Source organism: Megascapheus bottae, chromosome 31 (assembly GCF_031878675.1).
Source record: "Megascapheus bottae isolate mThoBot1 chromosome 31, mThoBot2.hap1, whole genome shotgun sequence".
Taxonomy (NCBI): domain Eukaryota; kingdom Metazoa; phylum Chordata; class Mammalia; order Rodentia; family Geomyidae; genus Megascapheus; species Megascapheus bottae.
This window is the reverse complement of record NC_143539.1, coordinates 5,337,039-5,595,654: the sequence shown is the minus strand read 5'-3', so window position 1 is coordinate 5,595,654 and position 258,616 is coordinate 5,337,039. Positions and strand designations below refer to the sequence as shown.

At 52.9% G+C, this 258,616-nt stretch overlaps 12 protein-coding genes across 28 annotated transcripts; 5 read left to right on the top strand and 7 right to left on the bottom strand.

The window, feature by feature from the left end:
• Positions 1-46,659: 46,659 nt before the first annotated feature.
• Dedd2 (death effector domain containing 2) lies at positions 46,660-61,585 on the bottom strand. Of its 3 annotated transcripts, none has more exons than XM_090322869.1 (5): positions 61,486-61,585; positions 60,486-60,857; positions 59,008-59,130; positions 54,613-54,753; positions 46,660-47,337 (listed from the first exon to the last, which is right to left on the bottom strand). In XM_090322869.1, the coding sequence occupies exons 2-5, from the start codon at positions 60,811-60,813 to the stop codon at positions 46,946-46,948; spliced, it is 984 nt and encodes a 327-aa protein (XP_090178995.1). In that variant the 5' UTR covers positions 60,814-60,857; positions 61,486-61,585; the 3' UTR covers positions 46,660-46,945. The 3 variants fall into 3 exon arrangements, with proteins under 3 accessions (XP_090178995.1, XP_090178996.1, XP_090178997.1); XM_090322870.1 differs by having other exon boundaries at positions 60,486-60,804; XM_090322871.1 differs by lacking the exon at positions 54,613-54,753.
• Positions 61,586-63,861: 2,276 nt separating this feature from the next.
• Znf526 (zinc finger protein 526) lies at positions 63,862-70,058 on the top strand. Of its 3 annotated transcripts, none has more exons than XM_090322840.1 (2): positions 63,862-63,952; positions 67,486-70,058. In XM_090322840.1, the coding sequence occupies exons 1-2, from the start codon at positions 63,862-63,864 to the stop codon at positions 69,489-69,491; spliced, it is 2,097 nt and encodes a 698-aa protein (XP_090178966.1). In that variant the 3' UTR covers positions 69,492-70,058. The 3 variants fall into 3 exon arrangements, with proteins under 3 accessions (XP_090178966.1, XP_090178964.1, XP_090178965.1); XM_090322838.1 differs by lacking the exon at positions 63,862-63,952 and adding an exon at positions 67,301-67,389; XM_090322839.1 differs by lacking the exon at positions 63,862-63,952 and adding an exon at positions 67,308-67,401.
• Positions 70,059-71,521: 1,463 nt separating this feature from the next.
• Positions 71,522-84,557, bottom strand: Gsk3a (glycogen synthase kinase 3 alpha). The gene is made up of 11 exons (XM_090322857.1): positions 84,157-84,557; positions 82,261-82,448; positions 78,653-78,736; positions 78,385-78,495; positions 76,653-76,783; positions 76,457-76,563; positions 74,208-74,305; positions 74,036-74,131; positions 73,418-73,604; positions 72,989-73,081; positions 71,522-72,182 (listed from the first exon to the last, which is right to left on the bottom strand). Exons 1-11 carry the CDS (start codon positions 84,437-84,439, stop codon positions 72,109-72,111), a joined length of 1,452 nt encoding a protein of 483 aa, XP_090178983.1. The 5' UTR covers positions 84,440-84,557; the 3' UTR covers positions 71,522-72,108.
• Positions 84,558-89,230: 4,673 nt separating this feature from the next.
• On the bottom strand, positions 89,231-96,411 carry Erf (ETS2 repressor factor). Its single transcript, XM_090322850.1, has 4 exons — positions 96,248-96,411; positions 91,463-91,697; positions 90,749-90,864; positions 89,231-90,649 (listed from the first exon to the last, which is right to left on the bottom strand). The coding sequence occupies exons 1-4, from the start codon at positions 96,267-96,269 to the stop codon at positions 89,364-89,366; spliced, it is 1,659 nt and encodes a 552-aa protein (XP_090178976.1). The 5' UTR covers positions 96,270-96,411; the 3' UTR covers positions 89,231-89,363.
• A 12,405-nt stretch (positions 96,412-108,816) lies between these two features.
• Cic (capicua transcriptional repressor) lies at positions 108,817-135,381 on the top strand. Of its 8 annotated transcripts, none has more exons than XM_090322815.1 (21): positions 108,817-108,888; positions 112,697-115,504; positions 126,519-126,668; positions 126,756-126,990; positions 127,074-127,203; positions 127,297-127,479; positions 127,562-127,727; positions 128,549-128,751; positions 128,845-129,070; positions 129,308-129,411; positions 129,610-130,840; positions 130,928-131,115; positions 131,636-131,757; positions 131,838-132,004; positions 132,102-132,392; positions 132,495-132,817; positions 132,995-133,248; positions 133,346-133,500; positions 133,581-133,716; positions 133,884-134,011; positions 134,389-135,381. In XM_090322815.1, the coding sequence occupies exons 2-21, from the start codon at positions 112,708-112,710 to the stop codon at positions 134,754-134,756; spliced, it is 7,557 nt and encodes a 2,518-aa protein (XP_090178941.1). In that variant the 5' UTR covers positions 108,817-108,888; positions 112,697-112,707; the 3' UTR covers positions 134,757-135,381. The 8 variants fall into 8 exon arrangements, with proteins under 8 accessions (XP_090178941.1, XP_090178944.1, XP_090178942.1 ...); XM_090322818.1 differs by lacking the exon at positions 108,817-108,888 and adding an exon at positions 109,479-109,661 and having other exon boundaries at positions 132,105-132,392; positions 133,349-133,500; XM_090322816.1 differs by lacking the exon at positions 108,817-108,888 and adding an exon at positions 109,479-109,661 and having other exon boundaries at positions 133,349-133,500.
• Positions 135,382-137,022: 1,641 nt separating this feature from the next.
• On the bottom strand, positions 137,023-139,528 carry Pafah1b3 (platelet activating factor acetylhydrolase 1b catalytic subunit 3). Its single transcript, XM_090322878.1, has 5 exons — positions 139,223-139,528; positions 139,011-139,100; positions 138,170-138,286; positions 137,930-138,052; positions 137,023-137,339 (listed from the first exon to the last, which is right to left on the bottom strand). The coding sequence occupies exons 1-5, from the start codon at positions 139,298-139,300 to the stop codon at positions 137,052-137,054; spliced, it is 696 nt and encodes a 231-aa protein (XP_090179004.1). The 5' UTR covers positions 139,301-139,528; the 3' UTR covers positions 137,023-137,051.
• A 1,545-nt stretch (positions 139,529-141,073) lies between these two features.
• Prr19 (proline rich 19) lies at positions 141,074-146,581 on the top strand. Of its 2 annotated transcripts, none has more exons than XM_090322865.1 (3): positions 141,074-141,106; positions 145,089-145,710; positions 145,819-146,581. In XM_090322865.1, the coding sequence occupies exons 2-3, from the start codon at positions 145,095-145,097 to the stop codon at positions 146,286-146,288; spliced, it is 1,086 nt and encodes a 361-aa protein (XP_090178991.1). In that variant the 5' UTR covers positions 141,074-141,106; positions 145,089-145,094; the 3' UTR covers positions 146,289-146,581. The 2 variants fall into 2 exon arrangements, with proteins under 2 accessions (XP_090178991.1, XP_090178990.1); XM_090322864.1 differs by lacking the exon at positions 141,074-141,106 and adding an exon at positions 144,426-144,456 and having other exon boundaries at positions 145,819-146,580.
• A 2,435-nt stretch (positions 146,582-149,016) lies between these two features.
• Positions 149,017-159,070, top strand: Tmem145 (transmembrane protein 145). Of its 2 annotated transcripts, none has more exons than XM_090322848.1 (15): positions 149,017-149,193; positions 149,756-149,830; positions 149,964-150,041; positions 150,116-150,202; positions 150,304-150,405; positions 150,506-150,590; positions 151,903-151,974; positions 152,112-152,180; positions 152,551-152,631; positions 152,742-152,820; positions 152,973-153,066; positions 154,291-154,463; positions 155,575-155,695; positions 157,414-157,620; positions 158,425-159,014. In XM_090322848.1, exons 1-15 carry the CDS (start codon positions 149,077-149,079, stop codon positions 158,680-158,682), a joined length of 1,698 nt encoding a protein of 565 aa, XP_090178974.1. In that variant the 5' UTR covers positions 149,017-149,076; the 3' UTR covers positions 158,683-159,014. The 2 variants fall into 2 exon arrangements, with proteins under 2 accessions (XP_090178974.1, XP_090178975.1); XM_090322849.1 differs by having other exon boundaries at positions 149,018-149,193; positions 158,923-159,070.
• An 877-nt stretch (positions 159,071-159,947) lies between these two features.
• On the top strand, positions 159,948-197,960 carry Megf8 (multiple EGF like domains 8). The gene is made up of 41 exons (XM_090322887.1): positions 159,948-160,669; positions 163,775-163,938; positions 164,153-164,359; positions 165,913-166,093; positions 166,183-166,271; positions 167,598-168,013; positions 169,139-169,284; positions 169,406-169,528; positions 170,579-170,733; positions 170,937-171,056; positions 171,338-171,482; positions 171,570-171,733; positions 172,709-172,909; positions 173,508-173,708; positions 174,784-175,020; positions 176,062-176,180; positions 176,263-176,394; positions 176,487-176,600; positions 176,847-177,095; positions 177,450-177,649; positions 177,921-178,131; positions 178,234-178,483; positions 179,422-179,554; positions 181,200-181,447; positions 181,550-181,660; positions 181,765-181,883; positions 182,217-182,424; positions 182,825-183,005; positions 183,447-183,610; positions 184,663-184,807; positions 185,752-185,983; positions 187,681-187,804; positions 187,922-188,135; positions 188,328-188,542; positions 190,980-191,187; positions 191,312-191,471; positions 191,929-192,121; positions 192,520-192,690; positions 192,822-192,952; positions 193,581-193,713; positions 195,351-197,960. Exons 1-41 carry the CDS (start codon positions 160,486-160,488, stop codon positions 196,611-196,613), a joined length of 8,361 nt encoding a protein of 2,786 aa, XP_090179013.1. The 5' UTR covers positions 159,948-160,485; the 3' UTR covers positions 196,614-197,960.
• A 1,061-nt stretch (positions 197,961-199,021) lies between these two features.
• On the bottom strand, positions 199,022-200,917 carry Cnfn (cornifelin). The gene is made up of 4 exons (XM_090322886.1): positions 200,881-200,917; positions 200,325-200,435; positions 199,328-199,464; positions 199,022-199,238 (listed from the first exon to the last, which is right to left on the bottom strand). The coding sequence occupies exons 1-4, from the start codon at positions 200,915-200,917 to the stop codon at positions 199,149-199,151; spliced, it is 375 nt and encodes a 124-aa protein (XP_090179012.1). The 3' UTR covers positions 199,022-199,148.
• A 9,612-nt stretch (positions 200,918-210,529) lies between these two features.
• Lipe (lipase E, hormone sensitive type) lies at positions 210,530-229,863 on the bottom strand. 4 transcript variants are annotated; one of them, XM_090322823.1, is made up of 10 exons: positions 228,811-229,863; positions 218,269-218,804; positions 215,185-215,275; positions 214,935-215,080; positions 214,647-214,832; positions 214,234-214,528; positions 212,884-213,111; positions 211,990-212,166; positions 210,997-211,391; positions 210,530-210,908 (listed from the first exon to the last, which is right to left on the bottom strand). In XM_090322823.1, exons 1-10 carry the CDS (start codon positions 229,640-229,642, stop codon positions 210,708-210,710), a joined length of 3,087 nt encoding a protein of 1,028 aa, XP_090178949.1. In that variant the 5' UTR covers positions 229,643-229,863; the 3' UTR covers positions 210,530-210,707. The 4 variants fall into 4 exon arrangements, with proteins under 4 accessions (XP_090178949.1, XP_090178950.1, XP_090178951.1 ...); XM_090322824.1 differs by lacking the exon at positions 228,811-229,863 and adding an exon at positions 225,771-225,904; XM_090322825.1 differs by lacking the exon at positions 228,811-229,863 and adding an exon at positions 219,772-219,857.
• A 2,247-nt stretch (positions 229,864-232,110) lies between these two features.
• On the bottom strand, positions 232,111-258,019 carry Cxcl17 (C-X-C motif chemokine ligand 17). The gene is given in 4 exon segments (XM_090322521.1): positions 232,111-232,114; positions 232,613-232,666; positions 234,035-234,119; positions 257,965-258,019. Coding segments are annotated over 4 exon segments (198 nt in total).
• Between the last annotated feature and the right edge of the window lie 597 nt (positions 258,020-258,616).

The window sequence follows — 258,616 nt, the reverse complement described above, 5'->3', positions numbered from 1 at the left end:
AGCCTCAGCTCTTAGCCTCCTGAGTAGGATTACAGGCATGAGACAACAGTACCCAACTTGAGTCATTTTATTTCTTTTTAATAACATATTGGGCAAGATAAAGCTTCCATTCAACATTCAGCTTAGAACTGTGATGACTATTTACTGATGTGTTCTCAATGCCTGCAACATACTGAGTATCTACTTGCTAAGGAGAAAGTAGAGGGCTGGGAGTTTGGCCTAGTGGTTAAAGTGCTTGCCTAGCATGCACAAAGACCCAGGTTCGATTCCTTGGTATCACATACATACAAAAAAAAAGCCGGAAGTGGTGCTGAGGCTCAAGTGGTAGAGCTCTAGCCTTGAGAAAGTCCAAGGACAGTGCTCAGGCCCTGAGCAAAAGCCCAGGACTGGCAAAAAAAAAAAAAAAAAAAAAAGAAAAAGAAAAAGCTGGAAGTGATGCTGTGGCTCAAGTGGTAGAGCTCTAGCCTTGAGAAAGCCCAAGAACAGTGCTCAGACCCTGAGTTCAAGCCCCAGAACTGATTTAAAAAAAAAAAGAAAGAGCCAGAATTGGAGCTTTGTGCCCAGGAAGTCACATTTCCCAGGCACTCCCTTAGCTGTGGGCCTTTCACAAACATTTCTAGGTTGAACCAATAAGCAAGACCAGCTGGAGTTGTTGAGTCTGGGCGGCAGTTCTGGCTCTGCTGTTCACTGGCTGAACCTTTGCAAGCCACTGGAATTCTCTTAGCCTTGATGTCCCCACCTAGAAAGCAGGACAGTGATAAAAACCTACACTTAGGGTGGCTGGGGATCTGGGAGCCCATGTCGCCCATTGCTTAGCACATAGAAAGCAGCCAGGAATGAAAGGAGAGTAGAGAGTGGTCACTCATGCAGGGAGAACCTCTTAGAGAAGAGATGCCCAGAGCCAGATGGAAAGGAACTCCCAAATCTGTATCCAGCTACTAAGGCAGGAAGTGGGAGGACTCAATGTGCCTAGGAGTGGCTTTCAGGAGGCCAGGGTGGAAAAGAAAGAGCTGCATCAGCCAGGGCACTGGTGGCTCACACCTGTAACTCTAGCTACACAGGAGGCTGAGATCTGAAGATCATAGTTCAAAGCCAGCCCCGGCACAAAAGTCTCTGAGACTCTTTTTTTTTCTCCTTTTTTTGTATTGTAATGAATAGAAGGGTTACATTATATTCACCAGATAGAAGGTGCATTACTTCACAAACATTGATACCCTTTCTCATGACATGGTCCCCATTTCCCTCCTCCCTCCCCCCATGTGAGACTCTTATCTCCAATTAACTGCCAGAAAACCAAAAGTGGTGCTTTGGCTCAAGGGGTAGGGCGGTGGCCTTGAGCTGAAGAACTCAGGGACAACTCCCAGGCCCGGAGTTCAAGTCCTACAACCGGAAAAAAAAAAAAAAGAAAACAAAAACTTCTACTTCAGGAGAAGTGCTTTCCCAACCTCTGCCTTCCCTCCCCATCCTTCACTTCCTTTTGGATTTCTCCAGCCTGTGGCCAGATTCCCACTTCTGAGCCAATTTTGCCACCATCATTCCTACCCCAGCACCGGGCCCTGGCCTCCTTGCTCATATCTTGGACTCCCCACACAGTAACCCCAAAGGATCTTCCTGTCCCCTTTGCTAACTGGACAGCTGATGTCTGAAGGAATTCAAAACTTCTAAGTGGTAAAAAGTCAGAACTCCAGGGGGTATGAGTGAGCATGTGACATGGGCAGGTACAGCATCTACAAGTGACCCTTACTCCCATTAGGGAGAGAGATCTCTCCAACAGACCCCCTTGCTCCCTTGTGCAACTACAGCTGGGAGGACGAGGCAAGGAAGTGCCAGCATAGCCCTGGGGGAGAGATCTGCTGATGGGGGCCGAAGGGGTCGGATGGGATCACCAAGTTCTAGATGAAAAGAGACCTGGAGTCACCTCGGAGTTCCAACAGTTTCCCATCTGTCAACTCCTCAGTCTAACCAAGCCCCTGTTCCTCCCACCCCACCTGCCCCATCTGAAGCCACCTTTTTCTGTCTCTCCCTACCTACTGGTGAGTCCTATAGCTCAGGTTCTTCCCCACTCCATCTTTCATGCCACAGCTACAGCTTGAGCCTCATCCGTGTGGCATACTGAGATAGGAACGAGTAACCCCACAACCACTACCCCCAGAAGTGGATAACGGAGGTGGGGATGGGGCCTTGGGTGCATCCACAATGCCTTCAAGTGTGGTGCTGCCAGGTCTCCTCTGCCCACACTAAGGAACAAACCTTGGCATTTAGGGTCTGACTCTACACCTTCACCTTCCCCCAGGCCTGAAGCTGTGATTCTAGGTGCCATTGTAGTCCCCAGAGTAAGGATTCTACTGTCCCTCCCCAGAAATGAACAGAACTCAGTGCCTTCAAAGCACACTATTTTCCAGATGTGGGGGAGGAGGGTGAGGGAGAAACCAAGGCTTAGCATAGGCAAGTGACCTGAGCATAGCCACATGGCTGTCCATGGCAGATGTGTGGATCATCCCTCCGGGAGAGCCCTCACCCCTGCAGGCACAAACCTCTGACCTTCCAGACTGAGAGAAGAGGGGCTTAAGACCCTTCCTCTGTGTTTTCCTCTGGTTTTTGTTGTTGTTTTGCCAGTCCTGGGGCTTGAACTCAGGGCCTGAACACTATCTTTGGGCTTTCTCAAAGCTAGCACTCTACCACTTGAACCACAGCACCACTCCTGGGTTTTTCTATGTATGTGGTACCAAGAAATTGAACCCAGTTCTTCTTGCTTGCTAGCTAGGCAAGCACTCTACCACTAGGCAAAACTATCAGCCTCTTCTGTTTATTTTTATAGCCATGGGAGGGAGAATCAAGAGGTGCAGTGGACCAGATTGTGGGGGACAACATTGTGGGAAAACCCTGTTGCAGAAGAGAGAAGTGGAAGGAAAGGGGGAAAAAACAGGACTCAGGAATGGAGAAGTGCATGGAGGTTTTTAAGTCCCTGGGGGGAGAGGCAGCAATAAAGGAGAGAATCAGAGTCAAACAGAGAGAGGCAGAAATATTCAGCAAAAGAGAAGCAGAGACCGAGGAGAACAGAAAGAGACAAAGAGAAAAGGAAAGGAAAGAAGGGAGCGGGGGAGGAAGATAGGCACTGGAGGTGTTGCTGGGGGCCTTCTGCCAATTGCTTCCCTGCTTTCCTCTCCTTGGCCCCTCACACCAGTGGTCCTTCAGGGTATTGTCCCTCTGCCTGGGCAGAGCTCACTTTGATAGGAGAGGGGTGGCAACTTCTAGCCTCATCTGTGTTTACCCCTTTACCCAACTGCCTCCCAGAGGAAATGGCCAAGTTCCCTGTGCAGGGAGACAGAGGGGAAGGGATCGCAAGCCCACACAGGTGCCTGACTTCTAATGCCCCACCTGCTCTTCTCCCTGTCCCTGGCTGGCAGCTGCTGTTGCTCCGGAGGTCTGGCCAATACTTCGCTCAACCTGTGGCCATCCTCTCACTGCTGCCTACCCAATCCCTGCTGAACCCTCTTCCTGCTTGTCTCCGTGCCCCCTAAAACCACTCATCTGGAACCCACCTTTCTGCTCACATGGGTTTGGGGTTGGGGGGAGGGCAGTGCTGGGGGAGGAGGGCTTGGTAAATGGCTAGTATGGGTGAGGAGGAAGAGGAGGGAGTCTTGGTGATGGCCAGTACTGATTCTTTGGTGGGGGGAATGGCAGGGAAGGGGTGGAGGAAGGCTGGGGGAGGGGTGGTAAGGAAGCGTGTTGGGGGGAGCAGGACCAGGCTCACATTTGGCATTCAGGGCAGCTGACAATAAAAATGCTTTATTGCCAAGAAACTGGATCGATCGGGGCTGGAGGGGGCCGGCAGGGGGGACGCGGAGGGCTCAGCACAGAGGCCGGCGGCCCGGCCTCCGCAGCGACCAGGGCCTGAGCCGCCCTCCCCCCTGCGCCCCCCTCCCCGCCTCCTGCCCTTTCTCTCTCCTGCAGCCACCGCTTAGTTCTTATTATATTTTTTCTTATATATTTTTTCCCCAGCTTCTCCTGCTCCTGTTTTTTTTTTCTTTTTTAATTTTTTTTTTAAACTCACTATACTCCCAATGCCGCAGGCTGGGTGGGGATGGGAGGGGGGCATCTGCCCAGGCCAGGCCCTACCCACAGGGCTTCCACGGCTAGTGACTCCACAGGATGAACCCCACACTTTCTCTATAGCCCCCTTAGCAATCCAGTGCCTACCTCCTGCCACCCCTCTTAAAGGCCTCCTTCTACTCTCCGAGCACCCTCTAAACCCACACCCACACCATGGTGGGCTCAAGGCTCTGGCCCTCTGCTCTGCTCTCCCCTCCCCCCTACCTGGCCCCCTGCTCACTCCTCAAGCCATTTGGCTGATGGTCAGAACTGTCCGTCAAGGGGGCTCTGAGCCCCTGGGGACCCAGATGGGAGGAGGGATGAGAGGTCGGGGGTCAGGCCACTACCCTCAGCTCATCTCTCTCCCCTCCCCCTTCTTAACAAAGGGAGCAGCAGTCTGGTGGGGGCGGGGTGGGGGTGTTGGCCTAGTACTCCGGGAAGCAGGAAAGGGGCTGTGGACTGCCATGGGCAGGCCTGGGTGTGGGGCTGCCTGCCCCTCCCCTGCCTGCCCCTCAGGTCAAGGCTAAGGTGATTCCTCAACCTCTCCAGGCTGGGCTAGGAGGAGAGGAGGCTCTGGGAAGACAAAGAACGGAAGCCCGGGGGAGTTGGGGGTTGGGGGAAGCACCTGGGACCCCGCAGTCCTAGCTAACTGAAGGGCCAGCAGGCACCCTCCTATCCCAGCCTCCTGCTTCGACAGCCCTGCCTCCTGTCTGCACCAATCTCTAGGGATCCTTGAGCAACAGAACCTGTCCAGAACTAAGACAGGCTTGTGTGGGTATAAGAGAGAAACTGAGGCCCAGAGAAGACAGCCAGAGCCAGGGGTGAGATCTAGGTTAGAGGTTCTCAGCGACTAGTGAGAACCCTTTCCCTCCCCTCCGCTCCTCTTCCCACCTGGGAAAGACTTCTTTTCCTGACTTCCCCCTGGAGAGACAGCTTGCAGAAGGGTATACAGAGAGGGAAGAGGAGACTCAAGAGAGGGAGAAGTAGAGCTTTCTCCTATACTGGGCCAGTAGGGGAGAATGAAGGACCGAAAGAAATATTCCAAGTGCAATCTGCCTCTGGCCCTGGTCTGGCTCAGCTGTGGTGAGAAAATGAGAAAGGGCTGGAATCCACTAGGACAGGGCATTCTGGAACCGCCAGCCAGCTGTGGCTGGAGAAGAAGAGAGGCTTCCGAGAGGCTTCCCTCTTGCTCATGGTCACACAGCAAAGGAGGAGAACCCCTGGCCCTGTTCCCTAAACCAACAGGGCAGGGCCTCAAGGCCCTCCTGCCTGCCCAGCCTAACCATGAAGGGAAAAGCAGAGTTCCAGCAGTAGATATTTTCAAGTCCCCTTGCCCATAGGATAAAAAGCCACTAGAGACAGAAAGAAAATGGGGAAGTTCTCAGTGCTTCTGTTCCCCTAGAAGGCTCAGGGAGTTCTCAGCTATAGGGCCACAGCCGAGGGGAAGAGGACATGGACAGGGCCTCTTTTTTGGGGGTTGGGTTGGGCTCAAACATGCCCCCAACAGCCTGCCTAGGAGGCCCCAGATGGGCTCAAGACTATAGGGGTCCCAGCTGCCCTCCCCCCAAACCTCCCCTCCCTTCTCTCCCTCTCTTTCTCGCTGGCTATCGACCGACCAGGGCTGTGACATGGTAGATCAATACGGCAGGGATATAAAGCTGGCTGGCTGCCTGCCTGCCTTCGCCTCTCTCTCTCTCTCCCTTGCTTGCTTTGCTTCCCTTTCCCGGAGCCGCACCCAGGCACCCCTGCCCCTATGTACCCCTTTCCCCAGCTTCTGAGGGGCTGAGTCTTCCCCCACCCCACTCCCCACAGCAGGAGAGCTTAGGGAGGCTGAGAACTTGGAGAGCCAGGAGAGGGGGTGAGTATGGAGTGGGCAGGGAGGTAGACGGGTCTGGGGCTCCCATCTGTAGGTAAGGGGGCTGGGATAAATTGAGGGGCAGTCCCTCTGGGAGAAAGCAGGAACCCCTCTGGTGGGAGCAAGTGAGAGAGAGACAGAACCCTGTGCAGGTACTTGAGGGGATAAATCTGTGGGGGTGGGAGGGGGCCCCTGGGGGGCACTGGGAAGATACTATCCTGAGCCCATGGGACAAGGGAAAGCCTGTGGGGAGAGGGAGAGGCTCGAGTTAGCAAGGCAAATGGGCTCAAGGAAGAGCAGGCACCTGGGCGAGCCTGCTGGCCAGCCACAGGGTCTCAGTGGGTGGAGGCTACCTTGGCCTCCCACCAGGATTGTATGTGGGGGTAAGGTTTTCCGGGGTGTGGGGTAGGAGGTCCCAGCGGAAGGCTCTGCTGGGAAATCAGGGACTGTGGGTCCTTAGTGTCTTGGCTCTGGAGTCAGGTCTATGTGTGGCCAGGGATCTATGAGTGTGCCCCTGGGGAATGGGGGGGGTCTGTACACCTTATAGGTGCCTCCTTGACCCTGAGCATCTCCTAGTACCTGTCCTCTGGGAAAGTGCGGCTATATCCTGAGAAAGGGAATACCCTCAGTGGCTGTGGCAGTATGGACACAGCCCTGCTGGCATGTGGTTGCTCCTGTGGGTGAGTCTCCGTGGTCCCCGTGCTTCCGAGGCTACGTGGTGTGTCTGTTTCTCTTTACGAGCATTGTGATTCCATGTCATAGCTGTGTGTGTCTATGTGCTCTAGGTGACTGTTGATGGCTGAGTGCATTTCCATGAGTGGGATGGAAGCCCTGGGCATGTCCCTGGGTGTGTGTGTGTGTGTGTGTGTGTGTGTGTGTGTGTGTGTGTGTGTGTGTGTTATGCACATGACAGGGTTAGTGGGGTGGCAGGGCTACATCCCTATGTTCAGGAGGGGGTGAGACAGCAGAAGCTGCCACCAGGACACCAGCTAGCCCATGTTCTCACTACATCATCTTCACATAGTATAAGGACTTGTCTGCTTCCTTTGCCTCTTCTACCAGAGACCCCTGCCAGGAAGGGCCCAGGACCCCCTCCCTTCTCCCATCATGGGCAGGCGCAGCTCTGCTTCTCAGTACCCCCCCTGCTTTGCTGGACACTACCTCAACTGCACCAAGCGACCTCCGTCCCTCCCAACCCCCCCAGCGCCACCCGCTCCCCCCACCCTCCCCCACCACAAGTCCAGTCCAACCCAGACAAAAGCAATTACTCCTGAGGTAGGATGTGAGTGTGGGTGTTAGAAACAGAAAAGGGGGGGTGGGGGAGGAGGCTCGGACACACACACACACACACACACACACACACACACACACAGGCAGGGATGGATGGCCGGCCGGAGACCCAGAGAGACAAGGATGGAGAAAGAGACAACAGAGTGAGAGACAAGGATGTACAGAGAGAAGCACAGAGAAAAGAAAACCAGAAGATGAAGGGGACCAGAAGGGACCCAGGCATGGAAAGCAGGAGGCAAAGGCAGAGGGAAAGAGCAGAGAGGCAAACAGGGAGAACACACTCGAGAGATAGAGAAGAGGCGAGCAGAAGGATGCAGGGACACAGAGAAAGACAGCACAGCAGAGCTAAAACCCAGTGACAAGCCATGCAGGAGAAAGGGAGAATGGGAGGCAGAGCCAAAGAGAAAACAGAGAGAGAGAGAGAGAGCAAGAGACAGAGACAAAGACGGAGAGAATGAGACAGGGCAGAGACTGAATGACGATCCAGAGACAGAGGCAGACATGCAGGCAGAGGTGGATGGAAGTTGGTGCTACACGAGGGATGGTGCAGCTGAAGGGATGCCAGCTCCAAAGATCTCTCCCCCTTCTTTCTCTCTCCCTCTCCTTCTCCCTCTTTTTCTCACCCCCACCCCCAGGACCAGCTCTTGTACAGTCATGTGGGCATGGGGAAGAGGGTTATAATGGACAGATCAGGAAGGGACAGGATGAAGGGAGGGTCTCTACAGCAGCAGGGTCTGGCTTAGGAACACAGGCGCAGCGAAGAGTAGTGCACCTCCCTAGGACATGCCTGCCACCCACAACTACACACCCGGAGCCCCATACAAGGAGCTTTGGCAAAATCCTTACATTCTGTTAGCCATAGCTAGCCTGGTGAGAGGGGCATTTCCTCCTTGCCCCACATCCATACCCACCTTCCCTGGCTACACTCATCCAGTCATCCCTCCTCAAGTCCACCAAGCCAGCAGTTTTCATCTCTCACCGTCACTCTCCCTGCTCTCTTCTTTTTCTTCTCTCTCCGCATCTCTCTATGGCAGGACACTCTCCCCAAGAGTGACTGAGTCCTGACTCTCTCTCTCTCCCCTCCCTCCAACATGTTTCTCACACGATCCCTCAGGGCCTGCCTTTCCACCATGAGTCCCAGGGGTAGTGTGGGCAGATGGCAGTGCAAGAGGCCCTGGAGGCTGTCCTGAGGAGCTGTGGGCAGAGCGGATGCTTCCATTCTTGTCGTTTTTCCTTCTTGCCTTCCTTGCCACCTCCCCTTTGCCACCAGGTCCTACAGTTTCATGTGGCTTTCTCTGACATGAAAGCTAAGACCTGACCCACACACTACTTACACACAAGACTTGGAGCTAGAACTCCAAGCTCAGAAGAAGTGTGGCCAGGAAGGAATGGCAAGGCTGAGATACAGAGGAAGACTAAGAGGAAAAGGAAAAAAACAAAAACAAAAACAAAGAGGACAGGGTGAAACCCCATGATGAAGAGAAGGCAGGAAAGGAAGGCCTAGAGCAGAGGTCTGCGACCTAGTACAAGCTGGACAATCCCAGGTGCACATCGGAATTCTAGGCAAACTTTGCATGCACAGGTGAGGCGAGAGGGGGGGGGAGGGGCGCAGAGACAGACAGAAACAGAAACAGAGAGAAAGAGAGAGAGAAAGAGGGAAGGAGGGAGAAGCTGGGTGAGGTGGCTCACGCCTGTAATCAATCCTAGCTACTCAGGAGGCTGAGATCTGATGATCCTAGTTCAACGCCAGCTCGTGCACTAAAGACTGACAGACTATTATCTACAATTAACCACTAGAAAACTGGAAATGATGCTTGTGGGTCCAGGGGTAGGGTGGTAACCTTGAGCGGAAGAGCTCAGGGACAGCGCCCAGGCTCAGAGTTCAAGCCCCACAGCTGACAAAAAACAAAAACAAAATCAAAACTCTAGGGTTGGACTCCAGCCCTTACTGAGAAGCATCTCCCATTAACTGAAGTCCTGCCTTTGGCCCCTGAGCTCCCTGCTTGACAGGAGCTAAACATAAGGCTTTCACTTGCTATGGGATTGTCAGGGATCCAGGGATCCATCTTGTTGAATCTAAGACAGGTGAGGCACTTTTACTTCCTCCATATCTGTAAGCCCCACCCTGTAGCCAACAGACACTCTATCTGCAGCTGTGTACACCCACCCAACCCAGTGCTAACAAATGGAAACCAAAGAATCAGCTAATATCTTGCCATCTCCTTGCAACCTACAATGGTAAATAGCCCTTGCTCTGTTTCCACAGCAAGTGAGGAACACCACTGGCCACAACTCATGCCCACAGGTTGCCAGCAGATCAGCTCCATGCGTGTCCTGCCCCAAAGCTATGTTCTACTTCCACCAAGAAAGCTGACACTTCCCACCATGCCGTCTCAGCCTCAGCCCAAGCCATATACCTTCGCCCTGAAGAAAAGTGCCCAATGGACAATTCAGAAGGAAGCTGACTGAACCTGAGAGCTGGACAAAATCCTCACTCCCCTACATGCTTCTCCCCCTTTTCAAACCCCACTGCCCCTCTATACGCTCACCTTTGGGAGAACACCACCTTGCAGCCCGAGGCCCCTCCTCAGGTAGCCCTGCATTCTCTCCAGGTCACCTTATCAGATCCAGTGATGCAAGCTTGTCTCCTACAGCTGAGCCCTGTTCCAAGGTCTTTGAGGTTCCTCTGGGAATGTGAGTGCCCTGGGACACACTCATGGTGAGGATATCATCTGTATGACCCAAGGATCTGCCTTACTGCCTGCTTTTGTGGATGGATGGAGGGGCAGAAGGCAGGGAGGACCAAGACAGTAACACATTCTTCTCCCACTCTGGCACTCAGCACATTGGGCCCAGGGTACTGTAGCAGGCCCTGAGAACCCTGGGGCCAAGTCAGCACCGCAGTCCTCAGTAGTGAACAGAGCTCGTGACCAGACACCCCTTTCTGCCTGCTGGGCTAAAACTCTGTGTTCTCCTAATCCCACCTCCTCCTTTTGAAGATGCTCGAGAACCCCAAAGGAATCCTTTATCCACTACTCCAGCATCTTACAGCCTCTCTGGCTGAGGTCATAGTGTGTGTGTCTGCCTTTCCCCAGTCTAGGGGTTCCTTAGACCTCAGAGAGGCCTCCTCTTTTCTGAACGATGGCACAAGAGCCTACTGCCCAAGAAACCCCACAACATGCTGTCTCCAGGAAGAAATGGATCTAGGGTTATGTGGCTGTTTGGTCACTTATTCATTTATTCAACAAATACTTACTGAGCATTCACACTGTGCCAGGGACTGAGTGCAGATGTGTTAGACTAACAGATAAGTCCCCCCTGCTGTGAAGCGTATTGAGGGTGGGGAGACACTAAGCACATTGATATGATCGGAGGTGGTGGTGGTGCTAGGCAGAGAAGAGGGTCAGGGAGACCACCCAGAGAAGAGCACCTCAGAAGAAGAGCAGGGAGAGGTGGGGAGTCAGCCTAATGAGAGTAGGTAGAAGGCACTGGCTGGCACAGGTGTGAGGAGGAGAGGAGGAAGAGTAGAGGGTGTGGAGGAGGAGCCACACCTCAGCAAGGGCCACAGAGGCAGATCTATTATACCCATGCCTGTAGAGGTTTTGCTCTCCTGGGACTCCAGCTCCCACATGGATTACTGAGGAAGCCTCCAGACATGCTTGAGGAGTCACTTACGTACCAAGTGTGTCTATAAAGGAGAGCAGTGCTGGTTGTGACAAAATTATACCCCTAAGAGATGTCTCCCTTAAGCTAGGTGCTGGTGGCTCATGCCTATAATCCTAGCTACTCAAGAGGCAATCTGAGGATTGCAGTTCGAAGCCAATCTGGACAGAAAAGTCCATGAGACTCTTATCTCCAAGGAACCATCAGAAAACTGGAAGTGGAGCTATGGCTCAAAGTAGTAGAGTGCTAGCCTTGAGCAAAAGAGTTCAGGGAAGTACCCAGGTCATGAATGCAAGGCCCATGACTAACAATAACCAATAATAATAATATGTCTCTTTAGGGGCTGAATTCCTTGAACTACTCGGGTATTTTGATAACAGTTTAACGGTTTCAAGATCAGCAAAACATCTCTTGACTGTAAAATAGTAATCACAAAACCCTTCAAGTGGCTGCAGAATTATCCAGCCTCTTCTTTGCTAAGTTAAGCAGAGCTAGTGTTAAGTGAGATTTCAGGTGTTCTCCCAAAGCAAAGTCACCTTCAAAGTACAAAGATTTCCAGAACAGGGTGCTGTAAATATTCCCAAAAATTATGGTGGTTTTCAGTGAAGAAGAAGAGTGGGAGTTTTAAGTTCAGTAAGACCTGAGTTCAAATTCAGACTGTCACTGACATACTTACAGGGTAGCCTGAGGCTACTTGTCTTCTCTGTGCCTTCATTTCCTTCCTTTGTGACAGGTGTCTGATACCCATTTCATAAAACTAAAACCAAAGTGTCCAGAACAGGCCTTGCCATGATAAGGATAGTTCCTCACAGATGCTGCTATGTTGTTATCAACTCTATCACGAATATCTACAAAACCTCTGATATTTAATAGACATCTATTTGGAGACACAGAACTAAAATGTTACACCTACATACAACCTTCACCAGCTTGGAAACAACGAAATCCTTCTATTCACTTTAGCCCAGCTTCCAGGTCCTCCTCAAAGCGCCAGCCTCTAGCGCCACATTGATTCTGCAGCCTAGATGTTTCCGGAGGCTCCCTTGAACCCCAAAGGCATCCGCAACGGCACCCTCCTCAGGAAGCTGCAACGTGAGCGCCTTGAAGAAGTCACACTAGACCCTTACCTCTTGGGCAGACGAAGTGAAGCTAATACATTCAGGCCACCAACCCGGTCCAGCCGAGAACCTGGAGCCAGAGAGAGAGAAACAGACAGAGAATGGAATCAGCATCCTGGAGTATTGGTTTCGGCCTCTTGTGGGATGCACAGGGACTCTACTTTTGTCTATCACCATCAGGAGCTACAAGCTGAACATGGAGGCAGGTGCCTGGGACTCAGGTCCTGCCAGCCACTGTGCTGCTCTCAGCGATCTCCCCAGAGTCTAAGCTTCAGTGTTCCCATCTCATACTGAGTACATTGGCCCCTGCCTTTGTTGAGCATCTGTTTTGTTTTGTTTTGCTTATTTCCCCATCACACAGGAAGCTCTTTAAAAGGAAGGAACTGTGCCTTGCAACTTCAGCATATAGGCCAACAAGTATATACTGGATGATTGAATAAACCAACGGAGGGATAAATTCATTAATTAGAAAAACTGTACCACAGAGGACTGCTGGCAGGGTCCAGTGATAAAGAAAATGTGGAAAGGTTACTCGTTGTTATTACTATGTGTGGTGAGATGAAAATAAAAGTTATAATGTTGCTATTTCTGACATGAACATTTTGACTATTCATTTAGTGAACACACATTGAGATTTTCTGCTAGGTATAGTCATACCTATAATTCTAGTACTTACAAAGTGGAGGCAGAAGGATTGTGGGTGTGAGGCCATCCTGAGCTACAGAAGCAAGACCTTATTTCAAAACAAACAAACACAATTCTGAGCATGTTTGTAATCCCAGCTACTCAGGTGGTGGAGGTGTACAGACTACAGTTTGAGGCTGGTCCAGACAAAAATGTAAGACCCGCTATGAAAAATAAACTAAAGCGAAATGGGCTGTGACTGTAGCTAAAGTGGCAGAACATGAGGCTCTGAGTTCAAACTACTACTGACAAAACAAATAACAAGAAAAAAAATATGAAGGTGAGGTTGGGAGTGTGAGCTAATGATAGAATGCCTGCCTAGCATGGGTTTGATTCCCCACTAGCACATACACAGAAAAGGTGCTGTAGCTCGAGTGGTAGAATGCTAGCCTTGAGAAAGTCCAAGGACAGTGCCCAGGCCCTGAGTTCAATCCCCAGGACTGGCAAATATATATATATATATATATATATATATATATATATTCTAAGCTGGCTTTGAACCAAGTGTGAGAAGCAAAATATAGATTAATCCAGGTATCTGTCCTATCTACAGGGGTTAGGGAGGGTTCACAAGCAAGTTAGAGAGACAGAATAAAGAGCAGCTGCCAACATGCCAGGCAAGAACTTTAGGGGAGGTCAGGGAAGAAGTAATACCTAAGCCAAAGCTTTCAGAAAGATAAACTTGAGTCTGGAGTGAGCCAGGTGGAAGGAAGGGGTGCCAGATGCACGGGACGAGGTGGAGAAGGAAAGGATGAGTGTCAGAAGATAGAAGGGTTGCACCTAGCAAGGAACACTTGGTTCAAGCAGCTGGAGCTTCACTGAAGAGGGGCAGGGACAGACCCAGTGAGGTTTTTGTCTACAAAGGCACACATGGATATGCATAGAGAGCCGATAGGGAGACTTGTCTTCTAGGAGTGTTAGCTGTGGAGCCCCCTTGAGTCCCACCGGGTGGACGACTGAGGGCTGGTGTTAGCCTGGGTCTGTAGGAACTGTAAAGCTAGACACAGGATAGATCTAGCTAGGGAGCTCAGGTTTGGTATGCTTCCTGTTGAAGCCTAGTTTCCTGCATCCTGGGAATGCAGGTTTCTTGCAACAGCTGCCTGAGCCCTTTTAAGGACCAGCCTTGCCTCTTCTTGCTGTGGGCCTTCAGAGAAGGGGACCAAGGAGACTGTCTAGAGGACACAGGTTGGAGACTGCCCTATCAGGCAGGTAGATGTGGACAGTGAGCCATGGCTTTGAGGGTAAGCCTGTGGATGAGGTCACTGAGCCAGAAGCCTAGCTGCAGCTGACACCTGTGTGCTCCTGGGAGCCGGCGGCAGAGGGGAGGGACAGACCTGGCCAAGAACTTCCAGGCTTGGTGGGTGGCTTTTCTATATCACAGCAGACCTGCTGGCACAGATGGGAAGAATAAGGTCCAGAATAAGTCAAGGATATAGGGAATTTGGAGGAGGCAAGGAACTCAGGAGAAAAGGACTGATGAGAGGAGAGAGCGAGAGAAGGGAAAGAGAAGAAATGGGGAAAGACTCGGGCAGAGAGAGGTGTGAATTCATAGAACAGGAAAAAAAACTCAAACAGGAAAGAAAGGGGGGGTAGAAGGAGCCAGAGGTCATCTCCTCTCTTCCAGAAGCTGACACTGAACCTCCCCGTTCTCAGAGGCAAAAGGGTATAAGGACCCTGATCCCCAAGGGCAGGGAGAAAAGGGGTAGCTCCCCCTCAGAGGCTGCCCCCCACCCGACCCCCGCCATGGAGCTAATCAGCGGCTGTCATCTCCACGGTGAGGTCTTGGTTAAGGAGATTTAGGGCTGGGATCAATAGGAAATTTAAAAATCGATGCAGCGCGCAGGGCAAAATCGATGGCGTTTAATCGCCTTGCCGATTCCCAGTCAAAACAATTAGCCGCGCTGAGTGTTGAACACGGTGGCGACACGGCATTAACCGTCAATATTGGTGTAAGTGATGGCAGGCAGGTGGGGAATCCCCAGTCTCAGAGGGACCCCCGAGCCAGACCGTGTCTTCGGGCTGGGGTCTTCCCCCAAGGTAGTGCCACTACACTAGAGCTTCCCTTGCGGGACCCACATGTGTCTCAGGGCCCTCTGCCACCTCTGCTGTGGTGTCTGTGGGTGGCACCATTCTGGTCTGCTTGCCACTAATGTTCCTCAGCTCACCTGCCAGGCCCCCAAGCTCTTTCTACTTCCTGAGAGGGGAGAGGCCCCTCCTGCACACAGATGCCCACAGGTGGGGGAGTTGTCTTCCATTAATACCCACAGACAGACACTGTGAGGAATGGAGCAGGCAGTTGGCCCTAGTTACCAGGCACAGAAGAGAAGAACCAGGACTTGAACCCCAAGTGTCTGCCTTCAAAGCCCCATCCGTACAGCTGAGTCACAGAGGTATAGCTTCTGATGTTTGCAAGAGAAAATGAGCTCAGGGGTGGGTCCTGGCCCTTCAGCTCTCCTCCTAGCCAATGCACACAGTCTGGTGTATCCTGGGGTCAGTTTGCCTGCTACCTGCCAGATGGTGAGCTTCTTGAGGGCAAAGGGGGACCTGGCTTCTTTGCGGGGTCCCTAGTGTCACCTAGCACAGGATATAGCTCCGTATCAGGACTTGAGACAAGGTTCAGTTCCCACAGATACATCCTGCCCACTAAAAACCCCCACCGAGGACCCAGCGGACAGAAAGCAGCAAGCACAAATACATCTGTGTAGCTATCCAGCAGAACAGCCTAAGAGCAACCAGTAGCATTGAGCATTGACTGTGCCTGGTGCAGTAACATACTCTGCAGGCAAGGCCTTGGAGTCCTCGCAGATTTTAGTATCATCTCCATGACAATACCTAAGGACCTCTCTGTGTCACTTTGCTAAGGACATAGAGGCCCCAAGAGGTTAAGGCACTTTACCAAGGTCACACAGCAAAGAGGGACAGCTCCATCTGACTGGGCTCTGAGGGGACACAGAGCTCATGGTGAACAAGAGCTAATGACCACCAAGTAAGCTTCTAGATACAAGGAAGTGAGAAAGAACAGGGTGCCTAGACAGAGGACTAAGAACTGCTGGCCCCAAGCCTCTGTGTGAGGAGGGGCAGGATCCTGCGGCCACCTGTGTCTGGTATGGAAGAGCAGGAGGGAGAGTGTGGGCAGGGGAGGAGGCCCACGAGATGAGCTGGGATTGATCTGACAAGGTCCTAATCAAATGGTCAATATCACTGACCTGACCACTTAACCTATTGATAAGCTGGCAAGGATGGAACAGACGGCAGGTGGGCTCAGGGATTGAGGCAGTGCTGAGCCCGTCTCATTCCTGGGGGGGGGGGGCAGGGAAAGGATGGTCTCCTCAAATGCCCTGCCTCCCCTCTAAGAGACCTCCACCTTCCGCCCTGGCGCTCTCCTCCCTGACGGAAGCCAGAACAGTCCACAGCACCCAGGCTATCCCTGGCTGACCTCACCCCTGTCTTCAATGTTCCTACACGAGGGAGGCCACCCATGGAAGCCTCAGCATTCTCATCTGTTGACTGGGAACAGTTACAACGGGGAAAGCTGGCAAACAGCCCAGATGTCCTGGGACTGAGGCTGACACAATACACAATGGCATAGCAGCCACACAATGGAGCACTGTGGGGTTGTGGGAAATAAGCCTGGAATAAATTCATAGACACCAGAGTGCTATTCGTAATCCATTGTTGGAAAGAAAAAAAAGGTAAGTTACGGGCAAGAATGGAAGATATAATCCCATTTTTATGAACACACACACACACTTTTAGAAAAGCAATCAAAACCCCTAAGTTTGAGTCACATACATCTATATTCTAGTGAGGTTTTTTTTGTTTGTTTGTTTTTTGCCAGTCCTGGGCTTGAGCTCAGGGCCTGAGCACTGTCCTTGGGCTTTCTCAAGGCTAGAGCTCTACCACTTGAGCCTCAGCACCACTTCCGGCTTTTTTCTATGTATGTGGTACCAAGGAATTGAACCCAGGTCTTCGTGCATGCTAGGGAAGCACTCTACCACTAGGCCAAATTTCCGGCCCCTCTAGTGAGTTCTTTTGGTAAACTTATAGGCTCTTGACTTAAAAGAAGGAGGCATATCAAGAAGTTAACAAAGGTTGGTTTTTTTTTTCCATTTAATTAGATCATCATCATAGTTTTTTTCCTCTCATTTTTTATTGTTGCTCATGGGACTTGAACTCAAGACCTGGGTGCTGTCAATGAGCTCTTTTGTACAAGACTACCACTCGACTACTTTGAGCCACAGCTCATTATAGTGGCTTATCCCAGGTAAGAATCTCACAGGTTTTCCTGCCTAGGCATGATCTTCAGATCTCAGCCTCCTGAGTAGATAGGCTATTTTTCTATGAGTGTGTACCATGTCATGTTTGTAACTGCAAGAAGCCAGTGACTGATAGTGGCCGAGGCCAGGCTCTCAGAGGCCACAAGAATTCCAGTTTTCTGCTTCCCCGTTCCCAGCCAGACTTGTCTTGTCCCCCTATATTCAAACCAGCAAAGTTCAGGACCCTCAGGGATGTGAATGGACTTGAAGTCAGCTGCACGGAAACAAGCTCGCTCCTGTGCCTTCTGCTCTCTATGAGTGGGCAAATAGGACCAAGCTGAATCCTGTCCCCTCCTGTCTTCTAGAAACCAGCTGAAGGCTTACCTCAGCACAGACAGCTCAGACTCAAAGGAAGGACTTTTCCCCAAGTTACTCAGGTCAGGAAAGAAGACAGAGCATGTCCTTATGACAGAGCTAAGGCCAGAAGCTAGGGCTCTCAGCTAGTGTTAGGCCATTACCAGGAGGAGAAAACCACAAAAGCAAGTGCAAATGTAGACCACTGAGAGAGTAGTTAGGCATGGCTAAAGACATAGAGATTAAAAAACAGGTTTAGCCAGGCCAGGTGGCTCACACCTGTAATCCTAGCTACTCAGGAGGCTGAGATCTAAGGATCAAGGTTCAAAGCCAGCCCAAGAACTAAAGTCCGTGAGACTCTTATCTCCAATTAACCACCAGAAAACTAGAAGTAGCACTGTGGCTCCAAGGGTAGGGTGGTAGCCTTGAGCTGAAGAGCTCAGGGACAGTGCCCAGGCCCAGAGTTCAAGTCCCACAACCAAAAAACAAAAAACAAACAAACAAACAAAAAACCAGGCCTACCATGCCTTGCTGTGTGACCTGGGCAAGTCACTTCACTTCTCTGAACCCATTTGTTCAACATAATGTGAGGACATTAGTAATAATACTTGCTTTCTGGTGTGGTGTGAGATTTTAAGGAACTCAGCAGAGGCTCTGCCACAAAGAAAGGGGCAGAAATGATGTCAAATGTCAGCCCCAGTGCTGGGTTGGGGAAGGATGTGAAGACAGTAGAATGACAAGAGTGATGGGTGTTTTGTGAACCTGAGCAAATAAGCAAATGCAATGAAGACGCAGAAATATGTTCCTTTGTTCATTCATTCACTCATTCAATCATTCATTCAATGAGCCATTTCCTAACCCAATTCTAGGCCAGCCCCCATGCTGGGCTCTGCTTCAACCTGAACAATGCAAGTTCCCAGTGGGCTGATAAAGGAGAAATAGGGATGGCTAGGGTTGGTCCCTCATCTCTGAGACTCGCTGCCTCAATGGCTCCCGGACTGTCCCTTGAGGCTTCTGGTGAAAAGCAACTACAGGCCCCCCATGGTCTGACTGGTGTGTGACTGGAGGAATGTGTGTGTCTGCGTGCACACTGGAATAGTAAGTGCTGAGCAGACTGGCTCGTTTGCCTTTGTAATTCACAGCACCAAGCACTGGGCCTGACACTCTGGAGACACTCCAGCCTCTGGTTTTTTTTTTTTGGGGGGGGGGTTTGGTGTGTGTGTCTGTGTGTGTGTGTCTGTGTGTGTGTGGCTTTTTTTTTTTTTAATGAACAAAAAAGTTCAAAGCACCTAGCACAATGCCTAACACCTGGCAGGTACTCAATAAATAGCAGCTATTAGTGTCATCAGCACATGTACAGCTGTTCTTCCTCTTCACAAAAATCTTGTTTTGCTGACGAGGAAACTCGGGGCACAAAAGGAGAGGTGTGATTTACTTTCAGTCATGCAGCTGAGACTCAAAGCCAAGATGTGTCAGAATGCACGATCTGTGGTTTACTGGGGACGAGGCGTGACGCAGAAGTGAGGACAAACTGGAGCCAAGGTGGAGATAGGAGGAAGATGGAGTCACAGGATGGAGGCACACATGGCCCAGATGACAATTCGGGAGCCTGGATACTTTAAGGCCCAGCCAGTGTCCCCCAGTACTGGCAGATGTGCCACCCCCCCCCAGAAGGTCTGATCAACCCTTATCCAGCACTTTCTTCCACCATTACATTGGGCAAACAGGATGATAGGATCGGATCCAGTCCTGAAAGCAGTTATTGGTGCATTGTGCTAGGCACCAAGTTCCTGCCCTCATGGCATTGACCTTCTAGTGGAGGAAGACATACAGAAGACAAGAAAATACACTTATGAATTTAGAACAGAAATAACAGGGAAGGGGGGAGGTGGATCATAAGGTGATTATATGTTAGAATGATCAGGAAAGGCTGGTCAGGGAAGGTAAGTTTTTCCACAATCCTAATGAAGTGAGAAAGCAAGAGCTTTTCTGGTAAAGGGAATAGCAAATGCAAAGGCCCTGAAGTAGAAACAAGGTCTAAGGGTCATCAAGAACGCAAGTGGCTTGAGGCTTCTAGAACCAGGAAGAAAGGAGGAAAACTTAAAATAGGTAAGACAGACACCAACTCACACAGGGAAGCAAGCCAAGAAAGGTGTTTCGGGGGGCAAAGGGGATAATAGCTCTCTCTCTGAGGGGCTGTTCTCCCCAAAACTTGGTTCCTTGTCCTCTGTGGGGCTGGCCTTCTGATGCACACATCCTCTAAGTGTCAGGCTCCAGCTCTCCAGACTGGGGACTCCACTGGAACAGTTTGGGCCCATCCACAGGAGGCCTCAAGAGTCTGTGCAGTGTCAGTAATTGCTAAGATCCTCAGGGCCTGGGAAAGAAATCTCTATTTGGGGGCAAGACATGGTTTGTTCAGCTCTTGTCAGCAGCCACGAGATGGGGCCAGTAGCAAAAGAGGGCCCTTTATGCTACTACGGACTACCATGGTGGTCAGGGCTGGTGGCTGTGCACGGCCTCCAGAGTAGACAGGTAAGGCAGGAAGTGTTAGGACAGGTGGCCCGACTACCACATCTTCCTCCAGAAGCTACCCTTCTCATCCTCCCCGCACTCCAGTTTCCACAGGACCCTCGCCTGGCTCAGAACTCAGCCCTCCATGGTGGCCATGTCACACCCAGGGTAAATCCTGAACCTCAAAGCCCTTCCTGTGCACAGCAAGCCTTCTCTGCCAGGTCCTGACATTGCAGGAGCCTAGGATTCACATAACAGGGGTGTTCTACACATGTTCACACCTTTTCACCAGTGCACAATGAGTGTATTCGTGTAGTCAGCCTTTCTCTCCTCTTCTCTCTCACCTACTCACCTTTCCCCCAAAGCTGTTCCTCAGGGCTGCCAATACAGTCTGTGTAACCCATTTCTCACCTGAACACATGCCTTGAGGAGTATCTTAGAAGGGGGCTGTAGCTTGGGGAAGGAGGATCTAAGTCTTGCATTATTTATGCTCGTGTGGCCTCGATGAGTTTTGGAAGGGAGATGTACGAATATTTTCAATCTTCAGCTTAAATGTCACTTCCTCTGAAGTGTTCCACCTGACCCTCCAATCTAAACAGGCTCCCCTATGATGGCCCTACAGCCCCTCATCCGATTCGTTCTCAGACGCTATCACTATTTATAGCTAACTATGCACTAGGGTTGGATCAGTGCTAGACCTGTGGGCTTGGAGCTCGTGGAGAACAAGGCACAGGTCTGTCTTGAAGACCACTGTTTCTCCCAGCTTCTAAGACAGGCCCAGCTCACAGGACCTGTGTAATGACAGGATTAATTCCACAATTGAATACCTACCCATTTTCATTTTAATGTAAGGGGATAAGGCTGAAGAAGATGCATATGTTATGATTGAAGGTGTGGCCCTTGTGTCCGCACATGTAACTTCTCCATGGGGACCTCTGAAGGTGGCTGGGGTATACTCACTGGCAGGGCTAGAAGCTGGGACATCACCAGTTTTAGTGTCTGCCTGTGGGCATTTTCTGCATCTTGGTGATTTGGTATTTGTATTGGCCTGTGATGCCTCAGTGCCTGCGTGCCTGCATATACATCTAGGCTTGTGTTCCTGTATATTTGTGCCTGTCTTGATTTCTAAATCTGTGTGTCCATTTCAACATCTCTGTAGATACACTACACGACTATCTCTGGGGGCCTGCGGGGCTCAGTAACTAGACGTTTTCTAAGAGAATCTCTAACTGAGCCTCGGAACTTGTGAGTATATACAAGCATGTCTGTCGTGTGTTTCAGAATCTACCCATCTCTGTTTCTGGATTGTAGCATATGTATGCATGTGTATTTGTGCATCTGCTCAAGATAGAGAGTGTAGTGTGTGTAGTGTATTTGTATGTGGATGAGAGACAGAGTGGAGTAGTACAGGCTCATGTACACCTGTGTGTTGTCTTTCTTTCCCTGGTTGCCGCCTTCAGTCTGGACAAGCACCTCTTCTCTATCTCTCTTTCTCACACACACCCATGCTCATATGCGCTGTGCAAGTGGGGAGGGGGCCGGGTGTCAGCAAGCTCCTGTGTCACAAGGTTAATTTCTCCGCAGCCAGGCAGGCTGGGCCCTGAGGGGAGTGGTGGGGGAGGGGTGGGTCCCCATAGCCCCTCTGATAAATATGTATTTGGAACTGCTGCGCTCAAAGGTCATTGTGGGGGGAGTGGTCTCTACAGTGCTGGGCCGCTGGGTCCCAGACAAGCCCAGCATGGGTTTGTGTGACCCCCCCCCCGCCAGATGGATGAGAAGATTTCCCCCTTCATCCTGCCTGACTCACCCTACCCACAGCTATGCTCAGATGGAGATGCTGTTGTGGACACACAAACTCGGGAGCAGACAAACACTCCAGCTCATGCCCCCCAGTATCTAGAGGCAAACACAGATGCACAAAGACAGCCTCGTGGACTACTAGATACATGGACAGCTGAGAGTCCAGGGCCAGACCTGTTCCTTCTGCCCACCCCAACTTTCACCTCAATGTCAAATACACGTTCATATGCATATGTGTATTCATATGCGAATGTGTATATGTATATGTACACATGCATATGTATTCATATACCTATCTATACACATGGATGTCTCTCTCACCATATATATATATATATATACACACATATACATACACATGAGTGTATAGTATCTCACAATGAGAAATGTCGCTGCATACACAATACACACAGAGAGACACAGAAACACAAAACAACCAATAAAAATGGTCCCTGAGCATTTTGTTACTGGGAAATGCACATATGCATGGCCGAAGTTCTGTGGACCTGGGTGCACACGGACAACCACAGATATATATACAAATATACACACGAGGCTGAACACACGTTCTCACAAATACCCCAAGACACCCGCGCCAGGCAGGATGCGTGGTGGAACAGGCTAAGAACCACCCTGCTGCAACACAGCCCACTCTGGCCTTTTCCCACTGAGGTGAGAATGGCTGCCTGGCCCCTGGTCTGCACCCCCCCAGCCAGCTTCAACCAAATGCGCCATCATTTGTCCAGCTCTGAGTCACATCAATTGTCGAGCCTCCCCTCCTCACTGACCAGCCATCTCGGCCATCGGCGGCCTCGGCCATTAGCTAGCTCCTGCCTTTGGCCTGCATTTATTGAATCTCCCTTACCTGGCAGAACCGTCCAGACCAACGGAGCCCTTTTGGGGTCTGCAGCCCTTTGGGGTCTGCCTGACCCTTTCCTCAAAGGAGTCCAATATACCCCGGTGTATGACCCTTAGCCCATGCTTCAGGGCGACCCCCACTCCTCAGCATACTGCTCAGGCTGTCATTCTTTAGTGACCGCTAGCCACAGTGGTTCTGGTAGATTTCCAGGCTGCATGTGTGTGTGTGTGTGTGTGTGTGTGTGTGTGAGAGAGAGAGAGAGAGAGAGAGAGAGAGAGAGAGAGAGAGAGAGAGAGAGAGAGAGAGTGTCTACTTGTAGGTATGTGAGTATGGGTGATGGTTTGGTTTCAGCTGTGCTTTAAGTCAAAAAGAGAGAGACTGTGTGTGTGTCTGTGCGCGCACGCGCGCGTGTGAAAGAAAAAGAGAGAGACAGAGAGACAGAGAGAGACAGAGAGAGAGAGAGAGAAATGAATAGGGGGTTAGGGTATCAGTAGCTTGCTTAAAGTCAAAGAGTGCCTGTGTATAGTTGCGTATTGAGAAGACAGTATGGCAGGGCCTGTTTCACATGAGTATGTATGCATATGCATATGTGTGCACACACATTAAGACAGGAATGATTCTGGTACATAGGTCTGGGGATGGTGGTAGGGGCCACGGGGGCGGGGGGGCTCTATCTTGGGCATGAGGGCCAGTGTAGTACAGGCATCTGTTTCTCAAGCAGTTGTGAGTAAGCGGAGTGTGTCTCTTCAGATTGTTGCCTGTATTCGTGAAAGTGACAGATGCTATGGCCCTGGCCTCACTACAGCGGGGATTAAGTCTGTGAATGCCACATGAGTCCACACCCCGGGTGGGGGAGGGTCCCTGGCCTGCTCTAACACTTACATGTGTGGGTAAAGTATACCCCTTGCTGGTTTCTGTAAGGGTCATTTGGAACAGACACAAAGATGTAGTTGTACATGTACACAAGCATACTCAGGTTCACACACTAGTCTGGCTTGTCCAGAAAACATTGTCCTGACTCTATGTATGAATGTGTGACTGTGCAAATGGTAACTCTCCACATGATAAAATGAATTTAAACTTCTTGGGGAATCATCTAGACCACCAATCCACGGATAAAGCCTTGTAATACAGGGTCCACCCTCTGCCATCAGGACCTCTGCTTCTAACCTGGACCACTTCCTCCCCACTTCCCTTGGCTATGTTGTACCTCTCCCATCACTCCCTCTTTCTCAGTGCAGTGTTAAGTCAGGCCTTCCTCCTTCACCAGATTCATAACAACCCAGGGGCCCCTTTGTGCTCACATCCCGGCTCCATATGAGAATATTCTCTAAGCTAGGTTAGGCTGTGCTCCAGACTCCAAGTCTCTGAGTCAGTGGCTGGTGCCTAACAATGGTTTTTTTGTTGTTGTTGTTTTGTCGGTTGTGGGACTTGAACTCTGGACTGGGGTGTTGTCCCTGAGCTCTTCAGCTCATGGCCACTGCCTGATAAGAGTCTCATGGACTTAAGTGCCCGGGCTGGCTTTGAACCCCAATTTTCAGATCTCAGCCTCTTGAGTAGCTAGGATTATAGGCATGAGCCACCTCACCCAGATCTAACAATAGTTTTTGGATAACAAATGACCATGATGTCTTCTAACTACCCAAGGAACTCACTATACTTAAGTTACTCACTAATTCACTCCACTTAACAAATAAATACCTACTCTGTACATGAGGCTACTATCTCCAGCCTCTTTTTCTAAGAGCTGGGAAAGCCATATGTCCTAGGATTACTGAGATTAGGGAGGCAGATGAGTGAGGGAAATTGTATCTGCCTCCCCAGGCCAGAAAGTGGCCCAGGGTTCATCAGGAGGGTTCTGGTAATCACGAGCTCCTCTGTACCCTGGCCCATTTTTGAACAGGCCCAGCTCAACCATCACTGACAGAGCACGCTCAACCACACTAATTTTCCAGCCTTTTTTTCAACATACAAAGCAAAACCCAGGTCCTTGAACCAAGCAAAACATCTATCCATCTGGCAGGTCCTAGGAGACAGGCCTGTGGATAGACTCCTCTGAAGAACAGGGAGGAAGTAGGGGGAAAGGTTGGAGCCGGTGAAAGGAAATGATGGGACAGCTAAGGGGAGTAAGATCTGTCACACTCCCTGTCCCTGGTTCTGGTGATATCTTGGGGTGCTTATAGGCTAAGCAAATAAACAAATATGGGCCCCCAGAATCATCTGGGAAAAGGGTATACTATGTGGTTGCTATAAGAGATGGAAGTATGAGTGAGTGACATAGGAAATAAAAGGAAAATAGGTGATATAGAGGGAAGTCTCAACCAGAGAGACCCCGTACCCACTGTGTCTTCCAACAGTTCTCTACACCTGGGTTTTTCACCCATTTCATCCTAAAAATGTCTTGGACATTAACAACTGAATGCTGAGAAGAAAACTTCTCCCTTGCACCTACTGATGTCCAAGCAAGCTCTGGAGTGGCCATCTGTCCACTGCCTCTGACAGGTCAAGGCCTTCACACGTTATGATTTTGCACCAAGGTTATGAAAAACTCTGCCCAGTGGGATGCTATGGTTGAGGTCCCCTGCTTGGTTGTTACAATGGTGGAGGAAGAAGTTCTGGTTTATGGGCCCTGCATACAAGGAAGGAGTATATAGAAATCAGATGGGAGGTAGCTGGAGGGATCAATGACAAACACTCTAGAAAAAAAAAAATCTGACCAGAAGGCTAAAATGTAAAAGCTAACAACCTCTACTGCACACAATACATGGGTGCAGATGTGTGCATGAATCCACACAGTCACTCACTGAGACCGAGTCTTTCTTACCACAGCACCATCAGAGACACCTTCTATTTTCCTCATAAAGACTGGCAGATGGATGGGAAGTCTCTTAAGGCCTCCAAGGATGGTACTGTAACCTGCCAGAGGGTTGGCTAGCAGCCTAAGGAAAATGGGGGTCTGGACCTCTCCAACATGCACGGCTGGACCTCTGTCCAGCATTACCTATAAATCAGGAGGTGGACAGGGAATCGCGTTACCAGCAACTGGAGACGCTGCCTGCGGCCCTCACCAGCTTTCCTCCTCTCAAGCGACCACACCGGACAGACGCTTTGTTACTATGGAAAGACCAGGGAAGGTTTGGTGGGCTGGTATACTGTAAACGGGGACTTCTTTTCTTGTTTTGTTTTCTTGCCCAGCTTCAAGCACGCCTGCTGTGAAAACCCGCCCAAATGCCCACGACCTCAGCGCACCACATCCCTCAACATTCCACCCAGACCTTGCTCTGCACACCTGCCGGCACTCTCACCCCCCAGTAATGACAATGATGACAATGGGAGTTCCATGCACACACGGCACTTTCATGGGTGACTTTAATGTGTGCCCTTGTGGGCACACACTATGTTCAGACCTACTACATATAGCGCGTCTACTCCAAACACCCTGCGTAGGAAGGTGTCACATGTCCGCCCCTGATGCCAGACTCACACAGACCTGCACACTCATGGACACTGCCATGCCTCGAGTCAGAGAGAGCCTCCTGAACGTTCACACGGAGAATGGTACACAAACATCGAGGCAAGGGAAAGACCTGTACAAACCCAGGTGCTGGCTCCGTTCTGTGCTCTACATCATCCACAATGGAAACCTGGGTGCCGGGTCCCTCCACTCACTGAAAGCATATTCGGAGTCTCACTCTGCCAAGGTTTCCAAGCCCTGCACAGTTAGTCCCTCCTGAACACCTCTTGCCACCACGCAGGCCTTGGATACATGCATTCTGTCGCCATAGTCTGCCTCTATACACACCAGCCCCCCAACCCCACTGCACCTCTGACTCTTTACTCTCCCCTCATACCCTAGAGGGTGAAGGGTGGACAAATTCATCTGACCCAATGGCAAGAGACTAAAAGCGACCGGATTAAGAGGTTGATGGGGTCTTTCTCTAAACCCAGGACCTATTCCCCAGTTTCACAGGCCCCAGGATGGAGGAAGAAAGTGAGGAGTGGTCAATAGGCTGGAGCCTTTCTCGTGGGACTCTAAGAATACTGTCAGATGGGATCCCCCCAATTTCCTCCCCTTTCTCCTTCCCGCTAGCCATCGGATCATGTTCCTCTCTGTCCACGCAGATCTCTCTCAATGGGGTCTAGTCCACAGCCATGAACCCCTCACTTAAGATCTTCCCCTCCCCCCCATACTCCAGTGAACATCCAGCAGGACTTCTCTAGAGGCCAGAAGGAAAGAGGAGGTGGCCCCAGAGCCCGCAGCTGGGGCAAAAAGGATAGAAAAATATAAGATGTGAGATGGAGGATAAGCTTCAAGGAACTTAGGGGAGTCCTGCCTGTGCGTGAAGCCCCTCTCTCCAGTACCCTGTTCAATGCTGATGCTGCAAAAAGTGGTGAATAAATGAAACTGAAGGAGGGGGGTAGAGATGGGCCACAGGGACGAAAGAATGAGAGATGTGGGAAAGGAATAGAGAAAAGAAAAAGGAAGGTAATGGGGAAAAGGAAATAGAAAAAGAAGAAAACCTGAGGTCGGGGAGAAAGCTTTCAATGAGAGGAGAAAGAAAGAGAAATTGAAAAACAGGGAGAAAGAGAAACCAATAAAGGAGATAGAGAAATGGGGGCGAAGCCTGGGTATGAGAAGAGGAAGAAAAGAGAAAGGTGCAAAGAGACTGAGGAAAGCAGCCAAAGGGGTTCCCCAAGTTACAGACTTTGCCCAAGGAGCGGAGGGGCACATCACAGTTCCCCAACACTCGAGCCCCGGAGCTCCGCTTTCCACCTCTCTTCCTGCCTCAGGATCGCCACCGCCTCTCTGCGCCCCATCCAGGCTGCTTCCTCTTCCTATTTCCCTTCCTGCTGTTCAAGGCACCCCACCCGGGTCCTTTCTCTCACCCCCCCAATCCCACTCCCAGCCCTTTCTCCATCCCAGTGTCCTTACCTCTGCCCCCCATGCACCCCGCTAGCTTCAGAGCTTCAGACAGCATCACCAACCAATATCGTATGGCACGATCAGCCCTCACACCCCCAGGAAAGGAGAGAGAAGAAAAGAAAAAAAAAGAAAGAAAGAAAGCAAGCAGGCGGTACCGCCACCAGCTCTGACCCCCTCTGGCCTCATTTTCTCCAACAGTCGCCCCTTCCTCAAAGGCAGGGTCAAAATGGGAGTCCCACCCAGCCCGGGAGCCTCTCTGAAGCCCCGCAGCCAGCCAGGAGTGGACGCCAGCTCGCCTCTCTTCTCCAGTCTCGCTCCTTTTTGTGTCCGAAGGGCCCGGCAGCGACGTGTTTTATTTCCATCATCTTTTTATTTGTATTTGTTCCCCCTTTTCCCCTTCTTTATTTTTATTTTCTGGGCCCGGGGGGTGGGGGCGGCCACGAACGAGGAAGCCGCGCTCCTGCAACCTCTTCCCCAGCTCCGGGCTGTCTCCGGCGGCTCTTTCTCTGGTCTGTGCTCCGCTCGCCTCCCTCCTTTTTCTCCTCGGTCTCCGTTCTCTCCTCCGTCCTTTCAGCTCTGTCCTCAGCCCCACTGCCCTCTCTCCCCGCACGCCTCTCCTTTTCCCAACCTTCTTACCCCCTGCTCCCCTTTTCTCTCCCTTTATCCTCTCTCCATCCCCAATTCTTTCCCCCCCCCAGCCCTCCTTGGGCTCCCTCACAGCCACCACCAGCGAGCCAACCCCTCCCCAACCTCCGCTTCACCCCCAAATAATAAAAATACCCAGCCTGGGGGCAAAACCCCGGCTCGGGCTCCGGGAGGGAGGCCCGAGGGCCGGGGCCGCGGAAGCGGCTGCCCGAGCGCGGTGCGGAGCCGGAGCGGCGCCCGCCCGGCTCCCGCCCGGAGAGCTCTCTGCAATAGGCCGAGCCAGCTGCATTAAGCTTCTTGCAATCAATAAAGCGCGGGTCAGATTATGCAAAGCGCAGATATTAATATGCAAAGTTTTAAAGATTTTTAAATGGAAGGGCGAGCGCGGCGCGGGCGGGCGGGCAGGGGCTGCGAGGGGAGAGGGAGGGAGGGCGGGCGGGCGGGCGCGCAGGCGAGCTGGGGAGAGGAGGAGGCTGCCCGCCGCCCGCCCGCCCGCCCGCCCGGCTGCGCCGCGCCGCCGCCTTGCCTTACCGCTGCTCCCATCGGTAGGCGCCGCTGTCTTCGCCATGCGCGTCAGCTGCACGGCTCCGAGGGGATGGCCGAGGAGGAGCCGCCGCCGCCAACGCTGCCCCCGCTCCCGCTCCCGCTCCCGCGCCCGCTCGCTGCCTGCTGCTGGCGCTGCTCTGGCCGCTGCTCCTCGCCTGAGCTGCCGGCGCGAGCCCAGGCGCGCGCCATCCCCGGCTCCCACCTTGTCCCCATGGCAACCCCGGGCCCAAGGATGCTCAGAGAGAGAGAGAGAGAGAGAGAGAGAGAGAGAGAGAGAGAGCGCGAGCCAGAGAGCGAGGGGGGAGAGGCAGAGGGAGAGGGCGGGGAGCACCGGGGACACGGAGGCTGGGAGAGGCCCCAGACCCGCAGAGACACGCAGAGACAGAGAGACACAGAGATATGCTGAAACAGAGACACCGAGAGGGGAGGATGGAAGCAGGAGGGGACGCAGACACAGGGAGAAGCCCAGACCCACAGAGACTGACAGAGATCACAGAGACAGAGAGGAAAGGACTAGGATGACACTCAAAAGCAAGGAGAGACTCCCCTGCCCAGAGACACTCAGAGACAGAGAGATGCTCAGTGACAGAGACAGAGATACACACACACACACACACACACACACACACACAGCAGACACAGGGATACAGAGAATGAGAACACAGGGAGAGATGGGAAGTAGAGGGAGATTCAAAAGCAAGAGAGGCCCTAAGAGACACAAGAGACAAAGAGAAAAGAAGAAAGGAGTACAGAATGTGGATGGAGAGAAAGACTCATATTGACAGAGAGATGTCCAGAGACACACATAAACATACAGACACAGGGACAGATGGGAGAAATGGAGAACAGATGGGGACAAAAAAAGACAGAAAGAGGTACTGAAACCACAGAGATACTCACAGAGACAGAGACAAGGAAAAAAGGTGCATGCAGAGGAAGAGATGAGAGACAAAGAGATACAATGCGTGTATGAGATATTGAGAGACAGAGAATAAGAGAGAGAAACACGTAAGACACACAAGAGTAAGAAAAGGAAAAAGAGCCACATGGATGAAGAGGCAAGGCAGAGATATGACACAGAGACAGAGAAAGAGACCAGAGACACAGACCTGCAGACTCAGAGAGCTATGAGAGAGAGAAAAGGAGAGAGAAGGGTGCATTGACAGAAAGATACCAACAGAGACCAAAAGATAGAAACAGAAAAGGACACAGAAAGTGAGAGAGTGAAAGAAGAAGATAGTTGATTAGTGAGATGTAGACAAACACAGAGAGGATAAGGCATAAAAAGAGACAAAAATAGGAGAAAGCAAGAAACAAGAAGCAAAGACTATTAGAGTCAGCGAAAGAGAAAACACTGAGACATGGACAGAGACTCCAAGAAAGACAGGAAAGGGGAAAATGAGTCGGCCTGGAGAGATGAAGTCACATGGAGACTGACACTGGAAGAGGTTTCTGGTGGTCACAGATTTTTGGAGAGATACAAGACAGAGACAAGAAGAGATAATACAGACTCAAATATAAAGAATGAGACTTAAAAAAGACAGAGAGGGGACAAAGACACAGAATCCAGAGAAGGAAGGGGAAGGGCTGGGGTGAGAGCAGAGCCCAGAAAAATGATAAGAGGGACACCAAGTCCCCTGAGGAAAAGTGGAAAGGAATAGCAGGGAAGAGAAGCGGGGAGAGGTGAATGGAGGGGATGGAAGAGGATAACGCCCTGGTTCATTCAGGGAGGGAACACCCGCCCTGTACTGGGCACAGTAGGGCTGCGGCGGAGATGGGGAAAGGAGCCACAGACCAGGGGAAAGACAGCGGAGGGTATGTGGATCCTGCCCCCTGCTGGCGGGGCCATGGACGTGCAAAAAGGATGATGGAGCTCTGGAGTGGTACCCAGACCTAGGAGGGGAAAAGGAGGAGGAAATAGTGAAGAGGAGAAGGGGAGGGACAAGAGAAGGAGGGGGAGAGAGAGGATGCAAGCACATGCCTCACCAGCTCGGCTTAGCAGCCTTAGCTGCTCCCAGTCCTGGCTTTGTTACTTACACAGCTGCCCCTGTGCATTCATGCATGTGTACTGAGAGGGCACAGGGACACTCACTATATGCATGTGAAACACCAACTAGCCCGCGTGTACCTGGAAGGCTCCTGGGACCTGCATTGAAAGTGTTCAACAGAAATAATACAGGAAACACCTACCCCGCGGGCGTACGAAGTAAGAAACTGGGACTGCAGTCCCCCCCTCACACCCCAAGAATAGACCCAGAACAGAACTACCTACTACTCCTGCAAGCAGCGGCCTCGTGGGACCCACACTGTATGCACAACATAAACGAATAAAGAAACACACCTTTGCATACAAAGTAGCTGCGGGAACTTCGCAGCACGTGTATTGAGCCCAGGCAATCACGTAAGAGCCCCTACACGGCAAGCTTTGCACGGCGCAGATACAGGAAATCTCCACCTGCCACAAACAAGGCCCACTAATCACCTACCACTAACCATCTAAACATAAGCACCCAATAACCACCTGCTGTGTGCACTGTGGTGCACATCTCAAGTGAACCCACACAGTGCCCCCTCCACGGTGCCTACAAAATAGACCTAGCTGGTGTGAACACAAATGTCAGAAGACACTGGGTCCTGCAGGGTGCACATAACCCCACTAAACACAAGAAACATCCACCCCACTTCAGACAAAGACAAATGACAACATACCAACTACTCATCTGGAAAGAGACAGAAGAAGCACTGGGATGTGTCCCAGTGGACAGGCTGGGATGGGCCAGCACTCCTGGGCCCCTACTCTGCAGGACAGACTCCAAAGGAGCTGTGGTCATCCGGGGAACCTCAAGAGGGACATTCCAAGACAAAGCAGGGCCGAGAATGGCTCATTCTCAGCCTCACTGTCACCTCAACGAGGCTCAGGGGGAGACCACCTTCCTAAGATCACCAAGAACATAACAAATGTGTAGAGTGAGTATATGAGTTCCCATGTTAAGAACCCAGCGTAATCCATTTGATCAGTGCTAAGGCCATATATATCTTCTGGACAATATGTCAGGACCCTGAGGGGGCTGATGCAGCGTTATGTATTCCACATCAGACACAGGCGATGAGGAGGCCCTCCCCACTTCCCAAAGAGCCTCTGTCCCAGAAGCACTAGATTGCTCTGAGAAGAATACACTGGTCGTGTCTAATGGAGAGTCTAGTGGTAAGCATGCACGTGGACAGCCCTTCATATGCTACTGAACTTGTGTGTTCTGCACTCATTCCCTCATTGTGCCTGTTCACAACCAATGTACACAAAGTATAACACATTCCTAATTGTGCATATACTTAATTGTGCATGTATAGATCTCAATATGTCTCTCCATACATGCCACACACTAAGTGATGTTTCTTCCCATGCATCTATGGCTATGTGTGTGTGTGTATGCATGCATGTATACTCCTTGGTAGGAGGGGATTGCAAGTCTTGGGTTTCTTTCACATCTCCTGAAGATTAAAGGGGAGAAGTAAGGGGAACTGATGCTCACAAAACAGAGGGATGTGGTGAAGAGAAAGAAAGGATGTGGACAAGAAGAAACTGGAAGTGGGCATTGTGGTGCGCCTAGGGTTCCACTTACAGAAGATGCTAAGACAGGAGGATCATTGAGCACAGAGAAGTTCAAGGCCAGCCAGAGTAATATAGTGAGATGAGACCATGCTTCGAAAAGGAGAAGGCCAGGAGTGTGGCCTAGTGGTTGAGTGCTTGCTTAGCATTCACAAAGACCTGAGTTTGATTCCTTGGTACCACATATATAGAAAAAGCCAAAAGTGGTACTGTAGCTCCTCAAGTGGTAGAGTTCTAGCCTTGAGAAAGCCCAAGGACAGTGTTCAGGCCCTGAGTTCAAGCCCCAGGACCAGAGAGAGAGAGAGAGAAAGAGAGAGAGGGGAGGGAGAAGGGGGGGAGGGAGCCTGGGAGGGAAAGAGTCCCTAAAGACAGAGGAAGATAAAGGGGGGAGGAAGGTAGATAAATAAGAACTGTAGGGTTAAAGTGCCAAAAATTGAAGGGGCCTGGAAAGAGGAGACAGGAAATAGGAGAAGGAGGGCCAGAGCTAAGGGGAAAAAATGGGAAAGAGACAGACCTTTCTGGTCTGTATAAAATTTAGGGATCTCCCCAAGAATACCCAGTGGGAAGGTCGTGGAAGGGGAAAGATGGAGGAGATGAAAGAAAGCTATGGACAGAGAGAAAGAAAATCAAAAGCTAGCTCCCATGATGGACAGCCTCTATCATCCTGAAAAGGCTCAGTGAGGGTATAAGGTGCAGAGAGGCACAAAGAACCAGGAGGGGGGTCCTAGAAGAGACATCAGTGGCCAGGAGGAAGCTAGAGTGGGCAATGGAGGGGTAACTGAGACAAGAGAAGCAGATTGGAGACAAGGGAGAGAGGGTTTACTGAAAGGAAGCAGCAGGGTAAATGGCAGAGCACTGAGGTATAGCAGGGAATAAATAAATAAATAAACAAACAAACAAACAACAAAAACCTAAACTAAGCGTCCAGTGGCGCATGTCTGTAATCCTAGCTACTCTGGAGGCTGAAATCTGAGGATCAAGGTTCAAAGCCAGCCCCGGGCACAGAAGGACCTGAGACTCTTATCTCTAATTAACCTCTAGAAAAGTAGGAAGTGGGGCTTGGCTCAAGGGTAGCCTTGAGCTGAAGAGCTCAGGGACAGTGTCCAGGCCCAGGGTTCAAGCCCCATGACCCACAAAAAAAAAAACAAAAAAAACCCTAAACTATAGAACAGACTTCATTCTCTAGGACTCCATTCATATGAAATTCCAGACCGCAAAACTAGACAGAAAGACAGTTCAATGGTTGAGAGGAGCTGGAGGAAGAGAAAGGGATCTATGGCAAATGAACATGAAGAAACATTTTAGGTTAGTGGGAATATTTTTTTTTGCCAGTCCTGGGGCTTGGATTCAGGACCTGAGCACTGTCCTTGGGCTTTTTCAAGATTAAAGCTCTACTACTTGAGCCACAGCTCTACTCCTGGCTTTTTCTATATATGTGGTACCAAGAAATCGAACCCGGGTCTTCCTGCACGCCAGGCAAGCACTCTTACCACGAGATCAAACTCCCAGCCCCAGTAGGAATAGTCTGTGTTATGGTTTTGGTGTGCATACACAACATGTGTGGGTGTGGGTGTGGGTATGTGTGTGCATAATTCACCAAAGTATATACTCAAAGTGCGTGAACTTTATTCAGTTGCAGTAGTGGCTCATGCCTGTAATCCCAGCTATTCAGGAGGCTCGTTCAAAGCCATCACTGGAAGAAAAGTCCCATGAGAATCTTATATCCAATAAACTACTTAAAAACTGCAAGTGGTGCTGTAGTTCAAGTGGTAGAGTGCTAGCCTTGAGCACAGAGAGGCTCAGAAACAGTGTCCAGGCCCTGAGTTCAAGCCCCAGGACCAGGAAAAAAAAAAGGAGACAGATGCATCTGTGGGGACCCAAAAGGGGTAGAGAGTGCAATGGAAGGCTTTTAGGAGTAGGTGATGCCTAAGATTAGGCCTTCATGAAGAGGGAAGCAGAAAAGACTGGGAAAGCATTCCCCTGAAGGATTTCCACAAGGAAGATGAGAAATTAATTAAATGTTTCTATGGGGCCAGGAGTTTGGATTAGTAGCAGAGTGCTTGCCTAGCATGCACGAAGACCCGGGTTCGATTCCTTGGTACCATATACATAGAAAGAAAGCTGAAAATGGTGCTACAGCTCAAGTGGTAGAGCTTGTCTTGAGAAAACCCAAGGACAGTGCTCAGGCCCTGAGTTCAAACCCCAGGACTGGCAAAAAAGTTTCTGCATATTTTTGAACATAGAATGCAAAGTGGGATTGTCAAATAGGAAGAGAGAAATAAAGACCCACAAATACAAACCCATAGGAACTGAAGTACCCTGTTAACTTAGCCTGGGAGAGGATATCCCCTGGTCATTTCCAGTCTGTTCTGTCTCCTCTACAAAAAGGGTTTTCTTTCCCTTGGCTTCTTCAGAACTTCTTCTCTGCCACTTTCACTCAGAGGAGTCCCCTCACCAGGAAATATTCTGCTGTGATTGGAATCTCCTTCACTTCCTGCCTGCATCTCAGCCAGAAGCTTTGCTGGCCAGGGACCCTCTCCTCCTGTATTCCGTGTGGCTGCTGCCCCCTGGTGGTGTGTGTGAGGCATTTGGGGCATCACTGAAGATAACTAGATGGCCACATGGTCAGGCTGCCTTTACCATTCCAGAACCCAGACTATACTGTTTCTTTGACAGCTGACCTCCCCACCACCACCACCTTTTGCCAGTCCTGGGCTTGAGCTCAGGGCATGAGCACTGTCCTTGGACTTTCTCAAGGCTAGAGCTCTATCACTTGAGCCACAGCACCACTTCCAGCTTCTATGTTGCTTCCAGCTTTCTTTTCTTTTTGTAGGTAGTGGAGCCTGGGTGCTGTCCCTGAGTTCTTCAGCTCAAGGTTACTTCCCTACCCCTGGAGCCACAGCCCCACATCCAGTTTTCTAGTGGTTAATTGGAGATAAGAGTCTCTGGGTCTTTAGTGTCTGGGCTGGCTTTGACCCTTGATCCTCAGATCCCAGCCTCCTGAGTAGCTAGGGTTATAGGCATGAGCCACCGTGCCCAGCTAGCTTCCAGCTTTCTATGTATGTGGTACCAAGGAATCAAGTCCAGCTCTTCGTACATGCTAGGCAAGCACTCTACCACTAGGCCAAACTCCTGGTCCCCAGCTGACCTCTTTCTAAATCCAATAGGCACTTTTAGTCCTACATGTTTCTCTTCTGCAGCATGCAACCACAACCATCTTTGAAAAAATAAAAAATCCTCTCTGCCTTTAAGAAACCAACTCTGGGGCTGAGAGTTTGGCCTAGTGGTAGAGTGCTTGCCTAGCATGCACGAAGACCCGGGTACAACTTCTCGGTTCCACATACATAGAAAAAACCTGGAAGTGGTGCTGAGGCTCAAGTGGTAGAGCTCTAGCCTTGAGAAAAGTCCAAGGACAGTGCTCAGGCCCGGAGCTCAAGCCCAGGACTGGCAAAATAATAATAATAATAATAATATAATAATAATAATAATATCATACTTTGAAAAGAACAAGGAATAAGAAATGTGGACATGTGCTTATTTAAAAAAAAAAAAAAGAAAGAAAGAAACCAACTCTGTTGTTCTGCTAGGCCTGAATGGCTCGCACCTGGTGAATCATCCTTTCCCACCACTGCTTCCTGTGTTGGTATCCTAAACTTGTCTCCAGTTTAGTCCTCTCTCTTAAGCCACCTCCAGGAGGTTCCCCTAAACACTTCAAAATCAATAAATACAATCTAAACATATTACCAGCCCTGAGACCTGGGTTCCCACTAGAGCCATGTTCTTATAATGACCCCCTCTGTCCAATCTGGCATTTAAGTCAGATAAATGGCCCCTGGCCTTGACCTGGTCTTTTTCTCCATGTTCATATTCAATCAGATTCAGAACTCACATCTATTTCATGCATTACCTTAATATTAAGGCCTAGATCTGGGGCCAGGAGTTTGGCCTAGTAGTAGAGTGCTTTCCTAGCATGCACAAAGACCCAGGTTCAATTCCTTGGTACCACATACATAGAAAAAGCTGGAAGTGGTGCTCTGGCTCAAGGGGTAGGGTTCTAGCCTTTAGAAAGCCTAAGAACAGTGCTCAGGCCTTGAGCTCAAGCCCAGGACTGGCAAAAAAAAAAAAAGACTGAGATCTGATGATTATGGTTCAGAGCCAGCCAAAACACTAAAGTCATGAGACATATCTCCAATAAATACTCAGAAAGAGCTGGAAGTGGCTGTGTGGCTCAAGTGGTAGAGGGCTAGCCTTAAACACAAAGAGGGTCAGAGACAGCACCTAGGCCCAGAGTTCAATCATGACTGGCAAAAAAAAAAAAAATCTTATGCATCCATGGTGGCACACACCTGCAATCTCAGCATTTGCAAGATGGAGGCAGGAGGATCTTGGTACAAGGCCAGCCCTGGGCAAAAGTGAGAGACTATCTGAAAAATAAACTAAAAATTTTAAAAGACAAAAGGAGTAGGGACTCAAGTGGAAAATTACTTGCCTCACACAAAAGTTTATCTCCAGTACTACCAAAAGGAGGGGAGCACTCCTGCTCCAACAAGAGAGAGAAATGAATCTTAAAAAGAGAGAGAGAAAGAACGCAAAATTGTAGAGATTTTCTTGAATTGTAGAGGAGAACAAGTCCTCCAAAGCGGAGAAGAAAGCATTAAAATCCAAGAGGACAGTATATACAGAAGTGTGTGTGTGAGGATGAGGGGACTATGGTGCTAAAGCCTAAACTACAGAAAAACACTGCTGAGGAGGCCGGCTGTGCCTGCTCATTAAGTGTCTTTTGATCTCAGAGACTGTGGGAAGCCACTGAAGGTTCTAGCCAGGGAAGCTTTGAATTTTAGACAAGATGCATTTGAGGAGAGAAGAGTGGAGGCAAGGAAGCCCAAGAATCTGCTACGCTAGCCTGGGCAATGGTCACTGCCAAGGCTAAAGACCTGCATTATACCAGTGGCATCAGGGACATAGAGGAGGCAATAGGTTTAAAAAGAATCTAGAAATAAATCAAGTCACCAGAGTGTATGCCCCTTAGGGTAAGAAAGAGAATACTTCCCACTTGGATGCCTGGGAGGGACTGTTCACCAAGAGGGGAGAAAAAGATGAGGCACACAGTATATTCAACTAAGTCCTTATTTGAGTCCTTTATGTCTGAGGTGCCTGTAGACATGCCCTGGATCCAGCAGAGTTAGACTAGAGGTTGGGAATGTAGCTCAAGTGGTAGCGTGTCTGGGGAGCAGCAGGGGGCCCTAAATTCAAATCCCAGTATTCCTTCATCCTATCCCCACCCCCCAACCTATCTGCCTCGCCACAAGCCAGATGTGCTGGCTTGATGTGGACATAGAGATCAGGAGGAAAACAATAAAAAAGAATCTTTTGCCAGTCCTGTGACTTGAACTCAGGTACTGGGTACTGTCCCTGAGTTTCCCTTAGCTTAAGGCTAGGACTCTATCACTTTAGCCACAACACCACTTCCAGTTCTCTGTGTGTGTGTGTGTGTGTGTGTGTGTGTGTGTGTGTGTGTGTGTGTGTGTACATGTGTACGTAATACTGAGGAATCAAATCCAGCTAGGCAAGCACTCTACCACTAGGCCACATTCCTGAGACACCAGGTTCTTAACAAAAAAAAAAAAAGTTGAGGTTATTCCCAGTCTCATAAAACCCTGTTTCTTTCTATCCCCCATGAAAAAGACTATAGGCATAGGGTAGCCTCTGAGGTAGATCTCAGTCGTAGAGCATTTGCCTTGCTTTGGGGTTCAACTTCCAGCACAGAAGAAAAGTGGGGGGGAAGGAGGAGGAAGAGGAGTGGTGTTATGTGGTTATGTATGTTTTCTTCCTCTCCCTCCTGCTTTATTTCTCAGGTCTCTCATTCTGTGGGAAACAATATTGTGCTATGTCTCAACAGTCCAAGCTTTCAGAAGAGACCACAGCCTCTCAACTAAGCTGTTCCTGGGTTCCTGGCCCACAGAAACTATGGGAGAGTAAGTGCTTGTGGTTTTAAGATGCGAAGTTTAGGGCTGATTAATTTTGCAAAAGCCAAGAGAGAAAAGATTTCTAAGACTGAGTATTTACTGGTCTAGGGATTGCAAGTGCACCAGAAGACTGATAAATGTTCCTGGATTTGAGAAGAGAAGGGTATTTCACATGCTCCCTGCGAATGATCTCAAGGGCTGAGCCTCAGATGTGAGGTAAAGAAGAACTCTGTTATGACTACCCAGCATCCATCTCCCCATTGCCTGTAAAACTCCCTGAGTTTTCCCTCAGTAACCACCATTGCCTACCAAATACATGTCCATGACGCTGTCTATCAAGGAGCCCAAGCTGTTCACAGACCAATGGAAGGCCACATGACCCAAGCTGCATCAATCATAAACCCGCCCTGGAATCTGAGTCATGAATTTATATGACAGGAGGCCCAAACCTGGTTGGAGCTGATTTGTGCTATAGTCAATCCCCTAAGGAATCTGCTATTCCTTTCCGCCATCTCAATTTCTGCTATGGCCCTGGTCCCTCATTTCCTTCTAATAAATTCCTTTCTTTTTTTACTTAACAGGTATCAGTCTTGGTTGCATGCAGCCAAAAAACTAACTCATAAATCTTCTTCAATAATTTCGGATGAAGAGAACAAAGGAAAAGGATTCTAAAGCACAGACTAGAGGGAAGTAGAGAAGTGTGTGTGTGTGTGTGTGTGTGTGTGTGCGCGCGCGCGCTTAGGGTGATGGAAACTTGGATGTGTTACTGGCCCAGAAGAAGCACAGAGAGGTGTAAAGGCAATATAGACAGAAAAGAGAATGATTGAGTAAAATTCTCAGTGATCATGATGGGATGGACAATATATAGGTTTAAGGACTGGATTAGAACCAAGCTTGGGAGATGAAGTAAATGTGGATATGAAATTTTGCCTTAATTTTACCTGTTGGGTCTGAATAGGTAGTTTGAAAGGATATCCTAGGAAAGGCAGTGAGTAAGAGAGGGGACTGCCCACAAAGTTGGAATGTGCTGGGTACCAGTGGCTCATGCTTACAATCCTAGCTACTAAGGAAGCTGAGCTCTGAGGATTGTAGTTCAAAGCCAGCATGGGTAGGAAAGTACGTGAGACTCTTTTATCTTCAATGAACCACCAGAAAACCAGAAGTGGTGTTGTGACTCAAAGAGGTAGAGTGCTAGCCTTGAGCAAAAAAACTCAGGGACAGTACCCAGGCTTTGAATTCAAATCCCACAACTGACAATGACCACGATGATGATGATGATGACGACAAGGATAAGGAAGACAACGATGATGAGGAAGAGGAAAAGACGGAAGAGAAGGAGGAGGAAGGAGGAAAAAAGAAAGAGGAGGGAGGAGGAGGGAGGAGGAAGAAGAGGAAGAGAAGGAAGAGGAGGAGGAGGAAGAGGAGGAAGAAGAGGAAGAGGAGGAGGAGAAAGTTGGAGTAGATCCGTATATGCTACTTTGATATCATTTTTCTCTGGACCAAACTCAGCTGCTTAGAACAGGATTTGATAAATGAGGCAGAAGGCCAGGGGTAGAAAGGAATGAGAGTATGCTAGTCATTTTCCATTTACCCTCCAGGTCTACCCTCTTGCCCTTCTCTTTCCATATGGACAACATCATTCAGGCTCTTGTGCCCTCAAACCTCTAATTATGTGATCCCTAAGTGAAACTCCAGCAGGGCATTAGAGCAAGAACAGGAAAGAAAATCTGCTAGATATTTCTCCTCCTCCAAACTCTGCTCAGTAGCTTGGTTCTGGCCATCACTGTACATTGCCCTCCACAATGCCCCAGCTCCTCAGGCACAATCCATGGCTCTGGCAGAGTCTAGTAATACCATTTCTTTTCCTTGCCATTCAGACTGAAGGATGGTCACAGCTTTCCTGCTGTCTTAAGCTCCCTTCTTGGTTCCCCCACCAACCTGCCTACGGCTCTGCAAAGAGTCCCTTCATTAAATAATCTTCAAAATCCCAGCTGCGGTGCTTTCTGTTTCCTGCTGGGACCTTCACTATTAGAGAGTTAGTGACAGAGATCAGATGGTCCACTATGAGACTCTGGCTGGGCAGGGAAGGGAGAGAATCAGGAAGGGGTCCAGCAGACTAGCAGACAACAGAAGGATCAAGGGATGAGAGCTCCCTATGAGCTGATGCTATAGGTGTGACAACCATGAGGGCCTTTCAGACCTGGATCAGAGATCGAAGCTGGATTTTGAAGACAAGGAAAGTACCAAGTTGTGATTAAAACTGCATTTAAAAAAATGGGACTCAAGAGTCCTATCGTAGAATCTTTGCTCTGTCACTTTATAAAATGTGATTCAAGCCAGTGATATCACTTGACTCTAACTCTATATCCTTCTATGTTTTTTTCTTTTGCCAGTCATGGGACTTGAACTCAGAGTCTGGGCACTCTCCCTGAGCTTCTTTTGCCAAGGCTAGCATTCTACCACTTGAGCTACAGCACCACTTCCAGCTTTTTCTGTGTATGTGGTACTGAGGAATCGAACCCAGGGCTTCATGCATGCTAGGCAAGCACTCTACCACTAAACCACATTCCCAGACTATATCCTTGTCTTTAAAATGAGGCTATTGATATAAACCTTACGCAAAAGCATTTAGCACAATACCAGGCACACAGTTCAGATGCACAATGTTTGCTATGTATGCCACAGTCCTGAGTAATGACTCCGTCATGGGAGTGGATGGTTGAATGCAAAGAAGGTCATCCCAAACCAGGTGGAAAGGGAATGGGAGGCAAGATAATTGAAAAAATGCATCAGCACAAGACTGTTAAGTATCCAGCAGGGCTGGATCCAAGTGGCTCAAGCCTATAATCCTAGCCAGTCAGGAAGCTGAGATCTGAGGATTGTACTTCAAAGCCAGACCAGGCAGAAAAGTCTATAAGATTCTTATCTCCAATTAACCAGGAAAAAATACCCTCACAAAACTAGAAGCAGAGATACAGCTCAACTGGCAGAAAGCCAACTTTGAGGGAAAAAGAAAAAAAAAAGCCCAGAAATTCAAGTCCCACTACCTCACAAAGCAATGTGGTACAGAGCCATCTTGATTCAGCCTGGTGAAACTGACTTGATTTATGGCCTTTAGCATTAGGAGAGAATAAATGTCTCTGTGTTAAACCATCTGGTTTGTGGGAATTTGTAAATAATAAATATACTCATCCCCACACCCAGACATTCTATTTGTAGATAAAACCCAATGGGCTTGGAAATGTTTCTTCTCCAAAAGTCACGCACAAGAATGATCACATCAGTGCCAGGAGTGTGGCTTTGTGGTAGAGTGCTTGCCTAGCATTCACAGAGCCCTGGATTTGATTCCTCAGTAGCACATACACAGAAAAAGTCAGAAGTGGTGCCATGATTCAAGTGGTAGAGTGCTAACCTTGAGTAGAAGCTCAAGGACAGTGCCCAGGCCCTGAGTTCAAGCCCCATGGTTGGCAAAAAAAAAAGAAAGAAAAATTTAAAAAAGAACAGGTCAATTTCAGATAAGCACAAAACAAGAACTTCATTCCAGACATATGTTCCTAGCAAGGACATGGGCTTGAGTTCAAACTGAAACAGCAGCAGCAGCAACAGCAGCAGCAACCACTGACACCAGACAGAAGAGAAAACATTGTACTGGGTTCTGTTTATAGCAATTAAATTGCCAGGAACTGCTAAGAGACACATGTCTCCCAGCTACTTGGGAGGAAAAGAGGATAAAAATTGAGATTTGAAGCTATCCTGCATAAAAAGTTCTGGAGACCTCATCTTACCAGAAAAAGCCGGGAATTGGCTGAGTAAGGTGGCTCATGCCCGTAATCCTAGCTACTGAGGAGGCTGAGATCTGTGGCTAGAGGTTCAAAGTCAGCCTGGGCACCAGGCTCTAATTAATCACTAAAAACTGGGAAGTGGGGCTGTGGCTCAGGGATAGGGTGATAGCCTTGAGCTGAAGAGCTCAGGAACAGGCCGAGTTCAAGCCCCATGACCCACACAAAAAAAGAAAAAGAAAAAGCTGGGAATGGCAGTATATGCCTCTCATCCCAGCTACTTAGGAAGGATCATAGTCCAGTGCAGACTGGAGGGTGTCTACCTAGCATGTGTGTAACTCTGAGTTCAAACCCTACTACCACAAAAAATAAAAATAAATAAATAACATATCACTCACTGAATGATATAAAACTAGGAAGACATAAAACTATGGTGGGAGAAGTTAGGAATTAATTACTATATAAGGGTAGCATTTCCGACTACCAGGAGAGAAGAGGTTATCTGTGACCAAAAAGGAGCCAATGAGAGACAATGGGAGGAATTGGGGTACTGCAAATGGAAAACATGGGTGTTTTACCACATTAACTATATGCTTGACATATAGTTCTTTTTTTTCTTTTTGGTGCCAGCTCTTTGGTCCCTTGGCTCTTTTGCTCAAGGCTGGCACTCTAATACTTGAACCAAAGCTCCACTCCTGGCTTTTTGGTGATTAATTGGAGATAAGAGTCTCCTGAACTTGAACTTTCCTGCCTGGAGCTGGCTTGGAACTGTGATTCTCAGATCTTAAACTCTTGAGAAGCCAGGATGACAAGCATGAACCACCCATACTTGGGCTCTTACACACATTTCTGCATGTGTTTTTGTTTTTGTTTTGTTTTTTTGCACCAGTCCTGAGGCTTGAACTCAGGCCTTGGCACCGTCCCTGAGCTGCTTTTGCTCAAGGCTAGCACTCTACCACTTGAGCCACAGCACCACTTTGGCTTTTTCTGTGTATGTGGTACTGAAGAATGGAACCCAGGGCTTCATGCATGCTAGGAAAGCACTCTTACCACGAAGCCACATTCCCAGCCCTTGTGAATGTTTTATTTTGTAACTATAAAGTATCACAGTGGTGTGGTGACTAACTTTTAACTGAAGTCTTCCAGTGTCCCTTCACGGTGTCCTCAGGCCCTTCTTGGCTCCGCCACTGGAAACAGCAATCTCTAAAGCCAGCATGTTAAGCTGGGGCCTCCTCGGGGGTCTGCAGAAGAGCCCAGCTTAGGCCTGGCACACAGACAACTCAGGGAGTGTTTGTTGCCAAGACACTGGGCCACCTTACACGGTCATTGTGGCGGTCCCTGCCTGCGTCCTCACCGGTTCCTGCTCCCCACGAGGCAGCTGATGACCACCAAAGGAGCTGGGGGAGGCTCTGCTTTTCCACTCACCTTTTCCTGTTTCTCCCTATCCCATCCGGGAATCTTCCCTGCGGCCTTGGGAAGGACTGAGGCGCTCCTGGAGTGGTCCCTCGGTCACTCTGTGGTCTCCGCCTTCAAGGGCCAGCCACGTCCCTCAAAGCCCTGCACGTGGCCATTTCCCACCCCACAGTATCGGGTTTCTTTGATCTCCTGAGTTGTTTCCCATGGTGGAATCTGACCCCCTTCTGGGCCTCTAGGATCCGTGGGTCACTTCTCATGGCCTCCTCACCCACAAGCTCTCACAAGCTGAGGCGCCTGTGCTCCCTCAGGAGGGAGAGTTCGAGAGGTGTGAGGTAAGGCCTCGCGGTTCCCGCCAAGGCAGACTTCCGGTCAGGTACTGCGCAGGCGTGAGTTCCTTCCGCGGCGCTCCTGCCAAGGCAGACTTCCGGTCATGGTCCCAGTCACTGCCCCCGAGCGGGTTCCTTCGGCTGCTCTGGCGTTTATTCTTCTTCCGGTTTGTGTCTCTCTATAGGCCTGAGTGGAGGGGCGGGGCTTCCGCGGTGGGCGTGTCTTCCTCGTGGGCGGGGCTTACACGTAAGGCGGGGTCTGAAGGGTGGAACTCAAGCTGGAAGTGGAGTTAGAAACCTCTGAAGAGCCTGTTTGTGGGGACACCACCAGCCTGCAGGCTGAAACCTCAGAGGTTCTAAATTGACGCCAGTTTGTTCAAGAAATGGCAGCAGCTTCCACCTTCCGGTCCAAGTAAACTTCAAGACCCGGGAGAGCCTCAAGTCCTAGAAGGTTGTGGAAAGCAAGCCTGTACCCTTGCCCAAACCCCCAGGTAAAGGTCCAGAATCAAGCTCCACCTTGCTGTCCACACTGATAACATTCAGTATTTTGAGCTGGGAGTTTTGCCTAGCGGTAGAGTGCTCGCCTAGCACGAAAACCCGGGTTCCATTCCTCGGTACCACATACATAGAAAAAGCCAAAAGTGGTAGAGCTCTAGCCTTGAGAATGCATAAGGACAGTGCTCAGGCTCTGAGTTCAAGCTCCAGGACTGGCAAAAAAAAAAGTAATTTCTGTGTTCATCAGGATAGGCCAGAGGCCTATCAAAAAAAAAATACATATAAAACCCACACAAGGGGCCAGGAGTTTGGCCTAGTGGTAGAGTGCTTGCTTAGCATGCACAAAGACCTGGGTTCGACTTCTCAGTACCACATAGAAAAAGCCAGAAATGGTGCTGTGGCTGAAGTGGCAGAGTGATAGCCTTGAGGGAAAAAAAAAAAAAAAGCCCAAGGCCCAAGGACAGTACCCAGGCCCTGAGTTCAAGCCCCAGGACTGGCAAAAAACAAAAAACAAAACAAACAAACAAAAAAAACCCACATGGGGGGGCCCGGAGTTTGGCCTAGTGGTAGAGTGCTTGCCTAGCGTGCACGAAGACCCGGGTTCAATTCCTCGGTACCCCACATACATAGCAAAAAGCCGGAAGTGGTGCTGAGGCTCAAGTGGTAGAGCTCTAGCCTTGAGAAAGCCCAAGGACAGTGCTCAAGCCCTGAGCCCAAGCCCAGGACTGGCAAAAAAAAAAAAACCACATAGGGGGCCCGGGAGCATAGCCTAGTGGCAGAGTTGGCAGAATGTTTACCTAGCATACATGAAGCCCTGAGTTCGATTCCTTGGTACCACATACACAGAAAAACTCAGAAGTGGCACTGTGGCTCACGTGACAGAGTGCTAGCCCTGAGCAAAAGTGTCAAAGGACAGTTCCCAGCCCCACCACTAGCAAAAAAAAAAAAAAAAGACTTTGAGGCAGTGTAACAACTCCCTCCCTGGAGCTGGATATTATCACATAGCAGATAACTGGATCAGTCTTAGCTTCTGGTTCAGTTCCTAAGCCTGCCACTACATCCTGGTATATCAATGCAGGGTAAGGACCCCAGACGGGCTCCCAGATGTGAGCAGGTACATGTCTTGGGAATTCTTTTTCACTCTATCTCTATCCCTTCCCACTCAGGAAAAACTGGGTATTGCCTATTGCCTAAGAGTTCATGAGCACTCACCACCCAAGGGAAGGGGGATGGTAACCACAGGCACTAACTCAGCTACAGCCACCCGGTAACGGATGTGTGTGGCCTCCAATAAAGGAATAACAGAGGTTAAGAGGTGTGAAGAAAGGTGGGGACAAATTCCAGGCAGAGAACTGCAGGCTTCCTGCCCTTTCAGTGTCCACACCTCAAAGTTCCATCAGCCTGGAGATGAATTGGCTCACAGCACTAAACCTAGTTAAAAATCCTAGGAGCCAAGTGCTGTGGCTCACGTCTATAATCCCAGCTCCTCAAGAGGCCTACATCTGGGGATTGTGATTCAAAGCCAGCGTGGGCAGGAAAGTCCGGGAGACTCTTATTTATAGTTAACCACCAGAAAACCAGAATTGGTGTTGTTGCTGAGCCACTGGTGCCCAGCTTGTACTCTTTTTTTTTTTGTCAGTCATGGGGCTTGAACTCTGGGCCTGGGCACTGTCTCTGAGCTCTTCAGCTCAAAGCTACCACCCTACCCCTTGAACCACAGTGCCACTTCCAGTTTTCTAGTGGTTAATTGGAGATAAGAGTCTCATGGTCTTTAGTGCCCCAGCTGGCTTTGAACTGAGATCTTCAGATCTCAGCCTCCTGAGTAGTTAGGATTACAGGCGTGAGCCACTGCGCCCACTCTAAACTTTTTTGACCTCTTCTTTGAAGAGGCCCAGAGAGTAAAATGAGCTTATAGGAGTAGCTGGCATAGATCCAGCAACCCACCCCTTCTACTCAGCCCATCAATAAAGAATCCTGGAGAGCCTTGGGGTCCACTTATGCCCTTTCCAGGGTCACTTTATTGGTGCCATTCATAAGACATCTTCCCATCAGCCCCAAGTCTTTGCCTTCCCTTTACAAGGGACAGCTAGTACTGGCCCTGGCCCCACAGACAACAGCAGACCTTGATCTGAAGCTACCACAAAACTCATGTGTGACACCTCTTGAGTCAAGGGTCCAAGTAGAAGTCTACATCTGGCTCTGGGGAGTATGAGGAAAGTGAAGAGAGCTGGGTCTGTGTGGATGCCAAGCAGAACCCTGGCTGGCAGCCATATACCCAAGGTGAGCAGGCCCCACAGGAACCCCAGCTCCAGAGCCCGCAGGCCTGCTGAGGCCCAGGTAAAATCAGAGATCCTGAGAGAAAAGCCCTTAGGCTGAAAAAGTGTGTGGAGCAGGGAAGAGCCTAGGGAGGATTTCAAAGTGTGTGTGTGTGCCTGCACACGCATGTGCATGTGTGTGCTTGTGTGTGGCACTGCATAGGGGGCTTTGGTTGAGTGTGTGGCTCTGCCTCTTCACGCTGGAGTTCTGCAGGCCTGAGCCCCGGAGGCTGAGGGCTCACAGCTGAGGGTGGGGAGACTTTGGGGAGGAAACTGGGCTGGAAGTGGTTTCGGCTTCAGAGCCCACATCCTGTCTCAGAGGCTGTCAGGGGCCTGCCATGCTGGTACAGTCCTCAGAGCTGCTGTCCCCTAGGGGCAGAGGTGCTCATCCTCCAGGAAAGAAGGCTGGAGACTGAGGTGGGGTCAGTCCTGCCAGACCCAGGATCAGGAGGCTTCTGGTGGACGCCGTCCCCCTTCTTCCTCCATCAGCAACAGGCGGCGCCGGCCAGCCTCGTAGTCGGCCTCGTCCACGCTGACCAGCAGTCGCACAGCCTCCCGGCCCACGGCCTCCCGCAGGGCCTCAGTCAGGAACACACCCCGCAGGGCCTGCAGCAGGGCGCCACTCAGGTAGTCACCCCAGAAGGCGTCCAGATAAGAGAGCTCCGAAAACTTGATATCACACACCACGGAGCCCAGGTCCCTTGAACGAAGCACTGCGGTGGCCTGCCCAAACACATCCAGCTGCCGGGCCAATGCCTGGGGTCTCCTGGATGCCACCCCCTGTTCCAAGGCTGGCCCATGCTCACAATATTCTGCTCGAACTCGGAGCCGGATGTCTGCAAGAGAAGAAGGGACTGGTCAGTGGGTATGGCCACTCTGCTACCCATTCTCCTTCTGGCTTCCTCCAGACTGCCCCAAGCCTTCCTGACAACTTCTAGGACCAAGTCCCAAAGCCTCTCAGCTTTGCCAGACCTCACCTGTTACCTCCCCCCTGAAGCCCCACTCCTTGCAGCAGCATCTCCCGTCACCTGACTGTGAACGCCAATTACAAGGTCATCTCAGGGGCCAGGCAGGTGCTAGAAGCAGCAGCAAAGTGTGGACTATCAATGGGCACCAGTGGCTCATGCCTATAATCTCAGCTACGCAGGAAGCTGAGATCTGAGGATCGGGGTTCAAAGCCAGCCTAGGCAGGAAAGATGGTAGAACTTTTTTTTCTTTTTTCCAGTCCTGGGCTTGAGCTCAGGGCCTGAGCACTGTCCTTGGACTTTCTCAAGGCTAGAGCTCTACCACTTGAGCCTCAGCACCACTTCCGGTTTTTTTCTATGTATGTGGTGCCGAGGAATTGAACCCGGGTCTCCGTGCATGCTAGGCAGGCACTTTAACCACTAGGCCAAACTCCCGGCCCAGAACTTTTTATATCCAGGAATGAAACACCAGAAAACCAGAAGTGGTATTGGGACTCAAATTGGTACAATGCTGTCCTTGAGTGAACGAGCTTGGGGACAGCACCCAGGCCCTGAGTTCAAGCCCCATGACTGACAAAAAAAAAACTGTGGACTATTTTGTCAGGGCTCTCCTGAGGGCCAGGATCACAGGAACTCAAGCAACTTGTCCGTAGGAGGCGGGCCCTTTTTACCACCAGCTTCACAGATGAAGTGGAGAAGAGAGAAGCGACATGCCCAAGGCCACACAGCCAGGCAATGTCAGCACCCAACACACATCCTTGAGCTGTACAGAAAGCAGGTTCCTTGATCGATAGAGCTGGTTCCACCCAGCACCTTCAGGCTAAACTACTGTGCGACCTGGGCCAGGTCACAGACCTCCTAACCAGGGCACAATCTCTGATGGGAAAAGCTGCCAAGAGGATAAGGGGGGGAGAGAGACAGGGAGAGGGAGGGAGGGCAACAGTCAAACAGGAGCAAGCCAGCACCATGCCCAGTGCTCAGTAGGTACCCAAGAACAACAGCTGCAGTATGCCCAGTGCTAGACACTGGCACAGTGAGCACTGAGCGGCAGGAAGTGCCATCGGCTCATGTAACAGATGAGGGAATGGAAGTTCCCAGGCACTGGGCTCCCATCACCCTTCCCAGATGTGTAAGCAGAGACCACAAAGTAAAAGGCAAGTTCTCTGCACCCCTAGATGACTTTTCACCCCAGCCACTTCCTCCCGCTTCCCTTCCTCTTTCTCGAGGCCCAGGGAAGCCTGCCCAGCCTCACCCCCAGTTCCTCCAGCCCTGAAGACCAGAGAAGCCCTCAGCCTTGGGACCCCTGTACACATCAGCCTGAACCTTCCCGGCATGGATGGGGATCAGGGAGCCAGGAGGACCAGCACCTGCCCAAGGCCACACCGGGCCGGGCAGCAGCAGAGCCAGAGCTACTGGTGGAGTCCCACAGACCTGGAGGTGAGTCCCAGCTCTGTCATTCTCTAGCTGTGGGGCCTTGGGCATGTGACCTCACCTCTCTGAGCCTGTTTCCCCATCTGAAAAATATAAGCAGATAAAAGAGGTCCCTGCTGTGCAGTGGTCATGAGTATTAAATGAAGCACTCACACAGAGCCTAGGCCTCCAGGAAGGCCCCAGTAACAGGAACTGATTTCAACACCCAGTTCCCTAACCCCATGGTCCCTGCCTCTCCCACCTGTCCTTAAACCAAACAAGCCAATCTCCTTCTCCTTGAACTCTATTACAACAGAGTTCTTGCCATGTTGGAGTGAACAGAAGGACACAGCCAGGACAGACTCAGTAAGTCCCAGCTCCATCTCTCCCTCAGTGCCAGGAGGGCCTGCTGCAGGAAGGCCAAGGAAACATGCTGCCCCCAGTTAGGGAGCCCCCCTCTACTGCCACACCCTGCCACAGGAGGCTTTCTCCTACCTTAGTCCACCTAATCCTAATCTGACCTCTGATCTAGGGAACCACAGTCCCAAAACCCAGAGGAAGAGGATGAGAGATATCACCAGACAAAGGAAAAATGACATGTTTTCCTTGAGCCACCACCTTACCCCTGGTCCTGGGTCCTAGAAATTCTGAGCAACCTCTCCTTGACCCCTGGGCCAAGAGAAGACCAGGTGACACCCATGGAATCTGATTTCTGTTCCTCCACTGACCCCTTTACCATTTCCGTGACATTCAGAGGTGATGCTATCATTTTGTTGTTACAGATTGGGAGACTGAGGCCTAGGGGTTGAGTCATTTGCCCACAGCCAGTTTTCCGGCTGAGGTGCCAGGCTTCACAGCCTGAGTTCCCAATCACCCTAACCTATTTGTTGCCTCTCACACAGCATCCATACATACACAGTTTACAAACAAACAAATACAACAACATCCCCGGGGCCAGAGAGAAAAGTGACTGAGAAGACATCCAAGTTCCTCTCTAGGAAATGACAAAGAGAAACACAATGAGGGCACACGTTTAGCTCTTTCTGGGAAGAGAAAAGCGTATTGATGAGAAGTTCAAGAAGAGCCAGATGCTAGTGGCTCACGTTTATAATCCTAGTTAAGAAGGAAGTTGAGATCTGAGGATCACAGTTCAAAGCCAGCCCAAGCACGAAAGTCTAAGGGACCCTTTTCTCCAATAAATCACCAAAAAGCCACAAGTGAAACTGTGACTCAAGGGGTGAAGCACCAGCCTTCAGGCCCAAGGCTCGAAAGGGCCTTCAGGGTCTGTACTGGATCGGTCCCTCTCCTCTCACCCAGTCCTGCCAGGCCACTCCATTGCAACTCCCACCTGCTGTTCCCTTCACCTGGAACACCCCCCTGACATCGACTTGACTGTCTCCTCCTCCTATCATGAAGTGAGCTCCAGGAGGGCAGGAGCCGCCCATCCCTGCTGGCCCTAGCAGATAGTAAATGCTCTATAAACACAGACAGCACGAATTCATCTCAACCCAGCTCCACCCCTGTGTTTCACACCAGTGACTTCCTTTTCTGTGGCCTGTTTCTTTTTGCACAGAGAACATCACTCACACTTTAATGGCTGTCTTCAAAGTTCGAGGTCCAGAAAATAATATGCAGTGCCCAGTGAGATGGCCCACAGAAGCTCACAGGTATCTAGGAAACCTAGATACTGTATCTAGGTATCTGAGATCTGACACCCAAACCCAGGGTCCCCCAGGTACTTATCAATGGGGGCAACTAAGTGTCATGGGTTTGGAGAGACAAGAATGGCAGCAGGGGGCTGGGAGTGTGGCTTAGTGGGAGAGTGCTTGCCTAGCATGCATGAAGCCCTGGGTTCAATTTCTCAGTACTGCATACACAGAAAAGGCCAGAAGTGGTGCTATGGCTCAAGCAGTAGAGTACTAGCCTTGAGCAAAAAAAGCTCAGGGACAGTGCTCAGGTCTTGTGTTCAAGCCCTAGAATTGGCAGAGAGAGAGAGGAGAGAGAGAGAGAGAGAGAGAGAGAGAGAGAGAGAGAGAGAGACCGACCGAGAGAGAGACCGAGAACATCCCCATTTTTCAGAAGGGAGAACTGGGGCCCCACCCTGCCTGGTGAGTCAGCAGTCAGACCTGCTCACTGGTCTATCAAGTCCCAGCCACACCCTGACTAACAACCTCCAGGCCTGGGTGTGTGGGAGACCCTAGGCTGGGCCTGCTCCACTCCATCCGGGAGGAAGTAACTCCTTCAACCCACTCAGCCAGCCTGGTGGCTCAGGTAATTACCGGGGTTGTGGGAGTCATCCTCTCCAGCCCCAGACTGGCGAGTTTTGTTGTCTGTTCCCAAGAGCACCCAGCACTGGGAGCTGCAATGGGGTGACACCCACTACCTAGGAGGTTATGGTGGGTACTGGCAAAGAAGGGTTGTGTGTTGACTACAGAAGACTCTGCAGGTGAGAGGAATCATTCCTAGGCTGAAGTCTCCCTGGCGGAGGAAGTCACCAGCTCCAGACCTCTGGCTCCCACATGGGCCTCCTCCCCCTGAACCCCCTGTGTGTATCTGGCACTCCCTCTGCTATCACTCCACTGGGGACCCCTCAGCTCCTCTAGAAAATCCCTTACCCACGGGGTGCAGTGGCTCCCATCTGTAACCTAGCTACTCAGGAGGCTGAGATCTGAGGATTATGGTTCAAAGCCACCCCAGGTACTAAAGAACATGAGACTCATCTCCAATTAACTACAAGAAAATGGGAAGTGGGGCTGTGGCTCAAGGGGTAGAGCAGTAGCCTTGAGCTGAAGAGCTCAGGGACAGTGCCCAGGCCCAGAGTTCAAGCTCCATGATAAGAAGAAGGAGGAGGAGGAGGAGAAGGAGGAGGAGCAGAAGGAAGAAAGGAGAAGAAGAAGGGAGAAGGAGGAGGAGGAGGAGGAGGAGGAGGAGGAGGAGGAGGAGGAGGAGGAGGAGGAGCAGAAGGAAGAGGAAGAGGAAGAGGACGAAGAAAGAGAGGAAAAAAATAAGACCTCTGCAGGGGCCTTCCCAGGCCTTCCCCTCCCCCCCAACAACTTTGAGTGTCATTAGAGCCTTCACCATCAACTAAAACTATATGACATGTTGGTGGACATGCCACTTATCCACCTCTGTGCCCTCCATACCTCCAACAGCGAATAAAAACCAGGTGAAGAAACTGACAAATGACCCATCTGAGATGGCCACATTCAGTGAGAAAGTCCAAGCCTCCAGGATCTTCCACATTAACTTGGCTGCCCATCCACAGAGCCTCTACAACCCACAGACAAGGGCTGCTTTGTGCATATGGATCACTGTGCAAAAAGTACCCTTCCCAGCTCCAAGCACACTCCAGCATTTGTGTCACATTGCACAGGGCATACCAGCTGGGCTGGCTCAGAGACCACTGGGATCCCATGTCCTCAGGCTGCCCAATGCAGAAGGGAGCACTAAGAGGAGAAGGAAGGGGCTGGCATGGCTGGATCCTCCCCAGAAGGCTGGAGAGCACATTCCAATGATAAGGACTGAGCTCAAGTCTCCACAGCAGCCTGTCTGCAGTCACTTGTGTGCAACCCACCTGTGATTCCCACCCTTCCCCTCAAGACTTCCCAGGACACACCTCTGCTCTCTTCTCCTCAGCCACAGAGGCTCTTTGTTCTAGAAGCCCCTCACACTGACCTCTGCTGGGGTTTTTTTTTTCCTTTTTTCTTTTTTGCCAGTCCTGGGACTTGAACTCAGGGTCTGAGCACTGTTCTTAGACTTTCTCAAGGCTAGAGCTCTACCACTTAAGCCTCAGTATCACTTCCAGCATTTTTTGAAAAAAAAATATTTTAATTTATTTTGTGGGTCATGGGGTTTGAACTAGGCCTGGACGCTGTCCCTGAGCTCTTCAGCTCAAGGCTACTGTCCTACCCCTGGGCCTGGGTGTTGTCCCTGAGCCCTTCATCTCAAGGCTACTATCCTACCCCAGAGCCAAGCCCCACTTCCATTTTCTAGAGATTAATTGGAGATAAGAGTCTCAGGTCCTTTTGTGCCCGGGCTGGCTTTGAACCTTGATCCTCAGATCTCAGCCTCCTGAGTAGCTAGGATTACTAGGCGTGAGCCATGGCACCCGGTGCTCTTCCAGCATTTTCTATGTATGTATGTGGTACTGAGGAATTGAACCTAGGGCTTTGTGCATGCTAAGCAAGCACTCTACCACTAGGCCAAACTCCCGGCCCTACTTCCAGTTTGTGAGTGATATTTGGAAATAAGTGTCTCACTCAAGGGAACTTTTCTACCTGGGCTGGCGTTAAGCCACAATCCTCAGATCTCAGCCTCCTGAGTAGCTAGGATGACAGATGTGATCCACCAGCTCCCAGCTGTCCTTTGTGCTTTACAAACACTAACTCCTTCATGAGTTTTCCAGAGGTGGTTAAAGTTCCTCTAAGAGGAGATATTGGTTGGAGGCACAGCTTGAGGTCAGAGTACCTGCCTAACATGCATAAGGACCTGAGTTCAAATCCCAGTACTGCAAAGAAAGAAGATAAAATGGAAAGAGGTATCAGGACCAGGCTCTCCTGCCTGTTATCTCAGCTACTTGAAAAGTATGGAGAGAAGAACCACAACTCAAAGCCAAGGCAAAAAAAAAAAAAAGAGAGAGACCCTATCTCAAGAAAAAGTAAGGCCATGAGTTCGAGTCTAGCCTAGTGATAGAGTGCTTGCCTAGCATGCATGAAGACCAGGATTCGATTCCCTAGGACCGCATACATAGAAAAAGCTGGAAGTGGTACTGAGGCTCAAGTGGTAGAGCTCTAGCCTTGAGAAGGCCCAAGGACAGTGCTCAGGCCCTGAGTTCAAGCCCCCCCCAAAAAAATGGAGGGGGGGAGAAAAAGTAGGAGGTAGGCAGGCTGGGGGAGGACATGATGATACACACTCCCCAGCCTTCCCAATGGGAAGCACCAACTGGACTGCAATGAGGCCATTCCTAAATAAAGTACAAGACTATCATGAATGAACGATTGAATGCATGAGACCCTTTCATAAATAACTAAAGGCTGGAGGGCGCCTGAGGTGGCTGAGGCTGAGCTCAATTTCAAGTACACCATGCAAGTACACACACATTCAACTCAACCTTGCAGTGCTGGAAAACTCTGACACTGGGAAGCATGATGAAAATCCCAACATCCAGCCACACCTAGCCTGCCCGGCATTCCTGCCTGGGACCTGCCTGGCTCCTCCACCTCCACCCCACACTTCCCCACAGCATCTCCACAGCTGGCCAGTCACCAGAGCTGCAGGGCCTCCCTGCCACACCCCACCCCAACAAGACTGTGTGCCTGACTCTTCTTCCCTCACAACTGTACATCATCAGCCTCCTGTTACAGAGGCGGGAACAAGTCCAGAGAGGTTCCGTCAACCTGTCCAGGGACAGTCTAAGTGCTAAGACCAAGACTGATCTCAGGGGCCATGCTTCTCCCCTTGCCATATCCTTTTCCTCCAGAAGAGATGCTTGTAAACTAAGTAACTCCTGAAGAAGTCTCTAGATAAGCAAATGAAATGGAAGCCAGATAGGCTTCCTGGAAGAGGTGGCATGTTTTTGATCCTCTAACTACAGGAGGTACGATGGCAACAAAAAAAGGACAAGAGTTCCACTGAAAGGGGGAAAGGGTAGCAGAGAATGGCTGGCCACCTGCCAGCTGTGTCCCCCTCCAGCTGTGTAGCCTGCTAGGTGCATTCCCAGGACCCACAGACACCTACCACAGGTCACTTTGCCTTCTGATGCAGGCCTGGCTGGCTCCTGTTGCAGCTGAGGGGTGGCTGGGGCCCCTCTCCGCCGCCGTCTGGCACCGCTGCTGGGCCGGCCCCGACTCCGCCGCTGCCGCTTGGTTGGAGGGGAACCTGAGGATACGGAGCAAGTGGGCTGAGGCTCAGGATCACAGCACAAAGATGGGCAACCTGGAAGGAGCCCAAGGCCACCCTCCGCACTGTGAGCCTCTCCAGAAACAGCCCTGGCTAGAAAGAAAGGAGGAGACCACTCTCCATTGTCTGGAAGGGTGGATGGACAAGCCCCCCAGCCAGCAGGCTCCTCCAAGGTGACCCCTAGAAAAGCCCCCTGAAGGCCCGCACCAGGAGACAGGCAAGAGAGCAATGATGAGAACCTGAACTCCTAAGGGCTTGACAAGAAAAAACTAAAATAGAATAATTTCCAGGATAGATTAGTTGGATGTGATAGGGCACACCTGAGATCCCAACACTTGAGAGACTAAGGCAGTAAGATCGCACATTCAAGGCCAGGCTGAGTTACATATGAAGAGATCATTTCTCAGAAGCCAGCCCAGGCAGGAAATTTCTGAGACCCCTTTCTCCAATGAACCACCAGAAAATGGGGAGTGGAACTGTGGCTCAAAGTAGTAGAGAGCTAGCCTTGAGCTGAAGAGCTCAGGGACAATGCCTGGGGCCTGAGTTCAAGCCCCACAACTGACAAAAAGGAGGCGGGTGGAGGAGGACGGCACAATAAGGAAGCAGCAGAAACATCAAAAGAAGCGGCAAGGAGGAGGAAGGGGAGGAGAAAAGGAAGTGCCAGGCACTGGTGGCACAGGATGCAGTTTGAAAAAGACAGCCGAGGAGAAACATGCTCCACACTCCATCTACCAAAATAACAGTAAAAGTCAGGGCTACAGGGGCATGACGTGAGTGGTAGAGTGCCAGCCACGCAAGCAAGTGAGGCCCTGAGTTCAAATCCCAGTACCAACAAACCAAAACAAGAAAGCACAAAGATAAAGACAGGAGAAGTTGGATACCAGTGCCTTGTGCCTGTCATTTCTAGCTACTCAAGAGGCTGAGATCTGAGGCTCATGGTTCAAAGACAGACCTGGAAGGAAACTCCATGAGACTCTTATCGCCAATAAACTACTCAAAAAAGCCAGAAGTGGCACTGTGGCTCAAGTGGTAGAGTGCCAGGCTCAGAGTTCAAGCCCCAGGACCAGCAAACAAACAAACAAACAAACAAGAAATGGGAATACTTGCAGAGGTTCAGTATTTTCTTTTTTTAGTTGGTTGTGGGGATTGAACACAGGGCCTGGGCATTTTCTCTGAACTTCTTTGCTCAAGGCTAGTGATCTACCACTTGAGCCACAGGGACACTTGCGGCTATTTCCGTTGATGTAGCACTGAGGAATGAAACCCAGTGCTCCTTGTATGCCCTCTACCACTAAACTACATTCCCGGCAGGTTATTCTTGCAAAAGGAAACACTGAAAGCACACCTTAGGAATCAATGGAACTAGTTACCTATCTGCTGGGAGGAACACTGACAAAAACGATACTTCTAGAATGACCTTTGGCTTCTAAGTTATATAACTCTTTGACACACTCAGATACTTAAAAGGAAACAAAAAGAAACAAACCATAAAAATAAACACCCTGCTACTGCAAGGTGGCTCACGCCTGTAATCCTAGCTACTCAGGAGGCTGAGATCTGAGGACAGGGGTTCAAAGTCAGCCCAGCCCGGCACTAAAGACGGTAAGACTCTTATCTCCAATTAACCTCTAGAAAACAGGAAGTGGTACACTGTGGCTCAAGGGGTAGAGCAGTAGCCTTGAGCTGAAGAGCTTAGGGATAGGGCCCAGGCAGAGTTCAAGCCCCACCATGGATAAAAATAAAATAAAAACACAAACTGAAACAAATTAGTCTAAGTGTATTCAAAATTTATAACAAGACTAAAGAATTGTTACAAAGTTTGTGGGGAGGGGCTCACACCTGTATTCCTAGCTACTCAGGAGGCTGAGATCTGAGGATCAAGGTTCAAAGCCAGTTCAGGCACAAAAGCTCCAATTAACCTCTAGGGAAGTGGAGCTTAGCTCAAGGGTAGGGCAGTAGCCTTGAGCTGAAGGGCTCAGGGACAACCCCCAGGCCCAGGGGTAGGGCAGTAGCTTTGAGCTGAAGAGCTCAGGGACAGCGACCAGGCTGAGTTCAAGTCCCATGACCCCCCCCCCTCCACACACACACACACAAAAAACTGTTACAAGTATCTTGAAGAGGGTTCTGGGTTCTGAGCATGTACTCATTGGGGTATGATCAGAGCCAGTCCTCCCCCCAATAAACAAATCTAGGTTTTAATTCAGCAGATAAGAGTCAGCGATGATAACTGGCTATCATTTTGATAGCCTATAAATCTACTTTTGTGTGTGTGCCTGTCCTAGGGCTTGAACTCAGGGTCTGGCTTTTGTCTTTGAGTTTCCATGCTCAAACCTAGTGATCTACCATTTGAGCCATAGCCACTTCCAGCTTCTTCAGTGGCTCATCAAAGATATAAATCTCACCAAGGGGTCAGAGTTTGGCCTAGTGGTGGAGTGCTTGCTTAGCATGCACAAAGACCTGGGCTCAATTCCTCGGTACCACATACATAGAAAAAGCTAGAGGTGGTGCTGTGACTCAAGTGGTAGAGCTCTAGCCTTGAGAAAAATCCATGGACAGTGCTCAAGCTGTGAGTTCAAGCTCCAGGACTGGCAAAAAAAAAAAAAAGTCTCATCAACTTTGTTGCTCAGTCTGGCTTGGAATCATAATCCTGAAATCTCAGCCTCCTGAGTATGTAGGATAATAGGTGAGAGCCACCAGAGCCTGGCTAAATCTATCTCTTAATACCCTCAAGAGCCACTATTTTTAGTACAAAAGGGTAAAAAAAAAATAAGGAAGTGGAGCTGATGACCAACAACATAAAAAGCCTGTGTAATATTAATTTTGAATTGAGTTCCTCTCAGTAATAGGAGCTTTTTGAAGCACGGCCTCTAGCTCTGTTACCTGTAGGGTGGAGAAGATACCGGTGTTCATGGCCCAGATCTCCAGCTCGAAATACCACAGCCTCTAAAAGAATCAGGCTCCTGAAACTGGGCACCAGTGGCTCACGCTGTAACCCTAGCTATTCAGGAGGCTGAGACCTAAGGAAGAAGCTCCAAAGCCAGCCTAGGCACTAAAGAACGTGCCCTGCGCACAGAGGCTCAGAGACAGTCCCCAAGCTCAAGCTCCAGGACCGACCAAAAGGAAAAGAACCTGATTGATTGCTGGTAAAACAGCTAATTGTCGGGCTGGGAGAAGTAAAGTCATCGTGAGCCTGGGTCATTGTGCAGTGCCACAGAGCAGGAGGCACTCAAAGAATGATGGACATATCAAAAGGACAGAATGATTCACTGACGACAACACAGCAAATAAATACTGAGTAACTTTATAGATATGAATAGCTATTTGGACTCAGGATGAGCCGTAGTAGTATCCGCCCTAAGATTGTTTAATGGGAAGTTCCCTCATGATGTACAGATGTGACAGATATCACCCTAACCAAGGGATCCAATCCTCCACTCACAATGGGACAGCCAGGCTCTTGGGCCACCCGCAGGGTCTGGGAGGAAGGAGACAGCCCCAGCCCAAGGGTACCCTGCCAAACATGCATAACCTGAATCTCACTAAGCCTCCTGACCCAATCTTCACTCCACAGGAAATACAGGGGACCAAAAGATGCGTTAAATGAAATAATCAGACACATCAGAAATAATCACCATCTACAGCTATCTGACAGAATGGATGAGTCAGAAAAGAAAAAAAGGGCCAGGTGCTGGTGGCGGACACCTGTCATCCCAGCTACTCAGGAGGCTGAGGGTCGCGGTTCAAAGCCAGCCCAGCACAAAAGCCCATGAGACTCTTATCTCCAGTGAACAACCAGAAAACCAGAAGTGGCACTGTGAGTCAAAGTGGTAGAATGCTAGCCTTGAGCTGAAGAGCTCAGGGACAGCACCCAGGCCCTGAGTTCAAGCCTCATAACCAACAACAACAACAACAAAATACATTGAAGTAACAACGAGACTGAATACATTAATTGAGGCATGACAATTAAACCAATTAGAGGCACGGGACATGAATAAAGCTCCAAAGCATGTTCAGCAAAGACAGCCAGGTACACAAGAATACCTACAACATAACGTCATCTAAATAAACATGAAACCATAACGTATGTTCCTCAGGATATAGCATCTTTCTGTAGCAATAATAAACACAGACACACCACAAACATGAGACATGGGACAAGATGACCCCTTGGGCCACTTCACTGATGGGCTTAGCAGGGTTCAAAAAGAAGTGTGTAGAAGGTGGGGCACTCACCTGTGTCCCACTGGCCTTGCTGAGAATCTGAGGAACTGCTTGACTGACACCGGTGCCGGCAGCTACTTTCAGTCCTTTTGGAAGAAGAGCCAGAACTACCATAGCTGTAGCGCTCTGGAGATACTGAGGAAAGAGAAGTGAAATTAGAATTCCCCACCTCCTCCCCTCCCAGGTCCAGTCCCCAAGTGTCACCCCGGGGAAGAATGACTGGGCAACCAGTTGCCTAAGTCTTCAACCATTTACTGCTTCTCAAACACCTTGTACCAAGTCCCTCCCCCAGGACAGGACTTGTCATCTCGTGGTGCCACTTAACCCGGGATCCCTGGAATGGGCCTGCCTCTATCCTCTCTCCCTCTCTCTCTCTCCCTCTCTCTCTCTCTCTCTCTCTCTCTCTCTCTCTCTCTCTCACACACACACACACACACACATGCACACACACACACACACACACACACACACACACACACACAGATTGCCCCTGGCTCACCCTGCAGCTCTAAGAAACAAGCAGGTATTTCTGCAAGGCTCTTCATATCTTTTCTTCTAGACTTTGACCCTCAGACCAAATACAATATCACAATTCCCTCTGAAGGCCTGAATTCTGATTATCTTCATTCCATTGGCTTACTCTGAACTAGCAAAACCCATAACCTCCCTCCACAGCCTTGTCATGGCATCTCTAGTGAACCAGGTAAGCTCTCAACAGTCTATGCAGCATGAGGCTCCAGACAGCCTTCAGCTCCTCCCTCACCTGTCCTTCCTTCCCAGGGTTCAAGGACCTTGACTCTACAGAGCTAAGCCAAGTGGGTTTGAATCCTGACTCCCACACTTTCTATGTTATCTGCAAGCCCCTGGTGTGGCAGTCTTCCCTCCTCCCTCTCCATGCTGTGGTTCCAGTCCTCTCTCCGCTCCTGCATACAGGCCTCTGGGATATCAGGCTCATCTCTACTTGGAGCTTGGGTGCCTGCCTTTCCCTCAATGGGGATACATGGCTGGAAGTGCAGCCTCAGTCCAAATGTCATCTGAGAAAGATCTTCCTTCATGGATGACTCAATATGAGACATTCTTCACACTATGGCATTCTATCCATCATCACATCAAAAAGTGACTTGTTTCTCATGAAATATCTAAACATATCTAAAACCCAGCATCTTAGAGCTCCCTTCCGGGGCAAGCAAGATGCAGCTCTTGTATGTGGCAAGCCGCTGAGCTTTTTCTGGACCTGTTTTTCCTCCCTGTAGGAGGGGACAGAGGTGGGGAAACAGTAGCAGGACTTCCTTCTAACATTGACCGAGAAGGGTACAAGAGGTCATGTGAAGGGTTTGCTCTCCATCAATAGAATTCCCGGCCCTGAGTGACAAGCTAGGCCCTTTGTATTTCTCCGTGGGGGGACACAGGAGGACAACACGAGGGTCTGCGGAGGGCCGGGCCTCCCCCCCACGCCCAGGGGAGGGCCGGCCCCGCCCCGGGCCCCTTACCCGGCCGCCGCCGCTTGCGGGCCAGGTGCGGGAGCAGGTCGTGGCGGGCCAGCACCCGCAGGAGTTGGCCCAGCAGCCTCAGGTTGCTCTCGTCACACTGCCCACGACGCTCCAGCTCCAGGAGTAATTCGAGGCCGCTGCGAGCACGGGCTAGACCACCGGCGGCACCGGGGGTCTCATCCAACAGGAAAGCCAGAAGCTCCAGCTCACACTCCGTCAGTTGTCCGCCCACGACCTCGAACAGGCGGTGGAGCGACAGCATGCCGTAGTAATCCAAACACTCATCCTCCTCCCAGCTCGGGGCCGGGGTCGACCCGGACTGCGCCATTCCCGGGAGGGGGGAGGGGTGCGGGACAAGTTCAGAACCAAGGCCTAGAACCCACACACACGGCAGGGAGGAGGCAGTGGTCAGCAGTGCGCAGGCCTAGACGCCACACGGGGCCAGGGAGTGTCTCCCACGCGGTCCCACCCGACGGTCCCACCCCCACGGCCCCCCACCCAGCACCCCGGCCTCCCCCTCCCCCGGAAGGAAATGGTATCGCCCAAGGTCCCCTTAGTAACAAGCGGAGACGCCGGACCCCCGGCTTGGTCCTCCGACCGGTCGAGGCGGCCAAGCCGAACGCGTGCGTCTGTCTGTCTGTCTGTCTGTCTCTACCGTGGCACCTTCCCAGCCAGCTCCCGACCATCTCGGGGATCTGCCCGCACGCAGCACGCCTTGTTTACATCCCATTCCGGGGCACCCAGTCTGCTGCCCCGGTGACTCTGGGCAGTCACCGTCCAGAGGTGGCCCTGGCTAGTGTCACCCGCCTAGCCCCAAGTGGGACCGACCTCAAGTCACCCACTATCTCCCACGAAGTGGGACCGGCAAGGCCAGTCCTCTGATCCTCACAAGTGGTACTGTCCGAACCCGACGCCTCCACCCTTTTCCCTCTCCCCGGCACCAGCTGGCTCCGCCACCCGCCACCACATCTCCCTTGCTTAGGCCCCTTTAGATCCTCACCGGAACCCGGCGTCCGAGGGACTCCCCGAGCGACGGCCGCAGCCACTTGTTTTGGATCTTTCTGGCACCTTCTCTATTATTACGCCTGCGTCACTTAGCTCCTCCCCCTTCCCTCCCCCTCCCTCGGCAACACGCGCAGGTGCGACGGCCACGCCCCTCCGCGCAAGCGCAGAAGGAGACCGCTAAGCCCCGCCCCCCCACCGAAGCGACCGCGCTCACCCGTTCTGCGCTTGCGCAGAGTCAGAGCCTGGCTGCGTCCGACGCTGGCCAACTCCGAGTCCCTGTATTGGAGCCACTGGTGTGGGGTGAGGTGTCCCACGTCACCTGTGGGAATTCTGTGTCCTCCTCAGCACCACGTAGACGCCCACGTTACGCCCCTGTCGCCGGCTTGCCCGTGGAAAGGGACCGCAGTCACACGGTCGGGTCACTCAGCTCCCAGGACCTGGACACTCGTCCATTTGCACCCAGAAACTTCGGTCATCGCGTGGCTGTCTCATAATCCTAGGCTTTGGAGAACGCACCCTCACCCAAAGGAAACCCTTCCCCGCCCGTGCCTCTATAAATCCCTTCCTTTGACTGGGACCACAGTTGTCCCCAATCTCTAGCACCTTCTTCCAAATCGCGGTGACACCCCCCCCCGCCCCCATCATGACAGACACCTCTCGACCCTGCCTCCACCGCAGGGATCTAACGGCCCCTCCATAACCCCCTTCCCATCCCCTTCCCTCCCTGCCCCCCAGCGCCACCAGATGCTCCCCTCCCTAACCTGCTCCAGGAGAGCCCGTGTGCCCTCAGGAGACGGCATGGAGGCTGTGGGATGCGTGCGTCCCCGCCACGGGGCCTGGAGCGTGACAACCGCTCTGCCACCTCCACTTAGGTGACTCAAGGTCAGGCCTGGCACGTGTCTGAGACAAGTCTCCCTTCCCCAGCCACTTCACACCCCCAGAATTATCCCCCCTTGCGAGGCAGGAGACCCAGGTCCTGGCTGGGGATTCACTCAGTATTAGCTGTGCTCTTAGGCCACAGAGATGACGGTGGGAGCAATCTTTCTCAGAACCTCAGTTTCTCCATCTGTGAAATAGGTGGATAGCAATGGTTCCTCTATGGAAGCGCAGTGGTGGGCAGTGGATGCAGCTGTAAATGACTAGCATTTAATCAAAGGAGGAGACTGGTGACTCACAGACGTCACCCTAGCTACTCAAAAGTCTGAGATCTGACGATAGTAGTTCAAAGCCAGCCCAAGCAGGAAAATCCGTGAGATTCTCTCCAATTAACCTCCAGAAAACCAGACATGAGACCTTGACTCAAAGTGGCAGGGCACTAGCACTGAGCAAAAGAGCTCAGAAACAGCGTCCAGGCCCAAGGTTCAAACCCCACGACGGGGGGGGGGGGGGGGGGGGGGGGAGGGGGAGGGAGAGAGAGAGAGAGAGAGAGAGAGAGAGAGAGAGAGAGAGAGAGAGAGAGAGAGAGAGAGGAGCAATCTTTACAACTGGGAAGGATTACTTGTTAGTTATGTTCTAGTGGCCACCCAGTATAATCTTTGAGGAGACTACTATCATCCAGTCCCTTCTCAGCTTTTGATAAAGCCCACTTTATTTAGGAGCAAAACTGAGGCTAGTAAAGATGAACTATCTCAAGTATATCTGGCTTCACAGTTGCCTTCTTAATAGATTCTCAGTCTTTTCAGCTATGAAATATCACTTTTGGGTGGATACTGCTAAAATAGACTATCAGCAAGTATGAAAACAGAATGATGAAATTTCTAGAAATTATATTAGGAAGGGGAGAAGGGAGTAATAAAAGAGAAAGTAAGCTAGCTGGGTGTGGTGGCTCACGCCTGTAATCCTAGCTACTCAGGAGGCTGAGATGTGAGGATCAAGGTTCAGAGCCAGCCCCGGCCCCAGAGAGACTCTTATCTCCAGTTAATCACTAAGAGAACGGGAAGTGGCGCTGTGGCTCCCAAGGGTAGGGCGGTAGCCTTGAGCTAAAGAGCTCAGGGACAGCGCCCAGGCCCAGAGTTCAAGCCCCACGACCCACAAAAAAAAAGGAAAAAAAATGATAATCGGGTAGGGGAGAGAATAAAAAGGAAAGAAACGACACCTCTGCCAAAGTTTTCCCGCCGCCAACGTCCCTCCAGGACTCCCCGCTTTCTAAGGGCGCCCACTTCCCTGAACTTTTCCAACTCGGCAGGAAAGCACCCGCCAAGCAGGAACTGCGCAGGCGCGTCTCTTCGCCCCAGGGCCCGCCCACCGGGGCGCAGACGTGTGTGCGTGGAGAAACTCCCGGAGCCCCGCCTGATCGCCAACGCGCAGGCGCGAGGGCGCGTACCCTGCGCTGCCGGCTCGGATTGGCTGTTACGAGTAAAGGTGCCGCCCAATGGGAGGCGTGGATAGTAAGGGGTCCTACACGCCCGGGAGCCCGAGGGTCTGTGTCAAGAGAGCGGCCGGGGTTGTTGGAGACAAGAGAGGTGGGTGCAGGCGCCATGGGGGGTGGGGTGGGAAAAAGGGCGCTGGGCGTTTGGAGGAGGGCAGAAGGGGAAAGCGAGGGAGACACGAGGGGATCGAAGAGCTCTGGGGCCTGCGCTCGGGGCAGGAGCCCGGGTGGGTGGGAGGAGGGTGCTGCTTCCTGGGTCCCTTGGGTGGGTGGGGGGGGCCTGGTGGAGCTTCTGGGTCGTGCCGGCCCCCAGCAGGCCCCCGTCTTCCCCCGCAGCGACTCCGACCGGACCACCCAGAAGAGTCTAAAAGAAGAAGAGGGGTTGTTAGTGGGAAAGTTGAAACTTTCAGGCCTCCTGGTAAGGTTCTTTTACCTGAAAGTCCTTACGGATGGGAAAGCTTCCCCACCCCCATTCTTTCCCTCCAGAGACGCGTCATTCAGATTTGGGAATGAGAAATGTAAGATGAGGGAAAGTAATAATATTGAGTCCCCTGGGCCACTTTCCAGGAGAGCGGGGAGTAGTCTGTGCAAGTTTTGTAGCCCTGGACGAATTCTCCTTTCTGAGGGTTTCTGAGAGCTTCCTCTTTCCCAGAGGAAAATTGGAAGTCTGTATATATACACACACCCTCACTGGTTGAGTAGTCAAACGCAGGACGATCCTGTATGGAATTGTGAACAGGACCTGGCCACTCAAAAAACAGATTTAGGGGAGTTTGTCTAGTGGTAGAGTGCTCGCCTAGCAAGCACGAATCTCTGGGTTCTATTCCTTGGCACCACCTACACAGAAAAAGGCAGAAGTGGTGCATCGGCTCAAGTGGCAGAGCGCTAGCCTTGAGCAAAAAGTGTCTAAGGTCTGGCAAGAAAAAATTAAAATAACAGATTTGGAATGGATTGGAAAAGTTTAGCTTGAGATGATTTAGTGAATTTTTTTCTTTTCTTTTTTTTTTTGCAGTCCTAGGACTTGAACTCAAGGCCTGGGCACTGTTCCTGAGCTTTTGCTCAAAGCCAGCCCTCTACCATTTGAGCCACAGCACCTCTTCCTGCTTTTTCTGTTTACGTGATACTGAGAAATTGAACCCAGGGCTTCATGCATGCTAGACAAGCACTCTATCCCTAAGCCACATTCTCATGCCCTTTGTGAATTCTTTATCTCTGGGGGTCTTTATTTGGGCATGAGCTAAAAGCAGAGCCCTGTGCTGGTGGTGAATGGTAGGAATACACAGTAGAACAGGAAAGTTGGTCTGGAAGAAAGGGAGTGGGCACAAGAAGGTCAAATCTCCAAGGCCTCATGTTTCCTTAGTCATTTATTAAATACCTATTGTATGCCTGCTGGTCATGATTCTCTGCCCTCTGGGAGCTGAATATATGAGCAACTTCTGTATACAGGATGGTGAGCTAAACTCCACTTGTCTCTGCCATTAATAGATGACATGCAAAAGAGGTTTTAAAAAAAGAAAAGAAAATTGTTGGACACTGGTGGCTCATGCCAGTAATCCTAGCTATTCAGGAGGCGGAGATCTGAGGATCATGGTTTGAAGTGAGCCTGGGCAGGAAAATCCAGCCTTGAAGTTAGGGCCTGGGCACTGTCCCTGAGCTTCTTTTGCTCAAAGCTAGCATTCTGCCACTTGCGACAGCACCACTTATAGCTTTTTCTGCTTATGTAGTACTGAGGAATTGAACCCAGGGCTTCATGCAATGCTAAGCAAGCACTTTACCACTAAACCATATTCCCAGTCTGGCAAATATATTTTTAGAATTTCATTATGTACAAAGTATTTTTAAATAACTTATCTCACTTAATTATCACAGTGACCCAGACAGAAGTCAGAAGTATTATTTAGCTACCTTTGTTGTTGTTGTTATTGTTAGCAGCCATGGGGCCTGAACTCAGGGCCTGGGTGCTGAACCTGAGCCATTTTGCTCAAGGTGAACATTCTACCACTTTGAGCCATAGCTCCACTTCATGAAATTCGGTTTTTTTTCCTTTTCTCCCAGTGGGCCCTGGGATTTGAACTCTGGGCCTGAGCATTGTCCCTGAGCTCTTCAGCTCAAGGCTACCGACCTACCCCTTGAGCCACAGTGCCACTTCCTGTTTTCTAGAGGTTAATTGGAGATAAGAGTCTCACATTCTCCCATCTTTTAGTGTCCCATTCTTTAGTATCCAGGCTGGCTTTGAACAGTGATCCTCAGATCTCAGCCTCCTGAGTAGCAGAGATTACAGGCATGAGCCACCGTGTCTGGCTCACTTCATGAAATTCTTATCTCCACTTAACCACCAAACAGCCAGAAGTGGAGCTGTGGCTCAAGTAAAAAAAGCCAACCTTGAGCAAAAAAGCTAAGGGACATTGGCCAGGAGTTTGGCCTAATGGTAGAGTACTTGCCTAGTATGCACAGGGACCTGCATTTGATTCCTCGGTACCACATACATAGAAAAAGGCTGGAATTGTTGCTGTTGCTCAAGAGGTAGAGCTCTAGCCTTGAGAAAGCCCAAGAACCAGTGGCTGGGAGTTTGGCCTAGTGGTTGATTACGCGCCTAGCATGCATGAAGACCCAAGTTTGATTTCTTGGTACATACATAGAAAAGCTGGAAGTGTGCTGTGGCTGAAGTGACAGAGCACTAGCCTTGAGGAAAAATCCCAAGGACAGTGCTTCCAGGCCCTGAGGGTAGACCCTAGTACTGGCATACTAAAGAGAGAAGAAAACTTGGGAGAGCAAATAGCAAAATGTCAAAGATCAGAGTCACCAAATGAGTCTTGTAGTAGTTCCCAAAACTGTTCTAATCAGGACCTGGATACTCTTCCATTAAAATGCCTCCCGCTTCTAATGGCAACCAGGAACCTAAATTTCAACTTTCGGGGAACTGCAAACAGCGGCTCTTACTAATAACCTTTATCAGATACCAGGGCTTTATAGTCAATCCTACTTTTCAATTCCATTTCTCACCTGTAGAAACAATTTTTTTTTTTTTGCCAGTCCTGGGGCTTGACCTCAGGTCCTGAGCCTTTGTCAAGGCTAGTGGTCTGCCATTTGAACCACAGTATCACTTCTATCTATGTGCTTCCAAGGAATTGAACCCAGGTCTTCTTGCATGCTAGGCAAGCACTCTACCACTAGGCCAAACTCCAGGCCTGTGGAAACAATTTCTGAGAGAGCACATATGCAAGCAATGGAGTTCAGAGGTAGACTGAGGGAAGTCTGGTGACAGGGCCTTACACACTTTGCTGGGAGGCATTGCATAAAGAGGAAATTGTACTGTGCAGGCAAAGGTTGTGAGGCCAGAAGAAATACAATGTATTTTCAGAAAAGCCTGTGACTGGGAGAGAAGAGCAGGAAAGGCTGGGTTGTGAGGGCTCACTGTCTCCTGCAGATGCCTGGCTGCTATGGCTGTGATGACGTTCAGCGATACAGGGTCCTGGAAGATTGAGGCAGATACTTTGGTCTAAGACGTGGGGTGGTGGCTGACAGAGACTGGTAAGTAATGAGGTAAGTAGGCAGTGGGGACACTCCTTGAGATCCCCCATCTTCCCTCAGTTCTGGTGTGTCACTGGTCCCTGCCTCTTTCTCCAGGCACTGCCTTCCCTGAGATGGCTGAGGTGGTGGCTGAGGTGGCTGAGCTGCTGACCCCATCACAAGGGGCAGTGGAGATGTCAACGTCTCTGTTAGGGGAGCTGGCAGAGATGGCCACAGAGGTGACGGAGATGACCCCTGGAGAGGCCCTGGCCTCGTCCCTCTTCTTCCAGCACCACCAGTTCATGTGCTCCGAGTGTGGCAGCCTGTATAACACCCTGGAGGAAGTCCTCTCTCACCAGGAGCAGCACGTGGCCACTGTGTCGGAGGAGGAGGCACTGACCACACATGACGTCAGCCTGGAGCCAGAGCTTGTGCCAGCCACAGAGGAGGGGCCTTTCCAGTGTGGAGAGTGCAGCCAGCTCATCCTGTCCCCTAGCGAGCTCCTGGCCCACCAGGATGCCCACCTCCAGGAGTCTGCAAGCCAGATCCAATACCAGTGTGGAGACTGCCAGGAGCTCTTCCCCTCCCCTGAGCTGTGGGTGGCACACCGAAAGACTCAGCACCTCTCCGCTCCTACGGCTGAGCCTCCAGTGCCACCTCCTTTGCCTCCCCCACCTCTACCACCCCCCGTCAAGATGGAGCCCTATGAGTGTCCTGAATGTTCCACGCTCTGTGCCACCCCTGAGGAGTTCTTGGAGCATCAGGGCACTCACTTCGACTCCCTGGAGAAAGAAGAACGCAATGGATTAGAGGAGGAAGAGGAGGATGAGGAAGAGGAGGATGAGGAAGACACAGAGGAAGAGGAGGAGCTTGCTGATGACACCGCGGTTGGGGGTGACAAGTCTACAGATGGCCGGGCTCAGGGCTGTGGGGATTGTCCCCAGCGCTGTCCCACATCAGGGGCAAGACGGCGACACCGGAGGACATCGCGGGGCCCGACTTCAGCCAGTCACCCTTTCCACTGCAGCCAGTGTCAGCGCAGCTTCAGTTCTGCAAACCGGCTGCTGGCCCACGGGCGGGCACACGTGGGAGGCACACACGAGTGTACCACCTGCTCCAAGGTGTTCAAGAAGGCCGCCTCTCTCGAGCAGCACCAGCGGCTGCACCGAGGGGAGGCCCGCTACCTCTGTGTGGACTGTGGCCGTGGCTTTGGCACGGAGCTCACCCTGGTGGCCCACCGGCGGGTTCACACCGCCAACCCACTGCACCGCTGTCGCTGTGGCAAGACGTTCAGCAACATGACCAAGTTCCTCTACCACCGAAGGACCCACGCTGGGAAAAGTGGGACCCCCACCCCGCCAGCAAGCACCCCCTCAGGCCCTGCAGAGACCACGCCCCCAGCACCGCCCCCGGCGCCGCCCCCTCCTGCCCAGCTGCCCTGCCCACAGTGCTCCAAGTCCTTTGCCTCCGCTTCTCGACTCTCCCGGCACCGTCGAGCTGTGCACGGCCCCCCGGAACGACGGCACCGCTGCGGCGTCTGTGGCAAGGGCTTCAAGAAGCTAGTGCACGTACGGAACCACCTGCGGACACACACAGGGGAGAGGCCTTTCCAGTGCCACTCGTGTGGGAAGACCTTCGCTTCCTTGGCCAACCTCAGCCGCCACCAGCTGACCCACACGGGCGTCCGTCCCTACCAATGCCTGGACTGTGGCAAGCGCTTCACCCAGAGCTCCAACCTGCAGCAGCACCGGCGGCTGCACCTGCGGCCCGTGGCCTTTGCCCGCGCCCCGCGCCTCCCCATCACAGGTCTCTACAACAAGAGCCCCTACTACTGCGGGACCTGCGGCCGCTGGTTCCGCGCCATGGCGGGCCTGCGACTACATCAGCGGGTTCACGCCCGTGCCAGGACTATGACACTGCAGCCCCCCAGATCGCCACCTCCCGCCCCACCTCCGCCCCCAGAGCCACAGCAGACCATCATGTGCACGGAGCTGGGGGAGACCATTGCGATCATTGAGACTTCCCAGCCCCTGGCGCTGGAGGATACTCTGCAGCTGTGCCAGGCTGCACTGGGTGCCAGCGAAGCAAGCGGGCTGCTGCAGTTGGACACAGCCTTCGTGTGACCTAGTGGAAGGAGCCCTGAGGAAAGGGTTTAGTTAAGAGTAAGGGCAGGTACCTCAGTGGGAGTAAAGAAGAACCTTCTGGCAAGCTGGTATGGCACCCACCATGTGCCAGGATCCACTGTGGCCTCCTTTATGGAGTCCTCAGAAGAGCCCTGCCAGGTTTCTCTGCCTGAGGGGAAACTGAAGCTGAAGTGTGATGTGATCTATCCCACTTCCTTGCCAAGTGGGGTTTGCCAAAGCTCTTTGCACCACATCATCCTGGCCGGGCAACATCAGGTAACAAACCATGTGCCAGGTATGTGTTGGGCACACTCATATACCTCTTCAGATGCTCTGCTTTCCCCCGCCCCCGGCCCCTGCCTTCCCTGGACTTTTGAGCACCCAGGACTTGGCTCTTGGTCACTATGTCACTGTTGACCACGTGGAAGGAAATCTGTAAGTACCTGGGTACTTGGCTTCCAGACTGGGTGTTGCTGGAGACCCAGGAGTGAGCCAGGTACAGGCTTTGCCCTCGGGCATGCTTGGTCTGGTAGGAGCACACACAAGTACAAACAGCTTGCTCTCTAATGGTGTCTTATTGCTTCATTCAGCCTGCATATGCTAAGGACTCCCCTACACAGGCAGGGTGGCGCTGTGGGCCAGAGATGAGTCAGACCTGAGGATCCCCTGGGCTGTGGTGGCTTGTGCAGGCTCCTCCCAGGTAAAAGGTCAGGAGTACAAGAGACTACCCAGAAGTAGTCCTGGAAATAGGAATCAATCTGCTAGTGGAAAAGAACATTGCAGACAGTCAGCAAGCACCATGAGAAGGGTGAGTCCTTGGTATATTTAAAGCACATGTAATTATCCACAAATACAATAACAGCATCGACTGCTTGCATTGGCAGTTACCACACTTGGCCCTGTACGGTTCTAAGATTCCAGCAGGCCTGAGATGCATCATGTCATCCCTGTCATACAGGTGAAAGCACAGGACAGAGACTGGCCCAAGGCCTCACAGTTGGACAGAAGCATTGTGACGTTTGTACTAAGTGGCTCCTCAAGGCCAGGATTGCACGGTGACTGTGTCATGATGATTGAGATCTAAAACCCCCATGAGGACTGGGCTGTGTAAGAACTCACCCTGATTGCAAGAAAGTAAGCCAGTGTCCCTAGTGGGGATTTGAGGGGGCCTTTTAAGATCAGAGGCCTTCGGGACAGGATCCCCAGGGTATTCAGAGGGAGCTCTTCCCTAAGAGGTTGTACTGATCACTGTGGGTCAGTCTCCCAGGCTATAGCCCCTGCTGCTTCAGCAGGCTAAGCAGAGTGAATGCTGTTGGAACTGGGACTGACCAAGGAGGACTTGGGAGTTAGGCTGAGTGGTGGTGTGGGGGGTGTTCAGGTCTTCCTGGAGATGCCCAGTAAGGGGCTGTGGAAGCAAGAAGTGACCACGTAGTCTACCCCTGGCCAAGACTAATTGTCTTTCCCCTTGTCTAATCTGCTTGCTCGATGAATCCATTTTACAAAAGGTGAAGTCCAGGCTGGTGTTGAGCAAGGAAGCGACAGGGTCCACGCTGGGCAGTAAAAAGATGCAGAAGTGAGGAGGAAAGCCTGTTCGTTCCCAACATGAGGCGAGGTTACCCGAGTCCCATTGGAGTCTGTAGGCGACTATGTCTTGGCTGGATAGTTTTCCTGGACCAGCCCTGTGTTCTAGTCTTGACTCTGCTATTTAAGTCCTATGTAAGGCCTCAACCCCTCTTATCCCCAACCCTCCCACTAGTCTGGGGGTGTACATCCCCCCTCCCTAAGCAGTAGATGATTCATGTGTTATCACAGGGTGGGTTCCGTAGGCCTTTGCTGTGCTCAGGCTCCTTGGGAGAGGAGCAGAGGGGAGCATTTGGGTACCAGGTTAGGCTTGAAGTCAGGGCCAGACCTCAGGCCTCCCAATGTTCCCCTGCCTTAGATACAACTCATTCCTGACCCCTGCAGCCCTCCAACGCCCAACCCTCCCTCCCCCCAGTGAAGGTGGGAAACAGGCACAGGCAAGAAGCAAGTTTTCATGCCAATAATTTATTGAACGGCGGTCTGTACACAGGCAAACCTTACTGTGGAAACTAAGACACCAGGGGCTCTCCCCACTCCCCTGGCCCTCCAGGGTGGGGAGAAGGGGGAGGAAGCCATGGGAGCAGAGGAAGGGAGATACAGCTGTAGGCGAAGGGGGCAAGTTGGATGGTGCGAATCGACGTTTTCTTTAAGAAAAAAATTATAACAATCTATTTACACCCAGGGGGCCAGGGAAGGAGAGATGGGAGGGGCTGAGTCTATTTACAAGGGACACTGGAAGGGAAGAGGTGGGGCCTGGGGGGAAGGGAGGGAACCAAGGGCTAGGAGGTGTTCAAAACCCCCAATCCCCATCCTTCTCTCCTCCTCTTCCCTCCCCACAGCCAGTTAAAATCCTCTTAAAAAGCCCACCGTAGTGAGGTTGGTGAGGGAGGGACTAGAGGTGGGGGTAGGGATTCATTTACCTCTGCCTCTAGTCTAGGGGCCCAGCCGGGGAAGGAGCTCGATGGGCTATGGCCCCCCCCTTCCCAGCCCCATTTGGGGCTCCCAGATGGATGTGGAAGGGTAATTGGTGGGGCCCTCAGGAGGAGTTACTGAGGGCAGGTGCAGTATCAGCCGACTGCCAGTCTGGGCTGGTCTGAGTCTCAGTTAAAGCTGAAAGAAGGGGAGGGAAGAAATGGACAATTAGCCTTGGCCTTCAGAACTCACCCCACCCCACCCCACCCCACTCCTGGGAAGAGTAGGATCTCCTATAATACTGCAATAAAAATTGGAAATTGTCATTTTAGAGCCCAGGTTGCAAACTCAGATGCCAAAAGGCCAGCCTAACTATGTAATAGCTCACATCAAGTAAGAAAGGGGCCTGGGCAGCCAAGTACAGCTTCCAGCTGGGAGAAGAGCAGACTCCCTGCTACCCAGTCTGATTTTCTTCCCCCCAAAAGAAACAGGAAATGGGATTTTTTTTAAACCCAAAATGGCACAATTTTCAAATGTGGGCATCTCTTTATTTGGTGAGGTCAAGCACAAACATATTTCTTTGGTTTAGCAGTTAGCATTTAAATACAAACGTGCAATTCTGACACAGTTGTAAAATTTGTCAGCAAAGAGTCAATAGATTTTAGTGAGCTAGTGGCTCATACCTATAATCCCAGCTATTCAGAATGCTGAGATCTGAGGATCACGGTTTGAAGCCAGCTTAGGTAGAAAACTCTGAAACTCTAATCTCTAATTAGCCAGCAAAAAGAAAAAAAAGAAAAAGAAAAAGCCAGAATTGAAGGTATGTCTCATGTGGTAAAGTGTCAGAGTGCCAGCCTTGAGCTCAAGCTCTGATACTGGCACCAAAACCAAAAGACCAAAAGTCAACAGATTAAAATGCTTGCGGGAAATTCCAGCACGGAACCATTCCCCTTACCCAAATTCAGAAGGGCTGCTTTAGCCCTTAGCTGATGGCCCCCACTTACCTTGTGAGGACGGGGTGAGGGCAGTAGTGCCCGGTGGGGACCTCAAGTGAGGAGGGATAAGAATGGCATTGAGAGACGGTTGGATGGAGAGTTCTAGAGAGGAATTAACATGTGCAGTCAGGGAGAAGGCAGGCTGTCTGGAAACCCAGTTACAATTACTCAGGGGCATCAAACGGCCATGCTGTGCTGTAAGGCCAGTTGGTGAGCATTTGTCGACAGACTGCAAGTGTAAAACTAGGAAGAGCCTAGCACAAGGCAGATCAAAGTGCTGCCCCCGAGTGTATATGTGTGCATGTGGGAGGATGAGTAGGGTATCTTCCTAGGCCTGCCTGTACCAGCTCAGCTCCCACCTCCAGTACCAAGCCCCTCCTCTGTCTATCCCTCTGTGACTCCCACGCCCACTCTACAGGTGCCAAGCTGTGCACTCACCACCAGGACTGAAGTTGAAGAGGGGGGGAAGAGGGCGGTTATTGGGGAGCTGGGTTCCCATACACCGCAGTTCATCAAAGAAGCTGTGGGCACAGGCCTCGAGTGGGGAGAGCCTCGAGGATGGAGTATACTCTAACAGGCTGGAGCACAACGCGATGGCCTCCGGCGGTGTCCGAGATTTGAACACCTGAGGGGAAGGTCATGAAGGTGAGCGGCTTTCTCATACTGGCAACAGTGCCTTTCCTACCAGAGCCCACATGCTAAATGAGAATACAACTGATCCAGGTCCCAGGACTGTATGAACCCTACCACAAGCCTCAGTTTCCCTGGTTGAAAAATAGCAGTCAGGCCAGGAGTTTGGCCTAGTGGTAGAGTGCTTGCCTAGCATGCACGAAGACCCGGGGTCAATTCCTCGGTACCACATACATAGAAAAAAAAGCCAGAAGTGGTGCTGAGGCTCAAGTGGTAGAGCTCTAGCCTTGAGAAAGTCCAAGGACAGTGCTCAGGCCCTGAGCTCAAGCCCAGGACTGGCAAAAAAAAAAAATAGCAATCTTCCATTTACCCATGGTTCCTCAACTTCTTTGGCCACACTGTCTTGAGTTCCTCGTTAGGCTTTACCTTTGTCCAAGGATGGGCTTTAATCTGTGGGAACTTGAACTCTGTGTAGTTGGGGTTCATCTCTCGGATTTGTTCCCGGGTTGGTGTTCCTAGGACCTGCAGAGCGGGAAGGATGTCAGACCCAGGCCCAATCCTTCAGCCCCACCCCCTTACCCTCTGGCCCTGCCCTCACCTTGATGATCTCCACCAGCTGGTCCACCCCACTGTCCCCAGGGAAGATGGGCTGCCCAAGGAGGAGCTCAGCCAGTACGCAGCCAGCTGACCACACATCTGCAGAGGGATTCATGTCCAGGACTAGGCATGCGCGCCTGCAAGCCCATCCCCTTGCAAACACCTCTGTTCCTCTAGGTCATCCTCAAGTGTCAGGAGCCCCATTTTCCCAGGCCACAGAGGAAGCCCAAGGTCATGCAGAATCCCATGCTAGAGTCTAACTCAGCTTTGTTTCCAGCCTCATCATCTCCAATGAATACTTTCTTTACTTCTAGACTCAGAAGACCAACCAAATGAGGTCCAAATGCCAACAGATACCAACATGTCCTTTGAGCTGCTGGGAGGGAGGGCTGAGGGGGCATGAAAAGCCTTAAATCCTGAACTGCCCTTTTCACCCATCTCCCAGCCCCTTCCCCGCCTAGGGGAAGCCCTGTACCCTAGCCTCCCCTCACCACTCTGTAGGTACAGAATTGCAGGAAGGAACACACAGTCTCTTGAACTGCTGATTTCTTTCAAGTTCAATATCTCAGGGCCAGGAGTGGCCTAGTGGTAGACTACTTGCCTAGCATGCACAAAGATCTGGGTTCAATTCCTCTGTATCACATCCACAGAAAAGCCAGAAGTGGCACTGTGGCTCAAGTTCCAGAGTACTAGCCTTGAGAAAGCTCAAGGACAGTGCCCAGGCCCTGAGTTCAAGCCCCAGGACTGGGGGGGGGGGGATTCAATCTCTCATTTCATACTCTCAGCTTCCCTTCATGCCTGAAAGGTGGCACTATCACTCTCACCAACAGAGGACAGAGGCCCTGGAAGCAGGCCAAACCCCCGGGCTGGCAAACCCTTGCCTGTCAGTTCCCCCAAGGTCACCAGCTCTTCCCCTCCTATTGAGAACAGAGGGCTGGCTGGGAGGTTTCAGAACTGGATGGACTCTGGAGTCAGGTCAGCCTTCAAAGACCAAGCCCTGCCCATCCCAGCAAGGCAATGGCGGGAGTGTGGACTCATGGCTCCCAGCCTTGGGTCATTTAAAATAATATGCCCTAGCCCCAGCCTCCTAAGCCTGTGGGGATCAGGTAAAGATGAAGCTGTGCTGGGAGCGAGTAGCTCCTGTAATCCTCATTACTCACAAGGCTGAGACCTGAGGTTCTCAGTTCAAAGTCAGCCAGGGCAGGAAAGTCTTGAGACTTATCTCTAAACACCAAAAAGCCAGAACTGGATTTGTGACTCAAGTGGTAGAGCACTAACCTTGAGCACAAAAACTCAGGGACAGGGGGCCAGGAGTTTGGCCTAGTGGTAGAGTGCTTGCCTAGCATGCACGAAAATCCAGGTTCGATTCCTCAGCTGGAAATGGTGCTGAGGCTCAAGTGGTAGAGCTCTAGCCTTGAGAAAAATCCAAGGACAGTGCTCAGACCCTGAGCTTAAGCCCAGGACTGGCAAAAAAAAAAAAAAAAAAAAAAAACTCAGGGACAAGCAAGGTGACTCATGCCTGTAATCTTAGCTACTCAGGAGGCTGAGATCTGAGGATCACGGTCCAAAGCCAGCCCTGGCACTAAAGTACGTAAGACTCTTATCTCCAATTAACCACAGGAAAACCAGAAGTGGCATTGTGGCTCAAAGGGTAAGATGGTAGCCTTAAGCTGAAACCAGCACACCAGCCAGCTCACACCAGCACGGTGGCTCAAGCCTGTAATCCTAGCTATTCAGGAGGCTGATATCTGAAGATCACAGTTCAAAGCCAGCCCAGGCACTAAAGAACTAAAGACAATGAGACTCTTATTTCTAGTTAATCACTATATAATGGGGAGTGGGACTGTGACTCAACGGTAGGGCAGTAACCTTGAGCTGAAGAGCTCAGGGACAGCGACCAGGCTGAGTTCAAGCCCTATGACCCACAAAAAAAAAAAAAAAAAAGAAAAAAAAAAGCTGAAGAGCTCAGGGACAGCAGGCCCATCATTCAAGCCCCAGGACTGGCACATAACAATAAAAAAAAAGGGAAGGAGTGGGGGAGGGAAATGGGGACAAAAGCATGAGAAGGGGTAGCAATGTGTGAGAAATAATACACCTACTACCTGGCGAATGTAATTGTAACCCCTCTATACATGATCCTGACAATTAAAATAAAAAAAAGATAGAAAGCTTTTATCACAAAGCCTGGCATACAACTCTAAACCTTCCAAGACTGCCATCCATCCCCCAGCCCCACTTTCCATCACGAACCGATGGATGAGGTGTAATCGGTGGCTCCAAAGATCAGCTCTGGGGCCCGGTAGTAGCGAGAGCAGATGTAGGACACGTTGGGTTCCCCCCGCACCAACTGCTTTGCACTGAGGGAAGAGATGGGAGAGGGTAAGCACAGACCAAAGGTCGGGGTCCCCTCACTCAAGCCACCCCACACATCCCAGTTCAGGCCTACCTGCCAAAATCGCAGAGCTTAAGGACAGCAGTATCGGGGTCCACTAGCAGGTTCTGGGGCTTGATATCACGGTGACACACACCTTGGGAGTGGATGTAGGCCAAGCTCCGGAAGAGCTGGTACATGTACACCTGGAGCAAGAGGGGACAGCTGAACTGTACCCAGTCCACCTGCATGACCGACCACTGACCCAGTGAACAACCTCAGCCTGAAGAAGCCTCCCAGCCACTCACCCTATCAGCAACTCCATGCTCCTTGGTTCTCAATTGACCTTTAGGGACTTTGTTTTCAGACCACTGGGTCCTACTCTCATTTTAGGATTCTGAGACTGCCGGTCAGAGCATGGAGACCTGCCACTGACCCCTGCTCCAGCCCACAATCAACTCTTGCCACTGCTATAGTGGAAACCTGAGGAATAAGACAGGCAGGGGAGCCAGGCCTCTCCCCCTCATCAAAAGCCACTGGCTCTTCCATCAGAAAGATACACTAGCCATGAGTCCTGTCCTGAGCACTAGCCTGAGCACTGTCCTTGGGCTTTCTCAAGGCTAGAGCTCTACCACTTGAGCTACAGCACTACTTCTGGCATATTTTCTATGTATGTGGTACCGAGGAATTGAACCCGGGTCTTCGTGCATGCTAGGCAAGCACTCTACCACTAGGCCAAACTCCTGGCCCCTCAGGAGTGTTGATCTTTCTCACTCCTGGACCAGGCTAGGCTGGGAGCTGCATGTTTCCAAAACCCCCTCTATGGAGTATGGCTGTAGCTCACTGCTTTCATAGCTTCTGTCCATCCCACCAGCTCTGCCTCTGGAATGGCTCTGCAGTGGCCCAGTATACCAATAGCCACCATGCAACTCTGCCCAACCAGAGAATGGCTGTTGTGAGAGGAGAGGCCCAGCAGCCCCCATACATACTACAGCCTGTGTCAGTGTCATCTTGTCCAGGTGCCAAGGTGCTTAAAACTAGGAGCAGCAGGGCTTGAGCAACCTCTAGCAAATGAACCCACCCACCTGCAATGCCACAGGTGTCATGGCCTCTGTCCCTCTGCCCTTGCTGTTAGTCATGGACTTCACTCATTTACTGGCTTGTCCACTTCCTGAGAAGCTGCACTGCCCACAGCCAGGTGAGGGGAATGCACTGCAGATGGTGCAGGAAGGTACACAGCTGGCTCTGCAGTGTGGCTGTCAACTTTCCTCCCACTCACCCCCAATCAGGTGCCAAAGGCAGGGCTCTAACCTCGGTAGCCACATCTCTGCATTTTTGGCCCCTGCTCACCCACCAATTCCAGTGCTACTAGGCTCCTGGGGGAGTGGACTCCCAGCAGCCTCCTCACAGGGTGCCACCCTGACTTAACCCTTGCCTGGCTACACCTTCCTGTGTTCAACAAACTCTGCCTGGGAACGCCAAGGGCAAGGGAGCCTCCCAAACCAACCAACAGAAACTGGAGGGGACTGGATGCCATAATCCTAGCTAATCAGGAGGCTGAGATCTGAGGATCAAGGTTTAAAGCCAGCCTGGCACAAAAAGACCTGAGACTCATCTCCAATTAACCCCTAGAAAACAAGAAGCGGGACTTGGCTCAAGGGTAGGGAGGTAGCCTTGAGTTGAAGAGCTCAGGAACAGCGCCCAGGTCAAGTTCAAGCCCCATGACACAACAACAACCAGAAAAGTGGAGGGGGACCCCCCAAAAAAAAATCCAGGGCCCCAGAGCTTGAATAGCCTGACTGCCTACCTTGACATAGATGATAGGGATGGTCAACTTGGCCTTGGTAAAATGGCGGGCCACCCGGTATACTGTCTCAGGCACATATTCCAGCACCAGGTTTAAGTACAGCTCATCTTTCTATAGACAGCAAAGGAGAGGTGTGAGGGCAGCCTTGTGAGGGAAGAGTGAAGAGGGGAGGGGAAGGAGGGGGACAGGAAGGACTGGATCTGGGGGGGTAAAGGCAAGCAGGAAAATGGAGCCACACGCCAATACTCAGGACACCTCAAGGTCTCACCTTCTCCCCACTGGAGTAGAAAAAGTAGCGCAGCCTCACAATATTGCAGTGGTCCAGCTTCCGCATAATCTGCAGCTCTCGGTTCTTGAGGGCAAAGGAAGAATCAACAAAACAACCAATCTTCCTCCTCCCATTGCTAGAAGCAGGGCAGGCAGCTGCTCCGGGCCCAAAGCCCTGGGGAGTGCACACCCACACCCATTGTTTCTCCCGAAAGCCCCTTCCTTCCTCTCACACACACAAACTGGAAGCCTAGTTTATGAATTGGTTAATCCCAGATCACAGATGTGTTTTCTTCAACTCAAGTTTTTAGTTTTCCAACTAATTAGACTGGAGACCTGCTCAAGTGAGTCTAGCAAGTGCAAAGTGGAGTTTATATTCCAATGCAAAACCAAAGGAAAAAGAAAAGAAAAAGCCAGACACTGGCGGCTTACATCTATAATCCTAGCTACTTAAGAAGCAGAAAAGCAGCTGGACACGGTGGCTCCTACCTTTAAGCCTAGCTACTCAGGAGGCCGAGATCTGAGAATCTCAGTGCAAAGCCAGCCCAAACACTAAAGATAGTGAAATTCTTATCTCCAATTAACAACCAGAAAACCAGAAGTGGCACTGTGGCTCAAGGGGTAGGGTGGTGGCCTTGAGGGTTCAATGTGTGAGAAGTAATGCACCTACCAGCTGACAAATGTCACTGTAACCCCTCTATACATGATCCCATCAACCAAGCAATCAATCAATAAAAGTCTAGCCAAGCACCAGTGGCTCATGCCTGTAATCCTAGCTATTCAAGAGGCTGAAATCTGAGGATAGTAGTTCAAAGCCAGCCAGGGCACTAAAGTTTGTGAGACTTTTCACCAACTAACCACCAGAAAATGGGAGATGGTGCCGTGGCTCCATGGGTAGGGTGGTATCCCTGAACTGAAAAGCTCAAAACAGTGCGCAGGCCCAAAGTTCAAGCACCACAACTGACAAAAAAAAAAGCTGAGGATACAGATTCAAAGCCAGCCCAAGAAGAAAAGGCCATGAGACTCTTATCTCCAATTAACCATCTAAAAGCCTGAAGTGGAGCTGTGGTGCAAAGAGGAAGAGTGCTAGCTAGCCTTTAGCAAAAGCTCTCAGGGACAGGGACAGTGCCCAGGCACTGAGTTCAGGCCCCAGGACCAGAAATAGATTAACTAAATAAATAAATAAATATTTAAAAGTGAAATTAAGTCCAGGCACTAGTAGTTCATGCCTATAATCATAGCTACTTAGAGGAGGGTGAGATCTGAGAATTGTGGTTCAAAGCTAACCCAGGCAGGAAAGGCCATAAGTCTTCAATTAACACCTTAAAAGCCAGAAATGGAGCTATGGTGCAAAGTGGTAGAGCCTTGAATAAAAGAGCTCAGGGACAGTGTCCAGGCCTGGAGGAACAGACAATTTCAACTCATTGCTGATATTTAAAAGTGAAATTAAGTGGCCAGGAGTTTGGCCTAGTGGTAGAGTGCTTGCCTAGCATGCACAAAGACCGGGGTTCGATTCCTCGGTACCACATACATAGAAAAAAGCCAGAAATGGTGCTGAGGCTCAAGTGGTAGAGCTCTAACCTTGAGAAAGTCCAAGGACAGTGCTCAGGCCCTGAGCTCAAGCCCACGACTGGCCAAAAAAAAAAAAAAAAAAAAAGTGAAATTAAGCCAGGCACAGTGGCTCATATCTGTCACCCTAGCTACTCAGGAGGCTAAGATCTGAGGATAAAGGTTCAAAGCCAGCCCAGGTACTAAAGACCCAGAAATTCTTATCTCTAATTAATCACTAGAAAATGGGAAGTGGGGCTGTGGCTCCAGGGGTAGGGCAGTAGCCTTGAGCTGAAGAGCTCAGGGACAGTGCCCAGGCCCAGAATTCAAGCCCATGACCCACCAAAAAAAAAAGGGGGGGGCGGGGGGGGGAGAGCGCAGGGAGCCAAGTGCTGGTAGCTCACATCTGTAACACCAGCTACTCAGGATGCTAGGATACTAAGATCTGAGGATCGCAGTTCAAAACCAGCCTGGGTAAGAAAGTCCATAAGACTCATCTCCAATTCACCACCAAAAAGCTATGGCTCAAGAGGTAGAACACTAACCCTGAACCAAAAGAACAAACAAACCAAAAAAACAAAAAAACCTAAGGATAGCACTCAGGCCCTTCCATTGGTACCCAAAAACAACACTAACAATAATAATAATATTTTAAGAGTGAAGTAATTATAGCTGGGCACTAGCGGCTCACACCTGGGATCCTTAGTTACTCAGAAGGCTGAGTCTGAGGATCCCAGTTCAAAGCTAGGCTAAGCAAATAAATCTGAATCTTATCTACAACTAACCAGCAAAAAAATAGGAAGTGAAGAAGTCAACTTATTTTTTCTTTTTTTTCTTTTTCTTTTTGCCAGTTTGGAGGCTGGAGTGCCTAGGCACTCTCCCTGAGCATCTTTCTTTCTTTCTTTTTTTTGCCAGTCCTTGGGTCCAAGAATAAGCTCTACCACTTGAGCCACAGCACCATTTTCAGCTTTTTCTGTTTATGTGGTACTGAGTGATCCAACCCAGGGCTTCATGCATACTAGGCAAGCTCTCTACCACTAAGCCACATTCCCAGCCCCAACTTATGATTTCATTTAGCCAGTTTTCAGCTTCTCTTGAGAAATCAGATGAGATGTCCACCTAGGGCTCACTACTGTACTTGGCACAGGCAACGAGAGACCAGCAACAGCCTAACTCACTGCAGTCCCTCCACTCTTACTACTGTTACTGCTTCTCCTGGATGCATCTGGGACTTTGAACTTTAGCTTAGAACCTAAATCCCAGACTCCTGGTTTGTAATCCTCATCCTCCAATCCCAATGCCCCAGCATTCTCCCCATTCTCTGTTCTCTTCTGGGCCCTTAGGACTTCCTGCTTGCAGATCCCTCTCATTTCTGAAACTCAACTCTATGACTTCTGGCTGGCACTGTGGAGATCCTTTGGCCCAGCAATTTTCACTGCCCAGATCCAGACCTGACCTACGTACTGCGCTCTCAAATCCAGACTCCAATTATTCCTCTACTTCCATCTCCTCAGGTAGTGCACTGAGACTCTGCTAGCTCACAGGCACCTCTGCTTATAAGTGGAAAAGGCTACCCTTTCTGCAGCAGACAGAGCCCCACACCAAAACAGGTGTTTTAGTGAGCACTGTGGCAGGCTGGATTCCATCTTGCACTGCCCAAACATCTGGGGCAGCATTATAACCTTTCCGGCCAGAAGCACGGGCCTCGCCAACCTCTTTTCCTCCTTTGGAAGAACTGTAATCAAGTGATTGAAGTGGAGGGCTTGGGAATCAAACAGGCCAGGGTTTACTACTGCATGGAGTGCTCACAAGTTTCATGTCTACTTACATAATTACAATAAGAATACCACCACCTGCCTACCATCTGAGGACTTCCAGGCAAATGAAACAAGAACATGCTAATCAAACACTCTGAGCAAATGGCCAATACATGTTGGCTTTTGGCCCTCCTTGAAATTGCCATTTGCCATTGACTTGGTCCCCTCTGAAACCCGAGGCTCCAGGCACTCCCACCTGTCACACCCCATCCCCAAACCTCATCTCCATTCCCCCGAAAACTACCTTGAACCTCTTGTCCTGGAGAACCTTCTTGATGGCCACCAGCTCCCTTGTCTCTGCCAGCCGTGCCTGGTACACAACCCCAAACGAGCCATTGCCAATCACTTTGATGTCTGTGTAAGCCACCTCCTGGGTGCGCTCTGGGCCTTGGCCTAAGGTGGCCACCACTGTGGTCACCTTCCCGCTGTCACCTGGGGAACAAAGAGGACACTCAATCCACTGGCTTTCGCCTTCTGGCCATCACCCTTTCCAGGGCTGTGGGAAGGAAGGGAAAGCATTGCAAGAAACTCATTAGGGTTGGGGGGAAGGCTCAGTGGTAGAGCACCTGCTCAAGGAGGCACAAGGCTTGATTTTCAATACAGCAAAATACAAAACAAATGACAAAACTCCCAGAGACTTCTTTCTTCCCTATCTCTGTGAACTTATACCTTCCAGGGACTAAAGCTTTCCTCAAAGAGACTTAAGTCTTGCCTTTTCCCAAATAAGAAAACACTATATTCAGACCTTTTGCCACTTATGGATTAACAAACCCTAATTTCCACTTTTAGGGATCAGTAAGTCACTGTCCCTCAAGTGACATTGGAAGATACCAATATCCTCAGGTGTTGAGTCTATATGCTCTGGACACAAGTCCTCTAGCCTTTTCTGTATGGTAGGCACACCCAACAGTCACTCAAGGGAGAGTTCACCTGAAAGGCTTCTCACTGGTTCAGCAATGGCCACTGTCAAAGCCTGCTAGGTTCAGCATTTCTTGGTGACGGAAATCAGTGTGTTTTCCAACTACAAGCACTAGTGCTCTGACCAGTACCCTAATAGTTTGCCTTAAAACAGAACCTGTGTGGTCCACAGCAGCACCAACCCTGAGAATAGAGAGCCTAATTGTTGTCCTAAAGGCTGAGGCTTTGGTGAAAAGCTCCAATTTCCAGTTCCTGCTCTCCAAACAGCAGCAAACCTTGGTACCATTCCCAAAGGATGGTGACCCCTTTTCTTTGGGAAACTGATGAACCAAGTCCACTTCAAAGGGTCAATGACACCTTCTTTTGAAGGAAGATAATCTTATAGAGCTTTTGGACATGTTCCCCCCCACACACACCATTTCAAAGCCAATGACATCACTCCCCACAACGAACAGAGGTACAACCTCAGATCCATATTTTATAGTTAGGATCCACCACCCTCATTCTTTTACTAAAGGAGTTTTTTCAAACCATGTTTTGTTTTTTTTTTTAAATTTTGGTTCTTTTTTTGTTTTTAAAGAACAGTGACAATTGACTTGGTCAGTTTCTCCTTATTTCTAAGTAGCAGTAACTATATATTTCCACAATTGGATGTACAACTTAACACATTTTGGGTGGGTATCAGGCCTTGTATTTTAAGCCTGGCCCTGTTCCTTGGGGACATGGTAACCCCAAATTCTTACTTCTAAGATAATAGTCAGTGCAAATGTCCATCCTCTGAAGGGAAACAAATGCAGATTGTCCCATCTTTTTGTTGTTGTTGTTTTGTTTTGTTTTAGGAAGATGGCAATCCTATTCTTGGTCTTTTAGGGAACAATAATCCTAGATCCTCATTCACGGGTGACGCTGACCTCTGATCTGATCCTGCTCCGTAATGGATGGCAACGTCAATTCTCTTGTTTTGAAGGTTTAAAGCGCCAAGATCTTGGTATGGGAAGAATGGGGATCTGTGACCCCTGTTTTTCTGAGTGGTGGGAATTGTGATCCTAAAACTCCAAGAGATGGTAAACCACTAAACTCCTTTCTCTGGCAGGCAGATTCGTGAGATCTCAGTTTGGGAGAGGCACAGTGACCTCGAACTCCCATCTGGGCATAGGGAAGACGTCTGAAAGGCTTGGAGAACCCAGTATCACCACCCCACACGGGCGCCCCTGGTACTCACGGCCCAGCTTCACTCCGGGCGGCGGGAAGCTGGTGCCCGCGCCAGGGCCGCCGCTGCCACCTCCGCCGCTGCTGCTGGGGCCACCCCCAGAACTCGAGGCTCCCACACCCCCACCCATAGCCCCGACTGACGCCTTTCCACCGCCGGTGCCGCCTGGGCCAGAGGCCGAGCCCCCGGGGCCGCCGCCGCCACCACCGCCTCCGCCGCCTGGTTCAGCGAACGAGCTGGTCCTCGCCCGGCCCGAGCCCCCAGGGCCGCCTCCCGAAGGCCCGCCGCCGCTCATGGCGCCGAGCGCAGGCCCAGGACTCGGGGCTCGGGCTGCCCGGGCTGCCTCAGCCGCAGCCGCCGCCTCCCCCGGGCTCCGGCCTCTTCCAGGCCGCGCCGCTCGGGCTCCGGCTCCGGCCCAGCGCCCGCCGCGGGGCACGCCGGGAGATGCAGTCCGCCTGCCTTCCGCGCCGCCGTCGCCGCCCTCGACACTCACGGAGGGGCCGCGTGGTACGCCGGGAAATGGAGTCCGCAGTGGATTCAGAGGGGGAGGGGGGGCGAGGGCGGGAGAAGATGGTCGCTGTGCAAGTTGGGAAATAGAGTCCTTGGATAATCTGTCAACTGTTTATGTGTAACGCAAACCCTGAAAGATAATGGAAAACAGCCACCTCCACGACAGCAACACAGAGCCCCTAGCAGTACCTCAGAAATGAAGTTGCAGCCGTGCCATCCCGGAGCTGAGTATGCCTAAATGCACGCCGGGAAACGAAGTCCAGTCCGTTCTCTTAGCCTCTTGGCAATGGGTGACTCCCGGCGCCAGGTGCACTCTGGGAAATTGAGTCCGCGCCAGCCAACACGCAATTTTGGTCCGTGAGGCAAGCCGGGAAATGGAGTCGGCGCCACACCCTCTCCCGCATTGCAGGTGTAAAGCAGTTATCAAAGCACGTCGGGAAATGGAGTCCCAAATCCCCCTAGTTAGATACTAGGATTCTAGAGATAGACCAGGAAATGGAGTAGACATCACGTTCTCGGGCCTTATATGCCGAACCGCAGTGCCTGCTGGGAGTTGTAGTAGACACCAGGTTGTTCCACTGAGATCTTGGTGTCTTCTGGGAAGTGAAGTTCAAGGCAGCCTCCGGGTGATGGAGAGGCGGGGTTTACTAGAGACGCCCGAAGCATGTTGGGAAAAGTATAAAGCTGATCCTGACCCTTTGTGAGACCAGGATCAGCAGCTTGCTGGGAGGTAGAGTGGAGTGCCACCGGGAGGGTGTGGGACAAAGGTTAAGGACAGCAGTTCCCACGAGAGACTGGTGCCCCTTCCTTCTCCCTCAGGTCCTACGCGGGAACCCCAGTTGGACTGTGACCCCCTGGGAAAAGAAGTCTTAAGAACCTTTGAGTTCCTTGTGGCCACAGATCAGGAGTGGGGCAGTGGCGTCTACAAAGTGCCTGGGAAGCAAAAGTTCCTAGTGGAGTCTCCCAGGATTTGTTTTCTTTCTTTTTTTTTTTCCGTCTAGCAATATAGGTAGCATCATGAAAAATGAGCACCAAAAGAAGGAAAGAGTGCCGTCTACCGCTTTAGGACATTCTGTTGTTGCTGTTGTTGATGTGTTGCATCAGCAAGAAGCAGCCTCTCTGGTGTGCGTGTGCGTGTGCGTGTGTGTGTGTGTGTGTGTGTGTGTGTGTGCACTCATTTTATCTATCGATACCCGGAAAGATAACAGCCCTGGAGGATGGTGGGAAACAGAGTTCCTGCGTGTTTTTCCCTCCAGCCTGGAGAATGGTAGGAAATGGAGATTCCGTATTGCACTTCTAATTCGAACTTGTGTTTATACGGATTTGTCTTTTCTGAGCACCTAAAAGAGAGTTCCGTCAGCTCGGTCTGTTTTTGATTGCAAGAATCAGGGGACACAAAACAACCGCTTTAGCCTTTACGCTTATGCCTTGTAGGACTACATTACCCAGAAGGCAAAGGGCGGGTTGTTCCGCTCCCTTGGCATAGCCTGCGTGCAAGCCCCTCCCCCTTCCCCGGCAGCACGCCGCAGGCATTTCTGGGACTTGTAGTTGTCCAACCAAATGGTGGCTGCTGCCCTCCAACGGCAGCTCCGAATTTAAGAGCAAAATTTGTGGTCAAGCCCCAAAGAGAAGAAAACTCAGAAGGGGGCCCAGGTGCCCAAGGACCTTAGAGAGGCGGAATGAGGCCCAGTGAATAACCTACAAAAAGTGGAGGACATGTGCAGTGGGCAATCTGGAAGAGATTGAGCAGAGTCCGAGAAGAGATGAAGAGGTCTTTAATGGGTTATGGACACCTGAGGGAATTTAGGATCTGTCAAACATCTGTAGATTGAGAAATTAGTGATGACTGGAAGGGTCTCCTAAGGGATCTGAATGGGGTTAGAGATGGCTGAGAAACACCAGAAAGGGCTTTGCAAAAGGTGGGTGCACCCATGTATGGGTGCAAATGAGATCTCTGGTGAGGTAAATTAATGTGGCAGATATCCTATGAAGGAGTGATCTGTGAATGGCTTTCTTCTTGGAAGCCAGTCCCTCAGAGTAAATAGACAAGGTCATAGGTATCTTGCAGGAATATTTCAGGTCTGCAAATGCAAGTTCGGTTAGCTATTCAAGATTGAGGGAAGCACTGGAGTTTTCAAGGCCAAAAGCCGCCTGCAATGTCCCACACATCCAGAATCTGGGACAAGCTTGGCTGGACTGCATAGGTTGACCTGGACATGAGCTTTTGAGAATCATTTGAGTGGAAGTGTTTTGAAATGGAAGAACCTGTAGCCCTCCAGGCAGCCAGGACATTCATCTTATCTGCCTTTCTCCATCACTCCACCAACTCAGTTGCATCTTTGTTGCCAGGAGATCTGCCTCATCCCAACTTCCCGAAATAGCCCAGTGGTCCCCACCCTAGGGAATGGCTTACATCACCCAGGAGAGGGAGCAGTTGCCTGCAGCAAGCCACAGGGAGCCTGGTTTTCCAGCCAGCTCCACAGTCCTGGATCCTCCCCTTCACTGCCAACTGACTGCGTTGTCTGGGACCACCCACCCTGGGCTGGCAAGAACTGAAGTTTTAAGTGTGTAATGGGTAGCAGTTGCCCGTCAACATTCTTTCCCCCTCAGGGTTGCACAGGGTGGGGTTTCATGGTAAAGCCAGTTGAACAAGCCCCTAGCCTGCTGCATCTCCTAAAAGCTACATGGCCTCAGGGAAACCTCTTCACCTCATTGGGCCTCAGGCACCTCACCTCCACTGCAGGGCCTGGTTTATCTCTGGGTAATCCCAGCCTGAATTTTTCCCAGCTTTGCTCCTTACAAGACCCCATGTCTCCAATCTGAGCTTCTAGATTTATGAGGCAGGCTCTCTCAGACTCTGAAACTCTGATCTGGATTCAACTATCTTGAATGTAAGGAGAAAAAAGTCAGTTGCTTCAAGAACATCCTAGGTTAGCTTCAAAGTCCTAGCAGCTGTTTTTCATTGAGCTGGTGGCCATTCCTTGTTGAGTACTAAAGGACTGTCAATCCAGACTACCTATGATTTGGAAGCCAGCCCTTTAATTTGCTGGCTGGGAATGGTAGCCTAGCTGAACCAAGAAAGACCACCATTATCTGCCAAGTATTTAAAGAGATACATACTGCAGGCTTTGTCCCAAAGGATTCTTAGCTTCACTCCAGGCACCCCAATGAGGGGGCAAGGTACTAAAAGGTAGTGCAAAAAAGAAAGACACTGACTTTCACAAGACCCTAGGGGGTTTGCGTATCAGAAACCACAACAGGTGAAAGGGAAAGGTTTCAGGCACTCAAAAACAAGGGCACTGGGGCTGGGAGTTTGGCTTAGTGGTAGAGTGCTTGCCTACCATTCACAAAGACAAGAATTTGATTCCTCATAACCACATACATAGAAAAAGGCCAGGATTGGTGCTATGGCTCAAATGGTAGAGCTCTAGCCTTGAGAAAGCCCAAGGACGGTGCTCAGGCCCTGAGTTCAAGCCCCAGTACAGGCCAAAAAAGAAAAAGGGCATTTTGGGGGTGAGGTGAATAAGTGAAAGCTCCAGATGCAGACAGACTCAAGTCCAGAGCCATAGTAAGTAAGCCTGAGTGAGACCTTAATCACCCAGCTCTGAGGTGTGTGACACCCAAAATGCAGACAATACTTCCCCCAAGGCCTGGACTGAAGAAAACCATCCAGACAGGGTCAGGCCCTCTAGCCACAACGTGGGGGGAGGGATGGTCTAGACCTGTCCAAACTGGCTCCACGCAGCATCTAGGACAACTCACAGCAGGGAAAGGTCCAAAATTTTATTGTTTGAATACATTCTCCGGCAGCCCTCTACTTCCCTCCCCCACCCTCCAACCCCAATACAGAATAAGGCTTGACCACAGCCCCCACAGCCCACCCCAGGGGCCCCCAAGCTGGGAGGCGGAGGGCGCTTCCAGTTTGGTTTCAGGGCATTCCCTTCCCATAACCCTCCACCTGTCTGCCCTGTGGGCCACAGTGCTAAGAGCAGCTGGGAGGGGTGGGGAGTAAAGGGATGGGATGGGTGCTGGGGTTGGGAGTGGAGAGCAGGCACTTGTAGAGATTTGTGGCCCATGGGTGATAACCCCTCAACCCTCCACCATTCCCCCCACCCCACCCCATCCCTGTCCACGGGGATTTTTGGTTCATCAGAAAATGGTCCCTCCCTCCTCTGCTGCAACCTTGTGGCGTATGAGAAACCCAGGCACTCGCAGCCCCTGTAAAGGGGCAAGGAAGGCAGGGCTGGAGGGGGTGAGGGAGTAGGGAAGGGAGGAATGAATGGGGGAGGGGGAGGCAGAAAATAGGGAGACAAGGCTTTACTTCCTACGATTGTTTAAAAAACAAACAACAGAAAAAAAAAAAAAAAAACAATAAAGTTCCTGGGTGTTAAGGCCAAAGCCTGGTTCAAATAGAAATTCCCAGAATGGAGCTGGCCCCACCCCTCCCGCCCTTCCTCCCACCATCACCATCACCTTGCCCAGAGCTCAGAAATCCAGACTGGAGGACAACCCCCCTGAGACTTGGGCACCCACCCACCCCACCATTAAAAACAAAATTATACTTTTATACAAAATGTGGGGAGGGGAGGAGGTGGCAGGGGGGAGACTAGAGAGCTGCCCTCACCTCCACGGCTTTTTTTTGGGGGGGGGTGGTTAAGGCAGCGAAAGCATGGGGAATGGGGGACACCGGGGCCCCCTGCCCACAGCCCTCAGGAATCTCGATGTTCCAAAGACAGCTGAGCTGTGGCATGCTGAAGGTCAGAACTCACCCTCCTCGGGGTGAGAGGCCCCCCAGCTTCCCCAGGTCCCTCGCCCCGCACCTTCTTGTCTTCACCCTCATCCTCAAGGGTCCCCACAGGACCCCCACCCCCCTCCAGACGACAGTCTTCACTCCAGCGCCGCTTAAAGCGCAGTTTGAGGGGCATGCATTGGGCCGACCCAGGCGCCTCGCCAGGCTCTGGCTTGGGGGGTGCAGGTGGGGCGCGGGGTGTTTTAAACACTTCCCCGTCTTCCTCATCCTCATCGCTGATGTCAGTCACCTCCACCTCCTCCGACTCGCCTTCTGAGATGGGCTCCACCTTGATCTGGGGTGGCGGTGGTGGGGGGGCCAACGCACCCGCACCCTCGGCCAACCCCCCAGTGGCAGTGCCACCCATGCCCCCGCTGCTGCTTTTGTCGGGGCCTCCCGGGGCCTTCTCCCCAGATGCCCGCTGGCGGCGTCCTAGCGGAGGCGGCTGCAGCTTAAACTTGAATGGAGAAGAGGAAGAGGAGGACGAGGCCGAGGAGGGGACCGGCGGGGTCTCGGGTGCCAGGGGTGGCAGCGGACACTTGTCAGGGCGTTGGGGCTGGGGTACCACCAGCCCAGGGTAGTGCAGGAAGGCGCGGGGACTGAGGTGGTAGTTGTAGACGCTTTGGGTGTGGGCCTGTAGGTACCGTTTCATGTCCTCAGGGCTAAAAGAAAAGTGGGAGCCTCCAGCTGAGCTGCTGGGGCCCCCACCACCACTGGGGTACATGGGGCTGAGCGTGGGTGAAGGTGTGTAGGCCAGGTGCGTGGGTGTCATGGGGAGGGCTGGTGAGAGCTGGGGGGGTAGCAAGGAGCCAGGCCCAGCAAGAGGTGACACAGGGAAGGGACTGAGGGGTTCAGGGCCCCCCCGAGGCCGGGGATAGACACGGAAGACACCAGGGTCATGAGAGAGGCGGGCCAGCGGGGGCCCTCGGAAGGCACCCAGCTCTGGGGGGCCGGGGGGTCGAGCCCGAGGGTCTTCTCCCAGGGGCTCTTCCAGCTCTGATGTGCCATCGCTACAGTCACTAACTGATCCTCGGCCCAGGCGACGGGCCACCACAGCCGAAAAGAGGGAGGACGACGACGAAGAGCAGGCCGGCGGTGAGCGAGGGTCTTCCGTAGGGGACAGCACCTCAGAGGGCGTGGAGGGAGGGAAGCGGAAGTGGCTGCCGCCGGATGGCACGGGAGGGGCGCTCTGTGGCACTGCACCCCCTGATGGAAGAAAGGGGGGAAACTCAATGTCAAGGCTGCTTGGCCTAGCCTGGACACACCCCGTTTCCACACCTGAAGGCCAGGTACCGCTATACTCACCTGCCAACCCAACATCAATGAAAGGGTAATTCACCAGCACCAGTTTGTTGAAGTTGAACTTGTAGGTGAACCGTTTCCCCTTGGTTTTGTGCAGAATGCGCTTGTTGTAATAATAGCTGTGGACAGAGATGCCACTGGGATGTCAGCCCCTTCCCCCCGCCCACTTTGAACTCCCCAGGACTCAGGCCCACCCTGACAGGTGTTCAGCTCTGGCTCACAGACTCAAGACAACCAAGGACCACACAACCAGAAATTCTAGCCGCTCGAGAGCCTGAGATCAGAGGAAGGAAGGACTTCGGTAGGAAGTCACCATCCCGGGTGGGAAAGTCCAAGAAACTCTTATCTCCAAGGAACCACCAAAAGAGCCAAACATGGATTATGTAAGAGCACCAGCCTGCAGTGAAAATGCTAGGAGTGGCCAGGTATTGAGTTCAAGTTCCACCACCAGCAGGGGAAAAAAAAACAGAAGAAAGAAAAACAAAAGAGAGAAAAAGAAATCAAATACCCGGAGGCTGAAGACTAGTCACTAGGCCTTATCAGTGATAGAATTCTCTCCCCCAGGACAATGGGCTCTGAGAAAAGCCAAGAATTGCTCAAGGTCACACTGCTAGGATCCCAGAAGAGCAGAGAAATCAAACAGCTCCTTCTGGTAGGTCAGGCGCCCTTCCCAACCCCAGGGCCATGCACAATTCCTCAGGACTCGTGGTTCCTCACCGCAGGGCCCGGCTCAGCTTGTCATAGTTCATCTGGGGCTTGCACTTGCGGACCCCCCAGAGGCGGGCCACCTCATCCGGGTCCTTGATGACGAACTCCCCGTAGTCCCCCTGCCAGGCGATGACGCCCTGGTATTCCTCCTTCCGCAGCAGCTCGAGGATAAAGTGCCACAGCTGGATCTGCCGGGAGCCGGGGGACGACTCGGGCTTATAGGCCCAATCGGGGAAGGCAAACCCTGAGGAGAGACAGGGAGTATAGCCTAGGAGGGTCAGGAGGCCAAATTGTGGGGCGGGGGAGGGAGAGGCTCTGGGCCATACATCCCGGGGTCCAACCTCCTAATCTGCTCTCATGCTAAGATGAGGCCTCTTTCCTTAGCCAAGGAAAGCGGAAACTAGAAGGAGACAGTATGTGTCTGTCGGGTCGAGGGGGGCTAGACAGGAGCTGGTGGGGGGGGAGGGGAAGCTGGAGCCTGCTCCAGCGACACCGGGAGAAACAGGAAACCAACGGCGGCGGGTCCCGGGGCCAGTGCCAGGGGGCCAGGCACCAAGCCAGGATGGCGGGCAGGGCTGCCAGTGGGGGAGGGGCAGGAAAGGGCACACGTGGCCTGCAGGATGGGGGCATAGCCCCTTCACCCATTCAGAACCAATAGTCCCCCCTCCACTCCCAGGACTTCTGATCTCTTTCCTTAGGAACATACCTTACTCCCCCCCACCCCACCCCACCCAGATCTATGGAAGTCCCTATAAGCCCTACACCCCAGCATCAGAGGATTTTTTTTTTTTCTTAAAAGGACCAGGAGGGGTGGGGTGGTTGGTTGAGGATGAGGTCAGCGCTTGCACACACAGAGGCTTCTGTCTTCCCTGGAGAGTGAAACCCAGACTGTCTGAGAGGCCCCCCCGCCCCCCCCCCCAGTCCTGGACCCTCTTGAGTGGCGCTGCCCTCCCCCGATCAAGCCTCAGACCAGACCTGGGCTAGAAAGGCCACAGCTCAAGGCAGAACATGAGCTGGAGCCCTCTTCCCATTTCTTGCCTTCTCATGCTCAAGCTTTTCTTCTCCCCAGCCCACCTGCCTGCCTACCCCCAGCATTAACCTTGGGTAGAGGTTGGTGGTGGGCTGGCGGGTCCCTGGAGGGGGTAGGCAGCAGGGGGTGGGGGGCTGTGGTTGTTGTCATTTCCCAAACCCCCGGGTAATCAGGGGCCATCAATAATTCAGCACTAGGCAGCCGGTAATGGAGGGGTGGGAGGAGGGAAAGGGGAAGAGATGGAGGGGGGGGGATGGCCAAGCAGGGGCCCTGGTGCCACTAGAAAGAAAAGGCCAAGGTGAATGGCTAAAAATGGGAAAGTGGAGGGGAGGTCCCAAGCCCTGCCTGGCCAGACAGCAAGGGTCATTCTTCCTCCCTTGGTTCCAGCTTAAGCAGGTACCAAGCGAGCCTCCAGGGCAAGACACCTCCCCCAAGGGCTCTACCCCAGTCTGGAATCCAACAGGGGATGACCGGTTCCCTTCTGGGAACCCAGGGCTAAAGGTCCTGCTCTCTCAGGACCCACTTCCGACAAATAGAAAACTCACTGGCATCCCCAAGGGCCACAAGCCCTGACCCAAGGGAGGCTGAGATGGTCAGTACCTCATTCCCCCACCGGGTCCCAGCTCCTGCTCCAAAACCCAGCCTTCAACCAGCCCCTAAGGGCTTCCAAGAATCTGACCAACTAGTTCCTCAAGACCAAGTCTCAACAGTGACAGCCCCTCCCAGGACCCTGGCCTCCCAAGTCCCATCCTTCCACTGGGAGCCCAGAGATTCACTCCATTATCCTCAGCCTGCCTGAGACTCAGCATCACAGCATCACGCTTGGGGCCCACCCAAGGGGTATTTAAGAACACAGGTGCCCAAGTATGCAGGAATCCCCTCCAAAAACATTCTGACTCCCCTCAAGGCACCAGGCTCCAAGCTCCAACTACCTCAGCACCAATCTGGTTCCCAGACCCAACGGGGGACCAAAGCCCCTGAAAACATCAGTCTGGGGATGGAGGGGTGTACTGTCTGACTTCCACCCTCCCCCCCCCCAAATTAAAGCCACCCTTCCCAGCCCACCAGCCCCAGCCTCCGTGTCCCGGTAACCAGGCAACGTGTGTGCAGCGACAGTCCTGGGAGCGGGGGAGCAGGAGGCTAAAAATAAACTTTGCAGAAGAGAGGGAGTGAGAGAGACTACATGCAACACAAAGGGAACTCGGAAAGGAGGTGGGGGGGCTCTGGAAGGGCCTCAAGCCGCATTCTGGGAGCTGTCCCGGGCCCTGTGTCAGCCCCCTTCCCATAGCAATCCCCACCTCCTCCATCCTTCATGCCCCACAGGGTCCTGGACCCTGACTCCTGGCAAGGACCCTTCCCCATCTCCAGGCCCACCCCAGCACAGGCTTTCCTCATCGGACACAACATACACAAGGGTCTGTTCCCCGCTTTAGGGGGGAGGGCAAGAGGGGGTGACGTCAGGGTGTCTCAATGGAGCTCTGTTCCCCAGGCCTTGAAACCAGGAGCCAGGCACGGGCAAGGGGGAACATGTGTGTGTGTGTGTGTGTGTTGTCTGTGGATCCACGTGCTTTAAATCGGGAAAATACCAGCCCTGCACACCCAGAAAGCTTGGGGGTTGCGGGACCTCTCTGAAGCACTGGGTAGAGAAGAGGGGGGCTCCGATGAGGTAGGGAGAGGGAGGAAACAACTGCAGAGAAAGAAACACACAGAGATCGGGTTCTGAAATGCAGACAAGGCACAGAGGTGGCGGCAGACAGACAGGAAGAAGTGGGATGGCCCACCTGGATGCCAGAGGTGGGGAAGGGCTTCTCCCAGACTGCAGGCCTGGGTTGGGGCAGAACTCCTGGGCACCTTCCAACTTGATGTGACAGTTCAAACTTTATTATTATGATGATGCTATTTTATTTAAGAGAGTTATGTGGGTCAGAAAGGAAGGGTGGTGGTAGATAGAGGAAGAACATGCTGGCCTGGGAGGGGGGGGGTCCCACCTCCCTGGCTTCAGGCAGCCCTCCATGGCTGCCAGAACCGGGAAGAAAACAGGAAGTGGGAAACAGCCAGGGTAAGAGGAAAAGAAGGGCCGGGATGTAGAGGATCGCATGGAGGGACGCAGGAAGAGCGACCTGGAGGCCATTGTGGGGGGCCTGAGCGGGAGTTCACCCCTCCCTCCAGGAAACCAACCGAACCCACGAATCCAGGTCTCCAGACAGCACGGGGGGTGGGGGGTGGCCGGCGAGTCCCGGCAAGCCAAGGCCCATGGAATAGAGAGGAGGATGAGCAGGGATGTCTGGGCATCTGGGCCCCCACCCCCGGCCCCGATCGAGGGGTGACGGGGTGGGGGGGGCTGGGGAGGGGGGGAACTGTGGCCCAGTGGAAGCCAAGGAGTATGTGGGACACACGTGACTGACCCTACCGCAACTCCGCACCCCCAGGCGCGGGAGCCCTTTAAGAGCCGCCCCCACCCGCGAGCTGGGGGGTGGTGGGCCGGTCGGGCGGCGCTCACACTCACTCACACGCACACCCCACCCGCGACCAGGAGCCCGGCCGCCGCCACGGCCGCCGCCGCCGCCGCCGCCGGGGGAAGGAAACAAGTTTGAACAGCGGCGCCCGGCCCCTTCCCCCCTCCCCCGTCCCCGCCCCGGGCCGGATTCCGACGGGGTTGACGGGCAGGGGGCGGCGGGGACCCCTCCCCCCCTCCGCGCGCCCGAGCGCAAAGTCCAGCCGGGGGCGGCGGGGGAGGGGAGAAGGGAGGGGGGAAAGTCCGAGCGGGAGGGGGGTTAATCCCGCCGCCCCCCGCCCGCAGGCGAGGGGGGAGGCGGAGGGGGAGGGGAGCCCTGGCCCCTTAAGGAGGAGCAAGTTGGCGGGGAACGAACGCCGGGGCGGAGGGAGAAGGCGGCGGGCGGGCTGAAAAGAGAAGGGCTGGATCCGGGAAGGGGGGGACGGGACGGGGTGCGGGGGGAAGGAGGGGAGACCTCAGCGTCCCCCCCGCAGCTCGCCGCACGCCCCCTCCCCTCCGGCTCTTCCTCGGCCCCTGCGCCCCCGTCCGCGTCCGGCGGCGCGGGAGCGGGGAGACCCCGGTCTCCCCCGGAGCCACCTTAAAGCCGCGCCGTTCTAAGGTCGGAAACAAAAAGTTCCTTTTTCGAACGTTCGGGCTGCGCTTTGGAACTTTGCGACTCGGCGCGGGCGGGGGAGCGAGGCGACGGCGGAGCCGGGCGGGGGAGGGGCGGCGCGGCCCGGGGCCCCCGCGCCCCCCGCGCGCCTGTCCCCGCCGCCCCTCCCCAGCACCGTGCGGGCCACACGCCGCCGCGAAGGTCACGGGCCGGGACCCCCGCGCCGCGCCGCACCCCGGGGACGGCAGGGGGAGGGGGACCGTGCACGAGACCCCCGCCCCGCACGCGTCCCGGCCCCCGAGTGCAACGTGACGGAGCGGCAGGGAGGGGGACCCGCCGCCCACCCCCGGGATCCCGGGAGTAGGGGGAAGAGCCCAGATCGCGGGGGTCCGGGCGGGGAAAGCGGCGCGAGCCCCGCAGCACCCCGGAATCACTCCGAGAGGAGCCATGAGACGAGGGGTCCCGGGCAGGAACCCCCGGCTCGCGCCGCGAGAAGCAACAGGTCTCGAGTGATGGGGGGCCCCCAGAACTAGGGGATCCCTGCAGCTCCCCTGGATCTCTCCAACCCCCCCCCGAAAGTTTTTTCCACCAGGTTTCCCAGGGCAACAAGTCTTCCCCCCCACACACCACCACCACACGTGCTGCCCCCGCCCCCACCTGTGTCCGCCGGGGTCTTCATGCTGGTGTGGAGCGAGGTGCGCTGGGGGGGCCCGGGGCGAGGCGCCCCGACTCCGGGCCGCAGCTCCCCGGCGCCCGCGCTTGCCCCGTCCCGTCCCGCGCCCGCCGGGCCGCCCTCGCCGCCTCACCCGGCCTCGCCTCACAGAGCCTCTCCCCTCCCCGCCGCCGCCTCCCGGGTTAATATCGCACTCCGGGGCCGGGACGCCCACGCCCCCCGGCCGGCGACGTCACCGCCGCGTCGCCATGGAGACGCTGCGCCCGCCCCCTCCCCGCCTGCCACACACGCGCACGCACGCGCGCGCGCACACACACACACACACACACACACACACACGCTCACGCCGACGCACGCGCACACACTCGCTCTCCCGTGCACCATCGCTAGGACCGGCCGGCTCTGGGCTTAAAGGGGCCGCGCGGCGGGGGAGGAAGGAGGAAGAGGGAGGGGAAGGACCGGGGGTGAAGGGGGCGTCCTAGGGGTCGTGACCCCTTCTCCCAGGCGCAAATAACTTTTAAGTTTCCTGCCCTGCGCTGTCTGCCACCCCTCTTCCTCTCCTCCAGCTGCGGATTCCAGAGTTGGGTTTTTTTTGGGGGGGCAGAGCTTTGAGGAAAGAATACTTTCAGAAGGAAGGGGATCGGACATTTTTTCTAGGGAGGGGGTAGGGGCCTTTGGGTGGGAGTAGACACCCCTCCCTTCATAGGGGATGGGTAGGAGGGTGCAGACCTGGGAAGGTGATAAGGAATTGCTTAAAAAGTAAATTAATAAACGTAATCATTTCTGAGTTTGGCCCCCCCTAGCTCCTGAACCTGAAAGCTGCCCAAGGGCGGCTGTCCAGGGGTGCGGTGGGTGATGAGCATTTCCCTGCATCGGAAATGGGGAGGCGTCTGTGCCCTCGGCTCCGGGGAGGATCGAGGGGGCGGGGGTCCTTGGCCTTCCTGACAGGACCTAGTGCAGCTGGGGGAGGAAGTGACCAGAGAGAAGGCATGCATTCAGAAGCCCCCACAACCACCATCCATGCCCGGGCTACAGCTGTCCAGGCCGGAGGTAACCCACACACACACACCCACCTCCACTCTTAGGGTAGAGGGTTCCGGAGAGCTTGGTGGTCAGGATGCCAGTGGGGGGGGGTGACCAAAGGCTGAACAAATGGGCTCCCGGGAGCCACTGGGGGTCTCCAGGAGAGAGGAAGACAAGGTTTAAAGACACAGGGCCTAGGCATTGGGAGAAATGTGAAGTCTTTTATTTACTTTTTCTAAAGTAGCATCTGGGAGCCATGCATGGAGCCTGAGGCTCCAGGGAAATAGGAAATCAGATAGATTCAATGGAGAACTACAGTCGGCTGTCAGGGTAGAGGAGGCCACAGGAGAAAAGATTCTCAGCGAGGACTCTTGAGTTGCCAAAAGAGAAGAAGATGGGGAGGAGTGAAGATGGGAGCCCAGAAAGAAGGTTGACTTTCCAGAGATGGACAAACCAGAGGGACAAAGCCTGCTGGGCTCAGACTTTCTGGCCTTAGGACCCTGCATCATCAGCGGTGGCCTATGGCCTCTGAACAGTCTGAGGCCTTCTCCTTGGGGACCAAGGCCTCCAGGGAAGCTGGCACTCCCTTGGGGAATTATGTAACCTTGCCTATGGACAGAGCAGCTCCCCCACGGATATTGTAACCCTCTGGGAGCCTTGTGGTCCAGCCATAATCGTCATTGTTACAATAACAGCTCCTGATTCCTGGTGCTCAGGATGTGCTAGGCCCTGAGCCAGGCATTGTCCAAAGCATCTTCTCATTTAAATCCCAATGAGGGGAGTTGCTATTTGTTATCCTCCCTCCGTCCCTCCCTTCAGGATTAAGAAAATCAGATTCTGATGATAGGAGAAATGCAGATTCAAGCCATATCGGGGCAATTCCCAATCCCCTTCAGAATTACACTTCATAACCTCCTTCACTTCAGTCCTTCCTCAAAAAATAAGAAAATAGAGTCTCAAAGATAATAGATCAATAACAATGACCACCACCTACAACCCCCTCCCCCCATCAGCAAGGAAGAGACCTGGATTGTAATCCTAACTTGGCTAGCACATTTCTGCAAAAAGCTCATATTATCCCATTTATTTAACCCTCAACTTCTATTAAATGGGGCTTTTAGGGCTGGAAATGTGGCTTAGTAGTAGACTGCTTGCCCAGCATACATGAAGTCCTGGGTTCAATTGCTCACTACCACATAAACAGAAAAGGCTGGAAGTGGCATAGTGGCTCAAGTGGTAGAGTGCTAATCTTGAGCAAAGGGACGCTCAGGGACAGTGCCCAGGCCCTAGTTCAAGCCCCATGACTGGCAAAAAAAAATTAAAATGGGGCTTTTAATAAACCCTATATAAGCTGGGTGCTAGTGGCTCATGTCTGCACAATCTCTACTATTCAGGAGGCTTTGATCTGAGGATATGGTTCAAAGACAACCCAGGCAGGAAAAGTACAGGAGAAGAAAAAAAAAAAGCCAGAAATGAAATGAAACTTGGTATTGTGCTAGCCTTGAGCAAAAGTGCTCAGGGACAGCACCCAGGCCCTGACTTCAAGCCCCAGGATTGGCACAAAATAAATAAATAAATATTTCACAATAGGAGTATGATGACAGACCAGAAATGAGTAGCAAATACATGGCAAGTACTAGGCTTAGGGCCTGTCTCAAATTGTAAAGCACTTTTCTTTTTTTCTTTCCCTTTTTTTTTTTTTTTTTTTGCCAGTTCTGGGGCTTGAACTCAGGGCCTAAGTACTGTCCTTGGACTTTTGAAGGCTAGAGCTCTACCACTTGAGCCACAGCACCACTTCTGAACTTTTTCCATGTATGTGGTACCAAGGAATAGAACCCGGGTCTTCGTGCTAGGCAAGCACTCTACCACTAGGCCAAACTCCTGGCCCCATACTACTAATTATTAGCAATGGAAAAAATGAACTGTATACTTTCATGGACGACATGATCATTTCTTACTCTCTAGACACCAAGTATAAACAACAATAAATTCCTACCTTGACAGTCTAAAATTACCAGTCAGTGTCACAGTCCTGCCTTAATGTGGCCAGCTAGCTCACTGCCACTGTTTTCTATGAAACAGGACCACAGATGGCAGGCAAGCCTCACAGGAAGGTGAAAAACCTCTTCAGACCCTGGTGCCTTGGCAAGCTAGCCCTTGGATCTCAAAACCTCTCAGGTATCCTTATGAGTTGCAAAAGCCCATGCTGGGAATGTGGCTTAGTGGTAGAGTGCTTACCTAGCATGCATGAAGCCCTGGGTTTGATTCCTCACTACCACATAAACAGAAGGAGCCAGAAGTGGTGCAGTGGCTCAAGTGGTAGAGTGCTAGCCTTGAGCAAAAGAAGTTTAGAGACAGTGTCCAGACATCTATCTTTTTGTTGTCCAACAAAGCATAAACAAAACCTGTCCCAGCATAGCACAGACTTGTCTCCTTATACCTAAAAATGAATAAAAGAATCAAGGCTAGACACTAGTAGCTCATGCCTGTAACCCTAACTACTCAGAAGGCTGAGATCTGAGGATCACAGCCTAAATCCAGTCCAGGCAAAACTACTCAGAAAAAGTTAGAAGTGGACCTGTGGCTCAAGAGGTAGAGTGCTAGCCTTAAGCAAAGGAAGCTCAGGGACAAAGCCCAGGCCAAAAGTTCAAGCTCTAGGACCAACAAAAGAAAGAAAGTGTGGCCAGGAGTTTGACCTAGTGGTAGAGTGCTTGCCTAGCATGCACGAAGACCCAGGTTCGATTCCTTGGTACCATATACAGAGCAAAAAGCCAGAAGTGGTGCTGAGGCTCAAGTGGTAGAGCTCTAGCCTTGAGAAAAAGTCCATGGACAGTGCTCAGGCCCTGAGCTCAAGCCCCACAACTGGCAAAAAAAAAAAAAAAGATAGAAGGAAAGAAAGAAGGCAGGCATGATGGTAGCACACACCTATAGCCCCAACCCTCAGAAAATAGAGGCAGGCCACCGGGCACAGTGGCTCACACCTGTAATCCCTATCTACTCAGGAGGCTGAGATCTGAGGATCATGGTTCAAAACAAGCCCAGACACTGAAGTTTGTGAGACTCTTACTTTCAGTTAACCACCAAAAAAAAAAAAAAATAGAAGTAGCTCTGTGGCTCCAGGGGTAAGGTGGTAGCCTTGATTTGAAGAGCCCAGGGACATCGCCCAGACCCAGAGATCAAGCTCCATGACCAAAAAAAAAAAAAAAAAAAAAAGAGAAAAGAAAAAGAAAGAAAATAGAGGCAGGAAGATGCTTATATAGCAAAACTCTTGTGTATCAAACAAAACAATATACAACAAAGACCCTCTAGAACAGAAACTGAGGATGAAGCTTAGTGGTGGTAGTGTGCTTTCTCAGCAGGAGCAAATATCAGGTTTTGATCCTCTTTACTAGAACTTAAAATCAAAGCCAGACTCTGGTGGCTCATGGTTCAAAGCCAGCCCAGGCAAGAAAACTGAAAGTGGCACTAGGTCTCAAAGTGGTAGAGTGCTAGCATTGAACAAAAGAAGCTCAGGGATAGCACCTAGGCCCTGAGTTCAAGCCCTACCACCAGTTTAAAAATAAATAAAGACCTTAAAAACAATTACCCTTTAGAATAGTATGACCTATTCTATATAAGCTGAGTGGCCTCATTCAACATAGGACTGCAGCCTTTCCTTGCCTGAGATAAGAAAGCCCTAAGGAGCCAGGACCCCCATCCACATTTTTTCTTTTTGTGCCAGTACTAGGGCTTGAACTCAGGGCTTTGGCAATATCTTTTAGCTTTTTTTGCACCAGAGTAGCCATTTTGAGCCACAGCTCTACTTCTGAGGGTTGTTCTGGTTTCATTTTTTGTTTGTTTTTCTAGTCTTAGGGATTGAACTCTGAGTGCTGTCTCTGAGCTATTTTGCTCAAGGATGGTGTTTTACCATTTTGAGCCACAGCAGCAGTTTGTTTTGTGAATAGGTAAGTGGAAATAAGAATCCTATGGGGGACTGGGAGTTTGGCCTAGTGGTAAAGAGCTTGCCTAGCATGCACAAGGACCTGGGTTCGATTCCTTGGTACCACACATGCAGAAAAAGCCAAAAGTGGTGCTGTGACTCAACTGGTAAAGCTCTAACCTTGAGAAAGCACAAGGATGGTGCCCAGGCCCTGAGTTCCAAGCCCCAGAACTGGCAACAACAACAAATGAACAAACAAAAAAGATTCTTATGGAGAATTTAATGACTGGACTGGCCTTGAACCAGGATCCTCAGATCTTAGCCTCCTGAGTAGCTAGGGTTACAGGTGTGAGCTACTAGCGCCTGGCTTGGTGGTTCACTGGAGATGAAAAGTCTCAGGGGCTTTCCTATCTAGGTTGGCTTTGAACTGTGATCCACAGAGCTCAGCCTTCTGGGTAGCTAGGATTACAAGGGTGACATTTTTGAGTGCTACTTGTCCTACGGTGAGATATTATCCTCTCACCTGCCCACAGCTATATTGCCATCTCTAGCCCAAAGTGCTCCCTAGAAATCCACTTCAAACATCCAAGCACCTCACCATGTTGGCTTCTATTCCTCAAACTTGCAGATCAAATATGGTCTCCCCGAGCACCTCCAACCTGCTCGCCAGCCCCAACATTCCCCCATCTCAGGAACACACCGCTTCATTTTCTCATCTGGTCTCTCAGCTGAAGAGAAATTTCCTTCTTGACTATTCCAGAAGCATCTCCTCCTCCCCTTTTTCTCCTTTTCTTTCTTCTATTCTTTTTCCTTTTCTTTTTTCCAGTCCTAGGGCTTGAACTCAGGATCTGGGCACTATCCTTGGATACATTTTGCTCAATGCTAGCACTCTGCCACTTGAGCCACAGCGCCACTTCTGGCTTTTTCTGTGCATATGGTAACCAAGGAATCGAGCCTAGGGCTTCGTGTATGCTAGGTGAGCCCTCGACCACTAGGCTACGCTCCTGGCACCTCTTTTCTTTTTAAAGATGGGGATCACACCATCTAAGTTGCCCAGGCTGGTCTGGCACTCTGAGGCTCAGTCATCCTGCCTCAGTCTCCTGAGCTTCTACACGACAGGCATACACTACAGCTGCTTCTGGCTGAAATCAGCTACTCCTTCCGTATCAGCACTCTCTTCCTGATCTAGGGTCTTCTCTTCAGCCCGCCTGTTGCCACCACCAGCCAGGAGGCTTCCAGTAAATCAGATCACATTCCTTTCCGGCCAGAAACCCTCCAGTGGCCTCTCTACTCACAGGGAATAAAAGCCAGCTCCTTGCTACGGCTTTGAGGCTTGGCCCCCACCTCCCCTCCCTTCCTCTCCCCTCCCCCCCAAAACTTCCCCTTCATTCCTCCTCCAGCTACACGCAGCCAGCCTCTCTGCTGTCCCTCACACGTGCCAGACACATTCCAGCCTCAGGGACTTGGCCTTTGCTACAGGGTCTGACAAGAAAGCTTTTCCCCAAGATATACGGAGCTCTGTCACTCATCCCTGTCAGCCTTTTACTCATAAACTTGTCTCCCTGGGCAGACCTTACTTGACCACTGAATTTTTCATTTCATTTCATTTGGATTTTTGTTTGTTGGCTGTGTGTATTAGTACTAGAGGTTGCACTCGGGGGATAAGCATTTGTCCCTTGTTTGTTCAGAACTAGTGCTCTACCACTTGAGCCACACCTCCACTTCAACCTTTTTGGTGGTTAATTGGTGAGAAGAGTCCCATGGATTTGGCTGACTTGAAACCCTGATCCTCAGATCTCAGCCTCCTGAGTAGCAGGGATTGCAGGTGTGAGTCACCAATGCCCAGCTTCACTTTAATATTAGGATGGTTTCACCACCCTGGACCAAGACTATTCCTCATGGTTGATAAATGGTAGAGATGGGCTGGGAGTGTGGCCTAGTGGTAGAGTGCCTCCTAGCATGCAGGAAGCCCTGGGTTCCATTCTTTGTTATCACATACTCAGAAAAAGCCAGAAATGGTGCTGAGGCTCAAATGGTAGAGCACTAGCCTTGAGAAAGCCCAAGGACAGTGCACAGACCTTGAGTTCAAGTCCCAGGACTAGCAAAAAAAAAAAAAAATACTTCTGGAATCCTTCTCCAAAGACCCTCCCCTCACCCCCCCAGGCAGAGTAAATGAGGGCTAGTCCTGCACCCTGTGACACCTCCACTAGAGCACTCACAAAGGAAAGATGAGGTTACCAATCAGATAGTCAAAAAATAAACTTTTTTTTTTTTGGTCAATTGTGGGGCTTGAACTCAGGGCCTGGGTAAAGCTCTTTTGCTTAAGGGTAGTACTCTACCACTTTGAGCCACAGGCCACAGCTCTACCTCCAGATTTTGAGTGGTTCATTGGAGATAAAGAGTCTCAACAAGGACCGGGAGTTTGGCCTAGTGGTTAAAGTGCTTGCCTAGCACGCATGAAGACCCGGGTTCGATTCCTTGGTACCACATACATAGATAAAAGCCGGAAGTGGTGCTGAGGCTCAAGTGGTAGAGCTCTAGCCTTGAGAAAGTCCAAGGACAGTGCTCAGGCCCTGAGCTCAAGCCCAGGACTGGAAAAAAAAAAAAAAAAAAAAAAAAGAGTCTCAACAAGTATTTTCTGCCCTGGCTGGCTTTGAACTGTGATCTCCAGATCTTCAGATCTCAGCCTCCTGAGTAACTAGGATTACAGGCATGAGCCACTGGTGCTTGGATAAACTCTGTTTTTGTTTAGCAGAGCCCAGGACTGAACTCAGGGCCTTGCACTTTCCATACAAGAGCTCTTCTACTGAGCTAAATACCAGACCCCTCACTTTTGAGACAGGATCTCACTATGCGGCCCAGACTGGCCTGAAATTTGGGATCCTCTTGCCTTAGACTCCCCAGTGCTGGGATTACAGGCATGTGCCACCACACAGAGCATCAAGTGCTCTTTATACTAAAAAAAAAAACCTATTTGTTGGGCTGGGAGTTTGGCCTAGTGGTAGAGTGCTTGCCTAGCATGCACAAAGACCTGGTTCAGTTCCTCATTACCACATACATAGAAAAAGCTGTGGCTCAAGTGGTAGGGTTCTAGCCTTGGGAAAGCTCAAGAATAGTGCTCAGGGCCCTGAGCTCAAGCCCAGGACTGGCCAAAAAACAAACCAAAAAACCCACTATTTGTTTATTTACTTCTGTTATTTATTTATGCTGGGAGATTGAACCAAGCTACAGTCTAGCCTATTTTCTTTGATTTAAACTTATTTACTTATTTGTGTGTGTGTGTGTGTGTGTGTGTCTGTCTGTCTGTCTGTCTGTCTGTCATGGAGCTTGAACTCTGGGCCTGGGCCCTGTCTCTGAGCTCTTCAGCTCAGGCTAGCACTCTACCACTTCAGCCACAGTGTTATTTCCACTTTTCTGGGATTAATTGGAGATAAGAGTCTCATGGACTTTCCTACCTGTGCTGGCTTTGAACCACGATCCCCAATCTCAGCCTCCTGAGTAGCTTGGATTACAGGCCTGAGCCACTGGTGCCCAGCTTACTGTTTTTTATTTTATTCATTTTTTTGCCAGTTCTGGGGCTTGAACTCAGGGCCTGGACACTGTCCCTGAATTTCTTTTGCTCAAGGCTAGTACTCTACCACTAAGCCACATTCATAGCCAGCAGGTGATATTTTTGTTTTGTGCTGCTACTGAGGCTTAAACTTGGGGTCTTACGCTATCCCTTAGCATTTTCTTTGTTGTTTTATTTTTTGTTTTTGTCAGTCATGAGGCTTGAACTCAGGGCCTGGGCAATGACCCTGAGCTCTTTTGCTCAAGGTTAGCACTCTGCTACAGTGAACCACAGTTCTTTTCTTTTCTCTTTCTCTTTTTTTTTTTCTTTGAACCTTGATCCTCAGATCTCAGCCTCCTGAGTAGCTAGGATTACAGGAGTGAGCCACTGTGCCCTGATACTTCTGGTTTTTTCTATGTATGTGGTACTGAGGAATTGAATCCAGGTCTTCCTGCATGCTAGACAAGCACTCTACCACTAGTCCAACCTCCTGGCCCCTTGAGCCACAGTTTTACTTCTGGTTTTTGAATGCTTAACTGAAGCTGAGAGATAAGTCTATGAACTTTCCTGCCTGGGCTGGCTTTGAACTATGATCCTTAGATCTCTACCTCCTGATTACAGATGTGAGCTATCAATATCTGGCTATTCTTTAGCTTTTGGGCGAGGACTAGAGCTATACCACTGGAGACATACTTCCATTTCCAGCTTTGTGTTTTTATTTTATTAGTACTGGGATTTGAACTCAAGACTTCATGCTTGTTAGGTAGGCACTGTACCACCGTCATGCCCGCAGCCCTGCTTTTTTTTCTGGTCATTTTGGAGATAGAATCTAGTAAAATTTTCTCTTAATTAGCCTGAATTACAGACACAGCTACCTGGTGAAAGACATATCCAAACTTCATTCTTCTAGCTTTTTGAAATGTTCCTTGTTAATATTTGTATTTGTTCTGGGGCTTGAATTCAGAGCTTTCCACTCTTACTTGGAGTTTTCCACTCAGGGCTGGTGCACCATTCTGAGCTATACCTCCACAACTAACTTTTTGCAGGTTGGCAATAAGAGCCTCATGACCCCTCTGCTTTGAGCCATGATCCTCAGATCTCAGTCTGTTGAATAGCCAGAATTATGGAAACAGAGGTGAGCCACTGGCATCTGGCTCTTTTTTCTGGGGGGGGGGGGTATCATGGGACTTGAACTCAGCCTGAGCACTGTCCCTGAGATCTTCAACTCAAGGCTACCCCCTACCCTTGAGCCAAGCCCCACTTCTGGTTTTCTAGAAGTTCATTGGAGATAAGAGTCTCAGGTCCTTTTGTTCCCCTGATCTTCAGATCTCAGCCTCCTGAGTAGCTAGGATTACAGGCATGAGCCACCACGCCTGGCCTCTTTTTTTTTTTTTTTTTTTTTTCTGGTTCTGGGGCTTGAACTCTATCCTGAGCTTTTCAGCACAAGACTAGAGCTCTAATCCCATACATCCTTATAACAAAGCTATGCCATCAGTTTATTTCATTTGCCACTTTTAAGTTGTTTATGGGGATACTCGGGATGTTACCCAGAGCCTCACGTGTACATATGCCCATATGTCCAGTAACTCTTCTAAACACTAAGCCATGTTGCCAATCCTGGGGCTTCACTCAGGGAGTGAGCACTGTCCTTGGGCTTTCTCGAGGCTAGAGCTCTACCCTTTGAGCCACAGCACCACTTCTGGCTTTTTCCTATGTATGTGGTACAGAGGAATTGAACCTGGTCTTCGTGTATGCTAGACAAGTACTCTACCACTAGACCAAACTTCTGGTCCCTGTTATTCCATTTTTCAGAGGTGGGAATGAAGGCCCAGAGGGATTAGGTGGCTATCACAGAGCTAGAGAGAAGCACAAGTGGGATCTGACCCCAGGCAGCCTAACTAAGCCCCTGCCTAAGCCCCTAACTCTGCTTCCTGCAATATCAACCTATCACCCCACACAACCCTGGACCTTTAATGAACTGCACAACTAAGTTAACTATGCTTTATGTAATTCTTCTAGGGGCAGGGCATAGCTCCCTGCTGATACCTGTCCTTCAGGATAGCACGAACTCCAAAAGACAGGTCTCCTACATCCAAGGCTCTAAAATGGATGAAGCAGTGTGTGTGTGTGTGTGTGTGTGTGTGTGTGTGTGTGTGTGTGTGTGTGTGTGTGTGTTGGGGGAGGAGTCCTCTCTAAAGATATAAACACAACAAGAAAGTTCCTTAATCTGACAGCACAACCCCCCCACACTGTGAGTTCCATCATAAACAGTAGACCTCCCTCATCTCTGGCCCCCCCAATCTACTCCTTTCTCACACCCAATGTGAACTGGCTGTGGGAGAGAAAATCCCATTCTGATCATGAGAAAATGGAAGTATGGAGAGTGTGAACTTAACTACCCAGTGTGAACTTTCTAGAAGACAGTAGCCTGCAAGGAAGGCTTGGCATTATTGCCTGCCTTCTTCTTTTTTTCCTTTTCTTTTTCTTTTTGGTGCTAGTAATGGGGTTTGAACTCAGGAATGCCATTGGACCACAGGTAATTTTTCCAAACCCTTCACAAGTAAATGGAAATGAATGGGACCTAGATGAGTTTTCTTCTAAATAGGAGTCGTGTGTGTGTGTGTGTGTGTGTGTGTGTGTGTCCTTGAGCTTGAACTCAGGGCCTGGGCCCTGTCCCCTTTTTTAAAAAAAATTCTCTCAAAATTAGCCCTCAGTACTCTACACAGCCGTATTTCAGCTTCCTGGAGGTTAATTGGAGATGAGATTCATGGATGTTGGATGTTGGTGGCTTATGCCTATAATCCTAGCTAATTAGGAGGCTGAGATCTAAGGATCAGGGCTGAAAGCCAGCCTGGGGAGGAAAAGACATAAAACTTTTTTTCTTTTTTTGCCAGTCCTGGGATTTGAACTCAGGGCCTAGGCACTGTCCACGAACCTCTCTGTGCTCAAGGCTAGCGCTCTACCACTTGAGCCACATGTTCAGCTTTTTTTTGTTTATGTAATACTGAGGACTTCATGCACGCCGGGCTTCATGCATGCTAGGCAAGCACTCTACCCCTGAGCCCCCTTCCTAACCCCTGTAAGACCTTTTCTTTTGTCTGTCATGGGGCTTAAACTTTGGGCGTGGGCACCGTCTCTGAGCTCTTCAGCTCAAGGCTAGTGCTCTACTATTTGCGCCACATGTGCCACATCCGGTTTTCTGGTAGCTACTTGGAGATGAGTCTCGTGGAATTTCGTGCTCAGGCTGGCTTTGAACCGTGATCCTCAGATCTCAACCTCCTGAGAGTAGTTAGGACGACAGGAATTTGGTCCTGCAGCACCCAGCTAGAACTGAGAACCCATCCCAGGCAAAGGAAACCTTCCCCAGGCCTTGGTACACGGATCTCACGGTTGGTCAAGGATTCCCTGAGGTGCACAGTGGGAGACCACGGACACACGTAGACAGGTCCCCACCTCGTGTGAACTGTACTTTGGGCAACCAGCATCTATGAACAAGGCATAGCCCGTCCTCTCCATCTCACCTCCGACGTGACAAGACTACCAGACATCTCCCTCCTCCAGGTATGAACAGGCCCCAGGTAGTATCACAATTTCTCCATCTTGTGCCCCCATCCACTCAGAGCGTGGCGGGGGGAGTGGAGATGAGCCGCGTCGTTCTGAGTGTCAACCCGTTGGGAGGAGGTGACAGGTTTCTCCAGAGCTCCCCCGCAAGGTCCCAGGGTTCAAGCATTGCCTACACCGCGGCGCGCGCCACCCTACAGGCCAGGCGCGTTCGCTTTCCTCCCGGTGGCAACAGGGCTTTCCGCGGGGCCGCGCCAGACTTTCTGAGACTGTTGATTGGTCACCCGAAAGCCAATCAAGCAGGAGAAAGGTGACATCACTAGTTCTCCTGTTTTTCTCCCTTCCCCCCCCCCCCACCAACCCCAAACTTCCCTACTCTGGCTACCGGCAGCAACAACCACGTGGGGGAGGGGTAAGAGTGTGGAGCCGGTGAGGTCATTGCCCCGCCCAGGCCGCTTCTGATTGGCTGCGGGACTCGCGGGTGGCGGTTGGCTGCTCCTCGCACCTCCCCCTCGTGCCGCTACCGCCGCCGCTAAGAAGAGCCACCGGCGACGCCAGAGCCGGGAATCCGGGTGAGTTGGGGCCCTGGGTCTAAAATGTTCCTTGGTGTCCAGCGAGACTCACGAGGAACTGCCCTTTCCGACTTTTTCTCCTCGCCCGGGTTCTTTAGTGCTCCCAGCACTCTGTCACATGGGAGTTGTAGTCTGCCTTCTACAGTCGACTACGAGTCAGAGCCGTGAGAAGACTACTATTCCCAGCGGGCATTGCGTCTCGCCGGTCAACAAACGCTGGAGCCACGCCTTCTAAGCCTGCTCATTGGAGAGCCCATCTCTTCTTCTATTTCATTGGTTACTGTCCCTCAAGACTGGGTTCCGGCCTAGGGTGCATGGTGACTGGGTACTGTAGTTGTCATTCGGCGCAAGGTCGATTATCAATTGGTCAAAGCTGGTGTTCATCACTTGTTGTAGGGCAGGGCCCAAGGCAGATCAGGCGGTCGTAGGCTCAGGTTAGTGTCGGTCCCGGAGGGAGGCCGGCCTTAGATTTTGGCCCCACCCCCTAGCGCTACCGGAAGGGCGCGATTGGGTGCTGCAAGTGTCGCTCATGATCGGGAGGCGGAGCTGACTAGACTGCGGCTATCTATTGGCTTACATCGGCGCCGGTCAGCGGGGTTGTGGCCACTGATTGGCTGATTGTTCCAGCTGTTGCAGGTCCATTCACCATTTTGTGTGTTGGAGTAAAAAAAAAGGGAGAATCGAGAGGGAGAGCCGGAGGGGGGGCGGGGAGGGACCGGACCGGACCAAGCCGGGGCCACGGCCCCCCGCCCCGAAACCCCGCTGAGCCCGAGGTGAGGGGCGGGGCCAGGGCTGACACGGGCGGGGGGTCCTGGGGGCCGAGGGCCGTGTGGGGACAGGTGGCAGGAACGGGAAGAGGGGTACAGGGGGAAAGGGGTGGGCGGAATGGTGGGAAGAGGAGATGGAGTGGAGGAAGTGGTGGGGTGGGTGCTGACAGGAAAGGGGTGACAGGGAGAGGGTGTTGGGTTAGAGAACTGGTAACAGGAATAGAGAGATGACAGGACTAGATCAGAGTGACAGGGAGAGGGAGGGGATAGAGTTAGAGGGGGTGACGAAGAGGTGATGGGGAGAAGAGGTGTCACGTCCAGAGATGGCTGACAGGAGAGTGACTGGAAGGAATAGGTGACAGAGATAAATGGGGGTGGCCAGGAGGACATACTTACGATCTGAGAGGAGAAAAGTAGAGGTGGTGACAAGATAGGAGAGTTGATGGGAGCAGAATGTATGAGACCCCCAAAAAAGCCAGGGCCTGGGATGGCTTCAGGAGTTGCTACTGAGACTCAAAGGGAGGCAGGAGCCCATAGGACTCTGGTTATGCAGAGAAGGGTGGATGGGAAGGGGATAGGCCTTGTCAAGGAAGGGCCCGTTCCTCCAGAGTAAGGAAGCTAGGGTGGGCAGTAGGGTCTGGCCGTGTCAGGCTATGTGGCCCTCCGCCCTGACTAGGGTTGGTGTTTGGGCCAGATCTGAAGCCAGGTATCAGTGTCCTGCACTGTGGCCCAGCGTGTCAGTGGGGAGGAAGTGATGATGATTGCCTGACTCCTGGGCACATAGATGCCAATCCCTGGCCCTGTAGTCCCTGCTTTTGAGAACCCCAGACTTGGCACATAGAAGAGGCAAGGCTTGAGGCTTTAGGGTCCACGGGAAGAACAGGCCCCAATTTACAAGAGCATGATGTTAAGGATTCCGGGGAACCACAAGAGTAATAAGGGGCCTCTGATTGTGTTTGTCTTCTTGTCCTGGATCCCCCATTCATCCTACAGGACCTTTTTAGGTTCTCTAAGTCACTTCAGAGTAAAGTTTTTTTCTTTTTTCTCAGGGCAGCTTGAGAGGGGGTGGGCAGCAATGACTGTTCAGCAAGTGGGTGAGGTTGGCCTGTTGGGCTTGTCCTGCTTTCTTTGACCTTATCCTGGTTACCCCCACCTGAAGTTGGAAGACATATTTAGGAGTCTGAATACAATCTTCCTTCTGCTGCCCGCCCCCTCCCCAGCCTGCCATTCTACCCTAGCCAGCCTAGCCAAAGGTACTTACAGGCCAGAAGAGGGGGCTGGGCTTGCTGCTTTCACTCTGGCAGCTAAAGGGGGAGGGGCAGGCCCAGTGGGACAGAGAAATCCTGGGGTGCAGTTCTGTGGCCCACTGTGCAATGGCATGTATGTGCTCATGTTTGTGCGTGTGCACGTTCGTGCGTGTGCTCATGCACAGCCCTGTGGCAGTATGGAGTATGAGCTCTTGCCCCAGACGTGCCCCTGCCTGTTCTCTGCCCAGGATCTGGGGAGATGACTGAACCTGGCAGGCCTAGGGTGCAGAGTAGAGTGGGTAGCTGTCCCTTAGGACACGTAGCTGCCTAATTCTTCTGTAATGCCTGGCCATATGTGGTGCCTAGAGTAGTGAGGGAAGGTGGGGTGGAGAGATCCACATCTCAGCCAAGTTGCCTCTGTGTCTGTGGTTGGTGCTCAGTATGTGTGTGCGATTTGGATGTGTGGCTCTCTGGATGGTGACTGTGAGTGTAAGCCTGCCCTGAGGTCATGTGACAGGCACACACTGAGGTAGTTAAGAGCACGGGTTCTGAAGCCAGAGTGCCTTAGTTCTGATCCTTGTCTGTCTCCTCATAGCTAGCTTAATCTTGGTCAGATTACTTAATTCTCTGCATCTTGGTTTCCTCAAATATACGAAGCTGATAGCAGTCCCTTGCTCCTGTCCCCCACCCACCCCCCGGCCAGCCTTCGGAACTGTTGGAAGATGAATTTTGTTTTTTTGGCCAGTTCTGGGTTTAAACTCAGGGCCTGCCTGAGCACTGTCCTTGGGCTTTCTCAAGAGTTCTATCACTTGAGCTACAGCACCATTTTCAGCTTTTTCTATGTATGTGGTACCAAGGAATCAACCCCAGGTCTTCAAGCTATGCAAGTACTCTACCACTAGGCCAAACTCCCGGCCCTAAAAGATGAATTTTTAAGACAGGTGTGATGGCTCATGCCTGTAATCCTAGCTACTCAGAAGGATGAGATCTGAGGATTGTGGTTCAAAGCCAGGCTGGGCACTAAAGAACATGATACTCTTATTTCTAATTAATCAGTAGAAAACCTGAAGTGGGGCTGTGGCTCAAGGGGAAGGGCGGTAGCCTTGAGCTGAAGAGCTCAGGGACAGTGCCCAGGCCCAGAGTTAAAGCCCCATAATCCACAAAAGAAAGAAAGAAGAATAGTAAAAGGCAAGCTTAGGCTGGGTGCTAGTGGCTCACGCCTATAATCCTCACTAAGCAGGAGGCTGAGATCTGAGGATCCTGGTTCAAAGTCAAACCAGGCTAGAAAATCTGTGAGACTCTTATCTCTAATCAACAAGCAAAAAAGCAGGAAATGGTGTTGTGGTTCAAGTGGTAAAGCACTAGCTTTGTGGGGGGGTGAGGGGAGAGCTTGGGGACAGCACACTCAGGCCTCAAATTCAAGCTTGGAGAGTGGCACCAAAAAAAAAAAAAAAAAAATGGGCAAGCTTAGCACAGGGTTCAAGGCAAAGTGAGCACTCAGTAGGTGTGAACAACAGTATTCCCCAGGCTTCCTGGGGGCACTCAACACGTCCCTGGCAGAGAACAGGTGTGTCTGACTGTTCCCCAAGGAGCCAGAATATGTATACGCTCTGGGGACGCAGGTGCCAGTCTGTGTCTGGATGGCGGCCAGGGCCTACATGAGTTAAGCAGAAGGCAGGGAGAAGAAGGCCTTGGAGACCATGGAATGGAGGCAGTTGAGTGAGTAAGTGTTGAGGTGCACCAAGTCTGGGAGTGTTTCCTAAGGTGCTCCCTGTCGGCTGTCCCATTTTACAGGTGCACAGAAGATGAAGCCAGTGAAAAAGGCATGCGCTAGTCTTTCAGGTCCTGGTAGTGGCAGCAAGTCCCCACCGGCCACCAGGGCCAAGGCACTGAGGCGGCGAGGGGAGAGTGACAAGCCGGAGGAGGAGGAGGAAGAAGAGACCCAGCCGCAGCAGCAGCAGCAGCCTGGGCCAGAAGAGGCTGAAGAGGGCGAGGAGGAGGCTGAGCAGGGTTCTGGGGCTGAGGGGCTGCCCCCAGAGCTACACCCCAGTGACCCAGCCTCAGGCCCCGCGGAGGACCCCAAAGGGGATGGGGAGGCCGGCCGCTGGGAGCCCTCACTCAGCCGCAAGACAGCCACATTCAAGTCTCGAGCCCCCAAGAAGAAGTACGTGGAGGAGCACAGCGCTGGTGGCGGTGGGGCGACGGGGGCTCCCGAAGAGCAGCAAGAACGGACTCCTGAGGAGGCCAACGTCCTGGGGGTGCCCCCCCAGCCCCCGGCCTCTGCCCGGTCCTCTTCCACCGACACAGCCAGCGAGCACTCGGCCGACCTGGAGGAGGAGTCCGCCGAGGCCTGTGGGTCGGGGCCCTGGCCCCCCAGTGGCCCTGGTGGTGGCTATGACCTAAGGCAGCTGCGGTCCCAGCGGGTGCTGGCCCGGCGTGGCGATGGCCTCTTCCTGCCAGCAGTGGTGCGCCAGGTGCGCCGAAGCCAGGACCTGGGCGTGCAGTTCCCTGGCGATCGAGCCTTGACCTTTTACGAGGGGCTGCATGGCAGTGGTGTCGATGTGGTTTTGGATGCCATGCCGCCCCCAGGGGCACTGGTGGTGGGCACAGCTGTCTGCACCTGCGTGGAACCTGGAGTGGCAGCCTACCGTGAGGGCGTGGTGGTGGAAGTGGCCACCAAGCCGGCCGCCTACAAGGTCCGCCTCCACCCTGGCCCTGGCTCCCAGGCAGGTCCCCCGGGGACCCTGCCGCAGCCCCCACAGCCACTGCACAACCGGGAACCCGAAGAAGCCGTGTGGGTGGCTCGCTCCAGCCTGCGTCTGCTGCGGCCCCCCTGGGAACCTGAGGTCCTGCTGAGGAAGCCCCCCATCGGGCCTGAGGAAGAGCAGGCTGAACCAGGAACTGCCCTGCCCCCCTGCCCCACTCCCCTGGACCCCAAACAGCCTGAGGATGCGGAAGTCTCCAAGATTAGCTTTGGTGGCACCCTGGGTGTCCACTGTGAGGAGGGTGAGGAGAAGCACCCACCGGCCCTGGGCACCCCAGCCCTGCTCCCGCTACCCCCACCCCAGCTGCTGTCACCGCCCCCCAAGTCCCCAGCCTTTGCTGGCCCCGGTCGCCCTGGGGAGCAGCCTTCGCCCTGCCAGGAGGGGAGCCAGGGTGGCAGCCGGAGCAGCAGCGTGGCCTCGTTGGAGAAGGGGGCCGCCCCAGCAGCCAGGGCCCGCACCCCACTGACGGCTGCCCAGCAGAAATACAAGAAGGGCGACGTGGTCTGCACACCCAACGGCATCCGGAAGAAGTTCAATGGCAAGCAATGGCGGAGGCTCTGCTCCCGAGACGGCTGCATGAAGGAGTCACAGCGGCGTGGCTACTGCTCCCGCCACCTGTCCATGCGAACCAAGGAGATGGAGGGCCTGGCAGACGGTGGGCCCGGTGGAGCGGGGCGGCCAGCTGGGGTGGCGGCCCGGGAGGGCAGCACTGAGTTTGACTGGGGGGACGAGACGTCCAGGGACAGTGAGGCCAGCAGCGTGGCTGCCCGAGGTGACTCTCGCCCGCGCCTGGTGGCTCCTGCAGATCTGTCACGCTTTGAGTTTGACGAGTGCGAGGCAGCCGTGATGCTTGTGTCACTGGGCAGCTCCCGCTCGGGCACACCCTCCTTCTCCCCCGTCTCTACACAGTCGCCCTTCTCGCCAGCCCCCTCACCCTCACCCTCGCCCCTCTTCGGCTTCCGCCCAGCCAACTTCAGCCCCATCAACGCCTCGCCCGTCATCCAGCGCACAGCTGTTCGTAGTCGCCACCTGAGTGCCAGCACCCCAAAGGCTGGTGTGCTGACGCCCCCCGACCTCGGTCCCCACCCGCCTCCGCCTGCCCCCCGAGAACGTCATTCCTCTGGCATCCTTCCCACTTTCCAGACCAACCTAACCTTTACCGTGCCCATCAGCCCAGGCCGCCGCAAGACTGAGCTGCTGCCCCACCCAGGGACCTTGGGGGCCCCTGCAGCAGGAGGTGGGGGTGCTGCCCCAGACTTCCCTAAGAGTGACAGCTTAGACTCTGGTGTGGACTCGGTGTCCCACACGCCTACCCCCTCCACACCGGCTGGCTTCCGGGCTGTGTCACCTGCCGTGCCCTTCTCACGCTCCCGCCAGCCTTCGCCATTGCTGCTGCTGCCCCCGCCTGCTGGTCTGACCTCGGATCCCGGGCCCTCCGTGCGCAGGGTGCCTGCCGTGCAGCGGGACTCCCCCGTCATCGTTCGCAACCCTGATGTACCATTACCCTCCAAGTTCTCTGGAGAGGTGGGCACAGCCAGTGAGGTCCGGGCTGGGGGACCTGGGCGGGGCTGCCGTGAGACCCCAGTGCCCCCTGGGGTGGCCAGTGGAAAGCCTGGCCTACCTCCACCTCTGCCGGCGCCTGTGCCCATCACTGTGCCTCCAGCCGCGCCCACTGCTGTGGCCCAGCCGATGCCCACTTTTGGCCTGGCCTCCTCACCCTTCCAGCCTGTGGCCTTCCATCCCTCACCTGCTGCCCTGTTGCCAGTCCTCGTGCCAAGCAGCTATACCAGCCATCCTGCCCCCAAGAAGGAAGTCATCATGGGCCGGCCTGGAACAGGTAAGAGGGTGCACGTGTGGGGAGTGGGTGGAGGGAGGAGAGTGCAGGCCCACTTTAAACAAGGTCCCTTTCAGGGTGGGTTTTACATAGAAGGATGAGCTGCCCATACTAGGAGGGGTTCAGGAGAAGCTGGCCGCCTCTCTGTGCAGATGTTACATTAGAAAGTCCCTTACCAGACGTGGGCAATGCTAAGGACTAGATTATCTAACCTAATTTTCCTACCACTCAGTGTGCAGCACTTACCACACACATTTAGAACAGATTCTAAGTGTCTTAGCTCAGTTTACCTTCACCACTAGGCTACCAAGCGGGTGCCACAATTGTGCTTGTTTAGAAGAAACTGTGGCTGGGTTAGTGACATGGCTCGTCAGCCCGAGGGCTATCTTGCACACTGAGGCCAGCTGACTCATGACCACTGGGTTCAGGGAAACCGATGGGAAGACTGCAGCCCTCTAACAGGTGCTGTCTCCTGCAGTGGCAGGAATAGGACTAAAGGCAGCCGGGTGCTGGCACTCTCCCAGGTGTGAATTCAGCCTGTGCTAGGAAGCAGGGAATTGGAGAATGAGTGGGAGTCAGTGGATGTGAGCCTGGCAGGCTGGAGAGGATGGGCCCAGTGAAAGGCTGTGTGGCTAGAGGACGCAGGCTGGAGTACAGACTGTGGCATTGCTTTGAGATGGTGCTAGAGGGCCCGGGGCCCGGGCCAGCCTGATTTTTAGGAGTAACTCACAGGGAAGGAAACAAAGCTGTCATCAGTCCCATCCCTGGCAGTTTTGCCTATTTCTCAAGCTACTGTTGGCTTGTGCATGGCCTGGCCCTGTACTAGATGCTGTGCTGAGGACACAGCCCTGCTAGCATACGTTTCTCAGTCCCTAGAGTAGACAGACCTGTCCCCACAGAGGGACAGTTTATAGAGTTGTCAGAGATGAAGTGATTAAATCTAGGATTCAGCCTGAAAAGCCAGGAGAAGACTGGGGAGAGTGGAGGAGGGCTGTGAACGGAATCAACCCCCTCCCCCAGGGCAGGTAGTTGCCAATCTCAGTAAGGCCTACAGGCTCGCAGGTCCTTAAGGCAGAGATAAAAGTCTATGCAAAGGCCATGAGGCAAAAGTAGATAATTGTAGCTAGCCAGGTAGCTCCCATCTGTAATCCTAGCTTCTTAAGAGGTTGAGATCTGAGGACCACTGTTCAAAGCCAGCCCAGGCCTTGAGTTCAAGCCCCAGTGCTCAGAGGGGAAGAGTAGATCATTCTAGGTGTCAAATCTGTGAAGCGAGGGGCTCTGGAAGGTAGTGGAGTGTTGAGATATCCGTGGCTGAATTGGTGAGCAAGGGTCAGACTGGAGACAACCATTGGGAGACCTGTGAACTTTATCCCCAGGGTAGTAGAGAGCCAGACAAGATTTTGAGCTGGCTTCACCTCTGTGTCACCAGGGGATGTTGAAGTCCCTGAGACAGAGGCCAGCACCCTAAAGGAAGGTGTCTGGGTTGTGGATGTGGGAAGGAGTTGCTGTGGCTTGGGCTGGGACAGGGGCCAATTCAGGAAGAGCTCGGCCCTGCCCTTCCAGAGAGCTCCAGCCCAGGCCTGTCTCTGAGGCACAGGGACATGGGCCTGCCTGACTGCCTGCATGCCTGTCTGTCGTGAGCTGTGTTTTACCCTTCCCCCAACACTTTTTGCATCTGTTATTGTAGTTCATAGCAAAATCTCTCCAGGGAAGGTTTCTGTCTCTGCAGATAAAGAACCTATAGTTGAAGATCTTTAACCACCTATGGCTTCTCTAGTGACTCTCCCTCCTACTTGGTGGGGGGGGGGGGCAGCTCAGGCACTGGCATTGCTACCTACCAGGGTAGGTCCATGAGGGACTCCTGCCACCTGACAAAAGAATGGAGACTGAAGTCACCCAGCCAGGCCAAGGAGACAGGACTAGGCCTTGAACTAAATCTAGTCTCTCACTACCAAGAATTACAGTAGTAATGACTTTCAGAGCAAAATTGCAGGCCAAGGTTAAGTGACTTAATCCAAGGTTACTAAGTAAGAGAGAGAGAGAGAGAGACAGAATTTAAATCCAGGGTATCTGGATCCAGGTCCCAGGCTCTTAAGCACTTGTAAGAGTAATGATGATGATAGTGATGGTGGTAGTTGTTCCTTATTGATCGTATACTATTTGCCCAGCTTAGGGTCCTTCCCCCCAAACCACAGGGTACTGTGAAGCAATGATTACCAGCCCCTGTTGTCCAGGGGTTGGACTGAGGTGCCGGCTTCTTTGTTGGAGGCCACCTGGCTGTCAGAACTTGTCCAGTGCCTTCCTGACACCGCCCAGGCTGAGGTACTCTGCTACCCGCAGGTGCCAGCCAGCCGCCTTTCATTCTCCTTCCAAGAGGCTTTCCTCACCCTTGGCACTTTGGGGTGTATTTCCTCCAAGGCCCAGGCAGGGGCAGAACACGTCCAGTGGCACAGTGAGGCCATCATTCTGGCCTTTTGTGCCCTCTGTGCCACCTGCCCCTTCATGCGAGGTCAGCAGGTGTGGGGGGGGCTGGGGCAGCCTGCTGGCTCCTGCCCCCCGCCAGGCATTTGCTTCCGCTGGGGGACATGCTGGGGCAGGCTGCCGGCATTCTCTACATTCTGCTCATGGCATGGCCAGCCAGCTGTCTTGCCACCTCCCTCTGATTCTTCCTGACCACTCCTCCCACCTCCCAGAGCCTGTAACATCCCCCCCCCCCTCCGCCTTGGAGGCCAGATGTCTCAGCCCCATTCCTGGCATGGTCTCCCTCCCAGTTTCCTGCATGGCTTCCCTTTATTGACAAGAATTACCCCTCCTCCTGGGCCTCTGTCCTACTGTCTGAGCTTCTGTCAGTCTCCTAGCTACTGGGTGGCTGTCTTTGCTTGGGTTCCTATGTCTCTCTCTTGCCTGTTTCAGGATCTTTGTATTTCTTTGGTCATCTCTCTCTGACTCTGGCTCTGTATATGTACCCTGGTGGGTTTCTCCCTTCTGGACTTCGTTCAAATGTTTCAGTACAGCCTGTCCCTGCTTTGACACTCAAGTATTGGGATCCTGTATCACTGGGTCTGCCTTGGGCTCCTACCTGGTCCTCCCACTCTTCTTTAGTCCTGCTACAACCATCCCAGCTTCCTTCCCCATCTCTGTACATCTGAAGTCACTGAGCAGATGCTAAGCATCAGGTCCCCTGTTCCCTCCTTGGGGAGTGTTGGGAGTTTGTTTAGATCCAAGAACCCCACTGCTGCTTCATAAATGAACTGCCCTCTGTTACCTTAAAACCTACTTGAGGAATGTTGGGATCCACAGACCCATCCACCACCCAAACACCTGTTCCCCAGATGGGCAGGAAGGCGGGGGTTGTATGGGCCAAACTAGAAGATCCTGCTGTGGGAGGTGGCAGGAAAGCAGCTCCTGTGCCCGCCCACCTGCTGGGGGCATGACCCAGGTCACCTCCAACCCCTAGTACCAGCTCAGAGTACCCAAGAATGCCTAGGCAGGTGGGGAAAATTGAGACTGAGAATGAGATGAAGGAGCTTGAGCCTCTTAAACCCAAGTGCTTTCCACTATAAATTCCATTTTCCCTCAACCCCATTAGATACCACTAGAAGTCAGCTTCTTCCTCATTCCTCTGCCAGGTCCCTGGCTAAGCAGTCCTAGGGCAAGTGGGTGGGGAGGGCAGACAAGATGCTGGCACAGATAAGGATGAGCCAAAGAAGGTGTTGAGCCAGATGACAGGGGCAGTCAGTGGCTCACCAAAACTTGGGAGGGGAGGTTCAAGTAGGCTTTTCATGGGAGGAGACAGGGGAGTTGAAGTATGAGGGGTGAGCAGATTCCAGAAAAGGAAAGGGCAATCCAGGTCAAGATACCTGCATGAACAAAGGGCAGAAGAGGTGAAAGTGCATGAACTAATGCACGCTGGCTGAGGTCAGAGTTGACACTAAAGCCCGGGCTTGAAGGGTGAGTGTCACCGAGGGACAGGCTTAGGCAGGGGAGGCTTGAATAGTGGCTCCCGCCTATAATCCTAGCTATTTTGGACGCTGAGATCTGAGGATCGTGATTCAAAGCCAGCCAGGGTAGGAAAGTCTATGAGACTTTTAGCTCCAATGAACCACCAGGAAACTGGAAGTGAAGATGTGGCTCAAAGTGGTGGAGTAGCAACCTTGCCCAGTCCACAAGTTCAAGTCCCAGGATAGGCACACACACCCAAAAAAGTCAAGAAGGGAGGAGGTTGGATTGGACTCGGGCGTCCGTCAGTGACCCCGGGAGAGTTCCCTGGAGAGGAAGGGGGCCCGCGGAGGGGGGGAAGACGGTGGCTTTGGAGAGCTCTCCCGAGCCTCCGGAGTTGGAGTCTGGTGGCCGTCCTGGGAGAGACCCCGGCTCGGGCGGCGGCACGGAGGGCCCAGGCTGCCCCCTGGTGGCGGCCCTCGGCAGGGCGGCGCGCGCGCATGCGCAGCGCGGGCGGTGGGTGCGTCCCGGGGCTCTGGGCGCCCAGGCATTAATGGCTCCATTAGTGGCCGGGAGGGAGGCGCATTAGCGGCGGCGACGGCGTCTGGCTCCCGTTACCACCGGCGGCAGCGGCTGCACCGCAGGCGGCTGGACCCTCGCCCGCTGCGCCGCCGCCTCCGTCCGCACCCGGTCCCCTGTTCCTGCGCCCCGCGTGGGCGCGGGCAGGGAAGCCCAGTCTCCCTGTTTGGGGCTGGCGAGTTCAAGTCTCAGCCACGTCACCTCGGGACTGCGGGGTGATGGCCTGCCCAGCAGGGTGCACGGGGCCTCGTAGCCCCCGAGGGGCAGCACCGCGTGGGGGCCGCGCCCAGCCCCCCACTGCACCCCGGGGTGCGGTTCCCGCGCACCCCTGGGGGTAGACCTGGTGGCGGGCCTCTGTCCTTCCCATTGGCCGCCCTCGCGTCCGTTGGCCGCCGATTGGCCGAGCCCCGCGCCCCGCGCCCCGGTGCGATTAACCCCGAGGGAGCGCGGACTCCCGCCGGGTCCCCCAGGCCGCCCCGGTGCCAGCTGGCTTGCGCCCCGCCGCGGCCCGCGTGGGTGTCAGGCCGGCCGGGCGCCCGCCCGCCCTCGGAGCACAAAGCGGCTTTGTGGGGCCTGCCGGGGACTGGCTGGGGGCCAGGCAGCGAGTGGAAAATCTCGTGAGCGCCGAGAGGAGGGGAGCGCAGGGCGGCGCCCCCTCCTCGGCCGGGCCCCGAAGCCTCCCCAGCCCGCCCCCACCTGCCTGCGGCCCCTCTCCCGATCCCTAGGGACTCTCCCTGCCTCCCCCAGCCCCACTCACACTGAGTCACCCCAGCGCTATTTTTAGCCCCCCATCCCCGCCGCGCCGCGCCAGCCCAATCCCGGGCTCGTTCCCCAGGCAACCCTGGCCTTCGCCGACGCCGCCCGGGTGGGTGGTGGGTGGGTGTGTACGTGGAGAGCGGGTGAGGGGAGCTGGGGACACCGGGGTGGTAAGCCGAGGCGGGCACCCCGCCTTGGAGAGCTGGGTGGGGAGCTGCGGGTCAGCGGGGGCGCGGTGCCTCGCGGGCTCAATAAAAGCGGCCCGCGAGTTCAGAGTGTGTCTGCTGGGCCTCGGTCCGCCGGCCTCCCTGGCTTCCTGCCCCAGGCTTCTGGGCAGGCCTCAGCCTGCACCACCCCGGTGGTGGCTGTCGGTGTTTCTGTCTGAGCTCCCTGTCCCCAGGCCGGGGTGGAGTGTTCTGGTGGGAGTTGTTTAGTTTTCAGCCAAACCTTTCTTGGAGCTATTTGGAGGTGGTTCAGTGGAGTCGGGGGTGACTGTCATCACAGTCCTGCACAGTACCTGCCTGAAAGAAGGATGGCTGAATACCTCCTCAGGGGCGGGGCTGGGGCCCTGGTTTGGGGAACCCTCTCAGCCTTTTTCCAATTTGGGAGGCCCCAGTTAGGGTTGGAGATGGCTAGGGAGAGGAAGCTGGTGGGGATAGGACCCGCTCCCTCCCTTCCAGGGCTAATCCACCCCCACCCAGGGTTCCTCCACTCTGAACAATAGAAGCTAAGTATAGGGCTGGCCCAGTGCCCTGGGCAAGGGGGGGGAACCTTCCCATTGGGGATTCCCACCCCTCCCTGTCAGGCAGGGCCCCCACTTGGTTGTGTCCTGCCCCTGAGAGAGGCCTCTTCCCATCCTTTTTTTTTTTTTTTCCATGGGCACTGTTTTCCACCAGATGTGTGTCTTCCCAGATGTGTGGGGCCTTTTTTTTCCCTGCTGTGGCTCTTTTTCACCCAACAGAAGTGGCAGAACCGGGCTCTCTGAGCCCTGCCCCTGGGCTCCATTGTAGGGGGGAAGGGGTTAATTTGAACAGTAGGTGACTCACTTCACCAGTGGGGAGAGGAGGGGGCAGTGGTGGGGAGATAGTGGGCCACATTGATTTCTGCCTCACATTGCAGTCCCTAGGGCATGAGGTAATGGAGGGTCTGAGTCTAGGGCTGCATAGAGGAGGGGGCAGTCACCTAATAGTCCCACTGGTAGCCCCCTAGGCTCTCAGCCAAGTGTCTAGCCTTGCCATCTCTGGAGGTCGGAGAGTACAGACCTTCCTTTCCCCTTGTGATCAGGTTACTTGATTTTGCCCCCTCTCCATGCCTTCCTGTCTGTTTGGATGGACAGGCTGAGTAAAGAGTTGACTACTCTTATTGAAGCTCTAACCTGTACAGAAGCCTCAGGGTGCTTTTGGGTGATCCAAGGCCTCTGCCTCTCTGCCTGGTGTGCCCCAGACCCTTCCTGTGTTGCCACATGTGCCTGCTTACCTTTCTGTGCTTCAGTAGTTACCACTTGATATTGCTTTAGTGCCTCTGTTTGGATTCCTGCTGTGTTCACCTTGAGATCTAGTTGTGAGTAACGGAAAGAGCACCTGAGTTTGGGAGTCCTGGTGTGTTAAAATCCTGGCTTGCAAGAGCCTGCACAGTTCATTCAGTCTCTGAGTCTCATTTGCTTACTTGAACAATGAGCATATAAAAGTGGACCTAAGCCAGGCCTGTAATCCTAGCCACTCAGGAGGCTGAAATCTGAGGATAGAGGTTCAAAGCCAGTCCAGGCACCAAAGTCTGAGACTCATCTCCAATTAACCACCAGAAAACCGGAAGTGGTGCTGTGGTTTAAGTTGTAGAACGTTAGCCTTGAACTGAAGAGCTCAGGGACAGCACCCACACCAGAGTTCAAGACCCATAAAAAGGGGGGGGGGTGAGGGTGCAAAGACAAGATAAATATAGCTATATACAATCTTGTCTATCTCCTAGCCCGTATAATCTAGACCATAGCAGATTTAGTGTTTCCTGTCTTATTTTTGGCCCTTTTCTGGGGGGAATTATATGTAGCTCCCCACATTTTGTAGTACTGAGGTTTGAAGTAAGAGCTTTTGCTCTTGATGGCTAGAAGGTTATCACTTGACCCTGCCCTCAGCCTTTTTTGCTTTATCTTTCTAATGGGGTCTCTGTGTACATGGGCTGGCCTAGAGCTGCATTCCTTTTGATCTCTACCTCCAGACAATCTGGGAAAGCTGGGGTGTCACCATGCCTGGCTGTGGTCCCCTTCCGACACTGCTAGGTGGAGTGGTAGAAAGCCAGAGTATTGTATTCCTGTTGAGGCTGGGTACTGAAGTCTAGTTAGTGCTCCGGCAGGTAGATTATAGAGGTCAGTATACTGGTATCCTTGAGGGCTAGTGTGTTGGTGATGGGGTACCATGCAAGTGGTAGGAAGGTGTGTGGGGGGGTGAGTGTGGATAAGCAGTGGTGCTGCGGTCGGCCTGACTGATAGCTTGTCTATGAAATGTGCAACAGAGCATGTGCATGTGAGGTGAGGTCAAGCTGGGTGTGTGGTGGGCAGGTGTGGGTTGTGATTCCGTGTGTGACACTACGGGGCCCCCAGTGACGGTGGGTAAGCGCCAGAGGGTGTGGCACGAAAGTATGTCTACAGTGTGTGTGCACGCGCGTGCGTGCGTGAGCGCTGGACGGGCTCGGGTGGCACGCGCAACTCTGCGCGGTGCGCCTCCCCGGCGGCGCCCGGGTGCGCCCAGGTGGGTCGCGCTGCGCTTGAGGTCGTTTCCCCCGCACCTCACTGGCGCTCGGGAGAGACCGCTCCTCGTCCACCCGGGCCTCCGCAGCGCGGCGCCCCGGGCAGCCCCCCTGGCTCGCGGCCTTTGCTGCAGTGCGCCCTCCCTGCCACCCTCCTACTGCGGGCCCGCCCCCGGCCGGCTCGGAGCCAACCGAAGTCCGCCCCGCCCTGTTCTTATTTGCATATGACTGACGTTCCCCCGGGGCGGCCAATGGGGGCGGGCGCGGCGGGGCCTGACCCGCGCGCGGCGGCAGTAGCCAATAGGCTCACGCGCGGGGGGCCGGGCTTGCGCGGAAGGCCGCGGGGGAAGCGGGGAAGGGGCGGGGGGAGACGCGGCGGGGGGAGGGGAGCGCGTAGTAGTGGCGGGGCGGGGAGGCGGCGGTGGTTCGGCGCGGGGCTCGCTCGGAGCGCACGGACGCACGCACGCTGGTCCGTCTGCCCACCCGAGGCCTGAGGTCGACCCGGCGCTGAGCCGCGGGCCCTGGGCCCGGAAAGGCGGGGCGGCAGCGTCGGCAGCCGGGGCGCGCGGGGCCAGAGCCGTTACCCGCCGGAGCTTCGAGGGAGGGAGGGAGGGAGGGAGCGAGCGAGCCAGGCAGCGAGCGGGGAAGGGAGGGGGCCACCCCCGCGCACGCGCGCCGCGCCCCGCCCCAGCCGCCCCGCCCGCCGGGCTCCGCGAAGGAGGAGGGAGAGGGAGGGGGCGGCGCCGATGGCCCCCGAGCTGCGCGCCCCGTGACGGCCCCCGCGCGCGCCTGGGGGCGGGGCGGGGCCGGCGCGCGCTGACCTCCCCCGCCCCCCGGGCGGCGGGAGGCGGGCGGCGCCGTGCGCAGGCGCGCCCGGCGGAGACCCCCGCGGGGGGCGGCCGGCGGGGGGCGGCCGGGGGGGCATGCGACTACGGCCTCCCTCTCCCCCCGGGCCGGAGCGGCGAGGGCCCAGGAGCCGGCTGTGGGCGGAGTGGCGTCGGCCGCGGAGGAGGCGCGAGCCCCCGCCGGGCACCCCCGGTGCCCGACCATGTATTCGGCCCACAGACCCCTGATGCCCGTGTCCGGCGCGGCCTCCCGGGGCCTCGGCATGTTCGGTCAGTAGCGTCCGCGTCGCGGAACTCGCGGGGTCAGGGTGTCGGGTGTTGAAGTGCGGAGTGCGGTGCCGGGGCGCTACTACGAGCACGCAGAGAGTAAAGGGGCGACGGAAAGTTGGCGCCCGGCGGGGCGGAGTGGTTAGCGACGGCGGGGGGAGCGTGGCGGAGCGCGGGGCGTCGGGAGCACCTGGAGACAGGTGTGGCGCGCTGGCATGCATGGATGCGTGGAGGGATGGATGGGACAGGGCGGTCGGGATCGGAGGCGCGGGGCGCCGAGTTACGGATGCTCTTATTCTAGGTCAGAGACCCGGTGGGGAGAGACGTGGGGGGGCTTTGGGGGAGTCGTGGGCCGTGGAAGGTGGTGGGCTAGAGTGTTTGTGGTGTGCTTGCCGAGAGGCGGGGACACCTGGGCGGTCGTGCACCTGGGAGGGGGCAGGACCGCAGGACTCCTCTTTGTCTTCGTCCCTTTCCAGAAAATTAGGAGGCCCGATGAGGAAGACCTTTGTGGAGATAGGAAGAGGTCCAGGTCCTTGGGCACTGTGGCAGTGTTGGAGGGCCCATCCTGCTTTGGGCCCCCACGGGCGGGATACGGGGTTGTCACAAAGTCTTGAGTGCCTTCCAGGACTGTCTTCCTGGTGCTTGTCCCCAGGTTCCTTGAGGGCTTTGTCAGTCCCTGAAAGTCCAGTCCTGAGGCCAGTTTCCTCCTCCTAGAGCTTTCTGAGTGCAAGCTCCTGGAGGCTTTTTGGGATTTGGGGGGACAGGTCAACTCAGGTCAGGTTGCTTTGGATCAAGGGAGTCCTGGAATGATGGAGAGCTGGGCTAGGGCGTTTCCCTCCTTTCCTCTTCCCTGAGCTGGGGCCTCTCTGTTGCTCTGCTGGTTCCACTTCCCCGGAAGGGAGCTGCCAATGAGAGGGGAAGCCCACCCCTTGCCTGGGTCCGCCCTAGAGGTCCAACAGGGGTCGTCCTAGCTCTGGCCTTGCCCTCCCACCTCGTGCTGGACCCCCACAGCTCCCTGATTAGGGAATTGTCTTCCTGTACAGAGCTTCATGGAAACACCTGGCACTTTTTAGCCTTCTCTGGGTTGAGATTTGTAACAATTCTCTGCCCCATTGTCTGTGCCTTTCTTCGGAGTTTACCACACCCTCACCTCTTTCTGGGCAAGGAGGCTGGATATTGGCCTCTAGATACTTGTTCAGGGGATTTGAGGGAGGGGAACCTCTTGAGTGGTGGGCTCTCTTTAGGGGGCAAAGGGAAGATAGGGAGAGGTTCCCCGAGGGAGGGCACCCTGGGGTCTTGGTCTGGGGGTGGGAGAGGCAAGGAGGAGGTCATGTACCAATGGGTAGAGAATTAGAGGAGAAATGTGATAGGACTAGCTCTCTCAGGAAAGTAAAAGGGACTGAGGCCAGTGTGAGGGGCTGTATCAGCAGGTAGCATGGTTGCTGCTGTTGTAGTCTGATTGGGGTGGGTGGGGAGGTCCCCAGACAGCAGGAGGTATGGAGCATGGAAGTGGGGAATGGGAACTGAGTGTGACCTGGTTTGTGGCAGGAGCCAGTTCTTCAGGCTTGGTCCCTGGTGGCAGGGCTGGTAGAGGTTGCAAGGGAGGAATGGGACCTGAGTACCATTTCCCTTCCTTGCTTCTGTCTTTTTCTTTCTTTCCTTCCTCTTTTTCCCTCCTTCCTTTCCTCCCTCCCTCTTTCTCTCTTCCTTTTTCTCTTTCTTTCTCTCTCTTCCTTTCTAAAAATAAATCTAGAGAGCTTTCAGGAGGACTTCTTCCTGAGTAAGGTCTTACTGACGGGGAGGGGAACTAAGCTCTGAAGGGGGTGGGCCTTCCGCTGGGGTCAGGGCCAAGGTCTCCTGTTGCTTGGCTTATCTGGATCCTCCTCCCATAGTGTGGACAAACGTGGAACCTCGCTCTGTGGCTGTGTTCCCCTGGCACTCCTTAGTCCCTTTCCTGGCACCCAGCCAGCCGGACCCCTCTGTGCAGCCCAGTGAGGCTCAGCAACCTGCAAGCCACCCAGTGGCCTCCAACCAGAGCAAAGGTGAGGGATTGGGGGCTACAAGGAAGGCTGGGAGCAGGGGTCATTGAGGCATCCCTGGAGCCTTCTGATGGACCTGTCTGCTCCTAGAACCTGCTGAGTCGGCAGCTGTTGCTCATGAGCAGCCACCAGGAGGCACAGGAAATGCTGACCCAGGGCGGCCCCCTGGGGCCACCTGCCCTGAAAGCCCGGGGCCTGGACCCCCACACACTTTGGGCATGGTAGAACCTGGTAAAGGTCCCCTTCCTACCACTGAGGAGGAGACCCCTGGCCCCCCAGGAGAGCCCCGGCTGGACAGTGAAACCGAGAGTGACCATGATGATGCGTGAGTGTTCCAGGCCTGGGAGGGTTTGGGAGGAAGGGGGCCACCAGCGATCATAGCCTCCATTGTTTCTTACGTTCCCATAGCTTCCTGTCCATCATGTCTCCTGAGATCCAGTTGCCTCTGCCACCTGGAAAACGGCGGACCCAGTCCTTGAGTGCCCTGCCTAAGGAACGAGACTCATCTTCTGAGAAAGACGGGCGCAGCCCTAACAAGGTGCCTCTTCTTCCTGACCCTCTGCTCACCCTTGGCCACCCAAACGTGTCTGTCAGGTCCTGACTGTCTCAATCTGGGCTGTCTGTACTACAGCGGGAGAAGGACCACATCCGCCGGCCCATGAATGCCTTCATGATCTTCAGCAAGCGGCACCGGGCCCTGGTCCACCAGCGGCACCCAAACCAGGATAACAGGACTGTCAGCAAGATCCTGGGCGAATGGTGGTATGCCCTTGGGCCCAAGGAGAAACAGAAGTACCACGATCTAGCCTTCCAGGTAATGCCTCCTTTCCTGGGCTTCTCCCACTGTCCTCCATTGGGGCGGGTGAGTGAAGGGTCGCCCTGCCCTTTCCTGCCAGGTGAAGGAGGCCCACTTCAAGGCCCACCCAGATTGGAAGTGGTGCAACAAGGACCGAAAGAAGTCCAGCTCAGAGGCCAAGCCCGCGAGCCTGGGGCTGGCAGGAGGGCACAAGGAGACACGGGAGCGGAGCATGTCGGAGACGGGCACTGCGGCCGCCCCTGGGGGTTAGTCAGCTCTTGGCTCCCCCACTTTCCACCTCTCCCTGAGAGCCGCCCGCTATCCTCTTGCTTGCTCACCCTCTGGCCCGGCAGCTCCACTGCTTTGCTGCTTTTGAAGACTCTTCTCCATAAAAAGGAACTGGCAGTTGCTATGTCAAGAAGCCAGAGGCACAGATAGATAAGATACCAAAACAATCTCATTATCAGTTGCCACTTATTGAGCATTTACTACATACCAGCAACCCACAAGGCTCATATTCCCTTGGACTTAAAATCACACCTCATTTCCAGTTGAGGAAACAGTCTCAGAGAGATAGTCACTTGCTTTGAGTCAGGCTCGAAAGCCACACAGCCAGAATTTAAACCCCAGGTTGGTTGGCTCCTGACCACAGATGGCGGCATCTCTGCTGCTTTTAGGGTGCCTGGCAGTGTTCTGGTGCGCTGCTTTGGTGTGATCCTGTGGACATGGCGCTTCATTTCTCTGAGATGGGAGGAACGAGGCTCAGGCTAATGATCACCTAGCTTATATAAATACCATATGACCTGTCTTCGGGCCTGCTTACTCTTAGAAAACGTGCTCCTGGGTAATGGGCCTGCTTCCTGTAGCCCTAGAGGTTAGGAACCAGCAGAAAGGAGATGTTAGGCTGACTATTAGTAGGGTTTTTTTTGTTGTTTGTTTGTTTTTTATTCCCCCCACCCACCCACCAGGTGGCCCAGGAGTTCTGGCTTGCTTCCACCCAGTACCTAGAAACGTCTCTGGATAATGTGGCCAGTTCAGGTGCTGGCAGGAGGAATGCTCTCTCACAGCCTCTCCTTCTGCTTTGCAGTGTCCTCTGAGCTCCTGTCAGTTGCAGCCCAGACACTCTTGAACTCAGACACCAAGGCTGCAGGGAGTGGCCCGTGCGGAGCAGAGCGGCTGCATGCCGTTGGGGGACCTGGCCCAGCCAGGCCGAGGGCCTTCTCCCACAGCGGTGTGCACAGTCTGGATGGCGGGGAGGTAGACAGCCAGGCGCTGCAAGAACTCACTCAGGTTTGGGGTCTGGGCCACCTGGCAGATAGATGGGTGGGTGGCATGTGCCCAAGGCTACAGACTCAGCTGAACCCTCTATCTCTTGTTCTGCAGATGGTGTCAGGCCCCGCATCATACTCTGGCCCAAAGCCTTCCACCCAGTATGGTGCTCCAGGTCCCTTCACAGCACCTGGTGAAGGAGGGACCTTGGCGGCCAGTGGGCGGCCCCCTCTGCTACCCACTCGAGCCTCTCGCTCCCAGCGTGCAGCCAGTGAGGACATGACCAGTGATGAGGAGCGCATGGTCATCTGTGAGGAAGAAGGGGATGACGATGTCATTGGTGAGCAGGCTGAAGGTCAGAGGGTGGGTGGACAGGAGGCTGACTTCAGGGCACCTGTTTGTGGCTGTGGTGTGAGTTCTAGCTCTGCTGAGGAAACAGGGCAGGTGCATGGAGCCCCGGACTCAGAACTAGCCCCCTAGACAACACTCCCTGTGTACACAGGCAGAGCTCAGGCTCCACACTCCCTGCTTTTTAACTGCCCTCAGCCCCTTGTCCATGCTGTTTCCTCTGCTTCAGCTGATGATGGCTTTGGCACCACTGACATTGATCTCAAGTGCAAGGAGCGGGTGACTGACAGTGAGAGTGGCGACAGCTCTGGGGAGGACCCAGAGGGCAACAAGGTGAGGCTTGGTGCTTGGATGGTGCGTACACCTGGAGGGGAGACTACACCTGCGTGTGTGACCCATGGCGAGACGAAGGTCCAGACTGGTCAAGCTGCACGGCCTGTGCGGACAGGGTGTGGTCCTGACAGCCCGGGCGGCACGGTGTCAGCAGCCTGCATTCCCCTGACCATGGTGTCTCTTCTTCCTTCAACTCAGGGCTTTGGCCGTAAGTTGTTCTCACCTGTGATCCGCTCTTCTTTTACCCACTGCCGTCCCACACTGGACCCTGAGCCACCAGGGCCCCCGGACCCACCCGTAGCCTTTGGGAAAGGCTATGGTCCCATGCCGTCTTCTTCCTCCTCACCGGCTGCCACCTCGACCTCAGTAGCCAACTCCTTCTCACTGGGCTCTGGAAGCTTCAAGGCCCAAGAGTCTGGTCAGGGCAGCACAACAGGCCCACTAAGGCCGCCACCCCCTGGGCCTGGGGGCCCAGCCACACCTTCCAAGGCCACACGGTTTCTACCAGCAGATCCTGCCTCCTTCCGGCGCAAGAGACCTGAAAGTGTTGGCAGCCTGGAGCCACCGGGCCCCTCAGTCATCGCAGTGCCTCCCCCTGGGGGAGGAACCATTCTGCAAACACTGGTCCTGCCCCAAAACAAGGAAGACCGGGAGGGCAGTGGAGCCCGAGTGCCCTCTGCTTCAGCCCCTTCGCTGTCTTACGGGGCCTCGGCAGCACCTCTGTCCCGCCCTGCGGCCACCATGGTGACCAACGTGGTCCGGCCCGTCAGCAGCACTCCGGTACCCATTGCCTCGAAGCCCTTCCCCTCCTCTGGCCGGGCCGAGGCATCTCCAAATGACACAGCAGGTGCCAGGACTGACATGAGCACTGGCTCCCGGGTGCCCGGGGGCTCCCCGCTGGGCGTCAGCTTAGTCTATTCAGACAAGAAGTCAGCTGCGGCCACCTCACCGGCTCCACACTTGGTGGCTGGGCCCCTGTTGGGCACTGTGGGGAAAGCCCCTGCCACTGTCACCAACCTGCTGGTGGGCACCCCTGGCTATGGAACCCCTGCATCTCCTGCTGTTCAGTTTATTGCCCAGGGAGCCCCAGGTAATGGGGCCACTGCAGGCTCAGGAGCAGGTGCTGGAAGTGGCCCCAATGGGCCGGTACCCTTGGGCATCCTGCAGCCGGGAGCCCTGGGCAAGGCTGGGGGCATCACCCAGGTGCAGTACATACTGCCCACGCTGCCCCAGCAGCTGCAAGTGGCACCTGCCCCAGGACCAGCTCCTGGGGCCAAGGCAGCAGCTGCCACTGGCCCTACAGCCACTACCAGCATTCGCTTCACCCTCCCACCCGGCACCTCCACCAACGGCAAGGTCCTGGCTGCCACTGCACCCACTCCTGGCATCCCCATCTTGCAGTCTGTACCCTCCGCCCCACCCCCTAAAGGTGAGGCCTGGGCTGGGCAGCACCAGCGTTGGGGGCCGCAGACCTGCTGGGCCTTCTTATGACGGTTTGTTTCCTTCCCTCTTCCAGCCCAGTCAGTTTCTCCTGTGCAGGCCCCGCCCCCAGGCGGCTCAGCCCAGCTGCTGCCCGGGAAGGTGCTGGTGCCCCTGGCCACCCCCAGCGTGTCCGTGCGGGGTGGGGGGACTGGCCAGCCACTGCCCCTGGTGAGCCCACCTTTCTCAGTACCTGTGCAGAATGGCGCCCAGCCACCCAGCAAGGTAAGACCACCTTCCTTTTGACTCCTGTACCCCGTGTACGTTCGCCTCTTTCCTTCTGGGGCTCTGTCCGGTGTCTGTTGATGTCTGCATTCTGCTGTCTTCCTCTCGTCGTCACTGTGTGCCTTATCCATGGCTTCCACCTATTTCTGTTTTTTTTGTCAGTCCTGAGGCTTGAGGGCTGGGCCTGGGCACTGTCTCTACGCTGCTTTTGCTCAAGGCTAGGGCTCTGCCACCTGAGCCACAGCTCTACTTTTAACCTTTTCTAAGTAGTTGATTGGAGATCAGAGTCCCACAGACTTTTTTGCCCCAGCTGGCTTTGAACTACAATCCTCAGATTCCAGATTCCTGAGAAGCTAGGATTACAGGTCTGAGCCATCTGTACCTGGCTTAACCTCCACCGTTTGCTGCCATTTTTCCATCTTGAATTGCTTCCCTGTTCTGAGTCCCCTGCTTTTGTTTAGCACCATGCCCTGCCCGCCTCTAGGCTTACCCTCCTGCCTGTGGGCGTTTCTGTCCACAGATCATCCAGCTGACACCCATGCCAGTGAGCACACCCAGCGGCCTGGTGCCGCCCCTGAGCCCAGCCACGCTCCCTGGACCCACCTCCCAGCCCCAGAAGGTCCTGCTGCCTTCCTCTACCAGGTGAGAGCCTTCAGCCTCCCTGGAGGACCAGGCCCCAGGGACAGGCTGGCTTACTCACTCCCCTTTCCTCCCTGTGGCAGAATCACCTACGTGCAGTCAGCAGGCGGGCACACTCTGCCTCTGGGTACCAGCCCCGCGTCTAGCCAGGCTGGAGCAGTCACCTCATATGGACCCACGAGCTCTGTAGCACTCGGCTTCACCTCCCTGGGGCCTAGCGGCCCTGCCTTTGTGCAGCCCCTGCTCTCAGGTGAGAGGTGGCCTGCCAGCCAGCACCGGGGACCAGGGTAGGGCTGACGTGGCCCTGGCCCTGACTTGGTTCTTTTCCTCTCCTGACTTCCTACCAGCAGGCCAAGCCCCTCTCCTGGCTCCTGGCCAGGTGGGCGTGTCACCTGTGCCCAGTCCCCAGCTGCCTCCGGCCTGCACAGCCCCCGGAGGTCCGGTTATAACTGCATTTTACCCTGGCAGCCCTGTCTCCACGTCGGCACCACTGGCCCAGCCAGCCCAGGCCCCACCAAGCCTGGTCTACACGGTGGCCACCAGCACCACCCCACCTGCTGCCACCATCCTACCCAAGGGCCCACCGGCCCCTGCCACTGCCACCCCAGCCCCTACTAGCCCTTTCCCCAGTGCCACAGGTGGGTGTCCAGCTGACCTAGGACAGGGTTTCAGAGTTGGGGACCCAGAAAGTGGGTCCCAGTTAGGCATGGCTCAGCAAATACCCTTCTCCCCACCCACAGGCTCCATGACCTACAGCTTAGTGGCCCCCAAGGCCCAGCGGCCCAGCCCGAAGGCCCCCCAGAAAGTGAAGGCAGCCATCGCCAGCATTCCCGTGGGTTCCTTTGAGGCCGGTGCCTCTGGGAGATCTGGGCCTGTACCCCGGCAGTCTCTGGAGCCTGGCCCTGCCCGGGAGCCAACTGCCCCAGAGTCTGAGCTTGAAGGGCAGCCCACTCCAGCGGCCCCTCCACCACCCCCAGAGACCTGGCCTCCCAGTGTCCGGAGCAGCCCCCCTCTCCCCCTCCCAGCGGAGGAGCGGCTGGGAACCAAGGGCCCCGAGACCATGGTGAGTGCCAAGCAGACGAGGGCGCCCTCTCCCCCATCTGGACCTCTGTGTCTGTGTCTGTACCCGTCTGTCTCTGCCCCTGAACGGGCTCTGCATCCTGGCCTTCCTGAGGCCGCAGTCTGTGTGGGTTGCTCCAGCGTCTCTGAGCCCAGGCATGTTCTTCCTTACTGTCCTCAGCCCAGCAAATTCCCCAGCTCATCTTCTGACTGGAGAGTCCCTGGGCTGGGCCTAGAGAGCCGGGAACCCCTGACTCCTCCCAGCCCAGCCCCGGCCCCAGCCCCAGCCCCGGGCAGTAGCGGCGGCGGCTGCCTGGAGGGCGGCAGTGGAAGGGGGGCTGGAGACACCCCCGAGCGCAAGGAGGTGGCCAGTGCTGGCAAGAAGGTGAAGGTGCGGCCCCCGCCCCTGAAGAAGACCTTCGACTCAGTGGACAAGTGAGCAGGGGCTGGGGCCTGGGCTTCATGTGCGGGGCTGGTGGGGAAGAGGGCATGGCAGGCAGGGGCAGGGGAGGTGACCCTGCCGGCCCTCCAGCAGGGTCCTGTCCGAGGTGGACTTCGAAGAGCGCTTTGCTGAGCTTCCCGAGTTTCGGCCAGAGGAGGTGCTGCCCTCCCCCACCCTGCAGTCCCTCGCCACCTCTCCTCGCGCCATCCTGGGCTCCTACCGCAAGAAGAGGAAGAACTCCACCGGTAGCGCTGGCCCGGAGGGAGGGGGGAGGAGAGAGGGGGGCACTGAGGCCACTTCCGCTGAGCCTGCGTCTGTTGGACAGACCTGGACTCGGCGCCCGAGGACCCCACCTCACCCAAGCGCAAGATGAGGAGGCGCTCCAGCTGCAGCTCCGAGCCCAATACCCCCAAGAGTGCCAAGTGTGAGGGGGACATCTTCACCTTTGACCGCACAGGTACCTGGGCCGTGCAGTCTGAAGGCCTGAGAGAGTGGTGGGAAGCTTCCAGAGGCCAGCAGGCCTCGCTCTGACCCCTGTGTGCCACACAAGCAGGACTGGGGCTGGGCATGCCATCTGGGGCAGGGAGGTGCAGCCTGCCACTGTGGCCTCCTGCACCTGAGCAGGTACGGAAGCTGAGGACGTGCTGGGGGAGCTGGAGTACGAGAAGGTTCCCTACTCGTCGCTGCGCCGCACCCTGGACCAGCGCCGCGCCCTGGTCATGCAGCTTTTCCAGGACCATGGCTTCTTCCCATCAGGTAAGGCGCCTTTGCAGCGCCTCCTGCCTGCCTTCCCAACATCTTTTCTTCTGGTTTTGCCAGTCCTGGGGCATTGCCTCGGGGCCTGAGCTTGGGCTTTCCTCAAGGTCAGTGTTCTACCTCTTGAGCCACAGACCCACTTCTGGCCTTTTCTGGTTGTGTGGTCTGGAGGGATCGAACCCAGATCTTCATGCATGTTAGGCAAGCACTCTACCACTAGGTAGAGTTTTGTTTGAGATAGGTTCTTGCTGTATAGTCCAGGACAGCCTGGACCCCTCTGGAACCCAGCTTGATATCTCTTGCTTCACCCTTCCAAGTGCTAGATTACCGGGGTGTTGGATCATACCTAGTTGGTTCCCATCATCTTTTGTTCCCAGCCCAGGCCACAGCAGCCTTCCAGGCCCGCTATGCCGACATCTTCCCATCCAAGGTTTGTCTGCAGTTGAAGATCCGTGAGGTGCGCCAAAAGATCATGCAGGCAGCCACCCCTACAGAGCAGCCCCCCGGAGCTGAAGCCCCCCTCCCTGGACCACCTCCAGCTGGCGCTGCTGCTACCCCTGCTCCCACTCCCAGCCCTGCTGGCGGCCCTGACCCCACCTCACCTGGCCCGGACTCTGGCACTGCCCAAGCTGCCCCGCCACTGCCTCCACCCCCAGAGCCAGGGCCCGGCCAGCCTGGCTGGGAGGGCCCCCCCCAGCCTTCTCCTCCTCCCTCTGGCCCTTCCACAACTGCCACCGGCAGGTGAAGGGCCCTTGGGGAGATCATGGACCCCTAGTTCCCCCTCAGGACATGGACAGTGGAGGTGGCAGGAGTGAGGGGTGGGATGGTTGCCCCCTCTCTTCTAAAGCCATGTCATCCTTTCCAGTCCAGGCAGGCGGCATGAAGCCTGCTCCCCTTGTATATACTTCTGCCCTCCCCCCCCAGCTGACTCCCCTGGGGAGACAGCTGGGGGGCAGGAGGCAGGGGCACAGCCTCCACTGGGCCCCTGTACATAACCTGGAGTGTGTGACCTTCAGAGCTTTTCACCTGTACTTTATGCAAAATGGCTCGTGTGAGGGCTGCAAGCTGGAGGACAGGGTGGGCCTCGGGCCCCAGGGAGGTGCCTGTGGAGTAGCAGGGAGTTCATGCACCCCTTTTTCCCCCAGAGGGGCTGGACTCAGGTTAGTTTGGGGTCAGGGCTCCTGTACTTTGCCACAGGCACAGGGAGGATTCTCCCTACCCGCTCTGCCCTCCCAGCTTGGGTTGTACTTTCTAAGAAGGTGATTCCTCACCCTTGTCCCCATCCCCAGAACAAAACATGTTGATCATGTGCAATATTTCTTACTGTGCCGAGAAGCCGCGATGACCGAGATTAAAGCTGTTTAACACACTGGGTGGCTGCTCCCTCGCTCTGGAGTGGAAGGGGCGGGGGGGTTGAACCAGTTCTTTCCCTAGATGTCTGTGGAAGAATGGACTCTCCCACGAGGTTAGGGAGCACTTCCAAAATCACAGAGGACCCTGGACTGGTGGGAGCCCGTCTAGTCTAGACATCACGCTGCCTACTCTGCCCTGTGCAGCCATCTGGCCTGGAGTGTAGGTGGGCAGGAGAGGTCTGTGATGGGGGCTGCCCACTCTTACTGATCCTGGAATCAGGTTCTACTCTAGAAACAGACCCTCATTCAGAGGCAGCCTTGGAGACCGGTCCTCCAGTTTCCAAGATGGCCCAGAGCACTGGGCCATCTTCAGTGACACCTGCTGCCCCCACGTGGTCTTCGTCAGCACAGCAGCTGCACAGCCAGCCTTAACTACACAGGACTTGAACCTGCACTCTGAGTATACAGCCACTCCTGACTGAGGAGGGTCTGGAAGGTGACACCTGAGCAAGAGCTAAAGCACCTGGAGGTCACATGTAGGGAATGTGTAGATGAGGGTCCATTGGGGTGGCTTTGATTGTGGGGATAGACACAAGTCCCTCTCGACCTGGACCCTCCCAGGGAAGTACTGGTAAATTGACTCCTTTCAGTGTGCTCACTGGGTAATACCTGCTCAGAGTATAGCACATGACAACAGGAATTCACTTGGCTGCAAAAACCACTATGCTTTAGTGGGCATGGTGGCTCACGCCTGTAATCCTAGCTACTCAGGAGGCTGAGATCTGAGAATCAAGGTTCAAAGCCAGCCTGGGCACAAAAGGACCTGAGACTCTTATCTCCAACCTCTAGAAAACAGGAAATGGGACTTGGCTCAAGGGTAGGGCGGAAGCCTTGAGCTGTAGAGCTCTGGGACAACCGCCCAGGCCCAGGGTGGTAGCCTTGAGCTAAAGAGCTCAGAGTATCCAGGCTGAGTTCAAGCCCTATGACCTACTAAAAAAAAAAATCACAGTATTTTGATAGATGAGTGATGCCTGTCTCAGGTTCACACCAGACTCTTGTGGCTCAGAAAGACCTGAGGATCACTGTTCCAGGTCAGCCCAGGCAGGCAAATCCATAAGACTTACCTGTAATTACCCCCCCCCCCCCAAAAAAAAAGAAGTAGAGCTATGGCTCAAAGTGGTAGAGGAAAACTCAGGGAAAGTCCCGAGGCCCAGAGGTCAAGCCCCAGGAATGGCATATGCCACACCTTTTTGTTTTGTTTTCTACCAATGTCCATAGTCATTGCTACTCAGTAGGCTGAGATCTGAGGATCAAGGTTCAAAGCTATGGTAGGAAAGTCCATCACACTCACCCCCGGAAAAGCCAGATGCTGGTGGCTCACGCCTGTAATCCTAGCTACTCGGGAGGCTGAGATCTAAGGACCTAGGTTCGAATCCAGTTAGGAAAGTCCATAAGACTCTTACCTCCAATAAATTACTCAGAAAAATTCAGAAGTGGTGCTGTGGCTCAAAGTGGGAGAGCATTAACTTTGCGCTATAAAGACGCTCAGGGACACCACCCAGGCCCTGGGTTCAAGCCTTAAGACAGAAAAAGCCAAGTGGATCTATTGGTCATACCCAGGAAGGCTCAGTCATGAAGCAGCAAACAGACTAAGGAAGGTGGAGTTTTAATGTGAAGAGGCAGTGAGTCTAGGCAGTGGGTTCAGACAGAGGGACACCCTGGCCCTGATCTTGGGCCAACAGGCGCAGAAGCAGGGAGTGCAGGGCCCTGCAGACCGGTGTGTAGCCCAGGCGACTGAGATGCAGGTAATCATACATGTCATGGTGGCTTATGGTGCCATCAGAGTGTACAAAGCCAGGGTCAGCATCCAGAAAATGGGCCCGTGGGTGGCCAGCCAGCGCAGCTCGGACCAGCTCATTGACCTGGCGGTTTTTCTCTCGGAGGGGGTTGGGGTGCTGGCCCCTTGGAAGCAGGCCCTGAGGAAGAACAGCAATCTTAGGACATCCTATCAACACCTGGCTCTACATTTTTCTCTGTCAAACTGGCTGCTTCCCACCCTGAACTCCCTCGCTGCCCATTCTGGAGATGGGTAAAGGGGGGAGGGCGAGACAGCTGCTGCTATCATACCAACTCCCGCTCAACAAAAGCCTGACGGGTGCCAGCCTCTTCCCAGGCAGCGGTCAGAAAACACATTGACATCTACCAGGTGCTAGTGACTCATGCCTGTGCTCTCCGGTATTCAGGAGGCTGAGACCTGAGGACTGAGGTTTGAAGCCAGCATGGGCAGAAGTCTGTGAGGCTCTCCTGTCTCCTATCACACAGCACAAGGTGGAAAGTGGAAGTGTGGCTCAAGTAAGAATGCCAGTCTCAGATTGGAGGTACTGAGTTCATCTGTTCATTCCTTCTTCCCTTCAGTACTGGGGGCTGAACTGAAGGCCTGGGAGGCACAGTCCTTTTGGTTTCTGTGTTTTAGATAGCACCTCACTCATTCTGATCAGGCTGGCCTAGAACCCTGTCAGCTGTGGGATGCATGGAAGCTTTCACCCTCCCTCCCAGGCCCTCTCACCAGCACCACGACCCGAGCCTGGGGTTGCCGCTGGTTCACCAGTTGCACAATGGCCTTGATACCCCCCGTCACTTGTTCGGCTGTGTGCCCGTGGTTGTTGGTACCCACCCAGACTACCACGATCTGTGGAAAATGGAGCACAAAGCAACATTAGTGAGGAAGGCTAAAGGTGCTTTTGAGGATTAAAAGTGCTTTACCCCCCCGCCACCAAAACAAAACAACCAAACTTCTCCTGCTCACCTTGGGCCGAATGTGCTCCAGTTCCCCATTCTCCAGCCGCCACAGCACATGCTGGGTGCTGTCACCACCAATGCCAAAGTTAAGTGCATGCAGAGGAGAGAAGAGTTCTCGCCAGATCTGTGGGGGTGAAATGGTGTGGCACAGGTGCACCCTCAGCACCAACTTATCACCCACTGTCCGGCTGGTAAGCAAACACCACTACAGGAGAACTTACTGAACGTACTTTGTGGAAAAAGACGTTATGATGACCCTCACCCCATCCCCCCCACTTCCTAGATAACCATTAACGTTCAAGCAAAGCCTCCCAGAAACCTGATGGCTCTACTAAAACAAACAAAGAACCTCACCTTAGGCAATCTTGCAAGAAAAACCCCATTTTATGACTTGGTACACACAAACCCTGCCTGACAAACACAAAGCACACACTTTCTCAGCTGATGGCCCACTTGGAAGAGATTCTCCAGTGCCAAGTGGCTCAGACTGGCCAAGGATTGAAGTTCAAAGCCAGCCTTGGGAAGAAGAAAGTCCATGGGCCTCTCATCTCCAATAAAGGCACACAGACACACACACACAAAGCCAGAAGTAAAGCTGTGACAAATGGTAGCCTTGAGAGAGAAAGAGAAAAAAAAAAAAAGCAAAAATCTGAGCAACAGTGCCCAGGCCCTGGGTTCCAACCGCAGTAATGGCACAAAACCAACACACACACACCAGATTCTTCAGACCTGGCTTATGCCGCTTTATATTCCTCACCCTCTTACCCTGCCTGGCCTGGATTCTAGGCCGGATGTGTCGGGGAGGGCACCAGGCCTAGGAGGAGCAGGAGAGAAGGGACGGGCCTCACCTCGCACTGATGCATGAGCTGCACCAAGGAGTCCCCGATGAAGACGACTTCAGGTTCCTTGTCTTTGCTGTCGGCCACGAACCGATGGTGCTGCGGGAGGGCACGGAGGGTGGGGGTGTCAAGGGAGTGCACCAGCCCAGGCCCCGCCCCACCCGGCTCCCCGCACGGGAGTCGCCGGGTACCGCGATCCGTCCCGGGGGTCGTTCGCTCACCAGGGACATCCAGCGCCCGTCGCCCTGCACGTCCGGCACCGGCGTGGGCTTGCTGGCCGGATTCTCCTCTCCGCTCATGCTGGGGTTCCAGTCGAACGAGTGGGGTGGACCCCGGTGTGCTCCCGGGAGGAGGTGACTCCGCCACGCCCACTCCCGGCCCCCACCGGGCAACAATGGACGACCGGGACGCGCGCACCCCCGCGGAGGGAGGACTGGGGCCGGGCCCGGCGGGGCGCTGCCAGCTCTCCCGGGGAGGGAGCCTCGGCTGGGGAAGGCGGGGAACTCGGGAACGCACGCCCTCCTCCCCCCGCGGCGGCCGCCCAGTGGACTCGCCCGGCTCCGCACCAGCGCCCCGGGGCCCTGGGGGCGGGGCGGGCGAGACCATTGGACCTCACGGCGAGGGGGGGGAGCAGGGAGAAACCATCACTGGCGTCATGGGGAGGGACGGGGTATGTGAAAAACCCGAAACTAGGTAGGAGACAGTCTTAGCGCTCTTCGTTTGCGAAAAGCCAGCAAGGAGGCCGGCAAGCAAACCCGACGGCTAGCTGGCGCGGGAGCACGGCGGAAGGGACCACCTCCTGTGTGTGGAGGGGTGTGCCCCACTCACGTGGAAGTGCGAGTGGACGAGTCCATTCGTGGATGTGGGGGGCGGCGGTAGTGGTGGCGCCCGGTCCGCACCTGCTCGGAAGAGGACGCTTCCATTTCCTACCAATGTGGGGCACAGGGACGGAAAGATGGCAAACAGGATGAAACACTGAATTCTAAGGCAGTGCCAAGACTCGAGGGAATCTCCCCAGACCCTGGGCTTCCCCAGCAAAGAGCACCCATTATGAATTAATGCATGGATGATTCATTTCGTTGGTATGGGAGGTGATCTCTGGGCCTGGGGGCTGTGCCTGAACTTTTTTTTTTTTCTTTCCTCCAGGCTGGCACTCTACCACGAGAGCTGACGCCTCATGTCTAGCTGTTTTTGTTTTTGCTAGTCCTGGGGCTTTAATTCAGGGCCTGAGCACTGTCTCTGGGCTTTTCCTCAAGGCTAGCCCACTACCACTTGAGCTACTGCATCACTTCCAGCTTTTCTACGTAGGTGGTGCAGAGGAATCGAACCCCGGTCTTTGTACAAGCTAGGCAAGCACTCTACGACTAGGCCAAAACTCCCGGCCCATTTTGGGCTTTTTGCTGGTTAATTGGAAATAAGAATTTCAGGGACTTTTCTGCCCCTAGCTGGCTTCCAGTCTCAATCCTCAGATCTCAGCCTCGTGAGCCACCAGCACCCTGCTCTGTGGTTTGTTTTCAATGGCATAATATCCAAACACATCTTTGCATTTAAGACACCACAGGAATTGAGCTCTGCCAGTGGCTCACACTATAATCCTAGCTACTCAGGAGGCTGAGATCTGAGGCTGGAGGTTCAAAGCCAGCCTGGGCAGGAAAGTCTGTGAGACTCATCCTCAATTAACCACCAGAAAATTGGAAGTGGCACTGTGGCTTAAAGTGGTAGAGCACTAGTCTTTAGCAGGAGAGCTCTGAGTTCAAGCCTCAAAACAAACAACAACGACAGCAACAAGACACCACAGGATCTAAGTGGAACATAGAAAGCACAGAAGAAAGGAAATCGGAGATGTCTGCAATGGCCCACGTCCAGCCTGGCACCCTTCCTGCAGATCATCTTGCAGATCTGTGGCCTCTGTTCTTCTCTCAACACAGAGGTCTGCCGATAACTTCAACTGGGTGTGTCTGGACTCTCAAATACACAGTCATAGCCACGGTCATGTAAGGTTATGTCTTTCCAGCTTCCTGTTCCAAATGAACTTCAGACTGCAACTGCCTCTCTGATCACCATTTTCTCTGGGACCCAAGTGGAAGTTTCTCCTAAACATCCTGGTAATTCTCTTGTAATCTCTATCTCTTCCTTCTGGGTAGACATACTGAGAGACATAAAAGCAAGTCTTACTTATTGTGTTATGTTCTATATCAGTTCACTTCCCCGGACCCAAGCCTGGCACATCGTGTCTACTGAACAAGTACAGTACTTGCTGAATTAATATTACATGAATGGGTCAGCTCCTAGTCTTACTCATGTGTTGGAAGGCAGATCCAGATACAGGAGTCTGCATGATCAAAGTTGTGATTGAGGGAGGTTCCGGGGACCTGTGGGTGAGAAGGAATTCTCTGAGGACTAGAGATTTTCTAGAAGTAACCTCTTACAGTTTGAAAGATAATAGAGATTGGGCAAGCAGAAAGAAAAGACACACAGATCTAGTGCTGGAGGTTCACACCTGTAATCCTACCTGCTGACATGAGAGGTTTGGGGAAACACTCTTGGGAGACCAGCCCAGACGGAAAAGTTGGAAAGACTCAGCTCAGCTCATAGCTGGGAGGTTGGGAGGCTTGTGATCTCAGGCCAGCTTAGGCAGAAAGTCCTTGAGATTTCTTTCTTTTTTTGTTTTTTGGTCATAGGACTTGAACTCTGGGCCTGGGCGCTATCCCTGAGCTCTTCCTTTCAAGGCTAGCACTCTGCCAGTGGAGCCACAGTGCCACTTCCGGTTTTCTGGTGGTTCACTGGAGATAAGAGTCTCAGTTCTTGAGATTTTTAGCTCAGTGGGTGGAAGCTGTGGGAAGTGGCACACATTTCATTATCCCAGTAAGAAATGGAGCCTAAAGGGCCAGGAGTTTGGCCTAGTGGTAGAGTGCTTGCCTAGCATGCATGAATGAACCCAGGTTCAATTCCTTGGTACCACATACATAAAAAGAGCTGGAAGTGGTGCTGAGGCTCAAGTGGTAGAGCTCTAGCCTTGAGAAAGTCCAAGGACAGTGCTCAGGCCCTGAGCTCAAGCCCAGGACTGGCAAAAAAAAAAAAAAAAAAACGAAAAAGAAATGGAGCCTAAAGTGGGAAGATTGTACCTCAGGCACGTGCAGGAAGGAAGATCCTATTCTAGAAGTACCCAGCACAAAATGGGAAGTAGGATTCAGCACTAGAGTGCCATCCTAGCAAGTGGGTAAAGCCCGGTGTTCATATCTCAGTACCACCAAAAGAGAAAAAAAAGAAAAGTGACACTGAGCCGGGCACCAGTGGCTCATGCCTGTAATCCTAGCTACTCAAGGGACTGAGATCTGAGCATGAAAGACTCAAAGCCAGCCTGAGCAGGAGCGTCCCTGAGACTCTTACTTCCAAATAGCCACCAGAAAACCAGAAGTGGTACTGTGGCTCAACGCGGTAGAATGGTAGCCTTGAGCAAATAACATGGTAGAGCTGTAGCCTCGAGCTGAAGAGCTCAGGGACAGCGCCCAGGGCCAGAGTTCAAGCCCCACGGCCAACCCCCCTAAAAGAAAAAAGTGACACTGTTCCAGTAGTATTTATTAGGTCAGGAGATTACCTTGCTATAACTTTACTTTTAAAATCTGAGTGTTTTGGCTGGGAATTTGGCATAGTGGAATAACAGGGGCCAGAAGTTTGATCTAGTGGTCGAGTGCTTGCCTAGCATGATTGTTACCATATACACAGAAAAAGCCAGAAGTGGTGAAGCTCAAATGGTAGAGCTCTAGCCTTGAGAAAGCCCAAGGACAGTGCTCAGGCCCTGAGTTCATGCACCACGATTGGCAAAAAAAAAAAAAAAAATCTGAATGGTTTTAGGTGATGGGTAGCAGTATGAAGAGCAACGGACAGGGAGAATGAAGGTGAATCTGGTCAAATTATTTCATATGCACATATGAAAATAAACAATGAAATCTGTTGAAAAAATTTTAAAGGATCAAAAGAGAGATGGAAAGGGTGTGTTTGATGGGAACACATCATGTGCATATGTGGAAATATCACCGTGAAACATCTCTTGTACAACTAATACATGCTAATAAATTAAAAGAAAGTTTGAAGCCAGAAACCAATCAATAGCTCACACCTCTAATACTAGCTACTCAGGACACTAAAGATTTGAGGATCACAGTTCAAAGCTAGCATAGGAAGGAAATGGGTGAGACTCTTATTTCCAATAAACTACTCAGAAAGAGCTGGAAGTGGTGCACTGTGGCTCAAATAGTAGAGTGCTAGCTTTAAGCACAAAGAAGCTCGGGGACAACCCAGGATGAGAAAAAAAAAATTGTTTGAGGGTTGGGATGTAGCTCATTGGCAAAATGCTTGCCTAGCAAGGGCAATATTCTGGGTTTACTCTCCAGGACCAAAAAAGAAAACACACCAAAAAAAAAAAAATTAAGAAAGTTTGAGCAGACTGGGCGTTGTGGCACCTGCCAACAACACGCCAAAGGCTCAGGCAAGAGGATCACAACTTCCAGCATGTCTTCAAGACCAACAAGTCTTCAAAGACCAAAATATAAAATATGCAATGGACAAGGATAAGCAGATAACATGGAGAGGTGAGGGAGAGTTTCTGAAGTACAGTGAAGAATGTATTTTCCACTCCATATCTACCACCAACAGTTTAAAAAAAAATGCCTCATTCATTCATTCATTCATTCATTCATTCATCAGGCACTATTTCAAGTTATTTGTATCTAACTGGAATCATTCCATTTTACGAATAGAGAACTGAGGCTCGGGAAGTAGAGATGTGGGCTCAAGGGGTAGAGCATGAGTGTCCAGAGGGAGGAGTGCAGAAATCCTGAGTTCAAGCCCCACTGCAAACAAACAAACAACAACCCCAAGCCTCTGGAGAGTTACAAACACAGAGCTGACTGCAAAGTACCAGTACGGCTATTTGAACCTAAGTGCTCCAGCTCTAAGCCCAGCTCTTTACCCTCCAGGCATCATCCCTGCTAGGAGACCTGCGTGTTGGGAAGAGAGAGCATGGACCTTTTCCTCGCACCTTCCTGCTTGACCCGCAGACAGTCCACCAGTAACTGTCTAAGCCAATCAGCATTCAGGAAGGGGCGGGCCCAGGGAAGCCAGCCAATTGGTGAACTGGAGGTGTCACATAACACTGGGAGAGGCGGGGCTTATAACGGGACTTCCTGTTTCAGGGCGTCTTGAGGGCTAAAACTCTGAGGCAAGGAGCACGTGCGTGCGTGTGCGTGCGTGCGTGCGTGCGTGCGTGCGCGGGGCCGCGCGCCCGGGCTCAGGTGCACACGTGTTTGCGTTCGTCTGTGCGACGATGGGAAGACCTGCGACGCGTCTGGAGGCCCAGACACGAGCTTGAGGTCCTGAGGAGCGCGGGCGGGCAGCTTCCAGGCCACAGGTCTCTTCACAGAAAAGAAGCCATTGCTCTCCACGGCCACGTGGAGTGAGTGGGGTGGGGTGGGGTTCGTTGGGACAGACGACAGTGAAGTGCCCCTCCCCCTGCCCCCGCCAACTGTGGCCCACCGCACCCCTAGCATTCTGTCCCTTGCCCTAGGGCAACTGCCCCCCCCATGCCTCCTGCTCCAGGGCCTCCTCTCAGGACCAGTCCTGCACCCCCCTGATAACGCTCATCACCTTCTTGTCACCTTTTCTGTCCTCCCATAGCTGACTTTTATTTTATTTCTCTCAGGTTCTCCCTCTCTCTTGCTTTCCTAGACCATCACTGCTGCCCACTTGTCTGCATCATTCTGGACCTTCTCCACCTCTGGAGTGCTCCTCTGTCCCAGATCCTATTCTCATGCCTCAGATCGCTCCGACCTTAGGATCTATCTTTTTAAACTGTTTTCCCAATCTGTTATCTCCTCTCCATTCCCTAACCATCTATTCCTATGAGCCATCACTACCTCGACCTCCTCCAAGACTTCCTTGACCTAGCCTTTGTCAATTGCTCTCCATTTCCTCCCCCTCCACTTGTGTCTAAATAATATTCTCAGCTCATCCCAACCATCTCTGGTCATTTTGCTGCTCACCCTGGCTCATCCATACCTGATGACTACTCTTATCTTTATTTTCCAGGACACCATGGACCCCCGAGGACCAGCTCCTTTTCAGCAATCTGAGAAACATGGCCGTATCCGCCGTCGAAAAACCAGGCGGGAGAGGAACAAAGCCCTGGTGGGCAGCCAGAGGTCACTGACTCGTCAGGATCTTTCCCTGTCCAGTCGAGATCTAACAATGGTCCCCAAGAAGCCAATGGGTGCCACGGCTTCCAAATTTGTAGTCATAACCCAAGGCAGGCTGAGCCGAGAGCATCGAGGTCTTTTCAATCACGAAGTGAAATCTCTGGATGTGGCCAGGCTGCTAAACGCTGGTACCCTGGAATCAGGCAGTCCCCTGCTCCCCACCAAGCCCTCCCCCAGTTCAGGCCCAAATGTCCAAGAATCAGCTTTGCAATCAAAAGACAAGGAGAGCCAGGTGCCTGGAGATTTGGGCACAAGCTCACCTAATTCCCCCAAACTCCCTGACTTGGGGGAACTGCTGAGAGAGCTGCAGTGTCAGCTGATTCTGCCACAGGCCTTTCCCAAGAGGAACTTGCTCCAGGAGGCTAGGGATGCCATCCTGGGAACCTTACAGGCCTGCCATGGCTGTGTTCCTGACCTTGCCCTGGTGCTTCGAGGCTGCCAGACCCCTCTGCCAGGTGAACTCATCTGTCTTCTTCCTGCTCGTGCCCTCCCCACCCCCCCATCTCCTTTTCCCTTCTCTGCTCTAGCCCTGCTGTTTCTCATGCTTCTGTCCTCTGTGGCAGGGACCAAGCCTGGGGAACCAGAAAGAAGAAGGACAACACCTTCCTGGATCAACAGCTCTGAGCAGGCCCCCAGGGCGGAGAGGCAGAGGAAACACCAGGGCAAAAAAGAGCTCACCTTTACCATGTCCCATGTCCCCAGCACTCCCCCGGCAAATAGGGTGGGGCTGGTACCACCTGCAGGTCCCTGGCCACCCCCTTTGCCCTCACTGCCTTCACCCTCTGGGGCAACTTGGGGCCCCCCAACAGCTTTTGATCTGCTGAAGAGCATCTGGCTTGTTGCCACTCCACCCCCTCCCCGATCCTGGGATATCAGACCACCTCAGCCCCTACCTCAACGATCACCCTTGTTTCCTCAATCATCTGCTCTGGACTGGAGCCCCAGCCCCCCTGCCCCACTGCCGAGCCTCTCCTGGGTGGTATCCCAGAATAGTCCAGAAGCCTGGTCCTTTCCACCCATGAGATTGTACTGAGGGGACTGAGCAGTAGCTATCCCACAGTCTCAGTCACCTCAATAAAAGTAACTTCTTCAGTTTTCTTTTCTTTTTGTTCTGAAACCAGAACTCAAACTTGGTATCTGACACTTCCATTCATTGGCCAGTGCTCTACCACCTGAGCCATGCCTCCAACCCCTAAAATTTTTTGTGGGTCATGAGGCTTGAACTCAGGGCCTGGGCACTGTCACTGGGCCTCTTTGTGTTCCAACATCCCTCAGATCTCAGATCTCTCTTGGCCCCCTGAGTAGCTAGGATTACAGGCTTGAGCTACTGGCGTCTGGCTCCCAAATTTTCGAAAATAAACCAGTACTGGGGTTTTGAAATCAGAGCTTTGCACTTACTGGGCAAGATCTCCATCACTTGAACTCCAGCCATCATGGTTCTCTTGATTTGCAATGAATTGCTGACCCAACAGCAGCTTTCCTTAGCTCTGAGTTTTGCGGCCACGGTGGAAGGAAAGGTGTTATCACTTCAGGATGGAAAAACTTGGTCTTCAATTAGTCCAATACATATACTTGCTGTGGCTAACTGGATATCCATCTCCGATCTAGGGTGATGATGGGCCACAGACTGAGAGAGACTCCCAGTCCAGTAGTGGCCACATACTGTCCAAGCTCCAGGGCTTGTACCTGGTGCAGGGGCTAGGGAACCCAAGATATGATTGAGGATTCTTTGGGAAAGACCCTGTGTTTTTCAGTTTGCTAGGAGGCAGGGAAGAACATGTAAGGCAATGAGAACAGCGTGCACAGAGGCCTGGTGGAGGGCAAATAGACTATGTGGCATCATTTTCATTTGACCCATATCCCTAGGCCATGCTGAGACATAGAGTGAGTCACATCGGGGCCTGCCCTGGAAAGGCTCTTGGTCTGATGGGCACAGGGAACAGTGTATGTACAGGAGGATCTCAGTAGGAATGGTAGGCAGATCAGGGCTGAATTGGACACAAGTTTTTTTCTTTCATTTATGATATAAAATATTTAAACCTCAGGCCAGGAGTTTGGCTTAGTGGTAGAGTGCTTCCCTAGCATGCACGAAGACCCGGGTTCGATTCCTCGGTACCACATATACATAGAAAAAGCCAGAAATAGTGCTAAGGCTCAAGTGGAAGAGCTCTAGCCTTGAGAAAGCCCAAGGACAGTGCTCAGGCCCTGAATTCAAGGCCCAGGACTGGCAAAAAAAAAAAATTTAAACCAATTGCCCACTGTTAAAAATCAGTTTGGGGGAGGGGCCGGGAATTTGGCCTAGTGGTAGAACGCTTGCCTAGCATGCAGGAAGACCCGGATTCGATTCCTCGGTACTACATACATAGAAAAAAAAAAAAAAGTGGTAGAGCCCTAGACTTGAGAAAATCCAGGGACAGTGCTCAGGCCCTGAGCCCAAGCCCAGGACTGGCAAAAAAAAAAAAAAAAAAAAAAAAATTGAGGGGGCTGGAAGCATGGCTCCATTTGCAGAGCAAGAACAGTAAGAGAGCATGGCATGGCGGGGGGTGGGGGGGGTGAGGCTCACATCTTGTCCTAGCTACTCAGGAGGCTAAGATCTGAGGGTTATGATTGGTTAGTCAGGACAGGAATAAGCTGTGAGATTCATCTCCAATTAACTGCCACAAAAGTGGAAATGGCAAGCTGCATGTGGTGGCTCACATCTGTAATCCTAGCTACTCAGGAAGCTGAGATCTGAGGATCAAGGTTCAAAAAGCCAGCCCCGGCACAAAAGGACCTGAGAGACTTTTTTTTTTTTTTTTTTTTTTTGCCAGTCCTGGGCTTGAGCTCAGGGCCTGAGCACTGTCCTTGGACTTTCTCAAGGCTAGAGCTCTACCACTTGAACCTCAGCCCCCCTTCTGGCTTTTTTTTTTCTCTATGTGTGTGGTACTGAGGAATCAAACCTGGGTCTTCATGCATGCTAGGTAAGCACTCAACCACTAGGCCAAACTCCTGGCCCCAGTACCTGAGACTCTTAACCTCTAGAAAATGAGAAGTGGGGCTTGGCTCAAAGGTAGGGTGGTAGCCTTGAGGTGAAGAGTTCAGGGACGGCGCCTAGGTCGAGTTCAAGCCCCAGGACCCACAAAACCAAACCAAACCAAACCAAACAAAAAAAACTGGAAGTGGCACGGTGAGAGAGTACTAGCTTTGAGGAAGGTTGCTCAGAGACAGCACCTAGGCCCCAGGAGAGACCCAAAACAAAACAAAACAGCAAAAAAACTCAGGCATACGTACCCATGCCCTGAAGTCAAGGCCGAAGACAGGGACAAACAAATAAACAAATAAATAAAAACGAGCAAGCAAGCAAGCAGATCAGTCCATCCCACAGCTCCTGTCTCACAGCCGTAGGTTCACAGCCTAAGAAGTGACGGGACGGGGCAGACAGCCAGGAATGGTGGCTGTGGCTGGAGGTCTTTGCTACTTCCTGCAGACTGTGCCCTAGAACCCGTGGCTTGCCCTCTGCGCCCCTCTGCTCCTGTGGCATGGAACCTGGGTCTCAGCTGGAGGTGGCTTCCGTGGACGAGGAGAGCTAATCCAAGAGTGATCCGCGATCACACGCGGGGCTGCGGAACCGGGCGGAGTGACCCCAGCTGGGCCCCGCCCGGACGTCCCCCCACCTGCCAGGCCGCGCGCGGGGGGCGGGGCGGGGGCGGGGCCCGGAGCCCGCGGCCCCTTTAATCGGGGGCGCGCGCCGGCGCTGGCAGTCGCCGCGGTCGCGGGGCCGGAGCGGGAGCCGGATCCCAGCGGCCGCCGGAGCCGAGCGAGCGGCCGCCGGAGCGGGCGGAATGGAGCCGCGCGCTCCCGCCCTGCGCCGCCTGCTGCCGCCGCTGCTGCTCCTGCTGCTGCCGCTGCCGCCCCGCGCCCGGGCCAAGTACGTGCGGGGCAACCTCAGCTCCAAGGAGGTGAGGCCGCCGGGTACCCCCCGAGCCCGCGCCGGGCCGGGGACGGGCGATGCGGGGCGCCGCCCCGCCCCCGGGCGGACCCGGGGTGCGCCGAGGGGGCTCCGAGTCCGGGCTGCCGGCTCGCGCGGTGGAGGCCGGACTGGGGGGCGGGGGTCTTTGAGCTCAGCGCTGGGCGGGGAGGGCGCGGGCCGCGAGGAGGTGGTGCTGAAAGGGACAGCACCCCAAACCCGGCCAAGCCCGGGTCCCCAGCACCGCATGTGCCACTGCGGGGCCCGGGTGTGCGTGGAGAGCCGGGGTGTGCGCGCGGGGAGGGGGCGCTGCGACGAGGTGGCCGGGGGCTGCACCTGGGCAGGGGAAGGGGGGGAGGGACCCGGCGTGGCAGGGACTCTGGAAACGGTGCTGGAGGTGACTCGTGGTATTTTGGTATTGGACTCCTTGTGGAATCTGCGAAGCCTGGTGAATCCGAGGGTGGGGAAGAAAAGGGGGGGGGGAAGGTGGCCTATGGAGTTGAGGAGAGTTCCAGAAGAACTCAGAAGGGGCTCTGACCCGGGCCCTTTCCCAGGACTGGGTGTTCCTGACGAGATTTTGTTTCCTCTCGGATTATGGCCGGTTGGACTTTCGCTTCCGTTACCCGGAGGTGAGTCTCTCCCCAAACCCCTAAGTGGAGGATGAAAACTTCCTTAGCTTATTCCACCCCAACGTGAGGGCTCCCCCAGATCCCTGCATCCCCAACTCCCCTCCCACACACACCCACATTTCTGGGTCTGCAGGCCAAGTGCTGTCAGAACATCCTCCTCTATTTCGATGACCCGTCCCAGTGGCCAGCTGTGTACAAGGCAAAGGACAAGGTGAGGGACACAGGAAGGGGAGGGGCGGAAGATGGTGGCTGGCCAGAGACTGACCCTGACCCTGCCTTCCCCAGGACTGCATGGCCAAGGAGTCCGTGATCAGACCTGAGAACAACCAGGTCATCAACCTCACCACCCAGTATGCCTGGTCAGGCTGTCAGGTGGGGAGGCCAAGGGGGTGGGGTGGGGTGAGCAGGTGGAGAAGGTTCCAGAGTCCTGGGGGACACTGAGGACACACTTCAGCCTCCTGGCACCTCCCCAGGTGGTGTCAGACGAGGGAACCCGCTACCTGAGCTGCTCCAGTGGCCGCAGCTTCCGCTCCGTGCGTGAAAGGTGGTGGTACATCGCGCTCAGCAAGTGCGGGGTAAGAGCGAGGGCTTGTCACCTGGGCCTTCTCCTCTTTGCCATTCTGCTGACTCCCTACCTGTGCAGGTGTCTCCTACAGCCTCCCCCATTGTCCACAGGGAGATGGGCTGCAGCTGGAGTATGAGATGGTCCTCACTAATGGAAAGTCCTTCTGGACCAAGCACTTCTCAGCAGATGAATTTGGTGAGCCCATTCCCTGGAGAAACAGGAACCAGGATACCTCCTCCTCCTCCTCCTCCTCCTCCTCCTCCTCCTCCTCCTCCTCCTCCTCCTCCTCCTCCTTCTTCTCCTCCTTCTCCTCCTTCTTCTTTCCTTCTGTTGGTCTTGGGGCTTGAACTGGGTCTGGGTGCTGTCTCTGAGCATTTCAGCTCAAGGCTACCACCCTTCCCCTGGAGCTACAGCGCCACTTCTGGTTTAGTGGCTAGAGATAAGAGTCTCATAGACTTTTAGTGCCTGGACTGGCTTTGAACCATGATCTTCAGATCTCAGCCTCCTGAGTAGCTAGGATTACAGAGCCACCACGCCTGCCTCTTTTCTTTCTTTCCTTGCTTAATTTATGTTTCATGCAGGTTCCAGAGCTATCCCTGGGCTTTTTTTTCATCAAGGCTAACACTCTATCCCTGGAACTACTTCTGTTTCCCCCCCACACCAGTTCTGGCTTAAACCCAGGGCCTGAGCACTGTCCTTGGGTTTTCTCAAGACTAGAGCTCTACCACTTGAGCCACAACCTCACTTCTGGCTTTTACTACATATGTGGTACCAAGGAATCAAACCAGGGTCTTCATGCATTCTAGGCAAGCACTCTACCACTAGGCCAAACTTCTGGCCTACTGGTTTTTTGGTGGTTCATTAGAAATGAGTCTCATGAACTTTCCTACTGGGTTTGGCTTTGTACCAAGATCTTCAGGCTTGGTGTGTGTGTGTGTGTGTGTGTGTGTGTGTGTGTGTGTGTGTGTGTGTGTGTGTGTGTGTACTGATCCTGGGCTTGAACTCTGAGCCTGGGCTCTGTCCCTGAGCTTTTTTTTTTTTTGCCAGTCCTGGGGCTTGAACTCAGGGCCTGGGCACTCTCCTTGGACTTTCTCAAGGATAGTGCTCTTCCACTTGAGCTACAGTGCCATTTCTGGCTTTTTCTGTGTATGTGGTACCAGGGAATTGAATCTAGGGCTTCATGCATGCTAGGCAAGCACTCTACCAGTAGGCTACCCTTCCGCCCCTCCCCTTTTTTTTTTGCTCCAGGCTAGTGCTCTACCACTTGAGCCACAGCCCCACTTGCAGCATATTTGGTGGTTAGTTGGCAATTAGAGTCTCAAGAACTTTCTTGCTGGTCTGGCTTTGAGCCTCAGTCCTCAGATCTCTGCCTCCTGAGTAGCTAGGATGGCAGGCGAGAGCCACCAATAACCAGCGAAAACCAGAATCTCTATGGGAGCCTTCGCAGGCACCTGCACAGGGACCAAAGAACTCAAAGAAACCCTTTCCTCCTTCCACCACATCCTAGGGATCCTGGAGACAGATGTGACCTTCCTTCTCATCTTCATCCTCATCTTCTTCCTATCCTGTTATTTTGGATGTGAGTCGGGTACATGCAGTAGGGGGTGGGATAGTGTGGGTGGGAGATCTGGGGAAGCTGGGGAGGAGAAGGGGCTGTCCTCCTGTGTGCTTGTGAACAGCCTTTTCCTGGATTTTGAACAGTCTTTCCTTTCCTAGATTTGCTGAAAGGCCGACAGTTACTTCATACCACCTATAAAATGTTCATGGCTGCCGCAGGAGTGGAGGGTGAGGTTTGAAGTCGCCTAGTTGTTGAGCTCTGAGGGAAGTTCTTGAGTTCTGAAGGGGTTCTGGGACCTGGACCACTGCGTCAGAAGGAGGAGGATTGGGAAGTAGAACTTTGCATCTGGGGGAGGAGGGCTGTGGCCAGGAACCCTAGGGCTGAGGGAGGAGGGCTGGGATCGGAGCCCTGGGGCTGAGAAAGGAAGGGGCTGGCAACAAAGGATTCCAGAGTCTCAATCTGTGGGAATAGGTGGTCTGGAGCCTGATGGGGGTGGTAGAGGGCTCAGATCATGGCGCATCACGGTGCTAGAGGCCAGCAATGCCTCCAAGCTGGTTTCTATCCTCTCCCCTCTGCCTCCCCTCCCCCCCCCTCCAGTCCTTAGCCTCCTGTTTTTCTGCATCTACTGGGGCCAGTATGCAACTGATGGCATCGGCAATTCCAGTGTGAAGATCTTGGGTGAGAATGGAGTGGTGGGCATCCCGGGGGAGGGAGGACAGAGCCCTTGGCTCAGGCCTGGTGTCTCCTCTCTGAGCCCATTTCTGAGCCATCCTCTCCTCCCTTCTCAGCCAAGCTACTCTTCTCCTCCAGCTTCCTCATCTTCCTGCTCATGCTCATCCTTCTGGGGAAGGGATTCACGGTGACACGGTGCCCGGGAAGGGGGGTGGTGCTTGCGGGGTGGCTGGGCTAGAGTTCAGGGCAGGGGGGCAGGGGTTGAGGGTGTGTGTTGGGGGGGGTATGGTTGCTCCTTCCTCCCTGACAGCCCTACCCTGCCATCTCCCCTCACGGCCTGCCGCCAGGGGGCGCATCAGCCACTCGGGTTCCGTGAAGCTGTCCGTGTACATGACCTTATATACCCTCACCCACGTGGTGCTGCTCATCTACGAGGCAGAAGTGAGTCCCCACTCCTGGCCCTGCCCGATGCCCTCCCCACCAGCATCTTTCTCCCTCCCATTTCCTCCTCTACTAGCCATCTCCCAGTAACTCTCCTCCTCCTCCTCCTCCTCTTCCTCCTCCTCCTCCTCTTCCTCCTCTTCCTCCTCCTCCTCTATCTCTCCGGTCTGTCACCCTCCCACTCCATGTGGAAGAGTTCAGGAGTCCCATGTGGTTCCACTTCCTAGCTGGCTGTCCTAGGGTAATGATGCGCCTTCCTCTCTTGGGACCCGTCTCTTCCTTTGAAAAACCCAGAGGATCTGGTGGCCTTCTCATCCCCAGGGCCTCCTCCCTCCTTGGAAGCCTTTTTTTCTTTTTTTTTTTTTTTGGTGTGGGAGCTGGTGCTTGAACTCAGGGCCTGGGCACTAGCCCTGATCCTTTTTTTCTTTTGTGCCAGTCTGGAGGCTGAACTTGGGGCTTGGACACCGTCTTCTGAGCTTTCTTATGTCTAGCACTCTACCAATTAAGCCACAGCACCAGTTCCAGTTCCAGCGTTTCTGTGTATGTGTTACAAGGGCTTTGGGCTTACTAGGCAAGCACTCTCTCATTAGGCCACAGTCCAGGCCCAGAGGATGATTTTTTTCCCCTTATTTTTGTCGGTCGTGGGGCTTGAACTCTGGGCCTGGGTGCTATCCCTGAGCTCTTCAGCTCAAGGCTACTGCCCTATCCCTGGGCCTGGGCATTGTCCCTGAGCTCTTCAGCTCAAGGCTGCTACCCTCCCCTTGGGGCCACAGTGCCACTTCCACTTTTCTAGTTGTTAATTGGAGATAAGAGTCTCATGGACTTTTTAGTGCTCAGGCTGGCTTTGAATCGTAATCCTCAGTTCTCAGCCTCCTGAGTAGCTAGGATTACAGGTGTGAGCTACCATGCCTGGCCAAATGGCTACTTTCCTTAGCCTCAGTTAACCCTGTTGTGGAATGGGCTGATGGGAAGCCCTCCCTCGTTGAACTGATGGTAATGGAAAAGCTTACATACAGAAGTGTTTCAGCGCCCGCCCAACACACAGTAGCAAGTGTGGCTCTTTTCTCTCCCCTTTTCTCTCTACCTCTGTGTGTCTCTACTTCCATCATCGAACCCTGCCTGCTGCTTGTATGGCTCACCCAGTTCCTCTCCTCCCTGTGTACCCAGGGCTGGGGGTGGGGCAGGAGGCTGGGGCCATGATGAATCCTCTTTCTGTGGGTCCAGTTCTTCGATCCAGGCCAGGTACTGTACACCTATGAGTCTCCAGCTGGCTATGGACTCATCGGGCTGCAGGTGGCAGCATACGTGTGGTTCTGCTATGCTGTGCTGGTCTCACTACGCCATTTCCCAGAGAAACAGCCCTTTTATGTGCCCTTCTTTGCTGCCTACACTCTCTGGTGAGACATGGCGGGCCCCCAACCCATTTCTGACTCCCCCAACTCAAACCCTCAGTACAGAAGATGTGTGTGTGTGTGTGTGTGTGTGTGTGTGTGTGTGTGTGTGTGTGTGTGTATACTGGTACTGGTACTGGGGCTTGAACTCATGGCCTGGAAGTTTTCTGTTAACTTTTTTGCTCAGGAGTGGTGCTCTGCCATTTGACCTTTTGTTTGATGATTAATTAAGAGTCTGAATGGATTTTCTTGTCCCGAACTGGCTTTAAACTTCCATCCTTGTATATCTCACACTCCTAAGTAGCTAGGATTACAGGTGTGAGCCATAGGCTGAGTTTATATGTGTAGCTTGCTTAGAAAGAAGACTGGCATGCAACAAACCCTTGTTATCCATTCAGTTACAGATTATTTTTGTCAGTCATGAACAAAAATAAATGGATTCTGGATGTGGGCATTGTCCCTGAGCTCTTCAGCTCAGGGTTAGCACTCTACCACTTGAGTCCCAGTGCCACTTCTGGTTTTTCTGGCGATTAATTGGAGATAAACGTCTCACTGACTTTTTGTGCCTGGGCTGGCTTTGAACCCTGATCCTCAGATCTCAGTCTCCTGAGTAGCTAGGATTATAGGCGTGAGCCACCAGCGCGCAGCCAGATCATTTATTTTTGTGCCAGTCTTGGGACTTGAATTCAGGATCTGAGCACTGTCCCTGAGTTGTCTCCCCCCCCCCCACCACCAAAGCTACTGTTATACTGCTTCAGCCACAGCTCCACTTCTGGCTTTTTGGGTAATTAATTGGAGAGGAGTGCCTGCATTGGCTTCAAACTTCAATCTTCAGATCTGAGTCTTCTGAGTAGCTAGGTTTATAGGCATGAGCCACTGGTGCCCAGATGATTGATTACTCCTTGGCTCCTAGAGTTCCCAGGCCCATGACATTCCTGCTACCTTTCAAACTCTACCTTCCACATGTCACACTAGCTGTCCATCAGATTGGGAGCTGTCAGCAGCCTATTGTGTGCAGGGTAGGGAGGAAGGGGTGGAGCCATGAGAGGGGGTGGAGCCACGAGGGGGTGGAGCCATGAGAGGCGTAGTCTCAGTCCACCCAACATCTCTTCTGCAGGTTCTTTGCAGTTCCTGTCATGGCCTTGATTGCCAACTTTGGGATCCCCAAGTGGGCCCGAGAGAAGATTGTTAACGGCATTCAGCTGGGGATTCACTTGTATGCCCATGGAGTGTTTCTGGTAAGGATGGACATCCAGGTTGGGGTGGGGAACTCAAGTGTGGAGAATGCCTGATGCCCTGTTCTTCATCTCCTTGAATATCTGCTCAGGAACTCCTGACCCAGCTGAGGAGGTTCTGCTAGAGGACTCTGTTCCCAGAGCTCACAGTGTGCCCACACAGGGGATGTACTTGGCTCCCCCCCCTCTCCCGCAAAAGAAGGGGCCAGGTTTTCCATCCTGTAACTCACAGCCTGATTTACGTGCAGACCCCCTGCCTTCTCGAGTCAGTCCCACTGCAGGAAGTCAGAAAGGGGCAGAGAGAGGAGAAATGCTGAGACCCTGCCTTATGCCAAGCTCTGCACCAGTGGTTTTCATTTCTACCCTCTCATCTTTCCAAAAGGCATTGTAATCCTTTTTTGGCCAGTGAGGCTTGGGTTGTTGGTAGTAATGTGCCCCAGATCTCACACTTTGTGATGGAGCTAAGAGGTGCCATGCCAGCTTAGAGCGCCACCCATAGTGCACTTGCTATTATTTTATCCTTCAGCCAGCTTTTTCCTAAAAATGCCCACCGCAGCTCAGCACATCTCCTCTTCTGGTATCCAGGGGTCCCTATGTTCAGCTCTTGCTCATTCATTTAGCACAAGCTTGTAAGCTGGCTGTGCTGGGCTTGGGGTGGAGGGTGCAGTCATACCTAGACTAGGCCTTTATAACCTACCAGAGCTATCTCCCCCATTCAGCCATTGATTGAGGGCTTGAATATGCCAGGCATTGTTCTAGAAGGTACTAGTGATTTACCAGCAGGTTAAGTTCTTAACTTAACCTGCTGTTTATGAAAATATCTTGTGCTTTCCCATATGATTGTGATTGTTTGAATGTGGGTAGGGTAGTGTCACTGAGAGAAACTCAACTTTTTAGTTTTTCATTCTGTCTGTCTCTTGTGCCAGCTCTAGGGCTTGAACTCAAAGCCTCAGCACTGTCACTGGGCCTTGCTCAAGGCTGCCGCTCTACCACTTGAGCCACCGCTCTACTTCTGACTTTTTGGTAGTGTACTGGAGATAAGAATCTCATTGACTTAGCCTGGTGAGGTGGCTCACACCTGTAATCCTAGCTACTCAGGAGGCTGAGATCTGAGGATCAAGGTTCAAAGCCAGCTTGGGCACAAAAGGACCTGAGACTCTTCTTATCTCCAGTTAACCTTTAGAAAACGGGAAGTGGGGCTTGGCTCAAGGGTAGGGTGGTAGTCTTGAGCTGAAGAGCTCAGGGACAGTGCCCAGGCCTAGTTCAAGCCCCATGACCCACCATAAATAAATAAATAAATAAAAAGAATCTCACTGACCTTTTGCCTGGGCTGGCTTGGAACCTAGATTCTCAGAGCTCAGACTCCTGAGTAGCCAGGATTACAGGCATGAGCCACCAGTGCCCCAGCTAGTTTTTGATTATATCTAAGCCACAATCAAGAGTTTTTTTTTTTTTTTTTCATTTTATGGGTCTTGGGGCTTGAACTTCGGGCCTGGGTGTTGTCCCTGAGCTCTTCAGCTCAAAGCCCCACTTCCCTCAAAGGGTCTTAACCTATCAGGTTACTAATGGAGCAGGCAGAGGCTGTCATTCGAGGGGTGCTGAGGGGAAAGACCCTGTCTGAATGGCAGCAGAGGATGGGAGGAGGATGAGATGCGTGGGGAGAGGGGTCAGCCCGGACGCCAGTCCACGCTCTTCCAGCTTGTCCCTGGCCTTGGCCTCAGATCATGACCCGCCCGTCGGCGGCCAACAAGAACTTCCCGTACCACGTGCGCACGTCGCAGATCGCCTCGGCCGGGATCCCCGGGCCCGGAGGAAGCCAGCCGTCGGACAAGGCCTTCCCCCAGCACGTCTACGGGAACGTGACGTTCATCAGTGACTCGGTGCCCAACTTCACGGAGCTCTTCTCCATCCCTCCGCCCGCCTCCTCCGTAAGCCCCGCGGCCACGGCGCCCGAGGAGCTGCTGGCGCCGCCCCTGGAGTACCTGACCCCGGTCCCGGCCCCGCCGCCGCCGCCGCCGCCTCCGCCGCCCTCCCTGCCGGCGCCCGGGCGTCTGAGCCCACCCCCTGCCTTCCGCACCCCCCGCGTCCCCACCCCGCGCCGCGACCACCCCCCAGCGCCCGCGCCCACCCTGCCCGGCTGGGTCCTGGCCCTTCTGCGCACGCCCCCGCCCACGCCGCGCGCCGTGCCCCCGCCGCCTGCCTTCCGGAGCCCTACCCCCGAGCCCCCGCCGCCGCCCGAGTTTGCCCGGCGCATGCCGACGCCACCCCCGGAGTACCTGGCTCCTCTGCCCAGGCGGCCCGCCACCCACCCCTTCCCTGGTTGAGTGACAAGGGGCGTCCATTCTGGGCGCCACCCACTCCCCTGATGGACAGGGGCGCCCACTCTGGGCTCCACCCACTCCCCTGATTGACATTGGCGTCCACTCTGGGCTCCACCCACTCCCCTGATGGAGGGGCGCCCACTCTGGGCTCCACCCACTCCCCTGATGGAGGGGCGTCCACTCTGGGCTCCACCCACTGCCCTGATTGACATTGGCGTCCACTCTGGGCTCCACCCACCCCCCTGATGGAGGGGCGTCCACTCTAGGCGGCACCCCCCACCCTCACGACAAGTGCGTCCACACTGGGGGGTGGGGCTCTCTAGGAGGGGGAGGGGGACGGGCCTTCGGGGCCGCATCTGCCCCTCCCCCCCGAGGGTCCCGGACAGTCTCTGACCCTGACCCCCCTCCCAGGCCGGGAAGCAGGTGGAGGAGACGGCGGTAGCGGCGGCGGCGGTGGCCCCGAGGGGTCGCGTGGTGGTGACCATGGCCGAGCCGGGCGCGGCCTCCCCGTCCCTTCCCGCTCGGTTCCCCAAGGCGGCTGACTCGGGCTGGGATGGGCCGACGCCCCCCTACCAGCCGCTGGTTCCCCAGACGGCGGCGCCGCCGAGCGGCGGCTTCACCGAATACTTCAGCATGCACACAGCCGGGGGTCCCGCACCCCCGGTCTGAGCGCCCCGGCCCCGCCCTCCCCGCCGCCCCTGCCCTACGGGCCGGGCCCCGGCTGGGCTCCGGATTCCTCCCCCGCTTCCCCAGCTCCGTCCCGGCCCCAAGGACGGACCGTCCAGGGCCCTGCCGACCTGCCCCATCCCGCGCCCGCCCAGGTGGGGTGCGCTGTGCCCCCCCCCCGCCCCTTACGTCCTCTGTGCCAAACGGTCCCGCGGGAGCCGCTCTCCCCGTCCCCTCCCTCAGCCCCTGCCCCGAACGGCGCCGGATTCTGGGCTCCCGCTGTTCCGTGATCTCCGACCCCCTGGCCCCCTCCGAGACCTCTGACCCCGCTGGACTCCGCCACGCCGGTGATGACCGCCAGGACCCTGCCCGTGATTCTCCAGGACTCCAGGACTCCCGAGACCCCGAGCGCCCTGCTCCAGGGACGCCAACGCCACCGGATCTGGGACCTCCGCCCCGCGCGCGGCTCGGGGGAGGGGCTCTCTTTCTTGCCAAAATAAAGAGGAGTCGTTGAGGTTTTTATGTACACTGGGGCCTCTTTTGCTCGTGTGTGTGTGTGTGTGTGTGTGTGTGTGTGTGTGTGTGTGTGTGTGTGTGTGTGTCCGGCCTGGGGCTCGAACTCAGGGCCCTGGGCGCTGTCTCCAAGCTTTTTTTCCACTCAAGGCTGGCGCGCTCTACCGCAGGAACCACAGCTTTGCTTCTGGCTTTTTGGCAGTTCCTTGGAGATAAGGGGCTTACAGACTTTCCTGCCCCAGGCTGGCTTTGAACCGCGATCCTCGGATCGCAGCCTCTTGAGCAGCTAACATGCGAGAGCCACCGGCTTGCAGTTTATAACTGGACTTTTATGCCGAGCCAGCATCAGGAGGTCTAGAAGAATCATCTAGCAGAACCCTTCGTGGCACCACTCCTTTCGTTTTACCTTCTCTTTACCAGTGAGACACAGGGGTACCTACTAAATCAAACGCAAGACGGATCCGAGCCTGGGTCGGCGTCTCGGCACCGCGCATGCGTGGTGCACCCAGCCACGGGCTCCGATCCTCACCGCGCAGGCGTCGGGGTGCAGAGGGGCGGGGCCTCCCTCCAGTCCTCCCAGGGCCGCTCTGACCTGCGGCTGGGCCCCTTCTCGCCTCCTCTCTCCCAGTCTTTCCACAGCGGCTGCGCGGCTCCCGCCCTCCCGGCGGGTCTCCCTCCCCGTCCCTCCTCTACCCCGGCCGCTCTAGCCCAGGAGTCCCCTCAGTCTCTCTGATCCGGCCGGGCCGCCGGTGGAGCGAAGCGCGCGCCTATGGGATCCCAGCCCGAGGCCCTGAAGCCAGGCTCCGCCCCCGGCGCCCGCTGGCGCCCCGCCCCCGGCTCCAGGGGTCTCCCCGGGACCTTCTGGCCCTGGAGGGTCGCACCGTCTATGGAGGCCCCTCGGAGCCGTAGAGCCCTTCGCCCCCGGGCACCCAGCCTTCTATGAAGGTCTGTTTGGGCCTGCGGCGGTCCGAGTCTAATTGCTGGCTGGTCTCTGTGTGTGGGGGGGGTCGGCCCCCCTATGGGGGTCTGTGTCTATGAGGGACCCCTATGGTCCTCAGGAGTCTGTGGACCCGACTATGAAGAGCCCCTAGGCAGGGCCTTCCATGGATGGGTAGGGCCCGCCCCTCGGCATCCAGGGCCGGCCCACACCGGCTGCCCCTTCGGTGGGGTCTCTGAGGCCCCCCGGGCCTACAAGGCCTTAGGGGTCGCGTTGGCGGGGTCTCAAGCCTCGAGGGGGCCTCTCCAGGTCTTTCCGGTCCTCCCCGACTCTCACGGTGAGTGCTGGAGGCGACCATGATCCTGTGCCGGGCTCTGGCCGCGGCCCTGGCGGCCCTGGCTTGGGCCGTGCTCTCCCCCAGGGGGGCCCTGGCCGGAGACTGCAAGGGGCAGCGGCAGGTGCTCCGAGAGGCGCCAGGCTTCGTGACGGATGGTGCTGGCAACTACAGCGTCAATGGCAACTGCGAATGGCTTATCGAGGGTGAGTGGGGCCGCAGTTGTCACTCATTCATTCGTTTGTACAATCGTCTCCTCAGCAGCACAATCCCAGAGTCTGGTCCTCATCCAGAAATTATGCTTTAAAATGTTGGGACCCTTCAAGATTGCAGACAACCTGCTCCTTCTCAGCCTGGGAGGGTGGTAAGTCTATGGGGGAGTTAGCTGCATATATGCAGACTCAGTTACAAACCAGCTGAGAGTGCATACCTGTAGTCCCAGAATTTAAGAAGCAAAGAGAAGAGAATTGAGAGTGGGAGGCCAGCCAGTGTTATCTAGTGAGTATCCGCCTGTATCTCTGTCTTTCTCATGCACACACACACACTCAACAAAATAAACCAGGCTCAGAGTCCAAGCAGCTGGCTTAGAATGTACGTTCTTCTTCTTAATGGCATTGTAGTTTGGGGAAAGAGAACTTCTCTCTCTGAGGTTCAGCTTTCTTTACTCCAAATGGAGATAATATTCACCTCCTCTAGGAATTGAAGACCAAGTATTGGAACATAATGGAGGCCTGGCACATAGTAAATGTTCAACAAATGGCATCAAGATTATTTTTGTTAAGCCAGGATCTGATGGCTCACGCCTGTTATCCTAGCTACTCAGGAGGCTGAGATCTGAGAATCATGGCTTGAAACCATCCCAGGCATGGAAGTCTGTGAGACTCATCTCCAATTAACCACCCCCAAACCAAAAGTGGGGCTGTGGTTCAAAGTGGTAGAGCATTAGCTTTTAGCTGGTTTTGAACCGTGATCCTCAGATCTCAGCCTCTTGAGTAGCTCGGATTACAGGCATGAGCCAGCATACCTGGCTTCCCTCCAGTCTTTTATGTTCTAGACATTGCATTTGCAGACAAGACATGAACAAGAGACAAATAGAGTTCCAGCAGTTCCTGGTGACTATGGTTTAGAGTTCAGTAGCAGAGATAACTGCATCAACAGTGACAAACCTAGTTTAGTCTGTGATGGGAGAAACCCCTGTGCCTAGCAGAGCCCAGCTTTAGTCAGACAGAAGCAGGAGGAAGAAAGAGGGAATCGGAGTTTGAGAGTGATAGCATATGCCTGTCATTCCAGTTACTGTGAAGGCAGAGATCTGGAAGAATGGAGGTTCTAGGCTGGTCCAGGCAGCAGTTATAAAGACTGCATCTTAACAAATGAACCAAGTGTCGTAACACATCCATACAGCTGTAAAGGAGGCATAGGTAGGAGAGATTGCTGTCTGTGACTGGCTTTGAGCAAAAACAGAAGACCATATCTGAAAATAGTGACAGAGGCCAGAAATGTCCAGACCTTACAGGGAGATAGATGTGGGCGTTGGTCTCCATGGAGAGGTCAGAGGTCATGGGCCAAGGCTGGACAAGTGCCAGGGACTGCATCATGCAGAGGGCTTCCTTGGCAGGCTGTGGAGCTCAGTCTCTTACCTTGGGGCACTGGGGAGCTATGGGGAGCAGAAGGATCTAGTTGGTGTGTGTGTGTTATATACCGATCCTGGGGCTTGAACTCAGGGCCTGGCCTCTGCTCTGAAACTTTGCTTGAGGCTTGCACTCTACCGCTTGAGCCTTAGCACCACTTTCGGCTTTTTTTTTTCTATGTATGTGGTACCGAGGACTCAAACCCTGGTCTTCGTGCATGCTAGGCAAGCACTCTACCACTAGGCCAAACTCCCCGCCCACCTGAAGTTTTTTTTTTGGTAGTCAATTAGACATAAGAGTCTCATGGAGTTCCCTGCCCAGGCTAGCTTTGATACTCAAATCTCATCCTCTTGAATAGCTAGGATTGCAGGTCTGAGCCACGGCCCTGGCTTTGGTTGATGTTTAAGAAGCTCTCTCTGGCTGCTTTGTAGAATATGGATGAAGGCATGCATTTTGGGATAAACACGTCTACCTGTCTGCAGCTTGCTGGCTGTTCTTGTCAGGCTGCAGGATGGGAATAGAATGAAGTGTGTGATTGAGTGGGGGGAGTTATTAAGTATTCTGAAACCTTGGAGAGTCTCAGATTGATTGAGATTGGGGAAGGAGTGGGAACTCGTTGTGACCTTTAATCCCTCCTCTGTCCACTGCTCACAGAGACTGTGCTGAGGCCAAAGGAGGTTACCCACGTTATGTGAATAGGCCACTGATAGGAAATTTTAAAGCATGTGTAGGAGTTTACTGAGTTGGAGAAGGGAGCAGCCCCTCTGAAGACACAAAGGAACCTGGAGTGTCTTAAGGTTCTTGTCTGGGTCTAGCTGTCTGTCTGCATCATGGACAGAGAGTTGAGAGCCAGAAGTCTAGGAGGATGGGCCTTGAATGTTACACTGAGTACAGACTAGAAACTTGATGTGCTGGTTGCTGGTGTTGCATGAGAAAATGTGATCTGGGGCAAGGGCTAAGGTGAGAGACTGAGACACTTGAGAGGCAGGGAGGGTTCTTTCTTTTTCCTAAAATATTTATTTATTTTTTACTTATTTATTTATTTATTTATAGTACGGGGGTTTAAACTGGCCTGGTGATGATTAGGCAGGCATTGTGCTACCTCAGCTGTGTTTCCAGCCCTCTTAATTTTTTTTGTGACAGGGGTCTCTGTAGTTCTTGCTGGCCTTGAACTCAGTGCTGGGATTACAAGTCTACACTGTTGTGCCTTGTTTAACCTGCTTACTTTTATGCCATGTTCATACTTTATCTAGTCTCAGTGTTTTTTTTGGGGGGGAGGTAGTGGTGGTGGTAGTTTGGAATCAGATTTCTCTTAAGTGGTGGTGAGAGTGGATGGAAACAGAAGACCTTGAACTTGAGGAGTCACCAGGGGAAGGCAGATGAGGGATCCAGCCTCCGCAGGCACTTGACAAAGACGTGGTTGTCAGCCATGGAGAGATCTGTGTAATTTGGACAGGGATGGTGAGAGAGACTCTGGCAAAGCAGAAAGGCCTGGGCCTTGACTGCAGCGTGAGCCTGTCTGAGGCTGGACAGGGGCAGAATGAATGAAGATGCCTTGGCTTCACTGAAGGAGTCTCATCTCTCAGTTTCCTCACCTGCGTGGTGGAACGGTGGGGGGAGGGACTGACATTGTGATTCCTCTGGCTGTGTTGGAATTTGGCTCCCTCTGTGTTCTTTGCTCAGCCCCAAGCCCCCAACACCGGATCCTGTTGGACTTCCTTTTCCTGGACACAGAGTGCACTTACGATTATCTGTTCGTGTATGATGGCGACTCTCCGAGAGGCCCGCTGCTGGCCAGTCTGAGTGGGAGCACACGGCCCCCACCCATCGAGGCGTCCTCAGGCAAGGTCAGTGGCTCAGGCTGTGGGGATGTGGCTGGAGGACTCAGTGTGTGTGTGTGTGTGTGTGTGTGTGTTGGACAGAGGGAGGAATTTTTTCCTGGAGGGACAGTCAGCCAAAGGGCATCCCAGAGGACATGGGGATGACAAGGCCAGAGAGACAGAGGCAGTGCCTGGGCCATCCTACCCTGTCCACTGTGCCCAGCTGTCCTTGTCCCCACAGATGCTGCTGCACCTCTTTAGTGATGCCAATTATAATCTACTCGGCTTCAATGCCTCCTTCCACTTCTCCTTGTGCCCGGGTGGCTGCCAGAGCCGTGGGCAGTGCCAGCCCTCAGGAGTGTGTGTCTGCGATCCAGGCTGGGGAGGGCCCGACTGCAGCCTGCAGGAGTGCTCGGCCTACTGTGGCAGCCATGGCACCTGTGCCTCGGTGAGTTCATGCCCAGGGTCCCTGAGAACTCAGTTCTGTGACCACATCCAGTATCATGGCTCTTGAGATTGGACTTCCCTCTTGCCTGACCCACCCTAGACTACCAGAGATCTCCAGCCCTGCTTCACTGGCACCTGAAGACCCGCTTTGCCCTCCCACCCTGATACCCTGGCCTCCCCTCACCTGAGCACTCTGCCCTCCTCCCTCCTCTTAGCCAGCTCCTCCTGTGGCCCTGCCTTCTGTCAGGACTTCTGTCTTTGTGTGTGTGTGTGTGTGTGCTGGTACTGAGACTTGAACTCAGGGCCTGGGCACTGTCCCTTAGCTTTTCTGCTCCAGGCTGGTGCCTTGCCATTTGAGCTATAGCTCCACATCTGGCTTTTGTTGTAGTTTTTTGGAGATAAAAACCAAGACTGTTCTACGTGGTCTGGCTTTGACTCGCAGTCCTCAGATCTCAGCATCCCAGGTAGTTAGGCTTACAGGCAGGAGCTAGTGGCAACTGACAATTTCTATCCTTTTATCACTGATCCTGCACTAGAACCAGGCACTCTGGCTGGGGATCTAAATCATGTGTGAGCCTTACCTGACTCTATTTATCCTATCTGAGCCCTTTCAGCCTGCAGTGAACTGGGACCTCACTCACTGGAAAGACTCACTATCTTTCTTGCAGCCTCTCTTCTTCTGTCTGTCCTTTCTCAGCCTATTTTCTTTGTTCTATCTCTTCCCTCTGGTTATGTCCTGCTTTCTGTTTTTTTGTTTTTGTTTTTTTGGTGGGTCATGGGGCTTGAACTCAGGGTCTGAGCACTGTCCTTGTGCCGTCTCCATGCTAGTGCTTTACCACTTGAGCCACAGCACTATTTCCGGCTTTTTCTGTGTATGTGGTACCAAGGAATTAAACCCAGGGCTTCTTGCATGCTAGGCAAGCACTCTACCACTAGACCATGCTCCCAGCCTAACCACTCCGGCTTCTGAGTGGTTAATTGGAGATGGGTCTCAGACTTTTGGCTTTGAAGCACAGTCCTCAGATCTGTCTCCTATGATTATAAGCATGAACCACCAGCGCCCAGCTGTCCTTCTTTCTGTCCACCTGTCTTTCCTTTAGGCCTTCTGCCTCTCTCTCTCTCTCTCTCTCTCTCTCTCTCCCTCTCTCTCTCTCTCTCTCCCTCCCTCCCTCCCTCCCTCCCTCCCTCCCTCTCTCTCTCTCTCTCTCTCTCTCTCTCTCTCTCTCTGTTAGTCAGGAGGCTTGAACTTCAGGGCCTGTGTACTGTCCTTGGACACTTTTTGCCCAAGGCTAGCACTCTGCCACTTAAGCCACAGTGCCACTTCTGGCTTTTTCTGTGTATGTGGTACCAAGGAATCGAACCCAGGGCTTACATGTATGCTAGGCAAGCACTTTACTACTAGGCCATCCTCCTGACCATGCCTTTCTCTTTAACATTCTCTCCCTTCCTGTCTACCCTGTCTGCCCCATCTGTCTCACTCTGGCTGTTTCTCTTTTTGTATCCCCTTCCACCTCTCTGATTCTTTTTTTCCCTGCCTTTATGTCCCCTTCCTAGCCCCTGGGACCTTGCCGCTGTGAGCCTGGCTTCCTGGGACGTGCCTGTGACCTTCATTTGTGGGAGAACCAGGGAGCTGGCTGGTGGCACAATGTCAGTGCTGGAGACCCTGCCTTCTCTGCTCGGATTGGGGCAGCTGGTGCTTTCCTGTCCCCACCAGGGCTGCTGGCTGTTTTTGGAGGTGAGCGGCTTGAGGGGAGTGAGTGTGTGGAACTTTGGGGGCTTGCGTGCAGCCTGTGGCCAGAGCTTGAGACTTCTACCGCTCCACAGGCCAGGACCTCAACAAGGCCCTGGGTGACCTGGTCCTGTACAACTTCTCTACCAACACCTGGGAACGCTGGGATCTGAGTCCTGCACCGGTATGGACCCTCTTCTGCCCTGCTTGGGGGAGCCTGTCATTCACTAGACCCAGCCAAGTCCCCCAGAGCAGCCTCTATCACCTGCTTCTTTCCTCCACAGCTTATCAGACAAACCTCCTTCAGTTTCTACCTTTGCTCGCACTGATATATATATATATATTCTGGGCCTAGGTGCTGTCTGAGCTTTTGTGCTCAAGGCTAGTGCTCTACCAAGTAAGCCACACCTCCTTTCTGGCTTTTTTTTTTTTTTTTTTTTTGCCAGTCCTAGGCTTGAGCTCAGGGCCTGAGCACTGTCCTTGGACTTTCTCAAGGCTAGAGCTCTACCACTTGAGCCTCAGCATCATTTCCAGCTTTTTTTCTATATATGTGGTACCAAGGAATCAAACCTGGGTCTTTGTGCATGCTAGGCAAGCACTCTACCATTAGGCCAAACCCCCAGCCCCCTTCTGGCTTTTTGTGGTTAAGTGGAGATAAGAGTCTCAGAGCTCATGCCTGTAATCCTAGCTACTCAGGAGACTGAGATCTGAGGATCGAGGTTCAAAGCCAGCCAGAGCACTCTTACCTCCAATTAATTTCTAGAAAACCGGAAGTGAGGCTGTGGCTCCAAGGTTAGGCCAGTAGCCTTGAGCTGAAGAACTCAGGGACAGCACCCTGGCCTAGATTTCAAGCCCCTGAACCCCCCGCAAAAAAAAAAAAAAGTCTCAGGGGCTTCGGGCTGGCTTTGAATCTACCCTCAGATCCTCGTAGCCTCCTGAGTAGGTAGGGTGGCAGGCATGGGCCTTCAGTACTTGGTTTCTTTTTCTTAAAAAAAATATTTTCTTTTGAAAATTATTGTCTTATTTCTGTATTAGTATCCACATGTAGCACGAGGGGTTCACTGTGCTATTTCTGCTATTTCTACAGATGTACACAATGCATTTTGAACAAATTCATCCCCTCTACCTTCAGTTTCTTTTTTTCTTTCTACTCCCCCACCCCTGTACATCTTGTCTCCCATGTCTCTCAGTCTGCCTCTATTTTTGGCTTATTCTTGGTGTCTTGTCCATCTTGTCCATGCCTCTGTCTCTCTGAGGCTGCTCCTCTGTTGTTCTGACACTTCTATTTCTGTCTGCCTCCATGTTTTGCTGCATCTCTCCCTCTTACTGCGTCTGTCTCTCTGCTTTTTGGCTTCTGCCCTTTTCTTTCCCTGCTTATCTCTGTCCTCATTGTCTCTGTCTGTCTCACTCTCCATCCATTTGTCTGGTCTCTGCATGTCTGTGTCCATGTCTGGCTTGGACTCCATCCAGCCACGTCTTCCCATCTCTGTCTCCTTGTCTCTCCTCACAGGCTGCCCGCCATTCCCACGTGGGCGTGGCCTGGGACGGCTCCCTGGTGCTGATGGGCGGGGAGCTGGCTGATGGTTCACTCACCAATGATGTGTGGGCCTTCCGTCCATTGGGCAAAGGCCACTGGGAGCTCCTGGCACCCCCTACGTCCAGCTCCTCAGGGCCTCCAGGACTGGCAGGCCACGCAGCTGCTCTGGTGGATGACACGTGGCTCTATGTATCTGGTGGCCGCACCCAGCATGACCTCTTCTCCTCTGGCCTCTTCCGCTTCCGTCTGGACAGCACCAGTGGGGGTTACTGGGAACAGGTGATCCCTGCAGGTGGGCGCCCCCCTGCCGCCACTGGCCACTCCATGGTATTCCACGCCCCATCTCGGGCCCTGCTGGTCCATGGTGGACACCGGCCTTCCACTGCCCGGTGAGTGGCTTGCCCCATACCCCTCTCCCTTAGGGTCAGGCCAGTTCTACACCTAAGAGAGGCTTAGATTTAAGAAGTCTTTGGGGACAAGTACAGTGGTATCCACCTGTCATTCCAGCAAATTGGATCCAGGTGAGCCTAGGTAAAGTAAGCCAGACTATTCAAAAATAAATCCCAAAGTGGAAGGACTGAGGTGTGGACCAGGTGGTAGAGCACCTGCCTAGCAGGCGGGAGGCCCTTAGTTTCATCTCTAGTACCAACCCCACTCCCATGCCTTCCCCCCGAAATGGCCGCAGCCACTAACAGAGGCCTAGAGATATTCAGTCTTCTCCCTCCCTCCGTCCCTCCTTCATTCACTTGGTTACTCACTCATCCACTCCCACTCCCACACACTGAGGTTTTGTTTTGCTTTTTGGCCAGTTGCAGATCTTGAACTCAGGGCCTGAGCTTAGTTCCAGAGCTCTTTTACTCAAGGCTAGTGCTCTACCACTTTAAGCCATAGCTCTACTTCCGGTTTTCAGGAAGTGAACTGGAGATGAGAATCTCATAGATTCCTGCCCCAGCTCGCTCTGAACCGCAATGCCTGTAAACCACACCTCAGCCTCCTGAGTAGCTAGGATTCCAGGAGTGAGTGACCAGTAACCAGCTGTCTGTGATTCTTTATTAACCTTCCTGGCCAGTGTCCTCCTATATACTCCATTCATTCATTCATTCATTCATTCATTCATTCTTTTAGTCACTCTTTTTTTTTTTTTCCAGTCCTGGGCTTGAGCTCAGGGCCTGAGCACTGTCCTTGGACTTTCTCAAGGCTAGAGCTCTACCACTTGAGCCTCAGCACCACTTCCGGCTTTTTGCTATGTATGTGGTACCGAGGAATCGAATCCGGGTCTTCATGCATGCTAGGCAAGCACTCTACCACTAGGCCAAACTCCCGGCCCTAGTCACTCATTCTGTGTCCAGCCCTGATCAGATTATGCAGACAATTCATCTAATCATGGTACTGCCCACAGCAAGTGTCTAGCGAGGAGAGTTTGTTGACTCTGACCTCCTTCCTGAGAGCCCAGGTGAGGCAGGGCGTGGCTCCTCCCTTCTAGCCCAGAGCCTCTGCTTGCCTGTCCACTGCAGGTTCTCTGTAAGGGTAAACTCCACAGAGCTCTTCCACGTGGACCGGCGCGTGTGGACCACCCTGAAGGGCCGGGAAGGACTGCAGGGCCCCCGCGAACGAGCCTTCCACACGGCCAGCGTTCTGGGCAACTACATGGTGGTGTATGGTATGGAGGCCCCCGATCCTGCCCACCTGTCAGGGGCTTGAGCTGACCCTGACCTGAGGCTCCTGCCTGGTCCCACACCTCTTTTGGGCTCATCAGCTGTGCCCCTTCCCTTTTTTCCCAGGGGGTAACGTGCACACCCATTACCAGGAGGAAAAGTGCTATGAAGATGGCATCTTCTTCTACCACCTTGGCTGCCACCAGTGGGTATCGGGGGCTGAGCTGGCCCCCCCAGGGACTCCTGAGGGTAAGCAACTCCAAGGGCTCCCCCACACTGAATCTGGGCAGGAGCCTTCCCGCAGCCTGTTGCCTCCAGCCTGGGCCCAAGAAAGAGCTGCCGCATCACTGCGGAGCTGGGAGGCAGGTGTGGCAGCAGGGGATGTAGGTCCCAGCCCAGGTTTTGTGTGTCCAGATGCTCCAGATTCTGTGTCAGCTGCCCCAGGTTGCTGCTTCTTAGCAGGGTCATAGTGGACAAGTAGCAGGATCAAGATGGCTGGCTCCAAACAACCCCTTGCCCTGGCCTCTCACACGGCGGGGGGGGGGCAGTGGGGGGGGGTCACTGGGCTGTCAGGAGAGTAAGTTGAGGGGGTGCGTGAAGCATGAAATGACCAGAGAAGGCCTCCACTTGTTCCTTTTTTATTGTTCTGTGGGCCAAGCCTCGTGGCTTGTGTAGCACAGGAGTCAGTCTGAGCGCTGGGAAGTGACCGTTCACTGTCACTTGCCTGTCAGTCAGGACGTTTGGTTGTATGTGACAGAAACTCAGCCCATCTGGTATGAGGACAAAGGAGAACTTCTTGGTTCATTTAAGTGAAAGCTTCAGGCTGAGCTGGATCCAGGAGTTCACTGATGGCATTCGCCATTTCCAGCACCAGTTCTCAGCTAGGTTCACTTTTGTCTGGGTTTGTTCTTCATAGATGGTCACTAGCTTGGATTAAATCTGCTCCCTTAAAATGCCTGGATGAAGGAGGTTGCTCTTCTAGATCAGTTCCTGAAACAGACAGATTTGTGCTCAGGCCCTACTTCTACCAGCTCCACTCGTGTCCCTGGGCAGTAGGGAAAGGATATTTTCCTGGAGGGACATTCTCCACTTAGAGAAGTCACACCTCAGGCCACACAGCTAGTAGTTGATTTATAATTTGAACCCACGAATTTCTGCCCCTAAAAGATGGCTTGGGCAGGAGATGAGAGAATTGTAGAGCTAGCCTTTGCAGGTGGGGTGGGGGCTAGGCTGAGGCTCATGAAGGTGGAGATTTGGGGGCTAATATTCTTGGGGTGGGGGGGGTGTCTGTTCTTCTAGGCCGAGCAGCGCCCCCTAGTGGTCGGTACTCACACGTGACGGCCGTGCTTGGTGGCAGTGTCCTGCTGGTGGCTGGAGGGTACAGTGGCCGGCCTCGGGGGGACTTGATGGCCTACAAAGTGCCCCCCTTCGTGTTTCAGGCTCCTGCCCCAGATGTGAGCACTGGGGAGACAGGAAGAGGGTGGCCTGGTTCCCACAGAGGAGGGAAGGCAGTGCGGTGGGATGGAGGGTGGAGGTGCTAAAAGGTGGCATGGGTGAGGGGTGGGTGGGTCCTCAGAGTGCTGAGTGATCGGAGGGGCTAGGCGGCAGGAAGACCCCGGGGTTGAACAGGGCCCCCCCACCCCCTGTTTCTTTTCAGTACCATTTGGACTATTGTTCCATGTACACTGACCACAGTGTATGCTCCAGAGACCCCGAGTGCAGCTGGTGTCAAGGAGCCTGCCAGGCCGCACCCCCTCCTGGGACTCTCTCAGGGGCTGTGAGTGTCACCCCACCCCACCCCCTGGTCCTCCCGCTGCCTAAGCCAAGTGGTCAATGGTTCCTACATCCACAATCCTCATTTCCGCTCCTGACCTGACTGCTGAACCTCTGGTCAGCCTGTCCCGGGGGGGGGGTCTCCCCTGCATTTCCACCCTGCTCTCCTTCCCCAGTCCACAATTTGCCAGTCTCTTTCATACCATGACACCTGTATCCACAGCCCATCCCACATCTCTTGAGCCTGGGTGGACAGTGAACCCTGTGCCCTAACCTCCCTTGCAGTGTCTAGCTGCCAGCTGCCTGGGCCTGGGCCGCCTCCTGAGTGACTGCCAGGCATGCCTGGCCTTCAGTGGCCCCACGGGCCCTCCCCGGGGGCCTGGCGCCCTGGGCTGGTGCGTGCACAATGAAAGCTGTCTCCCTCGGCCTGGTGAGTGTGAGTGGCAGTGGGTGGCAGTGGGTGGCACAGTCCCCGCCTCCACCCAGACCTCCCACCCCCTACTTCCCTTCCTCCCAGAGCAAGCCCGCTGCCGAGGGGAGCAGATCTCGGGCACCGTGGGCTGGTGGGGGCCAGCACCTGTCTTCGTCACCTCCCTGGAGGCCTGTGTCACCCAGAGCTTCCTGCCAGGCCTGCACCTGCTCACCTTCCAGCAGCCGCCCAACGCGTCCCAGCCCGACAAGGTGGGAAGTGAGAGAAATCCTGTATGAGGTGTTGATGATCCTGGACTTGCAGCTTGTGCGAATGTGAGTGTGTGTGTTACCAGGGATGGAACTCAGGACCTTGTGCAGACCGGCTAAGTATGTACCCCATACCGAGTTACAGCCCCACTCCTGTGTCTACTCTGGAAGTCTTTACATTCAGACATCTAATACGGACGGACTGGGTGTGATGATGCATGCCTTTAATCCTGTCTATTTGAGAGGCGGCCATAGGCAGATTGTAGTATAGAGCCCTCTGAGTACTGATACTGCACCTAGCTCAGTGTGTGTGTGTGTGTGTGTGTGTGTGCAATTCTGGGGCTTGAACTTGGTCTTGGCACTATCCCTGAATAGTTTTTGGTTCAAGGCTAGCACTACCATTTGAACCACACCTCTACTTTTGGCTTTTTGCTGGTTTCTAGAAGATAAGAGTCTTTCTGATTTGCCTGCCTGGCGCTGGCTTCAAACCTCGATCCTCCGATCTCAGCGCCTTGAGTAGCTGAGATTACAGGCCTGAGTCACTGGTGCCCAGTTCCTTAGTGTTGGACTTTTTTTTTTTTTTTTTTGCCAGTCCTGGGCTTGAGCTCAGGGCCTGAGCACTGTCCTTGGACTTTCTCAAGGCTAGAGCTCTACCACTTGAGCCTCAGCACCACTTCCAACTTTTTTCTATGTATGTGGTACTGAGGAATCGAACCTGGGTCTTCATGCATGCCAGGCAAGCTCTCTACCACTAGGCCAAACTCCCAGCCCAAGTGTTGGACTTTTTATATGCTCTGGAGATGAGCAGGGACTGGGGTGAAGGTGGGTACTGGGTCACCACTTAACCCCTGCTCCCCATCTTAGTTTCTCACTTGATGAAATGGGGAAGCTGAGTTGGTCACTCCAGCTCTGACGTGGTCTGGAATGCGGGTGGGGCTGCCAGGGGCTCAGACCTTCACCCCTTCCCTGTTGGCACAGGTCTCCATTGTTCGCAGTACAACCATCACCCTGACTCCCAGCCCAGAGACAGATGTGTCTCTAGTGTACCGGGGTTTTATCCACCCGCTGCTGCCAGGAGGGTCCGGCAGCTCTGGGGGTGAAGACGTGGCTGTGTGGGCTAGGGCCCAGCGCCTACACGTTCTGGCTCGGATGGCACTTGGTCCTAACACGGAGAACATGGTAAGAGAGCCTGGGATGTTTGGGGGCTGGACGGTGCGGGGATGGTGAATCATGAAGTCAGGGTATGTGGATAGGGTAAGGTGATGGTTTGGGGTGAGAAGAGAGAAGTTATGGGGACGGGACAGATTGTTAGCACGGAAGGGTGCACTGGGGTTCCCCACTAGATTTGAGGGGCCAAGTGCAGATGGCTCACCACTGTCATTCCAGCTACTCAGGAGGCTGAGATCTGAGGATCGCAGTTTAAAGACAGCCCAGGAAAGTGAGAGACTCATCTCCAAGTGGCACTGTGGCTCAAGTGCTAGAGTGCTAGTCTTGAGCCAAAAAAAAGCTCAAGGACAGCACCCAGGCACTGAGTTCAAGTCCCAGGACGAGCATGCGCACACACACGCACACACGATTTGGGGTGGGGACTGGAGAAGGTGGGGGAGATTCGAGTGAGATTCCCTGGAGGCTGTTGGTCTCTAGGGGTTTGAGGGTACTGTGTAGCTTCTTGGGGATCTAAGGAGCTCTGAGGCCTTCCCTCCCAGGAAGAAGTGGGGCTCAGGGGGTCCTGTGAAGCTTTCCAAGGTCACTGTCTGAGACTCATCCTTCTCCCCAGGAGGAAGTGGGGCGCTGGGTGGCTCAGCAGGAGAAGGAGACCAGGCGGCTACAGCGTCCAGGGTCCACTCGCCTCTTCCCGATGCCTGGGCGAGGCCACAAGTACGCAGTGGAGATCCGAGGCCAGCTCAACGGCTCCGCGGGCCCCGGGCACAGTGAGCTCACCCTGCTGTGGGATCGGACCGGCGTGCCAGGCGGCAGCGTGAGTGCCCAGCTGGCCTTGGCTTCAGATCCCCTGAGCTTTCCAGTCCCGTGGCTGACTTCCTGGCTGACCTCTGACCCCTTGACACTTGTGTACTGAGCTCTGGACATCACCTTAAATCTTCTAGTTTCTTTTTTTTTTTTTGCCAGTCCTGGGCTTGAGCTCAGGGCCTGAGCACTGTCCTTGGACTTTCTCAAGGCTAGAGCTCTACCACTTGAGCCTCAGCACCACTTCTGGCTTTTTTCTATGTATGTGGTACCGAGGAATCGAACCCGGGTCTTCATGCATGCTAGGCAAGCACTTTAATCACTAGGCCAAACTCCCGGCCAAATCTTCTAGTTTCTAACTTGTGATCCCAGACTGTGACCTGACCCCATATTCTAGGGTTATTTGGGGACAGGGAATTGCTGTGGGTGGATCCCAGAACTCTGGGCATGCAAGGGTTCTCCACTGCATAACCCCCTGGCCTAGATCTCACATGCTGACCCCTGACTTCCTGCCCTCTAGTTTGATTTTGTCATATGCCGGTCCTAGGGCTTGAACTCAGAGCCTGAGCATTGTCCCTGAGCTTTTGTGCTCCACGCTGGCGCTCTACCATTTGAGTCACAGCTTTGTTCCACTTATGGCTTTTTGATAGTTAATTGGAGGTAAAAGCCTTACAGACCTTCCTGCCTGGGCTGGCTTCAAACCACGATCCTCAGATCTCAGCCTCCTGAGTAGCTAGGATTACAGGCGCGAGCCAGTGAAGCCCAGGCTTGGTGTGTGTGTGTGTGTGTGTGTGTGTGTGTTTTACTTTGTTTCTTTTGTTTTGTTTTTTTGTCTCTTCTTTCCTGGTACCAGGGATCAGACCCAGGGCATTGCTAGGCAAGTATTTTGCCACTGAGCTACATCCTAGCACCACGCTTTGTTTTCTCGCCTCTAGCCTCTTGCATTCAGACACTTTCTGGGTGCTTGTTTCCTAAATCCTGACTTTCTGTGTTGAGTTCTATGTCCAAACCCATAATTACACTGTCAGCTCAGAACCCCGGCCCTGCCCCCTGCCTTGACGCCTAGCCATTGTGTGTCTTGTCTCCAGGAGATCTCCTTCTTCTTTCTGGAGCCCTACCGCTCCTCTGCCTGCACCTCCTATACCTCCTGCCTGGGTTGCCTGGCGGACCAGGGCTGTGGCTGGTGCCTGAGCAGTGCTACCTGCCACCTGCGCCAGGGCGGGGCCCACTGTGAGGATGACAGGGCCGGCGGCTCCCTACTGGTGCTGGTACCAGCCCTCTGCCCCCTCTGCGAGGAGCATCGAGACTGCCACGCGTGCACCCAGGTGCCTGCCGAGCCACAGGGAGTCTCAGGTTGATGCAGCTAGAGCGGGCAAGTGGAGCAGGGCTGCTTACAGCTGTCATGGGCAGCAGAGGAGCCCTGGGCAAGTGGCAGAGTGGGTTCTCTCATTTGTCTGTAGGCCAGAGCCAGGTGGGACAGGGAAGAAATGGGTTCAGGCCCCCAGGGGCCTTGTAGGGGCCAGGAATCTACTGTGAATCCTCTTTCCCTTTTTTCTTTCTTTTCTTTTCTTTTTGCCAGTCCTGGGGGCTTGAACACAGGGCCTGAGCACTGTCCTTGGGCTTTCTCAAGGCTAGAGCTCTGCCACTTGAACCGCAGCACCACTTGCAGCTTTTTCTGTGGATGTGGTACTGAGGAATTGATCCCCGGTCTTCATGCATGCTAGGCAAGCATTCTACCACTAGGCCAAACTCCTGGCTTTTTTTGTGCTGGTCCTGGGGCTTGAACTCAGGACCTTCTATGCCTGAACTTCTTTCACTCAAAGCTAATATTCTACCACTTGAGCCACTTAGCTTTTTGGGTATTTTTTTTTTGCTCAGTCATGAGGGCCTGGGCACTGTCCCTGAGCGCCTTTTCACTCAAGGCCAGCACGCTACCACTTTGAGCTACAGTTCCACTTATTGTTTTCTGGTGGTTCATTGGAGATAAGAGTCTCACGGACTTTCCTTCTCTGCTGGCTTTGAACCTTGATCCTCAGACCTCAGCCTCCTAAGTAGCTGGGATTACAGATGTGAGCCACTGGTGCCCAGCTCCGGTCTTTCACTTCCTCACCCCATCCACGCCTATTCATTGTTTCTGGATGGTCTTTTATTCAGATTCCTGGGCTTATCATGGGCCCCCATGGGGTACTGGAGTGGGGTCCTGGACAGGCTAAGTGCAAGGTCTGTAGCTGAAGTGGGGTGTAGAGAGGCAGGTATTGGAGACAGATTGTTGGACTGGGGGATGGGTGATGGGTCAGTGAATTGTTAGAAGTGATGGGGTGGACACTGGGGGCCCAACAAGCGACTCCTTCGCCACCCCTCCCCAGGATCTCTTCTGCGAGTGGCATCAGAGCTCCAGCCGCAAAGGAGATGCAGCCTGCAGCCGGCGGGGCCGGGGCCGAGGTGCCTTGAAGAGCCCAGAGGAGTGTCCCCCGCTCTGTAGCCAGTGAGCCTGGCAGGGCCTAGGGTGGGTTGGATATCCCAGGCAAGGCAGGGGCTGCCAGGACACACCTGACTCCTTGCTCCAGGCGCCTGACCTGTGAGGACTGCTTGGCCAATTCCAGCCAGTGTGCCTGGTGCCAGTCCACCCACACCTGCTTCCTGTTTGCCGCTTACCTGGCCCGGTACCCACATGGGGGCTGCCGTGGCTGGGATGACAGGTATGCCCTGGGCCTGGGCTCATGGAATAGTCGGTGGTTTAAACCAGCGAGGTGCTCAGGGCTCTAAGCCCCCCACACCTGTCACTCTACAGCGTGCACTCAGAACCACGGTGCCGAAGCTGCAGCGGCTTCCTGACCTGCCACGAGTGTCTGCAGAGCCACGAGTGTGGCTGGTGTGGCAATGAAGACAACCCCACTCTGGGACGGTGAGGAGGGCTGGCAGGAGGCCCGGTGGGGAGGGAGGGGCGAGGGGCCCTCTCTTCTCCGTGGTTCTAATGTTCTCTTTGTTTCTTTGCCCTGTCACCTGTCCCCCATCCTGCAATGTCTTTTTCCTTTGTTTTTATTTCTTCTTCCCCTCTTTTTCTCTCCCTTCCTCCTGTTTACTTTCTGATTCTCTCCTCCCTGCTTCGCGCTCACTGTTGTCATGTTTCTGTGCTGACCCCGCCCTGTAGGTGTCTGCAGGGGGACTTCTCTGGGCCCCTGGGAGGGGGGAACTGTTCCCTTTGGGTGGGCCAGGGCCTGGGGCTTTCGGTGGCCCTGCCTGCCCGCTGGGCTTATGCCCGTTGTCCAGATGTGGATGAGTGTCGCTTGGGCCTGGCACGGTGTCACCCACGAGCGACCTGCCTGAACACACCCCTCAGCTATGAATGTCACTGCCAGCGTGGCTACCAGGGCGATGGCATCACACATTGCAACCGCACGTGAGTGAGGCAGGGGTTGCCATAGGGATGGGCCAGGGCCTGGGGGTGCCAAGGTACCCCCGGGAAACTCTAGTTACCATGGAAACAGCACCCTCAGCCTATGGGTTGCCATCTTTGGCATCGCTATGGAGTTCAAAGGGGGTTTTCACAGTGGTGACGGGTGGTTGCTATGGGAACAGGCTATCACCATGTGTGATGGAGTTGTCTTGGAGACAGCATATCACACTGGGACCATGGGAACAGGCAGCTCACTTGGGAGGATGTCTCTGTGGGTGGAGATGTTGGGTTGCTTTGGGGGGTCTGGGATGTTCCCCTCTCTCCAACTCTTGGCTTGGCCCCACCACACTCCCTCAGGTGCCTGGAAGACTGTGGCCATGGTGTCTGCAGTGGGCCCCCTGACTTCACCTGCGTGTGTGACCTGGGCTGGACATCCGATGTGCCCCCTCCCACACCGGCCCCAGGGCCCCCTGCCCCCCGCTGCTCCCGAGACTGTGGCTGCAACTTCCACAGCCACTGCCGCAGGCGGGGGCCTGGCTTCTGTGATGAATGCCAGGGTAAGCAGCCGCAGCCCCAAGCCCAGGTGCGCCTTGAGGGCCCTCCTCAGCCTCCCGACCCAGACAACATGGGGGCCCCGGGCCCAGTTCCTGCTCCTGATCCCCACAGGTTTTACTTGCTGAATCCCATTTCTTGTGTCTCCCTGGCTTGGCCTCAGTTTCTCTCCTTTGAGTCAGTGGGGGAGGGAGCCAGGGGTTGAGAGAGCCAGCTGGTCAAGTCTGCCTCTGCCCTTGCCCCTGACTCTGCCCGCTCCTGCTGGGGCCTTCACAGACTGGACATGGGGTGAGCACTGCGAACGGTGCCGCCCGGGCAGCTTCGGCAACGCCACAGGCTCGGGTGGCTGTCGGCCCTGCCAGTGCAACGGGCACGGGGACCCACGCCGCGGCCACTGTGACAACCTCAGTGGGCTCTGCTTCTGCCAGGACCACACAGAGGGGGCCCATTGCCAGCTGTGCTCCCCAGGCTACTACGGGGACCCCCGGTGAGCCAGAGGGTGCAGAGCTGGGCCGGGTGGGCTCAGGGTGGGACACCATCCTGTGAGTCCAGGTGGGGAAGGTCTGACGCGTGCTCTCCATCCCCACAGGGCTGGTGGCTCCTGCTTCCGTGAGTGTGGGGGGCGCGCCCTCCTCACCAACGTGTCCTCAGTGGCTCTGGGCTCCCGCCGGTTTGGGGGGCTGCAGCCCCCGGGCGGTGCAGCAGCGAGAGGTGGACCTGGCCTCTCCTACTGTGTGTGGGTTGTCTCAGCCACTGAGGTGCTGCAGCCCTGTGCCCCCGGGACCCTGTGTCCCCCACTCACCCTCACCTTCTCCCCAGACAGCAGCACCCCTTGCACGGTAAGCACTGCGAGGCTAGAATTCAGCAAATGTCAGGACTATGTCTCCAACCCATTCTAGGTCTCCAGACAGGCCCGACCCCGTGTTTTCAAATCCCAGACTCTGTTCTAAAGATCATCCAGCCCTTTGTCCCTAAGCCAGCAAATGCTGCCCTTTCCTTGTTCTTTTCCTGGTTCCTGCACTCCCATCTCCTTTCTCCAGACCAGGAATGCTACAGTTTTACAACTTGAGTCAAGTAGTGGCTACTGGAAGCTGTATATGGAGAAAAAGATCAGTACAAGAGCATCTGATAGATTAGTTTTGTCTGCTTGGTACATAGAAATGGGAGGAATGCAGGGCACGGTGGTTCACACCTGTAATCCTAGCTACTCAGCAGGCTGAGATCTGAGGATCAAGGTGCAAAGCCAACTCTGGGCACAAAAGTCCGTGAGACTCTTATCTCCAGTTAACCACCAGAAAACCAGAAATGGCGCTGTGGCTCAAGGGGTAGGGTCGTATCCTTGAGCTGAAGAGCTTAAGGACAGTGCCCAGGCCCAGTGTTCTAGCCCCACATCTGACAAAAAAAGAAAAAGAAAAAGAAAAAAAAGAAATGGGAGGAATGCTCTCCAAGCCATAGCTGGACGGTCTGTCCTGGCTGTTCAAACAGCTATACCAGCTATACCCCAGTATCCTGCCCTTCCTAGCTCTCTTTGTCTCTCTGTCTCTGTCTCTGTCTGTCTGTCTATCTGTCTGTCTGTCTGTCTGTCTCTCTCTCATCTCTTTTTCTCTATCAGACTTCTATATAGTCTTCTATATAGTCCAGTCTAGGCTCATGATTCTCCTACCTCAGTCTTCTAAGTATCTTAGATTATAGCTTTGTCCTGTGCCTAGCTCTGTCCTCTTAAGTTCCCCTCTTTCTTGCCCCCATGATCCCTAACTCTTCACTCTGCACTCCTCAGCTGAGCTATGTCCTGGCATTTGATGGATTTCCACGCTTCCTGGACACTGGTGTTGTTCAGTCAGACCGTAGCCTCATAGCCGCCTTCTGTGGCCAACGACGGGACAGGCCCCTCACTGTGCAGGCTCTGTCTGGTAAGGTGGCTGTGGGTAGAATGGAACCCAGGGCCTCTCACATACTAGGTCAGTGCTCTATTACTGAGCTTCACCCCTATTGCTTGTTCAGGGCTGCATATCCTTTGCTCATGTGTTTGTCACCTCACTAGGCTTAGGAACCAAGTTCTAGTCCAGGGACTGACATAGTCCCTTGCCTGAATGAACTCTTCTGTTTTGGGCCTCAATGGTCCAGGGGTGCAAGGGAGAGTGGGAAGCCCTGAGACCTCCTTGCATGTCTATGGGAGCCTGAGAAAATACTTTAGCTGTGTGGGGGGGCTCACATCTGTAATCCTAACTATTCAGAAGGCTGAGATGGGAAGCTTATTTGGCAAAATAGTAGTCTGTGAAACTCCCATGTCAGCCAGCTAAGTAGCTGGGCACAGTGGCATGCATCTGTCATCCCAGGGTCATGGCAGGGGTGAATAGGACTGCAATCCAGGCAGACTTAGGCCAAAAGTGAGGCTCTGCTTAAATGTCATGAAAATAAAAAGGTATAGGGATGTGCCTTAAGTATTAAAGTGTCATGCCAGCCACATTCATGTCATTAATTACTTAAGAGCTGTGGGAGGCCTGGGGCTTGTCTGGGATGGGGTCAAGTTTATGCTTATAAGAATTATGTGGGCTGGGAATTTGGCCTAGTGGTAGAGTGCTTGCCTAGCATGCATGAAGACCCGGGTTCGATTCCTCAGTACCATATACATAGAAAAAAGCCAGAAATGGTGCTGAGGCTCAAGTGGTAAAGCTCTAGCCTTGAGAAAAGTCCAAGGACAGTGCTCAGGCCCTGAGCTCAAGCCCAGGACTGGCAAAAAAAAAAAAAGAATTAATGTGTGCAGGGCTGGGAATGTGGTTTAGTGGTAGAGTGCTTTCCTAGCATGCATGAAGCCCTGGGTTCTATTGCTTAGTACCACATAGACAGAACAAGTAAGAAGTGGTGCTGTGGCTCAAGTGGTAGAGTGCTACCCCTTGAGCAAAAGAAGCTCAGGGACAGTGTCCAGGATCTGAGATCAAGCCCTAGGACTGGCAAAAATAAATAAATAAATAAAAAGAATTGTGTGGGCAAAGTGTGGATTCTCCATGAGAGTGTGGGAGATGATGACACTGGTGTCTGGGGGAGGTAGAATGCTGGCTTGGACAACACTCAAGGAGGTGGCAAGCAGTGGGTGAATGAGAGAGATTTAGGCTTTTGTTATGGTTGTTGGTCCTGGGGATTGAACTCTGGACCTGGGCACTGACCCTGAGTTGTTTTTCTCAAGGTTAGTGGTCTACTACTTTGCGATGTAATTCCACTTGTGGAGATAAGAGTCTCATGGACTTTTCTGCCTGGGCTGACTTTGAACCTCAGTCCTCACTCAGATGTCAGCCTCCTGAGTAGCTAGGATGACAGGCAGAAGCCACCAGTGGCCAGTTTATTTTTATTTTTCATTTTCTGGGGATTGAACCCATGACCTTGTATATAATAGACATGTGCTCTACCACTGAGCAGGAACTCCAGCCTGCAACTGGTGCTGTAAAATGGGCCGAACTTTCTGGGTTGGTCCAGGGTAGGGAGAGTGTGCAATCTGTCCTGACGCCGCCGCCCTGCCCGGTCAAGCTTGGTGTTTGTCTCCACCCTCCTCCCCCACAGGGCTGCTGGTTCTGCACTGGGAGGCCAATGGCTCTTCATCCTGGGGTTTCAATGCCTCTGTGGGCTCTGCCCGCTGCGGCTCAGGGGGCCCTGGGAGCTGCCCAGTCCCCCAGGAGTGCGTACCCCAGGATGGGGCTGCAGGTGCTGGGCTCTGCCGATGTCCCCAGGGCTGGGCTGGTCCCCACTGCCGCATGGCCCTGTGTCCTGAGAACTGCAATGCCCACACCGGCGCTGGGATTTGTAATCAGGTATGGAGGTGGGAGTGGGGGGGAGGGACAGGGCCAGCTGGGGTTGTAGGGAGCAGGAGTAGTGACTAGAGCCCCCCTGAGCCTCTTTCCTGCTGTCCCCAGAGCCTTGGTGTGTGTATCTGTGCCGAGGGCTTCGGAGGTCCGGACTGTGCCACAAAGCTGGATGGCGGGCAACTGGTCTGGGAGACTGTCATGGACAGCCGCCTCTCAGCTGTGAGTTGGGGTCCAGCTGGCTCTGTCTCATCTCGGAGATCTGGGACCTAGGCTTGACTTTGTCATGACCTTCCTGACCCCTGGCCCCTGACTGCTGACTTTAGGACACAGCTAGCCGATTTCTGCACCGCCTGGGACACACGATGGTAGAGGGACCTGATGGCACCTTGTGGATGTTCGGAGGCTTGGGGCTCCCCCAGGGGCTCCTGGGAAACCTGTACAGGTAAGACAGGATACCTGAGTGAGGGGCGCTTAACTCAAAAGTCACCCGAGAGGCTGGGAATGTGGCTTAGAGGTGAATTGCTTTCCTAGTATGCATGAAGGCCAGGGTTTGAGTCCTCTTTTGCCGAAGGTTAGCTCCACAGCTCCACGCTGGCTTCCTGGTGGTTTATTGGACATAGGCGTTTCACACATTCTGTGCCCAGTCTGGCTTTGAACCACAATGGTCAGATCTCAGCCTTCTGGATAGCTAGGATTACAGTAGTGAGCCACTGGCTACTGATGCTTCTTCCCTGCCCCTCCCTCCTCCCCCCTCCCCCCTCCGCCTTGTCCTCAGGTACTCTGTGATTGAGCGGCGGTGGACACAGATGCTGGCGGGAGCTGAAGATGGGGGTCCAGGCCCATCTCCCCGTTCCTTCCATGCAGCTGCCTATGTGTCTGCAGGACGTGGGGCTATGTACCTGCTGGGAGGGCTCACGGCTGGAGGTGTCACCCGTGACTTCTGGGTCTTGAACCTCACCACCCTGCAGTGGCGGCAGGACAAGGTGAGCCTCTGTACAACCCCAGCCATGGCTCCCCTGCCAGGCTAAGCCAGGATGACCAGAGTTGCACCCACCATCTTTGCTGCCAACAGAAGGCATGCAAGCATGCATGATGGGTTGGATTCAGAGAAAGACAGACAGATAGGCAGACAGACAGACAACAGATGGCTGCACAACTGGATTTCATTGGCTGGCCTAGGTCCTGTTATAGTCTCAAGCTGATCCTGGCTCAGGGCCTGGGGTATTCTGGCTGGCCAGGCTGGCCAGAGCCTGCCCAGCTAAGGAGTGAGGGAAAAGGCACTTTTCCAAAGGAGACATGGAACCCCAGGGAGTTCAGTCTTACCTCTGCCAACAAGATGACCTCCACCTCCACTCCCTGGGTGATCTGTCCCCCATCCTGCAGGCTCCTCAGTCTGTGGACTTGCCAGCAGTCGCCGGTCACAGCCTGACCGCCCGCCGAGGCCTGTCTCTACTCCTGGTGGGCGGCTACTCCCCTGAAAATGGCTTCAACCAGCAGCTGTTCGAGTACCAGCTGGCGACTGGCACCTGGATATCAGGAGCCCAGAGTGGGACGCCCCCCACAGGTGGGGCTGTGAGCAGAGCTGCCCAGGGCTTCAAACAGGCTGTGTCCATGCCACACGCAGGCCACTGTCCAGTGTACCTTCTTATCCCCTTGCTACCCCTTAGCCATCCAGATTGCCCAGGAATCACCTCTGGCAATGTTCAGCTTCTCTGTAGCCCCCCCTCAACCCTCGCCACACTATGATGGCCTGTCCACCTCCTCTCCAGGCTCTGATAGAGACGTTGCCTTCTCTCCAGGCTCTGATCACAGCCTCCCAGATATCTTTGCACCTTGTCTTCCTCCTCTGGGCCTGTTACAGCATCCCATCTGTTCTCTTTCCTTTCTGGATATCCAGTGATCATCTACACTCCAAGGGGAGGGGTGGGGACACTGGGGAAGGGACCCAGGGCACTGGTCGTGGGTGGTAAATCCAGGCTGTCTTTGATCATGCTCCCTCCTCCAGGACTCTATGGTCATTCGGCAGTCTACCATGAGGCCACTGACTCCCTATATGTATTTGGGGGCTTCCGTTTCCATGTGGAGCTGGCAGCCCCCTCCCCGGAGCTCTATTCCCTGCACTGTCCTGACCGGACCTGGAGCCTGCTGGCCCCGTCTCAGGGGGCAAAGGTCAGAAAATGTGGTCTAGATAGATGGCTGCTGGGGCAGCAGCCATACACTCTTCTTTCTCTGTCCCCAAGGACTGACTCCCCCACCCTTCATACCTGCTTCCCGGTTTTCCAGTCTGAACAGTGACATCCCAGATAACCTGTGTTGTCCAACCCTGAGTTGGAGGAGAGAGTCTTCCATCACGAGAGCAGAGGCCTAGCGTTTGCACTCCATCTCCCTATATCCCTGGCAGGTCCTTTCCTCTTCCTGCACCCCCAATCTGTAAAAAGTAGGGCAGAGCTGGACATCTGTGGCTCTCGCCTTTAATCCTAGCTACTCAAGGAGGCTGAGATCTGAGGACCACAGTTTGAAGCCAGCCCAGAAGGAAAAGTCTGTGAGACTCTTATCGCTACCAAAAAGCCAAGTGGAACTGTGACTCACGTGGTAGAGCACTAGCCTTAGGCAAAGGAAGCTTAAAGACATCAGTGTCCAGGTCCTGAGTTCAAGCCCGGTCACCCACAAGGAAAAGTAAGGCTGAGGCTCTTTGTGCATCCTGCCTTACAAGGCCAAAGAGACAGGGTGTGGGGGACAGAGAGCTATCTACAGGTGAGCCCCCCCTTTTTTTGCCAGTCCTAGAATTTGAACTCAGGGCCTGGGCACTGTCCCTAAGCCTCTTTTGCTCATGGCTAGCACTCTACCACTTGAGCCACACTCTTCACCTCCAAGGACAATTTTGTATGTGCTTTCCTAAGCCCTGCTTGGGAGAGGGAAGCAAAGCAACAAGCGTGAGGGAGCCCCTTACCCTCAGCCCACTGGGATCACGTGGGTGTTCATCTTGAGGGGTCCGGGCCACACTCACAAGGCACGGGATGGGTTACGGCAGCACCAGGACCATCCCCTAAGAAGGGAGATGGCTTTGTGGGCTGCCCCAAGGGGTCCAGGGAGTTTCCTGGGGGAGCGGTGAGCTGGTGACAGGTAGAAAGGGAATTGCAGGGGTGGCAGGTGTGCTGGGAAAGGGGCACATGGAAAAGGGGGGTTCTGACACACCATCCCCACTTCTGTCTCCCCAACAGCCCCGCCCTCGACTTTTCCATGCTGCTGCGCTGCTAGGGGACACCATGGTGGTTCTTGGGGGGCGCTCAGACCCTGATGAGTTCAGCAGTGACGTTCTGCTCTACCAGGTCAACTGCAATGCCTGGCTTCTGCCTGACCTCACACGTGAGTCCCCACCGTGTTCCCCCAGGGGCTGGGTCTGTCCTAGGAGCCCCCACTCAGGAGAAATTGTCAGGTGTCCTCGGACTGCTCAGCAAAGGCCTCTTCCCCCTCTAGTGTCACAAATCATTCTTTCTGGCCTAGCCTATGAAAGTTTATCTTTGATTCCATTGTATAGAAATAATAAAATTAGTTATAAGTAACATCAAACAGAATATACTACCCATAACTCCACATTTTTTTCTTTTTATTGTAATGTATAGAGGGGGTCACAGTTACATCACTTCTCACACATTGACACCCCCTCTCATGTTTTTGTCCCCATTTCCCTCCTTCTATCCCCTCCCTAATTCCACATTTTTTTTTTTTAAGGTGGGGTTGCTTGTAGCTTTGAATGCAGGGCCTAGGCACTGTTCTTGAGCTTTTTCACTTAAGGCCAATGCTCTACCATTTTGAACTACAGCTCTCCTGCCCATTTTCTGGTGGTTAATTGGAGATAAGAGTCTCATGTACTTTCCTGCCCAGGCTGGCTTCAAACTGTGATCCTCAGATTTCAGCCTCCTGAGTAGCTACGATTACAGGTGTGAGCCGCTGGCACTGGCACGCCGCTTCCTGAGCTTTTTTGCTCAAGGCTGATCCTCTCCCTCTTTGAGCCCCAGCTTGACTTCTGTTTTTTTGGTGGATAGTTGAAGATAAAAGTTCCATGGACTTTCCTACCCAGGCTGGCTTTAAATCACAATTCTCAGAGCTCAGCCTCCTGAGTAGCTAGGATTATAGGCATGAGCCACCAACACCCAGCTTCTCCTTTGATGTCCGTGTGAGTCTCCTGTCTGTTTGTGCTTGCCTGTCTTCTTGCCTTTCCACGCCTATTCCTGCCCTCCATTGACTCTGTCTCTGTCCTCTCTGGGTCTCCGTCTTGACCAGCTTCTCTTCCCCCCATACTTCCTCAGGCCCAGCATCTGTGGGACCCCCAATGGAGGAGTCCGTGGCCCACGCCGTGGCTGCTGTGGGGAGCCGCCTGTATATCTCTGGAGGCTTTGGGGGGGTGGCTCTGGGCCGCCTGCTAGCACTGACCCTGCCCCCTGACCCCTGCCGCCTGCTCCCCTCATTGGAAGCCTGTAACCAGTCCGAGGCCTGCACCTGGTGCCATGGGGCCTGCCTGTCTGGGGACCAGGCCCACAGGTAACCATAGCAACTGGTGGCACATCACACAGTGGTGATGCCCTGAGAGTTGTGCGCTAGGCTGGGTGTGGAGGGCCAGGCTCACTAGTGGGAAGGTGATGAACCATCACAGGCAAGGACAGCCTGGGGGCAGCCCTGGGGAACCCCGCTTGTGGTCTGGGTTCCCACTCTAGAGCAGCTGGGTCCCAGCCAGCCCCTACATGAGCAGTAGTGTTGGGGCCTGCCAAGATAAAAGCATGCAGGTGTATATGAAAGACAATGTTTTGTTTTGGTCAGTCCTAGGGCTTGAACTCGGGGCCTGAGCACTGTCTTTGGGCTTTCTCAAGGCTAGAGCTCTACCACTTGAACCTCAGCACCACTCCCGGCTTTTTTCTATGTATGTGGCACCAAGGAATCGAACCTGGGTCTTCGTGCATGCTAGGCAAGCACTTTAACCACTAGGCCAAACTCCCGGCCCACTTCTGGCTTTTTCTATGTATGTGGTACCGAGGAATTGAACCCAGGGCTTCATGCATGATAGGTGAGCACTCTCCCAGTAGGCCAAACTCCCAGCCCCTCCATCGGTCTTTAAACTGTATTTTGGAAACCCCAGCACCCCAGAAGCTAAGAAATTCCTCATTGGCACCAGCTCACTAGGCTACTTGATGATAATGATGATGATGATTTTTATTATCAGCTGTGGGGCTTAAACTCAGGGCCTATGCACTGTCCCTGAGCTCTTTTGCTTAAGGCTAGCACCCTACCACTTTGAGCCACAGTGCACTTCTGGTTTTCTGGTAATTCTTTGGAGGTAAGAGTCTCATGGACTTTCTTGCTTAGGCTGGCTTTGAACTGTGATCCTCAGATCTCAGCCTCCTGAGTAGCTAAGGTTACAGGCATGAGCCACCACCAGTGCTGAGCTGCTTGATGAACTTGACATGAGGCAGTTTGATGGCTTTGTCTGTCCATGACCCACACTGCCACATCTTCAGCAGGCTGTTAATTGGTTCTGGAGTGCTCCCAGCTTAACCATGCCAGTGTGTTGCAGAAGAACCCATGGCACTTCTAAAGTCTGCAGAATTATAAAACATGGGCCTTCAAGGATGATTGTGGGTGGTGGGGAGTGCAAAAAGCTTGATCCCTGGCCAGGATCATGACCTAGTTGGTAGAGTGCTTGCCTAGCATGCACAAAGCACTGCATTTGATTTGTCAGAATCACATTCATAGAGAAAGCCAGAAGTGGTGCTGTGGCTTAAGTGGTAGAGTGCTAGCTTTGACCTTTCTCAAGGCTTGTGCCCAGACCCTGAATGCAAGCCCAGGGACTGGCAGGGAAAAAAAGAAAGAAAGGAAAAAGAAAGAAAAAAGAAAAGAAAGAAAAAAGCCTGAACCCCAACAGGCAAGGCAGCTCTGGGTGTGCGGGGAGGTGGCTTCTGGAGCAGCTGCAGAGGATGGAGCTGGAGAGAACCAGAGGAAGGGCCCTGAGTTGGGCAGGGGTGAGGAAGAAGGGCTGGTTGGAGAGGAACTCAGGAGTGATTAATGGGGTAGGAGGGTGTGGAGTGATTTCTGATGGCTGTGGTCCAGGTAGCAGGAAGATGTGGGGTGACCCATTTCTGAGGGGTGGAAGACCCAGAGTGGAGAGGGTCAGGACCAGGGTTGGGAGTGTCCTCAGAAGGCCGAGGCCTGGCTGGCGTGACCCAGGCTGGCCTTGTGTCCCCCAGGCTGGGCTGTGGAGGGCCGTCCTGCTCCCCGATGCCTCGCTCTCCTGAGGAATGCCGAAGGCTCCGGACCTGCAGCGAATGCCTGGCCCGCCACCCCCGCACCCTGCAGCCTGGAGATGGAGAGGTGAGCAGCCTGGGTGGGGATGGCAGTCCTGGTGTGCACCCCTCAGGCATCAGGAGCCTGGGAATGGGGTGCTGGGGGTCCCCCATAGATCCAACTGAGCCCATCATCTCCCACCAGGCCTCTGCACCCCGCTGTAAGTGGTGTACTAACTGCCCTGAGGGCGCCTGCATCGGCCGCAATGGGTCCTGCACGTCGGAGAACGACTGTCGGATCAACCAGCGCGAGGTCTTCTGGGCAGGGAACTGCTCCGAGGCCGCGTGCGGGTCGGCCGACTGCGAGCAGTGCACGCGCGAGGGCAAGTGCATGTGGACCCGGCAGTTCAAGAGGACCGGTGAGGCCGTGGGCTCGGCTCGTGGGAGCTTGGGTCTGAGGGAGGAGGTCAGGATCTGGACTGAGTCTGAAGAAGGAGTCTGGGGCCTGGACCCCTGGGTCTGAAGGAAGAGGCTTGCACTGGACTCTTGGGTCTCAGGGAGGAGGAGCTGAGATCTAGACTGGCCATGAATTCCTGTGTCCTTCATCCCAGGAGAGACCCGCCGAATCCTCTCAGTGCAGCCCACCTACGACTGGACGTGCTTCAGCCACTCTCTACTCAATGTGTCCCCGATGCCAGTGGAGTCCTCCCCCCCCCTGCCCTGCCCCACTCCCTGTCACCTCCTCCCCAACTGTACCTCCTGCCTGGACTCCAAGGGTGCCGACGGAGGCTGGCAGCACTGTGTCTGGAGCAGCAGTCTCCAACAGGTACCCCCACCCCAGGACCCTCTCCTCTTCCCTCCGCCCCTCCGTCACTTGGACGGCTCCCACTCACAGCAAGCCAGCGCTCATGGCGGGTTTCCAGCCTCAGTTCAGTGGGACACGGCCCTGGGGGCTCCAAATAGAGAAGAAGCCGGGCCAGCCAGGACCCCTTTATGTCTGTGGTTGCATACATGACTGCAACATCCAGACACCTGACCTTCTAGAACATGCTGTGGTTTCCAGTGTCTGCACCTCTCCCCGTAGCTGGAAGTACAGGGAAAATGGGACACTTGCCATTAGGACTTCCATTTTTAGAGAAAAGAAACTGCCAATGCTTCTGGCATGTTCCAGCCCGGGAGGGTGGGGTACAAGCATCTAGAATAGACACCCTGCCTGGCAGTGATATGTTGGCTGGTCGCCCTAGCGTTCTTTGTAGTGCTGCTGGCCTCAAGCAACTGAGTATTCTCCTCCCTAGCCTGCCTTCATCTGTCCTTCCGTTCTCCCTCCCTCCCTCCCGCCTTCTCTCCTTTCCTTCCCTCCCTCCTTTCTCTCTACCTTTCACAAACTTTCCACTGCGCACCTTGCTAGGTTGTGTTGGCTAACAACAGGTCAGCGCTCAGGTTTGTGATGTGGGACATTGTCCTATTTGGCCACTTCAGCAGGTCACAGCCAAAAATGCCACTCAGGACTAGTGATTCAGGTTTCTCTGCTTCTTCCCAGACTGCCCTGCCATCTGCCAGTGAGTGCACTAAATTTAGATCTAGAAGCCCTGCCTAGCAGAGATTTTTTTTTTTAATTTTATTTTAGAGAAACTACTGGGTAGGGTGGTATTTGCCTATAATTTCAGCCTTCAGGAAGGAAAAAACAAGAGTTCAAAGCATCGTGGGCTACATACATAGTAAGAACTTGTCCTCCAAACAACAAATCCAATGGGGCGGGGGAAGAAATGCACACAGAATTTATTGAATGCCCAAGACATGGGCGTGTCAGGCTGGTTGGCAGAAGGTTGGCATCTGGCAGTTGAGCAAAGTTCTGTTCATAGCCAGCCCAGCCCTTGGTGGGCTCTGAGCTCTGGCCACAGCAATCAAGGTTTCTATTTCAGGATTTCAGAGTGTTGCTGGGCACCCAGCCCACATGAATCTCTTTCCTTCTTATCCCTCACTTAAGGCCAAGCAGTAAATAAAACACTTAGACACCCTGAGGTTTGTTCCCAAAGGGTTGAGCCTCATTGAGCATGCGCTCTGGGTCCCAACATGTTAGTAATAGCTATGAGCTGCTGCCCCACTCCTCTCCCAGAGCCCCTCGGCCCCTCAGCGGAAGTGAGAGAAGCCTTTTCCCCAACAGCCAGCTTCACATTTGTTCTGAGATGCTGTGAGTCAGAACTCTGCTCTGCCACTCTTGCATGTCCATCTGGGCCACCAAAGAACAGTGACACCACCTGTACAGTGTGGTTCCTCAGGGATGGGGGTAGGAAGTAGAGCCAGGCCTCGGTGACTGGAGCTACAGTCTAAGGAAATCTGCCCACCCTACCCATCATCTTTGGAATATGAGGTGCACCTACTCTTGGTCTAATCCTTTGGTTTTTTGTGTTTGTTTTTTTTTTTTTTTTGCCAGTCCTGGCTTGAACTCAGGGCCTGAGCACTGTTCTTGGGCTTTCTCAAGGCTAAAGCTCTACCACTTGAGCCACAGCACCACTTGCGGCTTTTTCTATGTATGTGGTACTGAGCAATCAAACCTGGGTCTTTGTACATGCAAGGCAAGCACTCTATCAGTAGGCCAAACTCCAGGCTTGTGTCCTTTTTTTTTCTTTTGTCATGGGGCTTGAACTCTGGGCCTGGGTGTTATCCTTGAGCTCTTCAGCCCAAAGTTATCACACCTCCCTTTGAGCCACAGCCCCATTTTCTAGTGATTAATTGGAAATAAGAGTCTCATGTTCTTTAGTGCCCAGCCTGGCTTTGAACCAATCCTCAGATCTCAGCCTCCTGAGTAGCTAAGATTACAGGCGTGAGCCACAACGCCCAGCCTGTGTCTTTCTTTTGAGTCATGATTTTTAATAAAGGATGTGGACCACAGACGTTTATTTGTTTTCACCAAGTTCTCATCTTCTGTCCACTGCTTTCAAGCTCCCTCCCTCCCCTCCTTCCTTCTTTACTTCCTTTCTCTTTCTCTCTCTCTCCTTCCTCCCTTCCTTCCTTTCTCTCTGTCTCTCTTTCCTTCCTGCAGTATGTCTGCTCACCCAGATGCCCCTCCCCCCCAGCTCCTGTGTGCTGGATCTTTCCACTGTAGAGTCTCTCTGGCCTGACTTCCAGTCCTGATGTCGAATTAGAAAGGCATGAGAGAGAGCTGACTGGGGCCATGGAATGGGGGGCCTTGGGTGCTGTGGGGAGAGCCACACATGTATTTTTCCTTCTCTACTTCTCCCCCTCTCCCCCCTCCTGGACAGTGTCTGAGCCCCTCCTACCTGCCCCTGAGATGTATGGCCGGAGGCTGCGGGCGGCTGCTGCGGGGACCCGAGAGCTGCTCCCTGGGCTGTGCTCAGGCCACCCAGTGTGCCCTGTGCCTGCGGCGCCCCCACTGCGGCTGGTGTGCCTGGGGAGGCCAGGATGGGGGCGGCCGCTGCATGGAGGGTGGCCTCAGTGGCCCCCGAGATGGTGAGAAGGGCTGGGGAGCCAAGCAACAGGGCAGGGGGGGTGCTTGCTGGGGGTAGCACCTAGGTGTGGCCCACAGGAAGTGGGGGTGCAGGCCCCCAATGAATCCCTGTGTTCCTGGGACCAGGGCTGACGTGTGGACGGCCTGGGGCGGCCTGGGCCTTCCTGTCCTGTCCGCCTGAGAATGAGTGTGCAAATGGACACCACGACTGCAATGAGACCCAGAACTGCCACGACCAGCCCCACGGCTATGAGTGCAGCTGCAAGACGGGCTACACCATGGACAAGTGAGCCCGCCGCCCCCGGGGGACAGTGTTCCCTGATGAAGGAGGCCCAGCGCATTGCCTGATGGGAGGAGGGGCGTCTGAGCGCATTGCCTGATGGGAGAGGGGCGTCTGAGCGCATTGCCTGATGGGAGGAGGGGCGCCTGAGCGCATTGCCTGATGGGAGGAGGGGAGTTTGACTCACAAGGTGCATGGGGATTAATTCAGGAAGTTGGGGGGCTGTGACGTGGTCAAGGTGGTGAGGGAGACAGGCAAAACACAAGTTCCACAGAGGTCTGAGAAGAGGAAGGGCTATGGACCAGCTCCTGGGGGAGGTGGTGGGCTGCACCCTTACAAGGGAACAGAAAAATGGAGTCTCAGAGCCAGGCAGATCTGCTGGGGCGGCAGCAGGTGGGAAGTAGGGAAGGGCAGTGGGGGCCGCTGGGCCACTGCCCCTTACCTCCTCCCCCCACTCCCGCAGTGTGACAGGCCTGTGCCGCCCGGTGTGTGCCCAGGGCTGTGTGAACGGCTCCTGCGTGGAGCCTGACCACTGTCGCTGCCATTTTGGCTTTGTGGGCCGCAACTGCTCCACAGAGTGTCACTGCAATCGCCACAGTGAGTGTGCTGGCGTGGGAGCCCGCGACCACTGTCTGCTCTGCCGTAACCACACCAAGGTGGGTGCCTGGGGCTCTGGACCCTCACCCTAGACCTGCCCTGGCTTGCTGTCAGCCTCTGCTAGGGAGCATGTTCACTTATTTGTGTGGAATGGAACCCAGGGCCTCACACACAGGGCCACACTCCAGCTTTTGTGCTCAGGCATCTTGAATCTCATTCTGAACCCTGAGAAGCCAAGGGCAGGGGAAGCCCTGTGTCAGGGAGGTGTAGAGCATCCGGGGACACTGATGGTGAACAGAGTGGGTGCTGGGGCAGTGAAGTAGAGAGAAGGGTATCTGAGCTCAGGACTTAGGGCTGGAAATGAGCGGGTGAAGCAAGGCTAGATCACACGCCTGGCATGATCAAGTCCCAGCCCTGCATCCCCAGCCCTTCTGACCGCTTTATCCTGGGTTCCCAGGGCAGCCACTGTGAGCAGTGCCTCCCACTGTTTGTGGGGTCAGCCCTGGGAGGTGGCACCTGCCGGCCCTGCCATGCCTTCTGTCGTGGCAACAGCCACGTCTGCGTCTCCAGGAAGGAGCTGGAAATGGCCAGGAGGGAGCCAGAGAAGTACTCACTGGATCCAGAGGAGGTGAAAGAGCCTGGGCCCTCGAAGCCAAGCCTGGGGGAGGAGGGCTGGGGCCTGGACTCCTGGGACTGAGGGAGGAGGCTGGGTCTGAGGGTCCATGCCTTCCTGCAAGCATCCTGTTCTTCCTTGGTCAGATTGAAAACTGGGTGACAGAGGGTCCGAGTGAAGACGAAGCCGTGTGTGTGAACTGCCAGAATAACAGCTATGGGGACAAATGCGAAAGCTGCCTCCACGGCTACTTCCTCTTGGATGGGAAGTGCACCAAGTGAGGAGGGAGCAGACCCGAGCCCTTCTCCATAAGAACAACCCTGGGAGCTGGGCACTGATGGCTCACGCCTGTAATCCTAGTTACTCAAGAGGCTGAGATCTGAGGACCATGGTTCAAAGTCAGCCGGGCACAAAAGTCCAAGTCCATGAGACTTTTACCAGTTAACCACCAGAAAGCTGGAAGTGATGCTGTGGCTCATGTGGTAGATGCTAGCCTTGAGCTGAAGAGCTCAGGGATAGCATCTAGGCCCAGAGTTCAAGCCCCATGACCTACAATATATATATATATATATATATGTAATAACCTTGGGGGCCAGACACTACCCTAAATCCCTGCTCACAGTCAAAAGTGGGTGAAGCCCCCAGGGAGCCCCAGGCCAAGTGGGGGGGGGGTGATGAGCAGACCCTGACCCTCACACCAGAAGCTGAAATGCAGACTGCTGAGCAGCCTGATGGAGCCAGCCTCCGCCCTCGCCCTTTACAGCATTCAGGGGACATTAGAGTTAATCTAAGCTGGATTCCAGTCCAATTGCCTTCTATTGGCTGTGGCCTTGGGCAATAGCTTGGCCTCTGTGAACCTCAGATGTCATATGGGTTCCACAACCCTGTTTTCTTTCCATCCTCAGATGCCAGTGTAACGGCCACGCAGACACCTGTAACGAGCAGGATGGGACAGGCTGCCCGTGTCAGAACAACACAGAGACGGGCACCTGCCAGGGCAGCTCCCCCAGTGACCGCCGAGACTGCTACAAGTATCAGGTGCGGCTGGGGAAGTGAGTTCTGAGAGGCCCACGTGCTGAGGGCTTGAGCTAGCATTCGATGGGCAGACCTAGGCTGGACCAGTAGTTTGGTTCTGAATCTGTGGTTTGGGGTTTATTTCAGTTTAATAAATAAGACTTTTGGCCGGGAGTTTGGCCTAGTGGTAGAGTGCTTGCCTAGCATGCATGAAGACCTGGGTTTGATTCCTTGGTACCACATACATAGAAAAAAAAGCCAGAAGTGGTGAGGCTCAAGTGGTAGAGCTCTAGCCTTGAGAAAGTCCAAGGATAGGGTTCAGACCCTGAGCTCAAGCCCAGGACTGGCAAAAATAAATAAATAAAATAAAATAAATAAGACTTAAAAATTTTTTATGGGTCATGGCGCTTGAACTTGGCCTGGGTGCAGTCCCTGAGCTCTTCAGCTCAAGGCTACCATCCTACCCTTGGGCAAAGCCCCATTTCCGGTTTTCTAGAGGTTAATAAGAGTCTCAGGTCCTTTTGTGCCCGTGCTGGCTTTGAACCTTGATCCTCAGATCTCAGCCTCCTGAGTAAATAGCATTACAGGTGTAAGGCACCATGCCCGGCTGATAGATAGACTTTTAAATTTTACTTTTTTTTATTTTAGTTTATTATTATAATTATAATTATAAAAGTGATGTACAGGGGTTACATAAATCAGGTAATGAGTACATTTCTTTTTTTGGGGTGGGGGGAGGTCATGAGGCTTGAACTGGGTGCTGTCCCTGAGTTTTTTCGCTCAAGGCTAGTACTCTACCATTTTGAGGCACAGCGTTACTTCTAGTTTTCTGGTGGTTAATTGGAAGTTAGAGTCTCGTGGATTTTTTTCCTGCTCAGGCTGGCTTTGAACCGAGACCCTCAGATCTCAGCTTCCTGTGTAGCTTGGGTTATAAATATGAACCACCAGTACCTGGCCATAGTACATTTCTTTTTGAACAATGTCATCCCTTCCTTCATGCTCTCCCTGTTTTTCCTTCCCATCCTTACCCACAATTTGTAAAGTTCTTTTTGTGTGGTCAGTCATGGGGCTTGAACTCTGGGCCTGGGCACTGTCCCTGAGCTCTTCAGCTTACTGCGAGCTCTACCAGTTGAACCACAGTGCCACTTCCGGTTTTCTGATGGTTCATTGGAGATAAGAGTCTCACAGACTTCAGTGCCAGGTCTGGCTTTGAACTGTGATCCTCAGATCTCAGCCTTGGAGTAGCTAGGATTATCAGCATGAGCTACTGGCACCTGGCTCATTGTTTTGTTTTTGTTTTTTGAGTCCAAGCCCAAGACTCGAACTCAGTACCTGACACTTTCACTCACTGGCTGGTGCTCCGCCAGCCATACCTCCAATACAAGCAGTGTCAGTTTCTTCCCAATCCAATCCTCACAGCACTTGGGAGGAGGTTGTGCCGGAATCCAGCAGAGCTCTTTCCTGGGGAGCCTCTGGGAGCCAGACCCCACAGCAGGGGCCAGAGTCAGCCTGGACGGGGACATCCAGGCCCCGTGGCACAGGGCATGGCTCAGGGTGGTGACCGCTTGGCCTCGGATCGCGGGTACGGGTCGGTTGCTTTGGGGGGAACAGCTCTGGGCCGAGCCCGCCCACCGGTCTCTCCGTCCCTGTCCTCCCCACAGTGTGCCAAGTGTCGCGAGTCCTTCCACGGGAGCCCGCTGGGCGGCCAGCAGTGCTACCGCCTCATCTCCGTGGAGCAGGAGTGCTGCCTCGACCCCACCTCGCAGACCAACTGCTTCCACGAGCCCAAGCGCCGGGCCCTGGGCCCCGGCCGCACCGTCCTCTTTGGGGTGCAGCCCAAGTTCACCAATGTGGACATCCGCCTGACCCTGGATGTGACCTTCGGGGCCGTGGACCTCTACGTCTCCACGTCCTATGACACCTTCGTGGTCCGCGTGGCTCCGGACACGGGCATCCACACGGTGCACATCCAGCCGCCCCTCCCCCCGCCCCCGCCCCCTCCTCCTGCCGATGGGGGACCCCGGGCCGCAGGGGACCCGGGTGGCCTGGGGGCCGGGAGCGGGCCGGCCATCCCCACCGAGCCCCGAGTGCGGGAAGTGTGGCCGAGAGGCCTGATCACCTACGTGACGGTGACGGAGCCGGCGGCCGTGCTGGTGGTGCGCGGCGTGCGGGACCGGCTGGTCATCACCTACCCTCACGAGCACCACGCGCTCAAGTCCAGCCGCTTCTACCTGCTGCTCCTGGGCGTCGGGGACCCCAGCGGGCCCGGCGCCAACGGCTCAGCCGACTCCCAGGGCCTGCTGTTCTTCCGGCAGGACCAGGCCCACATCGACCTGTTCGTCTTCTTCTCTGTCTTCTTCTCCTGCTTCTTCCTCTTCCTCTCCCTGTGCGTGCTCCTCTGGAAGGCCAAGCAGGCCCTGGACCAGCGGCAGGAGCAGCGCCGGCATCTGCAGGAGATGACCAAGATGGCCAGCCGCCCCTTCGCCAAGGTCACCGTTTGCTTCCCACCGGACCCCTCGGCCCCCGCCTGGAAGCCCACCGGGCTCCCGCCGCCTGCCTTCCGCCGCTCGGAGCCTTTCCTGGCACCCCTCTTACTGACAGGGGCTGGAGGGCCCTGGGGACCCATGGGTGGGGGGTGCTACCCCTCGGCCATCCCTGCCACCACCGCTGGCTTACGAGCTGGGCCCATCACTCTGGAGCCCACGGAGGATGGCATGGCTGGCGTGGCCACTCTTTTGCTCCAGCTTCCTGGGGGGCCCCACGCACCCAACGGTGCCTGCCTGGGCTCGGCCCTCGTGACCCTGCGGCACAGGCTGCATGAGTACTGTGGGGGCGGCGGGGGGGCCGTGGGCAGCGGGCACGGGGCAGGAGCAGGACGGAAGGGACTATTGAGTCAGGACAACCTCACCAGCATGTCTCTCTGACCAGCCCAGGGGCCTTCACCACAATGGCCAAGTCATTTGTGGGGGCCACTCTGGGCTGGAGTGGAGCCCCTGGACATTCAGAGACCACCATTCCCCTTCCTCTTGTTGTCCCCCTGTGCTGTGCATTCGGCAACTATTTATTGAGCAGCTACTGAACACCGGGCACTGTTAAAGGCCCAGAGCAAAGCACGAGGCGCCAGGAGGCTCGCAGGTCTCGAGGGGCACACGTCCCTGTGAAGGGGCCCGTGGCGCATGCGCATGCACCCATGCCGTGTTTCAGAGAAAAGTGTGGGGCAGAGGGCCTGTGAGGGCCAAGTGGGCCTTTCAGAGAGGCTCGACTGAGAAAGTCAGGGGAACTGGTCGTGATCACAAGAAGGGCTTCAGGACACCCACAGTTCCGAGCAGAAGGCATCGAGGGGGCGTCTGGAGGTGGGGCCCAGAGATCCAGTGTGAGGGGATGAGGATGAGTCAGGCAGGACTTCTGGGCTCGGGAGGAGGTGCTCGGGTGTACTGTGAGGGCCGAGGGAAGCTGGGAAGCTGCCAGAGGGTTTTGTGGGAGAGCTGTGAGCCATGCCTGCAGTGGTGTGGAGAGCGAGCTCGAGGGGGAGGAGAGGCAGGGAAGGACTGGGTGCAGGGGCTCCGGATCAGATGCAGGGTGAAGGCGGAAGGGTGTGTGCTCAGGAAGGAGCTACACGCCAGCTGACTGGGGTTCAAGGTGGGGCTGGTGAGGAAGGCCCTGCCCGGCGCTCACGTGAGGAGGCCCAGGGCAGCGGTGCAGTCGTATGCACTGAGTGTTTCCACAGGAAGACCTGAGTGCAGGAAATTGGCAGTGCAGGAGAGGTGAGTGGCTGGGAGGAGGGGGGACAGCTGGATGGCCCCTGGGCTGGAAGAGGGACAGACCTCAGACCTGGGGACCAGTGGTCTTCTGTGAATCTGAAGCTCTGACCCTATTGAGAGAGGCACAAAACCTGCTGGAATGGCCCCCCATGGGGTCAGTGGGGGGATAGGGTGGGGTCATCACCCCACAGGTCCCTTTCAATCCTCTCAAGACTTTGGGGGTCTCCCTATGAGCCACCCTACCCACCCAAACATGGACTTGTGAGCTCCTCTACTCTGAGGACCTCTTTCAATCCTAGCCATCTTCTTGAACTGGAGGATCTTGCTTTCCCAAGGCCTCCCTCCTAGCTGCTTGGTTTTGGTGTTGAGGGCTGGGCCCTGTATTTCCCCTTGCTGGGGGCCCCACTGGGTCCTCCTCCCCACAGTGTGTGCATATCCGGGGCAGCCTTGGGCCACAGCTGAGGAACTGGTCCTGGCTGAAGCAACAAATAAAGTATGGGGAAGACTTGGCGCTGCGCTGGTCTGTGTGTGGGAAGAAGGAATGGACGCTGAGCATCTGGATGCTGGTTGTGGTAAATGCCACCTGTCCTTACACTTCCTCTACACCACAGGGCACCCTCAGCTCTTGCTTCTGCCCAGATTCATGGGAATGTGAGAGGCTCACCCTGAGTGAAGAAAGCATGGGTGTGGGAAAAGGAATGCATTTTATTGAGGGCCTGTACTCCCTCAGACATTGAATGCTGGTTGCTTGATGTGAGTCTTTAGAACTTCCCAACATCCATCATTTCTGGGAGTCTTGTTCTGTTTTGTATTTTTGGTTTTGTCTATACTGAGGTTTGAACTTGGAGCCTATTCATAGTAGTTCTCCCCACCCCTTTGTTCTGGGGCTTGAACTCAGGGCCTGGGCACTGTCTCTGAGCTGCTTTTGCTCAAGGCTAGTGCTCTACCACTTGAGCCACAGCGCCACTTCCAGCTTTTTCTGTGTATGTAGTACTGAGGAATTGAACCCAGTGCTTCACGCGTGCTAGGCAAGCACTCTACCACTAGGCCACATTCCCAGTCCTCATGGTAGCTTTTTGACATCATAGGGAATGTTATTTTCAGAGGAGAAAATAGGGTGAGGGAGGCATATGAATTCACTGAAAGAACACAGCCTTGACACCAATTACGTCTAGATTCCAAATTTTCTTGCTGGTGACCAGTGGGCTAGAAGTGAACTCATTGAGCAGCAAGGAAGTGGTAGGGAAAGTGATTACGGTGTGCTAGCCGAGGGTGGTGGACTTAGAGATTTGCTTCAAGGAACCATCTTGCCAGAAGGCTGATTCAAGAACAATCTGATGCAGACAACCTGGTGAGCCCAGACGACCCTCCTGATTTTGTTTGGTTTGAGAAGGTGGACAGAATGTCCGCTGGGGAATCTGCTGCGGCCGGAGGTTTCATTCTCAGCCACCCTGTCAAACTGGGGCCACCTCTATCCACACCCTGGTACCTGCAAGGGTTCCCCTCTTCCCTCTCCACCCAGATTCCTTCCTTGGGATACAAAGGCAGGAGGCGGGGTTGGTTCTCAGGTTTTTATTGTATTATTAATTAACGTTGTGGGTGTATTTTTGGAGGTGGGACGAGGGCAGGGGGGCAGGAGTGGCCCCAGGAGGCCAAGAGTGATCCCGGAACTTAAAAGGGAGAAAGGAGGGGACAGCTTTACTCTCGGATCTTCAGCTCCCGCGCCATCTGACAGAGGGCGCAGGGCAGGCAGAAGGTGAGGGCCGCCCAGTCGTGTCCAACAGAGCCCTGGGTGGGAGAGAGAGATGTCGGGAGTCCGCGCGGGGCCCCCGGAGGCGGCGCCCGCTCCCCCTCCCCGCGTCCCCCGCGGGGCGCACCTGGATGTGGTAGCGCTCGCGCATGCCCGTGCGCAGCGAGTGCAGGCCGCCGGGCAGGTACGGGGCGCAGCAGCACTCGCCGAAGTCGTCCGAGATGCGGCAGGCGAGGCACAGCGGGGCGAAAGTGCCGCACAGACCTGGGCGGGGCAGGGCGGTCAGGGGCGTGGCCTGCGCACGCCCAATCAGCGTCCCGGACAGTGTTGGCTGGGGGCGTGGCCTGAGCCGCCGGTCCGCGCCGAGGGCGGGGCGCTGGGCGAAGGGGCGTGGCCGTGGGGGATGAGGACTCAGGAGAGGACTCAGTGGATGAAAAAGAAGTCCCCGGGAGGAGTTAACAAAGAGGATCCCGGGGCCTGGGGGGCCAGGAGCGAAGGAAGGTCCGGAGTTGAAAAGGGTGAGGTCAAGATTCGAGGAGAGCCGGGCGCCTGAGGCTCAGGCCGCCTGTGCAGGAGGCTGAGAGCTGAGAATCGCGGTTCAGCCCAGACATGAACGTCTGAGACGCTTATCGCCAATGAACCACTAGAAAACCGGAGGCGGCGCTTTGGCTCAAGTGGCAGAGCGCTAGCCTTGAGCTGAAGAGCTCAGGGACAGTGCCCAGGCCCAGAGTCCAAGCCCCAGGACTGGGAAAAAAAAAGAAAAGAAAAGATTCAGAGCATATTGGAAGGTCCCAGGGGCAAGCAGGGGGGTGGAGTAGATCAGATAACGGGATCTGGGCAGGGATCTGGTGGCTCACGCCTGTCCCCTAGTCAGGAGGCTGAGGTCCGAGGTTCCGGGTTCTAAGCCAGCCTGAGCAGAAAAGCCTGTGGGACTCTTTATCTCTAATTAACTGCCAAAAAAACCCTCCAAAAACCAAAAGTGGGACTGTGACACGAAGTAGTAATGAGCAAAACGATCTCAGGCTGCACAACCAACTAGCCCTTTGGTTGGTTGGAGGAGGAGGAAAGGAAAAGGGAAATGGAGAGGAATAGAGATGTCCCTCCTGCCCTCTGGTGTTACTCACAGACAGGCATGTCGTTGCAGCAATCCGTGAGACCCGTGTGCCAGTCACTGAGCTGGGTCTGGTAGCAGGTGCTGGCACATTGGGGCTGAGTGGTCACTGGGTAGGACATGGCTGCGGAGGTAGGAAGAGGAGAGGGTGATGAGCAGGCAGCCTGGCATAGCCTCCTGTGCCCCTGCCACCCATCCCCTCTGCCGGGCAGGCTGGGCGGGGCCACATAGGCCGCCCACTGAGGAGACATCGCTACAACCTCCCCAGGTCCTTTTGCCACATCTGGGCATCGACACCCCAGTCTGTCCCTATTGCCGCTGCCAAGTGCACATCTGGTTGCCTTAGGGGAATGAGGAATGGAGGATATCACATCTTGCCAGGGCCTGGGTATGTAGCCTCCTCCTCCTCTACATCTGGGCCTGGGCTACTGGGTTCCAGCATTTTTTTTTCCGGGGGCCTCTGGGATAGAAGCAGGTGCCATTTGTCTTCAAAGCCAGGGTGCCCAGGGGGAGGGAGGCAGCCAGGTTCCAGGTACTGGGAGGGTTGCTGGTCCATCTAGCTATCCCACCTTTGCCTTTCACGTTGTCGTGCATCTCAAACTGCATTTTCGCTGGCCCTGAGCAGGTAGCGGTGTGGACGGCGGATGTTGGTGGCTGAGATAACAGCGGCAGATTCTGTCCAAGGGACGCTGGATACTGGGGAGGGGAGGGCAAGGGGGCTGGGGTACTAGGGGCTAGGCTGTCTGAGGGAAAGGAGTTGGGGAGAAAAAGGCCCGGTCAGCCTGCTGGCTGGGAGAGACATGGAATCAATCAGGAGGGATGGGGGCGGGGCGAAAAACTCGCCCATCTCAACATCTGCCCGACAGACCCCAGCGCACCCTCTTTCCTCAGGAGAGACAGAGCTAGAGACACAGAGACAGCCAGTGGCAGAGACAGGTGCCCACAGCGGAGCTTCAGATAATGCCCATTTGTGCCCAGTGCTGGGACTCCTTCCCCTGCAAGTCCACTTTACAGAAGGAGCCCTGAGGCTCCAAGAGGTGAGGACAAACCTCTTACATCTGATGGCCCAGAGGGAGGGACCAAAAGATGGGGGGGGGGGTTCTGGGGCTCAGACCCCAGGCTTGTCATACTCAATTGATCTCCACTCAGGGACCGTGAGCAAGGCAGACATGGCTGAAGAGAGAGATTTTTAAAAAGACTCAGCTAGAGCCCAGGCACTGGTGGCTCGTGCTGTCATCCTAGTTACTCAGAAGGCTGAGATCTGAGGATGGTGGTTCAAAGCCAGCCAGAACAAGAAAGTCTGTGAGACTCTTAACTCTAATGAATCACCAGAAAACCAGAGATGGAGTTGTGGCTCAAAGCAGTAGAGCACTAGCCTTGAGCAGGAAAGCTCAGGGAGAGTGCCCAGGTCTTGAGTTCAAGCCCCACAACCTACAACAATAACAACAAAAAGACACAGCTAGAAAAAGGGGAGGAGGAAGGGAAGGCAGAGCAGAAGCAACCAGTGTCAGAGCAGAGGGCAATTTGCCTTCTACCTACCTGTAGGACCAGGATACAGAGATGGGCAGGTGGAGGTGACTCTCTGGTACTGAGTTTCTAGTCTCAGTCTAGCAGCTACTTATATGGGCCTTGTCACTCAGTCCTGGGTGGAGCTCTGACAGAGACACCCAGGGAGCCAAGCCGGTCTGGCTGACCCTTTTCCCCTCCCCCTCCTGGGATTTCCCACCCTCCCTTTCCATTCCCCATCTACCCTCTCTTACTTCCCTGCCTAGCTTACCTCCCCAGGACCAAGAACATAGTGTATGTGTGGTGAGGGGGTGAGGGGGCTGGGGGGGAGCTGTCTGGGAGATAGAAAAAGGAGAAGGAAGAGAGAAGCAGGCAGGCATGGAGAGAGGAGAGAGAGAGAGAGAGAGAGAGAGAGAGAGAGAGAGAGAGAGAGAGAGAGAGAGAGAGAGAGAGAGAGAGAGAGAGAGGGAGAGAGAAATGGGCATCTCTGGGTCATCTTGATAAGAGCTCAAAAGAAGGAAAGACCAAGATGAGGAGAGAGTTTGGATCAGAGACAGAGGGAGGCAGGGAAGAGTCAAATGGGAGGGAGGGAGGGAGGGAGGGAGGAAGAGATCCAGAGATAAGAAGAGAGAAAGGAAGACAGGGAAAAAATGATGAGAGACAGAGGCACCAAGATGGGGAGAAATAATGAAAAGAGAAGCAGGCTATGGAGGAGGAGGATCAGAGAAGGGTAGGGTGAGGACAGAGAGAGGAAGGATGGGAGACGCAGGAGGAGGACAGCGAGGCTCCTCCAGCATGCTTAGTGACCCCTGGCTCCTGCCCTGCTCCTGTCTCCTGTTCCAGGCCTGCGCACGCAGGCAATGGTTTGGGGTAGGATTCGTATGAACCATCATTCCCTACCTCTACTCCACCTTGGGAAGAGGGGGTATGGATTGAAGGGCAAAATGATTGCATCTGATGGGCTGTGACTTTGACCTAGTGCTAGAGTGCTTGCCTAGCATGCACAAAGACCCAGGTTCGATTCCTTGGTACCACATACATAGAACAAGCTGGAAGTGGTGCTGAGGCTCAAGTGGTAGAGCTCCAGCCTTGAGAAAGCCCAAAGGACGGCTCTCAGGCCCTGAGTTCAAGCTCCAAGACAGGGCCAATATATATATATATATAGATATATATATATATATATATATTGGCCCCTCTGAGGGAGGGGACTGGGACCTGGACCCCTGGGTCTGAGGGAGGAGGCTGGGCCTGGACCCCTGGGTCTTCTCAGGGTCAAGCAGGAATTCTGGGGTCTGAAGAGGTCCTGAGGCCCCAGATTGCTGGTCTCCAGGAAGGAGGTGGAAACTGGGAAACTGGATGTTTGATTCACCAGAATTTTTCCCCCTCCAACAGGCCTGGCAGGGTAGAAGGTGACTCAATGGGGAAATGGCATTAGAGCTGGGTGGGGTCCCCAACATGGGTGTCACCCCCAAAAATGTAGGAGGCACCAGAAAGTTTGGGTGTCACCGGTAGAGAAGGACATGTCATCACTCCACTGTGTGTGGCTCTAGGATGACAGCGGGTGGCTCATCTGTGGGAAAGCTGGGATCATGCCCCTCCTCTCACCATGCCAACACCAGGGTCCACGCCTTGGTCTTCTGGTGGCACCACTCTGACCAACGGACAGCACTCACCATCCTGCCTGCGCATGTCTGTCGGGTCTGGAAGCCGGCATGCTAGGTGGATGTGTAGGTGGATGTGTCCCCCACTTCTTTTGTGTGGTGGTCCTGCAGTTTGAACTAAGGGCCTGGTGTGCTGTCTCTGAGCTTTTGTGCTCAAGGCTGGTTCTCCACCTCTTGTGCCACAGCTCCACTTCCAGATTTTTGGTAATCCATTGGAATCTCATAGACAGCTGGGTGCCGGTGTCTGTCTCACACTTGTCATCCTAGCTACTTAGGAGGCAGAGACCCAAAGATTACAGCTCAAAGCCAGCGCGGACAGCAAAGTCCATGACACTCTCACTTCCAATCAACTACTCAGAAAAGGCCGGAGGTGGCTCTGTGGCTCAAGTGGTAGAACGCTAGCCTTAAACAGAAGCAGCTCAGGGAGAGTGGCCAGGCCCTGAGTTTGAGCCCCACAAATGACCCCCACCCCCCGCAAAAAAAAGAGTCTCACACACTTTCCTGCTAGGGTCGGCTTTGAACTATGATCCTCAGAGCTCTGTCTGCAGCTCTCACTTCATTCTGTGTCTCTGCCTCCTCCCCTCTGCACCCTCGTGTCTCCAGCTCTGAATCTTTTGTGTTCCTCACCTCTGCAAATTTCTGGATCTGTCTCCCTGACTCTTGGCCTCTCCTCTCTGACGCTCACTCCCTAGACAGAGACAACAGGCCCCTCCCCCCAAACCTGAGCCATTCCCAAGTTTCTGTTTCTGACACAGCCTGGGCACCTTGATGAGTTACAGCTACTGTTGTAGAGAGGGAAGTCAAGGCTGGGAAAGCTGTGAGGTGAACAAGAGCAGAAGGAGAGGAGGCCTGGGGCCTCGGGCCCATTCTTCTCAGCTCCTGGCCTCTGGCCTCTGTCTCTCAGGTGAGACTGTCAGCTAAAATATAGCATGCCTGCCCGCCATGGTGACTCACTCCTGTAATCCTAGCTACTCAGGAGGCCGAAAGCTGAGGACAGAGGTTCAAAGCCAGGCTGGGCAGGAAAGATGCTTATCTGAGATGCTTATCTCCGATTAACTACCAAAAAAGCCAGAAGTGGAGCCGTGGCTCAAGTGGTAGAGCACTGAGACAGTGCCCAGGCTCAGAGTTTAAGCCCAAGACATGCACAAAAAAAAAAAAAAAGAAAGAAAGAAAAAGAAAAAAAGAAAGAAAGAAAAGAAAAAAGAGAGAAAGAAAAAAAGAAAAAGAAAGAGGATGGGGATCTAGCTCAGCTCAGTGGTAGAACGCTTGCCTGGCTTGCACAAATTGTCTATCTGAAATTCACATTGAACTGTATGTACTGCTTTCTCTGTCTCGCTCTCTTTTTGTTGGTCATGGGTTTGAACTCAGGGCCTGGGTGCTGTCCCTGAGCTCTTCAGCTCAAGGCTAGTGTTCTATTTTGAGCCACTGAGCTACTTGCAGCTTTCTGATGATTCAATGAGGAAAAGAATGTCATGGCCTTTCCTGCCTGCCTGGGCTGGCTTTGAACCGTGGTTCTCAGATCTCAGCTTCCTGAGTAGCTAGGATTACAGGTATAAGATACCAGCGCCTGGCTTATTTTCATTCTTTTGTCAAATCTGGAACTTTACCTTCAAGAACAAAGGAAGTCTGTTTCCCCAGCTGTTTCAGATTTCCAGACCCTTTCTTCTTAGAGCCCATGTCTAGGTTTGAGCCCCATTGCCCAATGTGGGTTTCACAAGGCAAGTTGTGCCATCTATGGCTTAGTGGAACCAGTCCAGCCAAGCGGACAAGTGTGTGTGGCGAGGAGGCCTTTCCATTCCATGCTTGCATTTCCTTGAGGGCCTGCCCCGTAGAATAGGAGGAACACAGGGCCACTCTGGGTGTGTTGGCGGGGTTTGGGTGTGTTGTGTGTACGTGTGTGGTGGTGTGACACCATATGACTCTCTCTGTATTGCTTCTGTGGTCTCTGGTGCCCCACACCAGAGGTGGCTTTTATTTGTGTGTCATGTTATACGCCTTTAATGCCATGCATTGTGCATCTGTTCATGGAAATGTTCTGTGAACACGGCTCTATCATTCTGAGTGGATCATAAGCAGCAATTATTGGCCAGGTACCAGTGGCCCATGCCTAGAATCTCAGCTACTCAGGAGGCTGATATCTGAGGATTGTGGTTTGAAGCCAGCCCTGAAGAAAGTCCATGAGACTGTCATCTCCAATGAACCACCAAAAGCCAGAAGTAGAGCTGTGGCTCAAAGTGGCAGAATACTAACCTTAAGCACAAAAGCTCAAGAACAGTGCTCAGGTCCTGAGTTCAAGCCTCAGGATTGTTCAAAAAAAAAAAAAAAGAGAGAAGCCAGGTACAGTGGCTCATCCCTATAACTCTAGCTACTGAGGAGGCTGAGATCTGAGGGTCGTGGTTCAAAGCCAGCCCAGGCACTAAAGTCGACGAGACTCTTATCTCCAATGAACCACCAGAAAACCAAAAGTGACACTGTGGCTCAAGTGGCAGGGTGAAAGTCTTGAGCTGAAGAGCACAAGGACAGCACCCAAGCCAAGAGTCAAGCCCCACAACTGACAAAAAAAAAAAAGCAAGTATTTATTTTAACTGGCTATGAAACCTTAGACAAAGTCATAGGACACTTACACCACAATTTTCCCATCTATAAGAGTGGGTGTTAGCCAAGCATCAATGACTCATACTGGAATCCTGGCTAATCAGGAGGTAGAGATCAGAAGACAGAGTTTTGAAGCCAGGACTCTACCATGAGACTATTTATCTTTTTAAATTAATTAATTAATTTATTTATTTTTGTGAGTCCTGGACCCGAGTACTGCCCTTGGGCTTTCTCAAGGCTAGAGTTCTACCACTTGAGCCACAGCACCACTTCCAGCATTTTTCTATGTATATGGTACTGAGGAATTAAACCCGGGTCTTTGTGCATGCTAGGCAAGCACTCTACCACTAGGCCAAACTGAGACTCTATAATTAACCAGCAAAATTCTGGACCAGCAGTACAATTCAAGTGGTAGAGTGCCAGCTTTGAGCGGAAAAGCTAAGCAAGAGCACAAGGCCCTGGATTCAAGTCTCAGTATCAGCGTGTGTGTGTGTGTGTGTGTGTGTGTGTGTGTGTGTGTGTGTATGTGTATATGTGCATACACACACACACACACACACACACAAAGAAGCTCAAATAGAGCTGTTGAGAACACATTTAATGAGGTAATTCGTGTGAGTTACTAATTCATGTGAAGGGCACATGAACTAAGCCTGGCACATGGGAAGCAGTTCATGCTTGTGATGATGATATGATGATGAATTCTGATAGTTGCTGGGGACACAACAATGAGCAAAACTACACACCTTTGCTGGGACTCCTTCTGGCAGGAACTGCATTAGAAGATTGCGGTGACTAAGCACATCACCTCATAACTGGGCGTCTGCTTTGCATGTGGAATAGGATATTTTGGGCATTGCCCGGGATCCTCAGATTGTGTGCTTGTGTTTGTGGGCATAAGCGATCATCCCATGCGTTCTGTGTGTGCCTCTTTATTTGGGTACAAAACAATGTCAGCTATTGCCTAACGTGTATAGTGAGATTTGCTCCCGTCTTGCATTTCCACCTAACGGGTGGAAATTCTGCCTGTATTTGAAATCTCAAGAATGTGTCTCTCAGCGGGGCGCTGATGGCTGATGCCCGTAATCCTAGCAACTCAAGAGACAGAAATGAGGAATGTGGTTGAGCTCTGGTGGCTAATGCCTGAAATCCAAGTACTCAGGAGGTTGAGTACTAAGGGTCATAGTTCCAAGCAAGCTTGCTGAGGCAGAAAACTGCATGAGACTTTTTTTTTTGCCAGTCCTGGGGCTAGAACTCAGGGCTAGCACTCTACCATTTGAACCACACTTCACTTCCAGCTTCTTTCTTTCTTTCTTTTTTTGTCGGTTGTGGGACTTGAACTCTGGGCCTGGGCATTGTCCCTGAGCTCTTCAGCTCAAGGCTACTGCTCTACTCCTTGAACCACAGGGCCACTTCCAGTTTTCTGGTGGTTCACTGGCGATAAGAATCTCACAGACATTTTAGTGCCTGGGGTGGCTTTGAACCACGATCCTCAGATCTCAGCTTCCCGAGTAGCTATGATTACAGGCGTGAGCCACCAGACATGAGCCTGGCTTTGTCCATCTGTTTCTAAACATTGGTAAGCCCCTGTCATGTGTCAGAACCTGGGAGGCAGAGAAGGAGGGGGGGGGTATCACCAACTCAAGGTTTGGAGTAGAGAGGTTTAGAGAAATGAAAGCCTGCCGGGACCCTGGTCCATGATAGACTCCAATGCAGTGAGTGTTCTGAGTGAGGGAGAGGAGGGAGAGAGGAAGGCCTTGCTGTCTCTTATTCTCACTGAGACCAGATCTGTCTAGATCAAAGAACAGAGGCAGGGAAGGAAAAGCCCCTCCCAGGCTGGGGAGGTGTACATGAATCATTTTCTTATCATCTCCTAATGGGATAATGACAATCCTACCTTGTCCTAATCACTGTTTTGGACCCCAACTAGTTCTAACACCACAGCAACAGGGATTGGACTAGCTGGTATCAGGGAGTCAGAGAAGGGTGGGGAGTTCCCATCCTAGGTCCTGTTTGCCCTAGAAAAGATGTGGGGATCCCAGTTCCCAGGACTCTCCCCAAGAATCTCAGTTCTGGACAATCACCTATTGTATAGAATCTGCCCCCCTTCCTGTTTTTCCCTTTATCTCTTTATCTTCATCTGTGTTTGGTCTCCTTACATCTGTTATCACCTTTTTAATTTTCCATCTACATCTTGATTCTCCTGCATTGGCCCACAATTTTCCCCCTTGTAAAGTGGGGACTAATCATCATCCTCACTATCGCGTAATCTTTGAGGCTTGTGATGAGGCCGACATGAAATCGTTTTGTGAAAAATGCTTAGCACAGAACATGGGCTAGAATAAATTCGGTTTCCCGGCGCTGTTATTGTTTTTATTTTGATCTCTGGGTTGGTGTCTATGTTTTTCTGGTTGGATTCCAGTCGGCCTAAGTCTCCTCCCTTTCGGGGTTTCTTACAGGCATCACCAAGCCCCAGGGCTTTCCTGGTAGGGATGTTGAAAAGTAGAACTTCCTTCCCCCTCTGTCTATAGTTTCAGAACGCTTGCCTGGGGGCAAGGCCTGGCTCCCATCCACAAAGAGCCCCATAAAAGCCCTGAACCTCGAATCTGTCATCCTTGGCAGGGCTCATGACTTTTGGTACCCAGGAATGCAGGACCTGGGTCCTGAACTTTGACCTTGTCCTCTCAGTACCCAGCTTCTTCCCCCATGCACCCCAAAAGTCCAGACAACTCACGCCTCTATTCTTAAAGAATCCCTCGCTTCTTTAAGATCAAGGAGTCCGAGCGTTTCGAACCCCCACCCTCTCTCAAGTCCTAAGGGCCCAAAGCCAGCAAAATAGCTCAGGTAGGAGCCGCCGGGTACCCCACTCGAGGACCCGCCCTCAAGCCGCCAGCCCCCTTGAAACCTAGCTGCGATAGGCTGTCCTTGACGTCACTCACTATCATCCAGCCAATAGAGAGTTTTCAACCCCTCGGACTACTCCAGGACCTTTTCCCGAGTGGGCGTGGCTCAGAGCCCAACGTCGGATTGTGATAGGCTCCCGGAGACGTCAGTCTCTTGCAGTACTGGGTCTGGCTCAGCGAGGCTCTTGAGGAAACCAGTTCCGCAGGTCTGGGCCAGTGTAAGCGCCTTCCAGAATGACCAGTGTAGACATTCTAGACATAGCTGACTGGAATCCGTGGGGTTTATGATGGAAGTGGGCGCTCAGGCAAGGCAAACCCACGTTGTTTTATTGGGGATGCATGATCTGTCATCCGTCCGTTCCTCCCCTCCGAAGCCCGATTTTCAGGCCTGTTTTGCTCGATGCATGTGCGCAGTCCTTTCCGCTCTCACGCATTTCCACACTCATGCTCTCCTATAGCCACTCACCCACTCAGCCATTACTTAAACAATTCCTGAGATTTCTGGTTATGCCAGGGCTGGTGCTGGGTGCTGTGGAGATCAAGGTGTGGCAGACCTGGGCTCTGCCCTCCACGATCCTGGGTCAGATGAGAAGTGAGATGTTGATGGACAGGGGGTGTGAATGTGGGAGAATTTCTGGGAACTGACGTGGCCAGGAGAGGATTTCCAGAGGAGGGGCCATTGGAGTTTTGAAAGGAGCACTGGGTGCCAGGCAAAGGTGAAATGTGGGGGTGTTTCAACCTCTAGGACGGGTAACTGAAAGGCTGGAAGAAGAGGAGAGGAGCAGAGGCCAGGGTGAAGAGCCTGGGATTTCTCCTGGTATTAGGGGTAGGGGTAGGGCAGGGGTGGGTCAGATCTGCGCTGGGGCCTCAGCTGGAGGAAGGAGACTGGTGGCCCATGCAAAGGTGAAGAAGCTGAAGGACAGGAAAAAAAAAAAAAAGGAAAGAAAAAAAAGAGAAAGCTGTGTACTGTTCCTCCTCACGGGAAGCAGAGATTAGGAAGATTCTGGTACAAGGCCATTAGGGGCCCAAAAAGTTGGCGAGACCCTGTTTAGATCAATAAGCAAGGGCGCCGGGGATGTGGATGAGTGGTAGTGCTTGCAGAGCTTGTAAGAGGTCCTGGGTTGGGTTCTTCAGTTTCACGTACACAGAAAGCTGGAAGTGGCACTGTGAGTAGCATTGCCCAAAAGCAGCTCAGGGACAGTGCCCAGGCCCTGAGTTCAAACCCCCTAGTATGACAGACAAAAAATAAATAAATAAATAAATAAAAAGCAACTTGGGTGAATGCTGGCCTCTGAGGAAGGACTGGAAGATCTCTGCCTCCCCCCTCAGGAGACGTCTGGGATTCTCCCTCTTCATTCTTCCTTCCTGGCAGGATTAAAACAGGAATCCATCACCGCTCGCCTCCTCCATGCAGCCCTCCTGACCACCACACTCACAAACCCACCGGATCCAGGACGGAAGCCTTCGGGGGGGAGGGGGCACCCTGTCCGGGTGGAGGGCGGGTCCGATGCCGCCCCCCCTGCTGGACACACGAGTCCCCCCCCTACACAAAGGCCGAACGAATTAAATAGTTTTATTTACAAAAGCGGACGAGGCGGCGGTGGAGTGCAGGCCCGCGCGCGTGGGTGCCCGTCCGGGGGGCCCCGGGGCGCAGTCACCACGGAGGCGGGGCGGGTGGGAGGCCAGGGCTTTCGAGCGGCCCCGCCCTCCGTCCCTCCCCGGCCCGGGGGCTCAGGGCGGCGGCGCCAGCACCAGGCGGATGCGCTCCACGCACAGCTCGGTGGCCTGGCGCGTCTCCCGGCACAGCGCCGCCAGGCTCAGGAAGCCGTGCGGCAGCCCCTCCACCACGCGCAGCGTCACCGGCTGCCCCAGGCCGCGCAGCCGCCGCGCGAACATCACCGAGTCGTCCAGCATGGGGTCCAGGGCGCAGGCCTGGGCGGGGCGGGGCGGGGCGGGGTGAGTCCGCGGGGAGGCCCGGCCGCCCCCTCCCCCCGGCCCCAGCCCCCCGGCCCCGGCTCACCACCATGTGCACGGGCGGCAGCGTCCTGAGCATGCTGTCGGGCGCCAGCAGCGGCGACATGAAGGGGTTCTTGACGATGGGCGCCGAGTAGAGGGGCATGCGGATGGCACCTTGGCTGGAGCGCCGCGGGTGGAAACCCTCCGGGAAGGCGTTGCTGACCCCCTGGCTTTGGTCCCTGGGGCTCAGCTCCTCCCCGTCCTCCTCTTCCTGCGGGTGCTCGGGGCGCAGGAAGAAGTTGACGTCGGAGGCTGTGTTAGGGCCCAGCGTCTCCACGGACAGGGACATCTCCGGGGAGTCGGTGGCCTCCGAGCTGTCCTGCAGGCTCAGTTCCTTCAGGCTCAGGGGACACTCGGGCTGGGCCAGCGCGGCTTCGGACACGCTCCTGCGCATGGACTCTGTGGGAGCGGGGGAATCCGGGGCTGCAGGCGGCTGCCACGAGCCTGGTTGTCTGTTAGCCTCTCCAGGTGGAGGCTTGCGGGTCCGCTGGGCGATGGGCTGGCAGAGGGTGTGCGTGTGTGTGTGTGAATCCTAGCTGCTCAGGAGGCTGTGATCTGGCACAGGGTGTGTGTGTGTGTGTGTGTGTGTGTGTGTGAATCCTAGCTGCTCAGGAGGCTGTGATCTGGCACAGGGTATGTGTGTGTGTGTGTGTGTGTGTGTGAATCCTAGCTGCTCAGGAGGCTGTGATCTGGCACAGGGTATGTGTGTGTGTGTGTGTGTGTGTGTGTGAATCCTAGCTGCTCAGGAGGCTGTGATCTGGCACAGGGTGTGTGTGTGTGTGTGTGTGTGTGTGTGTGTGTGTGTGTGTGTGTGTGAATCCTAGCTGCTCAGGAGGCTGTGATCTGGCACAGGGTATGTGTGTGTGTGTGTGTGTGTGTGTGTGTGAATCCTAGCTGCTCAGGAGGCTGTGATCTGGGGATCCTGGTTCAAAGCCTGAGTTGTCCACCTGAGCCAGCCTGGCTGGGGTGCCCGGGACTGGCCAGGCCCGTCACTCACCTACTGGGGTGATGGAAGACTTCTGGGACTTGCGTCCGCTCAGCTCCAAGAAGGAGTTGAGCCAGGAGGAGGCACCGAGGCGGAGGTCTCTGAGCAGCAGGGACGTGTCCCGCCGTACCAGCCCCATCATGCCCAGGGCCTTTTGGTCTGAGTCGGACTGGTCCTCTGTCTCTGCGCCTACCGAGTGGACAGAGAAACCTGAGTTGGTCTCCTCTGGTCACCACACCCAGAACTTCAGCTATCTATACCCCAAGTGACCCCAAAATGTCTGGCCTCTTCTAAAAGAAATGAGAGCTGGGGGCTGGGAGCATGGCCTAGTGGTAGACTGCTTGCCTAGCTTGCACACAGCCCTGGGTTTGATTCTTCAGTACCACACACACAGAAGAAGCCACAGAAGTGGTGCTATAGCTCAAGTAGTAGAGCTTTGATAAGGTTCAAGGACAGTGCCCAGGCCCTGAGTTCAAGCCCCAGGGCTGGCGGAAGAAGAAGAAGTAGAAGGAGGAAGGAGGGAGGGGGGAGAAAAAGGGGGAGGGAAAGAGGAGGAAAAAATGAAGAGGTGGGTGTGGGAGGGCTCACGCCTGTTATCCCAGCCACTCAGGAGGCTGAGATCTGAGGATCACAGTTTGAAGCCAGCCCAGGCAGGAGAGTCCAGGAGACCCTTATCTCCAGTGAACCAGCACAAGACCAGAAGTGGTGCTGTGGCTCAGAGTTGTGCCTTGAGTGAAAAAGCTCAGGGGTGGCACCCAGGTCCCGAGTTCAAGACCCATGACTGACCAAAAAACACCAACAAATAAATAATAAAGGAAGGAGGAGCCTCAGCCTCACCTGGTGGCTACAGCAAGCTGAGTGTCCCAGTGTCCCCAGGTCCCCCCACCCCGAGCACGCGGGCCTCACCCGAGTAGGCGCTGACACACTTGGAAAGCACGCTGAGGGGCAGCAGTGGGTCCATGATGCTCAGGAGGCGGGAGGGCGAGGCGGCGGACTGCAGTGTGGTGACGGGGTAGGCGGCCATGATGCCGTCCGGCACCCGCACCCCATAGGCTGCCGCCCGAAGCGACACGGTGAAGCAGAGGTTGCCGCCCGCGCTGTCCCCTGCCAGGCATATCCGTTCCCCCGTGGAGCCTAGCTCGGGCACAGAGAGTCTTGGTTACAGCCTGGCAGGGGGATAGGGAGTGTGGGCATGAAGGGGTCTGGACTCTGAGCTAGGAAAGCTGGGGTCTCAGGGGGAGTGAGGGGTCCCCCAAGATCTTTTAAATATAGGTGTTTTGTTGGGGCCAGTGGCTCACGCCTGTCATGCTAGCTCTCAGGAAGCTGAGATCTGAGGATCACAGTTCTAAACCAGCTCAGGCGGCAAAGTCCGTGAGATGTTTATCTCCAATTAATCTCAGAAAAAGCTGAGAGTGGCACTGTGGCTCAAGTGGTAGGGTGTTAGCATTGAACAAAAAGGAGCTCAGGGACAGCTCTATGTCCAGAGTCAGAGCTCCAGATCAGCAGGGAAAAAAAAAAAGCAGCAGCGGCAGCCAGATGCCAGTGGTTCAGGCCTGTAATCCTAGCTGCTCAGGAGGCTGACATCTGAAGACCGCACTAAAATGTCTGTGAGACTCATCTCCAATTCACCACCAGAAAACTGGAAGTGGCGCTGTGGCTCAAAGTGGTAGGGTGCTAGCCTTGATCTGAAGAGCTCAGACAGTGCCTAGACCCAGAGTTCAAGCCCTATAACCAACCAGAGAGAGAGACAGACAGACAGACACACAGACACACAGACAGACACACAGACACTTTATGCCTAGGTGTGAGTGGCTCACATCTGTAATCCCAGCTACTCAGGAGGCTAAGATCTGAGGATCATAGTTTGAAGCCAGCTGGGGCAGAAAAGTTGGTGAGGCTCTTATCTCTAATGGACCACCAAAAAACCTGAAGTAGAACTGTGCCTCAAAATGGTAGAGCACAAAAGCCCAGGACTGCACCCCGGCCCTGAGTTCAAGCCTCAAGATTGATACCACCCCCCCCAAAAAAAACCCTAAAAATACACACAGAAGGGCTTGAGGGCATGGGGGTACAGCACTTACCCCCTGGGTAAGTGAGGAGCCCTGGGTTCAACCCCACCCCCCAATCTCTAGTATCTCAGGAAAATGAAAAATAGAAAAGGGAGCCTGTCCCACAGGACGGGCTGGGGGCTAAAGTAGGGGGAAACAGATGGGAGTAGGAACCTGGAGGTGGGGAGGGAAGGGGGGCCGGGCTCACCGAGCAGGGTGCAGTGCTTGACTGCCCAGCAGTAGGCGAAGAAGCATTCCTCCAGAGCGCGGGGGAAGGGGGCCTCAGGGGCCAAGGAGTAATCAATGGAGACGATGGGGGCCCCCAGCTCCTGGGCCCAGCCCTTGAGGTAGGGCTCATGGGATCTGGAGGTCTGGGCCACGAAGCCCCCGCCATGGATGTGTATTACCAGGGAGCGCGATCGGGGCGCCTGCTGGGACCGTGGCCGAAGCTCCAGGCCCCGAGGCCCCTCCGACTTCACCAGGCTGTTGAGCTCTTCGCTGTCCTGGGAGTGAGGAGGGCGGTGGGTGAGTCTGCACTGGGCCTACCTGGGCCTTGAGCCTCCAAGACGGGGGAAGCTGAAGAAGGGCACGCGGGGCCCAGGCCAGGGCCATCCTCCATACCTGTCCTTCGCGCAGGTCATAGGAGATGAGTCTGACTAGCACAGGCCCGGGGCCCGTGTGGGCCAAGGGGGGCGAGATGGTGACGGTGAGCTTGGGGTCGGAGGTCAGCGGCATCTCGAAGGCCTCGGGTGGCAGGCTGAGCAGGCGGCTTATCCTCACTGTGGTTGATGCCATGTTGGCTAGAGACTGGGGGGCAGGGGGGCATACAGAGGGACCTGCAGTAGCTGTGGGGGCTCTCTGGGGCCTGGGGGAACCCCCATGCATAATGGGTCGGGGCCCAGTGCTCACCGACAGCACCTCGATCTCCGTGATATTCCAGAAGGCCTTCCAGAAGTGCACGTCCAGGTTCTGTATGATCCGCTCAAACTCAGCCCCCCGCAGCTCTGGGTCGATGGCAAAGCGGCCGCTGGTGAAGAGGGAGCTGGCAGTGACACCTGGGGGGGATCAGGAGGGGTGTCAGGGAGCCCCCCTCTCCGCAGGTCAGGTTGGGAGGAGGGAGGGGAGGGGAGGCGGGAGGCAGGGCCCGGCTGGCACTCACTGAGGCCTGTCTCGTTGCGTTTGTAGTGCTCCCCAAAGGACACCAGTCCAATGGAGATGGTCTGCAGGAACGGCCGGATGGCGGGCGTAAACTGTGGAGAGAGGGTGAGCTGTGTCGATCGGCCACCGGGACAGGGCAGGTGCCAGGGGCAGAGAAGGCAGGGCCCTGGCATCCCTTCATAGACCTGGTGATCTCCAAGGCAAGGGGTGCTAAGCAAATGAAGATGTATACAAGCCAGGCATCGGCGGCTCACGTCTGTAATCCCAGCTGCTCAGGAGGCTGAGATCTGAGGATTGAGGTTCAAAGCCAGCCCAGGAAGAAAAGTCCCCAGGAGACTCTTATCTCCAATTAACCACCAGAAAACTGGAAATGGCACTGTGGCTCAAAGTGATAGAGCCTTAGCCTTGCGCTGAAGAGCTCAGGGACAGCACCCAGCTCATTTTTCAAGCCCCATGACTGACCAAAAAAAAAAAGATGTATGCAAGCCACATGCCTGATAGCTCACGCCTGCAATCCTAGCCACTCAGGAGGCTGAGATCTGAGGACTATGATTCGAAGCTAGCTCATCAGAAAAGTCCATGAGACCCCCCACCCTTTTTTTTTTTTGCCAGTCCTGGGGCTTAAACTCAGGTCCTAGGCACTGTCCTTGGGCACTTTTTGCTCAAGGCTAATGCTCTGCCACTTTACCCACAGTGTTATTTCCAGCTTTTTCTGTGTATGTGGTACTGAGGAATCGAACCCAGGGCTTCGTGTATGGTAGGCAAGCACTCTACCACTAGGCCACACTCCTGGTTCCCCATGAGACTCATGTCCAATTAAACACCAAGAAAAGTCAGAAATGGAGCTGAGATTCCTGGTAGAGCACTATACTTGAGAAAAAAAGAAAAGCACTCAGGGACAAAACAAAACAAACACTATGTGTGCAAAATAATATCAAGGGACAATTCATATGGAGCAAAAGACAGCAGGCAGAAGGGCCTCGGTGGATAAACCAGGCTCCCGCTCCTTAGCCAGGGTTGGATTGGCAGGATTTGAGGGGACAGGTGCCCCCTGAAGGCAGACCAGGTGAAAAACCCCAGGCAGGCAGCGCTGGGGTGCCATGTGGCTGGAGCACAGTGAGCCAAGAGAAGGGAGGGGAGAGCAGGGAAGCAATGGGATCTCATACAGGACCTAGGCTGAGAAATCCTGTGTGGGGAAAGCCACGGGAGGGCCGGGAGCTGGGGGTAAGAACACACAGGGATTTTCCAAGTCAGAGAGAGGTTGGTGGGCAGTAGAAACCCAGCAATAGCTGATCAGAGATAGCCAGGTAGGCACTGAGATCCAATGGCAGAAACAGCTGTGTGGGGAGACTGCACCAGGTCCAGAAATGGGGCAGCCACGGGGTAGGTAGCAGACAGAGCCAAGCAGTTAGGAAAGCAATGAAGAGATAGCATCGGAGAAAACAATGCCAGAAGGCAGGAGGCTGAGGTAAAGAGCCAGGCAGGTTCACCAGCCAACATTAACCAAGGTTCTACAATGTGCTATCTATCGTTTGGGTCAGAGCAGGGACCGGGCAGGAACCAGCCTCCTGGGGGCTAACAATTTAGAGGTGGGGCGGGGGCAGGCCTATATAATAGTGAAACCGGGTCCACAAAGAGTGCCTGGCAGCCGGCCCTGTTTCCTGTTCCTGGATCAGGGCCCAGCAGGCCAGAGAGCACAAGAACTCTGGCCTTTGTGGCTGGGGCAGCTCAGTTCTCTTTCTTGGACTCTAGTGTACTGCCAGGATCTGGAAAAGTGTTGGCGGGCTTGGAGAGGATGATCAGTATTTGTGGGCTGGGCTTGCGTAAGGAGAGCCACCCCCCTCTCCCCAAGACTTCCCCTCACCCCAGAACTGGGCTGCTGAGGTGGAAGGAGGCTAAGAGAGGGTGGGGAAAGACTGTAAGGTCACACAGCTACAAATGTTCCTGCTGGGGTTTCCTGATGCAGCCTGTGGGGGGCTGGCATGCTAGCCATGGATACCCGACAGGAGCCACTTGTACCACTACTTTGAGCTTGGTGCTCCCTCAACTTTCTGAGTCCCCAGATTACTTTCATAGGGCTTGAAGTTGGGTACTGGGCACTGTCCCTAGCTCTTTCCTTCAAGGGTAGCACTCTACCACTGTGTGCCACAGAGTCACTTCCTGTTTCCTGGTGGTTCATTGGAGATGAGTCTCGCAGCCTTCACTGCCTGGGCTGGCTTTGAACTATGATCCTCAGATCTCAGCCTACTGAGTAGTTACCATTACTGACGTCAGCCACCAGCGTCCTGCATGAATGAGTCTTTCTCTGTGTTGGACAAAGAGTCAGAAAAGGCCCACAGTGGGCAGGGAGAGGGAGGGAGAAAGCACAGCCAGGTTTTCCTTTGTCACCTGCTCCAGTGGGCTCACCAGCCTTGTCCTGAGGGCTGCCCAGAAGTCCCGCGATTCCACAGCAACTCCAGATGGCCCAGGTTTCAGTCTGCCAGCTGTGGCTGGTCCCCTCGCTCCCATACCAGCACTCCAGGTGTAGGGGATGACAAGAGGGCACCCCCACATAGAACACACCTTGGAGAGCAATACTGATCCCCAACTAGTAAGCTCAAATTCAGACAACTTCAGGGGCCAGACACGTGAAACAAAGAGTGAACAAACAGCCAGGTGCTCGCAGCTTCTGCCCAGCGACTCAGAAGGCCAGAGACGTAAGATCAAGGTTCAAAGCCAGCCTGTGAGACTCTTATCTCCAACAAGCCAACAAAAAGCTAGAGGTGGAGTTGTGGCTCAAGTGGTACACAAAAGCTCAGGGATGGCACCCAGGCTCCGAGTTCAAGTCCCAGGGCCGCCCCCCACCCCCCGCCACAGGAATGAATGAATATCCTTAGTCTCAGACAACTAAGAGGGGATCATGGTGAAAAGATTTCTTACCATAGAGCAGGTCTGATTTAGGCCCATGATTTTGGGAACCCTCAGTCCAGCTCTGAGCTCCCACCCACTTCTCTCTGTAACCTGCTATTTTCTGAGTCCTGAAATAGTCATCCTCATGGTTATTCTCTCATAGCCCTGAGCCAGGCCGGCAGGGGCAGGGCGTTACCTGGAATCCCAGACAGCGGCCATAGAAGCAGCCTTTGTGCAGCGTGACATACTCGCGCAGGAACTCGGCGGTGATCTTCTCGTCGCCCTCGAAGAAGAGCCCCCCTGGGCGGTTGATGGCCAGCAGGCGCTGTCCATAGTAGGCCAGAGCCCGGAGCTGGGTGAGGGCGGCCAGGTAGGCTTCCAGTTCTGCCAGGTTGTGGCTGGTACGGAAGAAGATGCTGCGCCGGTTAGAAGCCACGTAACGGCACTTGTGTAGCAGGTGTGCCAGGCAGCAGCGGGCCGTGTGCACCAGGCTGCGATACCCATTGGCAGGCGTCTCAGCGTCCAGGTCAAAGAGATGTGCCACGCTCAGCAGGCGGCCTAAGGCTGGCTCCAGCCCCAGCGCCTGCTCCCGCACACCTGCAAACACGCCTGACAGCCGCCGGGCCGTCTCTCCCGGGCCCTGGCTTGAGAAGAAGGCCATGTTGTCTTCCGCCAGAGCCACCAGCGACTGCGTGATGGTGTGCAGGTCCATGTTGTGGGAGAACCGTGAGGCTGTGGGCAGGCGGGGGAGGCCAGTGAGGCAGGGCCCGGTCACCCCTTGCTCAGCTGGACCCAGCAATCCAGGCCCTCCCCCAACTCCCCCAGGCTCAGGGTCCCCTTGGCCTTCAGATCCAGAAGCCTCAGCTCTCTGTCCTTTCCTTCTGGTTGGTTCTGGGTTTGAATCCCAGCCTTTTGTCTCTAGGACTCAGGAGTCTGGGGCTTCGATCCTTTAGTTCCTCAGGAACAAAGTGTCCCGGTGCCTAGGGCTTTTCCCCCTTCTCAGGAGCGGGGAGCTCCAGCCCTGTCCCCTCCATCCTTACACTCAGGAGCCTCGCCTGGCCCAATCTTCTTTAGGCTCAGGGAATCCTGCCTTCTCTGTTTGGGACTCCAGCCTGCTCATCTTGCTCTTCCCTCTTTCTCGAGACGGATGTTTTGCACCTGACGCCCTAGCTCTTGCATGTCTCCCACACCCTCCTTCTAAGGATTGAAGAATTTGAGTGCCTATCTCTTGGGGTACCTGTCTCCTCTTTAATCTCAGGGTGCACAGGAGTGGGTGAGTGGCTTAGGACTTCTTTCATAGTTCTGAGAAGGGGTAAACAGACAGGTCCTTCTCAAGACCCAGGAATCTAGGCCCATCCTATCTTTTCTTCTTGGGCTCCAGGTTCCTGCCCACAAGCCCTCCCTCCCACAATATTTGAAGGAGTTCTGTCTTCTGGCTCACTCATTCCCACCCCCCATTTTAGGGGAGAGGAAGTTGAGGAGCCGCAAGTTGCTTGGCCAGCAGCAGAATTGATTCTACTACTTAGGCCGGGACTATTTATCCCTCCCTGGACTCTGGGGGCCAGGGCCTGTAGGTCTGGCTTTATACTATGCCCATTGCCCAGTGTCCTCTGCTTGATTCCCTGCCTGGAAAGACCATCTCCTTTCCTCTAAGGTCAGGGCGTAGCCATTTCTGTCTCTCAGCTGGCCCAGCACTCACCCTACCGGGACCTCTTCAGAGCTGGAGCTCCCTGGGACTGGGACAGCTAGTCTGTGGCTAGTGCCAGTAGCAGCCTGGGGCAATAAACTGCAGGAGGGGCCAGAATGCCCAGGGTGTGGCCAGTGGCTCCACCTCCTACCCAGAAAGGACAGTACCAGCCACGTGCTGTAAACAGAGCCCAGAGCCCAGTGCCCTGCCCCCTTCCCCCTACTTGATCCCAGACTCAGCTGAACTGTGAATCCTGGTCCTTGTCTTAGAATGCAGAAACGCAAGCCTCCTCCTGCTTCAGGACGCAAGGAGTCTCACTGCCTTCATCTTAAATGCAATGTCGCCTCTCACCCAGCCAGGCTGCCTTGCATCTCCCCAGGGGGGGGCTCAGGCACCAAAGCCCCAGTGATCTCAGCTCCTACCCTTAGTTTGCCCTTGGCACAGGCGTCCCTCAGCTGTTAGGGGGAGATAGGCCGGCCCTGCCTCTCCCTTGTGGGAGGACAAAAGCTGATTAGGGACACTGCCACACTCAGGGGCCCTGGCTACAGGTGTACTTAAACTGAGTGCTTTGTATTTCCATCCAGCATATAAGGCAGAGGGTAAGGATCTTTAGGAAGATGACAAAATGACAAATCCAAAACGAGGTATAGGAGGGAAGGTGCTGGTGGCTCACGCCTGACATCCTAGCTACTCAGGAGGGGTGAGATCTGAGGATCGTGGTTCAAAGCCAGCCTGGGCAGGAAAGTCTGTGAGACTTTTATCCCAGTAAACCAGAAGTGGAGACAGGGCTCAAAGTAGTAGACAGCTAGCCTTGAGCACAAAAGCTCAGGGACAGTGCCCAGGCCATGAGTTCAAGCCCCATGACTGACAAAATAAACGAATTAAACACATTAAGTATTGGGTGGGGGGGTGGATTCTTGAACGGAAGCTGCAGGAATGGGAGGTCCTGAGGCCCACATGCACCATTTGCCTGACTGTATGCTACTCCTCTGTGACTGCCCTGCACAGATTCTCAGCTCCATGAGGGAAGAAAAATAAAGCAGCCCTGGATCCAATCATGGGCCTAATAGCCAATAGATGGAGGAGAGAGGAGGGAGGCAGCGAGGGCCAAAGAAGATGGATGAGAGCTTGGGATAGAACTGCCTCCTTCCCCAAGGCCAGCAAACACAGACAGGCAGACCACAAAGGCAGGAGGGAATAAAGCTTGAAGGCTGGGACAGGACAAGCCAACTCACTGGGTGACTGCATGATCGCGGTTTCCTCACTGGAAACTTGGCCATTCCACCTATTCAGGCTGGCAGTGGGTTTTGTGAGCAGCACCTCATGGGTGGCCTTTCCCTTCCCTTCCCTTCTCACCTCCTCCTTTTCTCTTCCTTCTTGCCCCTCCCACCTCTCTTCCCTCTTCCTCCTTTCCCCCTCTCCTTCTTTCTTCTTTTTTTTGTGATGCTGGGGATAAAACATGGGACCTTATGCATGCTAAGAGCAGGAGGCATTTGTGCTCACAGCTTGCGCCTCTGGAGCTTGCTAGGTCTCCCTGAAGGGTGTGTGTGCGCGCGCGCCTTTCCTCAGATCTCAGCCTAGAGAGTAGCTCAGATTACAGGTGTGAGTCACCGATACCTGGCTTGCATCTGTCATTTTTCTCCACAGTACTCATCACAATCTAAAGTACCACACAATTTCCTATGTGACTCTAGGCCTCCTGAGGAAAGAACCACCTCTTGAATGCTAACTCTCTCTTTTGTGTGTGTGTGTGTGTGTCAGTTGTGGGGCTTGAACTCTGGGCCTGGGGCACTGTCCCTGAGCTCTTCAGTTCAAGGCTATCCTTTGAGCCACAGCAACACTTCTGGTTTTCCGATGGTTGACTGGAGATAAAAATCTCACAGACTATAGTGTCTGGGCTGGCTTTGAGCTGTGGTCCTCAGATCTCAGCCTTCTGAATGGCTATAGGATTACAGGCATGAGCCACCCCGCCCAGCTTGATGTTCATGGAGTATAAACAGTGCGAGATGCATTTGGTACCTCTATGCTAGCTGACATCTTGAACTTCTCATTTTCATTGTTTTTGTCAGTCATGGGGCTTGAACTCTGGGCCTGGGCATTGTCTCTGACCTCTCATGGACTTTCTTGCCAGGCTGGCTTTGAACCACGATCCTCAGATCTCAGCCTCTGAGTAGCTAGGATTACTTCTCATTTTCTTTTTTCTTTCTTTCTCTTTATTGTGGGTCATGGGGCTTGAACTCAGCCTGGGCACTGTCCCTGAGCTCCAGCTCCACCCTGCCCTTGAGCCAAGCCCATTTCTCATTTTCTAGAGATTAACTGGAAATAAAAGTCTCGAGTCCTTTTGTTCCCAGGCTGGCTTTGAACCTTGATCCTCAGATCTCAGCCTCCTGAGTAGCTAGGATTACAGGCATCAGCCTGGCAAACTTCTCATTTTCCAAATCTGGTCTCATTCACTTCTTACCCTGGGCTTTCTCAGGCCTCGCAGCTCACCAGCTGTGGCTGCCATCCTGCCCCATCTATGGGGAAACCAGGGTAGGGGGTCTTTATGAAGGATGAGGCGAGAGGGGCTGGGAAAGAGGCCTAGCGATAGAGTACTTGCCTAGCATTCACGAAGCCCTGGGTTCAATTAATTCTTTGGTACCACAGAAAGAGCCAGAAGTGATGCCTGTGGCTCAAGTAGTAGAACATTAGCCTCGAGTGGGGAAAAAAAAGATAGAGAAGACACCTCCAACAGAATCAGTGACTGGCATGAAATGGTAGAAAGGGCAGGGCCCCTAGGCCCTGGTAACTGCACAGCTCTTCCCTCTGACCTGCTTGGGGAAGACTCCCTGAAGTCTGGATTGCCTGGAGCTAGGAAGAATGGATGCCAAAGTTGTCAGAAATTTACGAAGAACTCTAGGCACAGGGTATTGGGGCAAAGGCAGGTCTACTGGGACTATGGATGAACATGGCATGAATGGGGCAAAGGTAATGCTGAGAGGGCCTGGCAAGAGGGCACCCAGATGACTGCACTCAAGCTTTTGACCCAAAAGCTTGACCCACTCAGCTTTTGGCAGCTGGGCCTAGCCTTGACGCTGGTGAGAGAGCAAGGCAGGTGTTCTTTCTTATGGCTTGATATGTCTGAAGGTACGTGCTTTGTATGCAGGTGTCATGACCTCTGTGTTTCTTTTTTGGTCAGTTCTGGGGCTTGAACTCAGAGCCTGGGCACTGTCCGTGGACACTTTTTGTTCAAGGCGATGGCTCTGCCACTTGAACCACAGCACTACTTCCAGCTTTTCTGTGAATATTGTATCAAGGAATCAAACCCAGGTCTTTGTGCATGCTAGGTGAGCACTCTACCACTAGGCCAAACTCCCGTCCCTCTGTATGTATGAATTTGTATCATTTGGACAGGTATATGAACACACACACACACACACACACACACACACACACACACACACACATACATAGGCACGTGTGTGTGTGTGTGTGTGTGTGTGTGTGTGTTGTATATATTATCCCATTGTTCTAGCTGAGACCCAGGGAATCAGCTTGGCCTCCTTTCCTGCCCTCACCCATCAACCAATCCTTTCCACTTTGCCCCCACCAGTAACATCAGGGCCTCTCTCCCACCTGGCCTGCCTCCTCCCTGGACTAGAATGGTAGCATCCTTGTGCAAAAACTGCAAAGCTCCGTGTGTGCCTCTGATCTCCCTCTGCACAGCAGCTGGAGGCGCTTTCTAAAACAAATCTGAATACACACACCTGACCCTTCAATGCTTCCTCCCCCCCTACTCCCAGGATCAGGCTCCAAATCCTGGTTCTACTCTTCTCTCTCTCACCCTGCCCACTTCAGCCTCTGGTTAACCCTTGCCTTCCCACTCTGGGTTTCCCCTACAGCAACTAGGACTGCTTCCTCATTCCTAGCTCAGCACCTAACACTTGGGTCCCATGACATCATTTCCTCAGGATTTTCCTTGTGTTGTATTTACCAACAAATAAGACAACAGTTTTCTTTGATTAATATCTATGTCCTTGGCTCCACCAAGTCTGTCACAGGAGCCCAGGCTTGGCACTATCGGGTACTCAGTGACTATTAGTTGGATGAATCTGAGTGATTTGGAAACTTCTACTTCTACAAATCGAGACTGGGACACCCAGAGATTGCCAACTCATGATCCCTCCTTGCCCGAAGGAGGCTGAGGGAGCGATCACTATGTCTTTACTGACCAGTTAAGGAAGTTCATGTCTCAGCGTTGTCACCTGGGAAATCGGGTGATCATGACATTAGCCTCATCCAAGATCAAAATGATACTAAGGACTTCTCTGGCCCACATGGGTGTCCTTGGGGAAGGGATCAGATCTGATTCACCAGTCTGGAGTCCAGGTACCAGCAAGGGCCCCAGGAAATGACAAGCAGATAACAGAGCTGATGAGAATGAGCCCTTGTTGAGTAGGTAGGTCCGTGAATTTGTGAGTAGGACTGGCTGAGAGCACTGAGCAAGGAACCCTACCTAAGCAGATTCTTTCTGACAGGACACATGATTATTAATATTCCTGTGTTACAGTTCACACATTCCTTCACTTATTAGTCCAGTAAACATTCTGAGTGCTCCTGTGCCTGGCATTCCAGGCATCTTTGGGTAAACAAAGCAGATACAGCCCCTCTCTTGGGAGTTCACTCTTTTAGTGAGGAACCAGCAGTTAACAATTACATCCACCCCTCCTGAGGGCTTGCTGGGGAGACCAAACCCTCTACACGAATTTGAATGTCACCAGCTGTAGATAGACCTCAGCAAGTGGAGGAAAAGCCAGGCTCGGTTGCTCACCCCTGTAATCGTAGCTACTTAGGAGGTTGAGATCTGAGGATCAAGGGTCAAAGCCAGCCCGGGCACTAAAGTCTATGAGACTCTTATCTCCAATTAATCATCAGAAAACTGGAAGTGGCACTATGGCTCAAGGGATAGGGTGGGAGCCTTGAGCTGAAGACTTCAGCTCAGCGACAGCGCCCAGGCCCAGAGTTCAAGCCCCATGAACGACAAAAGAGAAAAGAAAGAAAAAGAAAGCAGAGGCAAAGGAGCAGTCCAGTGCTTCCCAGTTCACAGCCGGAGGAAATGGGTCTTAACCTGGACTGTCCTGACTCCAGGTAAGCTGTCCTGCAGTGAATGACAGTGTAACAGGCAGTGCTCTCAGGCGAGTTTGGGCCTGTCAGCCTGTGCTTAGGCTCTGGGGCAAGCTGTCCTTCTACGCTTGGCTAATTATGTAGGTAAGGAGAATGAGTTTGGGGTCTCTGGGGTTAGGAAGCCAGGTCACTGTCATTTTCTTTCCCAGAGATTCTCCCCAGGATGGGTAAGTTAGCTAGGATTTCATATTTGTCCCTTCCTGAAGGTCTGTAACACCTGTTGGTCTGTCATCCTTTCTCCAATCTTCACATCCAGGAGACTCAGGTAGTGGCCCTCCCTTTTCCTTAGGGATGCTAAGAAGAGCCTAAGCCAGCCCAGACCAGGGCTACAAGGCTCCAGGGCAGCCGGAGTGAGGTAGGTAGACCAGACAGTGAAGGGGGATGGACAGATGGATTGACTGGGGGATTGGAGGAGGAGGAGATGATGAGCTGTTCCGGTTCCCAAACATTTCCCTACTCCGGGGCACCCCTTCCTCCCACCTTGCCCTGACTCACCCCTAAACTTCCCCTTTCCGCCACGGAGGCTAAATGATCACCCTTCCCCACCATCTTCTCCAGGGGGGATAGAGACCTGAACATCGGCGCTTGGATAATTTCCTAAGGCAAGGAAACACTGAGCGAGGGCAGCGGTTACCCTCGGTCCCACTCTGAGAAAACGGAACCCCAGGGAGGAAGCCGGGGTCTGGGGGCCGCTCTCACGCCAGCCCCCCCTCCACGGGCCGTCCCCCGCAGCACGGCCGTGGGCCGGTCCACGCCCCCCCGCCTCGGGGCAGTGGGTCCGTCCACTCTGTCCCAAGTACCCCCCCCCCCCCAGGTGCGAAGTTCCTTCCGGGCTGCTGCCGGCTCACCTTTGGCTTTGCTTTTTCGCCATCGCCGGCGACTGCGGCTCTTCGCCCCGTCTTTAACCTTCTTGGACGCCAGCACCCCTAGGGGCCCGGATCCCCGAGCTGCCTCCATCAATTCTCCCCGGTCCCCGGCTGCCGGGGGGCCCAGCGCCAGCCGCCCTGGTCCCGCCTCTACGGTCAAGCCGCCCGCGCCGGCCAATCACGAGCGTGCTCCTGGCGGAGCCCCGCCCCCGGCCGCCAAAGCCGCCCGCCTGGCCCCGCCCCGTCGGCGCGCTTTAAAGGGGCCGCGGCCAACCAGAATGCGGACCTGGAGGCGGCGGCGGCGGCGGCGGCAAAAAGCATCCTGCGGGCGGGGAGCGTGGAGAGCCCGGAGGACGGGTGTCCCCCGGCCGGGCCGCGCGAATCCGGCCTCGCGTGATGGTGGCTCCCTCCTACCACTCACCTTCCCACAGAAGGACTCCCCGGAGCGCTGTTCAGCCCTCCTGCCGGGGGGGGGGGAGAGCGGGTGGTAAAGGAGGAATGGAGGGGAGGAAGGACACAGGCAACTCAAAACGAGGGCGGGGCCGGCCTTGAAGCCCAACGCCCTGCCTCCAACTTCACTTATTTGCTCTTCTGCCTCCTGGCCCCAAGAATGAAAGAGAGGTAGCAAGCAGGCAGGTCGTGGGGGGCGGAGGGGGGAAAGCGAGGACGCTGGAGGGAGCATGCGTGCTCCAGAAAAGGCGGGAAACCCCAGCGACTCGAGGCTCGCGCATGCGCGCACAGCCAACTGCCTGTGGGTGAGTGGGCGCGGCGAGGGCGCATGCGCGGCCGCGGACCGGCCCGGGGGACGTTCCTGGGGACCCCGGGACGTTCCTGGGGACCCCGGGGTGCAGGAGGGAGGCCTGGAGGAAGTGCTTCATCCTCTGCACGACGAAGAGCAGGCCTGGAGCCTTCTCCGGGATCCTGTCTGTCCTCCTTGGGCCCGGCCCCCGCCTCTCCCTCCACCCGCCCATGACCTTGGCCCCCTCTCGGGCTCCTGCTTCCAGGGAACCGCAGCCCCCCAAGGCCACGCGGCCCGGCTGCACTGAGTCACGAATGTGGGGGACGCCCCGGATGTTCGGTTGTCTGCTCTGACCCTCTGCAGGGTAAGGTCCACCCCGAGCGCTGATGGCGCCTGCTTGCCCACAGCTGCGGCTCTGCTAGTTTTTGTGGGTAGAGGAAGAAACCCTTGGGAGACCGAAGCTTCCTTGGTTTCCTGGTTCTGGGCCTTTTTCCTACCCCTGATTTCCCCCCAAAACATTTGTACAAGGAAAGCCAGTGCTCAAGTCCTGCATTTGCTACTTTCTAAGGGGATCCCCTTAAATAAGATTTTTTTTTTTAAAGGGACTGGGATTTTGGCCTAGTGGTGGAGTGAGTGCTTGCCTGGCATGCACGAAGACCCAGGTTTGATCCCTTGTAACATATACACAGAAGAAGCTGGAAGTGGTGCTGTGGTGCAAGTGGTAGAGCTCTCGCCTTGAGAAAGTCTAGGGGACAGTGCTCAGGCCCTGAGCTCAAGCTCCAGGACTGGCCAAAAAAAAAAAAAAAAGATTTATCTTAATATCTCATCCTTATCTCTACACTGGGGATAATGGCTTTTTTTTTTTTTCCTGAACTCTCCAGCTCAAGGCTACCTGTAGCCAGAGTGCCACTTTCATTTTTCTGGAGGCTAATTGGAGATAAGAGTTTCTGGGACTCTTTAGAGCCTGGGCTGGCTTTGAATCTCCATCTCAGATCTCATCCTCCTGAGTAGTCAGGATTACAGGCGGGAGCCATTGGGCCTAGCAGGGATGTTGGTTTTTATCTCCTAGGGTTGATGAAAAATAATGAGTTAATCTAGCATATAGTAAAAAATCTTTGTATTTCATTTATTTTTTGTGCCCCCAGGCTGGCCTTGATCTCACTTTGTATCTTGAGCTGGCCTACTTTTTCAATCCTTTTACTGTTTTCTTCTGCCAAACTCTGAGCCAGGGTGCTGTCCCTGATCTTTTTTGCTCAAGGCTAGTGCTCTACCACTTGAGCTTTTGCACCACTTCTGGTTTTTTTCTGAGTAGTTTACTGGATATAAGAGTTATAAATTTTGCTGCCTGGGCTAGATTTGAACTTCAATCCTTAGATCTCAGCCTCTTGAGTACTGGGGTTTTAGGTGTGAGCAAAAGGCACTTGGCATTATCTTTTTTCTTTTTTAATCTCCCCACTTTTGGAGAGGTGATAATGTGGGCCCAGTGCCTCCTCTTCCATAGCTTAGTTTATAGCTTAGCATGCTCTTTCCCAAGCTTGTGTGGTCAAAGCAGCAATCAGTACTGGCCCAAGGCTCCTTCCTCCCTTTCCCATAATTTAGCATGCCCTGCACAAGCAATGCTAAGCCCTTTGATGAGGGCAGTAAATAGCTAGCTCCCACCCCTTTACCTTGAGATGACACTCCTCTGGGTAGCCATAAACCATATAGGCCACAGGATCCCCCCAGAGTGACCTTCAGGTATGAGCAGCAGACCCCCTTATCATTTGGACAGTATCCATAAATGCCATGATGAAGCCCCTAGTTGTCACGTCCATCCTGAGGTTTCCACCTCCTCTCTGCTCCCTAAACCCTACAGGTTGTATAGCTCCCTCCAGACAATAGTCTGCTGCTGGTCCCTCCTCCCCTTCCACACCCCTCCCACCCCCCACATTAAACTTCTTCCTTGTTCCCTGAACCTTGATGTCTTTGTGGTTCTGGGCAAAGTCTGCATATTACCTAAGGGGGTGAGGTGGGGTAATAGGACTTGAACTTAGGGCCTAGGTACTATGCCTTAGCTTTTTCTGATCAAGGCTGGTACTCTACAACTTGAGCCACACTGACATCTCCAGCTTTCTTTCTTTCTTTCTTTCTTTTTTTTTTTTTACTAGTTAATTGGAGATAGGAGACATAGATTTTCCTGCCAAGGGTTAGCTTTGAACCAAGATCTTCAACCTTCTGAGTAGCTAAGGATTTTCCCCAATCTTGAATGGAGGAGAGACTATCCCTCTGATGGTTCAGACTCACCTGAGTCCCTGTAGTTTTTGTGATTCTGGGTGTTGGTTTTCTTCCTGTGTGCTGGTGTCCCACTGTGTCCTGATGAGGCTTCAAAACTAGGCGTTTTTTTTAAAACTGAGTTCACTTCTGGGATTTCTCTCTCACTGCTTTTCTCTAGATGCTTTGTCTTTGAAGATGAAGTCATATCTGAATCTGTATCAGAATCTGTGACCCATTCGAAAAATGACCTCCATTCTTGAGCTGAGCGCTGGATGGAGAGTTCATGAAGTCTAGTTAAAAATCCCCACTCAGTTAAAAATCCTGGCTTAGCTTTGGGTCTTTGGCCTGTAGGTGTGGGCTGGGTCTCTTGGTCTGGCTCTTCAGGTCTGTCTTGGGATGTAGATTCAGTCTGGGCAGGACATGTCTTTTGGGCTGCAAGCATAGTTTGGGCTATGGGTGCTGAGTCTGCTTCTTGTTGAGCTAGAGATAGTTCTATTGGTTCTGAAGGCTCTACAGGTTCTGGTTCCTGTGGAGCTGTGGCCTCTGGTTCAGGCTTCTGCTGGGAGTTGGCTTGCTGGATAGCCCATGCTTGCTGCGATTCACACTCTGGTGGGGATTTCTGCGGGGATTCAGCTTCACCTTGGGCAAGGGGCTCCTGCTGGTCCAGGAGGTTTTGCTGTGCTTCAGATTTCTGTTGGGTAGTAGATTCCTGCTGCATCTTTGATCCTGGCTGGGTCTTTTCCATCTCAGGTTCTATGGGTCTTGAGTGTGGCTCAGGTTCCCACATTGGCCCAAATACTGACTCAGAACCTGGCTCCACTGCTGTTTCCCTCATAGGAGATGTTGGTCTCCCAGGCTTCATCCTTCTGCCCTGCCCAGGCGTCCCTCCTCACAGGTCTCTCATGAGGGCACCTCCCTTTAGATTCCAGCCCTTCATCCTGGCATCTCTGGTCTTACTTTTTTTTCTTTTTTTTTTTAAAGGCAGCAGGCTAGTGGATTGGTCCCCCACACCTGTACCACGTGGATGTGCTCTGTGCCTTCTGCCTTGCAGGGAGGGATGGGGAGGACGGCTGTGTGTCCAGCACTCTTCTCAGAAGGGAGGGGCTTGTCCTCTTGTGTCATAAATAGGACCCCACCCTACTCACCACTTAGTTAAAATGATCCCTCTCGTAAGGCAGGCATCTCAATTTAGTCTTTCAGTTTCATTTGCAGTGACAGAAGCTGGACTAGATGAATGGACTTCCCTCCCTGCCCCTGCTGCCCCATTCCTGATGTTTGAGAGACAGGACAGGAGAAGGTAATCTCTACATTTGTAATATCCCCTCCCCCCTTACTCATTTTGACAACTGGTTGCCAGTTTAATCTCCATATAGTGTCACTCTTTTTTTTCTTTTTCTTTCTTTCTTTCTTTTTTTTTTTTTTTTTTGGCCAGTCCTGAGCTTGAACTCAAGGCCTGAGCATTGTCCTTGGATTTTTCCAAGGCTAGAGCTCTACCACTTGAGCCACAACACCACTATGTGTATGTGGTACCAAGGAATAGAACCCAGGTCTTTGTGTGTGCTAGGAAGGGACTCTACCATGAGACCAAACTCACTCTCAGCCCCATACCTATGCTTAAAAAAAAAAAAAAAAGATGTGGATACCTCCCCCCCCTCTCTTTTGACAGTCCTGGGACTTGAACTCAGAGTCTGAGCACTACTGTCCTTGGGCTTTTCCTCAAGGCTTGAGCTCTACCACTGGAGCTACAGCACCACTTCTAGCTTTTCTATATATGTGGTACTGAGGAATTGAACCTGGGTCTTCATGCATACTAGGCAAGCAGTCTACTATCACTAGGCCAAACTCCCACCGTCTTCCCTCCCCCTCCCCTGCCTTATTTTTTTTTTTTCCAGTCATGGGACTTCAACTCAGGGCCAGGTCACTGTCCCTGAGCTTTTTGTTGTTGTTGTTGTTGGTCTTGGGACTTGAATTCTGGACCTGGGCACTGTCCCTGAACTCTTTAGCTCAAGGCTACCACCCTACTCGTGGAGCCACAGTGCCACTTCTAGTTTTCTGGTGATTATTGGAGATAAGAGTCTCTCATATTTTTTAGTGCCCAGGCTAGCTTTGAACCTTGATCCTCAGATCTCAGCCTCCTGAGTAGCTAGGATTATAGGTGTGAGACACTGAGTTTCTTTTTTCTTTGCTGAAGTCTAGTGTTCTACCACTTGAGCCACAGCGCCACTTCTGGCTTTTTCTGTGTATATGGGACCGAGGAATCAAACCCTGAGCTTCGTGCATGCTAGGCAAGCACTCTACCACTAGGCCACATTCCCAGCTCTGGTCCTCCCATTTTTACAGCATAAAGCCCTTTCAAATGGCCTTGGAGGTTGTACCTTGACCCTGGTTCTCATAGCATTGAGGATGCTGCTACTGATAGGAATAAAAAATACTGAGTGCTACTTTCCTGCTAGGAAACTGGCAATTTAAAAAATTATCATTATTATTATATTAATATTATTATTAGTTGCTCATGGGTCTTGAACTCTGGGCCTGGGCGTTGTCCCTGAGCTCGTCAGCTCAAGGCTACCATCCTACCCCTTGAGCCACAGCCCCACTTCCAGTATTCTACTGGTTAATTGGAGATAAGAGTCTCATGAACTTTAGTGCCCAGGCTGGCTTTGAACTGGGATCCTCAGATCTCAGCCTCCTGAGTAGCTAGGATTACAGGTGTGAGCTATCACACCCAGCTGAAACTGGCAATTTTTAAAAAGGTATTTTTAATTAAGACCATGTCCGATTCATTACTATATTTGCTTCCTTTTCTCCCGTTTAGTTCTATCTCAGGTTTGTTGCATGATTGAAAGACAGATGAGGGCTGGGCGTGTGACCTTGTAGTAGAGTGCTTGTCTAGTATTCACAAAGCCCTGGGTTCAATTCCTCAGTACCACATACACAGGAAAAACTGGAAGTGGTGCTCGAGAATGCTCAAGGACAGTGCCTAAGCCCTGAGTTCAAGGCCCTGGATGGCAGAGAGAGAGAGAGAGAGAGGCAGAGAGTCTAAGTTGGGGAGGGAGAGACACTTGTAGAATTAGGGCTTGGTTAAGGTGGATGATCTGGCACCAGGCACCAGTGGCTATGGCTACAGTCCTACTTACTCAGGAGCTGAGACCTAAGGATCATGGTTCGAAGCCAGTCCAGGCAGAAAAGTCCCCAGGAGACTCTTATCTCCAACTAACCACTGAAAACCTGCAAGTGGTTCTGTGGCTCCAAGTGGTAGAGTGCTGGCCTTGAGGAAAAGAACTTAGGGACAGTGCCCAAGATCCGAGTTCAAGCCCCCCAAAGTGTGCGTTATCTGGATTAGATGTGAATTATCAGACACTAATTTCACTTAAATAGTAAAAAACACATTTTTTTTTGTGTCCTGGGGCTTGAGCCCAGGACCTCAAGGATAGCGCTCTACCACTTGAACCACAGTTCCACTTCCAGTTTTTGAGTTAACTTCCAGTTAATTGGAGATAAGAGTTTGGGGACTTATCTGCCTGAGCTGTCTTTGAACCATAATCTTCAAATCTCAGCTTCCTGAGTAGCTAGGATTATGAGTGTGAGTCACTGGTGCCTGGAAAAACAAACAAAAAAACCCCAGCCATTTATTGACTTTTCTTTGCTGCTTTCCTGGTTGTACTTAAGACCAGGCAGTAGCAGACTGAGGGTTTTCTACAGTCTTGCCAGAATGGGTAAGAGGAGACAAAGGAGACTGGCACTAATCCATGAGGTTGAGGAACATGCTTTCCTCTGACGGTGACGGGGAAAGCAGGCTGTGGGTAGAGCAAGGCTGGCTCGTTGACACCACTTGAGAAATTGCTAGAAGGCTCTGGAATGTGGGTTTGATTTCCCTTGGTGCCTTCTGTGTCCAAGAGTACAGATAAGCAAGTAAAACAAAGGTTTTTGCTGTTGTTTGTTTTGCTTTTGCCAGTCCAAGGGCTTGAACTCGGCCTGAGCACTGTCTTTGGGCTTTCTCAAAACCTAGTGCTCTACTACTTGAGCCACAGCATTTCTGGTCCCCCCCGCCCCTGCCCCAATCCTGGGGCTTGAACTCAGGGCTTGGGCACTGTCCTTGGATATTCTTTTTTTTATTTTTTGCTCAAGGCTAGCTCTTGGCCACTTGAGTCACAGTGCCACTTCCTGCTTTTTCTGAGTATGTGGTACAGAGGAATCAAACCTGGGTCTTCGTGAATGCTAGTCTAGCACTCTACCACTAGGCCAAACTCCCAGCCCCAGATAAAACTAATGCTAAAAGCAGGTTTTTTGTTTTTGTTTTTGTTTTGTGGGTCCTGGGGCTTGAACTCTGCCTGGGCGCTGACCCTGAGCTCTTCAGCTCAAGGCTACCACCCTACCCTTGAGACAAGTCCCACTTCCCATATTCTGGAAGTTAATTGGAGATAAGAGTCTCAGGTCCTTTTGTGCCTGGGCTGGCTTTGAACCTTGATCCTCAAATCTTAGCCTCCTGAGTAGCTAGGATTACAGGCGTGAGCTACCCGCTGGCTAAAAGCAGTTTCTAAAGTTTTTTTTACCAGTCCTTGGACTTTCTCAAGGCTAGAATCTATCACTTGAGCCTCAGCACCACTTCTGGTTTTTTTCTATGTATGTGGTACAGAGGAATCAAACCTGGGTCTTTGTGCATGCTAGGCAAGCACTTAACCACTAGGGCCAAACTCCCGGCCCCAACAGTTTTTAAAGTTTTTTAAGTTATTTTTTTCCCCAGTCCTGTATATTGAACTCAGGGCCTGGGCACTGTCCTTGAGCTTTCTCAAGGCTAGAGTTCTACCACTTGAGCCACAGTGCCACTTCCGGCTTTTTCTATGTATATGGTACCAAGGAATCAAACCTGGGTCCTCATGCATTCTAGGCAAGCACACTACCACTAGGCCATGCTCCCAGCCCCCTAAAGTTAATTTTTATGAGCAATTTAAAACTTACATGAATAAGGCAAAGGCTGATGGGAGAAGGTGTGACCCAAGTGGTCAAAAGTGCTTGCCTAGCCAAATGCAAGAAGCCCAAGAATCACCCCCCTCCCCAATGAATACTTTATATACACATATACTTTATATACATGTATGTATGTATGTATGTATGTATGTATGTATGTATGTATGTATATATGTATATGTGGTACTGCACAAAGTAAGCGACCGAGGTATGGAGGGGCTCAAAGGAGGCTTGGAGCAGTGGTGAAGGCAGGCCTTTGTTGTTGTTGATGAAGATGTGTAGTTACTGGCCTTTGTACTCACATTCTTGGCTACCTTCTGGGAGCCACCTTCCAGAAACCTGGCATGGGTCCCTATGGCCTCTGGTGACCCCTGTAGGAAAGAAACAGGACACTTCCAGGAATTGGAAAGAGAAGGCCCAGCCTTCCTTTGCCTCAGTCTCCATAAGCAGACCCAGTCTTGAGCTACCTAGATCACAATTCCATTTCTTCTATTTTATCGTTTTGGGGATCCAGAGTACTGTAGGAGAAGAAGTGCCCGCAGGGCCTGGGCACTGTCTCTAAGCTTTTATGCCCAAGATTAGCACTCCACCACTGGCTCCCCTTCTGGCTTTTTGGTAGTTCATTTGGAGCTAAGAGTCTTACCAGCTTTCCTGCCTAGGCTGGCTTCCAATCCCGAGCCTCACATGTCAGTCTCCTAAGTAGTTAGAACTCCAGGTCAGTGAGGAGAAGGAAGTTTCTGTTGTGGTCTCTGGGATGATAGTTGCTAGCATAGGAAAACAAAACCCTTCTCCTTATTAGACCAGAGCCAATGTTTGGGAAGTCAGTCAGGCTCATCATTTTTGGCTACCAGTATGCACTTGGTAAATGTTTCTTCAGTGAGTGGTTGGACAAGTTGTTCTTAGAGGGCCCTCGGGGATCGTACGGTTTCGCCCAGGTCTCTGATTTCCTAGACTTGTGCCCTTTCTGCCACACAGATGGGGGAGGGGGCGTTGCATCACTTCCTCAGTGCCACTCTGCAAATGGTCTGGTGCTGTTAAAATAATTGAGGCAGCGGGCCCCAGTGGCTCACGCCTGGAATCTTAGCTATTCAGGAGGCTGGGTTCTGAGGATCATGGTTCAAAGCCAGCCCAGGCAGGAAAGTCCTGAGACTCTTACCACACACACACACACACACACACACACACACAAGGCTGAAGTGATATTGTAGATCAAGTGGTAGAGCACTAGCCTTGAGCGAAAAAGCTCAGTAACCACCCCTGTGTTTAAGCCCCAGGACCAGAATAATAAGGATAATAATGAAATGGCATAGCACCTTTATCTCATTTTTTTCCTAATAGTGTGTGTGTGTGTCTGTCTGTCTGTCTGTCTCTGTCTCTGTGTGTCTGTGTGTGTGATTCCCAGGGCTTGAACTCAGGGCCTGGATGCTGTCCCTGAGCTTTGTGGCTCAAGGCTAGCACTCTACCACTTGAGCCATGCTCCATTTTTGGCTTTTTGTGGTCACTTGAAGAATATCGTGGACTTTCCTGTCCAAGCTGGCTTTGAATCTCAAAGATCCTCTGATCTACACACCCTCAGTAGCTGGGATTACACTCATGAGCTGCTGGCAGCGGCTGAATCGTTTATTCTTGTGTGACCCTTATGCCTCACTCCAGAAGCCTAGGGAATGAATCGTAATGATCACTTAATTGAGTTCCTTACTAGAGATGTTTGTTTTTCTTTCTTTCCATTCTAAATCTAATATAATTATATTGGGAACAAATTGAAAAGTACACCTAATTATTGGTATTAGCTATTAGTATTGTGGCATATTTGTTACCTGTGCATAGTTTTCCTTATGCAATGATAACTATAGTAAGTGAACTGATTTCTAGTCTTTCCCCTACCCCATATTGCATATTGCTATGTCATCTTCATAAATGAAATTTTAGGGCTTGTAGAATGTGGCTTGGTGGTAGAGTGCTTGCCTAGCATGCATGAAGCCCTGGTTCAATTCCTCAGTACCATATAAACAGAAAAAGCTGGAGGTGGTGCTGGCTCTGAACCTTGATCCTCAGATCTCAGCTTCCTGAGTAGCTAGGATGACAGGTATGAATCACCTGGCTCGGCTGTGACATTCTTATCTCCAATTAATTACCAAAAATATCTGATAGTGGAGCTGTGGTTCAAGTGGTAGAAAGCAAGCCCTGAGCAAAAAAGCTCAAGGAAAGGGCCCAGGCTCTTTTAATCCCAGGAATGGCACACACAAAAATGGTATTTTAATGACGCAAAGCACATAATATGTATAGTATGCATATTGTACATATGCATAATATATACAATACATGTAATATATGTATTCTAGTTAAATAACTTGGAATATACAATATATTCCACATTATTTATTTATTTGATTCCTGGATATTTAGATTGTTTTATCTATTGACAGTTTTTTGTGTGGGATGGTACTGGTACTTGAACCTGTGACCTCAAATTCAGGGCCCCACACCCTCAGTTGGCTTTTTCAGTCAAGGCTGACATTTGACCACCTGAGCCACAGCTCCACATTTGGCTTGTTGGTGGTTCATTGGAGATCAGAGTCTTTTCTCTTGGAACTGATTTTGAATGGTGACCCTCAGATCGCAGCCTGCTGAGTAGCTAGGACTACAACTGTGAGCTATCGGTTCCCTGCTTTGTTTATTTTCCTTTTATAATTATTTTACTTTAGACACCAATAAAGTTCTTTATTCTTTTGTTTTCCCAAGGTTTGTATTATTTTCCTGAGAAAGAAAATTAAAAACTATTTTGAAGCTGGACGCCGTGGCTCACGCCTGTAATCCTACCTACTCAGGAGGCCGAGATCTGAGGATCGCCTTTCAGTGTGAGCCAGGGCACTAAAGACCATGAGACTTTTTTTTGGGTCAGTAATGGGTCTTGAATTCTGGGCCTGGGTGTTCTTGAGCTCTTTGGCTCAAGGCTACCACCCTACCCCTGGAGCCACAGCCCCACTTCCCATTATCTAGTGATTAATTGGAGATAAGAGTCCCAAGGTCTTTTGTGCCTGGGGTGGCTTTAAACCTTGATCCTCAGATCTCAGCCTCCTGAGTAGCTAGGATGACAGGTGTGAGCCTCCATGCTCCCTAGACTGAGAGACTCTTACCTCCAAATAATCACTAGAAAACGAAAGTGGCAAAAGTGGCGCTGTGGCTCCAGGGGTAGGATGCTATCCTTAAGCTGAAGAGCTCAGGGACAGCACCCAGGCCCAGAGTTCAAGCCCTATGACTGAAAAAAAAAATATATATATATATATATATATATATATATACACATTATCATCAAACTGCTTTGAAAGTGGTACATTTATTAATTAAATAACTAAGTCCTTTATGTTCAGATGAGGAAACAGAAGCTTAAAGAGAACAAATGAAAGGCCCAAATTCACACATATAAGGGTGACACTTCAGGGTTCAAACCTAGTTCCAAGATTATTTAGTCTTTCTTTCTTTTTTTTTTTTTTTGCTGTGGCCTGGTGAGTCCTAAATTTTGTGGATGTAACTGAAAGTGGAGCTGCTTACATGTGGGCTTTTTCCCCCAAACTTGCACCACTACTACTTGTTCACTTCCAAGGTTTCTAAGCTTATTTTACACAATGGCCTTATCCTATGTGATAATGGTCTGTGAAGTTACAGGTCTGAGATTTTTTTTCTTTTTTTCTTAACGTACAAGTTGCTTAACTTTTTCTGTTCTCCTCTTTCTGTTCTGTTCTTTAAAAATGCCCGCTGGCAAGGGTGTGTGGTATTTCCCAGATCTGTCCACGAGAGGGCACACAGCAACGGCGTGGCCTAGCAAAGGGCAGAGAACCCCTTGAAGGCTTGGTAAATAGCATTCTCTCCAAGAAAGGAAACCAGGGATTCCAGGACTGAGGCAGAAAGTACAAGATGAAACACAGGCACTGGTGGTTCACACTTGCAGTCCTAGCTACTCAAGAGGTTGAAGTCAGGGAATTGAGGCTTGAAGTCAGACAGGCAGGAAAGCCCTGAGACTCTTTATCTTCAATAAAGGACTGAGTGGCGCTGTGGCACAAGTAGTAAAGTGCCAGCCTTGAGCACAAAGAGGCTGTGGTACAGCAGCTCCCAGGCTTGGAGTTAGCCCCAGGACTGGCAAAAACAGACCGGGGGGAGAGGAAAACTTGCCTGGAGGCTTGACTCAAAGGGTAGCCTTCCTGCTCTAGAAAGTACAAGGCTCTGAGTTCAAATCCTACTATTCCCAGAGAGCAGGGAAGGAACAGAATTAGAATAAATACTATTAGGCTAATACCACATTAATAATGGTAATAAGCAAAAATTATGAATGGATTCTGAAAATCCATGGCTGACAGCATGAGGAGGTAAGGTGTTGGCACATAGTCTCAAAGTGTCTCTGCAGAAGAGATTTACCAGTTACCAGGGAAACCAGTAATGATAAGACAGTGGAAACTGATAAGAAACTCCACCCTCTCCAGATAATCTCTCCAGTAAGGAGAGATTCTTGCTGAGGTGTTCCCCTCAGACGCACAGCCTAAACTGAGTCTTGAGAACTATCAGATAAACCCAAACTGGATGCACTACCCAAAATAACTGACAATTAATAGTATTTTTTGGTGCCAATCCTAGGGCTTGGACTACAAAGCCTGGCACTGTCCCTGAGTTATTGTGTTCAAGGATGGTAGCTTTCTATACTTTGAGCCACAACTCCTGTCTGGGCTGGCTTTGAACGGTGAGCCTCAGATCTCAGCCTCTGTGAATATCTACACTTACAGGAGTGAGCCACCAGTACCTGGCAATCTTTTTTTTTTTTTTTTTTTTTTTGTCGGTAATGGGGTTTGAACTCAGAGCTCAGAGCATGGGCACTGTTTCCTGCTTAAGGTTAGTGCCCTGACACTTTGAGCAACAGCCCTATTTCCGATTTCCTGGTAGTTAATTGGAGAAAAGAGTCTCATGAACTTTTCTGCTCAGGCTGGCTTTGAACTAGAAATGTCAGATCTCAGCCTGCTGACTAGCTAGGATTATAGGCATGAGCTACCAGCACCTGGAAACCAGTATTTTATTTTATTTTTGCTAATCCTGAGGCTTGAATTTAGGGTCTAGGCACTGTCCCTCAGCTTCTTTTGCTAAAGACTAGCATTCAACCACTTGAGCCACAGCACCATTTCCAGGTTTTTCTGTGTATGTGGTACTGAGGAATGCTAGTGCATGCTAGGCAAGCGCTCTACCACTAAGCCACACTCCCAGCCCACAGCTAGTATTCTTTTTTGTTTCATTTTTGTGGGCCTGGACACTGTCCCTGAGCTATTCAGCTCAAGGCGACTGACCCACCCCTTTAGCCACAGCCCCACCCCCCCTTTTCTAGTGATTAATTAGAGATAGGAGTCTCATGGACTTTAGTGCCCTGGCTGGCTTTGAACCGAGATCCTCAGATCTCAGCCCCCTGAATAGCTAGAATTACAGGCATGAGCCACCGCGCCCAGCTACAACCAGTATTTTTGTTTGGTTTTTACCCGTCTTGGGGCTTGAACTCAGGGCCTGAGTACTGTCCTGGGGCTTGTTCCTCAAGGCTAGTGCTCTGCCACTTGAGCCATGGCACCATTTCTGGCTTTTCTATGTATATGGTACCGAGGAATTGAACCCGGGCCTTCATGCATGCAAGGCAAGCACTCTTACCACTAGGCAAAACTTCGGGCCACAACCAGTGTTCTTTAAAGAAGAATTACAGTCGTGAAAGACAAGTGAAGGTTGAGTAACTACTGCACAGGAAGAGACCAAGGAGACATTAAAATTTGATTCAGCATGGGATCGTATATTTGACCCTGCACTAGAAAAAGAGTCTTAAGATGATTAGCAAAATTGAAATGTTTGTGAGTTGTCAACATGATTATATATATGCCAGTTTCCTGGTTTTGATGCTTATATTATGGTTATGTAAAATGTTATTTTAAAAGCAGAATGATAGACACACTACCTACCACCAGTGTTACCCTAGCTACTGCTCAGGAGGCGGAGATCTGAGGATCACGGTTTGAAGCCAGCTCAGGCAGGAAAGTCCTTGAGACCCTTATCTCCAGTGAACCATCAAAAACTGGAACTGGAAGTGTAGCTCAGGTGACAGAGTGCCAGCCTTGAAAGAAAAAGCACCTTAAAGGCTCTGAGTTCAACTGCCTGTATCAGCATGACACCAAAGAACCACCAAAAACATTGGATGGAGCTGGGAATGTGGTTAGTGGTAAGAGTGCTTGCCTAGCATGCATGAAGCCCTGAGTTTGATTCCTCAACACCACATTAACAGAAAAAGTCAGAAGTGGCACTGTGGCTCAAGTGGTAGCGTACTAGCCTTGAGCAAAAGGAACTCAGGGACAATGCCCAGGCTCTGAGTTCAAGCCCCAGGTCTAGAAAAACAAAACAACACAACAAAAAAACAACGCTGGATGTAGGAATACTGGACCTCTAAGTAAGTGTGTGTGTGTGTGTGTGTGTGTGTGTCCAGTCCTTTGGGCTTTTTCTGTTTATGTGGTGCTGAGGAATTGAACCCAAGGTTCACGCATGCTAGGCAAGCACTGTACCGCTAGGCCAGCCCCCTTTTTAAAAATATTTTTGAAAGTCTAAAAAAAGCAAGTTAAACAACAGAATGTATGAGAACAGAACTTGATAATATGTATGCATTCCTCAGACACTGCCTGCAGTGTAGCGATTTCTAAGGCATGTCAGCTTTCACCAGAAATAATTTTATGATTAGTTGATGTAAATAGCAGATAATTTCTTATGATAAGTCATTTATTCTCTCATATTCTGTCTTCTCTAAGAAAAGTGTATTGAGCACGTACGTGTGTGTGTGTGTGGGGGGGGTATTAGGGCTTGATCTCAGGGGCTGGGCACTGTTCCTGAGCTTTTGTGCTCAAGGCATGCGCTCTACCACTTGAGCCACAGCTCTGCTCTTAACCGATTGATGATTAATTGGAGAGAAAAAGTCTACAAACTTTTCCTTCCAGGATCTGAAGATCTCAGCCTGCTTTGTGGCTCAGATCACAGACATGAGCCATCAGCACCCAGTCCTGGGACTTATACGTGGGGCCTGGGCACTATCCTTGAGCTTTTTTTTTTCCCCTCAAGGCTAGCACTCTACCACTTGAATCATAGTGCCACTTTCAGCTTTTTCTGTTTATGTGGTACCCAGGAATTGAACCCATAGCTTCGTGTATATTAGGCAAGCACTCTACCACCAGGGAACACTCCTAGCCCTGATAATTTTTTTTTGTTCTTTTATGTTTAGTTTTTGCCAGGCTTGGGGCTTGAACTCAGGTCCTGGGCACTGTCCTTAGACACTTTTTGCTGAAGACTATTGCTCTGCCATTTAAGCCACAGCACCACTTTTGGCTTTTTCTGAGTATGTGGTACCAAGGAATTGAGCCCAGAGCTTCGTGCATGCTAGGCAAACACTCTACCACTAGGCTAGGCTCCCAGCCTCTGATAAATGTTTTTAATAAAGCCTTTTTGAAAAACGAAAAATATTAAAAGTAAATATTTTCAGTTGTGGGGCTTGAATTCAGGGCCTGCGTGCTGTTCCTGAGCTTTTTCACTCAGGGCTAGAACTCTCCCCACTTAGAATCCCAAATCAGCGGACCAGGGATTTGGCTTTCTAATGATAAATTTGGTGTGGGAAGTGGGTAGTGGGTGGTCTGCAGTTCTCCTGCTCTGGTTAGGACACTTCTAGAATTCAGCTTCTGCTGTGGTTGAAAGCTTTAGGTCTTACAGAGAAAGAACTAGGGGCAGGGGGAGAAGCAGTGCATAATGATTAGATAGTCCCCCTCAAAGTGTGGCTTGCTTGGTCATTTTTTCAGTCATCCTCTTGGCTCAGGTCACAGGGGACTTATGGCTCTTGTCAGGGGAACAAGTCTTTTCTTTCTTTGGCCTGGGAGGTATTTTTGTGCAATCTGTGATTCCTTGGGGGTAATTTCTCCCTGGTCATAAAGATGTTTAGGACAGATTAGTCCTGTTCTTCCCAGAAACCCAGAACTCAGAAATGGTGGGCATACCAGACTCAGGCTCCTGGGTTTTTTTGTTTTTGTTTTTTTCTTTTTGCCAATCCTGGGATCTAAGCACTGTCCTTGGGCTTTCCTTGAAGCTAGAGCTCTACCATTTGAGCCACAGTACCATTTTTGGCTTTTCTATGTATGTGGTACTGAGGAATCGAACCCAGGTCTTGGTGCATGCTAGGCAAGCACTCTACCACTAGGCCAAACTCCCTGCCATCCTGCCTTTTTCTTTATAAGACTTTTGGATGGCGTCATTTGAGAAGTGGCTGAGGGAAAAGAAGAGAGGCTTCCATGGTGGTGGTTTAAAGGTGAGTGGAGTGAAAGGTTTTAGGCTTATTTTAGTGTCTGTAGAAAGCAGGCTTGGTGGGTATGTGCTGGACATATTTTAGCTGAGGATGAAAAAAACTGTCACAGTAAAGCAAGCTTTCTTAGAAAAAAAAATCACCCATAGGCCCAGTCCAGGCAAGGACTGGATGCCTGGAAATGAACATCATAGTGTGCGTGTGTGCATGCGTGTGTGTGTGTGTGTGTGTGTGCGCGCGCGCATGTGCGTGTGTGCGTGCGTGTGTGCGTGTGTGTGTGTGTGTGTGCGCGCGCGTGCGCGTGTGTGTGTGTGTGTGTGTGTGCTGGTGTTTGGACTGGGCACTGTCGCTGGGCTTTTGGGCTTCAGGCTGCTATTCCTTCACTTGAATCCCAACTCTACTTCTGTTTGTTTTTTTGGGGGGGAGTCATTCTTTGGAGATAAAAGTCACTTGGATTTCCCTTCCCAGCCTGGCCCTGAACTGCGATCCTCACATCTCCACCTCCTGAGTAGCTAGGATGACAGGACTCGTAGTGATTTTCAGCATCACACAGGCAGAGCTTGTCTTGGAACTCGGGTACCAGAACAACCATCCTCTGGATTGAACTGTGACTTTATGATGCAGCTGGCACTCACCCCTAGTCTCGGTGCCTGGCTGATTCTATGCACGCCTGCCCCTTGGGTAAGCTGCCCCTCTCCCTTACCAGTGAGAAGTTAACAGTGCATTCCCCGACTGTGGCCACAAGATGGCAGCACTTCTTCACAGTGTTTCTACCTGGATGCGGGCGGGGCTGTTAGGGAATTGTTTTCAAACTCAAAGGCACTGTAGAGAAATTAGTTTCAAACTGTCATCTGCTCACCGACCACCCCAAAGACCTCAAATATTGATTCTGCTTCTTCTGATGGGCCTTGAGAGTCTGCATTTATTTTCCTTCCATTTATTCATGTATTTGTGGGACTGGGGACTGAACTCAGGACCTCCTGCTCTGCAGGCAGATGTCCTACCACCACTTGAGCCATTTTTTTTTTTTTGGCTTGGTTATCTTCAAGATGGGGTTGTGATCCTCTTACTTTTCCTTCCCTGTCATCTAAGGACGACAATTGTGCACCACTGTGCCTTGCCCTGGCCTTCCTCTCTAGCTGGGATGTTAGGCGCAAACCCCAGGAATGTGTACATTTCTCTTTTGAGCAATGTTACCCCTTCCTTTACTTTCTCCTAATTTTTCTTTCTCGTCCCTGCCCACAAGTTGCCTCCCTCATTTTCTTTTTTTTCTTTTTCTTGTTCTCTCTCTCTCTCTCTCTCTCTCTCTCTCTCTCTCTCTCTCTCTCTGTCTCTCTCTCTGTCTCTCTCTGTCTCCCCTCTCTTCCTCCCTCTCTCTCTCTCTTTCTCTCCCCCTCCTCTCTCTTTGCCAGTCCTGTAGCTTGAACTCAGGGCCTGAGCACTGTCCTTGGGCTTTCTCAAAGCTGGAGCTCTACCACTTGAGCCACAGCACCACTTCCTGCTTTTTCTGTATATGTGATACTGAGGAATTGAACCCAGGGCTTCATGCATGCTAGGCAGGCACTGTACCACTAGGCTGAACTCCCAGCCTAGCCTCCCTCAATTTCTTTGGAACTTTTACGTCCAGGCTGGCTTCAAACTGTGATTTCCCCATATCTACCTTCCAAGCAGCTAGGATTACAGGCTTGAACCGCCACATTCAGCCTTTTTCCCTCCTTCTCTCTCCTCTTGTTTTCTCTTTCTTCTTCCTCTTACTTTCACCTCTTGTCCCCTTCTTCAAATCTATTTTTTATTGGCTTATAAAAAATAGATCTCTAACAGGTTTCCTTGTTCCGTTTTCATCGTTGGTAATAATCCTTCTTGCTTATAAAGGCCTCTTATCCTCTCATCAGCACAGCCCTCCCCAGGTCCCACCAAGCCTCAGCCAGTTTCTCTCATCCCTCATTAATAACAGCTTTTGTTGAGTTTCTTTCCACTGCCCTAGTATATACTTGCAACATTACAAAGTTATTCGTTCTATTCTTTCCTTTCCCCCCACCCCACGGGAGAGGGAAAAGGAGAGGGAGAATGTGAGAGTGGGAGTGTTTATACACCAGTCCTAGGGCTTAAACTTAGGGCCTGGGCACTGCCCCTGACCTACTATTGTTCAAGACTGGAGCTCTGCCACTTGAGCCACAGCTCCAATTCTGGCTTTTTCTTATTTATTTATTTTTTTAAATCTCACAGACTTTCCTGTTTGGGCTAACGTCAAACTGTGATCCTCACATCTCAAGCCTCCTTAGTAGCTAAGTTTACAGGTGAGAGCCGCTGGCATCCAGTGGCGTAAGAGAGTCTATCTTTGTTGTTGTTGTTTTGCCAGTCCTGGGGTTGGACCCTGGGCCTGGACAGTGTCTCTGAGCTTGTTTTGCTCAAGGCTAATGCTCACTTGAGCCACAATGGCACTCATGGCTTTTTCTGTGTAGGTGGTGTTGAGGAATCTATCCTGGGGCTTCATTCGTGCTAGGCAAGCACTCCTACCCCTAAACCACATTCCCAGCCCTGAGAGAGAGTCTTGTTTAGGAAGCAGAATTCCCCCTTCCGCCATCAGCTTCAGTCTTAGCTCTAGTTATCACTTTGGTTGTCTCTCCCTCGCTCCAACCTTCAAAGGCTCTTTCATAATCACAAGGTCATGTTCAAATGTCTCTGTCTATGATCCATGGGTCCTCTTAATTATTTTTAAAAATTATTACTCTAATCTTATTATTTTTAGTTTTTGTTAGTCCTGGGGCTTGAACTCAGGGCCTGGGCACTGTCCCTGAGCTTCTTTTGCTCAAGACTAGTCCTCTACCACTTGAGTCATAGCACCACTTCTGGCTTTTTCTGTGTATGTAGTACTGAGGAATTGAACTCAGGGCTTCATGCATGCCAGGCAAACACTCTACCACGAAGCCACACTCCCAGCCTCTCAACATCCCTAGTTCCATTTTTATAGATACACATTGAATATTATGACTGCATTCTCCTGCCCTTCCTCTCTTCTTTCTTCTACTCCCTCCCCCTTGTCCTCACCCCAGCCCCCTCTCCCCCACGCCTCGGGTACCAGCTTCCTGGTGTTGGTCTTGTGAGATTGTGAGTTAGTTGCTCAGCCCCTGCCCACACGGTCCTCGGTTCACGCGTTTGTGTAGATTCGTGTGTGACCCTGTGCCGAGGACGTGTCTGTTGACAAATCAGATCACATTTCCACATGAGGAAAAGGGTGCATTTTTGTTTCTTTGAGCCTGACTTACTTCATTTAACATACTTTTGTAAGCTTACTAAATTTCCGCTCCTTAAACGTTTCTTTTGGCAGAAGCCATTGCGTGCCTTCCTGTTCCTCAAGTGTCCTCTTCTCCGGCCTCTTGAGTAGCAAGGATTATAACCATACACCACTGGTGCCTGGCTGAGACTGATGAAATTTCTTTGAGGCCACTCCAAAGTAATACCATTAGGAAGTTGAGTAGAGTATCTCATTGCTTCAACTATATGGTGACAGATGTGTACACAATACTATTTCCAGAATTTACCACAGTGTTCTTCACACCTTGCTTGAGAAAAGATTAAAGCTAAAAGACCAACCAACCAAACAAACCAGATTTGTTTAGGGTAGGTCACTTACCTCTGTCTTGGGATAGCCTAGCCACGTGTGTGGCCATCTGTTTATATCAAGATTCATAATTCTTATGTTAGGCTTATCATGGTAAGATTGTATGGTGTGTGATTTCACTGCAATGATGATTTCTTTCTTTCTTTCTTTCTTTTTTTTTTGCCAGTCCTGGGCTTGAACTCAGGGCCTGAGCACTGTCCTTGGGCTTTCCTCAAGGCTAGAGCTCTACCACTTGATCCACAGCACCAATTCTGGCTTTTTCTATGTATGTGTTACTGAGGAATTGAACCCAGGGCTTCATGCATGCCAGGTAAGCACTCTACCACCAGGCTATGTTCCCAGCTCCAAGTTTATATCTTTTTTGGACAATATCACCCTTTCCTTCACCTCCCCTCAGTTTTCCCCTCCCTACCCTGTCCACAAATTGCATAATTCATTTTCCACATAATGTGCACTGAACAGCATGACTGTGTTGATTCCCCTTCCCCCCCCCACCATTCTGCACCCCTCCTTTGCGGTCCATCAGCAATAAAAATAAAACAGGACTGTAATTAGTGTGAGTGTGTTAGAATTCAGGTTTGGATGATGGTGCTGTGGATTGTTAACATGTTAGTATTTGAGAAGGTTAAGTGAGAAGTATATAGACATGTTGACTATTGCGGAAACATTTTGAGAGCCTGAAATAATTTCAAAGTATGTTAAAAAGAAAAGGCAAGCCAGGTATTGATGGTTCACACTTAGAATCTTATAATCCTAGCTACTCAGGAAGCTGAGATTGGAGGATCACGATCCAAAGAGTGTCTGGGCAAACAAATCCAGGAGACTCTTAACTAGCAAAAAGCTAGACATAGAGGCATGGCTCTAGAGGTAGCGTGCCAGCCTTAAGCAAAATGTTGAGTGAGAATCCAAGGCCCTAAATTCAAGCCCTAGCCCTGGTACCATCACAACAACAGCAAGGCAGCTGCTAGGCAATCTTAATGCATTGCTGAATTAAGAAGCACTTGCGTTTTGTTGTCTAGCAGAGTAATCTTTCTGAAAATTACTCAGAGCTTCCATGAACTTTAAAAAAATCTGTCCTAGGGCTTGAATTTAGGACTTGGCCTGGTCCCTGAGCTGTTTTGCTCAAGGCTAGCACTCTACACTTTTGAGCCATAGCTCTACTTTTGTTCTTTTGGTCATTCACTGGAGATTAGACTCTTAGAGACTTTCCTGCCCAGACTGGCTTTGACCAGTGCTCCTCAGGTCTCAGCCTCCTGGGTAACTAGGACGACAGGTGTGAACCCCTGCAGTTTTCCAGGTATTTCTAACATCACGGGGTGAAGGTGACATGGACACGCTGCTATTGATAGCGTGTGGCCTCTACTCCCTCCCTGTTTACAGCTAAGCCTGAGTCACCTTTTATTTCTTTCAGATCGGGACATGTTTATTCTTTTCCTTCATCCAGTAATATCCTTGCCTTCCCGTTCCATTCCTCAACCATTCTTCATCTTAAGGTCCATTTCCAATCCTCTCTCTTCCTTGAACTTTTTCTTACTAGTGTTATTTTTAACGATTGTTTCTATTAGAAGCGGTCACCCTCACTTCCTCTGAATTCGGGCAGGTGCACGTGTGGTAGGTGTATGGGATCTAACACAGGGGTTGGATCCAGGAATAACCTGAATCTTAGGTCCTGCTTCAACCTCCTCTAAGCTTCTTTTGCTCAAGTCTAGCGCTTTGGCTCTTGAGCCACAGCTCCACTACTGTTTTTTTTTGTTGTTGTTTGTTTGTTTGTTTCATTTTGGTGGTTAATTGGAGATACGAGTTTCATAGACATCACTGCCTGTGTGGCTTTGAACCAGGATCCTCAGATCTCAGCTTTCTGAGAAGCTAGGATGACAGGTGTGAGCCACCGGCCCCTGGCTTCCTCCCCGCTTCTGAGGGACAAGTTCATGGGGCTGCGATTATAGTATGTACCTCTGGGGTGGTGGAGATTCATACACAAAGGCCCCTGGTAACATAGTAGGTTTCTTCCTCTTCAATTTGTAGCTCAGATATCCCCAGATGTGTTGTGGGTGTGGCTTACAGTCCTGTCTAAGACAGTCTTTCTTGTAAGCCTTAACACTTTTTAGGGGGAAGGGGGAAGGCTAGTCTTCACGCTGATGGGGTGAATGGAATGCTTAAGATTTTAAAGAATTCAGTGGAGATATTTTTCCCCTTTGTAATCCGCAATTCAGAAAAACAAGTGATCTCACAAGAAAGAATGCAACCCAACAGAGGGGTTACAGTTCACAGAAGGGAGGGGCAGTGGGTTCCGAAATGGGAGAGGGCTGGGGTGCCTTCCCATGCCCCACCCACTCGAGCTCTTGGTCTAGGCATGGAGGAGGAAATACAATTCCAGCAGCACAGCCTGCACTAATCCCTGCCCACGGATGAATTGTGTGTACATAGGTGAGTCAGGTTGAGCTTCCTTGGCCCCTCCAGCTCAGTGTCATATTGGTCCTAGATTCCAGGCCTCTTCTCCTGGTCTAGGAAAGTGAGACTGGGAGGGGCAGCTAGCCAGAAGGTAGTCAGATGCCAATGGGCACGGAAAGAGATAGGTGGGGCCTCCATTGTCTAACGGCCGCAAGCCCTGGGCGTGTTTTATTACTGTTTCTGGATGTGCCAGCCCCTCCCTTTTGTGACTGTTCCAAGGACTCTCCCACTTTCTACTTCCTTATTAGACTTTCTTTCCTCAGTGCACTTTTTTTTTTTTCATAGAGGTCTGTGCAAATAGTTGACAATTCAGGCAAAATGACTCTTTTATGAGAACTGGGAAGCTGGCCCAGCTGGGATGAGGTTTTTTCTGAAGGGCTGTGCCACTGAGGAGGCTGGTGTCAGGGAACAGGTGAATCCATAGAGACCATGATGGAAAACAAAATCCCGTCTCCAAAGCCAGAAGTAGAGGGGCTGAGATGAAGGTGGATTTTGTTCAGGAGAGCTCAGATATCCTAACACCCTCTACCCAGATGTGTGTGGGGGGGGAGAGATTATGGCGTTGTATCATGTCAGAAGCATTAATTTCTTTTTTTTTTCCTATTTTTTATTTATATTTATATTTATTTTTCTCCTCTTGGTACCAGTCTTGGGGCATAAATTCAGGGCCTGGGTACTGTCCCTGAGCTTTTATGCTGTACCACTTGAGCCATAGTTCCACTTCTGGCTTTTTTGTTGGTGTCCGGGCTGGCTTTGTACAGGGCTCCTCAGCAACTCGGCCACCTGAGTAGCTAGTATTACAGGCGTGAGCCACCAGACCAGTGCTTGGCTGCCCCAGATTGTTTTTTTTTTTTTTTTTAAGTAGGGATGATAACACTGGTGTGTGTGTGTGCTGTAGCCACATGTAAAGTCCCTATGATAGTAATTAGCACAAAGCAAGTGCTGAATAAATTGTAAAGTATTGTCATCAAGGGTGATTGGATGGGCAAAGGCACTACCTGGTTATCTAAGAAGACTGAAGTCTTTTGCAGCCCAGGCCTGACAGAGTGGGAAGGTTTGGGGACGATTTGGTAAGCCCTAGCTCACCCACTGAATTCTGGGAAAGGCCTTACTCAGCAGGGCTGTTGTCCTGGTAAATTACCTCTGGAGGTCCAGGAATGTGCTCTAGAATCCAATAGTTTTGCTAAAGGCCAAGCCTGGAAACAGGCTCCAGGGGAATGTTTTCACAAATAACATTTACCTTGCTAAAAAGAAATCCTTCAGCTGGTGTCAGGGATTCACGCCTGTAATCCTAGCTACTCAGGAGGCTGAGATCGGAGGCTGTCAAGAGGATCCCAGGCAGGAAAAATCTGTGAGATTCTTACCTTCAATTGCTCGCCAGTAAATAAGAAGTGGTGCTGAGGCTCAAAGTGATAAAGCACTAGCCTTGAGCAGAAGAGCCCAAGGACAGAGCTCTCATCTGGAGTTCAAGCCCCCAGGACCAACAACAAGAAAAAAGAAAATACCTTATTGTGGCTCGGGTGATTTGTTTTGCCTCATGTATTATCCTTTATAATAAAGACAAAGATTGAAGGGAAAAATCCATTAGAGAAATGTGGTAGCGTATAATTGGAGCTGGTAGGGATGGGAGGAAGCATGTATAAGTTTTATTTGGACATAAAAAGCAGTCTGTTTTAAAACCAGCCTAACTCTATATAAATGCAGTAGGTGCCTTGAGTAGAGAACAGACCCTCCCGCCATGAGAATATTCCCACAGAATCACCAGCCACTGGGCAGTGTGGCTTTCTTTGCTAAACGGCAGCTCAGACTGAGTAAGTAGCAGAAAACAAGGAAGCAAACAAAGGAGGGAGTAAGAAAGCAGGGTGGTGAGAGGGAAGGCCCAAAACGATGGGCATTCCACGTGAACTATGTTCAGTGTTTACACGATCTCAATTTGCTCATTTTTTTTTTTAATTTTTCGGTGCTAATCTTGGGGCTTGAACTCAGAGCCTGAGCACTGCCCCTGAGCTTCTTTTGCTCAAGGCCAGCACTCTATCATTTGAACCACAGGACCACTGCCTGATGATTCATTATTAGAAATAAGCCCGATGGTTCATTACTTATTAGAAATAAGAGTCTTTCTGCCCATGCTGGCTTTGAACCATGGTCTTCCTGTCTCAGCCTCCTGAGTAGCTGGGATTATAGGCATGAGTTACTTAATTTTTTTACTTTATCTATCTATTTATTTATTTATTTATCTGTCTATCTATCTATCTATCTATTTATTTATTGGTACCAGGGTTAAAACTCAGATACTGGCACTTGCTTATGAAAGCTCTTTACTACTTGAGCCATAATCTCCTCCTCTCCCCCTGCTTTTTTTTTTTTTTTTGCCAGTCAGTCCTGGGGCTTGAACTCAGGGCCTAGATAATGTCCTTGGGCTTTCTCAAGGCTAGAGCTCTACCACCTGAGCCACAGCACCACTTGCGGCTTTTGTCTATGTATGTGGTACCAAGGAATGGAACCCAGGTCTTCGTGCATGATAGGCAAGCACTCTACCACTAGGCCAAACTAGTTCCTAGCCCTTCTCCCCTTTTGCTTCATTTTTTAAAAAAGGTAAGATCCTTCCACCTAGCCTGTTGAGCTGCTGGGATTATAGGTGTGAGCCACCATAGGTGGATTATGCGTAGTTTAGCTGGTCAACATTTTACAAGGTTGAACATCTTGGCAACGTGGAACCAAAATCAAGTGGTTTCCAGCTTTATTGGCGGGGGCGAAAGTTCCAGTGAAATTACCATTTAAAGCTCAGCCATTTCTGTTTATTACTAAGTCAGGCAACCTCGGTACCTAAGACTGCTTGTCCTATTTTACTGAAGGGTTTGTTTTCTTGTTGGGTTGGTATAAAACTTTGAGTTGGCTTTCTTCCCTACCCCCCCAACCCATAGCAATTATAGAAATGATACAGTGGCTCTTTTCTCTAATAGCCTCCTAATGGAAATAAATCTCTATCTCTTCTCCATTTCTCTGTGCTCCAGGAAGCCACACCTAAGCTGCCCGCTCTTAGAAGGTCCCTGCTGGGCCGTATGTGAGCAAAAAACAAACCGAGCTAAAACAGGGAAGAGAATGAACTATTTGAAACTACCTCTATTCCCACAAAGTACATATTCCTTCCCTTCTCCTAGCCGCCCTAATATTTAGGGTCAAGTTCTCATCTCTGGGCACCAAAAAACTGTTTTTCTTAACTCCTGCTATGGTTTGGTTCCACCCACTGAAACAATGGGTCTATTTTTTGTTTTGTTTTGTTTTTTTTTCTATAGTCAAAAGGCCTTGTGTTTGGCCCCTGGAGTTACAACCTGAATGGGTGCCAAAGCTCACGTCTTCCTGTTTGGTTTTTCCAGGTCAGCTTGAGGTGTGCTGGCTGGTGGGGAGGGGAGGACAGAGGGGGAAACTGATGGGAATCCTGGTTGACCGCTAGGCGCAGGGAATCCTCTAGGTTCCTTGGTAGGAACAAACAAACAAACAAACTGGAATTGTAGGCCAATATCTGGCTCTGAGCTGTGTTAGATTTGTCTCTGAGGCCTTACCTATGCCTTCTGAAAAATGAGATGTAGCTGGGCACAGTGGCCCACGCCTGTAATCCTAGCCACTCAGGAGGCTGAAATCTGAGGATCAAGGTTCAAAGCCAGCCCCGGGCACAGAAGGACCTGAGACTCTTATCTCCAATTAATCTCTAGAAAATTGGAAGTGGGGCTTGGCTTCAAGGTAGGGTGGTAGCTTTGAGCTGAAGAGCTCAGGGCCAGCGCCCAGGCTGCCCTATGACTCACAAAAAAAAAAAAAAAAAAAAAAAAAAAAAGTGTGACTCAGATGAATCCATACTCCAGGGCTCCAGTGCTGTGGCCCACTGTTTAAAAGGCCTCTTCTTCAGTGAAGCCCCTGGCAGCCCTCTCAGTCTCAGCATGCACCTCCAGATGTCACTCATTTGGGGTGTCAGGGTCCCTTTAGACAATGACCTCTTGGCTATGTGGCCTCCTAGGCAAGTAGAGTGGATGGAAGTTTTTGACTAGGTCTTCCTTATCTGTCTTTTTTTTCCCTTCTCTTTCCCTCTCTCACTCCCTTCCTCCCTCCCTCCCTGACTCCCTCTTTTCTTTCTTCCTTCTTTCCTTCCTTTCTTCCTTCCTTTCCTTCTTTCCTCCTTTCTTTCCTAGTCCTGGAACTTGAACTCAGAGCTTGAACTCAGAACTTGAACTCAGAACTTGAACTCAGAACTTGAACAAGAACTCACTGTTCTTGAGCTTTTGTGCTCAAGCTAGCATTCTACCACTTGAGCCACAACTCTGCTTCTGGCTTTTTGGGATTCACTGGAGATAAGGGTCTCCCCGAACTGGCTTCTACTGGCTCATGCCTGTAATCATAGCTACTCAGGAGGCAGAGATTAGAAGATAGAGATTCAAAGTCAACCAAGTCTGTGAGACATTGATCTCCACTTAACCAGAAACTGGAAATGGAGCTGTGGCTCAAAGTGGTAGAGCATTAACCTGGAGCAGAAAAGCTCTGAGTTCAAGCCCTATGATTGGGGGGAAAAAAAAAGTCTCACAGACTTTCCTGCTATGACTGGCTTTGAACTATCATCCTTAGATCTCAGCCTTCTGAGTAGCTAGGATTATGAGTGTGAGCCACCACACCTGGCTGAACCCTGGTCTTTGTGCATGCTAGGCAAGCCCTCTACCACTAGGCCAAACTCCCAGCCCTGAGGCTAAGATTTGAAGCTTATGGTTCAAAGCCAACCCAGGGGCTGGGAATGTGGCCTAGTGGTAGAGTGCTTGCGTAGCATGCACAAAGCCCTGGGTTTGATTCCTTGGTATTACATACACAGAAAAAGCCAGAAGTGGTACTGTAGCTCAAGTGGTAGAGGGCTAGTTTCCATAAAGCCCAAAGACAGTGCCCAAGCCTTCAGTTCAAGCCCCAGAACTGGGGAAAAAAAAGAAATGCCAACCCAGGCAGGAAAGTTCGTGAGCCTCTTATCTCCAATTAACAAACTAAAAACAAATAATAGAGCCAGCATTTGACTCAGTGGTAGAATGCTAGCCTTGAGCACAAAAGCTCAGGTTCTGACTAGGCCCTGAGTTCTAGCCCCAGGACTGGCACATTAATTAATTAATTAATTAATTAATTTAAAATCTTGGGTGTGGCTTAACCAGTAGAATACTTGCCTAGCAAGCATGAAAACCTGAGTTAAAACCCTAGTGCTGACACCCCCCCCCTTTTTTTTTTAAATTGAAATCAGTAGGTCTCACCTTGGACTAGCAGAATCTCTGACACACTGGTGTTTGAGGCCTGCTAGGCAGGGGTATCTACTCCATTGGGGGTCCTGCTCCTTCATCTGTGAGTCAGCAATGTGGTCTAAGGTCCTCTTCTCTCTGGGGGCTGTGGTAGGTGGGACCCCAAGGTAGGAGGCCCGGTAGGGTAAGATCACCTGCAGACCTTTGTAAAGCAGCCTTTCCCGTCTCTGATTCACATTTTCCTTCCATGCTTCAAGTGCTTCTTGTCCCACCCATTTCCCCTTAGGTGGGGTTTCATTTTTTTTGGTTCCTGTCCCCAAGGGGAAGGGAGGTTTGGGGATGGTGAGCTCTGGGGGGTGGAGGGCCAGTCAGCCGAGGTTCCTTTTAGGTAATTCTGCTTCCCTGGGCCTCCAGGTGACGCTTAGCTGTTAGGGGCAGCAGCCTGAGACACAGGTGGAGAGGCTGTTTCATGCGTGTATGTGCAGGTGCCCGTGCATGCAGGCATGTGTGCATACGTGTGTGTGCATTGGTCTTCCTGAAGCCCAGAGGCACCTCATCCATCAGTAGTAATTTGAGTGGAGGGTCCACTTTTGTTCCCTAACTTAGGAGTTTTAAAGTTGACTTTCAGGGAGATCCAGAAGTGAGGGGACCCCAGTTTCCTCCACCAGCCTGGTTTGTCAACATGACAAAAGCTACTTGTCCACACCCGGCTCCAATTTTCTTATCTGCAAAGTTTTGGATTTAAGCTGGTGTCATGTTCCTTCTTGCTCTCAAGTTATAATTTTGCGGTTTGTTGCACGAGCAGGTGCTGTGAACTCTGGTTTTTTTTTCTCCCCTTTTTTCCTTTTTCTTTTTGTCAGTTCTGGGACTTGAACTGTGAGCCTGGGCGCTGTCCCTGAGCTTTTTCTACTCGAGTAGTGTTCTATGACTTAAGACACAGCGTTACTTCCATCTTTTTGGAGTAGTTTATTGTAGATAAGAGGCCCACGACCATTCTTGTCCAAGCTGGCTTCAAACCACAATCCTCAGATCACAGCTCCCTGAGTAGCTAGGATGATAGACACAAATCACCAGCAACCAAACTTCTTCTTTTGTCACACGTGTGTCCCCCAAACACTAGGTTGTATAAGCTGTATTCCTGCCTTTTGTCTAACAGCTATTTCAGGGGGCTGAAACAGTCACTGGGGCCAGTGAATCCCACCAGCCCTGAGAAGGAGAGACCCCACGAAGGTCCTGACTCTCTGGGATTGGCCTTATACTGGCTAGGCAAGTGTTCTATCACGAGAGCCACACCCCTGGGTTCTTTTTCTCTCTGTTATCTCATTTTTTACCCAGGCCTGGCCTTGAGCCAGAATCTTCACCCTCTTGGCTTCCTGAAGAGCTAGGATTGCAGGGGAGCCACCACACATCCGTCCTTAATGCCTTTCGTGTCACCTCTCTGGAGTTCAGGGTGGTGGGGTGTGTCATATATGGGTGTGTGCTTGCTTGTCAGTGTGGTGGGGTTAATAGTGGTGGATGCCAAGAGGAAACCAGGTGTTCTCTGGTTTCGGCCTTTTTGTGTGTGTGCAGCCTGGTAACTCGAGGTGTCAGAGGCAGATAAAATGTTCTGCCTTGGTTTGCCTTGGGTGTGAATTGGCATGGGAGATTGGAGACATGAAGGATGTCCTCCCTAAATCTTCAACACTTGAAGGTGAGGGCCCAGAAAGCGGGTGTCAGCTGTTGAGCCCTCACCAATCACCCCTGGATTTATGAGTGGGACCCCAGAGAATTGAAGAGTTTCTGAGACAAGAGGCACCATGCTAAGAAAACAGTAGGAGCAAGTTCAAAACAGTTAATTGGTTAGTTTTTGTTGTTATTTTCAAACTTATTTAGGCAGAATTGACTTTTTCTTTTTTTTTTTTTGCCAGTCCTGGGCTTGAGCTCAGGGCCTGAGCACTGTCCTTGGACTTTCTCAAGGCTAGAGCTCCACCACTTGAGCCTCAGCACCACTTCCAGCTTTTTTTTTTCTATGTATGTGGTACTGAGGAATCGAACCTGGGTCTTCATGCATGCTAGGCAAGCACTTTAACCACTAGGCCAAACTCCTGACCCCGACTTTTTTTTTTTTTTTCTGACCTGGGGCTTGAACTTAGGGCCTTATGCACTGTCCCAGAGCTTCTTTGTGTTCAAAGGTAGCACTCTACCTTCCGGCCTTTCCGGAGTAGTTTATTTGAGAGAAGAATCTCATGGTCTTTCATGTCTGGGCTGGCTTTGAACCGAGATCCTCAGATCTCAGCCTTCTGAGAAGCTAGAATGGTAGGCATGAACACCAGTGCCCAGCTGGCCATTTTAAAACCATTGGCAGGGAGAGGGCTGGGCCTCTGGGCCCTGTAGAGCTGTCTCTGTGGAACTATAATTACTTTGTTTAGACCAGGATGTAGGCAGAGGCTAAGGGTGGGGTAGAGAGAAAGACACAGGCAGTGCGGAGTGGAGCAGCTGGCACCACATTTCAATCGGGTCTCTTCTCGGCACACCATGGGACCAGGGGACCCCAGGGGGCCTTCTCTCATCCTAAGGTTCCTGACACCCTTTTTATGATAGCGTTCTCTCTTCCACCACTGCCTGGGATGCTCATTGTAGCCCAACAGAGCTTTGTAAAGCCACCGAACTCGGTCTTAACCCGAGTCCTGTTGTAACCCTCTGACCAGCCCGCTGTTCTCTGCGTCCGCTTAAGCCTGAGGGGCAGAAGGGGGAGTCCAACGCTGGGTGTTGAGGGCCCCCGGAGTCGGCAGACCAGCCCTGGATTCCAATCCACGCTGTCTTTCATTGACTGTGTGGCCGTCCACAACTGGCTTAAACTACTTAAGCTTCAGTGGTCACGTCTGTTTATTAATGGCTCGCATGGCTGGTCATGGCAGCTCACGCCTGTAATCCCAGCTACCCACGAGGCAGAGATCCAGAGGATCTCACACTGAGGCCAGCCCAGATAAATCCTATGGCAATTCCCATCTCAACCAGATACAGGGGCATAGATCTGTGATCCCAGACACACAGAGGGGTAGGATTATTGTCTGAAGCTGTTCATAGACAAAAACTTAGAACTTACCTGAAAACACCCACCAAACCCGCCTCCCCCCCCCAAGGAAAAAAACCCTAAAACTAAAGGAAAATCCAGGCAGGCACCGGTCGCTCATGCCTGTAATTCTAGCTACTCAGGAGGCTGAGATCTGAGGGTCGCAGTTCAAAGCCCGTCTGGCACAAAAGTCTGTGAAACTCTTATCCCAAAAGCTGATTCTCATCATCTCCTGGAATTACACATTATTTTAGTTGTTCTTCAGATGAGGAAATGGAGGCCCAGTGAAGTGGAAAGTCCACATTAAACATAACTTGTGCCTGGTAATGACAGACTCATACCTATCATCCCAGCTACTCAGGAGGCGGAGATGTGAGAGTCACAGTTCAAAGCCAGCCCAGGCAGGGAAGACCATGAGACTCCCATCTCTAATGAACCATCAGAAAACAGAAGAGACGCTGTGGCTCAAATGGTAGAACATTAGCCCTGATCGATAGAGCTCAGGCACAGGGCCCAGTTCAAGCCCTACTACCAACAAAAAAACCATAACTTGTGGGTGGCAGGCAGAACTGGGATTCTGTACTTAGGCCGTCTTCCCTCAGGTCCTTCCCTGCTGCCCTGGACTCTGACGTACACTGGATACTGACAAGGATTAACTGAGAAGAAACACTGGAAGCATCTAGAATTGTGCTTGACACCCAGTCACGGTGGCTGTTACTCCAGGGCCTGCCTTCTAAGAGAGCACAGGGCACACAGGGGCCCGTGTCCTCGGTCAAGTCAAGGTGGGTGCGAGGAGGCCTGGGTCTGCCAGAGGCCAGGACTTCTGCCAGCCCAGCTTTTGTTAGACAGGTTTATTGGCAAGTTTGTTCCTTCCATTCTAAAGTTGCCTGACAGGCCTTCGGAAAGAAGACAGAACTAGAATCCGGTGGCCAGAGCAAACCAGTTGCTCAAGAAATTACTTTTCTGAGCCTGGCTTCAGAGAACTTGGCTTTTCATTTCCTGACATGTTGGGACAGTGGAATCACTGCCTCAGTTGGTGTGGGGTGAAATTTCGGGGCTCCTGCAACCTGGACCTAGGGCAACCCAGCTGTGTGGGTCACAGAAGTGAGTGAGGATCAAGTTGGTATGGAGTTGGTTGTTTTTCTTGTGGTATTTACCTTGGCTCTCTGCCTCTCCTTTCCTGGGAATAGGCTCTGTCAGTCAGCAAGCAGTTTTGGCAGCTCTTCTCTCAATCAGGGCACCAATTACAAGTGTAATAGTTTGTGGCGAGCCTTTTTTTTATGGTCGGAGGGACTGAATTTCTTATCATATACCTGTTTCTTTGTATGACCTGATTTATTCATCTTCCTTCCTGGGGCCTATTTTCTCATTTGCCAGAAATTTTTTAAAGTTTAAATTTGGGGGTTTTGGAGTATTTTACATTCCCACGTTTTGGATTAAGGATGATCAATCTGTATCAAATGCTTCATTTCCCCCCTTAACTTCTTACGTTGTGCATGGTGGCACTTGCCTGTTATCCCAGACTGGAAGATCTCAAGCTCCATGCTGGCCTGGAGTTCCACATTCAGACCCTGTCTCAAAGATTTTTTTTTTTAGGGCCAGGAATTTGGCCTAGTGGGAGAGTGTTTGCCTAGCATGCCCGTTCAATTCCTCTGTATCACATACATAGGGGGAAAAAAAGCCAGAAATGGTGCTGTGGCTAAAGTGGTAGAGCTCTAGCCTCGAGAAAGCCCAAGGACGGTGCTCAGAGGTCAAGGCCCAGGACTGGCAAAAAAAAAATAATAATAGCTACTCAGGAGGCTGAGATCTGAAGATCTCAGTTCAAAGCCAGCCAGGGCAAGAAAGGCCGTGAGGCTTAGTTTCCACCAGGAAACCAGAAATGGCACTGTGGCTAACAGTGGTAAAGTACTATCCTTGAGTGAAAAGGCACAGGGACAGTGCCCAGGTCGTGGTGTGGATCTAGAGACAGGGAGAACCCAGTAGCTAGGCCTCTTAGTGGCTGAGCAGGGACTGAGCACTTGAAGGCTAACTCAGGACGGTCAGCTCCTAGGTTCACGGTTCCCACTGAGAAGTCTGTGGTATGTGTGGTAGGCTTGTTGTTTGAGAATATTATTTTTGGTGCAGTTCCTAGGCTTGAACTC

Bases quoted from the DNA above. Each gene is read 5' to 3' on its own strand.
- Dedd2 (XM_090322869.1), bottom strand. From the start codon at position 60,813: ATGGCGCAGTCCGGGTCGACCCCGGCCCCGAGCTGGGAGGAGGATGAG. The intron at 59,131-60,485 runs GTAAGGGGCCCG...CTCTTTCCTCAG, and splicing joins CCGCAAGCGGCGGCGGCCGG to TATCTCCAGAGCGCTACAGC. The intron at 47,338-54,612 runs GTAGGTGTCTGT...CTTCTCTTGCAG, and splicing joins AGAAGGCAAAGTGACCTGTG to ACATCCGGCTCCGAGTTCGA.
- Gsk3a (XM_090322857.1), bottom strand. From the start codon at position 84,439: ATGAGCGGCGGCGGGCCTTCGGGAGGCGGCCCTGGGGGCTCGGGCCGG. The intron at 76,784-78,384 runs GTAGGCAGTCAG...CTCTTGCTCCAG, and splicing joins TCCCTATCATCTATGTCAAG to GTGTACATGTACCAGCTCTT. The intron at 74,306-76,456 runs GTTCGTGATGGA...ATCCCTCTGCAG, and splicing joins CGATTACACCTCATCCATCG to ATGTGTGGTCAGCTGGCTGC.
- Tmem145 (XM_090322848.1), top strand. From the start codon at position 149,077: ATGGAGCCGCGCGCTCCCGCCCTGCGCCGCCTGCTGCCGCCGCTGCTG. The intron at 150,406-150,505 runs GTAAGAGCGAGG...CATTGTCCACAG, and splicing joins TCGCGCTCAGCAAGTGCGGG to GGAGATGGGCTGCAGCTGGA. The intron at 154,464-155,574 runs GTGAGACATGGC...TCTCTTCTGCAG, and splicing joins TTTGCTGCCTACACTCTCTG to GTTCTTTGCAGTTCCTGTCA.
- Prr19 (XM_090322865.1), top strand. From the start codon at position 145,095: ATGGACCCCCGAGGACCAGCTCCTTTTCAGCAATCTGAGAAACATGGC. The intron at 145,711-145,818 runs GTGAACTCATCT...CCTCTGTGGCAG, and splicing joins CTGCCAGACCCCTCTGCCAG to GGACCAAGCCTGGGGAACCA.
- Lipe (XM_090322823.1), bottom strand. From the start codon at position 229,642: ATGAAGCCTGGGAGACCAACATCTCCTATGAGGGAAACAGCAGTGGAG. The intron at 215,081-215,184 runs GTGAGTGCCAGC...GATCCCCCCCAG, and splicing joins ACGCAACGAGACAGGCCTCA to GTGTCACTGCCAGCTCCCTC. The intron at 212,167-212,883 runs GTGAGGCCCGCG...TCCACTCGGTAG, and splicing joins GTGTGTCAGCGCCTACTCGG to GCGCAGAGACAGAGGACCAG.
- Pafah1b3 (XM_090322878.1), bottom strand. From the start codon at position 139,300: ATGAGCGGAGAGGAGAATCCGGCCAGCAAGCCCACGCCGGTGCCGGAC. The intron at 139,101-139,222 runs GTGAGCGAACGA...GCCCTCCCGCAG, and splicing joins ACGGGCGCTGGATGTCCCTG to CACCATCGGTTCGTGGCCGA. The intron at 138,287-139,010 runs GTGAGGCCCGTC...TCACCCCCACAG, and splicing joins AGCTCATGCATCAGTGCGAG to ATCTGGCGAGAACTCTTCTC.
- Cnfn (XM_090322886.1), bottom strand. From the start codon at position 200,917: ATGCAGTTTGAGATGCACGACAACGTGAAAGGCAAAG. The intron at 199,465-200,324 runs GTGAGTAACACC...TGCCCCGCCCAG, and splicing joins CTGCAACGACATGCCTGTCT to GTCTGTGCGGCACTTTCGCC. The intron at 199,239-199,327 runs GTGCGCCCCGCG...TCTCCCACCCAG, and splicing joins GCGAGCGCTACCACATCCAG to GGCTCTGTTGGACACGACTG.
- Megf8 (XM_090322887.1), top strand. From the start codon at position 160,486: ATGATCCTGTGCCGGGCTCTGGCCGCGGCCCTGGCGGCCCTGGCTTGG. The intron at 178,132-178,233 runs GTGAGCCAGAGG...CCATCCCCACAG, and splicing joins GGCTACTACGGGGACCCCCG to GGCTGGTGGCTCCTGCTTCC. The intron at 193,714-195,350 runs GTGCGGCTGGGG...TCCTCCCCACAG, and splicing joins GAGACTGCTACAAGTATCAG to TGTGCCAAGTGTCGCGAGTC.
- Erf (XM_090322850.1), bottom strand. From the start codon at position 96,269: ATGAAGACCCCGGCGGACACAG. The intron at 91,698-96,247 runs GTGGGGGCGGGG...GTCTCTCCTCAG, and splicing joins GAAGACCCCGGCGGACACAG to GGTTTGCCTTCCCCGATTGG. The intron at 90,650-90,748 runs GTGAGTATAGCG...TTCTTCCATCAG, and splicing joins CATTGATGTTGGGTTGGCAG to GGGGTGCAGTGCCACAGAGC.
- Znf526 (XM_090322840.1), top strand. From the start codon at position 63,862: ATGGGAGGCGTGGATAGTAAGGGGTCCTACACGCCCGGGAGCCCGAGG. The intron at 63,953-67,485 runs GTGGGTGCAGGC...CTCTTTCTCCAG, and splicing joins GGTTGTTGGAGACAAGAGAG to GCACTGCCTTCCCTGAGATG.
- Cic (XM_090322815.1), top strand. From the start codon at position 112,708: ATGAAGCCAGTGAAAAAGGCATGCGCTAGTCTTTCAGGTCCTGGTAGT. The intron at 127,480-127,561 runs GTAATGCCTCCT...CTTTCCTGCCAG, and splicing joins ACCACGATCTAGCCTTCCAG to GTGAAGGAGGCCCACTTCAA. The intron at 133,501-133,580 runs GTAGCGCTGGCC...TCTGTTGGACAG, and splicing joins GAAGAGGAAGAACTCCACCG to ACCTGGACTCGGCGCCCGAG.